The sequence below is a fragment of the Podarcis cretensis genome, assembly GCF_951804945.1.
Source record: "Podarcis cretensis genome assembly, chromosome: 18".
Classification (NCBI taxonomy): Eukaryota; Metazoa; Chordata; class Lepidosauria; order Squamata; family Lacertidae; genus Podarcis; species Podarcis cretensis.
This window is the reverse complement of record NC_137188.1, coordinates 10819506-11106581: the sequence shown is the minus strand read 5'-3', so window position 1 is coordinate 11106581 and position 287076 is coordinate 10819506. Positions and strand designations below refer to the sequence as shown.

Sequence of the window (287076 nt, the reverse complement as noted above, 5' to 3'; positions counted from 1 at the left end):
GGCCCAGTATACCTGAAGGAGCGTCTCCATCCCCATCATTCAGCCCGGACATTGAGCTCCGAGGGCCTTCTGGCAGTTCCCTCCCTGTGAGAAGTGATGTTACAGGGAACCAGTCAGAGGGCCTTATCGGTGGTGGCACCCTCCCTCACATCAGATGTCAAGATAATAAACAATGATCTGACCTTCCACAGATATCTGAAGGTGGGAGGTTTTCAGTGGTTGGTGTCTCACTTTGTATTTTGTTAGAAACCACCCAGAGTGGCTGGGGCAACCCAATCAGACCAGTAGGTGGAGTAGAAATAATAATAATAAAAAACATTATTATCACTATTAACTATTATAACAGAAGTTCTAGTTTATGTAGTCGAGAGGGCTGAAAGAACCAAGTAAAAAATGGGGGTGATCTCTGGCTTCAATATGCTGTTGGCAATGCCCCCACATCATCTGACCCTTGGGGCTGATGGGAGTTGACACTCTTGAATAATAATAATAGTAGTAGTAGTAGTAGTATACTACTGACAGGGACTCAGGGTAGTTTACAGATAAACATAAGAACAGTTGAAAACAGGGAATCATTAAAAAAACAACTAAACATTGATAGAATAAAAAATTATATATATATACGTATACATATATGTACACACACACACACACACAGGGTGTGTCATTTAAAAGAGGCCCCGTGGATACAGAGTACACATGTTCCACTGGGCCTCTTTTAAAAGACTCACCCCATATATATATATATATATATATATATATATATATATATACACAGTGTGTGTGTGTGTGTGTATGGATACAAAGAATTACAATTTAAAACAGTGTGGCATCAGCCCTTTCAGACCCTTTCAGGTCCCCAAAGCCTGTTGCAAAAAGAAGGTCTTCACCTGCCGGCAGAAGGAGGGAGGTAGTCTGTCTTCTCCAGGCAGGGAGTTCCAAAGTTGCCCGGGGGGAGGAGTCACCATCAAGAAGGCCCTCCCCAGTGTCTCCAACAAGCGTACAGTGGTGCCTCGCAAGACGAAAATAATCCGTTCCGCGAGTCTCTTCGTCTAGCGGTTTTTTCGTCTTACGAAGCATCCCTATTAGCGGCTTAGCGCTATTAGCGGCTTAGCGGCTATTAGCGGCTAAGCGGCTATTAGCGGCTTAGCGGCTTTGAAAAAGGGGGGGAAAGGGAAAAAACTCACAAGACTCGTTTTCGTCTTGCGAAGCAAGCCCATAGGGAAATTCGTCTTGCGAAGCGCTTCGAAAAACGGAAAACCCTTTCGTCTAGCGGGTTTTTCGTCTTGCGAGGCATTCGTCTTGCGGGGCACCACTGTACATTGTGAAGGCGATGGGACTGAGAAAAGGACCTCTCCTGAAGATCTCAGAACCTGGGCAGGTTCGTATGAGGGAATTCAGCTTTTCATATAGCCTGTGTAGGGCTTTCCAGAACTTTGAATTATATAGGATTGGAATGGGGTGTGTGTGTTCAATATTCGCCACCCTATCCTGGGCACGCAGTCGCACGGAATACCCTTACGAAACAGAAAAGATTTTATCCTGTCCAGATCTTACGGAGGGCTTGGCCACAGGCGTTGAGCTCCCAATGCACCTGCTCCCACCTCCTAAATGTGGGCATTTTGGTGTGCAGGCAGGCAGGCAGGCAACTCATGCGTAAGTGGCTGGCTCAGCTGGAAATATTCCCCCCTCTGGCCATGCACCCTCACAAGTTAAAAAAAAGAAAGAAAGAAAACCAGGCATCTGAAATTCTCTGGCGTTTCCCCCGGAGAAAATAGGCACACTTTCCAAGGTGTGCCATAGTGGAGCAGAATTCTCCTCTGTGTGATGTCTTATGAATTAACCTGAGGAAGAAACACCAGGAGGAATCACTTTCCTAACAAAACCCTACCTAAATGAGAGCCGCCACCAAGCCTTAAAAACGGGCATCCGTGTGCATCACTGCAGGGTTCTTAAAATTTAAGTGAAGACTCTTACCCATGGGTAGGCAAACTAAGGCTCGGGGGCCGGATCTGGCCCAATCGCCTTCTAAATCTGGCCCGCAGACGGTCTGGAAATTGGTGTGGTTTTACATGAGTAGAATGTGTCCTTTTATTTAAAATGCATCTCTGGGTTATTTGTGGGGCCTGACTGGTGTTTTTACATGAGTAGAATGTGTCCTTTTATTTAAAATGCACCTCTGGGTTATTTGTGGGGCATAGGAATTTGTTCATTCCCCCCCGCCCACAAAATATAGTCCGCCCCCCCCCCCAAGGTCTGAAGGACAGTGGACCGGCCCTCTGCTGAAAAAGTTTGCTGACCCCTGCATCTTACCTAATGAAGTTAAAATAGCAATCCAGTAAAAAGGTAAAGGTAAAGGTACCCCTGCCCGTACGGGCCAGTCTTGACAGACTCTGGGGTTGTGCACCCATCTCACTTAAGAGGCCAGGGGCCAGCGCTGTCCGGAGACACTTCCGGGTCATGTGGCCAGCGTGACATCGCTGCTCTGGCGAGCCAGAGCCGCACACGGAAACACCGTTTACCTTCCCGCTGGTAAGCGGTCCCTATTTATCTACTTGCACCCGGAGGTGCTTTTGAACTGCTAGGTTGGCAGGCGCTGGGACCGAGCAGCGGGAGCGCACCCCGCCGCAGGGATTCGAACCGCCGACCTTTCGATCGGCAGGCCCTAGGCGCTGAGGCTTTAACCCACAGCGCCACCAGGAAACATGAAATAAAACAAAAGGGGGAAGGTACCAAAACAGTGTTGAGCAACCTAGTGCCCTCCAGATGTTTTTGACTACAATTCCCATCAGTGCCAGCGTAGGATGGGCAAACCTGTCAGTTTTAAGTTTTTCTTCAGTTTCTTATTTTTTCCAATCTTAAGTTCTATCAGTTTGTGTTCTTCCCCCAAACACAAAGTCCTCTTGAAGATTAATCATCATTTTGGTGCGGGTTTCTCCTAAGAGAATGTATGATGTCTTGCCCAATGTACACATTTTTGCAGAGCAATTTTGCTTTCATAGAATGTGGGGCTTTTTTGCACGTCATTCCCATTAATATATGCATTTATGGCCACACTTTTTCCCAGGGTATGCATTTTTTAAGTACACATTCCTTGGCTGGAGAACCGCATTGCAAAATCCAGAAATAAGTTATCAAGCCCGTTTGTTCCTACTCACAGTCTATCTGAGCTCAGCGTATGAAGAGGTTTGAGCTGGTTTGAGCCGCACGGATCTCAGCCAGCTTGAGATCCTATACTGTACCAATAACAGAGCAGCTTTTGCCACTTTGTAACTCAGCCATGTTTTTCCTTCCAGTGCAACTTTTCTAACTGATGTATGGAAAAGCACACGAACCTGACCTGTGAAGGGTTTGTAAGTTTTTTGTTTTGCTTTTTAAATTTTTAATTACTTACAACAAATCTACTACAGCAACTAAAACAAACAAATCCACCACCATAACATTTAAAATGAAACAAACTTAACAATAGTGCACTTACAACAAAGATAAAACATAAAGAGAAATGAAAAACTTCCTTTATCCTGTACACGGCTTCCTTATTTACTTCTTATAAACTGTTTGTAAGTTTTAACCAAACATGCAGTCCTTTTCTATGCTGGAAGAAGAAGGGAGAAGTTTGGGAACTCAGAAGGACATGCTTTAAAGGTCTTAACAGCCTATATTTCCAGGCTTTAAAGGTAAAGGGACCCCTGACCATTAGGTCCAGTCGTGACCGACCCTGGGGTTGCGGCGCTCATCTCGCTTCATTGGCCAAGAGAGCCGGCGTACAGCTTCCGGGTTATGTGGCCAGCAGGACTAAGCTGCTTCTGGCGAACCAGAGCAGCGCATGGAAATGCCGTTTACCTTCCCGCCGGAATGATACCTATTTATCTACTTGCACTTTGACGTGCTTTCGAACTGCTAGGTGGGCAGGAGCAGGGACTGAGCAACGGGAGCTCACCCCGTTGCGGGGATTCGAACTGCCGACCTTCTGATTGGCAAGTCCTAGGCTCTGTGGTTTAACCCACAGCACCACCCGCGTCCCTCTGTCACCAAAGAGTACTTACCCCAAATTTGGATCTTGGCATCCCAGGAATTCTCCTTTCTATACTTGCTTTTCCCTTGAACCAACAGATTCACTTTTAAATGAGGACTGAACTGAATTTCTCTCTAACATCCCTAACATGCCAGCTGGGGCTGACAGAAATTTCAGTCCAAAATATCTAGAGAAGGTTGGCATATATCGATTATGTACACACCACTCCTATCCCAGATAATCCTGAGTGCAGACAATCATTTGGAAACCTGCTACTTTCAAACAACAAGCAACACAATCACAAAACCGACACATAGGATGCAGAGGCATTGGGTTGTGTGTGTTCCATAATACATTCAAAAGCAGATAGGCAGCTTTGGAGAGATAAAAAATCCTGCCTGTTCAAGCTTACAGCTATTTGTTTTAGTACAGAAGGTCTGGCGCTCGAGCCTGACCTCAAGTCAACCCAAAATGGTTTTCCCATTTATTGAGCTCTTGGGAAGAGGGGGCATCCGAGGTAGGGACTGAGAGGGTTTCCCTTTGTCCTTTCCTGAATTATTTCTGTTCTGTGCCTCAAACCTTTGGCTCCTGGTTTCACTGGAGACAGTTATAGAATGAGTTCTGAAACTGGAGCTTGATTTATAGTCACGCTGGCTGGGGCTAATGCAAGTTGCTGTCCAAAAGACCTGAAAGGCCCTAAAGTTCTAGAATGACCTATATACTGTTTGTTAATGCTCTAGTGCAATGTTTACGTGCAAGAATATCAGCAACGCAGTGCCTTTTCAAAAAGAACCAGTCTCAAAGATTCATACCCAATAATTACAGATATATTTTATTGACAGCTGTATGCTTCCGTATGTACCTATAACACCAAAAGGGTCACAAATGTGTTGAATTGCTAAATTATTATTATAAGAGGCTAGTCTGAAACACCCACATTTCTAAAACTCACAACTGTTTTTTTCAGAGCTGTTTTGTCTCCCACCGAACCACTGTGATTTCAACAGCATAATGCAGAACTACATGTCTCCATGAGTCAAGAAGTTCTGAAGGTAAATCAGGAACATCTACAACACTCTATATATTTTTATGTACATATTATCATTCCCAGTCCCCATGAATACAGAGTCACTCATTCCTTCTATTTCTGATGCTCTGGTGTGTCAGCGCTGATGCTTATATAACCAAAACGACACAGCCAGTGTGCAAGAGGGAGGTAATGACAGGTTCACTGAGCCCCAGGGGTTTACATTACAGAAGTACAAAAATATGGTAAAAAGCCCCGAAAACCTTGGGCTGGGAAAAAACTCAAAAGCATTCTAATGAGGATGAGTGAACGCTGATCATTCTCAGTGTCCAAAGACTGCTCACTGCTAGGGGGAAATGGAAAAGAAATAAAATCAGGTAGGAGAGGAATTGGAATGGAGTGTCCGGAAGGAGGTCATGGCTGGCTGAGAAAGTAAGCAGGAGGATTCTACACTCAATTGCAGGTTCGCTCTCAGGAAACAGCTTGCTGTCATTTGTACCGTGGTTTCCGGGACAAGTTGCAAGCAAACTTGACATCTTTCTTTCCTAGTCTTGTACACGGATGTACAATTTGTCAACCGGGAAAATGGGGTTCATTTTCTCCGCTTCTAGTTTAGCGCATGCTGAATAGCATTTGCATGCCAGGTTGACCCCAGCCACATAGATTAAAAACGGGGTCCTGTGGTTTTTTTAGGCCTTTTTTATATTCATGATGATTTGTGCTTGTGATAGTATTGTGACGGTTTCTACACCATCCGTCTTCCAATACCACAAAAAGTTTTTGGAATGGATTCACTTCCAACTGGGGCATGTCCCGTAACCCTGTAACTTTTCGTACCACAAAACCTGCCCCTCCGGATGGCATTGATGCAGTAACACTGGGGAAACATCACGGAACAGCGGTGGAATGATGTGTGGATGGTCCGGTATCAATGCACTAATAGTGTGCCATTATGTCAATTGCATGTTACGGAAGTACACCTGCAATAAATAAATAACGCACACCTGTCTGGAGGGCTCCAAAATTGTAAACCGTGTCACACTAATGAAACAAACCACCAGAGAGTTGAACAATACAAGCGCGATGACAGCAGCTGCTCTCTGACTTCCAAATTTAAAAAAGTCTTTTTTTCTCTCTATACATTTTAAAACATATGAAGTCTTTAGTGACAGATGGCTCCACTGTCAGCCCTTTCAAGAGATGAAGATCTCCAAGACTTTGTAAATGTCTTTTCTTCTTCGGTTTTTGTAAATTTTCCTTTAGCCCTTTTCTTCTGGAATCCTAAATTTCAGCCAAAAGAAAAGACTGAACTCAAAGATCTAGAATGTCAGTTCCGCCTCCCCCCCTTTTTTGCATTAATAAAACTTTTCTTGGAAGGTTTATATCTAAAATTTGCAAAGGGGGGAATGCACATTTGTATTGTTTTGGGGGGAGGTCTTAACGTCTATGGGTTGAGTAGACCCATTCGAACTGACCAACCTCTGTGAGTCATGAGAGTTAATTTCAGTGACTCATATCTTGAGTATTACTGATGTTTGATACTACCCTATTACCATCAGTGGTGGTATGTGAACACAGTCACCTGAATTTCCAACCGGAATAAATTTCCCCCAAATGTCTCCATGTGAGGATCAAAGAGCAAGCAAGTGGTCCTAAGGAAATATATTTACAGTGCAGTCCTGTGTATGTTTGCTCAGAAGCAAGTCTCGCTGACTGCAGCCTGTCAGCAGAGCCACACCATAAATTTAAAGCACACAGCTTTCCCCCAAAGAACCCCAGAATCATGGTTTAAGAGTGCTGAGAACTGTAGCTCCCTGAATGGGAAATGGCAGCATAGCTGTCAACCGTCCCTTATTTGGCGGGACAGTCCCTTATCCCAGCGCCATGTCCCGCTGCTATCCCTTATTGATGATGTCCCTTAAATTTCCCGGGTTTCAAAGGAAGCAGCTCCTCTCCCTCCCTCCCTGCCAGCCAGGGAGGAGGGAGGCTCTAACTGTGTTGCTTGGCTGCGTTGCTCACCCAATAAGGAGTCTAAGAACGACTGGGTGGTGGAACTTGCATGCCTTGTGCCAATCAAATTGGCCATGTTGCCTGGGGACTCACCTTTGCTCAGCGCTTCCCAGCGGAGAGGTGACGGTGGTTTTCCTTGCTGCATCCCCTTTGCCGGGTTGCTGCGCTGTGGGAACCACCACCTGAGGCTTTGTTTGGCTGCTGGCTGACTAAAATCCCTTATTTTGGCTGCTGATCCCTTATTTTCGAGGCTGCTGGTCCCTTATTTTCAAATCTGTAAGTTGACAGCTATGAATTGCAGTTCCCAGGCTTTAGAAACTTACCATGGGCTGAACAAGCCCCATTGAATTAAATGGAACTTGCTTCTGAGCAATGTATAGGCTGCGATGAGATACATACTTTCCCAGGAGAAAGCATGGAGCTTAACAACTGAGTAACTATGCATAGAATCACAGCCTTTAAGGTGCCTGTTCCTAAAAAACCAGGAAAACACCTGCGCCAGGAGCAGCCAGGTGTTGGGCTCCGACTCTCAGCAGCCAGCATGGCCAATGGTCAGGTAAGTTGGGAGCTGCAGTCTGACAACACCTGGAGGGCAGCAGGCGGACTGCCTCTGCCACACACACACACGCAGCAATTTCCAACCCTCGCCTCCCTTACATCGGTTGCGCAGCTTTTGAAAACTTTGTGCGCAATTAGTTTTCTTAAAATCTGCGCCTCCAAAATGCACACGGTTAAAGTGGAAAACATCGTTTGTCTTCACAAGCCCTTTGATAAGTATTTCCTGATGGGGTGCATATATTAACCAGAAGAAGGCTCTTCCTTACATCTTTTTGTACATGTAGCTAAAGACAATGGGGTGTTGCTGTTTTTTGCAGGTTTAAACATTTTCTTGTATTCCCCACCACCACCTTTCTCCCAACGAGCTCAAGTCGACATGCATGGTTCTGTCCTCTTGATTTTATCTTCACAGTACCCTTGTGGGGTAGTTTAGTTGCAGAGTTACGTCCCATAGGTCCCTCCAGTTCATTTGCATTCAACACCCTTGTCGGTTTCCTTCCCTCCACTGCTAGCTCCTTGCCGATTTCTTATTCACAAACTTGTTAACAATCTAAGTACTGTAAAAGCTGCCAGAAATCCAAATTGCCTTAACAGTGTAAGCAAACACGCTCACCGCCCCCGCCCCTCGAATTTAAATGGCTTTTTTTCAGTGTCCCAGAGCACCTAAAAGACAAATGTAGGGAAAACATCATTCTCACCCAACGCAGCAGCCACTTTTACCAATATTTTTGTACAGGTTAGGGATGGCTGTTCTCCACGTTAAACCAAGGTCATTATAAGCAATGGACATGAGCGTTAGCCCTTGGATTCCAGATGATGTTTCATAGCAAAAGGTTGCATCGATAGACCTAAGTTTTGGGTTTCAGCCAAAATACTGTGTTGGTAGTCTGTTCCGCTCAGAAGTCTTTAATATGTGCGTTCTTTCATTCAGACACTTGTGGAAGAATATTGCCATGTATTTGCAAACGCTTCTGGGAAGGTTAAGTGGCGGTTAAAGGGGTGTTTCCGAAGAGGGCAGAGGGCATTTTCAAATATAGTGGTACCTTGGTTCTCAAAAGCCTTGGTACTCAAACAACTTGGAATCCAAACACTGCAAACCCGGAAGTAAGTGTTCTGGTTTGTGAACCTTTTTCGGAAGTCGAACGTGCTCCGTTTTGAGTGCCACGCTTCCGTTTTGAGTGTTACGCTAAGGCCTGTCTGTTTTTGCTATTTATTTTGCGTTTTTCTTTTTGCGGCTCTTTTTTTGTTTTGTTTTTGTGACTGTGTGGAACCCAGTCCAGCTACTGATGGATTGATTGTGTGACTGCAGTACGTTGATTATTGCTTTCATTTTATGGGTCGATGGTCTTGTTAGATAGTAAAATTCATGTCAAATCGCTGTCTCAGGGGTTGTTTTTAAAAGTCTGGAACAGATTAATCCATTTTGCATGGCTTTCTATGGGAAAACGCGCCTTGGTTTTGGAACGGACTTCCGGAACGAATTAAATTTGAGAACCAAGGTACCACTGTAATCATGTTCACTCTAGCAGTGAAACCAGCCACAAGATCGTCCTCTCGGCAAGGCCAACTGTTCAGGTGTGGATTTTGATGAGGTGGTAATGACCAAGTGGCCTTGTCACACACAAACACACACATGGCATGCTTTCTGATGGCTAGCAGCCACAATGGCTTTTGTTCCTCTTCCACTGTTGGAGGCAGTAGGTCTCTGAACAGCAGCTGCTGGAAGTCAGAACTTGGGAGATTTGCTGTTGGTGCTGCTGATGCATTCTGGTCCTGCTTTACTTGGGGGGGGGGTGCGTCATCAGGTTGGCTGCCTTGAAGACAGTATGCAGGACTAGATGGGTCTGATGCTTTGGCCTGATCCGACAGGCTCTTTTCATGCTTTTACAGTTGTGAAACATTGTGGGGATTTTTTTTACGAGGCAGCGAAACTCCCGTTTCTCACGAATGCCTCGAGGTATGGAAATTATCGCACAGAACCGAGTCCGGCAATTGTGGAGGGTGTTCAGAGGAACGGTGGCGTTCTTTCTCCAAAGTCAAACGACTGGCTGCTAGCTAGAATTGCTATGTTGGAGGCAGTACGACTCTGAACAAGTGGAGAAGAGTTGCTTTTGCGCTCTGGTCCTCGCTTATGGACTTGCTTTGCAGGACTTTGGCCTGAATCCCAACAAACAGAAGGAGGAAATTCCTCCTGTGAAGAAGCTAGGAACCCATGTTTCCGTGTGTTGAACTGCCGTCCAATGAAACGTCTTCTGTAAAGGTGTTTGTTTTTTAATGGGGAGATTCATTTTGCTGTTACTTCAAGCCAGATTGACAAATGATAGATATCTTCATTTACTTCTGCCTCCAACATTAAAATCGGAAAGCTTCTTGAAGCTCCTGCCTCCTTGCGATACTCTGCCAAACACGCATTCTGATGGCGCTGCAGACTTCATCTCAACTATTTAATTTTAAAAAGGCTGTTTCAAAGGTTCAGAGGGCTGCACTTTCAGGAGAGGGGAGATCAGAGGTTGTGAAAAAGCCCTGTGGCGATAGATTAAGAGGACTAGTTATGTTTAGCTTAGAGTTGTAGAATTCTAGAGTTGGAAGCCTCTTCCGAGAGCAGATAATTCTGCTGTGTCTCTGGGAGTGACTGAATACTGTGGTCACATGCCAATGCAGCAAGAAGGAGAGAAAACAGATTCACCTGCCCTTGGAACCAGGACACAAGGCATGGCCCTAGCAGGGATCCACTGAGATAGACAGGCAACCTGCCCCCTCACTCTCTGAGTTTTACCAGGGAAACTTTGAGGCTCCCTGGAGTGTTATTTAATTAATTAGACGTACAAATTTGGTTAAGGGATGCGGGTGGCGCTGTGGGTTAAACCACAGAGCCTAGGGCTTGCCAATCAGAAGGTCAGTGGTTCGAATCCCCGTGACGGGGTGAGCTCCCGTTGCTCGGTCCCTGCTCCTGCCCACTTAGCAGTTCAAAAGCACTTCAATGTGCAAGTAGATAAATAGGTACCGCTCTGGTGGGAAGGTAAACGGTGTTTCCGTGCGCTGCTCTGGTTCGCCAGAAGCGGCTTAGTCATGCTGGCCACATGACCCGGAAGCTGTACGTCGGCTCCCTCGGCCAGTAAAGCGAGATGAGCGCCGCAACTCCAGAGTCAGCCACAACTGGACCTAACGGTCAGGGGTCCCTTTACCTTTACTATGAATTTGTTTAATGAACTGAACTTGGGTTATGTGGAAATCTAAAGCTGAGGATACAGTTCTGGGGAAAGCCGGTAACCTCAAGTGTTAAGAGAGTGCCAGCTTTGTCTCTGGAACAATCCCCAGCGTTTATAAGAGGGTCATCTGAGACCCCTGCAATGTGGGACTCAATGGGCTAAGTTTTGTGACCTGCGATAAGGCAGCTTAAAATATTCCTGGGGGATGAGGACACACTGCAAGGAGTTTATATGTCATGGAGGGTAGGGAGCCATGAATTCCTATGTCCCCCGTTGGAGACAGTACGTCTCCAAATACCAGTCACTGGTTTTCTTTAACGGCATGAAGAAAGTGGACAGGAAGTCATCATCTGCTTCTCATAATACTAGAATCCAATTTTGGTCACCCATTGAAGCTCGATGTCAGGGACGTCTCTTCCCAGAACGGCAACGAAGACTCCGGGGAAGAAGGGGGACAGGCTGAGGGGAGTGGATGCTTGATTCCTGCCCACACTGAGAGTGATGGAAGCCTCTCGCATCCCGGAATTCCCAAAACAGTACAAGGCAGACAGAGCTTGCTTCAGAGGAGCTGCCGCTGTTAGATTCGGCTCAAGAGGAAGAGGAGGGGCAGGCTGTCCCAAAGTCTCATCTGGAGAAGACTGAGCCTTGAGGGCTTGGACTAAAACTACTGTGTAAATACTAAATAAACCTCAGGCTAATAAACCTGCCAGCTTGATGAGTCTTGGTTTGAGAGAGACATCATAAATCCTGGCACTGAAAAGCAGAGAAAAGGCAGGGCCTCCTCTTCACACTGAAGACCATGAAACTATGGAATTTGCTCCCACCAGATCTAGTGGTGACCACCAGCTTTAAAAGGGGGTTAAGCAATTCACAGAAGATAGGTGTATCCAGACACAGATAAGTATGTGACCTGGCGTGTAGCACTTTTTGCAACTGCTGCTAGGAAAATTAGAGCAGTGGCGTAGCGTGGGGGTGCGGGGGGGCCAGCCGCACCGGGCGCAACATTTTGGGGGGGGCGCTCGCACTCGCAGCTCTCTGCCCCTACCTGGCTCACTCACTCTCTCTCACTGCAGTGCTGGCTGTGCGAATCGATCCGAGCTGCCGGGTCGCCGCCCACTGTGGAGGGGGAGGGTGCCAGGTGTGCGTTGCGGTGCGGAGCGGAGAGAGAGCGAGGGAGGGGGGGACTATCTGGGGGAGGAACAGTGCAGCGGCCGCCCAGCGCAGCACTCAGCGCAGGAGAGAACTACACCCGACCAGCCCAGGCAGCAGCAAGAAGAAGCTGGCAGCGGCGGCAGGTTAGCGGTTAGGGGCGCAAATTACTTGCCTTGCCCCGGGTGCTGACAACCCACGCTACGCCGCTGAATTAGAGCAAATTATATAGCCAAGGTAGCCATTAACTATAAAGGAGATGAATTTATTTGATCCTATGGGACCGCTTACCAGCGGGAAGGTAAACGGCGTTTCCGTGTGCGGCTCTGGCTCGCCAGAGCAGCGATGTCACGCTGGCCACGTGACCTGGAAGTGTCTCCGGACAGCGCTGGCCCCCGGCCTCTTAAGTGAGATGGGCGCACAACCCCAGAGTCTGTCAAGACTGGCCCGTACGGGCAGGGGTACCTTTACCTTTTTTATCTATCTACCTCAGGCTATGCTCTATCTTTGTCACCAAACTCTGAGTATAAATTGCACACTGTATTAATTGATACTGTTTTTAACATTAGTGACCATGTGATAAATTTAGCTTATTAATTTTTTTTGTTTAATGTTTTTATTTGTACATTGGGGCACTTTTATAGCTCTGTTTAGAGTACGTAATGTTTTAATAATATAAATGTTTTAAGTCTTTTTTTATCAATTCAGTATGTTTTCTTTTAATTGTCAAATAATTCTGTGTACATTGCGGCCGCCTTTGGCTATGTGCAATAAAACTGACTGAGACTGAGATAGGTGTATCAGGGGCTGTGAGCTACGGGGGCTTTGTTCTACTTGCCCTGTTGGGGGAAAGGTGCTTCTGAAGACTAAGTCGCTGGGAATCACAAATGGCAAAGTGTGCTGCTGCAATCCTTGTTTGCAGGCTTTCCATCGGAGCATGTGGACCACCATGAAAACAGGACGCTGGACTAGATGTCCCCACTCTGGCTTGATCCGGCTGCAAGGCTCTTCTGATGGTCTTAGTTTAAAAGCCCAGCTCAGGTTTTCTTCCTTTGATAGCATTTTTCCTCTAAAGAGCCATTGGTTGGGAGAGGGATTTGAAAAATACGTTCTGGAAAGAGGACATTGTCGGAAAATTGTGGGGCGGGCGGGGGTCCAGAATAACTGCCATAGTCGACAAACCGCGCTTCAACACAGCACCCTTTGTAAGCAAAGCTACACACTACAACATCACTGCCTCCTAACACCTGTTAGCTTTCAAGATAGGTTGCTCCTTCGTCGTCCGAGAACGCCGTCTTAAAACGCGCCAAGTGGCTTTGTTTATTTATTTCCACCCTTTCTCCTTCATCTTTTTTGTCTTCTTGTTTTGGTCTATCTGCTGCGGTGATGAGGACAGACTTCCCTCCCCTCCCTTTCAACGTCTGTCAGGAGCAAGGCAACCAGGCTTGCATGGGGCTAACTTTCGCCGCTGGAGCCGTTGAGTGCTGTGGCCGTGGCACCGTGGCTCTCATCGAACTTCTCTGAGGCAGCTGGAGTAGGATCCGCCACCCCGTCGGTCCTGGAGGGTGTCTTCTTGTAAGCGTGGTCCTCAAGGAGGAGGGCGCCCTTTGCTCCTTCAACCAGTCCCGGTTCCTTGGGGGTGTCTTGGTGCCGTCCGTTCCTGGAGCTGTCATGGTGGCCGTGATTGCCAAGCCGGCTAGATGCTACCACAGCTTTCATCGCAGCCTGTGTGACATGTTGAGAAGAGGGGAATCAATTTATTTAAAAAATATTCTCACCAATTATTGCCATAACTTAATATTAGTACAGTCATACTTTGGTTCAACTCCCAAAAACGTTCCAAAACCAAGGCGTGACTTCCAGTTGGCTGCGGGAGCTTCCTGCACTCAAGCGGAAGCCACGTTGGACGTTTGGCTTCCAAAAAAAGTTCGCAAACCGGAACACTCACTTCCGGGTTTGCGCCTTTGGGAGCCAAAACGTTGGAGTCACAAGGCATTTGACGTAGTATCAACGCTAGTATATTTACCTAAGAACAATCAATAAAACAACAATAGGATATACAAAGAATAGAAATAAAAAATCAATTATATAAGATACATTTTAGGGTTTTGAATCAATGGTCAAATAGTGGATCTTATTCTGATTGCCCCAGCTAAAAACCTTGCCACCTTTGCTGTCACCTGTTCATCTTGATCTGCCAAGAGAAAGGACACAGTGGCAATGGCTGGGCGACCCAGAATGGACAATAAAAGAGGGGTGATAATATCATTCCTCAAGCCTTTATAATGAGTGCAAGCCAGAAGGGCATGCGCCACAAATTCGGGACTGCCATCTCCACAGGGACGTTAGCAGCGAGGTTAAAAACTGCAACGCCTACCAAGTTAAAAAAGCTACCAGCCACCATATTCTGTGGCAAGTTTCTGTTGTTGTTTATGCATTTGTAATGAAAGAAGCCAGTAGTGATGTATGGAAGTGAGAGCTGGACCATAAAGAAGGCTGATGCCGAAGAATTGATGCTTTTGAATTATGGTGCTGGAGGAGACTCTTGAGAGTCTCATGAAGATCAAACCTCTCCATTCTGAAGGAAATCAGCCCTGAGTGCTCACTGGAAGGACAGATCCTGAAGCTGAGGCTCCAAGACTTTGGCCACCTCAGGAGAAGAGAAGACTCCCTGGAAAAGACCCTGATGTTGGGAAAGATGGAGGGCACAAGGAGAAGGGGACGACAGAGGACGAGATGGTTGGATAGTGTTCTCAAAGCGACCAGCATGAGTTTGACTAAACTGCGGGAGGCAGTGGAAGACAGGAGGGCCTGGTGTGCTCTGGTCCAGGGGGTCACGAAGAGGCGGACATGACTAAACGACTAAATGACTAAACAACAACAACAACAACAACAAACGAAAGGAGTAAGACTGGTAAGACTGCAGCGCATGCGTGTACATAGTGGCTGTGTTTTAGAGACTGCTGCTCCTCAGCTTCAGCTTATTGCCTCCATCCCTACACCAGCCCCGCCGCGGCTCTTTGCGCCATTACCTTCAGCTTGCGCCTCGCATTGAACTCCTGCAGCTTCTTCTGTGTGCTGTCCATGTGGGCAAACTTGGCGGCTTTGCCCATCACCCAGGGGTGCTCCAGAGCCTGTTGCACTGTGAGCCTCTTCTGGGGGTCCAGAACGATCAGTTTCTGAACCTGGAAAAGACCAGCGATGACAAGGTGGGTGATGAGGCCTGGATGCCTTGATTCTGCCCAGAGGCTTAGATGCTTGACATTATTATGTCTGGATAGGTTTGCCTAACCAAAATTGACCAGACACTGGAAAGAGTACAGGGAGTTGCAAAGTTTATGTGCTGGCACATGAAAAGTGTTAAGTTGTGGGTGAACATTTCAGACAACACACCGATTCTTCAAACAGCTCTTGTTTATTCACAGGCCAGGACAGAACTGAACTGAAGGGCTCAGTCTTATATAGAGCTCCAGTACCACGTTACTGTAACAACTTTCTAAAACTATCCAATCACTGAACGTCACTTTCGATTCTTCATTTGCATAACTATCTACAGTATCCATCCAATCACTGAACGTCAATTTCAATCCTTCATTTGCATAACTATCTACAGTATCCCCCTGCTGGCCCAGGGTGAGAACTTCAGTACATAACAAAAAGATTTATTCCTTACAAATGTAGGATAGGCGCTATGTCACATCTGTAACAATTATGCAGATAGAAGTACAAAAGTGCACATATATGGAGTGCGGCAATTCTGCAGGTAAACCGTCCCCAAGCTGTTAGGGGAAAGTATTAGGGTATTGCTTTATTTACTAAGTATTTATCTCGCTCCTCTGAAGATAATAATAATAATAATAATAATAATAATAATAATAATAATAATAATAATTTATACCCCACCCTCCCCAGCCAAGGCCGGGCTCAGGGTGGCTAACAAGCAATAATAAAAACAAGTTGAATGATTACAACTTAAAAACAAACATTAAAATACAACATTAAAATATTGAAACATTAAAATATTAAAATGTAGCCTCATCGCAGGAGGAGAAAGGAAAAAGAAAAAAGGAAGAGGGGGAGGGAATCAAATTGGCTCCAAGCCAAAGGCCAGGTGGAACAACTCTGTCTTACAGGCCCTGCGGAAAGAGATCAGATCCTGCAGGGCCCTGGTCTCATGAGGCAGAGCGTTCCACCAGGATGGGGCCAGTGTTGAAAAGGCCCTGCCTCTGGTTGAAGCCAATCTAACTTCCTTAGGGCCCGGGACCTCTAGGGTGTTGCTATTTATGGACCTTGAGGCTCTCCGTGGGGCATACCGGGAGAGGCGGTCCCGTAGGTACGAGGGTCCTAGGCCGTGAAGGCCTTTAAAGGTCAAAAGCAGCACCTTAAATCTGACCCTGTACTTGACCACTCTCAGTGGATTACATCCCACACAGAGTGCATCAACAATACTTGAGTTTGTGCACACAAACAAAAACACACGCACGTTCCAGGCACCCAGCATGGACATCTTGGACATTTAAGGTGCTGCATTTGACAATATAGTTATAGCTCTGGTTTTCCCAGTAGTGATGTATGGAAGTGAGAGATGGACCATCAAGAAGGCTGATGGCTGAAGAATTGATGCTTTTGAATTCTGGTGCTGGAGGAGACTCTGGAGAGTCCCATGGACTGCAAGAAGATCCAACCTCTCCATTCGGAAGGAAATCAGCCCTGAGTGCTCACTGGAAGGACAGATCCTGAAGCTGAGGCTCCAAGACTTTGGCCACCTCAGGAGAAGAGAAGACTCTCTGGAAAAGACCCTGATGTTGGGAAAGATGGAGGGCACAAGGAGAAGGGGACGACAGAGGACAAGATGGTGGGACAGTGTTCTTGAAGTGACCAGCATGAGTTTGACCAAACAGCTGGAGGCAGTGGAAGACAGGAGGGCCTGGTGTACTCTGGTCCAGGGGGTCACGAAGAGGCGGACACGACTAAACAACAACAACAACAACATCCTCTCCTGCCACCCTGAACATTCCCACAAGCTGGCTCCCCTCTCTGGGTAGGGCTCAAAGCAACTCACCAAATCCTTGGCGTTGAGAGACACTTCATCCCACCACGGAGAGACAAACTCATAGTCACAGTTTAGGATCCTGCTGTACATATATTGGTCTCCTCTCGGGTCAAAAAAAGGCTCGAAGCCGCAAAGCCTGGGGAATTTTTTTTTTAAAGAACAGAAGAAGAATAAAACACCTGTAAATGGTTTACATAAAATATTGACGAGAAAGGTGATGATAAACGGACACACACAGGCCGACATGTGTTGTAAAGGTAAAGGGATGCCTGACCATTAGGTCCAGTCATGGCCGACTCTGGGGTTGCAGTGCTCATCTTGCTTTACTGGCCGAGAGAGCCGGCGTATAGCTTCCGGGTCCTGCGGCCAGCAGGACTAAGCCGCTTCTGGTGAACCAGAGCAGCACACGGAAAAACCGTTTACCTTCCTGGCGGAGCGGTACCTATTTATCTACTTGCATTTTTTTGGCTTTTGAACTGCTAGGTGGGCAGGAGCAGGGACCGAGCAACGGGAGCTCACCCCGTCACGGGGATTCGAACTGTCGACCTTCTGATCGGCAAGTCCTAGGCTCTGTGGATTAACCCACAGCACCACCCGCGTCCCTTGACGTGTGTTGTAGTTACCCTCAAATTAATAAAGCTCTAAATATCTGAGGATTCTGCCCGCTACCTCTCTCTGTGAGTTACTGATCTGGGAAGAGGAATTGATTGCCAAACCACATGATTTCAGCAGGCACACATACAATGAATAACTATGGCTCCAGAACTATGCCATCCCCACCACCCCACAAAATATTGAAGTGCAACTGAACGATCCATCAATCTACTGACAAAACTCATGTGATTAATCGACTAAGGTTTCAATAACTGGGCACCAGTCCTTGCAGAATCCTAACCCTCTGAAAATTCCTCTGGTGAAGTAATGGATCTGACGTTCGAGGGGGGTAGCATGTTTTTCAAGTTCATGCTTCCTTTGCTGCAACATAGGCCTAAATTAAGGTAAGCTAAAGGACCCCTGGACGGTTAAGTCCAGTCAAAGGCGACTACGGGGTTGCGGCGCTCATCTCGCTTTCAGGCCGAGGGAGCCGGTGTTTGTTTACAGACAGCTTTCCGGGTCATGTGGCCAGCAGGACTAAATCGCTTCTGGCGCAACAGGACACCATGACAGAAACCAGAGCGCGCAGAAACGCCGTTTACCTTCCCGCCGCAGCTGAACCTATTTATCTACTTGCACTGGTGTGCTTTTGAACTGCTAGGTTGTCAGGAGCTGGGACGGAGCAACGGGAGCTCAGCCCATCGCGGGGATTCGAACCGCCGACCTTCCGATCAGCAAGCCTAAGAGGCTCAGTGGTTTAGACCACAACACCATCCGTGTCCCTTAAAAAACAACAACAACAACAACACACACACACAAATCTGCTGCTTGGCTCTCCTCAGCACCAGTGTCTATTCAGTCGGGGGGGGGGGGAGTTTTGGGGGGAGGAAATAGTCATCCGCTCTCTGCAGAAATGTTTAAGCAAAAAGCCTCAGGGCTGCATTTACTTTCAACTTGGCTATAGATAGTGTATGTGTGTATGTAAATTAATAATCCCAGCCCAACGTAGGGCTTTTATGCTGGCCCGTTTGAATGTTTTTCCCTCAGCATTTGTCTGGGGAAGATATCAAAACATTCCCAGAAGCAAGAGATTCTGCAGATGTTCTATGAATGTCCCGGACACTGTAGAGCATATCCTCTTTCATTGCCCATTGTACAGTACGCTCCGTCAACGCGTGCTGTCCCCCCTTTCGGGTGGTCTGGAACCCCAGCAAGCTGAATGTGTGGGACTCTACCTATCCGACGCTGACCAAAGGGTAACGGCGGGGGTAGCCGAGTTTTTGGCAGCAGTCCTCCAAGGAGCAGGTTAACAAGGAAAACCACTGATTCTATATGTATATATTTATATTTGTATGTAGCCAACTCCTGCCTTTTTATATATATCTCAAGGCTTTTATATGTTATTTTCCTTTTATGGTTTTACCTGCATAATGCCTAATAAAGGTTTGATAAGTAAGTAAGTAAGTGTATGTGTGTGTGTGTAAATCCTAACAAGCCAAACTAATGGAAACCCAACATATTTTGATGGGCTGTGACCGCCATCTGTTTCATTTAGGTCAATGAAAACAGCGGCAGTGAGCGGGAGAGAGAAAGGAGGTCAAGCCTTTGTCAGTGTCGCTGCAAGAGATGGTACAGAAAGTGGCTAACCTTGCTCTTGCTACATCCGTCACCCAGATCCTTGTGTGTTTTGATGCATGCAGTTCTCTGGGGGGGGGGAGGGGATTCATGTTACGGTACCGCCTTAGTGAAGTTCTCTCCCCCTCCAAAAAACAACAACAGCATGTCCTCCAAGCTCCCTCCCCAGCTGTTCACATCAGCACAGCTTCATTCGTGTCAGGTTGGTTTTCTGTTTGTGTACATGGCAGAGGGGCATCGTGTGGGATGTGATCCATGAGAGGCAGTCAAGTACTGCATTCCTGGTAACGCTAGAGAAGACATGCGAGGGAGTGTTTGGTCCAGCCAGTTGAAACTTCCTGTTCCTCCTGGCTAGAGCATCCTTTCTTTTGCATGTGATAGAAGGTGGCCGTCACCTAACCTGCCCAGGTAACGAAAGGACGAGTCACGCAGCACCCTTCCCTCTCTTTTTGACTTCCTTCTTCATTTGACCAGCTTTTAGCTAGGACTGCTCTGCTAGCTCTCAGCTAGCAGAAGCACTGGGATTATTCCCCCATATGGGGTAGATCCACATGTACATATTTGTAACTAACTCTGCCTTCAGGAATCCAACTGTGAACCGATGTGTGTCAACTTCTTTTATTGACTTTGAATAAGATTGTGTGGCATCTTTATTCTTTTAAGAGGGATTCAAGGGAACTTACCAGGAACGTACAATTCAATCTGGGGGACGCAGGTGGCGCTGTGGGTTAAAGCCTCAGCGCCTAGGACTTGCCGATCGAAAGGTCGGCGGTTCGAATCCCTGCGGCGGGGTGCGCTCCCGCTGCTCGGTCCCAGCGCCTGCCAACCTAGCAGTTCGAAAGCACCTCCGGGTGCAAGTAGATAAATAGGGACCACTTACTAGTGGGAAGGTAAACGGCGTTTCCGTGTGCGGCTCTGGCTCTGGCTCTGGCCAGAGCAGCGATGTCACACTGGCCACGTGACCCGGAAGTGTCTCCGGACAGCGCTGGCCCCTGGCCTCTTAAGTGAGATGGGCGCACAACCCCAGAGTCTGTCAAGACTGGCCCGTACGGGCAGGGGTACCTTTACCTTTACCTTTTACAATTCAATCTAGAGACAGACTGAGTTGTATAATAGTGAGCGGCTCACATGAGCCTGCAACCAGCTATCTGCTGGGCATGTAGAAAGGGGAATATAACTCTGCTAAGCAGAGTGCAAGTTAGGAAGGATATTAATAAACAATATATCCTCTCCTGCCACCCTGAACATTCCCACACATCGGTGGGGCAGTGGGATGTCTTTATCCCCGTGCAAACATTTTCATACCTTAGCTAGAGGTGACTTAGAAATGGCTTAGGGGCTGCAGTCAGTGGGGAGCTGCCTTGAGAATCAAGGAATCGTAGAAAAGTATAGTTGGAAGGGGCATTGAGGATCATTTAGTCCAGTGCAGGAATATGCAGCTGTCCCATACTCCCGGAACCGTTTGAAAACCAAGGAGCGGCTTCCGATTGGCTGCGGGAGCTTCCTGCACTCAATCGGAAGCCACGACGGATGTTTGGCTTCCAAAAAACGTTTGCAAACCGGAACACCCGCTTCCGGGTTTGCGGCGTTTGGGAGCTGATTTGTTCAGCAGCTAAACCATTTGTGATGGCCTGGGAATCTGATTCAGAGGCTGAACCAGAGGAATCCCAGCCTGCACAGGAGTCCCCGCCTCCAGGGCCGGCTGAGCTGGGGCAGGGGCTTGAATCTGAAGGGCCTGCACCTGTGCCGGATCCTCAGGAGCAGCCACCAGGTGAATCCACTCTGGCTCTGGAGGTGATGGAGGACCCATTGCCTGCAGGTGCTCCACTCTCAGCCCCTTCAGGTGAAGGTGAGGCTGCCTCTGGGTCGAGTAAGCCTCCAGCCTCTCCTGAGCTGCAGAGGCTCAGGGCAGAGAGGCGGAGAGGCGGAGGGAACTAAGTTATCTCGGGAGGAGTGTTCGCCTTAAGGCCAGGAGAGGTGGGTCACCTGTGGGCTGGGACCGCCCCTGGCCTCAGAGAAGATAAAGGCCAGTCAGCCCGGTCCCAGGTTGTGGGAGCAACGTCGCTGGAAACCTGTTTCTGCCAGCACCCAGACCTGTTCTTTCGGAGTTCCCAACCAAGCCCGGCTTCTTGCTTTGGACCTCACTTCGCCCTTGGTGGACAGTCTCCAGACCCTCGACCCAGGACCGGACTCTGCCCACGCCTCTCGGTAACGCCCCCCCCCCCAGGTCCAGCACACCATTTGAGTACCAAGGTACCACTGTAGAGGCAAAAGTATCTCGCCCATTGGGCCTGCACACGGATGAAGCTGGAAGGAGGGGAGAGGAAGGAGGAATCGTGATGTGTCAAAGCATTTTAACGTTACTCACAAGATATATGTGATGACACCGACAGACCACATATCCACTTCTGGGCCGTAGGGAGAACCGTGGAGAATCTCAGGTGCTGGAGGCGTTGGAAGAGTGAAATAAAATTTGAAAAAAGCAAGGAAGCACAGGCAGCTAGCATATGTGTCATCCTTCGCCCACCCGTTCCCCCCCCTCTCTCTCTCCCCCCCCCTCTCTGCTCCTTTCGCGCTCCGCCATGCTTTCACACCTGCCGCAGTTAGTTTGTGGGAGGCGTTGACAGGCTTGCATCCTTTGGAAGCTGCCGAGGCAGAGGAGGAGGCAGCAGCAGCAGCAGCAGCGGGGCATATTCTTAATTTACCACTTATTCCCCAGTGAGTTGCATGTGTGCATGAGATTTCGAAAGGGTGAGAAAGACTTAGCTCCTGATGGAGGAGGAGGAGGAGGAAGGAAAAAGCTCACAAGGTCAGGCACAGATCTTTGCAGGGCTGGAAGGATCTGTCCAACTCAGTTTCCCCGTCTTGAATCCTTGCAGTGATCTGTGAATTCGTGCCGTGTCCCCTCTCCTCCAGGAGTAAAACCCCCCCAACCCCCCTCAACCATTCCCTGTAAAGCTTGGTTATCATCTCGGTCGCCCTCATCTGTGAACGTTCCAGCTTGCTAATAATAATAAAATAATAATAATAATAATAATAATAATAATAATAATAATAATTTTTATTTATACCCTGCTCATCTGGCTGGGTTTCCTCAGCCATTCTGGGCAGTTTCCAACAAAAGATTAAAAATACATTAAAACATCAGTCATTAAAAACTTCCCTAAACAGGGCTGCCTTCAGATGTCTTCTAAACGTCAGATAGTTGTTTATTTCCTTGACATCTGACCGGAGGGCATTCCACAGGGCGGGCACCACCACCGAGAAGGCCCTCTGTCTGGTTCCCTGTAACTTTGCTTCTCGCAGGGAGGGAATGTCCCTCTAAAACTGTGGTGCCCAGAACTGGACACAGGACTCTAGGTTGGGGGTGGGGTCCTGACAAATTTAATATTTATTTACTAAATTTATATACTGCCCTTCGTCGTAAGATCTCAGGGTGGTTCATGGAATAAAATGCCGGATAAAAACAAGGAGATAATTAAAACAAAACAGCAAAACAATGGCATTATTATTATTATTATTATTTCTATCCTGCCCTTTGTCTTTGCTTTAATAATAATAATGACATTGTTTTGCTGTTTTGTTTTAATTACCGGTATCTCCTTGTTTTTATTTTATTTTACCTTGTTTTATATCCCAGGCTGATAGGTGCTAGGGCTCTACAGTGGTACCTCGGGTTAAGTACTTAATTTGTTCCGGAGGTCCGTACTTAACCTGAAACTGTTCTTAACCTGAAGCACCACTTTAGCTAATGGGGCCTCCCACTGCCGCTGGAGCACGATTTCTGTTCTCATCCTGAAGCAAAGTTCTTAACCTGAAGCACTATTTCTGAGTTAGCGGAGTCTGTAACCTGAAGCGTATGTAATCCAAGGTACCACTGTATTATGCCCTCTCTCTTGGCACACAGTTCTCGTTTCGACAGCCCCTAAACTAGCTGGGTCCCCCCTTGCTTTTGCTCTTTCGCCCACTCACCACAGTATCCAGGGGTGCCACACACTGTCTTCATCGTGTCCTGCTCATCCACAATCTTGGACAATCCAAAATCACCTGGTGCAAAATGGAGAGGGAGGGGCATATTTCAAAGGCGACCCCGTTAAAACAAATGGGATGCGTTCTGTTCCCTCCCCACCGCCCATCTTTCCCACTAGGATGGCTGCACCCAGGTGAGATGTGGCCATAGGAAGCACAGCCTCTCAAAAGATCCAGAACAGTGTTTTCCCGAACTTGGGTCTCCAGCTCTTTTTGGACTACAACTCCCCTCAACCCTAGCTCATAGCTGTCAACTTACACATTTGAAAATAAGGGACCAGCAGCCTTGAAAATAAGGGACCAGCAGCCAAAATAAGGGACCTGCAGCCTCACCTGTTCCAGGCACTCCAGTCTTCCTGTCCTCCTGCAGTCTGGTCACACTCATGCTGGTAGCTTCAAGAACACTGTCCAACCAACTTTGTAACCAGAGGTTCAACTGACTAGAATCTGAATCACATGCACCACAAGGCCTATGCAGCCTCAACTTAAGATGGCTCCCCGGCCTGGCTTTGCACTGCAAAGTTTGCAGCAGCACGTACAACAAAATGGCGTCCAGCATTCAAAAACCTCTTCAGCTTGCATTAACTAGCCACACACAAGGCATGCAAGCTCCACCCCCCAGTCGTTCTCAGACTCCTTATTGGGTGAGCAACACAGCCAAGCAACAAAGTTGGAGCCTCCCTCCTCCCTGGCCGGCAGGGAGGGAGGGAGGGGAGCTGCTTCCTTTGAAATTTAAGGGACATCATTTAAGGGACATTTAAGGGATATCTATCAATAAGGGACAGCAGCGGGACATGGCGCTGGAATAAGGGACTGTCCCTTCAAATAAGGGACACTTGACAGCTATGCCCTAGCTAGCAGGGCCAGTTGCCAGGAATGATGGGAATTGTAGTCCAAAAACTGCCGGAGATCAATAGTTTGGGAAACACTGATCCAGACCCCTCTGGCTCTCTTAGATGCCCAGAGTTGGCATGGGGCCAGAAGGAAATATTATGAGACAAAGCAGAACATTTGCCTGGGACATCATTTCGGAGGTGGTGGTGGGGGAAACGTACCAATTTTGAGAGGAGCATCTGGAGAGAGATCTGCGTAGAGGAGATTCTCCGGTTTCAGGTCACGGTGGACCACACCATTTGCATGCAAATACTGCGGAAGACAACGAGAGGAAAGGTGAAAATACCCTCCAGGTGGTGTTATTTTAATTAAAGGTAAAGGGACCCCTGACCATTAGGTCCAGTCGTGGCTGACTCTGGGGTTGCGGGGCTCATCTCGCTTTATTGGCCGAGGGAGCCGGTGTACAGCTTCCGGGTCATGTGGCCAGCATGACTAAGCCGCTTCTGGCGAATCAGAGCAGCGCACGGAAACGCCGTTTACCTTCCCGCCGGAGCGGTACCTATTTATCTACTTGCGTTGGTGTGCTTTCGAACTGCGGGGATTCGAACTGCCGACCTTCTGATCGGCAAGTCCTAGGCTCTGTGGTTTAACCCACAGCGCCACCCGCGTCCCTGTTATTGGGTTACATGCATCATGGGAAAACGAGCCTCGGTTTTGGAACGCTTTGGTTTCAGAACGGACTTCCAGAACGGATTAAGTTTGAGAACCAAGGTACCACTGTACTTTCTACACATTTGAGGTTCCCAGAAAGTGGTGTTCAGAGGCCTCGCTGCCCCCGACCGCGTAGGGAGAACACAGAAATGTCAGCGCAACCGGTTTCAACGCGGGAGACGATCCGTGACAGTTGTCAAAACCCACCCAAACTGTTACAAGTTGAACTTTGCTTTTATTTTTGCCCCCTAGAGTCTGCAAGCCATTTGTACGATTCACTCAGCTTGTAGCCTGCTTTAATCTTTCGCTGCCTGCGCCGAATGGTGGAGTCGAAATCTCCGCAGAGCATTTATGTGGGATACTGTCCTTTAGGATTTTCCTCACCTCATTAAAAACCAAAAAGAAAGGAAGAAGAAAAAGAATACCTTTGGTTTCCATGGAAACAGTCTCACACTGACCTTTAATAAAGAGAAAGGGTGACCTAGCTAATATTCTCTGTACGTAGATGTGACCATATATAGATAAGATTCTCGCACACACATGTAATCAGTCCTTTGTTTCCTGGGGGGTACGCAGGGGTACGCACACCCCAAACATTTTGTGAATCTTCGTACTTTTGTCCATTTACTGTGTTTATTTTTCCTGATAAAATGGTGATTTTCTCGAGTCAAAATAAGAGTACCCCTAAACATTTTTTTGCGGGACACAGGTGGCGCTGTGGGTTAAAGCCTCAGCGCCTAGGACTTGCCGATCAAAAGGTCGGCGGTTCGAATCCCTGCGGCGGGGTGCGCTCCCGCTGCTCGGTCCCAGCGCTTGCCAACCTAGCAGTTTGAAAGCACCTCCAGGTGCAAGTAGATAAATAGGGACCGCTTACCTGTGGGAAGGTAAACGGCGTTTCCGTGTGCGGCTCTGGCTCGCCAGAGCAGCGATGTCACGCTGGCCACGTGACCCGGAAGTGTCTCCGGACAGCGCTGGCCCCTGGCCTCTTAAGTGAGATGGGCGCACAACCCCAGAGTCTGTCAAGACTGGCCCGTACGGGCAGGGGTACCTTTACCTTTACCTAAACATTTTTTTATAAGAAAAAAGCACCACATGTAATATACGTATACGTGTGGCCAACGTTAGTCCAACTCAGGGCAGACACTTTGAAATTATTGTGCATGTCTACGGTTACGAGAATTACAAGGTCTAAGATATAAAATAAAGGTTCATAAATGTACCAGGCAAACACATACATAAATATAGAAACCACGTGTCTGAAACAGTGCAGGAAAACAGCCCTAAAGCCATTTTGACTCTTTCAGTGACCTCAAATATTCTTCTGCAGTTTGGATGGAAATGGGAAAAGCCTTGTCTCTCGGCTCACAAATCCTGCCTTAAGGGCACATTTGTCTATGAATAGGGTGAGCCTGTGACCTGGACTCAGGAATTAAGTATTTATTTATCACAAAAGAATGGCCAGGCTGCCCAGGTAAACCCAGGTTTCCTGCCAGACAGGATTCTGCTGTAGACCGCCCCTTCTGTGATGTACGTATGATGTTTTGGAGGGTGGTCTTGAGCTTGGGGACGCGGGTGGCGCTGTGGGTTAAACCACTGAGCCTAGGACTTGCCGATCAGAAGGTTGGCACTTCGAATACCCGTGACGGGGTGAGCTCCCATTGCTCGGTCCCTGCTCCTGCCAACCTAGCAGTTCAAAAGCACATCAAAGTGATGATGTGCATGAACTGCGGTTGTGACTTCAAGCTCACGCTGAGACGTCATCATTGCCATGCATGTGGGAAGATTATATGCCGAAAATAGCAGTTCGAAAGCATGTCCAAGTGCAAGTAGATAAATAGGTACCGCTCCGGCGGGAAGGCAAATGGCGTTTCCGTGCTCTGCTCTGGTTCGCCAGAATCGGCTTAGTCCTGCTGGCCACATGACCCGGAAGCTGTACGCCGGCTCCCTCGGCCAGTAAAGCGAGATGAGCGCCGCAACCCCAGAGTCGGCCACGACTGGACCTAATGGTCAGGGGTCCCTTTACCTTACCTTGAGCTACAGGGGAGGCAATTTCAAAAGTCTATATAAGGGCTTACACACCATTGTTCTGGGTTCCTCCTCCCTCCTGCGTGGGGGGAGTGGGGGACCCTTTTCCAACAGTTTAATAAACACCAGGCTTACTAGCTGCTTTGCTTCTCAATATTTTCTGGTTGGCCTCTGTTATTTTCTCCTACTGATGGAGAACCTACAGAAGGACTCTATAAGGGGTCTTAGATACCCTGAAAGGCAGGCTTCCTCAAACTCGGCCCTCCAGATGTTTTTGGCCTACAACTCCCATGATCCCTAGCTAGCAGGACCAGTGGTCAGGGATGATGGGAACTGTAGTCTCAAAACATCTGGAGGGCCGAGTTTGAGGAAGCCTGCCTTAAGCGAAAAGGAGCAGATTTTTCTTATAACATCTACCTAAGGTGTCTTCTCGGAGTAGGACTTAGCCACATACAACCCGGAAGATAGACACACAGACATACGTACAGTGGTACCTCTGGTTAAGTACTTAATTCGTTCCGGAGGTCTGTACTTAACCTGAAACTGTTCTTAACCTGAAGCACCACTTTAGCTAATGGGGCCTCCCGCTGCTGCTGCTGCGTCGCTGGAGCATGATTTCTGTTCTTATCCTGAAGCAAAGTTCTTAACCTGAAGCATTATTTCTGGGTTAGCGGAGTGTGTAACCTGAAGCGTATGTAACCCAAGATACCACTGTATCTTTACAGAGACACGCACACCAACTCCTCTTGAACTTTTGGGCTCGGGTTTTATAGAGCCTACGGCATCAGCTGACCTCTGCTAATGGTCAGCTGATCTCTGGTGCTGAAGGTACCTTAGTGCTGATTGCCCAGATGAGATGGGTCCTTACCAGGTGTACGTTTGTGTGCCAGCAGGGATGCGGGTGGTACTGTGGTCTAAACCACAGAGCCTCTTGGGCTTGCCAATCGGAAGGTCGGCGGTTCGAATCCCTGCGCCGGGGTGAGCTCCCATTGCTCTGCCCAGCTCCTGCCAACCTAGCAGTTTGAAAGCACATCAAAGTGCAAGCAGATAAATAGGTACTGCTGTGGCGGGAAGGTAAACGGCGTTTCCGTGCGCTCTGGTTTCCGTCATGTGCCAGAAGCAGTTTAGTCCTGCTGGCCACATGACCTGGAAAGCTGTCTGCAGACAAACGCGGCTCCCTTGGTCTGAAAGCAAGATGAGCGCCGCAACCCCATAGTCGCCTTTGACTGGATTTAACTGTCCAGGGGACTTTTCTTGTTGTTTACTCGTTTAGTCGTATCCGACTCTTCGTGACCCCCTGGACCAGAGCACGCCAGGCACTCCTGTCTTCCACTGCCTCCCGCAGTTTGGTCAAACTCATATTAGCAGCTTCGAGAACACTGTCCCACCATCTCGTCCTCCGTCGTCCCCTTCTCCTTGTGCCTTCCATCTTTCCCAACATCAGGGTCTTCTCCAGGGAGTCTTCTCTACTCATGAGGTGGCCAAAGTCTTGGAGCCTCAGCTTCAGGATCTGTCCTTCCAGTGAGCACTCAGGGCTGATTTCCTTCCGAATGGAGAGGTCTGATCTTCTTGCAGTCCGTGGGACTCTCAAGAGTCTCCTCCAGCACCAGAATTCAAAAGCATCCATTCTTTGGCGATCAGCCTTCTTTATGGTCCAGTTCTCACTTCCATACATCACTACTGGGAAAACCATGGCTTGAACTATACGGACCTTTGTTGGCAAGGTGATGTCTCTGCTTTAGGGGACCTTTACCTTTTACCTTTTGTTTTACCTTGTCCTGCCCTACAGCAAATACCCTCCCTCTCCCCCCTTTTGTTCCGCCTGGTGGTCCCTTGGCAGCCGCTTTCTCTGGCTCCTCTCACCCAAACAAACAACAGATGCCGTGCAAATTGTGTTACCAGCCTAGGGAGCCGCTGGTGCCAATCTTAATTTCACAGGTTGCCGATTGCAAGAGATTGGAAAGACGGGGAGCTTTAAAAGATAGTGACAGTTAATAAAAATGAAATAAAACATACACACACCAGCGAGGCAGGAGTTGGCCGTTTCACTCACATAGGAAGGTATGAGAAAGCAACAGCTCAGCTTTGCAAGGATTAGCATAAATGGAACTTTTGAGGAAGTTGCCGAATTTTGGTCTGCCCCGCATCCGGGGATTGTGTGGCATGGGGGCCTTGTATCTCACTAAGGCTGTGAACACATTATCTGCTAGTTTGTTCTTTTTCTCAGTCTGGAGCAAAGCTGGTTTGGGGAGGAAGCCGCCTCAAAATGCAGGATGTGTGCACTTGAGCGACTTCAAATTCAGCGAGGTTGTTCCTCCGCTCTGTGATTTGATACTCGAATTGCCGCACAGACCAGAAAAAGGACATCCGTGTTTCTACCCGTTGCCCATTCCCTGATTTGTTTCCCCGCGCCGAACTCTGATTCCCTGAATCAGCCATCCGAGTGTGTGCTCTCATCTGAGCATGCTCAGTGGCTGCCTGAAAGGGACACACCTCAGCTCGACTGCGGTTTCCGTTTCCCATTCAGAGGGAAGCTGGTTTGCAGGAAAATACACATTTAACCATATTTGCACATCAGTTTCTAATGCTGTGAGTGTCCTCTATTTCAGAGGCTTCTACTCTTATAGCCTCTTATAGTTGTTTTAACTGCGAGTCTTTTAGTTCTTACGCTCTTACAGTTGTTTTAACTGCATGTTTTTATTTGTTTTTAGTTCTTATCTGTTTTAATTACCAGTTTTTACCCATCCCTTATCCGTGTTTAATCTTGTATTTTATTCAGATGTTTTATCCTATGCTTGTTTCTTTGTCCTTATGTGCTCCAACATTTATCAGTTAAAAAAAAAATATCCTAACTGCTATTTTATTTATCCTGGTCTGTGACCGTAATAAAGTTCATTCATTCATTCACATTGAACAGGAATATCTCTCAGGAATCTGCAGGGTATAGATTGATTGCAGCTAACATCATTGTGTGTACTCAGCTTCCAACGTCAGTGGTGGAAGCGTATTGGAGCCAGAGTATTATGTACACTCGTCCTGAAAGACTTGTATTGGCTCCTAGGACGTTTCTGAGCACAATTCAAAGTGTTGGTGCTGACATTTCAAGCCCTAAACGGCCCTTTATCCCTGAAGGAGCATCTCCACACCCATCGTTCAGCCTGGACATTGAGGTCCAGCTCCGAGGGTCTTCTGGAGAGAGAGAGAAAAAAACAACGAACAGGAGAGAGGGATGACTTACGGAAACAGCTTCCAGGATCTGCTTCACCACGTGAGCTGCGTCTTTCTCGCTGTAGAAACCCCGTTCAACGATCCTGAAAGAGGGCAGAGGGGGGCACAAAGTGTTGGGTTCGAATGTTGCCATGTTTTCACTTTGCCACTAGCTACTCTACCTAGTGTCTAAGGGACACGGGTGGCGCTGTGGGTTAAACCACAGAGCCTAGGACTTGCCGATCAGAAGGTTGGCAGTTCGAATCCCCGTGATGACGGGGTGAGCTCCCGTTGCTCGGTCCCTGTTCCTGCCAACCTAGCAGTTCATAAGCACATCAGAGTGCAAGTAGATCAATAGGTACTGCTCCGGTGGGAAGGTAAACGGCGTTTCCGTGCGCTGCTCTGGTTTGCCAGAAGCGGCTTAGTCATGCTGGCCACATGACTCAGAAGCTGTATGCCGGCTCCCAATAAAGCGAGATGAGTGCCGCAACCCCAGAGTCGGTCATGACTGGACCTAATGGTCAGGGGTCCCTTTACCTTTACTTTACCAGTGGGAAGAGCAAAAGGAGATGTGAATATTTGGGGACATATTCCTCATAATCATCCTCAAGGCAATGCATTGATTTCTGGGGGCCCGTTGAACTTATTTTATTCATTTTGTTTATTTCGTAAAATTTATACCCTGCTCGAGCGGTAAAATGGGTCCCCTCTGAGTATGGCTCTCGTTGGAATAGCAGTAATATTGAAAGAGTTCAACCAGCGCAGCCCCAGTACCTCTGCATAGAGTTTGTTTTGCTAACTGTCAAACAACATTTTATTTTAAAAAGTAAATACAGTTTTTGTATATGAGACGAGATTGTCTCTGCTCATGTGCAAAGCGCATGTTTAAAAACGAAGCCCTTTGCACACTTGGAGCAATGAAGTGTAGATAACTGGGCATTTGAAGGGACAAGCTTTCTGGCACTGGAGTGAGCGGAACTTTTTTTTAGTGAGTGTGATGGAGGGAGAGAAAAGAGATCGCAGAGAATCTGCAGCGGGAATTGACAGTGATGGTCGAGAATGGCCATCATAAAGTACCGTATTTTTTGCTCTATAAGACTCACCCCTCCTAAAAAGTAAGGGGAAACGTGTGTGCGTCTTATGGAGCGAATGCAGGCTGCACAGCTATCCCAGAAGCCAGAACAGCAAGAGGGATTGCTGCTTTCACTGCGCAGTGATCCCTCTTGCTGTTCTGGCTTCTGAGATTCAGAATATTTTTTCCTTGTTTTCCTCCTCCAAAAACTAGGTGCGTCTCGTGGTCTGGTGCGTCTTATAGAGCGAAAAATACGTGTACTGTAGTCCTCAACCCCCCCCTCTCTATCCCAACACAGACACACACACAATAACACACACAGCTTCTCTGCAGGCCGCTCTGACACAAATTACCATCCCTTTCCCCTTCCTCGGTGCAATTTGTCACCTTTTATTAAGAACATGCCAGTTTGGCGGAGGGCTTCTTGCTGGTTACCTGTCAAACAGCTCGCCACCTGTCACCAGCTCAAGGATGAGGGTGATCTGCGAGGTAGTCTCAAAGATCTCTTTGAGTTTGATCTAAAAATAAAAAAAGAGATAAAGGAGGTTGAGCAGGGGGGAATGGCATTTTAACTTTGAGGCAAGCTGGTCTCCAAATACGAAAAAGCAACTCACAAACCCACACGGACAAGGATTGTAACTACGTGGGAAAAGCACCTGCTTTGCATACATTAGATACCAGGTTCAATCTCTAGCCTCTCCATGTAGAATAATAGAATTGTAGAGTTGGACCTTGCCAACAAAGGTCTGTATAGTTAAAGCTATGGTTTTCCCAGTAGTGATGTATGGAAGTGAGAGCTGGACCATAAAGAAGGCTGATCGGCGAAGAATGGATGCTTTTGAATTGTGGTGCTGGAGGAGACTCTTGAGTGTCCCATGGACTGCAAGAAGATCAAACCTTTCCATTCTGAAGGAAATCAGCCCTGAGTGCTCACTGGAAGGACAGATCCTGAAGCTGAGGCTCCAAGACTTTGGCCACCTCATGAGAAGAGAAGACTCCCTGGAAAAGACCCTGATGTTGGGAAAGATGGAGGGCGCAAGGAGAAGGGGACGACGGAGGACGAGATGGTGGGACAGTGTTCTTGAAGCTACCAGCATGAGTCTGACCAAACTGCGGGAGGCAGTGGAAGACAGGAGTGCCTGGCGTGCTCTGGTCCAGGGGGTCACGAAGAGGCGGACACGACTAAATGACTAAACAACAACAAGAGTTGGACGGGACCCTGAGGGGGTCATCTAGCCCAACCCCCTGCAGTGCAAGAATAGGCAGCTGGGGATCGAACCTGCAACCTTGGCGTTATCTTCACCACGCTCCAACCAACCGAGCTGTGCATGGAACGTAGGGAAATGTGCCCATCTGAAATCCACCTAGCTCAGTCGGTGTGGAAACTGCTGAGCTAGATGGATCCAGTGGTACAAGCACAGCCTCCTGCGATTCTCTCTAGATCTGTCATATTCAGAACCATATCCTGGTAGGCTGGGGGAAGATTCCAGCCTGAGATTTGCTGCCAGCCACTGTAGACAACGCTCAGTTAGATGGCATAGGGGTCTGACTCAGTATGCTTGTGAAACATGGACTGCTTGTAAATGCCATCTCCAACTCCTCGGAAGATTCCATCAGTGGCGTCGCCGAAAATTTTTGCACATCACTTGGGAAGAGAGGTGAATTAAAGCCAGTGTCCTGGAAGAAGCAAAGATCACCAGTGTGGAAGCGATGATTCTTCAACATCAACTTCGTTGGACTGGTCATGTTGTGCGGATGCCTGATGATCGTCTTCCAAAGCAACTCCTCTATTCCGAACTTAAGAATGGAAAGCATAATGCCAGCGGTCAACAAAAGAGGTTTAAAGACTCTCTCACGGCAAATCTAAAAAAATGTAGTTTAAACACCGGCAACTGGGAAACACTGGCCTGAGAGCGCTCCAGTTGGAGAACAGCCTTTACCAAAGGTGTCGTGGGCTTTGAAGACATTCGAACTCAGGACGCAAGGGAGAAACGTGCTAAGAGGAAGGCATGCTTGGCAAACCCTCACCAGGATCAACTCCCACCCGGAAACCTATATCTCCACTGTGGAAGGACGTGGGGATCCAGAATTGGCCTCCACAGTCACTTACGGATTCATTGTTAAAACCGTGTTTATGGAAGTCAGTCTTACTCGGCTACAAGGGATCGCCAAAGAAGTACAGTACGTTGATTATTGCTTTCATTTTATGGATCAAGGGTCTCGTTAGATAGTAAAATTCATGGTAAATTGCTGTTTTAGGGGTTGTTTTTAAAAGTCTGGAACCGATTACCGTATTTTTCTGTCTATAAGACACCTCCATGTATAAGATGCCACCTATTTTGGGGGACTCCAATTTAAGAAAGGGGGGGGAGAGATCTATCAGTGTACGACACCCCCAAAATTTGGACATTATTTTAAAGGAAAAAAAACCAGTCTTATACACGGAAAAATATGGCAATCTGTTTTGCATTCCTTTCTATGGGAAAGCGCGCCTTAGTATTGGAACGCTTTGGTTTTGGAACGGACTTCTGGAATGGATTGAGTTTGAGAACCAAGGTACCACCGTGTGTGTGTGTGTGTGTGTATATATATGTGTGTGTGTGTGTATATATACAGTGGTGCCCCGCAAGACGAACGCCTCGCAAGACGGAAAACCCGCTAGACGAAAGGGTTTTCCGTTTTGGAGGTGCTTCACAAAACGAATTTCCCAATGGGCTTGCTTCGCAAGACGAAAATGTCTTGTGAGTTCCTGCGGGTTTTTTTTCCTTCCCCCCCTTTTTCTAAGCCACTAAGCCACTTATCTGCTTATCCGCTAAGCCGCTAAGCCGCTAAAAGCCGCTAAGCCGCTAATAGTGCTAATCCGCTAAACCGTCAATGGGCTTGCTTCGCAAGACGAAAAAACCGCTAGACGAAGAGAATCGCGGAACGGATTAATTTCGTTTTGCGAGGCACCACTGTGTGTGTATATATATATATATATATATATATATATATATATATATAGCACACCTTTTCATCCAAGGAGATTTCCTGCTTGCGTTCTTAACAGCAGCACATCTGGAAATAGACAGTTGTGTATGCGTTTTTCCCCTCCCCTCCAGGGAGGAGGAAAGACTTGGAAATTGCATTTAAAACAAAAGAAAAAAAAGAAGAAGAAAACAAGAAAATGTCACGGTTTCTTTAGACTTTTGGTGACACCGCACATTTCATGGCACTTTCATGATTAAAACCGCGGCTGCTGGAAAGATCCCGCTGTGTAAGTGACGCTGGGAGAAGAAGGAAGAGGCTTAATGCTTCTCTCCTTCCCTTAATACGTGGCGGCGCAATCTCTTATTAACTTCAGAAGTTTACAATCCTATTATCGCTCCATATCAGCCGCCTGCAAGCAGGGGAGGCTGCAGATAGGAGTCGCAAAAGGGTAAATAACAGAAATAGAATTCCATATATATGTGTGTGTGTGTGTATAGATACACACACACACACACACACACATATATACATACATACATACATACACACACTGGTACCTCGGGTTAAGTATTTAATTCGTTCTGGAGGTCCGTTCTTAACCTGAAACTGTTCTTAACCTGAAGCACCACTTTAGCTAATGGGGCCTCCTGCTGCTGCCGCGCCGCCAGAGCACGATTTCTGTTCTCATCCTCAAGCAAAGTTCTTAACCTGAGGTAATATTTCTGGGTTAGCAGAGTCTGTAACCTGAAGCGTATTTAACCTGAGGTACCACTGTATATATGAATGAACATCTGAGTGAACAAAGAAGCTTGCGAATGTGAGGGGTGCATGTGGAAATCCTAAACGCCCCCCCCAAAAAACTATTGGTTATTAGAGCAAAAAATTAGGTCAACGACAGCTTGGAATAATGGCTGTTGGTCCTTCAAGTTGCTGTTACGCTTGTTTTGTTTATTTTATTAGGGTGCAGCGGCCTTCAGCCCCTGCTAAAAACCTGTTCAGTAAGGCAAGCCTACGCAGATATGTAAAGCCAGCAGGTTTTAATATGTACCATATTGGCCTGAATATAAGCTGTACCCGAATATAAGCCACACCTTTAAAATTGGAGGTTGGGACGACAAAAAATACCCGAATAAAAGCCACTCCATTTCTCGCTCCCTCGCTTCCCGGCCTTGGGAGAGAGGACGGGGGACTATGCAGGGGGCGGGCGTTGCTTTGCTGCAATCCTGGCGCTGTTAACCCTGCGCTCCTGGCTGCATACCGTAAGGTCGTGAACATAAGCCGCACTTCAACTGCCCCTCGCCCGCTGCTGAAGCAGTTACGAGAGCTGGGTCCCGGCAGGAGGAAAGAACGGACTCTGCTGGACCCCTTCAAAGCCCTGGTCTTCTGCAGGGTTTTTTAAGGGGGGTGCCTAGTCCTGGCAACCTCCCCTCATCGCTCATCAACCCCCAAAGTGCCTGTCTTTAGTAGGACGAAGCGTCGGGTGCTGCCATTCCTCTCCGCAAAAAACCCGGAAGTCAAAAAAGTGAGACTTATATTCAGGCCAATACGGTAATTTCATTTTATAGTGTGCACAGTCCAATCAATTGATTTAATGCCGGTTTTATTAATATTTCTATAGCAGTCAGGGCTGTGGTTTCTAAGTGGTGTCAAACAGCATTTGGAATGCTGTGTACAATTCTAGCTGCTTCGCCTCAAAAAGGATACAGTCAAACCTCGGTTGTTGGACGTAATCTGTTCCGGAAGCTCGTTCGGTTTCGGAAAAACGTTCGACAACCAAGGCCCAGCTTCTGATTGGTTGCAGGACCTTCTTGCACTCAAGCGGAAGTCACATCGGACATTCGTCTTCCGAAAAACGTTTGAAAACTGGAGCGTTTACTTCGGGGTTTTTGATGTTCAGGAGCCGAAACGTTCCAAAACGGAGGCGTTCGGGATCTGAGATTTGACTGTATTGTAGAGTTGGAAAAGGTTCCATCAAGAAGAATTTAGGGTGGTGTACAGGGCTAAAGGGGTGCAAAATTGAGAAGATCAATGATTGAGAAGATCCATTCGGGGGCGCCAAGTTCTGGCCTTGCACGGGCGCCGCATTATGCAAGATTAGTCCACCCCTGGGTGGAGCGAGTCCATTGTCAGAAAAGTGTGCAGCATTTGGAACTTTCCAGTTTAGAGAAGAGGCGAGTGACATGATAGAAGTTTATAGAATTTTTTGGACATGGAGGAAGCTGGCAGAGAAAAGTTTCCCTCTTCCATAACTCTAGAAGACGTGGACATTCAATGAAAAGCAGATAAAGGAAAGTCATTTTTCACGCAGCACTTAGTTAAACTATGGGAACTCGCAGCCACAGAGGCCTGATGACCACCAGCCTGGATGGTTTAAAAAGAGGATTAGACAAAGTCACAGAGGAGACAGCAATTGGTGGCTACTAGCCTCATTGCCTGGGAAGCGGGTGGCGCTGTGGGTTAAACCACAGAGCCTAGGACTTGCTGATCAGAAGGTTGGCGGTTCGAATCCCCGCAATGACGGGGTGAGCTCCCGTTGCTCGGTCCCTGCTCCTGCCAACCTAGCAGCTCAAAAGCACGTCAAAGTGCAAGTAGATAAATAGGTACCGCTCCGGGGGGAAGGTAAACGGCGTTTCTGTGCACTGCTCTGGTTCGCCAGAAGTGGCTTAGTCCTGCTGGCCACATGACCCAGAAGCTGTACGCCGGCTCCCTCGGCCAGTAAAACGAGATGAGCGCCGCAACCCCAGAGTCGGCCATGACTGGACCTAATGGTCAGGGGTCCCTTTACCTTTACTAGCCTCATTGCCTATTTGCTGCCTAAGTGTTTGAGTCAGCAACACTTCTTCGGTGATCCCTCGAAGCCGAGTAAGATCATCTTCCATAAACACGGTCTTAACAATGAGTCCGTAAGTGACTGTGGAGGCCAATTCAGGATCCACACGTCCTTCCACAGTGGGGACATAGGTTTCTGCATGGGAGTTGATCCTGGTGAGGGTTTGCCAAGCGTGCCTTCCTCTTAGCACGTTTCTCCCTTGCGTCCTGAGTTTGAGTGTCTTCAAAGCCCACAACACCTTTGGTAAAGGCTGTTCTCCAACTGGAGCGCTCTCAGGCCAGTGTTTCCCAGTTGCCGGTGTTTAAACTACATTTTTTTAGATTTGCCTTGAGAGAGTCTTTAAACCTCTTTTGTTGACCGCTGGCATTATGCTTTCCATTCTTAAGTTCAGAATAGAGGAGTTGCTTTGGAAGACGATCATCAGGCATCCACACAACATGACCAGTCCAACGAAGTTGATGTTGAAGAATCATCGCTTCCACGCTGGTGATCTTTGCTTCTTCCAGGACACTGGCTTTAATTCACCTCTCTTCCCAAGTGATGTGCAAAAATTTTCGGCGACGCCGCTGATGGAATCTTCCGAGGAGTTGGAGATGGCATTTACAAGCAGTGCAGTGTTTCCCCGTTGTCGGTGTTTATACTACATTTTTATAGATTATAGGGTTTTTCTTAGCTTCTGAATACCAGTTGCTGGAAACCACAGGAGCAAAGAGGGCTGCTATACTTGGCTGCTGCTTGCTGGCTTCCCATGGGCAACTGGCTGGCCATTACGAGACCAGCATGCTGGATTGGGCTTGATCCACCGGTCTTTTTCACTCACTGGCTCAGATCCTCTAACCTCCAGAACTGTTGACAGCTTCCCCCCTTTCAAGGAATTAACTTCTCTTTTACAGAGCAGCATCCAATTCCTAGAAGGATACGATCTCGCAAGTCGGCAGACTTCCATAATGTGCCACGGAAGTCCAATATATGGGGATGTTATTCGAATCGTCACGCTTTGCAGCTTAAAGGCAACCTATTAGAGATTATAAGGAGAGTGTCCTGGGGGATTATCCCACATCTGGAAGCTGAAAGGCTCTGTGGATATTGATGGTGATAGGGCCCAGGTGCCCCCATGGGATGCCTAGCTGATTTTAGAGACAGTCTTTGTGTACGCGATTTACCAGCCAGTCACGAAGGACACTGACCCTCCGGTTGCAAGGATCCCCAAATCACAACCTTTCAAAAGACAGCATTAAGCAAGCTGGAAGCGCTGTCTGAAATTGAGTTTCGGTTGCTTCGCTCTACGTGGGGCTACCTTTGGAGGTGACCCGGAAACTGCAACTAATCCAGAATGCGGCAGCCAGACTGGGGACTGGGAACAGCCACCAAGACCATATAACACCACTCCTGAAAGACCTCCATTGGCTCCCAGTACGTTTCCGGGCACAATTCAAAGTGTTGGTGCTGACCTTGAAACACCCGGAACGGACTTGGCCCAGTATACCTAAAGGAGCATCTCCACCCCCATCGTTCAGCCCATTTCACTGAGGTCCATTTCCGAGGACCTTCTAGTGGTTCCCTCCCTGCAAGAAATGAGGTTACAGGGAACCAGGGAGAGGGCCTGCTCAGTGGTGGCGCCTGCCCTGTGGAATGCCCTTCCGTCTGATGTCAAGGAAATAAACAACTATCTGACTTTTAGAAGACATCTGAAGGCAGTCCTGTTTAGGGAAATTTTTAATGTTTGATGTTTGATCGTGTTTTTAATATTCTGTTGGGAGCTGCCCAGAGTGGCTGGGGAAACCCAGCCAGATGGGCAGGGTATAAATAAGTGTTGTTGTTGTTGTTGTTGTTGTTGTTGTTGTTGTTGTTGTACCACAGCCCTCCATCTTGCCAGGTTCAGAAAAGGGCATGGAGAGGCTCTCCTATTGGAAAAAGGCTTTTAAGGCTTCATCTTGATCGCACATCCTCTGATGCGGCATCTCTAGTGATTCCCCACGTGACCCCTGAGGTCCACTTGGAGAAAAGCAATGACAAACCTAGACAGCATCTTAATAAGCAGAGACATCACCTTGCCAACAAAGGTCCGCATAGTTAAAGCTCTGGTTTTCCCAGTAGTGATGTATGGAAGTGAGAGCTGGACCATAAAGAAGGCTGATCGCCGAAGAATGGATGCTTTTGAATTCTGGTGCTGGAGGAGACTCTTGAGAGTCCCATGGACTGCAAGAAGATCAAACCTCTCCATTCAGAAGGAAATCAGCCCTGAGTGCTCACTGGAAGGACAGATCCTGAAGCTGAGGCTCCAAGACTTTGGCCACCTCATGAGAAGAGAAGACTCCCTGGAAAAGACCCTGATGTTGGGAAAGATGGAGGGTACAAGGAGAAGGAGATGACGGAGGACCAGATGGTGGGACAGTGTTCTCAAAGCTACCAGCATGATTTTGACCAAACTGCGGGAGGCAGTAGAAGACGGGAGGGCCTGGCGTGCTCTGGTCCAGGCGGTCACGAAGAGGCGGACACGACTAAACGACTAAACAACAACAAGGGTTCAAGCCTTTGGTGTGCAGGCCCCTGATCTGCGGAACTCTCTCCCACCCCCCCAGGTCATTCACACTCTGACACACCCGTTCTATCCCAAACATCGTGCTCTTTTCGCCAACTCCTCTTAACTTACAATATTCGGATGCGACAGCCTTAACAGCACACCGATTTCGGTCCTGACGATTTTCTTGTCGATCTGAAAGCGAAGAATAGAATGCATCTCAAGGACCCCCCCACCATTTTCCCGTTGTTTTTGCCAACTTGGAGAGACCTGCTGAAGGTAAGCAGGGACACAGGGAGCAACTACAGATGAATTCTGGCCAAACCTGATGATCACTCCCTTCTCTTAGACTCTGTTTGTCTCACTCTGACCTTGAGGTGGAGTGGGGAATCCCTGCAGAGATCAAGCAGCCTCATCTAATCGTTCCTCATTTGGAGTGTCACAGGAAACACCCCCCCCCCAATCATTCAGTTTGTACAAACTTCACACACACTCACACTCACACACTACATACACTATGCTTCTGTTATAAATTCATAGAAAATCAACCATACACCGGATTTCCACTGTTCCACTTTTATTTTACTCCATGTAGGAAGGACCACAAAATGGGGAAGGTTTGAGACAGGGCAGCCATAATCCCTTGAGCATACCAGCACATCCACAGGAGCCCTGCCCAGTTGCTATGCCAACCCTGATGGTCCTAGACAGAAGACCATCAAGATCACAAAGAACTTGCGTATGGGAGTGGATTCAGCACAGACTGGAACAAAGGATAATAATCAGATCTTCCCTCTGGGGGCAGGAAACTGCAAACTCCCCTCTGTCACCTGGAAAGTACTCATGGGGAGGGGGAAAGGGGGAACCAGCCAGGTGACAAGACACTCTGATGTATGTATGATGTTTCTGGGGGTGGTTTTGATCTACAGGGTGGGAATTTCAAAAGTCTTTATAAGGTCTTGCACACCATTTTTCTGGGTCCTTCCTCTCTCCTGCAAGTGAGGGGAGCACCCTGTTGCAACAGATCAATAAAGTCCAAGCCTACAGGCTGCTGTTTTGCTCCAAGTTATCCTGGTTGGTGTCTTTGTTTTTGTCCAAGGGAGCCCTCAGATTTTTCCGTTAACAGGAGTGAGATGGGATTGGCACTTACCGTTTTCTTCAATATTTTGGCAGCGTATTGGACGTTTGTTCCTTTCTCCTCACAGCTGTACACCACCGACGTGGCTCCCCTAAAGAACCGGGGGACAGAAAGAGGTGATCACACATTCCCCCCTCCCAGAATGTATATACAGAATGAGTTTTTTCCTATTTTTTTTTTTTTAAAGAAAATAAGCATTAGATCCTATTCCTATTGGGAGAAATAACCAACCAGGGAATTGCCAAAAGCCATATCAACGTGTGTCAGGGAACTGCCATCAGGGCCGGAGGGAGAGAGCGGGCTCCAGAGGGATTCCAGAGAGCGAGGCAGCCCATCTTCTGGGGAAGGGAATCAGAGTAGCACCAGTGGAGAAGGGGGGGCAGATGGGGGAATCGGCGAGGCCGGGGACCAGCAGGGAGAGTAAGGGTCCTCCGCTGCCCACACCCTCCTTGCGCAGAAGGCTTCCGCGCAGGGAGAGTAGGCGGAGACTAAGCGTCAAATAGCTTCTTTGCTGGAAGAAGTTCAAGAAACGCCCACTGACGGATTCTGCCAGCGATTGAGAAAGCCACGGGCGAGTGGCTGTCCGGACAGAAAAGGTTCACTCAGGCAACCCAGCCAGGTGTGGCGCCGGTTTACGCACGAGCAACCCCTAGAACCATTACAACGTGTTTATTTATATTCATTTATTTTTGCTATTTCATCTGAGTTTTAAGTATCTGAGAAAGAAGCTTAGCATGTAAATGACATCTTAATTGTCTTTCTGGTACCAATCACAGGTCTTTCAAGGCTACTTTCTTTTTAGGCTATTCCACTGGGAATCTTATTAAATTTTTTGCAGCTGTTGTGTTTTTCTTTTTAATAATAATAATAATAATAATAATAATAATAATAATAATAATAATATATTTATACCTCGTCCTTATAATAATAATAATAATAATTTATTGTTTATACCCCGCCCTTCTGGCTGGGCTTCCCCAGCCACTCTGGGCAGCTTCCAAAAAAAATATTAAAATACCGCAATACATCAAACATTAAGAGCTTATTATCATTATATGCCGTAATTCCCCCTTCAAAGTTCAACTGAAGGACAGGATATCAAACAACAACAACAACAATCTTTATTACGGTCCAGAGACCCAACAAATCATTACAAAGCAATGCACAATTCATACAAGCCTTCCTCCAAGTTAAACAAGCATTTTGTTCAGAATATAGGGATCATTGGTTCTTGCAACCGCCGATAGAAACTTTGCCACTATGTTCTAGCATTTGTCTGGTCTTCCAATAGGAACCTGACATAGTGAGCCTCTGATTTTCCCGGGAAAGGTACCAGCAAGGGTAATATCAGTTCAGCCCTGGCTTCCTCATATTTTGCACAGTGCAACAAAATATGTTTTATGGAATCGATGTCTTGAGCACACGAGCAAAGTCTGTCCTGGTAGGGAACTTACATTAAAAACCTGACAGTACCAAACTATCGAAGGCTTTTCACCAAAGCCAGACTAAACGTCTTTCCTTCTGCAGTGTTGGATGGCAGGTTGAGAGGATATCAAACAAACAAGTAGTGATGTCACTATTGCACTGTAATTGTGAATGGATCATAATGTTTTAGGAGGCAAGCTAAATAACTTTATTGAAATCATTGCAGGAAGGGATGGTCAGAACTGTGTTTGAATATATCTTTTTTTTCATAATTTATATATTGCTCGATTGCAGGGGAATAAAACCCTCAAACTGATTAACGATAAAACTGAAGCCATCTAAGTTGGTGCCTATCGCCACCTCCTGTGGCAGCGAGTTCCGCAGGTTGCATGAAGAGGGGCTTTCTTTATTTCTGCTCTTGAATCTTCCAACATTCGGCTTCATCCGCTAGTTCTAGTGTTAGAGGGGGAGGAAAACATTCTTCCACCCACTTCTTCCATGCCAGGCATAATTTTACAGGCATCGATATCATGTTACCACTTACCCCAACAAGCACGTTTGACTCGTGTAAACTGTTTTGCGAAGCACATTCTACTAACATGCATTTTCAGTGCACACTTTCCCCCTTATACACTGGTACTTTGGTTCTCAAACTTAATCCGTTCCAGAAGTCCGTTCCAAAACCAAAGCGTTCCAAAACCGAGGCGCGCTTTCCCATAGAAAGCAATGCAAAACGGATTAATCTGCTCCAGACTTTTAAAAACAACCCCTAAAACAGCAATTTGACATGGATTTTACTATCTAACGAGACCACTGATCCATAAAACGAAAGCAATAATCAACGTACTGCAGTCACACAATCAAGCAATCAGTAGCCGGACCGGGTTCCACACAGCCACGAAAACAAAACAAAAAAAGAGCTGCAAAAACAAAAACGCAAAATAAATAGCAAAAACAGGCAGACAGACCTCAAAATGGAAGCGTGGCACTCACATCAAAAGCATAACACTCAACACGGAGCACATTCAGCTTCCGAAAAAAGTTCGCAAACCGGAACACTTCCGGGTTTGCAGTGTTTGGGTTCCAAGTTATTTGAGAACCAAGGTACCACTGTATGTGCATTCGGAGAACTACACTGCCAGATTCAAATTTCGATCCAGCAAACTTTTTTTTTTGGGGGGGGGGGCGGCACTAGGATGGAGAAGTTTGGCCTTTCCTGCGATTGTGGATTCACACAACTGGGTGCAGAAGGGACTTAGAGACCAGCCCCCAGTCCTCATGCGTGCTTCTGGCTTGCCTTTGCTAAAACAGTTTTTAATTAAAAACCGCAATGCTAAAGAAGCTCTAAACCTTTAAGCGGCTTTGGAGCCCGAAAGGGACCCCGTCTGGCCCAGGCCTGGGGACTTGACGGCCTCCGTCCCTTCTGAGCAGATTGGCAAATTTGTGTTTACGGGGAGATTACATGCTGATCAGCACAGGCTGACAAGAAATGCTTCGGGGGGGGGGGGAGCGAAGTAGCTCGTGGGTCGCACAGCCTGGGCGCTGGCTTCCTGAGGTACAGCCAGGGACACCCGCATACCCTCCAAAATTAATAATAATAATAATAATAATAATAATAATAATAATAATAATAAATTATTTATACCCTGCCCATCTGGCTGGATTTCCCCAGCCACTCTGGGCAGCTCCCAACAGAATTAAAAGCACAATAAAACACCAAACATTAAAAACTTCCCTAAACAGGGCTGCCTTCAGATGTCTTCTAAAAGTCAGATACAGCGGTACCTCGGGTTACATACGTTTCGGGTTACATACGCTTCAGGTTACAGTCTCCGCTAACCCAGAAATATTGCCTCGGGTTAAGAACTTTGCTTCAGGATGAGAACAGAAATCGTGCTCTGGCAGCAGCAGGAGGCCCCCGTAGCTAAAGTGGTGCTTCAGGTTAAGAACAGTTTTAGGTTAAGAACGGACCTCCGGAACGAATTAAGTACTTAACCCAAGGTACCACTGTAGTTGTTTTATTTCCTTGACATCTGATGATTTATGTATGATGATAAATGTTAAAAGTGAAAATGAATCAAAAAAATGTTTTAAAAAAGATCATAGCTGAGTAATTATTTATTGAAACTTAAAAGTGAATTTCTTTTTCTGTTCCATTATTTGCTGATGTCTTGAGAGTTAACTTTGATGCGCACTACTGTATCCCAAAGGATTATTGAATATTTCTTTTTTATATATATAAGCCGTTCCATTTCAAAGTTAAGACCTTTTTGTATCGGACATTGGCTCAGGATTTCAGTGTTTAATCTAGGGAAGGGTTTGTACCAACACCTGACCAATGAGGAATTTGTCAGCAAATGGCAGAAAACCATGGCTAAAAAAGCCATCTCTATTGGTCTGTTCCCCCTCCCCCAGTGTATTACCTGGGTTATGAAGGTGCCCAAAAGATTTTAAAGCAAAGATTATGGGACAATGCACACAGTGACTTGCGAACTCGATCGCACGCAGTCTGTAGTCCGCTGGCAGTAGGAGTTGAATATGGGTATGTCTTTAAGTCAACATCTTACATTAAAAACCTGACAGTACCAAACTACCGAAGGCTTTTCACCAAAGCTAGACTAAATGTATTTCCCTCTGCAGTGTTGGATGGCAGGTTGAGAGGAGTTCCCTACCAGGACAGACTTTGCTCGTGTGCTCAAGACATCGATTCCATATTTTGCATTGCGCAAAATATGAGCAGGCCAGGGCTGAACTGATATTACCCTTGCTGGTACCTTTCCCGGGAAAATCAGAGGCTCACTATGTCAGGTTCCTATTGGAAGACCGGACAAATGCTAGAACATTAGCAGTGGCAAAGTTTTTATCGGTGGTTGCAAGAACAAATGAGCCCTATATTCTAAACAAAATGCTTGTTTAACCTGGAGGAAGGCTTGTCTGAATTGTGTATTGATTTGTAATGATTTGTTGGGTCTCTGGATCGTAATAAAGATTGATTGATTGATTGATTGATTATTATAAGGCGTGTGGTCTTTGTTGTACATTTCGTCGCTGCAAACCGCCTTGCAGCAATATAGAAAAGGCGCCGTGCAAATTAAAAGTGAAATGGAAATGATAGGAAACAGCAGCTCTTAACATCCATCAGGATGATGGAAATCGCGGCGTCTCCGGAATCTGCACCAGATATACTTCCTCTCGCTAAGAATAGCCTGGTTTTGGCATCTGTTCCGCCGAACCTCATTATCTGCAGCAGCAGGTGGATGGGAAAGCAAAATTAGCTGTGCTCACTTTGCCCCTTCCCTCCCCAGATCCTTTGCAGTTTCATCCTGCCCACATCTCTGTATATTTCCAGCAGCATAAGCAAAACCGACTTTGACGTCAGATGCTGACAAAATGCCTGAAACTCCATCTTTGGTGGAGATGGAGCAACAGGAGCATTCCTGGTGCTGAGTCAGGCCACTGGCCCAGCCTGATTGGCAGGCTGTGGTCATTTCCAAAACAAATACAGTGGTACCTTGGTTGTCGAACTTAATAATAATAATAATAATAATAATAATAATAATAATAATAATAATAATTTATTTATACCCCGCCCATCTGGCTGAGTTTCCCCAGCCACTCTGGGCGGCTTCCAATCAAGTATTAAAAACAATATAGCGTTAAGTATTAAAAACTCCCCAGAACAGGGCTGCCTTCAGATGTCTTTTAAAGATAGGATAGCTACTTATTTCCTTCACATCTGATGGGAGGGTGTTCCACAGGGTGGGCACCACTACCAAGAAGGCCCTCTGCCTGGTTCCCTGTAACTTGGCTTCTCGCAGCGAGTGAACCACCAGAAGGCCCTCGGAGCTGGACCTCAGTGTCCGGGTAGAACGATGGGGGTGGAGATGCTCCTTCAGGTATACAGGACCAAGGCCGTTTAGGGCTTTCAAGGTCAGCACCAACACTTTGAATTGTGCTCGGAAATGTACTGGGAGCCGGTGCAGATCTCTCAGAACCGGTGTTATATGGTCCCGGCGGCCACTCCCAGTCACCAGTCTAGCTGCCGCATTCTGGATTAATTGCAGTTTCTGGGTCACCTTCAAAGGTAGCCCCACGTAGAGCGTGTTGCAGTAGTCCAAGCGGGAGATAACTAGATAACTAATCTGTTCCGGGAGGCCGTTTGACTCCCGGAACCGTTTGAAAACCGAAGCGTGACTTCCGATTGAGCGCAGGAAGCGCCTGCAGCTGATCGGAAGCCGCGTTGGACGTCTGGCTTCCGCAAAACGTCCGCAAAACAGAACACTCCCTTCCAGGCTTGCGGCGTTCAGGAGCCAAGCCGTTTGACAACCAAGGTACCACTGTAGAGCAACAGTCCATTCCTCAGGATTCGGAATAAAGGGCTGATTTCAATAGGAACCTAGGAGAGGAGCTTTTTAAAGTCTGATTTACACCTCCAGCGCTCCTCTGCTGCCCCCTTGCCTTTTACTGTCCTACGAGGTGACCCCACCGCCCTCCAGGGGGTAGTACTGCTCACTTTAGGAATGCCTACTCTAACCATTACACCACACTGTCCGTCCAGACACATTTCCATGCATTACGCTGAGATTCACCTGACATGTTCTCCATGCACATGGAAAGTTATAAAGGAGGGTAAAAGAAGAAGAGATAGATAGGTTGAAATTCTTGTAGGATGTGATCCATGAGAGGCAGTCAAGTACTGCATTCCTGGTAACGCTAGAGAAGACATGTGAGGGAGTGTTTGGTCCAGCCAGTTGAAACTTCCTGTTCCTCCTGGCTGGAGCATCCTTTCTTTTGCATGTGATAGAAGGTGGCCGTCACCTAACCTGTCCAGGTAACGAAAGGACGAGTCACGCAGACCCTTTCCTCTCTTTTTGACTTCTTTCTTCATTTGACCAGCTTTTAGCTAGGACTGCTCTGCTAGCTCTCAGCTAGCAGAAGCACTGGGATTATTCCCCCATATGGGGTAGATCCACATGTACATATTTGTAACTAAGTCTGCCTTCAGGAATCCAACTGTGAACTGATGTGAGTCAACTTCTTTTATTGACTTTGAATAAGATTGCGGCTTCTTTATTCTTTGAAGAGGGATTCAAGAGAACTTACCAGGAATGTACAGTTCAATCTGAGACAGGTTGAACTGTATAAAAGCGAGCGGCTCACACAAGCCTGCAACCAACTATCTGCTGTGCATGTAAAAAGGGGAATGTAACTCTGCTACTACTCTGGGACGCAGGTGGAGCTGTGGGTTAAACCACAGAGCCTAGGACTTGCCGATCAGAAGGTCAGCGGTTCGAATCCCTGCGGCGGGGTGAGCTCCTGTTGCTCTGTCCCTGTTCCTGCCAACTTAGCAGTTCAAAAGCATGTCAAAGTGCAAGTAGATAAATAGGTACCGCTCCAGCAAGAAGGTAAACGGTGTTTCCGTGCGCTGCTCCGGTTCGCCAGAAGCGGCTCAGTCATGCTGGCCACATGACCTGGAAACTGTACGCCGGCTCCCTCGGCCAATATAGCGAGATGAGCACCGCAACCCTAGAGTCGGCCACGACTGGACCTAATGGTCAGGGGTCCCTTTACCTTTACCTTTAACTCTGCTAGTCCAATTAGGAAGGATATTGATAAACAATATATCCTCCCCTGCCACCCTGAAGCTCCCCACAATTCTTTGGAAGCTGAATTTTGCAAGCAGAGCAACCTTGCACATTGTTAAAGGGGGGCTGGAGTCATGACTAGAGAGGAGCAGCGTTCTTAAGGAAGGGCTTTTGCATAATTCCAGATAAACTTTTAAGTGAAAGCATCTGTTCTTCTCTCACTCCCATGAGCCAGATGGAAAATTAACAAAGGCTAAGGTGTCTGTTTGTTCAATTTGGCTGAGCATGCCTTAAGAGAGATACCACGGAGGCGGTGGCAAGACTGAAAGAAAGGCGATGAAACAGTGAAATGAATTCTGCTTTTTCTCCCTCCCTCCCTGGGAGAGCCAGAGAGAGAGAGAGAGAGAGTCTATGTCCCTAATTAAGGATTTACCCAACGTCTCTGTTACAGCCACCGCACTGATCAGGATTAATATCCCCCAAATATAAGCGTTTTAAAAACACATCTCAATGTGTATTTACTAGAAGAGCATGCCAGGAGCTTCCTAAAGACCCAACACATTTACCCCCACCGCCGCTTTAACGTTCACCAAGTGATTAAACACCACCCAAGGAAACTAAAGGTAAAAGGTAAAGGGACCCCTGACCATTAGGTCCAGTCGTGGCCGACTCTGGGGTTGCAGCGCTCATTTCACTTTATTGGCTGAGGGAGCTGGCGTATAGCTTCCGGGTCATGTGGCCAGCAGGACTAAGCCGCTTCTGGTGAACCAGAGCAGCGCACGGAAACGCCCGATGGAGCGGTACCTATTTATCTACTTGCACTTGGACGTGCTTTCGAACTGCTAGGTTGGCAGGAGCAGGGACAGAGCAACAGGAGCTCACCCCGTCGCAGGGATTCGAACCGCCAACCTTCTGATCGGCAAGTCCTAGGCTCTGTGGTTTAACCGACAGCGCCACCGCCGCTTGAATGTTCACCAAGAGATTAAACACCACCCAAGGAAGCTAAATATCCTGCAAAACATCATTACTATCTGTGTTGTGTAGTGGTTAGATTGTCGGGCTACGACCTGAGAGAGACCAGGGTTCAAATCTCTTTACTCGGCCCTGAATATCCCAGGGGGGGTGGCTTTGGGTGTGGCCAGCCTCTCAGACCCACCTACATCACAGGGTTGTGGACAAAAATGGCAAGAGGGGGCTTGCTCTTCAGGTTAATGAAAAAAGCGAGCGAGAGTTGTTTCATGATTTGTTATTGTCAGTTCAAAGCAGTCCTTGGCAGCTTGGCCGGGGTGTGAGACATCTGCCCAGGCGTGTTTCTGGTGGCAGGCATGCACACCCAGAGGTGCAGAATGCGAACCAGTGCTTATCGGCTGCTGAGCGCAATGGGATTGACTCCCATGCAGAGTTTCACAGCTTTCGTTGTGAAAATCAAAGGGGGGCGGTGCAAGGTGGGGTGGGGTCTGAACCCTGAAGGGCAAAAGACGGGATTGCCCGCTAAGCAGATTTAAGCACATGCTTAGGGGCAGTAGCACAACAGGGGCACGAAAAGGAAAAAGGAATATATATATATTTGGAAAGAATTAGACATTTGCAGACACATGCGGCCCTCCAGACCTTGGTGTCTGGGCCACAAAACTCTCCCAGGCCACACTCCTCACCAACCTCCCACAGAGCTGTTGTCGGTAAGTGTAGACAATACTGAGCTAAATGGGGCAATGGTCTGATTCAGTAGATGGCACTTTCTTAATTTCCTATTTAAATTTGGAATCACGAAGACTGGAATCTTACAGTACATCACCTAACAGTATGCGGGTGGTAACACCTAACAGATGTGGGTGGCGCTGTGGTCTAAACCACGGAGCCTCTTGGGTTTGCCGATCAGAAGGTCGGCGGTTCGAATCTCCACGACAGGGTGAGCTCCCGTTGCTCTGTCCCAGCTCCTGCCAACCTAACAGTTCGAAAGCACGCCTGGGCGAGTAGATAAATAGGTACCACCGTGGTGGGAAGGTAAACGATGTTTCCGTGCGCTCTGGTTTCCGTCACGGTGTCCCGTTGCGCCAGAAGCGTTTTAGTCCTGCTGGCCACATGACCCAGAAAGCTGTCTGCGGACAAACACCGGGTCCCTTGGCCTGAAAGCGAGATGAGCGCTGCAACCTCAGAGTTGCCTTTGATTGGACTTAACTGTCCAGGGGTCCTTTACCTTTACCTAACAGTAAGGGAACTCCTATGGTTGGGGCAATCTGCTTTGCTGGCAGATTTCCCAAATTCAGTCCCCAAAAGCATCTCCGGGGGCTGGGGGCTGGAAATATTTCCCCTGCCTGAAACCCCCGGAGAGCTGCTGCCAGACTGTGTCAACAATCCTGGCGCCATTCTTTGTGTGCCTCCTCCATGTGAGGTCCAGATGTTGGCAACACAAGAGCAGGGCCTTTTCTGCAGTGGCTCTGCCATTTGTCGAATTCTCTCCCCAGAGTGGCTTGTCTGGCTCCTTCATTATACACCTTTAGGGAGCAGGCAGGGCTGGATTTAGGTTTGATGAGGCCCTAAACTACTGAAGGTAATGGGGCCCTTTCTATCTCCAGCTGTCCTTTGGCAACAACAAATAGTTGCTTTTTTTGTGTTGAATATATGCTATATGGTCATTTATGGACCTAATAGGTATCTAAAGCCATTTGCACATAACAAATAGGAGCTTACACAACACAAAACACTGTTGCTGGATGTAGGTTTTATTTTATTGGTTTTTTATCTCATATTTCGGAAATGTACATCCACGTTGTTTTTCCCTTTAAATTTTTTGGGGGGCCGCCAAGAGAGTGGGGCCCTAACCTATAGCTTGCCTAGATTATACGTAAACCTGGCACTGGGAGCTGGCAAAAACATTCCTCTTCTACCAGGTTTGGGGGTGATTAATATTCTGGAAGGGAGGGCTATTGGTTCGCTTTGTTTACGTTCTTGTTTTTATTCTGCACTTTGTGTTTTTATGCTTTGGACTGCCCTGCCATCTTTGGATGAAGGGCGGTATGCAAATCAATAATAATAGGTGGAGCAGTGACTCAATATAAGGCACCTGTTAAAACCAGCCCTTTATTCAGAAACATGAGGACTGGAATCTTGTTTCTGTTTTAGAGGAAAGACTGCAGCTCAGCGCTGGAACACCTGCTATGCCTGCTGAAGTCCTGGGTTCAATTCTCAGCGGCATTTCCAAGTAAATTTGGGGAAGGTGGCCTGCCTGAGACCCTGCAGAGCTGCTGCCCACCCGTGTAGACAGTATGGGGCTAGATGGACCAATAGTCTGATTCAGTATAAGGCGTCTTACGTTCCAACTTAAAACCAGTCCTGTATTCGAATCCACAAGGCCTGGAATCTTACAGGGAGTTTCCAAACAGCGAAGTAACTCACACAGCTTAGCGCTTCAGCACCTGCTTTGGGCGCAGAAGGTGCCGGGTGCAAATCCCGGCATCTCCACGTAAGCCGAAATCCCAGAGAGCTGCTGCCAGCCAGTGTAGACTGTACTGAGCAAGGCGGACCAGTGATCTTCAGCTTAAGATGGCTTCCCACCCTTTTGGTCCCTCCAAAGTGTCATGCATGCTGATGATAATACAGCGGTACCTCGGGTTAAGTACTTAATTCGTTCCGGAGGTCCGTTCTTAACCTGAAACTGTTCTTAACCTGAAGCACCACTTTAGCTAATGGGGCCTCCTGCTGCTGCTAGAGCATGATTTCTGTTCTCATCCTGAAGCAAAATTCTTAACCTGAAGCACTATTTCTGGGTTAGCGGAGTCGGTAACCTGAAGCGTATGTAACCTGAAGCGTATGTAACCCGAGGTACCACTGTATCTGACGTTTAGAAGACATCTGAAGGCAGCCCTGTTCTCATCCCCAAGCAAAGTTCTTAACCCGATGTATTATTTCAGGGTTAGCGGAGTCTGTAAGCTGAAGCGTATGTAACCTGAGGTACCACTGTAATAATAAACAGCCAGAAGGAATTCTAGATCCCATCCTTACCTGCCGAGTTCTGCGCCCATGGCGTAGAAGTCCTCAAGGACTGCATCCCTGCGGGATCCCTCAATCCAGTACTCGTCCTCCGGAGGCTTTGAGGTGGGCATTTTTAGGGCAGAGGCGAGGGTCCTTCCCAGAGGCGAGGAGGCTGGCTTTTCGCTTGGCCCTCTTAAAACATCGCAGATGGGCAGGCGGGGAGGGAGCGGCGGAGATGGGAAAGCAATTTCCAGGATTATCCGGGGAGGATCAGAATAAACGTCCTCAAATCTCCCTTCCTCCGCTTCTAGCTCCACACAAGAGGGTGGCAGGTGGGCCTCTGCTGCGCTTCTCCGCCGGCTGGATGGAGCCCCTCGGGCCGCCTCACACGCTCCTTGCACGCTCCTTACACGCGCGTTTTGCACGAGGCCCCCAGCTGCCTCCTGCAAAAAAAAAAAAGGCAAGCGAGTCTTTGCCTTTAGAGATACCCCTTGAGGTTTTGGGGTGCCTGAGAACCCCTGCCCGCTCTTTCACTCAGGCCTGGGTTGGCCACCTCCTCCAGTTAAGGTGATAGGGTGTCTTCTGCTTCTTGACAAAGTCTCCGCCTTTTTCTACATCATGGGGATCACCTTGAGGAATAATAATAATAACAATAATAATAATAATGTACCAATCTGGCAGGGACGCAGGTGGCGCTGTGGGTTAAAGCCTCAGCGCCTAGGACTTGCCGATCGAAAGGTCGGCGGTTCGAATCCCTGCGGCGGGGTGCGCTCCCGCTGCTCGGTCCCAGCGCCTGCCAACCTAGCAGTTCAAAAGCACCTCCGGGTGCAAGTAGATAAATAGGGACCGCTTACCAGCGGGAAGGTAAACGGCGTTTCCGTGTGCGGCTCTGGCTCGCCAGAGCAGCGATGTCACGCTGGCCACGTGACCCGGAAGTGTCTCCGGACAGCGCTGGCCCCTGGCCTCTTAAGTGAGATGGGCGCACAACCCCAGAGTCTGTCAAGACTGGCCCGTACGGGCAGGGGTACCTTTACCTTTACCTTTACCTTTACCAATCTGGCAGAGTAGGACAAGTCAAGTTATTCCTGTTCCTCTGGCTCCTGCCCCAAACCACCCTCCCTGCAGCCAATGCAAATATTTTTAGGTGGGGGGGGGGTCTAACCCGGAGAGGAACGCTCCCCCTTCCCACTCCAGTTTCAAGATTTAAATCCAGGATTGCTGCTGGGGTTGGCGTGGGAACGCTTGTTTTGCCAGGTGCCCAAGAAAAAGATACGGCCCTTGCTTGCTCCTCTCCAGTAATTATAACAGTTACAGCATCTATATTTGGAAAATAAACCCCACAATATCAGCATGGAGGTGCCGGCGGCTTTCCAAACCTGGGCTGCAGCTTTCCTTTCGGTGAGGTTCAAGTTTCACATGGCGGAGTGCAATTTCTCCCTCCGGAGATGTCCTCCGCTCCTGCTCTGGTGGACGATGCTCAGAGGATGCTCAGAGACCACGCCCGGGAGAGACAACATCCCGGTGACCTCTATTTGAGAAAGTGTGGCTTGCCAGATTCAGCCTCAACTCGGCTCGCTCCTGCCACCCAAAGGCGCCTGCGTTTCATTGCCACTTCCTCTGGCACTCCAAAGCAGAGATGCTGCAGCATAAGGAACTCATTCCGTATCCAGCCAAGTTGGGGGATCAGGGAATCGTACCATTGCAGAGTTGGAAGGGAGCACGAGGGTTATCTACTCCAACCCTCTGCAATGCAGGAATCTTTTGGGACTCAAACCCACGACCCTGAGATTAAGAGTCTCGTACTCTACCAACTAGGGACGCGGGTGGCGCTGTGGGGTAAACCACAGAGCCTAGGACTTGCCGATCAGAAGGTCGGCGGTTCAAATCCCCGCGATGTTGGGGTGAGCTCCCGTTGCTCGGTCCCTGCTCCTGCCAACCTAGCAGTTCGAAAGCACGTCAAAGTGCAAGTAGATAAATAGGTACCGCTCTGGCGGGAAGGTAAACGGCATTTCCGTGCGCTGCTCTGGTTTGCCAGAAGCGTCTTAGTCCTGCTGGCCGCATGACTCGGAAGCTGTACGCTGGCTCCCTCGGCCAATAAAGCGAGATGAGCGCCACAACCCCAGAGTCGGCCACGACTGGACCTAATAGTCAGGGGTCCCCTTACTCCTTTTACCTTACTCTACCAACTGAGCTATAGCAGGTTTAACCTGACTGTATGCTTGTGAAACATGGACCACTTATAAACGGCAACTCTCCTTTACACTTCCTGACATTACAAACACCAGAAGACCCAAAGGGGCTAGCCCAGCCCATCTAGTGAAACATGGACCACTTATAAATGCCATCTCCAACTCCTCGGAAGCTTCCATCAACGGTGTGTCAGAAAATTTTTACACATCACTTAGGAAGACCGGCAAACTAATACCAGTGTCTTGGAAGAAGCAAAGATCACCAATGTCGAAGCAAGGATTCTTCAACATCGACTTTGTTGGACCGGTCATGTTGTGCAGATGCCTCTTACTTGCCTCTTCTCTAAACTAAAAAAGCAACCCTGTGTCAGGAGGTTTTTAACATTTCATTTTTAAAATTATGCTTTAGTGTGTGTTGGAAGCTGCCCACAGTGGCTGGAGCAACCCAGTTGGACACGCAGGGTATAAATAATAAAATGATTATTATTATTATTTATTATTAATATTAAGATTGCCGGAAGAAATATCAACAACCTCAGATATGCAGATGACACAACCTTGATGGCAGAAAGTGAGGAGGAATTAAAGAACCTTTTAATGAGGGTGAAAGAGGAGAGCGCAAAATATGGTCTGAAGCTCAACATCAAATAAATGAAGATCATGGCCACTGGTCCCGTCACCTCCTGGCAAATAGAAGGGGAAGAAATGGAGGCAGTGAGAGATTTTACTTTCTTGGGCTCCATGATCACTGCAGATGGTGACAGCAGCCACGAAATTAAAAGACGCCTGCTTCTTGGGAGAAAAGCGATGCAAACCTAGACAGCATCTTAAAAAGCAGAGACATCACGTTGCCAACAAAGGTCTGTATAGTAAAAGCTCTGGTTTTCCCAGTAGTGATGTATGGAAGTGAGAGCTGGACCATAAAGAAGGCTGATCGTCGAAGAATGGATGCTTTTGAATTGTGGTGCTGGAGGAGACTCTTGAGAGTCCCATGGACTGCAAGAAGATCAAACCTCTCCATCCTTAAGGAAATCAGCCCTGAGTGCTCACTGGAAGGACAGATCCTGAAGCTGAGGCTCCAATACTTTGGCCACCTCATGAGAAGAGAAGACTCCCTGGAAAAGATCCTGATGCTGGGAAAGATGGAGGGCACAAGGAGAAGGGGACGACGGAGGACGAGATGGTGGGACAGTGTTCTCGAAGCTACCAGCATGAGTTTGACCAAACTGCGGGAGGCAGTGGAAGACAGGAGGGCCTGGTGTGCTCTGGTCCAGGGGGTCACGAAGAGGCGGACACAACTAAACGACTAAACAACAACATTATTAAAAGGGCTCGAATTCTGCCAGTTTTCTTCCTAGGGAAATTGCTTTATGTTCTATAAATCATCCAGCATCTAGCTTTGCGGAGATGCCCTTGTGATCAGGTGCTGTGGCAAATCCTACTCAGCCTCCTCTTCTCTTCGCTTGGGCGTCCTCCGGGCAGTCGCTGGTCTTTGAGCTGCCCCCCAACCACCCCAAAGAGAGGTGCTTCCTCACACTGCCCCACAGGGGCCTGGGACTTGTCTGTCCATTCCCAACAGCAAGGGCTGGCGGACTGGCTGGCTGTGCTGCCTCACCCGCTTGCTTGCTTGCTTGCTTGCTTGCTCCATGGCCGCCTCAGCCCCTGCACCCAGCACCCCCTGGCCAAATCCAGAGGCACCATTCGCCTGCGGAGCTTGTAGCCAGGGGTGCTGCAATAAACAGCCGTGCCAGCCTTTCATAGAATCATACAATCATAGAGTTGGATGAGACCACAAGGGCCATTGAGTCCAATCCCCTGCCAAGCAGGAAACACCATCAGAGCACTCCTGACATATGGTTGTCAAGCCTCTGCTTAAAGACCTCCAAAGAAGGAGACTCCACCACACTCCTTGGCAGCAAATTCCACTGTCGAACAGCTCTTACTGTCAGGAAGTTCTTCCTAATGTTCAGGTGGAATCTTCTTTCTTGTAGTTTGGATCCATTGCTCTGTGTCCGCTTCTCTGGAGCAGCAGAAAACAACCTTTCTCCCCCCTCTATGTGACATCCTTTTATATATTTGAACATGGCTATCATATCACCCCTTAACCTCCTCTTCTCCAGGCTAAACATGCCCAGCTCCCTTAGCCGTTCCTCATAAGGCATCGTTTCCAGGCCTTGGACCATTTTGGTTGCCCTCCTCTGGACACGTTCCAGTTTGTCAGTGTCCTTCTTGAACTGTGGTGCCCAGAACTGGACACAGTACTCCAGGTGAGGTCTGACCAGAGCAGAATACAGTGGCATCTCTGCCTTTGGAGGCATCAGAGGAGGGAGGGAAGAGTAGAGGGGCAGAGGCCAATGTTGCCCATGGCACCATCCTTCAAGGCACCCCAGGGAGCCACGGCACACGGGTTGAAGACCACTGCTGTAAGGGAAGGAGAGACCAGGGACCTTTGCCTAGCCCTGGAAATAGATGCAAGTCCTTATATTCCACTGGGCAGCTGCTGTCGTGGGTAATGGCCACAGGGCGGGGCTATTGGCCTCTTTATCAGTGTCGTTGTGGCTTTTCCTGATCGGTTTTGTTCTGTGTTCCTATTTGTAGCCTGCTTTTCTGTGTGGATACCAATTAAAGTGGCTCGTGGCAAAAGTGAAAAATGGAAAATACCAGAAACGGGAATGTAGAACAGGGGAACTTAGCTAAACTGAGTCAGGCCAATTAATAATACTAATACTACTATTTTAAGACAGCATCTTAAAAAGTAGAGACATCACCTTGCCAACAAAGGTCAGTATAGGAAAAGCTATGGTTTTCCCAGTAGTGATGTATGGAAGCGAGAGCTGGACCATCAAGAAGGCTGATCGCCGAAGAATGGATGCTTTTGAATTCTGGTGCTGGAGGAGACTCTTGAGAGTCCCATGGACTGCAAGAAGATCCAACCTCTCCATTCGGAAGGAAATCAGCCCTGAGTGCTCACTGGAAGGACAGATCCTGAAGCTGAGGCTCCAAGACTTTGGCCACCTCATGAGAAGAGAAGACTCCCTGGAAAAGACCCTGATGTTGGGAAAGATGGAAGGCACAAGGAGAAGGGGACGACAGAGGATGAGATGGTGGGACAGTGTTCTCGAAGCTACCAGAATGAGTTTGACCAAACTGCGGGAGGCAGTGGAAGACAGGAGTGCCTGGCGTGCTCTGGTCCAGAGGGTCACGAAGAGTTGGACACGACTAAACGACTAAACAATAACAATACTACTATTGCTGCTACTGCTACTGCTACTACTACTAATTTATTACTTATACCTCACCCATCTAGGTGGCTCCAAACTGAATATGAAAAACACCATAAAGCATCAAACATTAAAAGCTTCCCTAAACAGGGCTGCCTTCAGATGTTTTCGAAAAGTCAGACAGTTGTTTATTTCCTTGACATCTGATGGGAGGGTGTTCCATAGGACGGGCGCCACCACTGAGAAGGCCCTCTGCCTGGTTCCCAGTAACGTCACTTCTCACAATCAGGGAACTGCCAAAAGGCCCTCAGAGCTGGACCTTGGTGTCCAGGCTGGACAATGGGGGTGGAGATGCTCCTTCAGGGATACTGGGCTGAGGCCGTTTAGGGCTTTCAAGGTCATCACCAACTCTTTGAATTGTGCTCACTCCGTGATCCTCAAATGAAGGGGGGCCTCTGAAGGCAGCCCTGTTAAGGGAAGCTTTTATTTTTTGATGAATCATTGTATTTTAATATTTTGTTGGAAGCTGCCCGGAGTGGCTGTGGAAACTCAGCCAGAAGGGTGGGGTATAAATAAATTGTTGTTGTTGTTTAGTCGTTTAGTCATGTCCGCCTCTTTGTGACCCCCTGGACCAGAGCACACCAGGCCCTCCTGTCTTCCACTGCCTCCCGCAGTTTGGTCAGACTCATGCTGGTAGCTTCAAGAACACCGTCCAACCATCTTGTCCTCTTTTGTCCCCTTCTTCTTGTGCCCTCCATCTTTCCCAACATCAGGGTCTTTTCCAGGGAGTCTTCTCTTCTCCTGAGGTGGCCAAAGTCTTGGAGCCTCAGCTTCAGGATCTGTCCTTCCAGTGAGCACTCAGGGCTGATTTCCTTAAGGATGGAGAGGTTGGATCTTCTTGCAGTCCATGGGACTCTCAAGAGTCTCCTCCAGCAGCATAATTCAAAAGCATCCATTCTTCGGCGATCAGCCTTCTTGATGGTCCAGCTCTCGCTTCCATACATCACTACTGGGAAAACCATAGCTTTTACTATACGGACCTTTGTTGGTCCTTTGGCATAAATAAATTATTATTATTATTAATGGTTCCAGACCTCATGACTCTGAACCAAAGGCTGATTTAAAAAGGAAAACTGGAAGCTGCTTTTCCCCGAGCCGCAGCCTTGCTGCATCACTGACTGCCCTGCACTGAGTGGCAGCAGAGCTCCAGGATTTTGGAAAAGGGCTGCCTTCTCAGCCTTATCTGGGGGGGTCTGCGAAGCAGAAGCTCTACCGCTGAGCTATGGGTCTTTCCCCAAAGTGAAGGCCTCTCTTTTAAGAACAGCGCAGCACATCTTCCTTTGTTTTGCATTTAAAACCTTTCCAAAGGAGTAAAGGGGTGAAGGCGTTAAACCTTCCGGCGAGGAAAGGAATTTTAACATCAAGACGAAGCAGATCACAGGTTAAAAGGCGCCTGGATTTTATCTTCTCCTTTCTTTTAAAAAGATGTTGGAAAGCAGACGAGGGAGAGAGAAGGATGGGGGTGCACGATGGAGAGCCGGACCCCCAAACTTTGGAATGAGGGGTGCAAAGCCTTCAGAACGAGGGAAAAGCAATGTCTTAAAAGGAGACCTGGATTGATGCAAAATCTCACTATCTTCAAGCCTCATTTTCAAAGTTTAACTGCCAAAAGGGTCAGTAAAACTGCCTGTCTTGTCCCCCACTCCCCCCCCCAAAAAACCTGCTTCCTTCTCTGTAGGTTGGCAAAGGGATCAGACCAATAGGCCTGATTTGGTATAACCCAACACCCTATATCTCTATTCACATTCCCACCCACCCCCAAACCATAAGAACTGGAATCTTGCTTTATTTTAAAGGGAAATATTCAGTGGTTAAGGGATATGGGTGGCGCTGTGGGTTAAACCACAGAGCCTAGGACTTGCCGATCAGAAGGTCGGCGGTTCGAATCCCCGCAATGACGGGGTGAGCTCCCATTGCTCGGTCCCTGCTCCTGCCCACCTAGCAGTTCAAGAGCACGTCAAAGCGCAAGTAGATCAATAGGTACCACTCTGGTGGGAAGGTAAACGGCATTTCCGTGTGCTGCTCTGGTTCGCCAGAAGCGGCTTCGTCCTGCTGGCCGCATGACCCAGAAGCTGTACGCCGGCTCCCTTGGCCAGTAAAGCGAGATGAGTGCTTTAACCCCAGAGTCAGTCACGACTTGACCTAATGGTCAGGGGTCCCTTTACCTTTACTATTCAGTGGTAGAGTACAGATTTTGAATGCAGATGGCGCCAGGTTCAGTTTGCCCATGGGGCAGGGCGCACCGCGGGGCCTCCGGAGTCTGCCTGCCTCCTCCCACTCAGCTGCCCTACAGCTTGGGGGGAGGCAGCAGGCGGACCATTTGGGCAGCACGGAGCCTGCACGCGCCCAAGCCACCGTGTCTCTCCCAGGATAGATGCGTGGCTCAGGCACACTGCAGGCTCTGCGGTGAGTGCCGCCTGGCATTTTGTCACCCCCTCAGTGGTGACACCCGGGGCGGTCCGACCCACCGCACCTCCTTCCTCCGCCCCTGTGAAGGATGCTAAACTAGATAGGTCTACTTTGGCCCAACCCAGCTGCTAGGCTCTTCTATTGAACCTCCAGCTCCAGAGACAGTCTATCTGAACTCCTAGGTTCTTTGGGGTATTATGTTCTTAAACAGATCCATAATCTGATGTGGGTATAGAGAAGACTCCCTGGAAAAGACCCTGATGTTGGGAAAGATGGAGGGCACAAGGAGAAGGGGACGACGGAGGACGAGATGGTGGGACAGTGTTCTCGAAGCTACCAGCATGAGTTTGACCAAACTGCGGGAGGCAGTGGAAGACAGGAGGGGCTGGCATACTCTGGTCCAGGGGGTCACAAAGAGTCGGACACGACTAGACAACAACAGCATAAAGTCTGCATCCTATATTTTGGGGCAGGGTCCAGCCATGCTGTCGGGTGACTTCAGACTCCGGTCTTTAAAGCTTGCGTACATCTTGACCCGGCACTGCTCCGGCCCTTGGTGCTTTGGGGCCCGCAGCACATCTCTTAATCCGGCCCAGCCCACCTGTCCCCCGGTGCTCAGGAGACCAGGCAGAGAAGCTGGCTCTGAGTGCCGTATCCGCCGCAGCATGTAAAAGACGGTGTTAGAATTCTCCGCCAGCCCAAGGACATTCTTCCGCCTCTGGGATCATCCATTTGCAGGCTCCCAGAAGGCAGGCGGTGTCCTTGCATCGGCGAGGAATTCTAACACGGCCTTTCTCTTGTACCTACAAGGTAGGAAATTAGCGCTCCAGCAGGGGCAAGCGAATGAGGTCGCACCTCGCCATGGGTTCCTCTGACGGCGTTCTGGATATTGAATATGCGAAATGCGTGCTAATGGGATTTTAATAACACGCTCCATTTCTTCCGGCTGGTTAGCGAGCGAGGAGTCGGCCCTCTCCTTCCGCTCCTCCGGCTGGATTCGACCCTTCCAACCCATTGCGGCAGGGGCTCTGAGATTCTTGGATCTGGGGGGGCGATATTCGGCCCCCGAATTGTCAGACTTGGCCCCCGGCAAAGGGCAGCACAACAAAATTCCCTTTTTTGCGGTGCTGGGAACTTGAATCCGGCTCCCTCGACACACGGTTTTCCCCAGATCTGGCTCGCAGATGACAACGCTTTGGCTCACAGCCACCGGTGTTCACCGAGCTGTGAAAAGGGAGGGGAGTGGAAGACTGATTATCTCATGGAATCGTAGATTGGTAGAGTTGGACGGGAAGCAAAGTGCCATCTAGTCCAGTCCCCTACAATGCAGGAACATCATTTGGGGGTTCAAGGACACAGAAGAAGGAAGAATGAATGACTCAACCAACAATAAATAAAACAATAAATACGATAGACAAAGAATAGAAATAAAAAGTCAATTATATAAAATACATTTTGGGGTTTTGAATCAATGGTCAAATAGTGGACCTTATTCTGATTGCCCCAGCTAAAAACCTTGCCACCTTTGCTGTCACCTGCTCATCTTGATCTGTCAAGAGAAATGACCGTATTTTTTGCTCTATAAGACTCACTTTTCCCCTCCTAAAAAGTAAGGGGAAATATGTGCGCATCTTATGGAGCGAATGCAGGCTGCGCAGCTATCCCAGAAGCCAGAACAGCAAGAGGGATCGCTGCTTTCACTGCGCAGCGGTCCCTCTTGCTGTTCTGGCTTCTGAGATTCAGAATATTTTTTTTCTTGTATTCCATCTCCAAAAACTAGGTGTGTCTTGTGGTCTGGTGCGTCTTATAGAGCGGAAAATACGGTACATGGTGGTAGTGGCTGGGCGTTGTGACGTTGAATGAATGAATTAATCTTTATTTGCATCAGCCATCGGCAATAGCAAAAGAACAACAATATGATATACAAAGAATAGAAAGAAAAAGTCAATTATATAAAATACATTTTGGGGTTTTGAATCAATGGTCAAATGGTGGATCTTATTCTGATTGCCCCAGCAAAAAACCTTGCCACCTTTGCTGTCACCTGCTCCTCTTGACCTGCCAAGAGAAAGGACACTGTGGCAGTGGTTGGGCAACCTGGAATGGACAACAAAAACGGGGTGATAATCTCATTCCTCAAGTCTTTATAAAGGGTGCAAGCCAGAAGTGCATGCGCCACCAATTCGGGACTGCCATCTCCACAGGGAAAAAAAGTGTTTTTCGTGTGGAATCTTTTGGAATCATCCCTCAAGTGCAGCCGAGGACAATACATTCAATCTTATGAGAGTAAAAGCACGTCTATATTTTGGAATTGCTAGGTTATGCAGATAGGGTCCCAGAGAGTCGAAATGTGAAGGTGGTAAACAGTCGTACCATGGACAAAATTTCCTTATTGTGGCTAAGTTGTGATGACGCTCAGATTGCTTCACTTTTCCTATAAAAGAAAAGTTGCAGTCGTTTGGAGCCAGGTTGTTGCTCACTGATGGCGGCTGGAGGTTAGCAAGACCGGACTTGTCTGCAGAACAACTGGCGCATGGTGGCGTGGACCTGAGAGCTACGCCAAGGTTGACACCCGGAACCCCCTGCCCTCTGCTTGGCTGCCTCTGCTTCTCTGGTTCTGGACTGTGGTCTGCCTGCCGAGGTTGGATACTGAGTCCCCACTGGAAAGAAGTTGTTGTGTAGTTGTTTAGTCGTGTCCGACTCTTCGTGACCCCCTGGACCAGAGCACGCCAGGCCCTCCTGTCTTCCACTGCCTCCCGTGGTTTGGTTAAACTCATGCTGGTCGCTTCGAGAACACTGTCCAACCATCTCGTCCTCTGTCGTCCCCTTCTCTTTGCGCCCTCCATCTTTCCCAACATCAGGGTCTTTTCCAGGGAGTCTTCTCTTCTCCTGAGGTGGCCAAAATCTTGGAGCCTCAGCTTCAGGATCTGTCCTTCCAGTGAGCACTCAGGGCTGATTTCCTTCCGAATGGAGAGGTTTGACCTTCTTGCAGTCCATGTTCCCTTAATTCAGAACAATGAGGACTGGAATCTATTTTTGGGGGAAGAACCATTGCTCAGTGAGAGAGCACCTGCTTTGAACACAGGAGGTTCCAGGTTCACCCCCCCAGCATCTCTAGGTAGGGCTGGGAATGCCCGCTCCCCACCTGAAACTCTAGATTGCTGCTGGCGGTCAGGGTAGACAGTACTGAGCTGGATGGATCAATGGTCTTGACTTGCTAAAAGGCAGCTTCCTATGTCCCTATAATCCTTTCTCCCGCAGGAAAAGGCTGGATTTCAGGCAAGTCAAGACCATTGATCCACCCAGCACGCCCCAGGCTTCAGGATGCAGGCTGCTATCCGCAAGCCTAGGGAGCCCGGCGGGAACTCCTGTGGGCTCCCAAGGCTTGCGGAGAGCTGCCTGAAGCCTGCATTTGCCCCATAGGACAGCGCGCCCCAGGCTTTGGGATGCAGGCTGCTATCCGCAAGCCTGGGGAGCCGGGCGGGAACTCCTGCGGGCTCCCAAGGCTTGCGGATAGCTTCCTGAAGCCTGGAGAGCAATAGGGGTTGGTGCGCACCGACCCCTCTCGCTCTCCAGGCTCCAGCGAAAGCCTGCATTCGCCCCATAGGACGCACACACGTTTCCCCTTCATTTTTGGAGGGGAAAAAGTGCGTCCTATAGGGAGAAAAATACGGTAACTTTGGGCCTGGGCAACTCAGACCAGCTCAGAAGAAATGCCCAAAATGCCACAGAGGAACCAGAGAGGGCAGTGGCAGGATGGGGAAAAGGAAGCCAATACCATGTTTGCAGACCCGCTTGGCTGTGTCCTCTGTTTAAACATATTTATTTATTTGCTGTGGATAAAACACTGAGCTCGGCGGATGGTGGAGATGAAACAGTGATAAATAATCATTATCCTTAGACAGCCATCTCTCTCTCTCTTTTTCTTTCTTTCTTTCTCTCTCTCTCCCTCTCTCCCTCCCTCCCACCCCCTTCTCTTCCCTCCAGCTCAGAGAAACTAGATGCAAACCCTACCGTCCCACCAGCCCCCTCCCGAAATCTCAGGAACATAACAGGGACACCAGAAGGACATGAGACAGAGTCAATGTATTCCGTTTTCCAGGGGAAAAAGAGATATGAAACGAAAACCAAGCAAGGCTCTCTGTTTGAAAGGAGTCGTCGGCAGTCAGGAGACATAAAGGAAGCCTGGAATTGTCTCAGATATGAGGGGAAAAATATATTCTAATAGAGATACTTTCTGAGGATCCTGGCTGGGTTATTTTCTGTGCCTTGTTTTTAATGTGGGGGACTTTGCTTCACCGTTTCCTTTCGAATAAGATCTTCTGCCCTCCACCCTCGCCAGCCCAGTCATCATCGCCACAAAGATGTATTTATTTCTCTGCAGCCCACTCAAACATGGAGCTTTCTAAGCGCCATCTAATAAGACCCTGTGTCCTTCTCAAAGTAGAACCCCCATTAAAATTACCAGGACTACGTAGTCACATCCATTGAAGTTGTACCTCGGAAGTCAAAAGTTCCAAAACCAAAGCGTTCCAAAACCAAGGCGCGCTTTCCCATAGAAAGGAATGCAAAACGGATTAATCTGTTCCAGACTTTTAAAAACAACCTCTAAAGCAGCAATTTAACCTGAATTTTGCTCTCTAACAATACCATTAGTGCATAAAATGAAAGCAATAATCAATGTGCTGTACTATAAAATAAATAAGACAGTATTATAGAGGATAAAAATTTAAATTAAATATTTTTCATACCTGCACTGGTGATAGTCATTGTTTGGATGGAGGACTTTTATCCATTTCCGCAGTCACACAATCAGTCAAATCAGTAGCTGAACTGGGTTCCACACAGTCACGAAAACAAATGAACCGAAAAAGCCTCAAAAACAAAAACGCAAAATAGATGGCAAAAAACAAAAGAGCCAAGCTTAATCTGTTCCGGAAGTCCATTTCACTTCCGAAATGTTTGAAAACCAAGGCGCGGCTTCTGATTGGCTGCAGGAGCTTCCTGTGCTCAAGCGGAAGCCATGTTGGACGTTCGGCTTCCGAAAAACGTTCACAAACCAGAACACTCAGTTCCGGGTTTGCGGCGTTTGGGAGCCAAGCCGTTCAGGAACCAAGCTACCACTGTATAATTTTTATATATATAAATAAACAATGAAAACAAACAGAGGGATTTCCAATGCGTTTTAATTAGGACATCTTGCATTTTCAATCCCCCTAAAAATGGGGAAAGCTTTAAAACTGCGGCTAAATCTATTAGGACGGGGATGCCGGCTTCACTTGCTGGGCTGGCTGGACGAACGTGGGCAGGTAGGTGACGTTGCGGGACGGTGCAAGGTGGAAAGCAATGTCCTCAGCTGCCTCAAGCTTGCGCAATTCGATGAGTCCGTCGCCCGCCGAAGCCAGTGAGCTGGCGATGAGCTGAGCGGCCTTTGCGTCGCCTTCTGCGGAGAGGACCGCCGCGGCTTTCAGCTGCTCGGCCTTCTCCACCATGAACCTGGCCCTTTCTGCTTCCTGCTGGGCCACTTGCTTCATTTCGACGGCCTCCACAAACTCCTTCCCGAATGTAAGGTGTGTCAAGGAAACGTCGTCCAGGACGAGACCAAAGGGGGCTGCTCTTTCCGCCAGTTCTTCGCTGACCTGCCGGGAGACCAGCTCCCTCTGGGTGATAAGCTCGCCGGCGTCGAAACGAGCCACCACCGACTTCAGGGTCTCGGTCGTGATGGAAGGCAGCACTCTCTCGTCGTAGTCCTCGCCCACCGTGGTGTAGATCCAGGGAAGCTGCGCCGCCACCGGCCTGAACAAGATCCTCAGGGTGATGTCCACATTCTGTAGATCTTTGCTCCCGGTGACGACCGGGATGTTGCGCGGGCGAGAGCGGCAGTCGAAGATGACCGGTTTCTGCACCCAGGGGACGAGAAAGTGGCTCCCTTCTCCCACCACAATGTCCTGGACGCCCCGGAAGCGGTCAAAGATGACGGCCTTGTGGCCCGCATCCACAGTGTAAACAACAGAGTTGACTATGCCACCGGCAACCGCCAGACCCAGGCCTAGTCTGCTCATGGTCTCAAAGATCTTGGCGGCCATTGGGCTCTTCACGGCTCCCAGTAACCTGAACCCCACGTGAGCGCTCAGCCAAGTTCCCCAGTCGTTCTGTGTTCATGTAAAATCTTTGCCCTCTCGCCTACGGGCCGCGATGCCCGATGGAATCGGCAGCCCTTCTGATCACAGTGGCAAAGCAGTGAAGGAAAGTGGGGCACGCCCAAAGCCATGTGCCCCAAATCTCGAACCCTCATGTCAGGGTCTCTTTTGGGGGCTCTCAGGGGTTGACAGCCTTGTGACACCACCGGGGCCTGCCTTGTGATGTCACTGCCCCACAACATCGCCGAGCCCTACTTTGTGATGCTGTAACTGGAAAAAGAGGCTCCAAGACTTTGGCCACCTCATGAGAAGGGAAGACTCTCTGGAAAAGACCCTGATGTTGGGAAAGATGGAGGGCGCAAGGAGAAGGGGACGACAGAGGACAAGATGGTGAGACAGTGTTCTTGAAGAAACCAACATGAGCCTGACCAAACTGTGGGAGGCAGTGGAAGACAGGAGGGCCTGGTGTGCTCTGGTCCAGGGGGTCACGAAGAGCCGGACACGACTAAACGACTAAACAACAACTGGAAAAAGGACAGGAAATGGTGCTGATTGGAAGTGGGGCAGCACAGCCAACCCCAAACTTTTGCAAGCACAGACGGTATTGGAAGAGGGAATCGTGTGTGACCGCTCTGACAGCGTCGAGAGCACCAACCATCATCGATGGGCAATAATTTTAAAAATGATATCTGGGAGGGGTCGTATGTTCTTCCACAACTGTCGGAGGTGGTCTGCTTCTAAACCACTGAGTCTCTTGGGCTTGGCGATCGGAAGGTTGGCAGTTTGAATCCCCACAACGGGCTGAGCTCCCGTTGCTCTGTCCCAGCTCCTGCCTACCTAGCAGTTCAAAAGCACACCAGTGCAAGTAGATAAATAGGCACCACTGCGACGGGAAGGTAAACAGTGTTTCCATGTGCTTTGGTTTCCGTCACAGTGTCCCGTTGCACCAGAAGTGGTTTAGTCATGTTGGTCACATGACCCAGAAAGCTGTCTGTGGACAAACACTGGCACCCTCGGCCTGAATGCGAGATGAGCGCTGCAACCCCATAGTTGTCTTTGACTGGACTTAACCGTCCAGGGGTCCTTTCCCTTTTTACCTTTTACATCTGAGTAACAGTTGTTGGGGTCACACATGGGCAGAGTGGCTCAGGTTCTGCTTAAGGCATCTGGTTGGCCGTTGTTCTGGTCCCGAGGGTTAACCGTGAGGTGAGGTCCGAGTCCAGTCCGAAATCAAGGGTGCAGTAGGGAGACAGTCCATCAAAGCTGAAGCTGGGTCCAAGGCAGGGAGTCGGGTGAGGTCAGGAGCTCCGGCAGAGAAGCAGAACAGGGTTCAGGCAGGAACAGGTTACCAACAATGTTGCTCCCGCAACCTGGGACTGGGCTGGCTGGCTTTTATCTGCCCCGAGGCATAGGGCGGCCCCGGTCCACCGGTGACTCGCTTCTCCTGGCCTGGAGGCGAGCCCTCCTCCTGCGGGAACTTGGTTCCCTCCGCCTCTCTGCCCTGAGCCTCTGCAGCTCAGGAGAGGCTGGAGGGTTTCCGGACCCAGAGGCAACCTCACCTTCCTCTGACGGGGCTGAGAGTGGAGCACCTGCAGGCAATGGGTCCTCCATCACCTCAGGAGCCAGAGCAGACTCACCTGAGGATCCAGCACAGGTGAGGACCCTTCTTTTTTTTTTAATTAATATTTATTGAATTTTTTAACAAAAAAGAGTTACAAAATCATAACACACACAAAAAAAATACAAACATTCAAAACCAAAAATTTAACATAAAAAGTAAAAGTAAAAATAAAAATAGAAAACTAAAAAAAAGCCTCTTTAATGATATCTTATCTTCATTTACCTATTTTCCTGACTTCCTCGCACCTCCCTTTTTTGTATTCCAGTTAAAAATTAATTCAGCAAATTCATAACCTCATGTTTTATCCTTAATTATTTATCCACACAAATTCTAGTTTCACATTTTCATCCAAATCCATCCCTTCTTACACAGGTGAGGACCCTTCAGGCTCAAGCCCCAGCCCCGGCTCAGCTGGTTCTGGAGGCAGGGAATTCTGTGCAGGCTGGGATTCCTCAGATTCAGCTTCCATGTCCGAATCCCAGGCCATCAGAGCCGTTGTGAGGAGAGGCTGCTGGACTAGAAAGACCATTGGCTTAATCCATCACACTCTTCTTAGGTTCTTGTGGAACCTCCAGGTTCAGAGACAGTCTATCTAGATTCCTAGGTTCTTAGGGCATTTGGCCACTGTGAGAAGAGGATGCTAGGCTCGATGGGTCCCTTTTGGCCGGTTTCCGCTTCAGGGCTTTTTCGACGTTCCGGCGTTGTTTCATCTAAATCTGTCCTCTCGTCCAGCCAGTTCCGTTTTGGGCTTTGTCGAGACTGGGGAATCGCCCTTTTCAAACCGAGACGCTTAGCTCTCCGTTCGTTTGACTTGAAAAGAGGAAGGAAATTAATTATTTTGTTCTCTCATTATGCTGGAATAAAATCTTATTTTAAACGGGAACGGAATCGACTTCCTGGGACTGCTTTACATCTGTGGAGGGAGGGAACCTGATGACCTCGCTTCCTTTTGTTCACTTAAATAATAATAATAAAGCACGTATATTTAATTTCTCCACTGCCATGCTCTTTCTAGAAATAGAGAAAAGGGGAATTAAAGTATTTGGAAATCTCCACTCTCCATCTCTCCCTCTCTCTATTCATGTCAGTCCCTCAGCACCAAATCCTTTCTAATAGCAGACCTCCAGCGCCCATCATGCTTTCTGGAAAACGTAGAGCTTCTAAATATAAAACTTTATCGGCGGAGAAAATCCATTCTTTTATAACCCAGAGCAAAATGCTAACTAAGGCCCTCTTCAACTTTCTTACTAGCAGCCAGGAGGGTTTGAGACATGCATTATCCTGGAGCCTTCTGAGACCAGAGTGTGTTCAACTGTCAAGGGTTGTGTAGTTCTGGGCGGAGTCGTTAATGTTGTATTGTTATACGTGGTTGAGAAAGGTTTCAAAAGAATTGGGGAGTTCTCCTTTTGAGAAGCTGTTCCATAGAAAACCTTCTGTTGCCCATTTCAAGGTTTTTGGGTCTCATGTGAGGACAGAGGCTCCAGGTGGAGTTAAAAATGTCTAAGGCATTTTTGTGGGATATGAAAAGGGTCTCTACAGAGTAATTTTGTCTGAATCTGGTCAGGTGATTCTCACAAAATTTCTAGAGAGTGCTCCTGAACAGGAGAGAGTGATTGTTCACACATTTCCCACAGAGGACAATTCAGATGATGATGATGATGATGATTTTACTGATTACAGTGGTACCGATGAGGATGACAGTGATAGCTCAGGGAGCTCAGTTGACACAGTCATTGAGAGGAAATCTCACACAATAGCTAGACCTTCACAGTTGGAGGATGAACCACTGTTCACTATTGGAACTGGTTCTCCAAAGAGTCCTGAGACTGAACCAGTGAGCAGAGAAGATCAGCACCTCATACGTAGGTCTGAGAGAGTTACGAAGGGTGTACCACCCAAGAGATATTCAGAAGAGTTTGCCAACTTAGCTGTTGCATGTGTTGCTGTTGTACACAACCGAGGACAGGTTGAAACTGTGTCTAAGTCAGAGACAAAGGCACAACAGAGAGTTGCTAGCCAAGGTAATGCAGAAGCACTCATTCCTTGGAAGCCTGACAACCAAAGAGGTACACTGGGGAATCCAGTGGCGGGGAGTTCCAAGGGTAGAACTGAAACAACAGGGGAGTGTTATATGTATAACAACTGTTTGTTTTCCTCTTTGGATCAAGCTTTGCTCGCAACGCGCATTGATTCTTTTGGGGGAGTATGTTACGAAAAAGGAGCAATGCAGCAGCGAGCTGCAGCTGGCTGGAAAGCCAAACAGGATGTTGATGTTTGGGGCTGTACCGTGGGAGAAAACGGACAGTCTATTCACTGTACTGAGCACCGGATGTTAGCTCAGAGTGTCACCTGATATGTACTGGAAGTACAGGGGTGGAGTTTCTCTCTCTGCTGTTGGTGTTTGGAGAGTGTAGACATGTTTCTTTGTACTGCTGCATAGACAGAAATAAAGGCATGTAAATACATTTCTGTCTGTCTCTTTCCCCCTCCTGGGGAAGGCAGGGAGGAGGGAAGAGTGGTGTGTTCTTCTCACGTTTGAGGAGGATCGCCGATAGAGACCCCGCCTGTCTCCTGCCGGGAGTCGCGGACAGGGAGGTCAAAAAGTAATCTAAGCCGGGTGCCTGGAGAGTGGCACATTCCTCTGACTTGGCTTGAAGATTACAACATAATGGCCCCTCCGTTTTCGTACGCCCCATTCGGTGGCCACGAATGAGGGGCACTGTTGACTGTTTTTCAGGAGGGCGGGTTGATTTCTTTTGGGGTTGCTGGTGGTGGGTATTTCTACAAAAACCTCATTGCACTCCCAGCCTGTGCAAAACCCTAGTTGATAGCAGCGTAGCTTTGATCCACAGGTATCGGGGGAATTAAAAAATGGCGGCCATCAGCATAAGCAACTCAAGGAGTTGGTGTCTTCTTCTTCTTTGGCAATCACCTGTAGCCAAGTAACATGGTCTTCCATAAACACAGTTTTAACAATGCATCTGTAAGTGACCATGGAGGCCAATTCTGGATCCACATGTCCTTCCACAGTGGGGACATAGGTCTCCTGGCGGGAGTTGATCCTGGTGAGGGTTTGCCAAGCATGCCTTCCTCTTAGCATGTTTCTCCCTTGAGTCCTGAGTGCGAGTGTCTTCAAAGCCCACGACACCTTTGGGAAAGGCTGTTCTCCAACTGGAGCGCTCGCAGGCCAGTGTTTCCCAGTTGTGAGTGTTTATACTACATTTTTTTAAAGATTTGCCATGAGAGAGTCTTTGAACCTCTTTTGTTGACCACCAGCATTACGCTTTCCATTTTAAAGTTTGGAGTAGCGTAGTTGCTTTGGAAGACGATAAACAGGCACCCGAACCACTTGACCAGTCCAACGAAGTTGATGTTTCAGAATCCTCACTTTGACACGGGTGATCATTGCTTCTTGGTGTACACTGGCATTAGTTCGCCTGTCTTCCCAAGTGATGTGTAAAATTTTTTGGAGACAAAGTTGATGGAATCTTTTGAGGAGTCGGAGATGGTCACACAGCCCCTGACATTACCCTATCTAAAAAACCGATAGTGACCACGGAGAAGAGTTGGTGGAAGAAGATTGGAAGAAATTTAAAGATTATTTACAGAAACATTGTAAAATTAATGAATGTTAATATGATGTCGGAATGAAACGAAGCGGTTTTAGTAATAAGGTTAAAAAGGAATATGTAAAAATGGATTGATAATAGATGAAAATATAATGTTATAATATGTTAAGATAAAGAGCTAAGATAAAATAAAGAGGGAAAGGATTTGCTGAATTAACTATTTGAACAGGAAAACAAAAAAGGGAGGTGTGAGGGAGTCATGGAAACAAGTAAATGAATTGTAAGACATAGAAAGAGGGATTTATTTTTAACTGTTTTTATTTTTTCTGTATTCTGTATTTCTTGTATTGTATTGCATTGTATTGTTTAATTTTTTTTCTTTTCTTTTCTTTTGTAATCTTTAAATTGCTAATAAATATTATTTAAAAAAATAAAATAAAAAACCAATAGTGAGTGACTAAGCAAGAAAGCTTGCATGTCAAAATGCGCACTTGGTCTAGAAGCCAAGCCTTGTGAGGAGCGGTTGAAGGAGCTGGGTATGTTTAGCCTGGAAAAGAGGAGACCGAGAGGAGATATGAGAGCCATCTTCATATACCTGAAGAGCTGTCACATGGAAGAGGGAACAAGCTTGTTTGCTCCTGCTCCAGAGGGCAGGACTCGAACCCCTGGCTTCAAGCGACATGAATGGAGATTCCGACTCAACATCAGGAAGAGCTTTCTGACAGTAAGATCAGCTTGACCGTGGTGGTGGACTCTCCTTCCTTGGAGGTTTTCAAGCAGAGGTTGGGTGGCCATCTGTCCCTTCCAACTCTACGATTCTATGGTTCTGTGACTTAGGAGTGGTAGCTCAAAACAGCCATGCTGGCTGGGGCTTGTCAGGAGTGCATGCAGGAGCCAGGCCCTGGGACCAGTAGGGCTTCGTAGGACTGGGGCCTTCCTAAGTTTGTTCTGGAGAGGCAAGACGCGGCCGCACAGGTGAGGCCGATTGGTAACTCACAGCACCTGGTGGCAGGAGCCGGGAAGGGATATAAGGTCAGCATTTCCCTTCAGCTCTTTGCCGCAGCAACATGTTCCCGGCCTTGCTGTGTTTGGCTTCTTGCTTCCTGATTCTCGGACCTTGGCTCCTTGCTTCTTGACCCTCGGACCCCTGACTTCGTAACTCCTTGCTTCTCAACCCTCGGACCCATGACTTCGTAACTCCTTGCTTCTCGACCCTTGGACCCATGACTTCGTAACTCCTTGCTCCTCAACCCTTGGACCCTTGGCTTCGTGACTCCTTGCTCCTCAACCCTTGGACCCTTGACTTCATAACTCGTTGCTTCTCAACCCTTGGACCCTTGGCTTCGTGACTCCTTGCTTCTCCACCCTCGGACCCTTGGCTTCTTGACTCCTTGGTTCTCAACCCTCGGACCCTTGGCTTTGTGACTCCTTGCTTCTTGACCCTCGGACCCCTGACTTCGTGACTCCTTGCTTCTTGACCCTCGGACCCCTGACTTCGTGACTCCTTGCTTTTTGGTCCTCCTTGCTTTTTGGTCCTTTTTGGTCCTTCCTGACTCCTGGCTTCTGGAATCTCGTTCCTGCTCCCACCCCGCCATCTTGCCCCCGGTCCCAACATCCCCAGCCGGGACTTTGATCACCCATGAACCAGACCATGACAGGGCTTATGGGGGATGCAGTATAAAGGCAAGACTGCCCTAAGGCTTTCCCGTGAGCAGAGCACCATTGCTGTAACCACTATACCACGCTCCTGCCTCCTGCCATTGCCTCCTGCCCGACTTTCCCTCTCTCATTTCCCCCTAGAAGTGAGTTGTCTCGCCTGTGACTGAAACACACTTTGGAACTGTCAGCCGCCCCGGCAGAGAGCCCTCGTTAGCATTTCGCTCCAGGTAAAAGAATGGATTTTCTCTGCTGATAAATTCATATATGTATAAGCTCTATATTTGCTGAAAACATGAGAGAGAGTGGAGAGGAAGACTGGCTTCTTGGAGAGCAGGAGGCAGAATGGTGCTTTATTATTATTATTTTATTTTTCGTCTGGGAGATTAAAGGTAGACTCTTGTCCCCCTGGCACCAGAGTATTTATGCTGGCTGATGTCTCCTTCCCAGGAATGAGAACTCGGGTCGCGGTGGATAGTTTTATCAAAATGTCAGCTCAGTGTGCATTGGCAGTCGGGGGAAAGAAGAGAGAGAGAGCGCAGAATTCCATGTTAGGGATTATTAGGGACGGGAGTGAAGAAACAGCTCCATACAAATCTGACGTACGGGCATATTTCAGAACGCCGTAGACGGCCTTGCACGTCCCATCTCACAGAAAGCAGTTCAGACAGTGGTCTAAACCACTGAGCCTCTTGGCCTTGCTGATCAGAAGGATGACGGTTCGAATCCCTGTGATGGAGCGAGCTCCCGTTGCTCCGTCCCAGCTCCTGCCAACCCAACAGCTCAAAAGCACGCCAGTGCAAGTAGATAAATAGGTCCCACTGCGGCGGGAAGGTAGACAACGTTTCTGTGCGCTCTGGTTTCCGTCACGGCGTCCCGTTGCGCCAGAAGCTGTTTAGTCCTGCTGGCTACATGACCTGGAAAGCTGTCTGAGGACAAACTCCAGCTCCCTCGGCCTGAAAGCCAGACAAGCGCCGCAACCCCATAGTCGCCTTTGACTGGACTTAACCGTCCAGGAGGTCCTTTACCTTTACCGTATCCAATGTTTAGAAAGGTTGTGCGACTATTAATGTGTTTTCCTTTACTTTTTTTCAAATCATTGTTGTTCATTTTTCTTATTAATAATTTTATTGCTTTGTCTTCTTTTGGTAAACTGCTTTTTTTGGAGGGGAAATACAACCAGGCAGTGTGTAGATTTTATGAAATCAACAAATAATAAGTTTACCTCTCCGGGGCTCATTTTTGCAGCCCTTGAATTTAAAACACAGGGGTGTGTGTGTGCAAAACAGCAGCTGCGCTGGTTAAAAAAAAACACGGGGTGGTGTGGGGAGTAAGGTAAGCATCCTAACCAGTGTTTTTTTTCTGGGGGTACGCATACCCCTAAACATTTTGCGAATCTTTGTACTTTTGTCCATTTACTGTCTTTATTTTTCCCAATTTGAACTATGAAACAGTGATTTTCTTGAGTCAAAATGAGAGTACATTTTTTTAGGGGGGGAAGGCCCTGATCCTAACATTTCCCCAGCTCTCCCTGAAATCCACCTCCCCTCTCTATATATTTTGCTCCGAAAAGGGGAAATGTCTGCAGCAACCACAAGAGAGCAAAGTGAAATTCTGGACGGTCAAAGGAGGAAGACGGGGGCATGCGGATGAGAGAGGGGGAAAATATGTTGGGGATCTAAAGGCTTGGAATTAGAAGAATTGGAGCGAAGGGGGGGAGTCAAAAGAGTGCAAAGGGGGGGGGTTAGAAGGGAAAGACAACAGAAGTGGGAGACCATGGGGACTTCCAGAGAGGGTCTTAGAAATTCAAAGCAGCCTCGCAAAGACTCAAAAGCTCTGTCATTCAGAGCTCCAGGACAAGAGATCACCGAGCCTGGAACCAGAACAATGCCAAATTGTTCCGGGAAGGTGGGAAAATCCAGGGTCTCAACGCTCTCCGCTCAGACCAGCGGTTCCGCTAGTCAAACAAGCGTTCCACTTGAATCGATTCTGGACACCGCGTTAGCATAATCCGGCCCCCCTCCACCCACACCCGGCCCCCCGTCTCGCTATGACAACTTGAAGGAGAATTCGGGGAAAGGCCGGTGAGTGACAGCCGACGCCGCGCTGACAAGGCGAGAAGATTGGGGGGTGGATTGGACGGTGGTGTGTTTTTGGGTTTTTGTATAAATAAAAACTGCATCGTTTTGTCGCTTTCGGAAATCCCGAATTTTCCTTCTGCAACTTTTCTTCCCCGCCGCGAAAATTCACCTGCCGCTGCTGTGGCAAGGTTGTGCGGCAGTCAGATGCAAAACAGCGGCTTGCTTTGTGGTCTCCTTCTGCTTCTCTCAGCATGGACAGGCCTCAACACCCCCCCCCCCAAAAAAAGCCGGTCATTCCTCTCTTGGCACAATTCCCCCACTCCACACACACACACACACACACACACACACACCAGGATTTACCCGCTGTTTGACAGGCGCAAATGAGAATCGGCATTTTACGCCTGCCGCGGGGAGGCGAGGAGTGCATATCCGGGTGCTGCCCCCCCGTGTGGGAAACCGGCCTTGTCCCCTGCCAATCTTCTGCCAGCGCCGAGTGCGGCACAGGCCAGAAAGACATGTATCTCTCGTGTAAACGGAGGAGAGGCAGCTTTGTTTGCGGCCCAGAGGTCAAGAGGCCCCCTGCTTGACAACATGTTGATGGTACCTTGGAGAAGCAAGGGGGTCACACCCCACTGTTTCGCCGTGACACATGGAGAAGGCCTTGCTGCGCATCCCCAGAGCCTCGTCTGCCTCCCCAAAACGAGGAGCGTAGAACGGGTCAAAGAGGTCCCAGGTTTAATCCCAAGCAGGTAGATCTGGGAATGTCGTTGTCCTTTATCATCATCTTTTTCTTCTTCTTCGGCGATCCCTCATAGCAGAAGAAGAAGCAGCGGCAGCGTTTGGATTTGATATCCCGCCTTTCACTCCCCTTCAGGAGTCTCAAAGCGGCTAACCTTCTCCTTTCCCTTCCTCCCCCACAACAAACACTCTGTGAGGTGAGTGGGGCTGAGAGACTTCAGAGAAGTGTGACTGGCCCAAGGTCACCCAGCAGCTGCATGTGGAGGAGCGGAGACATGAACCCGGTTCCCCAGATTACGAGACTACCGCTCTTAACCACTACACCACACTGGCTCTGAGTAAGATCGTCTTCCATAAACACGGTTTTAACAATGAGTCCATAAGTGACTGCGGAGGCCAATTCTGGATCCACATGTCCTTCCACAGTGGGGTCGTAGGTCTCCGGGCAGGAGTTGATCACAACATGACCCGTCCAACAAAGGATCATTGCTTCAACATTGGTGATCTCTGCTTCTTCCAGTACACTGGTATTAGCTCGCCTGTCTTCCCAAGTGATGTGTAAAAATTTTCGGAGACACCATTGATGGAATCTTTCCAGGAGTTTGAGATGATGTGCATAAGTGGTCCACGTTTCACAAGCGTACAGTAAGGTTGGTAGTACAAGAGCTTTGTAAACAAGCATTTTGGTTTCCCTGTGAATGTCCCAGTCCTCAAACACTCTGCACTTCAGTCAGGAGAATGCTGCACTCGCAGAGCTCAGGCGATGCTGGATTTTGGCATCAATGTGGAAAGATAACTGCCTAGGTAGGAGAAGTGATTGACACTTTCCAACGTTACACCATTGAGTTGGATTTGTGGCACTGCAGAGGGGTTATTTTGTACTTGTTGGTGCAGCACTTTGGTTTTTTGGCTGTTGAGCGAGAGGCCAAGCTTTTTGTAAGCTTCTGCGAAGATATTTAGGATGGTTTGGAGGTCATCCTCTGAGCATGCGCACACTACGTTGTCATCAGCATACTGAAGCTCTATGATGGAAGTAACGGTATCGACAAGCTAGGATGTGTGCAGAGAAGGGCAATGATCATGATCAAAGGTCTGGAAGCCGAGCCTTATGAGGAACGGAAATTGGGGGTGCTTTGCCCAGAGAAAGCAGAAAGGTGGCATGATAGCCATCTTCAAATATTATTTGTTGGAAATGTAAGGAGAAGGAAGGCAGCTTTCGCCAGATGTGGTGGAACTGTAAAGTGATAAAGGAATTCTGGGAGATGATATATCATGAGTTGAAAATTATGTTTTAAATGGCCTTTGTTAAAAAACCAGAAGGGTTTTGTTCGTAGGTGCAGAGATACCGAAAGAACTGAAAAGACTTTTTATGTACGCCACAACAGCTATAAGGGTGTTGCTTGCCCAGAGTTGGAAAGACGACAAGATACCTACGAAGGCGGACTGGGAAATGAAACTATTGGACTATGCAGAGATGGCAAGGCTAACTGGGAAAATAAGGAATCAGGAAGATCAAAATTCCAACAGAGAATGGGAAAAATATAGATTGTATCTGAAAGACACTTGAACTCTTTGGCAGGTTTTAAATAACTCTTGCAATAATACCTAGACTTTGGATATAATGGAGGACTATAAACTGGATGGACTTACAATACGCAATTGGAAAAGTTTTTCAATGAACCCATGGAGGGGAGGAGGGGAGTCCTAGGATTCGAAAGAATCCTCTGTTAAACTTTAATATTTACAAGAATATTTTTCTGTGAATGAATTTTATATACAGTGGTACTTTCGTACTCAAACAACTTGGAACCCAAACACTGCAAACCCGGAAGTAAATGTTCTGGTTTGCGAACTTTTTCTGGAAGCTGAACGTGCTCCATTTTGAGTGTTACACTTTTGTTTTGAGTGTTACGCTGATGTCCGTCTGTTTTTGCTATTTTGCGTTTTTGTTTTTGCGGCTTTCTTGTTTTGTTTTTTTGACTGTGTGGAACCCTGTTCAGCTACTGATGGATTGATTGTGTGGCTGCAGTACATCGCTTATTGCTTTCGTTTTATGGATCGATGGTCTTGTTAGGTAGTAAAATTCATGTTCAATTGCTGTTTTACGGTTTGTTTTTAAAAGCCCAGAATGGATTAACCCGTTTTGCATTACTTTCTATGGGAAAGCATGCCTTGGTTTTGGAACGCTTTGGTTTTGGAACAAACTTCCGGAACGGATTAAGTTGGAGAACCAGGGTACTGCTCATCATACATCATATTTGAAGGGCTGTCATGTGGAAGATAGAGCAAGTTTGTTTTTTTCTGCTCTGGAGTAAAGGTAAAAGGTAAAGGGACCCCTGACCATTAGGTCCAGTCGTGGCCGACTCTGGGGTTGCAGCGCTCATCTCACTTTACTGGCCGAGGGAGCCGGCGTACAGCTTCCAAGTCATGTAGCCAGCAGGACTAAGCTGCTTCTGGTGAACCAGAGCAGTGCACGGAAACACCGTTTTCCTTCCCGCCGGAGCGGTACCTATTTATCTGCTTGCACTTTGACATGCTTTCGAACTGCTAGGTTGGCAGGAACTGGTACAGAACAACGGGAGCTCACCCCGTCGCGGGGATTCGAACCGCCGACCTTCTGGTCGGCAAGTCTAGGCTCTGTGGTCTAACCCACAGTGCCACCCACTTCATATTTAGACCACCCCTTTATTCAGAACGAGGACCACCAGAACCTTCGTTGTTGTTTTTAAGGGAAGGGACAAAGCTCACTGGTAGACCATTCTGCCTTGCATCTAAAAGTTCCCAAGCTCAACCGGCAGCATCGCCAGTAAGAATTGGGAATGCCCCCCACCTGCAAACCTGAAGAGGTAATAATACCTCGCCAATCTGGCTGGGTTTTCAATAACCTTCAGAGTTCCCAAATCTTTACGGTATGCTGCGGGTATTTTTCAAAACTGTTTTCTGGCCATTGAACCCTGAAACAATTCTTCGGAACCCTCGGTTTTGTCTCCTTCGATTCCTTCAGATTTTTTTTGGGGGGGGGCGGGGAAAATACAAAGATCTGGGGGTTTTTTATTTAAAAAACCCCATGTAGTAACCAGTCATCACCTGCAGGGGGTGCAGTTTCCATGCATTGAGGAACCAGGTCCCAATTTGCAGGGCAGGGGGAAAGCAGATCGCTCTTCTGCGGAGCAATTAAGCAGAGGTTAAGGAATTATTGTGAACAATTTAAATTAACAACCTTAATAAAGGTGAGTGGACCTGGTGAGATCAAACATTGCTTTTTAAACAAAAAACAAAAACAAAAAACCCAGAGAATTTTTTCTTTAATGTGCCTGGCAAATTATTATTCCCCACCCCACCCCAAACTCTGCAATGTGAAGCTTTGATTTCCACTCCGCTCTCATTCCATTCCATTCTGCACATTAAGGCTCAAAATATGAAATCTATTAATTGGACTGATTTAACCAACCTGTCTATTGATGGCGTATTGCGGCTGTGATCCTATGGGGAGCAAACTGCACTGAACAGTTGTGGGGCTTAAGAAGGTAAAGGTACCCCTGACCATTAGGTCCAGTAATGGACGACTCTGGGGTTGCGGCGCTCATCTCGCTTTACTGGCCGAGGGAGCCGGCGTACAGCTTCCGGGTCATGTGGCCAGCATGACTACGCCGCTTCTGGTGAACCAGAGCAGCGCCCAGAAACACCGTTTACCTTCCCTCCGGAGGGTACCTATTTATCTACTTGCACTTTGACGTGTTTTCGAACTGCTAGGTTGGCAGGAGCAGGGACCGAGCAACGGGAGCTCACCCCATCATGGGGAATTGAACTGCCAACCTTCCGATCAGCAAGCCCTAGGCTCTGTGGTTTAACCCCCAGCGCCACCCGCGTCCCCCCCCCCAGTAACATGGTTGCATGCTAATGTCAGTAGCCTTGATTGACATTGAAAGAAAATAGCTTCATAATCGGGGTGGTTGACGTGATTGGCACGGAAATGCCATTTACCTTGCCGCTGGAGCGGTACCGATTTATCTACTTGCACTTTGACATGCTTTCGAACTGCTAGGTTGGCAGGAGAACAGGGACCGAACAACGGGAGCTCACTCTGTTGCGGGGATTCGAACTGCCGACCTTCTGATCGGCAAGCCCTGGGCTCTGTGGCTTAGACCACAGCTCCACCCGCTTCCCTTGTTGTGGGGCTTACCTCTGAGTTAAAATCAGGAATCGCACAGTAAGTCTGAAGGAAGCCCTGCATTCAAATCCCATGGAGCTCAATGGAACTTGTTTCTGAGTAGACATACTTGGCATCATTAGTAAAGGGACTGGCGTGGGGTGGAAGGCCAGTATCATATTGTCATTATAAAAATCTAGCGTGCTGCAGGGTTTGGAAGAAGAAAACCAGAGAAGGTCAGTCAAAATGATCTAAGGGGATGAAGAAAGTCCCCGTGAAGAAATATTGCAGTGTCTGGAACTTATTTAGAATTGTAAAGTTGGGTGGCGATTAAAGAAAATCATATGAAAGTGATGTATAGATGGTATCTAACTCCAGTGAAATTAGCAAAAATGTACAAAACAAAAGAAAGTGTTTTACAACAGAAGGGACATTTTTTCCATAGGTGGTGGGATTGTAAAATTGGAAAGAAACATTGGGAAATGATTTATAATGAAATGAAGATGTTTAAAAAACAAACCAGAAGCTTTCCTACTAGGTATTACCAGAGTGGATTTACCAAGATCACTAAAGAACTTATTTATGTATGTTACTACAGCCACATGAATATTATTAGCAAAACATTGGAAAGAAGGTTGGCAAGTTAAAATAATGGAATATGCTGAAATAGCAAAATTGACAATGAAACTAAGAGGAAGAGACGACAACAAATTCAAGGAAGATTGCAAGGAGTTTATTGCATATATTCAAAAGCAATGTACTCAGATTAATACATTGGCAGGGTTTTAATACTGCTTGCAATTTAATTTTGAATGGACAATAAGTAATACAATAGCTTATAACTTGACAATGGACATGCAGTATGTTGATAAACAATGGAACCAAGGAAGGGACTAGGGGAAGTCAATTTGTTTTGTTTTGATATTGTTGTTTTGTTTGTTATTTTTGGAAAATTAATAAAATGTATGTGTGTGTGTGTGTGTGTGTGTGTGAGAGAGAGAGAGAGAGAGAGAGAGAGAGACAGAGAGAGAGAGAGAGAGAGAGATTTTATATATATATATATAAAAGGTAAAGGTAAAGGTACCCCTGCCCGTACGGGCCAGTCTTGACAGACTTTGGGGTTGTGCGCCCATCTCACTTAAGAGGCCAAGGGCCAGCGCTGTCTGGAGACACTTCCGGGTCACGTGGTCAGCGTGACATCGCTGCTCTGGCAAGCCAGAGCCGCACACGGAAACGCCGTTTACCTTCCCGCTGGTAAGCGGTCCCTATTTATCTACTTGCACCCGGAGGTGCTTTCGAACTGCTAGGTTGGCAGGCGCTGGGACCGAGCAGCAGGAGCGCACCCCGCCGCAGGGATTCAAACCGCCGACCTTTCGATCGGCAAGCCCTAGGCGCTGAGGCTTTAACCCACAGCGCCACCTGCGTCCCATATATATATATATATATATATATATATATATATATATATATATAGAATGAATCTGCGGCGTAGCGTGGGTTGTCAGCACCCGGGGCAAGGCAAGTAATTTGCGCCCCCTAACCCGGGGCAAGGGGACGCAGCTGTGCTCCTGAATGCCAGTTGCATTCGGAACCACAGGAAGGGAGAGAGTGTTCAAATCTTGTGTTCGAAGGCCACTGTGAGAACAGTATGCTGGACTTAGAAGGGTCGCCGGTCTGATCCAGCAGGCTCCTCTTACATTTGACATACGTCTACCCTTCTTTTAAAATCAGCTAAGACTCTTGTCCTCATTGTTCCGAACAGAGAAGCCCAGGGGGCCAAATCGCCCCCATTCCTGTCCTAATAAATCATAGCAACGAAATCTCCCTTCCCTCTTTGCCTGGCTTTCTCCGGTGGTTACCTCCGTGGCTAATTTCCTGCCGAGCTCTTGAAGCGAATGGGTTCCTAATTGCTTCATCTCTCGCGTAAAAAGGAGGAAGAGAATAAGAAGGAATCCTTCCATTATAACTCATCCTATCGGAGACCCTCCTTTCCTTTGTCGTGGGCTATTATCGCCACGTCTTCTTTCGCTCCCTCTTCTCCCTTCTCAATCCGCCCTGCTCCTGTCCCGGGTTCCGCTCGCTCGCTCCGGAACGACTAATTAGAAAACGGGCCCTGTCTCGGAAACCCTTGGCCACAAACGACAAGTGGCGAGCGGGGGAGAAAAAAAAATCAATTTTACAGTTACAGGAGCAGAATGAATGGATGCGGCGCATTAAGAACAGGCACAACAGGCGAGAGGGAGAAAGAGATACCTTTGCTGGCATGTCGAGTGTGCTAAGAAGGGGCAGCTGTGCGGAATCTGATAAGCCGGGAGACATTGGCGCAGCAAGGCACAGGCCGGCCCTATCGTGAGGCAAAGTGAGCCGGCTGCCTCGGGTGGCAGGTTGCTGAGGGTGGTGGTAGCAGCAGCAGCCCGTTCACTCTCACAGCGGTGTCCCCAAAAGAATAATGGGAGCTGTAGTTTAAGGGTCCTCCCAGAGCTATAAATTCCAGAGTGGCTTAACAATCAATCCCCTTCATTGGAAACTCTTACATCTGCCCTTTCTTCTTCTTCTTTTTTTTAAAGACTTACTTTTCTCGCAGGGTAGATTTCCCTCTGAAAGTTGGCCTATACAGTGGTAGCTTGGTTCTCGAACTTAATCCGTTCTGGGAGTCCGTTCGACTCCCAAAACCGTTTGGAAACCAAGGCGTGGCTTCCAATTGGCTGCAGGAGCTTCCTGCACTCAACCGGAAGCCGCGTCAGACGTTCGGCTTTGGATAAATGTTTGCAAACCGGAACACTCACTTCCAGGTTTGCAGCGTTCGCTCGACAACTAAGCCGTTTGAGAACCAAGGTACCACTGTATTCTCCAAGTCCACTTAGTCATGCAGATTCATTTCAGTGGGTTCTAATCCAAGTAAAGGTAAAAGATAAAGGACCCCTGGACGGTTAAGTCCAATCAAAGGCAGCTATGGGGTTGCGGTGCTCATCTCGCTTTCAGGCCAAAGGAACCTCGTTTGTCCGCATACAGCTTTCCAGGTCATGTGGCCAGCAGGACTATACTGCTTCTGCCGCAACGGGACACCGTGATGGAAACTAGAGCGAACGGAAACGCCGTTTACCTTCCCGCTGCAGCAGGACCTATTTATCCACTTGCCCTGGCGTGCCTTCGGACTGCTAGGTTGGCAGAAGCGGGTGGCACTGTGCTCTAAACCGCCGAGCCTCTTGGGCTTGCCGATCGGAAGGTCAGCGGTTCGAATCCCCGTGATGGTACTGAGATCCCACCGTTGCTCTGTCCCAGCTCCTGCCAACCTAGTAGTTTGAAAGCACGCCAGCACAAGTAGATAAATAGGTACCGCTATGGTGGGAAGGTAAACAGTGTTTCATTACTTCCTCCTTTTAGTTGTCGGGGTTGATTCTACTAACGCTGGCTTTTCCCCAGATCCCTCTCAAAGTGTGGGTGAGTGCACTTTAATTTTTGCTCAGGGCTGATCCCAGGAGTGGGGAGAGACGTGACGAGAGCAAGTGGCCTCCAGAAAACTCTCAAAAATCCAGAGAAGCCCAAAGACCTAGATATAGATTGGTGGCTCCTGTTCCAGAACAATGGAAGTGAATTATGGGGAGGAAAACCCTCAGCCCTGACACATGGCTTTTTGTCTCCAAATCCACCTAGTCCAGCGATTACTTGGGATGGAGGAGAGATTTGATTCAGCAGGCACTGAAAGCCTAATCATTTTTTAAAAAATAATATTTATTAAAGTTTCAAAAAAGTTGCAAGAATAAAAAAGAAAAGAAAAAGGAACAAAAAATACAAAATACAAAAAAGTAAAAACAATTAAAAACAAATCAACCTTTCCATATCTTGACTTTCATTTACTTGTTTCCCTGACCTCCTCACACCTCCCTTTTTTGTATTCTAGTTCAGTTAGTTATTTCAGCAAATCCTTTCCATTTTTGCTTTTATCTTAATAATTTAATCAATAAAGTTTGCACTTCCTGAAACCCGCAAACCTGAACGCAGCCGGCCTCCGAAGTCTGTTCATCGGCCACTTTTGCAGTTTCCCAGCCAAGTAACGTTTCCAAAAAAATGCATATGGCGAGGGCAAAGTGTGCCTAAAAGTGAAAACATTTTGTAAAAACCATAATGTACAAATGTGCATAATGCTGGGGGAAATTGCTTTGCAAAAATGTGCACCATTGTCAAAAACTGCAAACAACAACATCGTGCTGTTGAGTTTGCTGAAAATGCTAGGGATTGTTACTTGTTTGTAAAAAGAAAACTAGCAAATCGCTGCAAAACGTGGAAAACAGATTGAAGGTTGGGAAAATGAGAAACGGACAGATCTTTCCATTCTAGTTGCAAAGTTTTGAATAATTATTTTTACATTTATTATTACATGGTCATTTAAAGTGCACTTTTGATGGCCTCAGAGCACCCCAAGGCTGCACTGCTGATGTTTCCTGGCTAGCTAAAAAGCATTTGGGGGTGCATTTGGGTTGCCAACGCCTCCCCATCCTCTGAACTATGTTCCACCGTTCCAACTGCCGCTCTCAAGCCATAACTCTCCCGTTGTTTTTTTTGCTGACAGCGGAAAGGCAGAGCTTCCCCTGAGGGATGAGATACAAATGCTTCTGGGACGCCCAGTCCATAAGAAAGAGATTCTCCCGCCCTCAGCACTCCCTCCCTCTTCCCTCCCCACGATGGATGGTGGCTGCGTTGCGTAGTGAGTGCTTAGAGAACTTCCTAATGTACTCGCTGCCTTGACTGATTTCCTGGAGCAGCTCTCCTCTCCGGGTCTCTGCAGCGCCACAGAGAAGCAGTAAATCTGGGCCGGCAAGACAGCGCACTTTTCCGGGGCCTGCCACTGATGCCCCGTGGAACTACAGCGAGTCTTTTGCAAGCACATGCACACATTAGAAAAACTCAGGGCCGGATTTAGGTTTGATGAGGCCCTAAGCTACAGAAGGGAATGGGGCCCTTTCTATGCCCAACTGTCCTTTGTCAACAACAAATGGTCGCTGTTTTTTGTGTTGAATAGATGCGGGTGGCTTTGGGTTAAACCACAGAGCCTAGGGCTTGCCGACCAGAAGGTCGGCGGTTCGAATCCCCGCAATGACGGGGTGAGCTCCCGTTGCTCGGTCCCTGCTCCTGCCCACCTAGCAGTTCGAAAGCACGTCAAAGTGAAAGTAGATAAATAGGTACCACTCTGGCGGGAAGGTAAACGGTGTTTCCGTGCGCTGCTCTGGTTCGCCCGAAGCGGCTTAGTCCTGCTGGCCACATGACCCGGAAGCTGTACTCCGGCTCCCTCCACCAGTAAAGCGAGAGGAGCGCCGCAACCCCAGAGTCGGCCACAACTGGACCTAACGGTCAGGGGTCCCTTTACCTTTAAGCTACTGAAGGCAATGGGGCCCTTTCTATGCTCAGCTGTCCTTTGTCAACAACAAATTGTCGCTGTTTTTCTGTTGAATAAAGGCTATATTGAGAGCCAGTGTGGTGTAGTGGTTAAGAGTGGTAGTCTCCTAATCTGGGGAACCGGGTTCGCTTCTCTGCTCCTCCACATGCAGCTGCTGGGTGACCTTGGGCCAGTCACACTTCTCTGAAGTCTCTCAGCCCCACTCACCTCACAGAGTGTTTGTTGTGGGGGAGGAAGGGAAAGGAGAATGTTAGCTGCTTTGAGACTCCTGAAGGGGAGTGAAAGGCGGGATATCATATCCAAACTCTTCTTCTTCTTCTTCTGTATGGTAATTTATGGACCTCATAGGTATCTCAAGCCATTTGCACACGTTGCCATGCAACCAGTCCATGCAGAATGTAGGCACCCTATATATAGAAAGCAGGGATATTTTAGGGAGCAGGCGGGGTCCATTTCTCACATCACAAGAACCTACACAATTCAAAACACTGTTGCTGTATGTAGGTTTTTTAATTTGTTTATCTCATATTTTGGAAATGTACATCCAGGTGTTTTTTTTCCTTTAATTTTTTTTGGGGGGGCCCCAAGGGAGTGGAGTAGTAGAGACATCACCTTGCCAACAAAGGTCCGTATAGTTAAAGCCATGGTTTTCACAGTAGTGATGTATGGAAGTGAGAGCTGGACCATACAGAAGGCTGATCACCGAAGAACGGATGCTTTTAATTCTGGTGCTGGAGGAGACTCTTGAGAGTCCCATGGACTGCAAGAAGATCCAACCTCTCCATTCTGAAGGAAATCAGCCCTGAGTGCTCACTGGAAGGACAGATCCTGAAGCTGAGGCTTCAAGACTTCGGCCCCCTCATGAGAAGAGAAGACTCCCTGGAGAAGACCCTGATGTTGGGAAAGATGGAGGGTGCAAGGAGAAGGGGACGACGGAGGATGAGATGGTGGGACAGTGTTCTCGAAGCTACGAACATGAGTTTGACCAAACTGCAGGAGGCAGTGGAAGACAGGAGTGCCTGGCGTGCTCTGGTCCAGGGGGTCACGAAGAGGAGGACACGACTAAACGACTCAACAACAACAACAAAGGGAATGGGGCCCTAAGCTATAGCTTGTTTAGCTTATACGTAAATCCAGCACTGAAAGAGGTTAATCTGGCCAAAGGGGGTCCGTCGAGTCCAGCATCCTCCTCTCACAGCGGCCAAATGCCCCAAGGAGCCTAGGAATCAAGATAGATGGCTCTGGACCTGGAGGTTCCACAGGAAGCTTAGAAGAGCCTGATGGATTAAGCCAATCACCCACAGAGTCCAGCGTCCTGTTTACACAGTGGTCAGCAAAATGCCCCAGTGGGGGAAAGAGCAAGCAGAATCCAATCACAAGAGCAATACTCTTCTCCTGTGGTTTCTAGCAACTGGACTTCAGAAGAATCACTGCCTCTGCCTGCAGAGCAAAGATCATAGTCACCAATAGTCCTCTCCTCCGTGAATTTGTCTACCCTTCTTTTATATCATCATCATCATCATCCTCATCAGTATCAGTGCTTTTTTCTACAAAAATGGTTAGGGGTACTCTCCTTTTCTTAGTCATATTGAAATACAGTGGTACCTCAGGTTACATACGTTTCAGGTTACAGACGCTTCAGGTTACAGACTCCGCTAACCCAGAAATAGTGCTTCAGGTTAAGAACTTTGCTTCAGGATGAGAACAGAAATCGTGCTCCGGCGGCGGCAGCAGGAGGCCCCATTAGCTAAAGTGGTGCTTCAGGTTAAGAACAGCTTCAGGTTAAGAATGGACCTCCGGAACGAATTAAGTACTTAACCCGAGGTACCACAGTACTGCCCCTCAATGAGGCCAAACTTAGATTCACAAAATGTTTAGGGGTATGCGTACCCCTGCGTCCCCCACAGAAAAAAGCACTGATGATAATTTATTACTTATACTGTACCACGCCCATCTGGCTGGGTTTCCCCAGCCACTCTGGGAGGTTCCCGAAAGAATATTCAAAACACGATAAAACATCAAACATTAAAAACTCCTCTAAACAGAGCTGCCTGCAGATGTCTTCTGAAAGTCAGATAGTGGTTTATTTCCTTGACACCTAATGGGAGGGCGTTCCACAGGGAGGGCGCCACCACCGAGAAGGCCCTCTGCCTGGTTCCCTGTAACCTCGCTTCTCGCAGTGAGGGAACCACCAGAAGGCCCTCGGAGATAGACCCAGGTGTCCAGGCTGAACGATGGGGATGGAGATGCTCCTTCAGGTATACTGGGCTGAGGCCATTTAGGACTTTGAAGGTCAATACCAACACTTTGAATTGTGCTCGTAAACATACTGGGAGCCAATGTAGGTCTTTCAGGACCACTGTTATATGGTCTCAGCAGCCATTCCCAGTCCCCAGTCTAGCGACCGCATTCTAGATTATCTGTAGTTTCCCAGTCACCTTCAAAGGTAGCCCCACAGAGAGCACATTGCTGTAATCAGATGTTGGAAGGGACCCTGAGGTCCAACCCCCTGCGATGCAGGAATATTTCGCCCCAACAACAACCACCCTGAGCTACGTTACAGCAGATCACTTGTCTGGGATGCAGAAGGTCTCAGGTTTACATCCAGGTACGGCTAGGGAAGACTCCCTGTCTGAAATCCTGGAGAGTCGGTGCCAGTCAATGGAAGCAATATCCACTGTCCGACTTGGTAAAACGCAGCTTCCTAAATCCTTCTATTCTAACGTGCCAGTGGTCTCCCGGGACCCCCAACAGACATGCAGCGCTGTGTCCTCTTGGCAAGGTGTCACCCTTTTCATCTAGCTATCCCGTAATGAGTCCTTTCTTTCGCGTCTCCTTCCTCCTAATTGGAAGGGAGGGGGGCAGGCATCCTTGAATCACCCTTTTCTCCGTGACCCCCTTGCTGCCCCTCTCCCCATTTCCTCTCTCCTTGGAAAATGGTCCTTCCGTCTCTTACCCAAACCCTTTAATTATTCCAGGTTCTGAAATCTCCATTCCCACCTGGGGGAGGGGGGCAATTATCCAAAGATCTGGTTGCTTGGAGCTGTAATTCGCAACTTTACCCTTCTGGGTTCAATCAAGCGGGCTCTGGGAATGGGAAATGAATTTGTCTCTCTGCGTGTGTGTGAGTGTGTTTGTGTGCGTGCGTGCGTGCGCAATGAAAGCAACAACAGACTTGCATTTAAAAAAAACACACAGGGGTGCTTCCAGAATATTTGTCTGCTGACGATTCTCATCCTCCATTTGTTTACAAGGAGATTAATAATAATAATAATAATAATAATAATAATAATAATAATAATAATTTATTTATACCCCGCCCTCCCCAGCCAAGGCCAGGCTCAGGGCAGCTAACAAGCAATAATAAAACAAGCTGAATGAATACAACTTAAAAACAAGATTAAAATATAACATTAAAAATATTGAAACGTTAAAATGTTAAAATGCAGCCTCATCACAGGAGGAGAAAGAAAAAAAGAAAGGGGGGGAGGGAATCAAATTGGCTCCAAGCCAAAGGCCAGGCGGAACAACTCTGTCTTACAGGCCCTGCGGAAAGAGATCAGATCCTGCAGGGCCCTGGTCTCATGAGGCAGAGCGTTCCACCAGGCCGGGGCCAGTGTTGAAAAGGCCCTGGCTCTGGTTGAAGCTAATCTAACTTCCTTAGGGCCCGGGACCACTAGGGTGTTGCTATATATGGACCTTAAGGTCCTCCGTGGGGCATACCGGGAGAGGCGGTCCCGTAGGTACGAGGGTCCTAGGCCGCGAAGATGTGGGCTACTTGTTTGTTGATCTCCTAAAGTTTATACGCTGCTTGATTGTAAAACAACAACAACCGCAAAGTGGTTTACAAAAAAAGGACAAAACAATAAAGTTAGCAGTAAGAAAAATTAACAGCAATCAGTTAAAATATATAAAAAAATAAAATAATTGTCCAGTAGCACCTTAGAGACCAACTAAGTTTCTTCCTGGTATATTTTGACTTCGTCAGACCAACGCGGCTACCTACCTGAATCTAGCAATCATTTAAGGTTTTCTAAAAGTTGGGACGCAGGTGGCGCTGTGGGTTAAAGCCTCAGCGCCTAGGGCTTGCCGATCGAAAGGTCGGCGGTTCGAATCCCTGCGGCGGGGTGCGCTCCCGCTGCTCGGTCCCAGCGCCTGCCAACCTAGCAGTTCGAAAGCACCTCCGGGTGCAAGTAGATAAATAGGGACCGCTTACCAGCGGGAAGGTAAACGGCGTTTCCGTGTGCGGCTCTGGCTCGCCAGAGCAGCGATGTCACGCTGGCCACGTGACCCGGAAGTGTCTCCGGACAGCGCTGGCCCCTGGCCTCTTAAGTGAGATGGGCGCACAACCCCAGAGTCTGTCAAGACTGGCCCGTACGGGCAGGGGTACCTTTACCTTTACCTTAAAAGTTAAAACAGACTAGAAACATATGAAAACTCTCGTCGATTTTCTAAACATCTGAGTGGGCTTGTCCTAGCAGAAATGTATGTAGTAGTAGTAGTAGTAGTAGTAGGAATTTATACCCCTCCCATCTGGCTGGGTTTTCCCATCCACTCTGGGCAGCTCCCAGCAGAATATTAAAAACACGATAAAACATCAACCATTAAAAACTTACCTAAACAAGGCTGCCTTCAGGTGTCTTCTGGCAGTTCCATTACTGCGAGAAATGAAGTTACAGGGAACCAGGCAGAGGGCCTTCTTGGTGGTGGCGCCCGCCCTGTCTCTGCTTTTTAAGATGCTCTCTAGGTTTATCACAACTGTAGAATGAATATTATGTAGCTCCTGTAATTAATGGTGCCTGTTCTGCAGACTGGAGCAGTCGAGTCAGTGCATATGGGATGAAACAACTTTCTCTTTAGACCACTGGTGTCCAAACCTTTTCAAAGAGGGCCAGATTTGATGAAGTGAAGGGCCATGGGGGCCAACCAAAGGGCCAGCCAAAGTTGTTAACCTTATTTTTTTGGGGGGGGGGGTTGAAGATGTTGAGTGTTATGTACTGAGTTGAATAGGATCCAAAATGCAGCAGTCTGATTGGTCCTAGAACAATAGGATCCAAAATGCAGCAGTCTGATTGGTCCTAGAACAATAGGATTCAGACTGCAGCAGTCTGATTGGTCCTAGAACAATAGGATCCAAAATGCAGCAGTCTGATTGGTCCTAGAACAATAGGATCCAAAATGCAGCAGTCTGATTGGTCCTAGAACAATAGGATTCAGACTGCAGCAGTCTGATTGGTCCTAGAACAATAGGATCTAAAATGCAGCAGTCTGATTGGTCCTAGAACAATAGGATTCAGACTGCAGCAGTCTGATTGGTCCTAGGACAATGCAGCAGTATGATTGGTCTGCAGGAGACACCCAATCCAGCTCCAGGTGGAAGTGAATCCACAACCTGATTGGCCTACAGGAGAATTCTGGAACTAGCCAATCACGTGCAGCCCATTGTGTAAATAATGTATATAAAGCAGATATTGTGGGGGAACTTTCATTCCTCCTCACCTCCTCTCCTGAATAAAGAGCATGAAAGTTTTTGAGGTTGTTTTAGGATTTTACCCCAGGAAATAAACTGCCACAGGGGCCAGATTAAACTGACCGAATGGCCGGTCCCGAAATCGACTTTGGACATGACGACTGCCTTGTTGTTGTTGTTGTTTAGTCGTTTAGTCATGTCCGACTCTTCGTGACCCCCTGGACCAGAGCACGCCAGGCCCTCCTGTCTTCCACTGCCTCCCGCAGTTTGGTCAGACTCATCTTGGCCTCTTCGAGAACACTGTCCCACCATCTCGTCCTCTGTCGTCCCCTTCTCCTTGCGCCCTCCATCTTTCCCAGCATCAGGGTCTTTTCCAGGGAGTCTTCTCTTCCGTGAGGTGGCCAAAGTCTTGGAGCCTCAGCTTCAGGATCTGTCCTTCCAGTGAGCACTCAGGGCTGATTTCCTTCCAAATGGAGAGGTTGGATCTTCTTGCAGTCCATGGGACTCTCAAGAGTCTCCTCCAGCACCAGAATTCTGAAGCATCCATTCTTCGGCGATCAGCCTTCTTTATGGTCCAGCTCTCACTTCCATACATCACGACTGGGAAAACCTTAGACTGCTGTAGACGATCCCTTATAGCAATGCCTACCAGGCCGCGGGCTGGAGCAAGGCTGGCCTCTGATTGTTCCAGCGGTCTCCCCCCCCCCCCGGTAGCAAATGCCATTGGGCCGTAGAGGTCAGTGTGCGTTGCACTAGGACCTAGCAGAGGCCAGTGTTCAAATCCTGCCATACAGGCACGAAGCTCACTGGGACTAGTCACCGTCTTTCAACCTGACCTACCTTGTAGGGCTGTTGTGAGGATAAAATGGAAGGGGTTTTTTTTGGGGGGGGGAACCACCTTGAGTTCCTTAGAAAAAAAGCACAATATCAATGTAGTAATAATAGACAGTGCTTTTTTCTAAAACAAAATGTTTAGGGGTACTTTCATTTTGACTCAAGAAAATCACCGTTTTTATACAGTGGTACCTTGGGTTAAGTACTTAATTCGTTCTGGAGGTCCGTACTTAATCTGAAACTGTTCTTAATCTGAAGCACCACTTTAGCTAATGGGGCCTCCTGCTGCCACTGCACAATTTCTGTTCTTATCCTGAAGCAAAGTTCCTAACCTGAAGCACTATTTCTGGGTTAGCAGAGTATGTAACCTGAAGCGTATGTAACCTGAAGCGTATGTAACCTGAGGTACCGCTGTAGTTCAAATTGGGAAAAATAAAGACAGTAAATGGACAAAAGTACAAAGATCCACAAAATGTTCAGGGGTATGTGTACCCCTGCATCCCCTCAGGAAAAAAAGTGCTGATAACAGAAATGATAAATAGCAGCGCAAAGCACAAGGGACAAGGGTGGCGCTGTGGGTTAAACCACAGAGCCTAGGACTTGCCGATCAGAAGGTTGGCGGTTCGAATCCCCGCAATGACGGGGTGAGCTCCCGTTGCTCAGTCCCTGCTCCTGCCCACCTAGCAGTTCGAAAGCACGTCAAAGTGCAAGTAGATAAATAGGTACCGCTCTGGTGGGAAGGTAAACAGCGTTTCCGTGCGCTGCTCTGGTTCGCCAGAAGCGGCTTAGTCCTGCTGGCCACATGACCCGGAAGCTGTACGCCGGCTCCCTCGGCCAGTAAAGCGAGATGAGCGCCGCAACCCCAGAGTCGTTCACGACTGGACCTAATGGTCAGGGGTCCCTTTACCTTTACCTTAATGCATAGCACAGCGTCCACCTCAAAAGAATTTGTGGCTTGAAATGCGGCTAAAATCCACACTTGGCCGAATTTTGCAATGCAATTCTCCGACAAAAAACTGCATACATTGGGGGAAGGTGTGTGTGTGTGAAAATGCACGTGTTTGTGAAAATAGCACACACACACACACATTTGGAAAACAATTGTTTGCAAATTAAGTGTCATTGCATACAAAACACTGGCAAAATCCAGCTGGATTTTTTTTACTAAGCGTAGATCTAAGGCAGCCCCTTCCATTCGTTTCAGGAGGTCTACTCATGAGGAGGGTGAACCTCCGATACAACCCAACGTCTCCCTTAAAAGAAACGAGAGCGAAAGCAAGCAAGCTACGTATCTGACAGTGATCCGTGTCTGGTTTATGTTGCGCTGATGTAGCCAAAACGGCTCTCTGTTGTTAGGTGACAACAGAGATGACAAAGACATTTGACACCCCCTCCCCAATAATATAAAAAGGGGGGGGTGACAAGGAGCAATTAGAAGGTGGCAGAGCAAAGGGAACACACAGAGAAAGCAGTTGACTTTTTACATAGATCTCCTAAACCTAAAGGAAAGCTGGCAGGATTTTTAAAAAAGGAATATCCCACAGACTCGGCTTGTTGTCTCAAAGGCAATGTCTGTTTTGTGAACAAGTGGTTGGAGTGTTGGACTAGGACCTGGAAAACTAGGCTTGAACATGAAGCCCATCAGGTGTCAAGGAAATAAACAACTATCTGACTTTTAGAAGGCATCTGAAGGCAGCCCTGTTTGGGGAAGCTTTTAATGTTTGATCTTTTATTGTGTCTTTAATACAGTGGTACCTCAGGTTAAGTACTTAATTCGTTCCGGAGGTCCATTCTTAACCTGAAGCTGTTCTTAACCTGAAGCACCACTTTAGCTAATGGGGCCTCCTGCTGCCGCCGCCGGAGCATGATTTCTGTTCTCATCCTGAAGCAAAGTTCTTAACCTGAAGCACTATTTCTGGGTTAGCGGAGTCTGTAACCTGAAGCGTATGTAACCTGAAGCGTATGTAACCTGAGGTACCACTGTATTCTGTTGAGAACCACCCAGAGTGGCTGGGGAAACCCAGCCAGATGGGCAAAGTATGATGATGATGATTATGTTGATGATGATAGAGGGAGCAAGCTCGTTTTCTCCTGCTCCAGAATCAAACCAATGGATTCCAAACAAGAAAGGAGATCCCGACTGAACATTTTGAAGAACTTTCTTTCGCTGAGAGCCATTCAACAGCAGAACGGACGACCTCTAAAGGTCTCTCCTTCCTTGCAGGCTTTTAAGCAGAGGTTGGGTGGCCAACTTATTAGGGATTCCGTAGCGGGTGGCACTGTGGGTTAAACCACAGAGCCTAGGACTTGCTGATCAGAAGGTCAGCAGTTCGAATCCCTGCAACGGGGTGAGCTCCCGTTGCTCAGTCCCTGCTCCTGCCAACCTAGCAGTTCGAAAGCACATCAAAGTGCAAGTAGATCAATAGGTACCGCTCCGGCGGGAAGGTAAACGGCATTTCCATGCGCTGCTCTGGTTCGCCAGAAATGGCTTAGTCCTGCTGGCCACATGACCCGGAAGCTGTACGCCGGCTCCCTCGGCCAGTAAAGCGAGATGAGCGCCGCAACCCCAGCGTCGGCCACGACTGGACCTAATGGTCAGGGGTCCCTTTACCTTTACCTTAGCAGTGATTCTGGACCCTTCCAAGTCCATGATTCTGTGATTCAGGTGAAGGAAACTGGTCTGGGCACATTCCAGCTGGGACGCTGAGCCTCCAGGGACCTGGGGCTTGGAAGGGCAAGGGCGGGTGTGCAGCTTGGAGCATCACCAAAGGGTCATTGCTCATTGGGAGCCCCCCCCCCAAATATTTGATGATCCTTGAAGCTCTGCCCTCAGCGAGGGAACATGCTGCCGCCTCGGAGGCCGGTGGTAAGAAGGTGGTGCTTGAGCGTGTACAAGGGGCGATTAATTATTGAATAACCCGAATCCAAAGCATAAGAAAGAAGCTGTATAAATGCATATTATTACGGCGTAATTAGTGCCATACATTTTCCATCTCTCTCTCTGTCTCTCCCCAAGCCTCTCCCCCCTACATATCTCTCACATGCACAAACAGCCCAATGTGTACAGGAAACCGGGGTGGGGCTTTTTTTTGGGGGGGGGGTGTTTCCAAGAATATTTGGATCTGCATAAATCTCCCTCTTCCCTGCTCCGATCCTATAAGCCCTTTCCATCTCTGTCGTCTGCGTATCTATATTTGTAATCTCTCAACCCCCACCCCATTTCTCATTTCTCTCCCTCTCTCCGTCATCTTCATCTTCTCCTTGGCAGTTTATAGGCCCTTTTATGAGATTATGTGGCAGAGGCGGTTTTTGACGGGGACTTGTGTTTAGGAAGCGGTTGGACTGAGGTGTGCGAGGGAGGCATTGGCAGAGGCAGAAGGGGCTCTTCAAATCCCCATTTCTGGTGGTGTGGACAGGAAAGGAGGCCTTGGGCGTGCCAAAAAGGGCTCTCAAACTCTCCACCTCTGGTAACAGGAAGATAACTTTTTGCATAGCCAAAGGGCTCTCTAGACGCGGGTGGCGCTGTGGTCTAAACCACTGAGCCTCTTGGGCTTGCCGATCGGAAGGTCGGCGGTTCGAATCCCCACGACGGAGTGAGCTCCCGTTGCTCTGTCCCAGCTCCTGCCAACCTAGCAGTTCGAAAGCACACCAGTGCAAGTAGATAAATAGGTACCGCTGCGGCGGGAAGGTAAATGGTGTTTCCGTGCGCTCTGATTTCCATCATGGTGTCCCGTTGTGTTCTGGTTTCCGAACGTTTTGGAAGTCGAACGGACTTTTGGAACGGATTCCTTTCGACTTCCGAGGTACGACTGTAGTTCAGGTGATGGAGGGATCCTTTAGGGTCAGGCATGACCCCTTGCCTATACAGTGGTACCTCAGGTTACATACGCTTCAGGTTACATACGCTTCAGGTTACATACGCTTCAGGTTACAGACTCCGCTAACCCAGAAATAGTGCTTCAGGTTAAGAACTTTGCTTCAGGATGAGAACAGAAATCGTGCGGCAGCAGCGGGAGGCCCCATTAGCTAAAGTGGTGCTTCAGGTTAAGAACAGTTTCAGGTTGAGAACGGACCTCCGTAACGAATTAAGTACTTAACCTGAGGCACCACTGTATCTGCAATCCCGGTTCGCAGCAACCACGGAATCATAGACCCATATAATCCTCTAGTTCAGCCATTTGCAATGCTTTGAAACCTCCAGCGAAGGAGAGTCCCAGTTCTATCCCGATGTATTATTATTATTATTATTATTGCTATCATTTCCTTAAACTCCTGAAATAAACCACAAGCCAGTGTACAGCATAAAACACAAAACAGCAACAAAGTCCCTACCTGTAGGCTTACGATCTGCATAAGGAGACACGGGAAAGAAGGTGATAAGAAACAGTGTCTGTGTGTTGGGGGGAAACAATCAGTCAGATCAGAGGAGCCTTGGGCAGACGGTTCAGTCTCGAGACATTCCTTAGAGGGGGCAACATGAAAATATCTGGAGGCAAGGAGTTCCAAAGATAAGGCCCCACAACAGGAAAAGGCATCAAGTGACGGGAAGAGTTTCAGCGTTCCTATTTGCATTTTATTGGGGAAACGTTTCCAGGCTGAGGGCCCTATTTCCTTCTGGACCAGCTTCCGGGGGCCATGTGCCCGTGGTGGGCGGAGCCAGAGGCAATAGTGGGCGGGGCAATGCATGTAACTGTTGTTGTTGTTTAGTCGTGTCCGACTCTTTGTGACCTCTTGGACCAGAGCACGCCAGGCACTCCTGTCTTCCACTGCCTCCCCCAGTTTGGTCAAACTCATGTTGGCTGCTTCGAGAACACTGTCCCACCATCTCGTCCTCTGTTGTCCCCTTCTCCTTGTGCTCTCCATCTTTCCCAACATCAGGGTCTTTTCCAGGGAGTCTTCTCTTCTCATGAGGTGGCCAAAGTATGGGAGCCTCAGCTTCAGGATCAGTCCTTCCAGTGAGCCCTCAGGGCTGATTTCCTTCCGAATGGAGAGGTTGGATCTTCTTGCAGTCCATGGGACTCTCAAGAGTCTCCTCCAGCACCAGAATTCAAAAGCACCCATTCTTCGGTGATCAGCCTTCTTTATGGTCCAGCTCTCACTTCCATACATCACTACTGGGAAAACCAGTATATAATTTTGTAAAAATGATTTAGAAAGAAAGAAAGAAAGAAAGAAAGAAAGAAAGAAAGAAAGAAAACTTCGTGGAGGCTACTAGCCACAATGTCTATTTCTCTCTTCCAGTGTTAGGCCTTCAAATACCAGTCGCTGGGAATCACAAGTGCAGAGGCAGATTTATTTTTTAAACCCGGTCTACCTTCAGGGGAGGTTGTGCAAATGACTGAGAGGTGATACACCCTTGGGGAAAGCATTGCTTGAAAATTTGTTTTAATTCATTAATTTAACACACTAGGAGGTGGGTGGGCAGGATTTCTCGGGGGGAGGGAGCAGCTAGGAGCTGAAAGGCTACGGTTTAATCCAATGTTAGGTATACTCACTGGAGTTAAAGAACATGATTAACCAAGATTCATTCACCCCAGTGGGTCTACTCTTGAGTCAAACTTTGCTGGAAAACCCACAAGAATCCTCTCCTTCCAGTTTTGGCCAACCTATTTTCTTTTACCGTCCTCAACCTTCCCATCTGCATTATGGGGACAATGATGCAAGCTGCCTCACAGGGTTGTTGTGAGGAAGAGCCACGCTCCGAGGGATTTTAGAACTCCCTTAGGAGACGAATAGAGGGTTGCATCTTTACTTAACATTCCCAGGAGCCGCTGAGAACCAGCTTAACGCCATTGCCTTCTTGTGTGTGTGTGTGTGTGTGTGTGCAAAGCTTTGTGGTAATTTTAACCAAAGAGGGGTCAAAATATAAAACAGAAAGTGGATTTGAGAAAAGTCACTTCCCAAGGAATAAATGCAGCTGGGCTTACTTCTGAGTAGACGTGCAATGGATTTGCACTGCAAAAGTAAGTGCCGAGTCTGCCGTGCAAATCTGTTGCACGCCCACCGGAAAACGAGCCCCCAGTTGATCTCCCATTTTGTAAATTGCAAATCTGCAAATTGCAAACTGGCCTTTACCGCTCAGTGTCCGCTCGCTACCGTTTCGGCCTCGTTTTTCAGATTTATTGGCGGGCTTTGTTGTTCTTGCCTGATTTTTTTAATTATCTTGCGTGCAAACCAACCTCGGATGGCGGTTGATAAACCAGTGGCGATAATAAACAAATAAGTAAACGAGCGTTGACAGCAGCAGCAGCAACAACAACAACATCAGTGGGCTTGCAGCCACTGAAGTCCTCAACTAGAACACTAGATTTTCAGTGGGTCTACTCTGAGTAGGGAAAGCTAGCTGGCCAATATAATCATAATTTGCAAGCAGGTTAAAGACAAAGGAATGAAGACCCCCCCCTTGTAAAAAAAAAAAGAACCCCCCCCCCTTTTCTCCACCACCATTAGCATCCAGTCTTATTTTTTTGGGGGGAAAGACCCCCACTTTAAAGAAAGCTTTGGATTTCTGGCTTGCACCTGAAAGGGGAAAATCTCTTTCCAGCTGCTGCGTTGACTTCTTGCAAAGATGTGTTTTTTTTTAAATGACCCCCCCTCCTCCATTTCCACGCTCTTTCCTTCTGGGGCTCCCCCCCCCCCACTCTCATTCTCCTTCCTCTCTCTCTCCCTCCTCAACAGAGCTGAAATTGACTTTAAAAAAAATAAAAAATCTCCAGGAAAAAGGAGACCCACATGGCTTTGGTGGGGGGTGTGGCTCAGCGTCACCGGCCAACCAACCTTGAGACTTGGGGGCCCCGCCCCTGTTGAGTGCTTGGGGGGGGAGACATTGCTGGGGAAAGGGGGGGGGGAGAGAGAGAGGGAGGGAGGGAGGGAGGGCTGTGGTTACTTTAGGCTGACTGGCCAAGTGGTAACAATGTTTCTGTATCAAGAGTAGAGGGGGGGGGCGGAAAGGAAGGCAGGTCTCTCTTTTTTCTTTTTTCTTTTGCAAAAGGAAAAAAAAAGGCATTGAAGGCAAAAAAAGGGGGGATTAAAATAAAGCAGAAAAGGGAGAGAGGGAGAGAGAGAGAGCGTGCAGCGGTAAGGCTTAAAAGAATCCACAGAAAGGGGAAAAGAACCTTTTTTTAAAAAAAAATTATACACAGAGGGATTTTTTTGTTTCTGTTTTTTGGTGCCACCAGGAAAATAACAAAACCTCAAGGTGGGGGCAAGCATGTTTTATTCAGGAAAGAAAATGATGAGATGCATGCATTGAAAATGAAAATGAAATCTTGCAAATTGTGTGTTGGGAGGGGGAGGCATTTGGTATAGTATTTTTTTTTTTTGCATTTTTGGAGGGGGGGGGATGAGGGAGAGGAGGGGGAGGTGTTGTTTGAAGGCCTCCCCACCCCCCTAACTTGCAATCTTAATGCCCCCCTTTTTTCCCTTCTTACCAGTTGCAAGGAAGCTTAGGTGGCACAATAAAAAAGGGGGGTGGTTGAGTGAAAAGGGGAAGGAAAGTAAGATTACCCCCCTTTTTTTCTTTTCTTTTCATTCTTTCCTTTCTCATGAGAGAGAGAGAGCAAGCAAGATTTCAATTCGTGCTTTTCGCAAGGGGACGATCCACTCCCTCTCACCGCAAAACTTTGTGTTATTTACATCTTCCTTCCTTCCTTTTTCCATTTCTTCAGGAAAAGACAACACGGGGGTCCCATCTATTACAAACAGAAGCAGAAGAACCACAAGGCATCTTTTCTCTGCTTTGAAAAAAAAGCAACAACCCAAACCCGGGAGCAAGTTTTGAGTCCTCGTTCTTTGGGGGTGATACCTTTTTTCCCTTTCTTTCTTTCTTTCTTTCTTTCTTTCTGCAAGAAATTCATCTCATCTTCTCAGCCAACCGGTTGCAAATTGCAGAAGGAAAGCCCGCAACAAGGTTTTTATTTCATTTCAATTTTTTTAAAACTTCTCTTTGGAAACCAGGAATTTGTTTGAATGCAAAGTTGTCGGTTGGTGGCCGTTTTATTTATTTTTTTCTAATGATATGCTAGGATTAGCGGCTCTCCAGAGACGAGAGAGCACCTCAAAGTTTGCTTGCAGACTCCACAGCAATTTCCCCCCTCTCTCTCTTCCCCACCCCCAGCAAGAGTGGGGAGATTCTGGGCCAGTTGACATGCCGAGGTTTCCTCCTGTAACCTCTCAGCCGCCGTGTACTTCCTCCAGTATTTTTGAGTTACCCAGTTTCTTAGAGATGGAACCTCCCTCTTCCCTGCTCCATTTATGAAGAGTTTGAGAGAGCTGGGAGTAACTCAGACCCTGGGAACCGAAAGTTGCGGTGATGTCTTCTTAAGGGAGTGTGGGCTCCGGAAGACCCACGCCACACCCTATCTGTTCCTAGATAGCACACATCTCTTGTCTATCTATTAAGAAGCCTTTTGTTGCAAAAGCAAATTCTGATCACCCCCATCAATGCGCTGATTTGCAGTATATTTTGGCTACCAGGACGCTTGTCTATACCTGCCACCTTTCATGAGAAAAGAAGGACCATTCAGCCAGCGAGAGCTATTGGGATTCTCTACCATGGAATGAATTAGGGATGTGTGTGCGATAGTTTGCATCGGGAGAGAGAGAGAGAGAGAGAGAGAAGTGAAAGGAGGAGGAGGTGGAGGAAGAGACACAGGAAAAAGTCTGGACTGTCCAGGGGAGACCTAACCTCCCCGAAAAAAACGCGCCGAAAGAGCTATCCGCCAGAAAGCACTTGTGCAAAGTGCAATGCCTTTTTCCTAAACGCACACCCACACCCACACAAAAATTCCCCGCAGCTTTTCGTGGAACAAAAGAAAGAAGGGGAGAAGAGGTGGAAGAAAGTGGAGGAGAAGGGGGGGTACGATGCCGAATTTGGAGGTAGCTGCGTTGCTGGTGGCCCTGGTTGGGGTTTGCGTGTGGACGGACGACAGCAGCAAAATTATCTCAGATCGTTATGCGGTGTACTGGAACAAAAGCAATCCCAGGTAGGATGGAGGGGGGGGAGCCAGGAGGAGACCCCCCTGTCTTATTGCATGTTTTAGACCTCGGGAATTGTTGCCCTGTCAGTTTTTGGGTGTGCATGTTTTGGGTGGCGGCGGCTGTAGCCCCAAAGGGATGATGTACACAAGGCACTGTTATAGTCCATGCATTCTTCTTCTTATTATTATTATTTTGTCCATATATTTTTGCGTTGCAAGATTTGGGAGGAATGGTGAAACTTCTTTTTAGAAGGGAACAATAAATAAATCTCACAGGCTGATACTTGGGGAATCTCTTATCTTCTCAAATGAGCCTTTTTTGCGGACTTGCCTGAAAATTATTATGATGTAAAAGGAAACCCAGTCTTGCCAATGATGTCACTGTTGGAAGGAGGAATGGTTTTTAAAAGTGTGGGTTTTAAAAAAAAATATTATCCTGTCTCTCTGTCTGTCGTTCAAAGTCCTTGCCAGGAAAACCAGGGTTTCACACACGGCCTGGAGGAAGTTTGACCCACAAGTGTCTCTCTCTCTGTGTGGTAAATAATTCCAGAGAAATCTGACGGAGGTCTAGAAAGCAAAACTTCCAAACAGAAGAGGGTTGCTATATCTCTGTGTGAGATGCCCTTCTTTTTAAACTCCCACTGCGCTCCTGTGTACTGAATTGCATCTGGGTTGTCGAGACAAACTGATGTTCATACACAAGTTCTGGGTTTGCACCCAGTGCGAAGTCCTGCTCAGACCATATCCATTTAACTTAACGGATGCAACTAACTGCGGTCCATTAATTTCAAAGGTGCAGAACTTAGTTGGATACAACCCTCTGCGATTAATTCTTTGCTAAGTGGAAAGTGATTCTCTCCCCCCCCCCCCAGTTTCCCCTATTGAACTCAATGGGGCTTATTTCTGATCTATCTCTCTATGAATGATGATATTGTCGGTCTCTTTAGGATAACTGATATGCCAGGTTTTTTTTGTGTCAAACTTTTGGACTTACTTTGCCCTATTTTGAAGAATTGGGGGGGGCACTTATCAGTTTGTCTTGAGGCTGACATTCTGAGTGTGTGTACCTATATAGCAGGGCTGTTTGAATATTTTCATCTATCTGTTTCCCCGTTTTTTCAAGGCTTAAGTTTGAGAAGTTTTGCTGCAGTCTCTGTCGCCTCCCCCCCCCTCCAAGCCAGATATAAAAAACGGCGGTGGTGGGGTTAGCGAAATATTTTTTTTTTTCTGAACAGCTGTTTTACGTTTGGAATCTGAACCACCGAAGAGTAGTGGTGGCAGGGTGTGTGTGTGTGTGTGTGTGTGTGTGTGTGTTGAGGTGGGAAATCATTCTTCCAGAAGTCAATTCTCGGAAGTTGTAATTCTGGGCAGCCAAGAGGAACAAAATGATAACAGTTTTCAGCAGAACTGCAGACTGTAAAATCAATTACGCGTCACTTACAGGGTTGCATCTTGTCAAATTAAAACACCAGTTCTCTCTCTTACACACACACACACACACACACACACACACACACTGGAGAGGAGACCAATTCTTGACCTGTTTCCTTGTGTTTCCCCCCCAACCTCTAACCTGCTGGTCAAAATCATCTCTTGCCTGCTCCTTGAAAAATCTTGGAAGGGAAATAAAAGTGGTTTTTTTAAATAAAATAAAAATAAAGTAAGGAACATTCATTTCCAAACCGGCTTGCGGCCATAGACTCCATGGGGATACTTCTAAGTTGCTTCGAAAGCCGGGCCACTCTCTCTATGGAGCGCTGAAAGGTTAGCGAGGCTCATCATGGCTTCGTAAGGTTTTCTCTTACGTGATGGCGAAGTAGGTTAGCTTTCCCCCTCCATCCTTCCCTGCTTTCTAAGGATTTATTGGGCAAGGGAGTCCATGACCTACAGCCTTGGCTGTGAACTTCAGGCACATCCGGGCCGACTTTTGGGTTTTGTTTCTGGGTCAGTTTTGGTGTGCTTCACCCATTTCTGGTACCCCCAAAGTGGAAGGGCACCCCCACCTTCTAGATCTTACAACATGAACATGAATTAGAGCAATCAGCTGGGAGGGAGGGGGCCGTGCTGCTCTTTCAGGGGGAAACCCTCTTTCTCTGTCCACCGTAAGAGTGCGGTTCCAGAAATGGATGGTTCCCCTTCCCTCCTCAAGAGCTCGTACCAGCTTTCTGAAGTCTCAATAAGTTGAGAACCGGCTGTTTGGACCACGTCCAAAATTCTGATGGCGCATCGTGATCGACAGGATTCCCCCCTCCACCTTCTCCCCAAAACCCCTTAAATGTTGCAGATAATTTTTATTTCTATTTAAAAGATACCCCCCCCCCAAAAAAAACCACCACTCCTCCTCCTCCTTTTCTTTTGAAATCCCCCTTAAATTAAAGGAGAAAGAGCGATGAGAAAAACTTCAGTTGCTTCTTATTGCTTCTTATCTGAACTTTTTTCCATGCGCAGCTTTGATATGTTGGCGGTGTTCGTATCCCCCCCCCCATTTAAAACTTAAAGATCCTGGGGCACCCGATTTCTTTATGCGCTTTTAGACAAGCTGTGGCACACCCCCCCACCTCCCCAGGTGTGTTAAATAGGCCAGTTACTGGCGCTTGTTCCACTGAACTCCTTTTGATTTACATGTAATTTTTCTAAATAGAAAGCTTCGGCCGTTTTTGCCCGGAACGGTCTCGAATTATTTGCGGGTGCAAAATTTTGAGAGTTCGGGGGGCCCTTCTCTGCTTGGAGGCTTGGACGCTCCTTCCTGTTCCTTTGGTCGACGGCGCCAGCAAAGATGGCTATTGTTGCAGGGCCCACTCAGCTCCTTGCTGAATGGGCAGCAAACAAAACAGAATAGATCTCTTCGCGAATGCAAAAGCGAACCTTTCCGGTTGTGCAGAAACCTGGGGGAAATGCGCCAAAACGCGGAATAAAAATATTTGCCCAGTGCCCAGCTTTCAGAGAAAGTCACCCACCCCCCGTTTCCTCCATTTTTCCATATATACCCACATCTCAGTGGAATATAATTCCCCCCCCCCTCCAGTCCCCACTCTGGCTGTGAGAAAGCTCCGAGGGGAACCTTTAATAGCAAAATCTCTCTCTCTCTCTCTCTGTCCCACACCCCCTAGCCCGTTTCCTGCCATTATGAATGAGGGCCTTCATTCTGGAGATGAAATGTTTTAAAATTTGAGGGGAATTTGTGACCTCTTTTCAATGAGGACCTCTGTGGCGGGTCGCGCCGGGGGAAAGGGGGTCGGTTCGCCAGGCCGACTTGGCCTCCCTAAATCCGGCTTCCTGAATTACTGACCAGCTGGGTCTGGTACGAAACATCCGGCGGCTGTCTGTAACCCAGCGGGCATCTGTGGCACCTTCTTCGCCCGCAACCAGGAGGTTGCAAGCCCCATCGAGACAATACCCTTTATCTACGCTCTTCTTCCATTGCTCACCTAGTATTTGGGGCTGACTCTGGCTTTGGGGGGTGCAACCTCCGACCTTCACAGGGATTATATTTCCCTGGGTGATTTTGCATTTTTGCAATGGGCTTTTTTGGGGTCCCCCATCTTCCCTCCTTTTCATTAATATATATATATGTGGGATTGATCAAAACGAGAGCGGGTGGCCCCGCCTTAAGACCACAATAAATACGTTGCCTATGTTTGCGTGGTGTAAGATTTCTTGCCGCAAAGGTGAACATCCTTTGGGACGGCAATGGTGTGGTTTATGTTGGTGATGTTTGCATGTATGATTTCCTCGCGTTGCTGTCTATCGCTATGATGGCTTAACGAGAACCGTTGTGTCCTATTCAACCTTGAGATTGCCCCTCTCCCAAGGCCCACGATGCAGGGCTCTGCCCGACCCAAATCCTACTCAGAGTAGACTCACTGAACTGAACGGACCTCAGACAACCATCTCCCTTGATTTCAATGGATCTGCTCTCCTGAGTTATGACTTAACGTTGAATACAATCCGTAGCTTTTAGGAAACAGAGACTTATTTGGGCCACTATCCTAATTTGTCGTATTCCCTCCCTGTCACGAACAAATTAATGTTTAGCATGGCAGCAGTAATACCTGCTGGTTAGTGTATGTGTGTTCTGGTGGAGGCAGGGATCTAAACTTTTTTTTTTTAAAAAAAGCAAGAATATGGAATTGAGGAATGGAAGGAAGCCGGTGAATTTTAGCCACCTAAAACCAGCAGTGGTCATACCTAGCGTGGACTCATCCTAAGCCAGGGGTCAGCAAACTTTTTCAACAGGGAGCCGGTCCACTGTCCCTCAGACCTTGTGGGGGGGGGGGCGGACTATATTTTGAAAAAAATAATAATGAATGAATTCCTATGCCCCACAAATAATGCAGAGGTGCATTTTAAATAAAACCACACATTCTACTCATGTAGAAACACCAGGCAGGCCCCACAAATAACCCAGAGATGCATTTTAAATAAAAGGACACATTCTACTCATGTAAAAACACGCTGATTCCCTGACCGTCTACAGGCTGGATTGAGAAGGCGACTGGGCCGGATCCTGGCCTTAGTTTGACTACCCATGTCCTAAGCTGTTGTGGTCCCCCCGTCTTCTGTTTCTGCTACTTTGATATGAATTTGCATCTTGCACCGTCGCTCCATTTGGTTTCAGGTCGGTGGCGTTTGCACAGAAAATCTCAGGGTTCCTCTGTGGTTTTTTTTTTACTATCTTCTCCTCTGCTGGCTTAAACCCCTTCACACACCCCCTTCCTCAATTATTACTTCTTTGAGGTGGCAGTGGGGAGAGACAAATCAGGTGTGGTTCCTGACATTGACCGTCGCAAAATCCGGTCAATGATGCTGCGAATCTTATGGAGCGTGAGATGAGGGGATGGTTCTGCTGTGGCCTAAAGTCAGGTGGCCTGAAAGGGTCCATTTCATGGGCAGCTGTCCCCACATGGGGAGAGCGGATCCCGAGGCATATGGGACCCACCCGAGTACTTCAAAGGTGGCGTTGGCCTGCAACCTGGAGCAATAAAAGCTCACCCTCTGCATTTGAATAACACCGATTAGCCCATGTTTCCTTTTTAGGACAGTGATTCTCACTACTGAAAGATTCCAAGGACTTTAAAAAATGATAATAATAATAATATATGGAACATAAGGGAAGAAAGACTCAGTTTTCCCAGTACTGACCCAGCACAGATTGACAAAATATATGCACACCCAAAGTTGGCAATTTTGGACTGGGCGATCTATCCATCGCAGACCAGCAGTTGTCTCACAATAAAAAAAAAGGAGGAATCTCAATACATGTAATGGATGGTATCTTATCCCTCTCTTTGAAAGATAGGGAATCATTCAAAACAATAAACCTTGCATGCTCATATGTGTGTTTATCTATATCTATATCTCTTTGCTCATCCCGTCCTTCCCATTTTATCCCTTCCATCTGGAAGCCAACGTTCCCATCCCAGGGCACATGTGACTCACCCAGTAAAAAAATGAGAGACAGAGGGATGCCCTCCTTGATAATTGCGTCTAAATTAAAAATCAATTGTAAATTGAGACGCGGGAAGCAGTCGCCCCTTCCCAACACAATTTTAGATCACCCGCAGGCATCCTTGATATCTTCGACCCGCCGCCGTGTTTTATGTGGTCGCCGTGGGTCCGGAGAACGTGGGGAGATGTTTATTAAATATGTCTCTGTGTCGGCTGTTGATTGAAATCACAGCGGGAGGGTCGGGTTAGGTACATGGGCCGGGACGGATGCACTTTTCTGGGTTTGAATGAAGGGGTGTGTGTGTGTGTGTGTGTGTGTGTGTGTGTGTAGGGCATGGTGTTTCCACCCCCAAAACCCCCCAAAACAAAGCTGAGCCGGAATCAAAGGCCGAGCTTCTCCTAGACCCGTCTCCGAAGACGGCCGCCATGTTTATATTCCGCAACTTGGAAAGAGACTAGTTTCCATATTGGTTTGTGTGCCTCGCGAAGAATACATCAGTGCCACAAACAGTGGAATTGTTGGTTGGCGGGGGGATATTGAGGTGGGAGGAGGGTGGATATTGCCTCAATGGAGCTACAAAAGTTGACCGGCGGCAGGCAGTGAATCTTATGCTTCATATCTCGGGGCACAACAATTGGTTTTCTTTTCTTAAATGGCTTTGCCATCAGATTGGCACCCAAAAGGGTGTGTGGATTTTACAGTCCCAATATTTTTGTAGGGTTTCACCAGGAGTGCCTGCCTTTCGCTTGTCTTCTTCCCCCCTCCCCTCTTGGACTCTTTATTTTAATCTTTCCATCTAATGACTAGGACGTAATACTTTCTTGGTGCTTGGAGCCTAATTCTCCATAAAGCTGATATTCTGAGGTGGGTCCATTGTATCGCCACCACCAGAGGGTCGAATCAACTTTGGCAGAGTCACACACACACACACATATCAATCACCATGCTTTTTTAAAAAAACCATGTTGATAAAATCATTGCTTTTGTGTGTGTGCAAATGTGTGCAAGAGAAAAGTTTTAAAAAACAGCCCCGTTCTGAGAAGGGGGTGACGATTCCGTCAGAAGCCCGAGCAAATTCTAGTTCTTCGTGCCGGCATGATTGGATAAATCATTTCGAACGTAACAAGAGGCAAAGATTTGTTTCCCGGCTACATCCAACCTGCAACGGTGTAATGGGCAGTTTTGGAGTAATTCCGGAATGACAGTTTTCCTGCCGGCAAATGTAATTCCTGAAAAGGCCCCCACATTTATATATATCAATCTCTGTGGAAGGGGGAGAGAGAGATAGAGATAGAGAGAGACGGGTAAATGGCCGGCTATTTTCTTTCTCGATTGTCAACGCAGGTACATCCCATTATTTCATCTTCCTTTGCCCCCCTGGCCTGTATTTAGCTACACAAGTGTTTTCCTTCCTCCAATTTTTATTATCATCATCATCATTATATATATATATATATATTTTCTTTATATATAAAAAAAACTTTGACGTGACGGCCAGTCACCTCTGGCTGTAAACATGTGGTCATCGACTCCACGCTTGACCACAAAGAAGTACTTGGGGGGCAGTGGAGGGGGGGCACATTTGCCCCTCCTGGGTTCGTGATGGCGCAACAGCTTGGCCATGTGGAGGAGACTCGCATGTGGAGGAGATGGGGAGCTTTCCGGATAGCGACAGGCTTGTGGGCTTTCCAGGGCTGGTCGTGGTCGGAACCAGAATGCAGATGTTTCTAGACAGATGTTTGGCCCGATCTGGGCAACGTGGCCCAGAGGAGCTGGCTTGGGGGCTAACCCCATTGTGTCCAGCTTAAAATTCTCCACTTAGACGTCCTAAATAGGAACGTGGGAAGGCTGCCTTTTACCAACTCAGTACGGCAAGGGCTCCCCAGGGTTTCAAGAAGCAGGCATTCCCCATCCCTACCTCCCATGTTGTGATTTCTGCATTGCACGGGGGTTGGACTAGATTTTGGGTCCCTCCCCACTCTACAATCCTGCGATTCTACACTGTGGGGGATTGAACCAGCGACCTTCCTCTTGCAAAGTAGGTTCTCTGTCACCTAGGAGGGGCAACATCCCTTTGCGCATTTCTCTGGGTCAATTCGGGTCCATCCCAACAGCCTTAAGGCCTTCAGGATAGCCCGCGAAGATTCGCGCAGACAAGACCCAGCTCTCCTGCTCTCCTTCCTCTTCCCGAACAAACGGACAGCCTCACACGTTTGGGACCGCCTGAAAACGAAGTGTGTAAGGGCATCTTTCAACGGCTCCTCCTCAGACCAAAGTCTGATCTGACTGCCCCAAACGCCGGTTGCGAGTGGTGAGACCTGGGTCCAGCTTGTGGACATCTCTTGGGGCAGAAAGCTGGGCTACGAGGTGGCCAGGCTTTTTTGACCTTCTCCGCTGCCTTAATTGGCACGGCCGAAATCTGAATCCGGGCTTTGAGGCACGTTCGGATGGGGTAGAGACATCTTCATGTTCTCCAAAGCCTCTTCCATGAGGTGCCTGCAATCTCTCTGCTTTGGCGATATCTCGCCCCGCGAAATGTCCCCCCCGGACGTACGGCAAGATCCCCTTCCTTCATTGGCAGGGCAAGCCGGTCTGCTTCATTCGCCGAACGGCTATCCCCGCCGCCGCAAGGTACCGCCTGGCAAAATGGCTGCCTGCCACCTCCTTGCAGATGAACCTGGTCCTTGCAACTCCGTAGGTTGAAGATCTCAGTCCATGTTGTGTAGGAGGAGGGGGAAGGCATTGGTGACGCAGCTCAGATTTGTTCGCCTGGAGCGAGGGCCACAACAACTCCCAAACTTTCCCCCAACCACTTTCAAATATGGATGCTTCCCCCTTCCCAGTTCCTTCCACAGAGTTGACCAATTGGTTTTTTTATGTCTGTGTGCTTTTGAGATATCTCCTCTTTCTCGTGTCTTGGCTATCCGGACACAGTCCTGCTTTTCTCATGGATGTATTCTTCAATAAATAAATTAAACCAATGGTTCTTTTGCGGATTCTCGGTTTCCCTCCTCCAGGGCCAGTCTGCGTTACCTTCTTTTCCATTCCAGAATCTCCCGCAGGAATGCATTCGCCCCTGGCCCTGTACACAAAAAACAGACTCAGTAGGAACTGGATTCCTCACCCCGCCTCGCAGAAGGTCTCTGCCTCTGCCTTCCTTCCCCTCACCCCATTTTTTTAAAACCTCGTGCTTTTTGGGATAGGGTTATACACCTTAAAAAGAAAGAATAAGTTCTCACCTCAAAAATCCCTTCAAATGTTTCCCCCTCTTTTCCAAACCGTTAAATCCGCTTAGCGCCTCTCTGAGGTGGATAGGCCGCACAGTTAATAAACGGCAGATGCAAACAAGGTCCAATTTCTCCGACTAGATTTTTTTTTCTGTGTGTTCTCTCTCTTTCTTTCTCTCTAGGGAGCACAATTCCTTTCCCCACAGGTTATTCATTTCGCATCCAGATGCCGTCTCCGTGCTGAATTCGAAATGAAGGAGAAGCTTCATGCTGCTTTGCCGAGTAAAGATGGGACTTTCCCCCAGGATCGCTGGGCGGCTACGTGCCCATCCCTCCCCCCAAAAAAAACACCTTTAAAAAGCTTTATTTCAAGTTCAACTTGCTTGAAGAAAGCTCCACACGCCAAGCGATTGGGTCCACTTGCAAAAAATAAAAACCCAGCCCATTCCTGTCAGTTTTCCACCCATGTTTGTTCCACAGTTATATCTGTGCTATCGCCCACCATGTACATCTTAATAGATATATTTCAAAGCGCCTACGGTTTCTGTGCATTTTGAAAGTAGTGGGGCGTACGGGGGCACCCCAGTTTTCAAAGGTTGGGGGCATCGCTGGCTACGTCTATAGGTATGCACAGCTCAGGTTGTAGCTTTTGTTGTCGTTGTCGTGATGCGTACATAAAACTATGCGTATAGTGTACCGGCGTGGATACATGTGGCTGTCCAACATGTTTCGCGGAAAAACGCCATATGTAGCATATATATATATATGGAATGTCCATGCGCACAAAAATGTATATTTCATAGATATTGCACACATTCCATGTACTGAACATGTGTGGGTGTTTGTGGGTGGGTGTGTATAGCGTTTTTAATCTGCTGAGTAGGTTGGAAATCTCTAAGGGGTCATACACTATTTTGTATATGTATGCAGACACGTACACAAACCTTTTTTTTTGTTGTGTATCATTTCATTCTGGTGGTCTCTCGTAGGAAAGGCTGGAGTAAAAGCTGCAAGCCTGTTTGCGCGTGATACAAAGTGAAATAAAATGTGTCTACACCATGGGTAGGCAAACTAAGGGCGAGTTACAATGTTAAAAAACTTTAAAACAACTTGCAATCATGAAAATACAGGCGGTGGGTCCTAAGACTCTCAAAGGACAGGATAAAGAGGTGCGTCTTCAGGAAGCTGTAGAACATGGATGGGCAAATGAAGGCCCGGGGGCCGGATCCGGCCCAATAGCCTTCTAAATCCAGCCCGCGGACAGTAGTCTGGGAATCAGTCTGTTTTTACATGAGTAGAATGTGCCCTTTTATTTAAAATGCATCTCTGGGTTATTTGTGGGGCATAGGAATTTGTTCATTTCCTCCCCCCCAAATTTGTTCATTTCCCCCCCAAGGTCTGAGGGACAGTGGACCAGCCCCCTGCTGAAAAAATTTGCTGGCCCCTGCTGTAGAATGAAGGCGCCAGGCATACCTTTGCGAGAAGCGAGTCCCACAGCTTAGGGGCCACCACAGTGAAGAACCTCTCGTCCCTGGGCTGCTGCCCCCCCAAACTTCTGATGGTGGAGAAACTACCAAGAGGGCTCCCTCCGCAGACTTCACCACCTTAAGAGGGTCCATACGGCAGTACTTCAGATATTTGCAAATATATCTATATCTATATATAGATACATAGATATATATAGATAGAATGCAAGAGGAATTACCCTGGAATTGACTAGGTAGGAACAGACCATAGCTTTGAAATACACCAGTGCAAACAGTGGTAGCTCGGGTTAAGGACTTAATTCGTTCCGGAGGACCGTTCTTAACCTGAAACTGTTCTTAACCTGAAGCACCACTTTAGCTAATGGGGCCTCCCGCTGCTGCTGCGCCGCCGGAGCACGATTTCTGTTCTCATCCTGAAGCAAAGTTCTTAACCCGAGGTACTATTTCTGGGTTAGCGGAGTCTGTAACCTGAAGCGTCTGTAACCCGAGGTACCACTGTACTTTTATAGGCATGGACACGGATATTATATATTTGCTTGTAGCGGCTGTGTTGCACTTAATAATAATAATAATAATAATAATAATAATAATAATAATAATAAACACCCCGCCCACCTGGCTGGGTTTCCCCAGCCACTCTGGGCAGCTCCCAACAGAATATTAAAAGCACAATAAAACTTCAAACATTAAAACCTTCCCTAAACAGGGCTGCCTTCAGATGTCTTCTAAAAGTCAGGTAGTTGTTTCCTTGACATCTGATGGGAGGGCGTTCCCCAGGGCGGGTGCCACCACCGAGAAGGCCTTCTGCCTGGTTCCCTGTAACCTCACTTCTCGCAGGGAGGGAACCCCCAGAAGGCCCTCGGAGCTGGACCTCAGGGTCCGGGTAGAACGATGGGGATGGAGGCGCCCCCTCTAGCATATATACGCAGGTTCATATCCTACATTCTTTACAGGGTGCATCCCCTGGCCTTGAAGAGCTTGGCGTCTAAATTTTGACAGCATGGACAGGATGGGGGTGAAACTTGCGGTGGGGATTCCCCTGAAGTTTATTTTAGAAGGGGGGGGGGGTGTTACGGCGAATACAGAAACCATAGCCAGAGGTCTTCTCCCTTTGTTGTTGGGAGCAGTTGATGTTTCTGAGTGCCAGGGAATCGCAGATGGGGAGAATTGCTTCTCTTGAACTCAGGTCCTGCTTGGAGTGGACTGGACTGGATGGGCCTTCATTGGGCCGGATCCAGCTGTCGGGATCTTACGCCGGTGTGAGGGAGCAAGGACAATTGCTGTGTGCATTAGCTTCATTTACGGGTAGGGATCAGGACTGTGGAATACGCTTAAAGGTTTTCTGGATAAGAATTTCCTGAGAAAACACTGGACTAAGAGATGTTTAGGCAAAGGTGGCCTCCTTCCCCTATTCATTCTATCTCTCTCTCTCTCTCTCTCTATCTCTCTATCTATCTATCTATCATCTATCCATCTAGGTTGAATCCAACCAAATTTTACTTCCAGCAGACCTATTGAAATTACCATACACAAATGAGTTGGGTCTATTAATTTCAATAGGTCTAGACAACTCTTGCTTCCGGGCAGCCGGAAAAAAAATGATTTTAGAGCGTAGCCAGCTGAATTCTACTCAAGAGTAGACAATTCGATACGAACAGGCAGAACTGAGTTGTACTCTGTGGTTTCAATTCATCTGCTAGGGATCATAGTAATGTTTTTATTCCATTGCCTTCAAAGCTGGGCCCATCTCTGTTGCCCTAGCCCATGGGTAGGCAAACTAAGGCCCAGGGGCCGGATTCGGCCCAACTGCCTTCTAAATTCGGCCCACGGACGGTCTGGGAATCAGCATGTTTTTACATGAGTAGAATGTGTGCTTTTATTTAAAATGCATCTCTGGGTTATTTGTGGGGCATAGGAATTCGTTCATTTCCCCCCAAAAAAATATAGTCTGGCCCCCTGCAAGGTCTGAGGGACAGTGGACTGGCCCCCTGCTGAAAAAGTTTGCTGGCCCCTGCCCTAATCTATACTTCTTCTACAGCTTCACCTTATCCCTAAATCTTTGGGGAGGGGGCTTACAGCCCCCACAATACCACAGACACCACTTATTGTGGTTCAGGTTTATTTTAAGCTCTGTTTTACGATGCCCACCAGTGCAATTGGATTGTCCCTCTGCCAGCCGTCGGAATGTGTCACCTGTAATATTCATGTTATCCATTTCTCTGTCTAGATCCGGTGTTGGTGCGCGGCTGGGAGACTTTTGCATTTATAGGTTAGCGGGGGACGTTCCGATGCCTGGCAAACACCCCCTCCATCCACCCAGAAAAAAAATCTGCTTTAGTGTAAGGTTTTGTTTTTTTTATTTTTTCCCCTTTTCGCCTGCTCCATCGTGAGAGCGCTCAGGGCATTTAGCAATATCCTTCCCACGTGTCCAAAAAAAAATAAAATAAAAAAGAGAGAAAAAGCTGAGCTGGAATATCCTTGCTCCTCACTTTTAACCAGACCTGTTTTTTGACGTCCGAGGCAAAAATACAGCCAAGTATAGTTACCTTTAGCTCCCACTGCCATCAGCTTTTTGCCTCCCTGCTCCCAAGCACTAATCACTGAAAAAATTTAATGGATCCAAATATCTGCTTCTGGTCTTTTTTATTTTTTATTTAATATTCTTTCGGTTATTTCTCGCTTATCAAATTTTGTTCTATAGCAAACCCCCTCCTGGTTTTGTCGCAGCCAAGCTTAAATTTCCACAGACTTTTTACGCAGGAGCAAACCCATTGAATGCAGCTGGACTTGCTTTGGAGTAAAGGTGAAGTCAAAAGATGCACGCTCCGTCAACGTCTTATTATTATTATTATTATTATTATTAGCAATAATATTTGAACCTTTCCCTGCTTTCTGGGATATAGAAGATAGAAGCCCTGATGAAAGCTAAAAGATAACTAGCCACAAACCCCACCGTCTCCCCCCCTGTAGCTTTTGGTCTCGATTTGGCAAATGCAAACCACCCAAAAGGAAAACAGCGAGGGTTATTTATGTCGGGTGATCAGGAAGTGTCTTTTAAAATTGTTGGCTCGTGGCCATGTTGGGTCTACAGAGCGAGAGGCATGAATGAGACATGGGAGGTGATATTTACTACAAGGAAAAGTAGGTTGTTAATAATAAGAATAAGAATAATAAGGTACTTTGTCAACAAACTGCACACTCTTTTTTAAAGGGGTCCAGACAGCAACACTGACATTGCTGTGACTTCTAAGTTGTTTGCTCCAAACTAATAATAATAATAATAATAATAATAATAATAATAATAATAATAATAGCTTTTGCATTCCTTTCTCAGTGTTTGAAATTCACGAGACCCACTCCACGGTGGGAAGTTTTGGGTCACTATCTCTTGGGCATCCGAGGAAAGGAGTTTGGTTTGGACCCTCAAAAAACCTGTCTTTATTTGTTCTATAAAATGTATACAGCGCTTTTAAAAAACAAAACATCTCAAAGCGGTTTACAAAAATAAAATAAAATATGAAGCAATAAAACAGTGACTTTGAAAAATGAACAAATTTAGGCAAAATTTAAGACATTTGCGAAGTTTAAATAGGAATAGGTTAAAAGCAGATCAAAGCCCCCGTATACTTTCTAAACATCTGGGGAGGCGGGCCTATACAGAAAGGTTTTTAGCCAGTGTCGAAAAGAGTATCCTGACCTGATATCAATAGGCAAGGAGTTCCATAGTCTAGCCGCTTTAAAAGAACAAGTTCTTTGTAAACGCTTTGATCAAAATGCCGCATGAATGTGGCACAGAGGTCCCTGTTTACCGGGGAGAGTGTCTCTGGTTGCTAACCCTATATTTATTTTGGGGCGGTGGTGTGTTTAATAATAATAATAATAATTTATTATTTATACCCCGCCCATCTGGCTGGGTTTCCCCAGCCACTCTGGGCAGCTTCCAACAAAACACTAAAATACAATAACCTATTAAACCTTAAAAGCTTCCCTAATTGGGGCTGCCTGAAACATTGTTCCATCGTACAATGTCCCCCCAGATAAAAATCTCTGGGTGATGGATGGACACCTTTGGAGAGCATGGATGATAAGGCAGTTGCATGTGCCCTAATGTGCTGGATGCAAATTCTCCTCTCTGCATCCGCTGAGGTCTGTTTTGGAACTGTTTATAATATATACCGTATTTTTCGCTCTATAAGACGCACCAGACCACAAGACGCACCTAGTTTTTGGAGGAGGAAAACAAGAAAAAAAAATATTCTGAATCTCAGGAGCCAGAACAGCAAGAGGGATCGTTGAGCAGGGAAAGCAGCGATCACACATTTCCCCTTACTTTTTAGGAGGGAAAAAGTGAGTCTTGTAGAGCAAAAAATACGGTAATTACAGGATAAGACTTCTTAATTTTTCTCAAATATATTGGCATGCGGGGAGGGGCCCCTCTTAGCTTTCTGTCCCGTGCTGAGAAGGGCCATGCAGATATTAAAAGAATAAATCCAGTTGGCAGGGGTCTTCTCGCAACGTGCAGCAACGGAGTCTTGCAGCATGATCTAAACTGGTGTGTGTATTTTCTGTGGAGGGTATACACACCTGCCTTGGAAGCAGAATTTTAGGAGTTCTGGAGCAGGACATATCCTAAAGCCGAGAAATATTTTCTTCTGCCTGAAAATGCAGCTGTACTACGTAACTGGGTAACACTACACAATTTGGCTTTTTTAATAAAAAAATATATTTTACCCTCCCCTTCTCTGAAACGTCTACATTTCTCCCTTTATTTCTGTTCTCTCTCGTGAGCAAGTGAGTTGTGCGAGTTTCGCTTAAGGCTAGAGGCGGAGCCCGTTGATGGCTGGATTATCTTGAATTGTTTTCAGCATCTCCAGATACAGTGGTACCTCAGGTTAAGTACTTCATTCGTTTCGGAGGTCCGTACTTAACCTGAAACTGTTCTTAACCTGAAGCACCACTTTAGCTAATGGGGCCTCCCGCTGGTGCTGTGCCGCCAGAGCACGATTTCTGTTCTCATCCTCAAGCAAAGTTCTTAACCTGAAGCACTATTTCTGGGTTAGCGGAGTCTGTAACCTGAAGCGTCTGTAACCCGAGATACCACTGTAGTTGGAAAAGGTTTTGTGGCTATCACATCAAACTAGCCCCCCCCCCCGCTTTCACCCCGCCATGCCGAAGAGTTCTGGATAACATAAAAACGTCCTCCTTATCCCGTGACATTTTTTTAAAAATAGTTTTTATCAAGTTCTACAGTTTATAGTCAACACAATCATCATTATCACAATATATATATATATATATGTGTGTGTGTGTGTGTGTGTGTGTGTGAATCCCAAACTCCCCCCCCCCCCATGACTTCTCTCAACCTCATCTTCTGGGTCTTTCAATATTTACTCCTCCTACTTATTTTATTCTACCTTAATTTTGTAATCTTTCAACTGAATATTCTTACATTCTTATCATTTTTTATATACCATTTTTTTTAAAAAAATTACATCTTACACCTTGATGTTTTCCCAATTATTGCACCTTAACTTTTACGCTTGTTTTCTTAATTGTAAGTGTTTACTCAAACCCTGCCACTGAGTCCACTTCTTTACAATGTTTCTGTAAGTACGCCATACCATTCCCAATCTTTTTAAAAGTCTCCATTATATAATAATATAATAATGATTTATTATTTATAACCCAACCATCTGGCTGGGTTTCCCCTATTGTCCTTGTGTCTGAATTTTTCCGTGAACTTCGCCATTTCAGCGTATTCCATCAGTTTTGCTTGCCATTCTTCTTTCATTGGTATCTTATCATCTTTCCATTTCTGGGCTTGTTATATCCTAGCTGCTGTTGTCGCATACATAAATAACTTCTTCCGCTCTTTTGGCAAGTCTTGACCTATGATACATAGCAAGAAAGCTTCTGGTTTTTTAACAAACGTTGTCTAAATTTTTCTCCCCATTTCATTGTAAATCATTTCCCAATAGCTTTTAGTTACTTTACAATTCCACCCCACATGATAAAACGTGCCCTCCTTATCTCGTGGCATTTTGAGTTTAGTTCAAATTTAGTGGACGTGGGTGGTGCTATGGGTTAAACCACAGAGCCTAGGACTTGCCGATCAGAATGTAGGTGGTTTGAATCCCTGTGACGGGGTGAGCTCCAGTTGCTCGGTCCCTGCTCCTGCCAACCTAGCAGTTCGAAAGCACGTCAAAGTGCATGTAGATAAATAGGTACCGGTCCGGCGGGAAGGTAAACGGCGTTTCCATGCGCTGCTCTGGTTCACTAGAAGCAGCTTAGTCCTGCTGGCCACATGACCCAGAAGCTCCCTCGGCCAATAAAGCGAGATGAGTGCCGCAACCCCAGAGTCAGCCACGACTGGACCGAATGGTCAGGGGTCCCTTTACCTTTACCTTTACAGAAACCGAATACCTTGAAACTTTTTGGCTCCTAAACGATCGAAAACCGAAACCGAGTGTCCCATTTTCTGAACAATTTTCGGAAGCCGGGCGTGTTCTGTAGCTTCTGATTGTGTGCAGGAAGCTCCTGCAGCCAATGGGAAGCCACACCTTGGTCCCTGAACGTTTCCGGGAGTCAAACGGATACGAGTCGAACGGACTCCGAAACTGAATTAAATTCGAGAATCGAGGTATGACTATTGTCCGAATTTGAGCTTCCAAAGGGTAGCTGGTTGGTTTCCGCCCTACCCTTATAATAATAATAATATAATAATAATAATAATAATAATTATAATTATAATAATAATAATTTATTATTTATACCCCGCCCATCTGGCTGGGCCTCCCCAGCCACTCTGGGCGGCTTCCATAAAAAGCAAAAATACAATAAAATATCACACGTTAAAAACTTCCCTGAACAGGGCTGCCTTAAGATGTCTTCTGAATGTCAGGTAGTTGTTAATCGCTTTGACATCTGCTGGAAGGGCGTTCCACAGGGCGGGCGCCACTACCGAGAAGGCCCTCTGCCTGGTTCCCTGTAGCTTTACTTCTCGCAGTGAGGGAACCGCCAGAAGGCCCTCGGCGCTAGACCTCAGCGTCCGGGCAGAATGATGGGGGTGGAGACGCTCCTTCAGGTATACTGGACCGAGGCCGTTTAGGGCTTTAAAGGTCAGCACCAACACTTTGAATTGTGCTCGGAAACGTACTGGGAGCCAATGTAGGTCTTTCAAGACCGGTGTTATATGGTCTCGGCGGCCGCTCCCAGTCACCAGTCTAGCTGCCGCATTCTGGATTAGTTGTAGTTTCCGAGTCACCTTCAAAGGTAGCCCCACGTAGAGTGCATTGCAGTAGTCCAAGCGGGAGATAACCAGAGCATGCACCACTCTGGCGAGACAGTCCACAGGCAGATAGGGTCTCAGCCTACGTACCAGATGGAGCTGGTAAACAGCTGCCCTGGACACAGATTTGATCTGTGCCTCCATGGACAGCTGTGAGTCCAAAATGACTCCCAGGCTGCGCACCTGGTCCTTCAGGGGCACAGTTACCCCATTCAGGACCAGGGAATTCTCCACACCTGCCCGCCTCCTGTCCCCCAAAAACAGCACTTCTGTCTTGTCAGGATTCAACCTCAATCTGTTAGCCGCCATCCATCCTCCAACCGCCTCCAGACACTCACACAGGACCTCCACCGCCTTCACTGGTTCTGATTTAAAGGAGAGGTAGAGCTGGGTATCATCCGCATACTGATGAACACCCAGCCCAAACCTCCTGATGATCTCTCCCAGCGGCTGCATGTAAATGTTGAAAAGCATGGGGGAGAGGACAGAACCCTGAGGCACCCCACAAGTGAGAGCCCAGGGGTCTGAACACTCATCCCCCACCACCACTTTCTGAACACGGCCCAGGAGGAAGGAGCGGAACCACTGTATGACAGTGCCCCTAGCTCCCAGCCCCTCAAGACGGTCCAGAAGGATGTTATGGTCGATGGTATCAAACGCCGCTGAGAGATCCAGCAGAACTAGGAAACAGCTCTCACCTTTGTCCCTAGCCCGCCGAAGATCATCAACCAGTGCGACCAAGGCAGTTTCAGTCCCATGATGAGGCCTGAATCCCGACTGGAAGGGATCCTTTCCCCCTTTTCAGTGTAGTAAAGGCTAATTCCTTCTGTGAGGTCATGGCTGTGGCTGGGGAGATAACCTTGTGTCATGGGAGCACCGGCCAATCTGTCATCTAAAGGTGCTCTGAGCAGCGTCCCAAAGACTGGGGGAAACCTGCCGCTATCTAGCTGTGCATACCAGAGGATTGCACAAAGAGCGCTTGGTCCATGTAGCATTTACCCCTTCATCTGTTTTGGTGACAACTCAAGGGTGGTGTGGGCTTGCAGGTGTGTCTTTGGTGATCCCTCGTAGCCGAGTAAGATTGTCTTCCGTAAACACGGTTTTAACAATGAGTCAGGTATCCCATCAGGTCCGCTGGCTTGGTTGTTTTTCATTTGGTTAATAGCTGTGCACACTTCTCCCCGATTTGGAGATACTGCAAGCTCATCTCTAACTTGTTTTTGCGGAATTTGTGAGAGGACCCCGGCAGCTATGGGGGAGTTGCGGTTAAGGGGATGTTGGTAATGTGCAATAGCTTCTTTATCTTTTAGAAGTGTAGTACCATCTGCTGGGGACGCGGGTGGTGCTGTGGGTTAAACCACAGAGCCTAGGACTTGCCGATCAGAAGGTCGGCGGTTCGAATCCCTGCGACGGGGTGAGCTCCTGTTGCTTGGTCCCTGCTCCTGCCATCCTAGCAGTTCGAAAGCACGTCAAAGTGCAAGTAGATAAATAGGTACCACTCTGGTGGGAAGGTAAACGGCGTTTCCATGCGCTGCTCTGGTTCGCCAGAAGCGACTCCGTCCTGCTGGCCACATGACCCGGAAGCTGTACGCCGGCTCCCTTGGCCAATAAAGCAAGATGAGCGCTGCAACCCCAGAGTCGGCCACAACTGGACCTAATGGTCAGGGGTCACCTTTACCTTTACCTTACCGTCTCCTGAGCATAGGGAGCATATGCCATGATTTATTGGCCCATAGATGGTCTTTGTGGCTTTTAAAGAAACTCTGTGCATCATGAGTGTCGGCTAAGTGCTGGATCTCTTGAGCTTTCTTTATCCACCAGGTGTTTTTTAGATCTCTGGTTCTTCTTTGAACCTCAGCCTTAGCATTGACATAGATTTTTTTCCCCTTAGTGGCACAGTTTCTATCTCTTTGCCAGATCTGAAAGGCCTTCCTTTTCTCATCAATCATGCGTCCAATCTCACTGTCATTCTCATCAAACTGGTCCTGGTGTTTCTTGGTTTGGTATCCAAATCCGAGAGAGAGATTTCGAAAAGACACCAAATAGAATCTCGACGAGATTTTCTTACGTCTGTCAAGTTAGCTGCTTCCCCTTCATACTGCTGACCGCAGGAACCTACATTGGGCCAGACGTTCTGCTTGCAAAGTGGGTTTATCCGAACTAAAAGGTAAAGGGACCCATGACCATTAGGTCCAGTCGCGGACGACTCTGGGGTTGCGACGCTCATCTCGCTTTACTGGCCGATGGAGCCGGTGTACAGCTTCCGGGTCATGTGGCCAGCAGGACTAAGCCGCTTCTGGTGAACCAGAGCAGTGCACGGAAATGCTGTTTACCTTCCCTCCACAATTGTACCTATTTATCTACTTGCACTGGCATGCTTTCGAACTGCTAGGTTGGCAGGAGCAGGGACCGAGCAAGAGGAGCTCACCCCATCATTGTGGGGATTCGAACCACCGACCTTCTGATCGGCGAGCCCTGGGCTCTGTGGTTTAGACCACAGTGCCACCCTTTATCCAATCTAGGGACCAGGTTTTTTGACCTGGCAACTCCAGAGGCAAATATGAGCTCCATTTGTGGATTCCACACCTCACACCCTCCTTTCTTTCTGTGTGTGTTTGTGGCTGCTTGCGCTACCAGCAAAGTAATAATAAATAAATAATACCCCACTCCTCACGCAGCAGCAAGCAACGGCTTTGTCAACAGAAAGAGATACCCATCTTGTCTATTACAGAATCCTTGGCAGAAATTGTCAGATAAACCCGTGCACATTTATTTACGATGTCCTAATCCCGCCTTTCCCCCCAGAAGAGCTGAGGACGGCAAGCGTGTCTCCCCCTCCTTTCCATATTTATCATGACAGGAACCCTACAAGGTGGGCTGCGGTGAGGAATTTACGAGGGGCTCAAGTTTTTACTCCGGGGATATACCGTATTTTTTGCTCTGTAAGACGCACCAGACCACAAGACGCACCTAGTTTTTGGAGAAGGAAAACAAGAAAAAAATATTCTGAATCCCAGAAGCCAGAACAGCAAGAGGGATCGCTGCGCAGCGAAAGCAGCAATCCCTCTTGCTGTTCTGGCTTCTGGGATAGCTGTGCACCCTGCATTTGCTCCATAAGACGCACACACATTTCCCCTTACTTTTTAGGAGGGAAAAAGTGAGTCTTATAGAGCAAAAAATACGGTAAATCTGACACCGCTCACGGGTGAGTTAAACCCTCATATTCCAAGATTTGCTTTCTAGATTTGGGGGGTGCCTGGACTCATTCCACCCTGACTGAGCTCTACTCCTCTACCACCAGCGACTAGCCCAGCCCCTTTTCTGTGAAGAAGAGATGTGCCCCTTGGCATCGTCCCACAACTGTGTCACCTGTGTTGGCACGGATTGCTTCACAAGCCATTTGGTGAGGACAGAATTGTGACATACGTCCAGCAACCCATGTCGGAAGTGTCAAATGTTTGTGAATTCCCTTAAAGAAAGCGCAACAACTTTTGTGTCCGGATTCTCGCTTTTTGAAACATGGCAAGGTGGCGCTGTGGGTTAAACCACAGAGCCTAGGACTTGCTGATCAGAAGGTCGGCGGTTCGAATCCCCGCGATGGGGTGAGCTCCCGTTGCTCAGTCCCTGCTCCTGCCAACCTAGCAGTTCAAAAGCACGTCAAAGTGCAAGTGGATAAATAGGTACCACTCCAGCGGGACGGTAAACAGCGTTTCCGTGCGCTGCGCTGGTTCGCCAGAAGTGGCTTAGTCCTGCTGGCCACATGACCCGGAAGCTGTACGCCGGCTTCCTCGGCCAATAAAGCGAGATGAGCACCGCAATCCCAGAGTCGGTCACGACTGGACCTAATGGTCAGGGGTCCCTTTACCTTTACCTAACCCTACATGAGTTATCTGTCTATCTCTGCAGCACCATTAAAACGCAACAGGGCGCTGCAGCTGTCTCCCAGTTAGGGATGGGCTTATCACATGCAACTCAAAAATTCCAGGTGGAAATTTTGTAACGCAAAGGGGTGTTTTGCACTGGAGCCCATTAAAGTTGCCTGGCTGACGGATTGGGGCCAGGAGGACGGCACCCGGAAGTACGAGGCTGGCTTTGTTTTTGTTTTTTTAAAAAAATGTGTATGTAATTCAGGTATGTAACTAAGCCAGATACTTTGAGCACCTAGCAGAGACTGGTTCAGTCTGGAATCTCTGTCAAGGAACTGGCGATGAATGAATTTGTACAGTTCTGGTTTCCCCAGTCTTCAGCCTGGCTTGCTACATTTCCACCCTAGAGGGTGACTTTATTTTATTTTAAAAATAGTCCTTGCAAACGTTTGCTGGTGTTGCTGTGTGGGCCTCTCCTAACTGTCTAGCAACTTTCCCTGATGCACATTTCTTTACGTTATTTTTCACACATGCGCACAATTGCACATGCTTCCTCCTCCTTATATATGATACTCTGAGTACAGTGGTTCCTTGGTTCTCAAACGCCTTGGTACTCAAACAACTTGGAACCCAAAAACAGCAAACCCAGAAGTAAGTGTTCCGGTTTGTGAACTGTTTTCGGAAGCCGAACGTGCTCCGTTTTGAATGTTACACCGAGGTCTGTCCGTTTTTGCTATTTATTTTGCTTTTTTTGTTTTTGCTGCTCTTTTTCATTTTGTTTTTGCGACTGTGTGGAACCCAGCCCAGCTACTGATTGATTGATTGATTGTGTGACTGCAGTACACTGTCTGTTGCTTTCGTTTTATGTATCAACGGTCTCGTTAGATAGTAAAATTCACCTTAAATTGCTGTTTTAGGGGTTGTTTTTAAACGTCTGGAACGGATTAATCTGTTTTGCATTACTTTCTATGGGAAAGCGGGCCTTTGTTTTGGAACGCTTCGGTTTTGGAACGGACTTCTGGAATGGATTAAGTTTGAGAACCAAGGGACCACTGTATGTGCAATCCTCGGATGAAGGGCAGGATAGCAATTTAAGAAATAAAATAAATATGGACCATTGCCCTTGAGTTGGCAGTAGGCAGTTTCCTATTACTGTGCTTTTGCAAACTTCTTCATTCTTTGGGGCGGGGTCTTGTTTCCCCTTCTCGACCCCCTTCCTTTATTTGAAATCTCATCGGACTATGAGTTCTGTAGTACAGTGGTGCTCCGCAAGACGAATGCCTTGCAAGACGGAAAACCCGCTAGACGAAAGGGTTTTCCGTTTTGGAGGCGCTTCGCAAAACGAATTTCCCTATGGGCTTGCTTCGCAAGACAAAATGTCTTGCGAGTTCCTGCAGGTTTTTCCCCCTTCCCCCCTTTTCCTAAGCCCTAAGCCGCTTATCAACTGATCCGCTAAAAGCCGCTAAACCGCTAATAGCGCTAATCTGTCAATGGGCTTGCTTCGCAAGATGAAAAAACCGCTATACGAAGAGCCTCACGGAACGGATTAATTTCGTCTTGCGAGGCACCACTGTACCCGGAAACTTGCTGCTATTTGCAACATATTCCTGGGCCCAGATTCAGGATTTTGGAACTTCTAAAACAGTGCCTAGAACCAGGATGAACGGGGCAGGGCATAGCCAAAGTACATCTCTCGAAGGTGGGAAATCTACGTCCTACAAATTAGATTTCCGAAACAGAAACAACGGCTCTCCAAATTTAGCCCCATGGGTGGGAGTTGAACCGGATGGCATTCACTTTGAAACTGAGTGTGTGTTGGATTGTGACCTGAGTTTATTTACTTATTTCTTTTATATACCTCCTCAAGGCAGCGTGCGCAGGGTTTAATCCTCATTTAACCCCCACAACAACCTTGCAAGGCAGGTTAGGCCGAGAGGCGGTGTGACAGGCCCTCAAGGTCACCCAGCGAGCTTCACGGCTGACTGCGGGGGGATTTTGAACCCCAGCACTCTCACCGCTACACCATACTGCCAGGTCACAGGTCAGTTGTAAGAAAAGCGCATTTTCTCCAAATAAGCATAGAAATGCGGGGGGCCTTTTTTGTCCATCTGGCGCTGCTTCTCCCCTCATTTTCTTTTAAGCTTATGAGTAAAATTATTAGACGATTCTGCTGGATCAGTCCGGCATATGCTTCCCACAAGATGAATCCATCAAGCACGATTTGAACACAGGAGCGCACTTTCCTCCTGTGGCCTCCGGCATTCAGGATTCAGAGGCATTACTGCAATGGAGGCAGACGCAGTAGCCACCGATATCCCTTCTCCATGAATTTGTCCGATACTCTTTTAAAGTCGTCTGGGTTAATGGATGTTAGTTGCTGCTTCCTGCTGGAGAGAGTTCCACAGTTTAACAACCTTTGGATTTCTGGCAGCTGGTCTCCAGTGGAGACCAGTCGCCAAGCTAACTTTTATTTTTAAAATTCAGTTGGCCTTAATGCTTTTGGATTCTTCATCTTCATCTTCATCTTCATCTTCATCTTCATCTTCATCTTCATCTTCATCTTCATCTTCATCTTCATCTTCATCTTCATCCTCCTCCTCTCGGCTTATTTTCCCTTCCTGCCTGATTTATGCTGTCTGCTTCTCATGTTTCTTTTGGTATTTTAAATATATATATATATATTTGTTTTAAAAGTGTATGTGATTTATCGATCCTCGGCTTGTTGGCTTCATCGAATCTTCCCTCCTTCCGCCTTGAGGGCTTCTGATTGGGGGCAGAGAAACAGGATTTTAAAACAATGCCTTTTAAAGCAAAATAAATACACATACAAAATCTGCTCTGCCGGCAACCACAGAGCCTGTAAGCTGGCAAGCAGGGAAAGTAAATACGAGCATTCGCAATATCATTACAAAAAACTCACGAGAGCGAAATCAGCAAGACGACGGAGCTTTATTTTCCCAACGGGAGTGTTTTAAAATGGCCCAGTTTTACTGAGGCCTTGGGTCCCCCCCCTCCCAAAAAATACTGGTCCTGTTCCTTCAACCGGATAGCTGATTGCAAACGAAATATTTCAACTGGCTGTTGAGCAAACAAGCGAATGGGGGCTGTTTCTCGATGGACCCTGGACTGCAAAACCTGGGAGCCCCCTTTTCCGTGATTCCGTGAGCCTTTATTGCTCCGTGCAGAATTTTTTTAAAAAATAAATTCTGTGCCCCCCCCCAAACACGCTCCCTCCTGCCTTGTTGGTGCAGCTGTTCTGCTCAAGTGCTCCCCGCCGTCAGAGAGCTAATTATCACTTAATGAGTCTCCGAACTGCCAAACGAGAGACCCAAACGCAGGGTCGGTATGTGTATATACCTACTGGTCGGGGGGGGCGCGAGGAGCACGTTGGGGAGGGAAGAAAGGCTTGAACGCTTTGCTGGCGGAGCTTTCGTTGGCGAATCTTACCTGAAGAAGCGACATTCTCACAATATGTTCATTTCGGTGTATTCCCTGCCCCCAATACGTGTGAAGAACGTATTGCAGAACAGCATTGCAAAATTCAGACAAGGGCACATGTTGAAAGGAAGGCTGTGTTTTGTTTCTCGCGTTGTTTCAGAAAGGGCAAATTTGATAAATTTGCCTTAAAATGAAAACCCTTTCGAGTTTCTTCCTGCCCATACCCTTGAGAGCTTTTGAGACCCCTCCCTCCGTTGTTCTCCTTCTTCTTCTTTGGTTATCCCTCGTAGCCGAGTAAGATTGTCTTCCACAAACACGGTTTTCACAGTGAGTCCGTAAGTGACTGTGGAGGCCAATTCTGGATCCACACGTCCTTCCACAGTGGAGACATAGGTTTCCGGGCGGGAGTTGATCCTGGTGATCCTCTTAGCACGTTTCTCCCTTACATCCTGAATTTGAGCATCTTCAAAGCCCACGACACCTTTGGGAAAGGCTGTTCTCCAACTGGAGCGCTCGCAGGCCAGTGTTTCCCAGTTGTCAGTGTTTATACTACATTTTTTAAGGTTTGCCTTGAGAGAGTCTTCAAACCATTTTTCTTGACCACCAGCATTACGCTTTCCATTTTTAAGTTCTGAATAGAGTACAGTGGTACCTCGGGTTAAGTACTTAATTCATTCTGGAGGTCCGTTCTTAACCTGAAACTATTCTTAACCTGAAGCACCACTTTAGCTAATGGGGCCTCCGGCTGCTGCCACACCACCGGAGCACGATTTCTGTTCTTATCCTGAAGCAAAGTTCTTAACCTGAAGCACTATTTCTGGGTTAGCGGAGTCTGTAACCTGAAGCGTATGTAACCCGAGGTACCACTGTAGTTGCTTTGGAAGACGATAATCAGGCATCCGCACAACATGACCGGTCCAATGAAGTTGATGTTGAAGAATCATCGCTTCAACACTGGTGATCGTTCAGTACACTGGCCTTAGTTCACCTGTCTTCCCAAGTGATGTGTAAAAATTTTCGGAGACACCATTGATGGATACCTGAAGGAGCATCTGCACCCCCATTGTTAAAACCACCTTGATTGTCTGCGTGGATATGCCTAAAGTGAGGTGACAGGGGTCTTTTAATTATTATTATTATTATTATTATTATTATTATTATTATTTTCCAAACAGACAGGCACGGGGACTTTCCATAGGAGTTCGACTCCGAAAAGGTGATGCTCACACTGCTGAAACCTTTTTTTTTTTTTTTTTTTAAAAAAAATCAAATTCATTTGATTTCCAGTTTTCCCAAGGCAGAGGAGTTGAGTGACGTTCTGACGGGGCTAATGGTCTCTCGTCAACATTTTCTCTCTTTAAAAATGTAAGCAGGACGGAGCGACAAAGATGATCAAACGCGGAAGGATTCCCTGTAATGTCCTGCCACGTTCTGGGGGTAACAACAGAAGAAAGCACCCATTTCTGGCCTGCGAACTGTTCGTCCTTAAAAGCAGCTCTGATTAAAGAATAGCCATGGCACAGAACAGTAGAAGTATTTCGTTAGGCCTGCTTGCAAGATCTTTTAAGAAATATCCCATATGCTGTCAAATCATACGAGAATTCCATGCTGGAACGGGGCAATCCATAAGAATAATTGCCCCGTTAGATTTGTAAAGGGAAGGGCCTCGTTTCAGAGATTAATAATAATAATAATAGTAATAACAACAATAATTTTATTATTTATAAGCAGCCCACCAAACTGGGTAGCTTTGTGTGCAGAAAATCTCAGGAATAATAATAATAATAATAATAATAATAATAATAATAAATAATAATAATAATAAATAATAATAATAATAATAATAATACCCCGCCCATCTGGCTGGATTTCCCCAGAATTGGGCAGCTCCAAACAGAATTGATAATAATAAAAAAGCAATGGAACATCAGACATTAAAAAATTCCCCAAACAGGGCTGCCTTCAGATGTCTTCTAAAAGTCAGGTAGTTGTTTATTTCCTTGACATCTGACGGGAGGGCGTTCCACAGGGTGGGCGCCACCACCGAGAAGGCCCTCTGCCTGGTTCCCTGCAACCTCGCTTCTCGCAGGGAGGGAACCGCCAGAAGACCCTCGGAGCTGGACCCCGGTGTCTGGGCTGAACAATGGGGGTGGAGACGCTCCTTCAGGTATACTGGGCCATTTAGGGCTTTCAAGGTCAGCACCAACACTTTGAATTGTGCTCGGAAATGTCCTGGGAGCCAATGTAGGTCTTTCAAGACCGGTGTTATATGGTCTTGGCGGCCGCTCCCAGGCACCAGTCTAGCTGCCGCATTCTGGATTAGTTGTAGTTTCCGGGCCACCTTCAAAGGCAGCTCCACGTAGAGCGCATGGCAGTAGTCCAAGCAGGAAATAACCAGAGTATGCACCACTCTGGCCAGAAAATTTATTTATACCCCACCCATCTGGCTGGGTTTCCCCAGCCACTCTGCAACGCAGAGTTCTTTCACCCAACATGATCCTGGGATGAAGAGACAGAGGGTGTAAGCAAAGGTTTGCATGTGCTGGGTTTGTCCTGTGAGTTCTGACATCCTTTCTGGGCCGGGACATCCACCTGGGTCCCAGGTCATGACACCCAGGTGAACCACACATGTAAAGCAGTATGATGCCACTTGGAACTGTCACGGTTTCCCACAAAGGATTCTGGGAGCTGAGGTTTGTTAAGGGTGCTGAGAGTTGGCAGGAGCGTCCGATTTGCCTCTGTGAACTACAGTTCCCAGTGTGGTTTAACAGCCACCCCCTCTTCGCAAGGAACGCTGGAAACTGTAGCTCTGGGAGGAATTTAGGGAGGGTCTTCTAACAGCTTGGCGCCCTAAACCAGCGACACCTCCCAGAATCCTTTGGAGGGAAGCCATAATGCGAGAGAATATGGCCTTTGGCTTCCTAAGGTAGCTGTAACCATGGACTTCAATGGGTCTACTTTGAGTATGTCTGCCATTAGATCCAAGCTGACTACAATGGACAAGGTCAGGCGGGGTCAACGGAAACCACACTCTTGTGGGCCGGCTTCTTGTTTCGTGGCGGGCCGCCCGGCCTGCGGCGGATTTCGCCTCTTCATGTGTCAGACGGAGGGGTGGGAAGGGGGCAGGCCTTGGCAGACCCATAAAAAAGGGTCTGCCCTCAAGGGAGTCCGGAATCCGCCCCCTAGCTTCCGCTGCCGCCCACCCACGCCCTACTCCAATTGAAGTCACCCGCTGTGGCTCCGTGGGGGCAGGCAGGCAGGCAGGCGGATCCGAAACTTCAGAAGTTTGGGTGGGAAGGAAAAAGTCAACGTGACACTTGGGGGAGAGAAAGGAAGGCAGGGTTCACTGGAATTTTAATTAAGATGGGCGGTGACCGGCCCTCCGTGATCTCAGTGCACACGATTCCTTCCCTCTGATCCAAGTTATCCCGATTCCCCCTGACCTGCGTGGCTGCACAAATAATTTAAGAATAATTGCACAGAATTGACCCGTCCCACACAATCTGCCTGCCTACCAACTCTGTTATCTCTCTAACTTTGCCATATTCCAGACTCTTATCTCATCTCAAACTCTTCTTCGCTTAACGGGCAGACCCAATACATATGTGTGCATTTTAAAATATATACAAATCTTTCTAACCTTTTCATTATACATCTCTAGGCGCCAGGCAAAAAAGCCTTTGGTTGATTTGATTGACATCCTATTCCCTTTTAAAATGTGGATTTTTTTGGAGGGGGGACGGTGTTAGTGGGTTGTTGTTTTTTATTTTGATTATATCTTTTGTGGTTTCATATTCTGATTTTGTTCTACGAACCGCCCTGAAACCTTTGGGTACAGGGTGATATAAATTCAATAAATAAAAAGTTAAGCAGGGGCGTAGCTCTGGGGCAGAACATGCAGTCGGTCCCAGATACAATATCCATTGGCTTCTCCAGCTAGGCCTGAGAGATGCCCTCTGTCCGAAACCCTGAACAGCCACAGTGTAGACAAAATGATGGATCAGGGTGTGACTCGTTGCAAGGCAGATTCCAGGACGTCCAGATGGAAGGACGTCAACACCAAGGAATCTATTATCAAGTAAATCTACACCAAGTAAATTATTATTATCCGCCCAAGGACAGTTTGGTAGTGGGATTGAGGAATATGTCTCATCGCCAAGTCAGTCTGGGTGACGTTCTGCGGCATCCTTTGTCAAACATTAGGGAGGATGTATGTGTGTGTGTGTCGCCGTGTCGAAACGGCTGGACTCCGGCCCCCGTCCAGTTTGGGAATTCGCCTGCGGAGCGAAGGGGGGCGAGCCTACAGATGTCAAACATGCCCCCCTTTGGCCCTGGAGTGCCAAAGGTCCGGGGTCTTCCTTTTTCCTCCTTGCTTGCTAATATTGATTACCTGGAGGGGATGGAAATGCGCCTTCCTTATTACAGAGAGGGACGCGGCAAGGTTGTGTTAAATGAATCCTTGATTTGTAGATCAACCTGGCTTGGAGGAAACTAGAGCAGCCTTTCGGGATGTTAAGAGAGGGAAAGGAGGGCGGGAGGGAGGGGCGGGGGAGAGCCAGCCGCGTTTGATCTTTCGCTCGGTTTTGCCAACAGCATCTTAATGAACCTGGCCCTGCGAGAGCCATTGGCCTAGGCTCTGTCGTCTTCCATGTTACCGCCATCGCCAAACTCTTCAGGGCTGCTGGGAGAATCTTGTCTTCACCCCATGCTCGTCTTAACCACCTCTTTGAAGCCACAGCACCCTGGGGGTGTCACTGAACCAATGTTGACATTGAGGACAGCTTTGGGTGGAGAGAGAGAGAAAGAGAGAGGCTGATCTATATTAATCGAGTGGCTTCCCTTTTTTTAAAAGCAGAAGCCGCATAAAGAAAAGTTAGTGCAAGGTGGCATTTTGCATCGGAGCCGTTGTGCACGGACACAGGTCAATGTTTTCCAGTCGGACGCCATTGTTCAAGGCAGGATGGAGATCGGGGAAATTATGTTGGCGGCCGGCGTTGTTTTGACCACAGTTCTGACCAGGAAATGTTACCCGATCTTCGGAGGGGGAGTTTGTGGGTCTTCCTCCGACCCACCCACCCTTTTCGATTCCTCTGGGTCCGAAAGCATATCAAAGGAGGGGTGTGCACCTTTTTAAAGTTTCCCCTCTGAAACATTTCCTGTTCAGCCTCTCCCCAAAAATTGAAAGCTTCCATTTTATGCCTTTCTTTCTCTTTTCGCAATGGTGGGGTTGCCTTTGTTTTTTTAGGGCAGTTAGTGTTTAAAAAGAGAATGTCATGATAAGTCGCTATTGTTACATCTTTTTTAAAAATTTTTTTTTTGGGGGGGACTCTTCAGTTAACCCCCTTCGCTGCATACCCAGCGTTCTTTGGGTTTTAAACCACTGTAGTCCGAGCAAAGATCTTGACACCCAAATGATCCACCGTTGTGTTTCTTTCTCCGAAATATTGCTGCACTCTCTATCTCGCTGAATAGTCTACGAGGAATCTGACATTGCAAAAGTGTGGCGTTGAAATGGCCACAACTGTGTTGTGATCAGTGCCGGATTTACGTATAAGCTAAACAGGCTATAGCTTAGGGCCCCGGTCTCTTGGGGCCCCCAAAAAAAATTTAAGGAAAAAAACACACACCTGGATGTCTATTTCCAAAATATAAGATAAAAGACAAAGAAAATAAAACCTACATACAGCAACAGTGTTTTGTGTTGTGTAGGCTCCTCTGATGTAACTCATGGGCCCCGCCTGCTAGCCTGCTCCCTAAAATATCACTGGTTTGCTCCTTTCTATATATAGGGTGCCTACATTCTGCATGTGCAAATGGCTTGCGATACCTATTAGGTCCATAAATGACCATATAGCATATATTCAGCACAAAAAACAGTGACAATTTGTTGTTGAGAAAGGACAACTGGACGTATAAAGGGCCCCCTTACCTTCAGTAGCTTAGGGCCTCATCAAACCTAAATCCGGCCCTGGTTGCGATAAACAATAGGATTTTAGGGGTGGCATTTTGCTCCCAAACCCCTCCTCGTTTTGAGAGGTGTTTCCGCTCCCCTGTTGCAGGAGAACCAACCTGTGGCACCTTATAGATGCAAAGCAAATTATTTTTATGGCCTCACGGTTTTTCGGGCTGCAGCCCACGAATGCTCGTGTCGTACTACATTTGGGTTAGATCCACAAGGTGCTGAAATCTCTGGATTTCCTAACTGAATGAGAAAAACCTTTAAACAAATAACTTCACAAAACTGTTCGTGTGGCTCTGCTACAGTGCAAAAAACAGTTGCAGCCGTATTTTCAGTTTTAAAATAAAGACACACGTCCGTATCTCACTGGCTATCTATATGTGCGTTTCGCAGGAACAGGGTAGAGATATACAGTTGGGCGTCTCGCGTATTTCCAGGCAACAAATGCTGGAAGAGAACTTTTGATTTGGGCAAAGAACTCTCTTGAAATCTAAGCTGCTCATTGCGTGACTTTCCAGGCAGCTGCGTGCTGCAAATGAATTTTCAGGGGGCTGGTTCACATCTGTACCCGAGGCGTGTTGAACTGAAACGAGAGAACAATGTGAATTTTATCTAGGTAAGATCTCCTTAAAATACGTTCCGGCAGTGGTACGGTACATTTAGTTTTGTGGCCTCCCCGGCTTGTACCCCAAGGAACAATTTCTTCTTTGGCTTTGTACGGAAACATATTTCGTAGAATTTTGGCGGCAGGAGGGGACATTTGAGTCATTTTATCGTGTTTTAAAAATATTTTGGCTTTCGAACAGCCTAGCAGTTTCCGTTCCCCCAGTTCCCCCACTTGAGAAAACAGAAGGGGTGCTCAACCTGCAAAGGTGAATATTCTGCTTGCCTTGGGGAGAACGACCCCCATTTATTAGCAGAGTTTGGGGGTCGTTTGAGGGTGGGATTTTGCTTTGCATTGGCCTAAACAATGATTGGGGAGGGGGAGATACATAGTCAGGATTTTCCATGGAGAGCCTGAAAACAGTTCAGCCAAGCAATTGTCCCTTCCCCTCGCCCTCTCTGAAAAGGATGGTTTTACACCAAAATTTCATTGCAGTGAGACAAAGCGATTGACGTCAAGTGATAGGGCTGTGGGGCCTGATGGAAGGGCTAGCCTCTCCATTTTGGATGCTAGGTGGGAAATGAAAACCTAGCCGGACTGTGGGTTGAGTCTTGTGGGTCCTTCCTGGGGTCTCCTCCTCTGATCTCCCCCCTCTCCATCCCCCGAGGGATGAGCCACAAGGTTGCGCCTGAATACACCGAGATCTCTGGCGACGTAGGCGATCAGTGCATCGTAATAGACGCAGCAAACGCACTGGTAGCAAAAGCCAAAGGTGGGGTGCAGTGGAGGGAGAGATTACTTAGTGGTAGAGTTGTTTGCATGGCTTATGGGGTCCCTCTCTTGCTAGGATGCTGTAGGTGGAGAGTGTTGGGGTTCTTATAGTTAAGGGGAGATGGAGGCCTGATAGACTCTTGCCCCTTTGGCTGGGGAAATAGGGATACAGTGGTACCTCGGGTTAAGAAATTAATTCGTTTTGGAGGTCCGTTCTCAACCTGAAACTGTTCTTAGCCTGAGGTACCACTTTAGCTAATGGGGCCTCCTGCTGCTGCCACGCAATTTCGGTTCTCATCCTGAAGCAAAGTTCTAAACCCAAGGTACTATTTCTGGGTTAGCGGAGTCTGTAACCTGAAGCATCTGTAATCCAAGGTACCACTGTATAACCTTTAGAATATTGGGATTATAGAGAGGACGATTCAGCGGCCGGGCATCAGGCTTTAAAAAGATGCTTTGTATCCTTTCTGGAATTTATTCTTTTAGTCAGCTCTCTTTTTGCAGGTGGGCAATTTTATCTGTCTTCTTCTTCTTCTTCTTCTTCTTCTTCTTCTTCTTCTTCTTCAGCGATCCCTCGTAGCCAAGTAAGATTGTCTTCCATAAACACCGTTTTAACAGTGAGTCCGTAAGTGGCTGCGGAGGCCAATTCTGGACCCACACATCCTTCCACAGTGGGGACATAGGTTTCCAGGCAGGAGTTGATCACGGTGTGAATTTGCCAAATGTGCCTTCCTCTTAGCGCGTTTCTCCCTCTCGTCCTGAGTTCGAGCATCTTCAAAGCCCAGGACACCTTTGGGAAAGGCTGTTCTCCAACTGGAGCGCTCGCAGGCCAGTGTTCCCCAGTTGTCCGTGTTTATACTACATTTTTTAAGTCTTTGAACCTCTTTCGTTGACCACCAGCATTACGCTTTCCAATTTTAAGTTCGGAATAGAGGAGTTGCTTTGGAAGGAACAGACCCTCCATGTGCCCCTGTTTTCCAGAGGCAGCCCTGGATTTACAGAAGCCGTCCCGGTTTCTGAACCCACCCCGCTTTCCCTTAGGACGTCCCTATTTTCACCGGAGAAATGTCGGAGGGCATGGAGTTATGCGACTCCCGAGCCAAGGAGATAAGTAACTCTAACAACTTTCAGAAGGCATCTGAAAGCTGCCCTGTATGGGGAAGTTGCTTTTTTTAATGTTTCGTTGTGTTTTTGTATCTGTCGGAAACCGCCCAGAGTGGCTGGGGCAACTGAATCAGGTAGGCGAGGTGCAAATAATAAAATCATTGCTATTATTATTACGGAATTGAACGTCCCTGTTTTCATCGGAGAAGCGTTGGAGGGTATGTCGGAGAAGTCACCCATGTGGGGTTGCTCTGAGACCTTTTCTTTTTGACTGAAGAAATGCGAGCAATAATAAAGATCGAGTGGAACACCATGATGGCTGCCTTCGAGGTGGCCACAACTTTCATCCTGGCCGAGGTGGATCGGAAGAGATGCATTTGTCCGATGAAACAGACAATCTTTCCGAAGCTTGTAGCGATAGGGGAAGCCCCGCCAGTTCGTTTGTGTCCCTCCACCCCCCTTGGCTTGCTCATTCCCCCTTTGCAACGCAGCTTATTATCTGGTGGTTGGACTGAGGTTTCCGACGAGGGTGGGTTCTCTCGTTCCGGCTGCGTGCCTTGGCGAGGGGCTCGCGACAGATTCACCTCTCCTCGATTCGGAAAGGAAATTGCGTGCGGGAGCGTGTAGGTGGGAGGGAAAGGCAGTACACCTCAGGAATTTTTGGTATATGAGAGTTTTGGTACACAGCTGGAGGAGCCGACGGGTCTCGTGTGTGTGATAGTTGGAATGAAAAGAACTGGGGTTTCTTTCTTGCAAGTCTGTACGATAAGCACGGAGGGAGCAATGCCTGGATCCGCTCCCTCCACGTAGGCCAGCGGTTCCCAACCCTGTCAGATCACCTGAAAATTGGTGAGGGTCTTGGCGAGGGACCACTCAATTATTTCCGCCTACTGCAGCAATTACAAAGCGCTGGGCTCCATGCTGCATAATATTTAATCGCCTCTTCCATTCCTCACATTGCGTTTCGTCGTATTGTGTTGCAGCTTGCCTTCCCTTAGATTTCAGACCGTCACGAAATAAATCGGTATTTCAGTGCGGCGGCACCGGTGGAACTCCCTGCCTATTGACATGAGGCAGCACTTTTCGGCGACTGCTAAAAACGGTTTTGTTTACTCAGATCTGCCGATGTGTCCTTTAATCTGGTTTTCAGCTTATTGCCGAACTTAATGTTTAACACGTTCTTTTTAAGTAGTTGTGGGGCCTGCCTGGTGTTTTTACATGAATTGAATGTGTGCTTTTATTTAAAATGGGTTATTTGTGGGGCATAGGAATTTGTTCATTCCCCCCCCCCAAAAAAATATAGTCCGGCCCCCCACAAGGTCGGAGGGATAGTGGACCGGCCCCCTGCTGAAAAAGTTTGCTGACCCCTGGGCTAAGGGGCCCCTCTGCCTCTATTGTACATTGGCAACCCAACCACCTTCTGTATCTCCCATACAGATGCCGTCCATCCTCTCTGCAATAATTAAGACGGTTTAATCAGGTGTTTTATCGCACATTGAGATGGGGTACACTCCAAGGTGCAGCTCAAGAAGTCAAATACGGTTTATTATCTGGACAAGGCATTTGAGGTAGGCCATGGTGTGCCCCTCCCCTCGTGACGTGTCCGAAAGGCAATTAATAAATTGGTGAAACCGAGCCTCCATATATATATATTACCTAGGACGGAAAATTATGCCGTTGCCATCCCCGACCGAGAAAGTCAGGTGGGACTCACGCAATAACTCCCAGTATTATTAAGAATGTTAATATTAATGTGCGGAGTTTAATAAGTTAATCATGGAAAAAAAATGGAACGTTATTAAAATGAAATCTGCTGTAATGCAGTTGTTTCTGCTGGATATATAATTGCATAGAAAGAGAGAGAGTCTGTGTTTGGCCACGAATCGGGATATTTTGGACTCGGATAACGTCAAAGATGTGATATTTCAGTTTTGGTGGAACTGGAGGAGAATCTGTATATGGGGGGGGGGGAGAGAAGGAACTGGGGGAAGCACGATATCCCCCAAATCATAAGCTGTGGGCTGCAGCTAACGTTTGCCCTCCTCGGAGTAGACCCACTGCTAGGAAAGTAGATGGTTTGCTTAGCTTCAGTCGCGGTCTCCCAATTCCTGTGTGTGTTTTAAAAGTTCACAAGCCACTTGTGCAGGATTCTACCCTCTGTTGTTTTATATTTTATTTTTGAGATGGACATAAATAACATTTGTGGGAATAAATGTATTTCAAGCCTCGTTCCCCCCCCCCCCAGATTCTCGTTGCCATCATATACAAAATAGGACCACCTCTTGAACAAGTTTGAATTGTAGGCGTTTCTGTTGCAGACCAAATCCGTCCATTTCTGCTAATTCACAGGCCTTCAGAAGACATTCCCATATGGATGGAAAACAGGGTTTTTTTCATTTTCTCACCCTGACTATGATTAACAAGTTTGTTCTTCTTCATAAATCTCCACATAGTTTTGTTCTGCAGGTCATTTGACGGGATGCATTCTGCACACATTTTTTTTGCCCAATCTGCACATTTTTGCAAGCCGTTCTCGCAAAACGCAATGCATTTCTTGCGCATCGTTTTCACCCGGAAACTTATATCTGTGTGCACTTTTTACTAATAGATGCATTTTTGGGTTTGTGTGTGTGTGTGCTGGAGACTGCCATCTCAAAGGCTTTCTCCCGACAGAAGTCTGTCTTTCTTTCTTTCTTTTTCCAAATAATATTTATTTATACAACAAGAAAAAAAAACACACACAAAAAACACAAATACCAAATTACACACAAATTACAAAAATAACCATAGACACATAATTTTCTTGGCAAACAATAAAACATCTATTGGTCTTAACACTAAAGACCCAACTGTTGGGTCTTTAGTTGGGTCTTTAGTTGGGCCTACAGAAGTCAATCAATCAGTCAGTCAGTCAATCAATCAATCCAGGCATTCATGCCTTATATATCAGACCTATTTTCACTAAATTCCCAGGCAGATCTGATCGTTTTTTAAGCTTCCCTATTTTTATCAGGGGACGCAGGTGGCGCTGTGGGTTAAAGCCTCAGCGCCTAGGACTTGCCGATCGAAAGGTCGGCGGTTCGAATCCCTGCGGCGGGGTGCGCTCCCGCTGCTCGGTCCCAGCGCCTGCCAACCTAGCAGTTCAAAAGCACCTCCGGGTGCAAGTAGATAAATAGGGACCGCTTACCAGCGGGAAGGTAAACGGCGATTCCGTGTGCGGCTCTGGCTCGCCAGAGCAGCGATGTCACGCTGGCCACGTGACCCGGAAGTGTCTCCGGACAGCGCTGGCCCCTGGCCTCTTAAGTGAGATGGGCGCACAACCCCAGAGTCTGTCAAGACTGGCCCGTACGGGCAGGGGTACCTTTACATTTACCTTTTATTTTTATCAGAGTCCACTAAACGAAATCGGAATCCAAGTGGCAAAATTGTCCTCATCAACATGTATTAGGGAAGTTTTTAATGTCTGATGTTTTATTGTGTTCTTAATATCCTGTTGGGAGCCGCCCAGAGTGTCCGGGGAGGCCCAGCCAGATGGGTGGGGTATAAGTAATAAATTATTATTAGTATTATTATTATTATTATTATTATTATTATTATTAGGAACCAGATGAGCAAATTTTCTTACCAACCGCATTGGACAACTTCTTCTAATGAGACAACACAAGCACCACATCCTAGCTCTTTGCCATGCTGTCCAACCCAAGTGTCTGGGTTTTTTTATTGTAATTTAGTGGTTGATCTGTGATTGATTGATCAACGCCGGTCATGATCAGGGGAGACCCATTGAAATGAAAGGATTGGTCCATTTCAGTAGGCGGAATTTGGTCGGATACAGCCCAGCATTTGGAGGAGGGTGGATTTCTAAAGATCACAGCATTTCGGTCCATGAATCCAGTAGTATGATGAATTTCTCCCTCCGTTCCTATACAGAGGACTGCAGTCTCGTTCCTCTCGGAGCCTCCAAGTGGCCAAAACCCAGCGATCTACCGTATTTATCGCTCTATAAAACGCACCAGACCACAAGACGCACCTAGTTTTTGGAGGAGGAAAACAAGAAAAAAAATATTCTGAATCTCAGAAGCCAAAACAGCAAGAGGGATCGCTGTGCAGTGAAAGCAGCAATCCCTCTTGCTGTTCTGGCTTCTGGGATAGCTGCGCAGCCTGCATTCGCTCCATAAGACGCACACACATTTCCCCTTACTTTTTAGGAGGGAAAAAGTGAGTCTTATAGAGCAAAAAATACGGTACTTAACTCAACAATAGTCTCTCGTGATGGTCTGGTGGGATCTCAGCTTCCTAATGTGCCCTTCAGATCTTGTGTGTTTCCATCACTGCGCAAGAGCCTTCCCCACCCTCTCGCTTTCCGAAGTCTCCCTCCCCGCCGACGCTCGCCCTGTGCCAACAGGGTTTCAAAAGCCAGGGTTGCATTAGCAACCCGACCGCAACTGTTTGTTCCTCTCTTTCTCTGCCTTCGTTAAAAACATGCACGCATGCACAAAACCCTTAAGAATGCGTGGCGGAAGGTTTAATCTGGCGACGGATCTGGCTGAGTATCTTATCAAGGCGATGCTCTGGCGACGTCCCCTCTCCGGATGAGCAGTTACAGGGTGGAGGTGGACGAGAAGCAGTTTGCGGCTCTGCATTTGAGTACGTGTGTGTGAGAGAGAGTCTGCGTGCATCCATTAACCCCACTCCAAGGCTGAAGAAGAAGAAGAAGAGTTTGGATTTGATATCCCGCCTTTCACTCCCTTTAAGGAGTCTCAAAGCGGCTAACATTCTCCTTTCCCTTCCTCCCCCACAACAAACACTCTGTGAGGTGAGTGGGGCTGAGAGACTTCAGAGAAGTGTGACTGGCCCAAGGTCACCCAGCAGCTTGAGAGCCAGTGTGGTGTAGTGGTTAAGAGTGGTAGTCTCGTAATCTGGGGAACCGGGTTCGCGTCTCCGCTCAACCCGTCGCGGGGATTCGAACCGCCGACCTTCTGATCGGCAAGTCCTAGGCTCTGTGGTTTAACCCACAGCGCCACCCGTGTCCCTTTCCTGTAGACTGATAGCCATAGTCTTATACAGTCTTATATAGTCTCAAATGCCTTGGTACTCAAACAACTCGGAACCCAAACACTGCAAACCTGGAAGCAAGTGTTGCGGTTTGCAAACCTTTTTCAGAAGCCGAACGTGCTCCGTTTTGAGTGCCACACTTCCGTTTAGAGTGTTACGCTGAGGTCTGTCTGCTTTTGCTATTTATTTTGCATTTTTGTTTTTGTGGCTCTTTTTGTTTTGTTCTTGTGACTGCGTGGAACCCAGTTCAACTACTGATGGATTGATTGCGTGACTGCAGTACATTGTTTATTGCTTTCATTTTATGGATCAATGGTCTCGTTAGACAGTAAAATTAATGTTCAATTGCTGTTTTAGGGGTTGTTTTTAAAAGTCTGGAACGGATTGATCCATTTTGCATTGCTTTCTATGGGAAAGCGCGCCTTAGTTTTGGAACGCTTTGGTTTTGGAACGGACTTTCGGAATGGAATAAGTTTGAGAACTAAGGTACCATTGTACGCCGTTGCCAGATTCTGCACAGCAGCGCTCAAAATTCCACAAACCCGGAAGTGACTATTCTGGTTTCTGAACATTTTTTGGAAGTCGAACGTCCGACACGGCTTCTGATTGAGTGTAGGAACCTCCTGCAGCCAATTGGAAGCTGCGCCTTGGTTTTCGAACATTTTCAGAAGTCGAACGGACTTCTGGAATGGATTCCGTTTGAGAACCAAGGTATGACTGTTGTTGTTGTTCAACTGTTGTTGTTTTCCCATCTGACTGGGTTTCCCCAGCCACTCTGGGCGGCTTCCAACTTCTAAATTGTCCCCCACCCACTTCCAAATGGAAAATAAAAATGCAAACTGAACACACACACACCTTTTTACACAACTGGAAGGTGTGACTCAAATGTAAACACATATTGCAAGATTCATCCAAGCCCCAATTTTCAGAGAGTCAAAAGTTCCAGATATCAACGCAAACGAAAATACTATTAATGTCCACATACAGGCAACTCCCCATATACAGTGGTACCTCGGGTTAAGAACTTAATTCATTCTGGAGGTCCGTTCTTAACCTGAAACTGTTATTAACCTGAAGCACCACTTTAGCTAATGGGGCCTCCTGCTGCCACTGCGCCGACGGAGCCCGATTTCTGTTCTCATCCTGAAGCAAAGTTCTTAACCTGAAGCACTATTTCTGGGTTAGCGGAGTCTGTAACCTGAAGCATATGTAACCTGAAGCGTATGTAACCCGAGGTACCACTGTACACGCATTCAAGGCACCTGAAACTGCGCACATCGCTGCAAACCCGGAAGTGAGGATGAAATGGGGAACATTGTACATGCCGTGACATCTTTGGAAGATAAAAGTGGTACAGTATATAAGTGCAAGGAAAAATCCTTAAAACTCTTGGGAAACGACAAGGTGTCAAACTCCCTTATTACACTCATTCAACTTCTCAAAATCAGGGACAGGATCGAAAATCAGTTACTTAGAGTAGACCCATTGAGTAACTTAGCCACGCTTATTAATTACACCATCTTGAGCCGCCTGCAGAATTGTCTCTGAAGCAGCGTTAAGAAATTTCCTTCCTTTCGCAATCCCACTCATTTTCATTATTAAAGACATCATTCATTTCATTATTCATTTGTTTTATTTTTTTTAAAAAAATCTCTGCCCGTCTTTTCGTTATCCTTTCATTAAATTTGCATTTGTTTCATTACCTTTCGAATCCATTCCTGTTTCCGTGTCTTGTCTTCCATTTGTTCGGCACACTTGATTTGGCCCAGTTGATTTAGGTAAAGGTAAAGGGACCCCTGACCATTAGGTCCAGTCGTGGCTAACTCTGGGGTTGCGGCGCTCATATCGCTTTATTGGCCAAGGGAGCCGGCGTACAGCTTCCGGGTCATGTGGCCAGCAGGACTAAGCCACTTCTGGCGAACCAGAGCAGCGCACGGAAACGCCGTTTACCTTCCCGCTGGAGTGGTACCTATTGATCTACTTGCACTTTGATGTGCTTTTGAACTGCTAGGTTGGCAGGAGCAGGGACCGAGCAACGGGAGCTCACCCCGTCATTGCGGGGATTCGAACCGCCGACCTTCTGATCGACAAGTCCTAGGCTCTGTGGTTTAACCCACAGCGCCACCTTCGTCCCTTGCCAGTTGATTTGGGACCCCCCAAATGTCCCAGAAACTTTCTGAAATAATAAAATAAAATAATTAATGGCAAACCTCCTTCTCTTGGAGTGATCAATGGGTTTAAATCATGAAAACAAACTCTCCCTTAAGTTGTAAGTTGTTTAAAACTGACTTTAATGCTGTGTTTTGATGTTGTGACACGCCCCGGGACCTTAGGATAAAGGGCAGGTAAATGATGATGATGATTGATATTTTATTTCTTGCTTAAACAAATAAAGGTAAAGGGACCCCTGACCATTAGGTCCAGTCATGACCGACTCTGGGGTTGCGGCGCTCATCTCGCTTTATTGGCCGAGGGAGCCGGCGTACAGCTTCCGGGTCATGTGGCCAGCAGGACTAAGCCGCTTCTGGCCAACCAGAGCAGCGCATGGAAACGCCGTTTACCTTCCTGACGGAGCGGTACCTATTTATCTACTTGCGCTGATGTGCTTTTGAACTGCTAGGTTGGCAGGAGCAGGGACTGAGCAACGGGAGCTCACCCCGTCATTGCGGGGATTCGAACCGCTGACCTTCTGATCGGCAAGTCCTAGGCTCTGTGGTTTAACCCACAGCGCCACCTGCGTCCTGCTTAAACAAATGCCGCACTCTTAAATGCCCCACATGGTTGCCATAACTGTTGGGAAAGGACGTTGGACTTCAACTCCCATCAGCCCCGCCAGCTGATACTCAGGGATTATGGGAGTTGTAGTCTAGCATACTGCGGGAGGCAGTGGAAGACGGGAGTGCCTGGCGTTCTCTGGTCCAGGGGGTCACGAAGAGTCGGACACGACTAAACGACTAAACAACAACAACAGTCTAGCAACATTAGGGGGGGCTCCCCAGAAACAATGGGCGTCACATCATCGAGTGGAAACTGTCCCGGTCACTCCTGGCATGATTTGCGCTAAGGCTGCAGGCCTGTCGTCAAACTCAACGTGGCTTCCTTCTCCGTAGACATGAGTGGGTTGCTTTTCTCACCCAAATCAGTGGGGCTAGAGATAAGTCGTGATTAATTTTGCCTGGACTCAACCTTCTACAGTGGTACCTTGGTTGCCGAACTCAATCCGTTCCAAGATGCCGTTTGACTCACGGAACCATTCGGAAACCAAGGCATGGCTTCTGATTGGCTGCGGGAGCTTCCTGCCCCCAAGCAAAAGCCATGTCAGATGTTCGGCTTCCGAAAAACGTTCGCAAACCGGAACACTCACTTCCAGGTTTGCGGCGTTCAGGAGCCGATTTGTTTATGAGCCAAGCCATTCAACAACCAAGGTACCACTGTAGAGTGGTACCTCGGGTTAAGTACTTAATTCGTTCCGGAGGTCTGTTCTTAACCTGAAACTGTTCTTAACCTGAAGCACCACTTTAGCTAATGGAGCCTCCTGCTGCTGCCGCACCGCCGGAGCACAATTTCTGTTCTCATCCTGAAGCAAAGTTCTTAACCTGAAGCACTATTTCTGGTTTAGCGGAGTCTGTAACCTGAAGCGTAGGTAACCTGAAGCGTATATAACCCGAGGTACCACTGTATGTGTGTGTGTGTATATATATATAGAGAGAGTATGTGTCCGGCCCCCCAAAAGATCTGAGGGACAGTGGACTGGCCCCCTGCTGAAAAAATTTGCTGACCCCTGTTTTATGATGCCTCTTGCCACAAGTCACAATTTTAACACCTGACACAGTACTCCCTTGGAACCTCCATGTTCAGTCATTGTCTATCTCTAAGTGCCAGATGCTTCAGAGAACAACAGAGGGGGGCCGGTGTCTCTATCCTCAGGTGGCAGGACACAAGGGGCCGGACTCCAGCTGCCAACATCCCTGACCACTATGCATGCTGGCTGTTGGGCCTAATGGGAAAGAACTACTAGTCCTCCATTTCTGCCCAGTTTTAATGGGAGGGGCTGCTGTTGGGAGACAAAGCGATGGTTTGGTCCAGCAAGACGTTTCTTAAGCAACCCCCAAGATTTTCTTCTTCTTCTTCTTCTTTCTATTTTTGCAAAAATTAGCTACCTCTCAACCCAGAGGGGGCGGGTGGAATCCTCTGGGAAATTTTTCACTTCTTGGGTTTTGAAAGAATGAATTAACATCCCAGGAGCGACTCGTGGGCAATGATGTTCATTTAAACACCAACTCTGGGGATGGCGGTCAAAGTCTATTTATTACTTAATTTAACACAACGCGGCGCAGATTGGAAGCACAAGAGAACAGGATCTATCCCCCCCCTTTCCCCACTTCCTGGCGCCCCGTTAAGAGTTGCTGCGATGGGGGAATTTCCAGAGGTGGAGCTGATCTAATCTCTGCCATAATTCCATTTTCTATTAAAAGCTTCAGGAGCTCTGGGCTCTCGTCTCCTCACCTGACACCTCTCCTAAGCCAGCTTGGCTAATAAGCCGGCGCTCAAGAACAGGGGTGGGGCAACCTGCGGCCCCATGGCCTAATTTCACACAGGTAGCAAGGGGGGGGCAGGGAAAGAGGAAAATGGGGTGATGGAGAGGGAGGTAAGGGGTGAGTTAGAAAGAGTGGTGCTTCAGGTTAAGAATAGTTTCAGGTTACGAATTAAGTACTTAACCCGAGGTACCATTGTAAAAACACGCTGATTCCTGGACCATCTGCAGGCTGGATTGAGAAGGCGATTGGGCCGGATCCAGCCCCTGGGCCTTCGTTTGCCTACCCGTGTCATAAAATATAGGTGCATGGCTCCATTAGGAACCTGGGCAGCCGCCTTAAACCAAGTCAGGCAATTGGTCCATCTCACTCAGTGTTGCCTACAAAAGCTGCTGTCCAGGGCTTCAGGGCAGGAGTCTTCCAGGAGTCTATCAGGAGAAGCCACTAGGGGTTGAATATGGTGCCTTCTGCAGGCAGAGCAGGTGCTGAGCCCCTAAACATACAGTGGGATTCGAGTCCTCAGTGTTTTGAATAATGGGCTGAATTTGATGAGATGCTAGGAAGCTCTCCTAGGTTCATCTATCTACCTCCATTTTGGGAGTTGAACCTGGGTCTTTTAAACCATCTGCGCCAACACTAAGCTATAGCTTTCCCCCTAAAAATGAAGCAAGATTCAAGTCTTCAATTCCTTGCTTAAAGGTAAAGGGACCCCTGACCATTAGGTCCAGTCGTGGCCGACTCTGGGATTGCGGCGCTCATCTCACTTTATTGGCCGAAGGAGCCGGCGTCCAGCTTCCGGGTCATGTGGCCAGCAGGACTAAGCCACTTCTGGCGAACCAGAGCAGCACACGGAAATGCCGTTGCACTTCCCGCCGGAGCAGTACCTATTTATCTACTTGCACTTTGACGTGCTTTCGAACTGCTAGGTTGGCAGGAGCAGGGACTGAGCAACGGGAGCTCACCCTGTCACGGGGATTCAAACCACCGGCCTTCTGATCGGCAAGCCCTAGGCTCTGTGGCTTAACCCACAGCGCCACCCGCGTCCCTCACACTTCCTTGCTGACTCCATAGTTAACAGAGCAGCCAGCTAGTTCTATGGGGCTTGGCTTTCTCCTAAAGAGAGACCAGGTTGGCAAGTTGAAAAGAGCTGGCTAGGTTTAGCCTGGAGAAGAGAATTCAGCTTTGTGCTCAAAGTTGGGGGTTGCATGCTTAAATTTAGGTCTCTGCAATTGTGGTTTGCACTGTCGATAGTTGGGTTTGCCCAACAAAAGAATGAAACTAAACGAAACTCGCCACTGCCGCAGTCCTCAGAGAAACAGAAGCGTTTTTGAACGAGTGATGAATTGGGATGTTCCTCAAAGCTGAGCACAGTGTTGGTCCCCCAAAATGAAGTGTTCTTGAGGCAAAGGGTTCCTTACCCCGGACTTTCCCCTGAACCAATCTCTCTCTTTTCCTGTTTCCCATCTTCCTGGACTCCGGGACTCGCCTGTTCCCAAGGAAAGGAGCCGAGGGCCTGCGATCGGCATCTGTTCCCCAGATGTCTGCCGCTCGGTGGTTGTTGATTTAAACGCTCCCATTTCAAACACCTCATTGTCCTTGCCTTGTGACTTGGTGCAGCGGGAGGAGAAGGAGTTTGGGGGGCGGTGGGGGGGGGGGAGAAATGTTGCTCATGGACCCCCGAGATCCTGCTTTAAAGAGATGGTTCTCCTTTGCAACGCAGCACAACTCAAACTCAACACGGCGCAACTCAACAAGCCAAAAGTCAAAGCCTAATAATAATAATAATTTATTATTTATACCCCCGCCCATCTGGCTGGGCTTCCCCAGCCACTCTGGGTGAATCCCAATCAAGTATTAAAAACAATACAGCGTTAAATATTAAAAACGTCCCTGAACAGGGCTGCCTTCAGCTGTCTTTTAAAAATAGGATAGCTACTTATTTCCTTAACATCTGAAGGGAGGGTGTTCCACAGGGTGGGTGCCACTACCGAGAAGGCCCTCTGTCTGGTTCCTTGTAACCTTACTTCTTGCAATGAGGGAACCGCCAGAAGGCCTTCAGCGCTGGACCTCAGTGTCCGGGCAGAACGATGGGGGTGGAGACGCTCCTTCAGGGATACAGGGCTGTTTAGGGCTTTCAAGGTCAGCACCAACACTTTGAATGTCTCAGAAACATCCTGGGAGCCAATGCAGATCTCTCAGGACTGGTGTTATGTGGTCTCGGTGACCACTCCCAGTCACAAGTCTAGCTGCCGCATTCTGGATTAATTGCAGTTTCCGGGTCACCTTCAAAGGTAGCCCCACGTAGAGCGCATTGCAGTAGTCCAAGCGGGAGATAACTAGAGCATGCACCACTCTGGGGAGACAGTCTGCGGGCAGGGAGGGTCTCATCCTGCATCCCAGATGGAGCTGCCCTGGACACAGAACTGACCTGCGCCTCCATGGACAGCTGTGAGTCCAAAATGACCCCCAGGCTGCGCACCTGGTCCTTCAGGGGCACAGTTACCGCATTCAGGACCAGGGAATCCCGCACACCCGCCTGCCCCCTGTCCCCCCAAAACAGTCCTTCTCTCTTATCACGATTCAACCTCAATCTGTTAGCTGCCATCCATCCTCCGACCGCCTCCAGGCACTCAGAACAGGGCACGAGAAATCAGACAAGAGGGCCCTAGCTCAGTGGCAGTGTGTCTGCTTTGCATGCAGAAAATCCCAAGTTCCATCCCTGGTGTCTCCAGCAGAGGAGAAGGCAGAGAGAGAGAGAGAGAGAGAGAGAGAGAGAGAGAGAGAGAGAGAGAGATATGATTGCTGCCCGTCGGTGTGTCCAATACTGAACTAGACAGACCAACGATCTTAGCCTGCACGAGGCAGCTTCCGACGTTCCTATTTAAACCACCCCTTTATTATCCTGTTGCTGTTATTAATTATTAAATTTGCATACTGCCCTTTGTCCAAAGATCTCAGGGCGGTTCCCAGCATAAAAATGCAGAATAAAACCACAACGTGCACAATGAAAACATGAATAGCAACAATAACAAACCAATAATATTGGAGACATTGGTCAGACCCTAAGCGTACAAGCAAGCCCTTTTTTCCAAGGGGCGGAGGGCTGACGAAACCCCAGTGTGTTCTTCTATATTTTGTTGGAAGCCGCCCGACCTAGTCAGATGGGCGGGCTACAAGTAGGTTGCTGTTGTTGTTTACAAGTAGTTTGTTGTTATTGTTGAGTCAGATGGGCAGGGTACAAGTAGTTTGTTGCTGCTGCTGTTGTTGTTGTGTACAAGTGTACAAGTAGTTTGTTGTTGGGGGACGTGGGTGGCGCTTTGGGTTAAACCACAGAGCCTAGGGCTTGCTGATCAGAAGGTCGGTGGTTCGAATCCCCGCAATGACGGGGTGAGCTCCCGTTGCTCGGTCCCTGCTCCTGCCAACCTAGCAGTTCGAAAGCACATCAAAGTGCAAGTAGATAAATAGGTACCACTCTGGCAGGAAGGCAAGCGGCATTTCCGTGCGCTGCTCTGGTTCGCCAGAAGCGGCTTAGTCCTGCTGGCCACATGAACCGGAGGCTGGACGCCGGCTCCCTTGGCCAATAAAGCGAGATGAGCACCGCAACCCCAGAGTTGGCCACGACTGGACCTAATGGTCAGGGGTCCCTTTACCTTTACCTAGTTTGTTGTTATTGTTGTTGTTGAGTCAGATGAGCAGGGTACAAGTAGTTTGTTGTTGCTGTTGCTGTTGTATGTTGTTGTTGAGTCGGATGGTTGGAGTACAAATAGCCCCCTCTTCTTCTTCTTCTTCTTCTTCTTCTTCGTCTTCTTCTTCTTCTTCTTCTTCTTCTTCTTCTTCTTCTTCTTCTTGTTGTTTTAACCTTTAAAGCCCTATACAGCCTAGGACCCTCGTACCTACAGGACCGCCTCTCCTGGTATGTTCCACAGAGGAACTTACGATCTTCAAACAAAAACATCTTGGAGGTCCCAGGCCACAGGGAGGTTAGGCTGGCCTCAACCAGAGCCAGGGCTTTTTCAGCTGTGGCCCCGATCTGGTGGGACGCTCTGTCACAAGAGACCAGGGCCCTGTGGGACTTGACATCTTTACGCAAGGCCTGCAAGACAGAGCTGTTCCACCAGGCCTTTGGCCAGGGCACAGCCTGACTCCCTCCTTTGGCAATCTTCACAGAACTCCAGCCCAATGGCTGCCATCAATTTGATTTGAAGTAATTTTTTAATGAAATGATTTTAGAATGTTGTATTATTTTATTGTTGTTAGCTGCCCTGAGCCCAGCTTCAGCTGGGGAGAGCAGGATATAAATAAAAAATTATTATTATTATTTCTTCTTCTTCTTCTTCTTCTTCTTCTTCTTCTTCTTCTTCTTCTTCTTCTTCTTCATTGGGCTACTTGTTATGAAGGCTATGCTATGCCTTTGCAGACAGAGGCAGCAGTGCTTTTGAATAAAGGTAAAAATACCCATTGCTGGAACTGTAGGAGGATGCAATCATGAACTTGTTGTTGTTGTCATTTAGTCGTGTCCGACTCTTCGTGACCCCCTGGACCAGAGCACGCCAGGCACTCCTGTCTTCCACTGCCTCCCACAGTTTGGTCAAACTCATGCTGGTAGCTTCGAGAACACTGTCCCACCATCTCGTCCTCTGTCGTCCCCTTCTCCTTGTGCCCTCCATCTTTCCCAGCATCAGGGTCTTTTCCAGGGAGTCTTCTCTTCTCCTGAGGTGGCCAAAGTCTTGGAGCGTCAGCTTCAGGATCTGTCCTTCCAGTGAGCACTCAGGGCTGATTTCCTTCAGAATGGATAGGTTTGTTCTTCTTGCAGTCCATGGGACTCTCAAGAGTCTCCTCCAGCACCAGAATTCAAAAGCATCCATTCTTCAGCGATCAGCCTTCTTGATGGTCCAGCTCTCACTTCCATACATCACTACTGGGAAAACCATGGCTTGAACTATACGGACCTTTGTTGGCAAGGTGATGCCTCTGTTTTTTAAGCTCTTGTTAGCTTCGCCTATTTAATTTTTGACCCACATCCAAAAACAGAGATTCTACAAACATCTCTAGATTCATGCAGCAGAGGGGGGAATTGCTATGTCTGTGTCTCCCCCCTTTATTATCCTTTTTTTCAAAACTTTCCTGAAGTGTTTTAATATTTGTTTCACCTTATAAATCAACCCACCCCTGACTGGCTTGTAAAAAGAAAGAGAGAGAGAAACCAGGATTTATGAGCCCAGCTGTAACGGCACCGAGATGAACTTAGCTGTTGGTGACCGGACTGTTTTAATGTTTTTCTAATGATGGCACCACCGGGGTGATTTGGTTTAAAGCAAAGAGATCGGCTCCGGCTATAAATCTTCCCTCCAAATGGGCACGGCTGGTTTGGGAACATGTGGAAGGAATAGGAATAAGAGCCTGGTGGGGCCGGCTGAATCCAGACCGAAACGGATTGAATTCAGAAAGGATGTCTGGCTTTCGACTTAGCGCTGGTTTTTCCCTGACGGGAGCCGGTGAAAAAACCGAGACTCGAAGCCGGTGCGAGGCAGGTAATCCAGTTTCAGACAAGTCTGCTGCCATCTCGGCTTCAACTATCCTTCAAGATCCCGTATGAAGGGTTTGTGGGGATCTATGGATGCCGGCCAGTTTTCCCACTTCGATAGAAAGAAAATTGCCAGATATTCCCTCCTTCTGCTTTAGAGAGGAGGTAGCGGTGGAATACCTCTCTTCATGTCGCAAGAGGCCTGTTTTCAACTTCATTGTGATTCCCCGAGCAATGGAAGGATGTGAAAACGCAACCCTGAAAGTTTAAACCCAAGCTGCTTGTTAGCTCAGGTCTAAGCTCCTGGAGCTTGCAGGACGTTAGAGCTGAGCTATCTAATGGCTCAGGTTTGGCAAGCTTCCTTGGGTTAATTCCCCTTTAGTTGCTTCACAAGAGCCCTTTGTTAGCAAGTTAAGGAGGACCCAGGGAAGTATGTGTGTATCTATATCGTATCATCTGTGATTTTGATCTAATCTCGGGTCTAAAGTGTAGCAGTGTGAAGAGAATGCAGAAAGGAATTGTGCTGGGCCTGTTCCTATCCGTTTCCTTCTCACGCTGCCTTCCTCACCTCCAGGTAGAAAATCAGAAGAGCAGCGTGGCTGGATCAGGCCCCTGCCTGACAACACAGACACACCACCACCAACCCCAAACAATTACCGTATTTTTTGCTCTATATAAGACTCACTTTTTCCCTCCTAAAAAGTAAGGGGAAATGTGTGTGCGTCTTATGGAGCAAATGCAGGCTACACAGCTATCCCAGAAGCCAGAACAGCCAGAGGGATTGCAGCTTTCGCTGCGCAGCGATCCCTCTTGCTGTTCTGGCCTCTGGAATTCAGAATATTTTTTTTCTTGTTTTCCTCCTCCAAAAACTAGGTGCGTCTTGTGGTCTGGTGCGTCTTATAGAGCGGAAAATATGGTATATTTGGGATCCCCTCTTTGAGGGAGTTGGGTATGTTTTGTTGTTGTTGTTTAGTCGTTTAGTGGTGTCCGCCTCTTTGTGACCCCCTGGACCAGACCACGCCAGGCCCTCCTGTCTTCCACTGCCTCCCGCAGTTTGGTCAAACTCATGCTGGGAGCTTCGAGAACACTGTCCAACCATCTCATCCTCTGTTGTCCCCTTCTCCTTGTGCCCTCCATCTTTCCCAACATCAGGGTCTTTTCCAGGGAGTCTTCTCTTCTCATGAGGTGGCCAAAGGATTGGAGCCTCAGCTTCAGGATCTGTCCTTCCAGTGAGCACTCAGGGCTGATTTCCTTCAGAATGGAGAGGTTTGATCTTCTTGCAGTCCATGGGACTCTCAAGAGTCTCCTCCAGCACCAGAATTCAAAAGCATCCATTCTTCGGCCATCAGCCTGGGTATGTTTAGCCTGGAGAAAATAAGACTGATGGGGGGGTGATTGGAAAGCCATCTTCAACTACAGTGGTACCTTGGTTCTCGAACTTAATCCATTCCGGGAGCCCGTCCGACTCCCGAAACTGTTCGAAAACCTAGCCTGCGGGAGCTTCCTGCACTCAAGCGGAAGACACGTCGGACGTTCAGCTTCCAAAAAACGTCCGCAAACTGGAACACACATTTCTGGGTTTGCGGCGTTTGGGAGCCAGTTTGTTCGGGAGCCAAGTCATTTAGGAGACCAAGGTTTGACTGTATCTGAAAGACTGTCAATGCGGCAGGCTTGTTTTCTCCTCTTCTAGAGGGTAGAGGATCCAGTGGATTCAAATGACAAGAAAGGAGATGCCAGCTCAGCACAGCATGAGACTTCATCTCAGGGCTGTGGGTTCGAGCCCCATGTTGGGCAAAAGGATTCTTGCATCGCAGGGGGTTGAACTAGATCAAGCATGTCCAACAGGTTGATCACTATCTACTGGTCGATTGCAGGATGTCCCTGGTTGATCCTGGTCAATCTTGGGACCCTTTCAAAAAAGAAAAAGGCTCAACAACTTTGGCTCTCTCTAAAAAAGCTCCAAACCTCTAACAATGCGTAGATCATTTAATACAGTGGTACCTCGGGTTAAGGGGATGCGGGTCGCGCTGTGGGTTAAACCACAGAGCCTAGGGCTTGCTGATCAGAAGGTTGGCGGTTCGAATCCCTGCGATGGGGTGAGCTCCCGTTGCTTGGTCCCTGCTCCTGCCAACCTAGCAGTTCGAAAGCACCTCAAAGTGCAAGTAGATAAATAGGTACCGCTCCGGCGGGAAGGTAAACGGCGTTTCTGTGCGCTGCTCTGGTTCACCAGAAGAGGCTTAGTCCTGCTGGCCACATGACCCGGAAGCTGTATGCCGGCTCCCTCGGCCTGTAAAGAGACATGAGCGCCGCAACCCCAGAGTCGGCCACGACTGGACCTAACGGTCAGGGGTCCCTTTACCTTTACCTCGGGTTAAGAACTTAATTTGTTCTGGAGGTCCGTTCTTAACCTGAAACTGGTCTTAACTTGAAGTACCACTTTAGCTAATGGGGCCTCCCATTGTAGCCGCGCTGCCGGAACACAATTTCTGTTCTCATCCTGAAGCAAAGTTCTTAACCCGAGGTACTATTTCTGGGTTAGCGGAGTCTGTAACCTGAAGCGTCTGTAACCCGAGGTACCACTGTAGCTGTAGTTTCCTTGCCCTCCTCCACCGTGAATTTATCTCATCCAATTTTAAAACCATCCACATTGGGCGGCTTGAGTCTCGGGATGGGGCAGTAACCCTGGGGGATTTCGACAAGGAACTCTGAGGACGCTATCAAAAACAGGTTCTCCTTAAATCCTTCTCTCCCCTTCCCCCCCTGCAAAAAACCCCAGGCAGTTTCCAGCTTCCGTGGTGTGACTTGCTGAGCAACTTGAAAGTAATCCGATTGGGATCTGTGAGCCAGAGCCGCTTTCGCACTGCGTTGGGGGGAAATGGGGCGTTCAGCAAACAATTAAAAAGCCATTGTGTGCCAGGGCGGTGCAAGAGCTGGCGGAAATTGCAGACTCCCTGCCCCCCCCCCTGAACAGGTGTAAGTGAGCATAATTCTCCAGGGGTCACTCCCATTATGTCAAGCTACTCTTCTGAGAAACCCCTTTTTGACTTTTCCACCAGATGCGAGGAGAATTTGTTGGGTCTGCATTCTAAAGAGAACCGAGCTAATCTTCCCATCCCGGATTAGGGAGCAGTTTGGAATGCTGTTTATCGGTCTGCTGCAGAATTCTGCAAGGCATACCACCAGCACCCGCAGAAAGAAAAGAAAAAATACATACAGGAGATCTGTATACCGTATTTTTCACCCTATAGGACACACCGTTCCATAAGGTGCACCTAGTTTTTTTTGGGGGGGGGGAATAAAGGGGAAAAAAATTATTTCCGCCCCAGGCACAGGGCTGGGGCGGGAGAAGCCCGAGCTTCCCCCAACCCCAGCCCTCAGAACAGGCAACTCTCTGCAAAGCGTGGGAGCCCACCGCCGGGCTCCCGAGCTTTGTGGAGAGCTGCGCGAAGCCTGGAGAGCGATAGGGGTCAGTGCACACCGACCCCTCTCGCTCTCCAGGCTTCAGCGAAAGCCTGCATTCACCCCATAGGACGCACACACATTTCCCCTTCATTTTTGGAGGGGGGAAAGTGCGTCCTATAGAGCGAAAAATACGGTATTTGCGTGCACGAATTACTGAGGAGAACATGCAAATAAATGCACAGCTTCCTGCAAAAATTCCTTGCAGAAATGTGCCTATTAGACAAAATCGCGTTCAACGGTTTGTATGTTGAGAGGAAAGGGAGCGCATCTCATGTGGAAAAGCAGAAAACTTTTTTAAAAGGGGCGACTTGAGAAAAATGGACAGATCTATCTAACCCTGATAGCGGGTGGCGCTGTGGGTTAAACCACAGAGCCTAGGACTTGCCGATCAGAAGGTCAGTGGTTCGAATCCCCGCAATGACGGGGTGAGCTCCCGTTGCTCGGTCCCTGCTCCTGCCAACCTAGCAGTTCGAAAGCACGTCAAAGTGCAAGTAGATAAATAGGTACCGCTCCGGCGGGAAGGTAAACGGCGTTTCCGTGCGCTGCTCTGGTTCGCCAGAAGCGGCTTAGTCCTGCTGGCCACATGACCCGGAAGCTGTACACCGGCTCCCTCAGCCAATAAAGCAAGATGAACGCCACAACCCCAGAGTCGGCCACCACTGGACCTAATGGTCAGGCGTCCTTTACCTTTATATCCTAAAACCTGGTAACATACCTCTTGAGCATGCACAGAGCATCTTCTCCACATCCCCTCCATAGGTGCAGCCAATTAGTCCCGGCTGGGGAGGGATGCGAGTTCGAGTTTCTCCTCCTCGCCCCCTAAACCAATCTGGACCCGTCTCCCGACGTCGGCTGTCTCCTGGGGAGGAGGGGAAAGGGAGGGCAGGAGAACACCCAAAGACAACATGAGGCATGTTTTTATAGCTGTTAGTCGATGGGACTTTATGATACGGCAGCTGAGCAATTGCTGGCTATTTTCTGGATCAATGCGGCGTGATTGAGGAACCGGCTGTTTGTCCTACCGCCGGCTCCCCAAACTGCAATTGTGGGCTCATGTGCTTTTAAAAAACAAAATAAAACAGAGGGAGGGGATATCAGGAAGGGTCATAATTCGGCAGTAGAGTCTCTCGTCTGGCGCACAGAAAACTCGCAGTCCAACCCCTGCCATCTTCACTTGTATTAAGTTGCGAGGCAGCGTGGTTTAGTGGTTAGAGTTTTGGACTGCCAGGACCTGGGGGAGACTGGGGTTCGAATAAGTCAAAAGCTCACTGGGTGACCAAGGGACACTGGTGGCGCTGTGGGTTAAACCACAGAGCCTAGGACTTGCCGATCAGAAGGTCAGCGGTTCAAATCCCCGCAATGACGGGGGAGCTCCCGTTGCTCGGTCCCTGCTTCTGCCAACCTAGCAGTTCGAAAGTAGATAAATAGGTACCACTCTGGCGGGAAGGTAAACGGTGTTTCCGTGCGCTGCTCTGGTTCACCAGAAGCGGCTTAGTCCTGCTGGCCACATGACCCGGAAGCTGTACACCGGCTTCCTCGGCCAGTAAGCAAGATGAGCGCCGCAACCCCAGAGTCGGCCGCGACTGGACCTAATGGTCAGGGGTCCCTTTACCTTTACCTTTACACTGCGTGACCCTGATATGGTCCCATTGCCTCTCAGCCTAAGCAACATCACAGTGATGTTGTAGAGATTAACTGAAGAGAGGGAGAACCACATGCAAACCACTCCAAACTCCTGGGGCAGGGGGAAGAGGTGGGATATAAAAATGCAGAAAAACTACGTAAATAATAAAAGGAACGGTTCTTAGGTGATGGGAAATGCCTGCCTGTGCTGGAGTTTGGGAAGTGATGCTACCAGACAGAGCATGCAGCGCTGGGTTAAATGGAGAAATAGTTTGACCCGGTTTAAGGCAGCTTTTTTTCCAGCCACCGCCACCCCTGTAAAATTAGCCAGTGCTAATTTCTCCCAATAAACGACATTTTTAAAATGTGCAAAAGGCTTTTCTCTGCTCTCTGAGTAACCACAAGCTACTCTGACTCTCCCACTATACAGTGGTACCTCGGGTTAAGAACTTCATTCGTTCTGGAGGTCCGTTCTTAACCTGAAACTGTTCTTAACCTGAAGCACCACTTTAGCTAATGGGGCCTGCCGCTGGTGCCGTGCCGCCGGAGCACAATTTCTGTTCTCATCCTGAAGCAAAGTTCTTAACCTGAAGCAATATTTCTGGGTTAGCGGAGTCTGTAACCTGAAGCATATGTAACCTGAATCGTATGTAACCCGAGGTCCCACTGTATAAACCGTAGCGTTCCGTGATACTGGTAACCAGGGAAGGGGAACCTAGTTTTTGTGGAGTCAGGATCCCGGTCGATGGATGGGTCAAATATTGTTAATTGATGGCCTGTTACTTGCCTGCAATCAAATAACTGTCAAATATAAGATGAGGCTTTGTGTAGGTGTCAGCTTAGCTCAGACACAAGTGAGGGTTTTTTATTTGGGGTGGTTTCCTCTCTCCCCCCCCCCTTTGTGCTACTTTGGGGAACTGGAAGAGGAGTTTGTAGCTTTAATTAAAAGCCCCCCACTCATTTCTGCCATGCCGTGGCAATTGAACAGATCAGTTCTTTAAACCATTACACTGCTGTTCCGAAGAATCCTTGGCTGAACCACACGGGGGCCAAAGGCTCAGAACCCAGCCAGAATTAAGCCCATTAAAAAAATATCTGCGCTGGAATTTTTGTGGGAAACTCTGGGCTCACCCAGACGCTCGTTGACTGCAGAAAGCGACTTTCCGAACCCTCCATTAATTCTCCGTTGTCCTCCAAATCTTTGCCTTCCAACGCTATAGGTAAAGGTAAAGGGACCCCTGACCATTAGGTCCAGTTGTGACCGGCTCTGGGGTTGCGGCGCTCATCTCGCTATATTAGCCGAGGGAGCTGGTGTACAGCTTCCGGGTCATGTGGGCAGCAGCACTAAGCCGCTTCTGGCGAACCACAGCAGCGCACGGAAACACCGTTTACCTTCCCGCCGGAGCGGTACCTATTTATCTACTTGCACTTTGACATGCTTTCGAACTGCTAGGTTGGCAGGAGCAGGGACTGAGCAACTGGAGCTCACCCCATCATCGCGGGGATTCGAACCACCGACCTTCTGATCGGCAAGTCCTAGGCTCTGTGGTTTAACCCCCAGCACCACCCGCATCCCTTCCAACGCTATAACCCTCTCTCAATCCAGATTTCCTCCTACAGCCCCAAAAAGAGAGGGCAGGAGGAGAAAATCCATATTTATAAAGTTTGATATGTTTGCATTTATACTCCGTGCCATTCCTCTAGAGAGCTCCAGGGGTCTCCCTCTTTTATCCTCACAACGACAGCCCTGTGAAGTAGGCTGAAAGAAAGTCGGTGGATGAACCATGATCACCCAGGGGGCTTCATGGCTGAGCGGGAAGATATGAGAATTTCGTATGGATGTTGGAGAAATTAATGGCGGCCCAGGGGGGCTTTTAATTAAAGCTACTGTCCACTTTAAAAGGCAGCATCGCTGAGGCCCTCTCTCTCATCCGCTGGAATGAACCGGACTTTTAATGCCCGCTGGATTGTGCTTCATTTAAAGCAAAATTGGGCAATTGCCCAGTTGCCCAGTTGAGAGCCACAATGACTGTGAAACATGGACCACTTATAAACGGCATCTCCAAGTCATCGAACGATTCCATCAACGGTGTCTCCGGAAATTTTTTACACATCACTTGGGAAGACAGGTGAACTAATGCCAGTGTACTGGAAGAAGCAAAGATCACCCGTGTCAAAGCGATGATTCTTCAACATCAACTTCGTTGGACCAGTCATGTTGTGCGGATGCCTGATTATTGTCTTCCAAAGCAACTGTCCTATTCTGAACTTTAAAATGGAAAGCATAATGCTGGCGGTCAACAAAAGAGGTTTAAAGACTCTCTTGAGGCAAATCTTTAAAAATGTAGTATAATCACCAACAACTGGGAAACACTGGCCTGCGAGCACTCCAGTTGGAGAACAGCCTTTACCAAAGGTATCGTGGGCTTTGAAGACACTCGAACTCAGGACAAAAGGGAGAAGCATGCTAAGAGGAAGGCACACTTGGCAAACCCTCACCGGTATCAACTCCCACCCGGAAATCAATGTCCTCACTGTGGAAGGACGTGGGGATCCAGAATTGGCCTCCACAGTCATTTACGGACTGACTTTTAAGACCGTGTTCATGGGAGACAATCTTACTCGGCTATGAGGAATTGCCAAAGAAGAAGACCCTACAATTCCATGATTCGATGTGGGGCAGCAGAACACCCCACTTCCACTGAAAAATAGAAGAGGCCTGGTTTGTTTTTCCATGGGAGGCGGATGGCAACCGCTCTACAGTAACACCTCCCGGCCCATTAGGAAAGGGGGACGTTTCCTCTCCTTCGATTGAAGCCACATGCGCTCTCCGACAGAAAGGCTGCGCTCTTCCTCATCTCCTCCAGCCGCCGTAGTCCATAATGATAAGTCCTCCAGCTCCCCACCATTCGAGAAGCAGAGCTTGATCAGAACCAGGAGGTGCGGGGCGGTGGGAAAACCCCGGTATCTTTACGAGAGGGGTGTGTGTATGTGTGTGTGTACAGGCTGAGAAAGAGAGGCCCCAAAGCAGAACGGCGGAGAGGGCGAATGTTGCAGAGGACAGCAAGGGTTTCAGCGATGAGCAGACAGATTTGCAAGCCGGGGCGGTGGTCAAACGGTCTCCCCCCTCCCAGCCCCCAAACAGCAGTCAGGGTTAGCAATGTGTGCCCTGTCAAAGACTGTAAAGGACCCTGACCAATTGGGGGGGGGGGCACGAAGCCATATTGAGCTCGTTTGAACCCTTTTAGCTCTCACGAGATTTCCCTCCTTGGGCAGGCCAATCTGCCAAAGCCTGGAATACCGAGAATCCAGATTATTGAGAAATCCCTTCTTCTTCTTTTACTTTTCCGGGCAGGGAGGGGCACCCATCGATATGCAGAGGTGGGGGTGGGGAGTGATCCCAGAGCGTCGCATATGACCTGACAGGTATCTTTGGCGCAATTATTCGGAACGCCTTGGAAAGTGACGGGGGGAGAGGATTAAGGGAGAGGGGGTCATGGGGGTGGGATTATCCGTGCCGCCCTCCTGCCTCCCCCCACCCCACTCCCAAGGGAGCCCAACACAGCGCTGTGCCAATGCAGAGGACCTCGGATGAGTGATGCACACACACACACACAGAGAGAGACACCCGTCCTCGCCAGTCGGCCCTGGCCGTGGCAAAGGTGGGCAGCCGGCCGTGACTTCCGAACTTCCCTCCTGCCCCGCCCCACCCCCAAATCCCCGTTTTCATCAAAGAAAGCTTAACGGGCCCCCTCCCTCTCTCCAGACCTCCACAGCCAATGGAGCAAGTCGCTATTGTCCCAGGATAAAAAGGCCAGGGGACGGTGGTGCGAGACGGCGGGGGATCAAACCTGCCTAGGCCAACTCTCGGGGGTCTCTCCTTCCACTGTGGAATCTAACCCCCCAGAAGAGGCCTCCGATCCCTGCTCTCCTGACGCTGCCGTTACAAAGACTGGGGGGTGGGGCAAGGGGAAGTATCAGTTAGCGTTGGACGTGAGCCCAGAAAACCGCGACCGGCTTGAAGGCAGCCGTGAAATATTTGGAGAGGGCGGCCAGCTACGGCAGGGCTGAGTTGCAGTTAAGAAGAGCCACAGAGCCCTGCTGGATTAATGTCCCATCGAGCCCAGTATCCTGTTCTCATAAGGGGTGGCCAGATGTCCGAGGGGAGCCCCCTACCAGGATCTGAGCACGAGAGCCCTCTCCCAAGGCCCTCACTCTCCCAGCTACAAAGGGACTCCTGTGGCAGTGAGACCTTGGACCATCGGCTGTGGTGAGGACAGAGTGGTGCATGCTCTGGTTATCTCCCGCTTGGACTACTGCCATGCGCTCTACGTAGGGCTACCTTTGAAGGTGACCCGGAAACTACAACTAATCCAGAATGCGGCAGCTAGACTGGGGACTGGGGGCGGCCGCCGAGACCACATAACACCTGTCTTGAAAGACCTACACTGGCTCCCAGGACCTTTCTGAGCACAATTCAAAGGGTTGGTGCTGACCTTGAAAGCCCTAAACAGCCTCGGTCCAGTATATCTGAAGGAGCGTCTCCACCCCCATCATTCTAACCGGACACTGAGGTCCAGCACCGAGGGCCTTCTGGCGGTTCCCTCACTGCGAGAAGCCAAGTTACAGGGAACCAGGCAGAGGGCCTTCTCGGTGGTGGCGCCCGCCCTGTGGAACGCCCTCCCATCAGATGTCAAAGAGATAAACAACTACCTGACATTCAGAAGACATCTGAAGGCAGCCCTGTTCAGGGAAGTTTTAAATGTGTGACATTTTAGTGTATTTTCGGTCTCTGTGGAAGCCGCCCAGAGTGGCTGGGGAAACCCAGCCAGATGGGTGGGGTACAAATAATAAATTATTATTATTATCCCCTCCTGTGGTTTTCCAGCAACTGGTATTTGCTGCCTCCGACTGCTGAAGCAGCTTCTGTGGTTCATTTCCATCCACAGACTTCTCCATTAAACCTTCTAAGGATGCAAACCACAGCCTGCAGGATGAGGCCAAAGGGAGCCCATCTCCTCCTCTATCCTGTTCTCACAGTGGCCAACCAGATGCCTTCAAACAGGACCCCTCCTGCGATTTCCAGGAACTGGGATTCAGGAGCCACAGCTTCTTCTTCTGCGATCCCTCGTAGCCGAGTAAGATTGTCTTCCATGAAAACGGTCTTAATAGTGAGTCCGTAAGTGACTGTGGAGGCCAATTCTGGATCCCCACGTCCTTCCACAGTGGGGAAATTGGTTCCCAGGCGGGAGTTGATCCCGGTGAGGGTTTGCCAAGCGTGCCTTCCTCTTAGCACGTTTCTCCCTTGCGTCCTGAGTTTGAGTGTCTTCAAAGCCCATGACACCTTTGGGAAAGGCTGTTCTCCAACTGGAGCGCTCGCAGGCCAGTGTTTCCCAGTTGTTGGTGTTTATACTACATTTCTTTAGATTTGCCTTGAGAGAGTCTTTGAACCTCCTTTGTTGACCACCAGCATTACGCTTTCCGTTTTCAAGCTCGGAATAGAGTAGTTGCTTTGGAAGATGATCATCAGGCATCTGCACAACATGACCAGTCCAATGAAGTTGATGTTGAAGAATCATTGCTTCGACACTGGTAGGAAGGGACCCCAAGGATTGTCCAGCCCAACCCCCTGCAACTCACAGCTGAAGAACCCTGACATGTAGCCACCCAGCCCCTGTTAAAAACCTCCAAGGTCCTTCCAAGGTCTTCCGTTCCGCTGTCAAAGGGCTCTTATTGCCAAAAAGTTCTTCTGAATGTTGAGTCAGAATCTCCCTTCTTGTCGTTTGATTCCAGCAGTTCAGGTGCTGCTCTCTGGGGCGGCAGAAAACACGCTTAATCAATGTTCCATGGGGCAGCCCTTTAGGTGAGATAGATAGATGATAGATAGATAGATAGATAGATAGATAGATAGATAGACAGACAGACAGACAGACAGAAAAATAGATAGATGATAGATGATAGATAGATAGATAGACAGAAAAATAGATAGATGATAGATGATGATAGATAGATAGATAGATAGATAGATAGATAGATAGATATAATTTATTACTTACCGTATTTTCCGCTCTATAAGACGCACCAGACCACAAGACGCACCTAGTTTTTGGAGGAGGAAAACGAGAAAAAAAATATTCTGAATCCCAGAAGCCAGAACAGCAAGAGGGATCGCTGCGCAGTGAAAGCAGCGATCCCTCTTGCTGTTCTGGCTTCTGGGATAGCTGCGCAGCCTGCATTCGCTCCATAAGACGCACACACATTTCCCCTTACTTTTTAGGAGGGAAAAAGTGAGTCTTATAGAGCAAAAAATACAGTATACCCTGCCCATTTGGCTGGGCCTCCCCAGCCACTCTGGGCAGCTCCCAACAGAATATTAAAATCCCAACAAAACATCAAACATTAAAAACTTCCCTAAACAGGGCTGCCTTCAGATGCCTTCCAAAAGTCAGGTAGTTGTTTATTTCCTTGACATCTGATGGGAGGGCGTTCCACAGGGCGGGCGCCACCACTGACAAGGCCCTCTGCTAAATGCTGATGGGACTCCAACAGCCATCATCCCTAGCTACCAGGACCAGTGGTCAGGAATGATGGGAATTGTCATCCCGCAACATCTGGGGACCTGAGTTTGAGAAAGGTGGATCTAGGGGCCGTGGGAACTCTGGCCTGATGACCCCACCTCAAATCCTGTCAGGGTAATCTGGGTCACAGGACCATCCCCAGTCCTGTTGATGGTTCACAAGGACGTTTCGAAATGTAACTTTGCCTGTGAACAGTCTGTGCTGAATGGCACATGTCGGACACCTGTAAGGAGCTCACCTGAAATCTGTATCATGTGCTCTATTTAAGAAAATGTACACATATTTGCTTATCCATGGGGGTGGGGAGGAAAGCTAAGTGGGGGTTCGGAAGTCCTCCCCTCTACCAATCTAACTCAGTCTGCTTGTCCTCTAGCCCAGGATCTGGGGTTAGGGCTGACCCAAATATTATTTTGAGGCCAAAAATGGTGATGGGGGGAGCACAGATAAGAGAGCGAGGGCAACGCTTCCTAGATTATCTGCAAAAGTGAGCCAAGCCTCTCACGTATCATATGACCCATTGGGGGTTGTCACTAATGCTCTGTAGCCCCGTGGGTCCAGCTTCTCTGAGGGCAATTGTGGAGAGCAGTTAGATTTTCAGAAGCAGTGTGTGTTTTTACCAAACTACCGAAGGCTTTTCACCAAAGCCAGACTCAACGTCTTTCCTTCTGCAGTGTTGGATGGCAGGTTGAGAGGAGTTCCCTACCAGGACAGACTTTGCTCGTGTGCTCAAGACATCGATTCCATAAAGCATATTTTGTTGCATTGTGCAAAATATGAGCAGGCCAGGGCTGAACTGATATTACCCTTGCTGGTACTTTTCCCGGGAAAATCAGAGGCTAAGTATGTCAGGTTCCTATTGGAAGACCGGACAAATGCTAGAACGTTAGCCGTGGCAAAGTTTTTATCGGTGGTTGCAAGAACAAATGAGCCCTATATTCTAAACAAAATGCTTGTCTAACCTGGAGGTAGGCTGTATGAATTGTGTACTGATTTGTAATGATTTGTTGGGTCTCTGGACCGTAATAAAGATTGATTGATTGATTGATTTTCTGACCGAAAAGGTCCTGACAAGCACTGAGTTTCCGGACTTGAGCCCTGCCTGTTTTCAAACTCGTCCGTGCGGTCTTAGGGACTAGAACCTTGGGGTCTTGTTTTTATTCTTAAAGAATGGCAGATTCCAGACTCGCGAAGCGGGATTGTGGGCCATACGGCGGCACTGGGTCGCCTGAGCACGAAAACTCTTGCAAAAGCTCCGTGTGTGCTCTCTGCAAATTCCCTTCTCTCTCCAGTTTCCCATGTACCCTTCAGGCTGTCTAAGAGTTGCAGCTGCTCTGTCGTTCCTCTTCTCTTTCTCTCTCTCTCTCTCTTTCTCTGTTTAAACTCCCTTCTTCTACTTGAAGAGAAGTGTGCGAGAGAGGGGGGAAGGGGGGTGTCGTCGGGAGGGGGGGAGACGCATTTTAACCTTCTGCCTGGAACCAATTAAAAAGGTCTTTCCGCAGAGACGAAAGTACTCTGCCACCTTTGTATACGGAGCGAGCGGGAGGAAGAAAAAGGGAAAAAGGGAGCTTTTGAAGCCAGAGAAGAGCTCTATCCGTTGGGATACCTCCAGGCCTTTCAAAGCTGGGTTTAGCTTCACCCCCCTTTCTTTTTTCCCCTTTTTCCTAAAAAAAAAAATTATTTTGGGTTTTTAAATAGCCAAATTAAAGGGCCCCCCCGCCTGCTGGCTTTGCAAGTTTGCAAACTTAGAAGATTAGCCGTGCAGGCCAGGGGGAAACCACAGGGAAAAGCGATAGAGGAGTCACAGAGGGTGGAATCATCAGATCTGGGCCAAATTCAGGCAAGGACTATCATCACCCTATCGAAGGAGACAGAGGCATGGGGCATATAGGAATTGCAGGGTAGCAAACCAATGTCACCTAAAATATATATATATTTAAGTGGGGTCGGCAGAGGAAAAGATTTTATGTGGGGATGGGAAGGAAATTTGGTTCACCTTTAAAGGTGATCTGCAGTTCCCAAAAATGTATGCGGATTGGAACACAGCCAATCTTTGGAATTCACCTTTCTCCAAATTTTCGCAATGCAGTCCTCCAGCCAAGGAACCCGCACACACAAAATTCATGTGTGCATTCGTGAAAATAACGTGCAGAAATGGCAATGCATTATCACTTTGCAAAAACGTGTACGTCAGGCCAAATTGCGTACAAAAATGTGCGTGTGCTGCGAGATTCACGCTTTTTTCCTTTTCTTTTAATGGAAACTAATGTGGATAATTGAATGTAAAGTTGGAAACATGGAGAACTGAAACTGATAGATTCTCCCGTTCCTCGCTGTGGAGGGCGTTCCACAGAACAGGCGCCACTACATTACATAGAAACAAACAAAAACATTAACCTCCTCAAACACAAAAAGATTTATTCCTATTTATTAATTTTTTAAAAATATCACTGGTCATTAAAAAAAAAAAAGTCTGAGTGTTTTACAACGACAGCACATATGAAACCATATAAAAAAGTCAAATTAGCTATTTTGGAAAAATGCATTCTTCATTGCCTGATGGAACGGGGACGTTTTCGGGCGGCATTTAAAAGTTGAAACTGAGGATGACGAACCTGGTAAAGTGTGGGCGACAAGACCAAGTCTGCAGTGTCGCAATGATTACTCCCTGTGCTCCATCCTCATAGCGAACCTGAGAGAGGGATTGTCAGCCAATTGGCTCCCAGTACGTTTCTGAGCACCATTCAAAGTGTTGGTCTGACCTTGGAAGCCCTAAACAGCCTTGGCCTGGTAGACCTGAAGGAGCGTCTCCACCCCCATCATTCAGCCCGGACACTGAGGTCCAGCGCCGAGGGCCTTCTGGCAGTTCCCTCCCTGCGAGAAGTAAGGTTACAGGGAACCAGGCACAGGGCCTTCTCAGTGGTGGCGCCCGCCCTGTGGAACGCCCTCCCGTCCGATGTCAAGGAAATAAACAACCATCTGATGTCTTCTAAGACATCTGAATGCAGCCCCGGATAGGGGATTTTTTAATGTTTGATGTTTTATCGTGTTTTTAATATCCTGTTGGGAGCCGCCCAGAGTGGCTGGGGAAACCCAGCCAGATGGACAGGGTAAATTATTATTATTATGAGCTTCACAGCTGAATTGGGATTTGAATGTTGGTCTTTCCGTACTTTGTCCAATGCCAGCTCAGCCTGCCTGAACCCACACTTCTGGGACTGGCGAGAGCCGTGGGTTTCCGTTGCCTCCACCCCACCGACTTCCACCATCGTTGCGATTCCATTGCATTCCTGCACTGCAGGGGGTTGGATGACCTTTGGTACCCCTTCTGCGATTCCAGGATTCCATGCCAGGTCTGCGGGAAGGGAAACTGAGTCGACCCCGAGCAAAACCCTTTCTCGGGCGGGCTCCCCTTCTCTGCCTTGCCCGCCGGCAAATCTCCTTGAACTCCGGGACGGACGACTGGCTGCCTTCAAAGATGTTATTGATGTCCCTTTTGTGGGGTGGGGGGCTGCCGCCCGCTCGGCGCCCCCATGCCGCCTTTTTTCAGAGCCTCGTGAAAAGGGACAATGGGGAGGAAGGATTTAAGGTGCCTTCTCGGCCCAGACCCGAATCTCAAAACGTTCAGCAGAGTGATGGGGCTGGAATCCGAAGGGACAGGACTTCTTTATCTCTTTGCAGATGTCCGGGCGATGGAGGGGTTTCCATGCTGAGAAAAGGCCCGCCACTTCCCCCACCCCCAGAGCCCGACCCCTTTTTAAGCCACCTCCGTCCCTTCGCTCCCCTCTCTCAAAATATTGCCCATTTTCCTACAGTATAATTCCGGAAGGCGGGCGCCCGTGAATTATGCATGAGCCCCTCGCTGTTTTTTGCGGAGGCTGGGGGGGGGTCCGGGCCGACCACGTCCCGGGGAACGGCCCCCTCCGCCCCCACACTTGAAATCCAGCCTATTGTGTGCGCGGTGGACGGAATTTCAATATATATAAAATATAGGGTATGACGGTGCAGTGCCTGTGGGGGGGCCCATACCCCCATAGAGACCTTGCCTGCTCCCTGGTTGCCCCCTCCCTTCGCTGCTGAAATCGGGCTTGAAAGAAACGTTTTTATTGTAACCAACAGGAAAGGCTGCAGTGTGTGCTTGGTGTTTTTTTTTTTGGGGGGGGGGGTTGAAACACCTCTACAGCAGTCCCTCCAGTTTCTAAAAAGGCTGGCTTTCCTCAATACAGTGGTACCTTGGGTTACAGACGCTTCAGGTTACAGACTCTGCTAACCCAGAAATATTACCTTGGGTTAAGAACTTTGCTTCAGGCTGAGAACAGAAATCGTGCGGCAGCAGAGGGAGGCCCCATTAGCTAGAGTGGTGCTTCAGGTTAAGAACAGTTTCAGGTTTAGAACGGACCTCCGGAACGAATTAAGTTCTTAACCCGAGGTACCACTGTATACATCTTTGTGGGACCCTGATTAGAGACAGCCGGATTGGTCCAGTTTGCGTCTCTCCGTTTTTCCTTATTTTTTTAAAGTCGTCCTCGTGAAAATTCACCAGCCTTTCAATGCGGTTTTTTGGTAAATGTGCACTTTTCGCGTACACATTTCTGCATGCAGTTTCTCTCGGCTAAAAAAAATGCATTTCGGTGTTTTGTTTTTTTGCTAGCATCTTCTTCATCCTCACATGCGCTTTCACCTAAAGTACACATGTTGGGTTGGTTGGAGAACCACGTTGTAAAATTGAGATGAGTGTGAATTTCAATGGCATGTTGCATTTCGCTTTGGGAAAGCATGGATTTTATAGATTTGGCTTAAAATGTGTACTGAGTCAAATCTCTCTTCCATCCCTAATCCTGCTAAGGCTGCAGGTCAAAAGGGGCTTCAGCCCTTGGGAAGAGGGATAGGGCACTGGGTGAAGCAAGATTAGCCCAGGGTTCAGCAGAAGATGTTTTGGGATTGAACTGTAGCTTTCTCACTGACCTACAAGGGAATCTGGGTTGCATCCAGATTGCACCCACTGAATTGAAGGACACCCCGGGCTGGAATATTTCAGTCTGGAGAGCATGGGACTCTTAATCTCAGGGTTGTGGGTTCAAGCCCCACGTTGGGCAAAAGATTCCTGGATTTCAGGGGGTTGGACTAGATGACCCTCAGGGTCCCTTCCAATTCTATGATTCTGTCTATTTCCCCTTCTCCACCCCCAGTTGAGCTCTCCAGCCTCAAAAAAAAGGCTCAAAAGGAATTGAGAACAAAACTGCCATTACCATTGATGCCTTTATGCAAATCTGTGGTTGCAACCACATTTGGAATTCTGCGTACGGAATTCTGCATCGCCTCACCTCAAAAAGAATATTGGGAAGATTTTAGAAAAGGACCACTTCTTAGTTTAGAGCAGTGGTTATCAGCATGTGAGCCGTGACACCCTGGGGTGCCTTGAAGGATGGTCAGGGGTGCTGTGGGCAACCCTGGCCTCTGTTCCTCTTTCCTTCTCTCCCTCCTTGGATGTCCTCTTGCATCTCTGCCTCCCAAAGGCTTGCAGCAGCCCTGGCTACAAGCTCCCCATGTAAATGGTGCCTCTGGGGCTGGCTAGGGGGTGCTGGGTGCCAGGAGCTGAGGTGCCCTTGGAGTAAACAAGCAAGGCGAGGCAGCACAGCCAGCCAGTCCGCCAGCCCTTGCTGTTCGGAACGGGTAAACAAGTCCCAGGCCCCTGTGGGGCAGTGTGAGGAAGCACCTCTCTTTGGGGTGGTTGGGGGGCAGCTCAGAGACCAGCGGCTGCCCGCAGGACTCCCCAGCGGAGAGGAGAGGAGGCTGAGGCAACAACCCACAAGGGAGGGGGTTCAATAAAGGCGTGAGGGGCTGCCAGCTTTGCAGGCAAGGGGGGGGGACATAACTGGGCTCCTGAGCCCCACAGGAGTGCCACAGAAAGAATGTAGTTGGTCAAGGTAAGGTAAAAAGGTAAGGTAAAGGACCCCTGGATGGTTAAGTCCAGTCAAAGGTGCTTATGGGGTTGTGGCGCTCATCTCGCTTTCAGGCTGAGGGAGCCAGTGTTTGTCCATAGACAGCTTTCCGGGCCATGTGGCCAGCAGGACTAAACTGCTTCTGGTGCAACGGGACACTGTGACAGAAACCAGAGTGCTTGGAAGCACTGTTTACCTTCCCGCTGCAGTGGTACCTATTTATCTCTTTGTGCTGGCATGCTTTCCAACTGCTAGGTTGGCAGGAGCAGGGACCAAGCAACAGGAGCTCACTCCATTGCGGGGATTCGAACCACGACCTTCTGATCGGCAAGTCCTAGGCTCTGTGGTTTAACCCAATTATAAAAGTCATTAATTAATTGGAATAATGGAACGGGCTCTATCTCTCCCTGCCCCTCTCCAACCCACACCCAGCCTGCCAAGAAGGGGGCAATGGAAATCAAGAGCACAGTTGAGCGGTGCAAGAAAAGGCAGGCAGATATTCCTGCAATTGCACATCTAGCTTTGTTACAGCCAAAAGTGCATTGGCACTGCTAATCATTTGCAAATACTTGAAATTCGCTTTCACAACTGTTCCGGACCCATACCACCTGGCTGTGGACTGGGCTTCAGTTTTCTTTCCATTTGCTTTCAGACCAATGGATTTTCTGTCTCTGTGTCTGCCTGCCTTTCTTAAAATTGGTACAGCGGTTGATTTAAAAAACAAAAACAAACCTCTCCCAATAAAGTCGTACCTTGGAAGTTGAACGAATGGAATTTGTTCCAGAAGTCCATTCGACTTCCAAAGCTTTCGGAAACCAAAGCACGGCTCCTGATTGGCTGCAGCCAATCGGAAGCCGCTGAAGCCATGATGGACATTCGGCTTCCAAAAGAACGCTTGCAAATCGGAACAATCACTTCTGTGTTTGCGGCGTTCGGGAGCCAAAACGTTTGACTTGCAAGGCGTTCAGGATCCAAGGCATGACTGTATAGGATAGGAGACACCTGGCTTGGCAGCAGGATGTGTGCAAAGGGGTCTCAGTAGACCAGAAGATTAATGTGAGTGAAGAGCGAGATACAGCAGCAAAAAAAGCAAATGCAATTCTAGAGTGTGTTGACAGAAGTCTAGTGTCCAGATCGAGGGAAGGAATAAAAAGGTAAAGGGTAAAGGGACCCCTGACCATTAGGTCCAGTCGTGACCAACTCTGGGGTTGCGGCGCTCATCTCGCTTTATTGGCCGAGGGAGCCGGCGTTCAGCTTCCAGGTCATGTGGCCAGCATGACAGAGCCACTTCTGGCGAACCAGAGCAGCGCACGGAAACGCCGTTTACCTTCCCTATTTATGTACTTGCACTTTGATGTCCTTTCGAACTGCTAGGTTGGCAGGAGCAGGGACCGAGCAACGGGAGCTCACCCCGTCATTGCGGGGATTCGAACCGCTGACTTTCAGATCGGCAAGTCCTAGGCTCTGTGGTTTAACCCACAGCGCCACCCACGTCCCTTAAAGGAAGGAATAGTATCGCTCTATTCTGCCCTGGTCAAACCCCACCTGGAGTCCTGTGTCCAATTCTGGGCACTGCAATTTAAGAAGGATGTTGTCAAGCTGGAAGCTGTGCAGAGGAAGGTGACCAAGATGATCAAGGCTCTGGAAGCCAAACCTGATGAGGAACGGTTGAAGGAGCTGGGTATGTTTAGCCTGGGAAAGAGGAGACTGAGAGGAGATAGGAGAGCCATCTTCAAATATCTCAAGGGCTGTCAGAGTTCTCTCCTGCCCCCTACCTGCGGATGCCGTTGGGGTCAGGCCTGGGATCTCGTGCTCTGCCCCTGAGCTTCTGCCTGTTCCCTAAATACAACCTGACAAGATAGAAGGACTGTTTTGGGGGGACAGGAGGCGGGCGGGTGTGGGGGACTCCCTGGTCCTGAATGGGGTAACTGTGCCCCTGAAGGACCAGGTGTGTGCAGCCTGGGAGTCATTTTGGACTCACAGCTGTCCATGGAAGCGCAGGTTAATTCTGTGTCCAGGGCAGCTGTCTACCAGCTCCCTCTGGTACCCAGGATGAGACCCTCCCTGCCCGCAGACTGTCTGGCCAGAGTGGTGCATGCTCTGGTTATCTCCCGCTTGGACTACTGCCATGCACTCTCCGTGGGGCTACCTTTGAAGGTGACCCGGAAACTGCAATTAATCCAGAATGCAGCAGCTAGACTGGTGACTGGGAGTGGCCGCCGGGACCACATAACATCGGTTCTGAGAGATCTGCATTGGCTCCCAGTATGTTTCCGAGCACAATTCAAAGTGTTGGTGCTAACCTTTAAAGCCCTAAATGGCCTCGATCCTGTATACCTGAAGGAGCGTCTCCACCCCCATCGTTCAGCCCGGACACTGAGATCCAGTGCCAAGGGCCTTCTGGCAGTTCCCTCATTTCGAGAAGTGAGATTACAGGGAACCAGACAGAGGGCCTTCTCAGTGGTGGCGCCCGCCCTGTGGAACACCCTCCCATCAGATGTGAAGGAAATAAGTAGCTATCCTATCTTTAAAAGACATCTGAAGGCAGCCCTGTTCAGGGAAGTTTTTAACATTTAACGCTGTATTGTTTTTAATACTTGATTGGGAGCCGCCCAGCGTGGCTGGGGAAACTCAGCCAGGTGGGTGGGGTACAAATAATAAATTATTATTATTATTATTATTATTATTATTATTATTATTACTACTACTACTACTACTACTACCTGCAAGAAGCTTCTTTGTGCTGAGTCAGACCTTTGGTGTCTCCCAGCCCTAACTGGGGGTGCTGGGAATTGAAACTGGACTCTCCTGCAAGCAAGGCCGATCGACAGTCCTTACCCTGGAGTAAGTTTCTAGTCCTCAGGTTTCCGAACAATGGCCTGATTTAAGCAGGAACATAGGGAGCTGCCTCAAGATCATCTAGCTAGCCTAACAACAACAACAACATATTTATACCCCGCCCATCTGGCTGAGTTTCCCCAGCCACTCTGGGCGGCTTCCAATCAAGTGTTAAAAACAATACAGATGGAGCAAGCTTGCTTTCTCCAGCTCCGGAGGGCAGGACCCGAACCCGTGACTTCAAGTTACGAGAAAGGAGATTCCAACCAAACACTAGGAAGAGGGTGAAAGCTGTCAGACAGTGGAGTGGACTTTCCTTCCTTATTGTTGTTGTTGAGTCGTTTAGTCGTGTCCACCTCTTTGTGACCCCCTGGACCAGAGCACGCCAGGCCCTCCTGTCTTCCACTGCCTCCCACAGTTTGGTCAAACTCATGCTGGTAGCTTCGAGAACGCTGTCCCACCATCTCGTCCTCTGTCCTCCCCTTCTCCTTGCGCCCTCCATCTTTCCCAACATCAGGGTCTTTTCCAGGGAGTCTTCTCCTTCTCATCTCCTGAGGTGGCCAAAGTCTTGGAGCCTCAGCTTCAGGATCTGTCCTTCCAGTGAGCACTCAGGGCTGATTTCCTTCCGAATGGAGAGGTTGGATCTTCTTGCAGTCCATGGGACTCTCAAGAGTCTCCTCCAGCACCAGAATTCAAAAGCATCCATTCTTCGGCAATCAGCCGTCTTTATGGTCCAGCTCTCACTTCCATACATCACTACTGGGAAAACCAGAGCTTAAACTGTACGGACCTTTGTTGGCAAGGTGATGTCTCCACTGTCTCTTGGCAGCATCTTAAAAAGTAGAGACAAAAAAAAAAAGTAGTCCCCCCCCCTTCCTTGGAGGTTTTTAAACCAAGATCGGAGGTTCATCTGCCAGGGATCCGTTAGCGGAGGTTTCTGCATTGCACGGGGTCGGACCAGATGACCTTTGGGGTGCCTTCAAACTCTGCAGCTTTATGATTCTATGATTCCTTGCACCGCACACACAACTACTCCCCGCTTTTCTCGTCTCTCGCTGTCAAGGGCACCAGATACCTCCCGGGACCGCAAGGAAGAGACCTCCTCGCTCTGTTGCCTTCCAGACCCGCCACTTAAACTTGTTCCAGGAGTCAGAGGCCTGACTTTAATTGTTTTCCCGTTCTATCGATCCCTGCCCTCTTTTTCTCCCCTTCTCCTCCTCCTCTGAATCAATGGGCCTTTTCAATTTGGGGACAGAGGAAAGGGTGGAGGTTGGCTGAAGAATGACTTTTTCTTCTTCTTTTTTTAACGAAGAGAGCGAAAGGGGTGGTGGTGGTGGGTGGAAATATCCCTCAAGTCTTTGAAAGATTTCTGATATCGATCAGCCGGGAGAGAGAAGCAGCAACCTTGTCGGAGATCAATTAACCAAATCATTAGCCGTGGTCAAAGAGGAGAAATATAAGTCTTGTTTGCGCCGCGGAGAAAGTGAAGAGGGAAGGGGGTTCGCGGTGGCTCTCCTACTCAGGAGGAAGCCTTGTTGAGTCTGGTGGGGCTGACCCCCAAGTAGGGAGAAAGGTCTGCCCAGTTCCCAAACCAATATCCCAACCAAAATTACATATGTACCGTATTTTTCACTCTATAGGACGCACTTTTTCCCCTTCAAGTGGGGCTTCTTTAGCCCCACGCGCGCTCTCCCGGCTGGAGAGGTGACAAACAGCTATGGCTGGAGCCTCTTTAGCTGTGCGCCACCTCTCCAGCTGTGAGAACGCGTGCAGGGCTAAAGAAGCCATAGCCCCGCAACCCTCTCCCCGCTGGAGAGGTGACGCGCGACTATGGCAGCAGCCTCTCCGCTGCGCGCCTTTCTGCTGCTCCCCGACCTGCCCGACCAAAGAGCAGGTCGAAAGGAACCTGAAGCCTGGAGAGCGAGAGGGGTCAGTGCGCACTGACCCCTCTCGCTCTGCAGGCTTCCAAGGTAGCCGCCTGAAGGCGACTGAACGCACCTTAAACGGCACCTTGTTTTAGAGGGGGAAAACAAGAGGGGGAAAATTCTCCCCCTCTCTGCGCAGCGCCTCCTGCCACTTCGCTGAAGGGGCACTGGGCAGAGAGGGGGAGATTTTTTTTTCTTGTTCTCCCCCCTCTAAAACAAGGTGCATCCTATTGTCCGGTGCGTCCTATGGTGCGAAAAAATACGGTATTTATTTATTACCTGCATATGGGATCCTTGAGACCCCAAGGGGCTCCAAGTGTCATGCCCAGCTCTCTCCTCGCCCCTTGGTTATCTCACAACAACCCTGTGAGGTAGGCAAGGCTGAGAGACTCTGACTGGCCCCCGGGGTCGCCCCACGTGCTTCATCGCTGGCTGGGTGGGACAGATTCGAACTCTGATCTCCCAGGTCCTTAGCCTGATACTCTAACCCAGGCATAGGCAAACTCTGGCCCTCCAGATGTTTGGGACTACAATTCCCATCATCCCTAGCTAACAGGACCAGTGGTCAGGGATGATGGGAATCGTAGTCCCAAACATCTGGAGGGCCGGAGTTTGCCTATGCCTGCTCTAACCACTACGCCAGCACTGGCTCTCAAACTCCTCCAAACAGACCCGCGTTTCTGTGCCGTTTTCTCTGATATACGCATTTTCCCTTGTTTTGCAAAGCTGTTTCTCGTAATATAATGCATCTTTGACGTGCTATTTGCACTCATACATACTTTTTTGGGGGGTTGGGGAGCAGACTTGACCCCGGTTTAAGCGTTTCTGTACACACAAGGAATGGCACAGCAAATTCGGATGAATGCGAATTCCGAAGGACGGCCTCGTTCTCGATGGCACATTCTTTTGGGAAGGGCAGATTTGATAAATCAATGCCAGACTGAATTACCTGCTCCTCCCTAGCACATGCACAGAGTTAGATTCCTTAATAATCAGAGGGTGAGAAAAACTAACACGTCTATCTAGAATGGCGGTGCTCCCAATTAAGGCTTACTTCCCCCTCCCTCCATCCCTATCCACGTCACTCCTATGTCTTGTAATCTGAGTTTGTACCCTCTGCGCTTTCTATTCTGACGCTTTCTGAGCTCTCTGAGGCTTTGCAGAAGGGGCGGTGAATGCTGTGCTGAGACTGTGAATCTGTTAATATAATAATAATTTATTATTTATACCCCACCCATCTGGCTAAGTTTCCCCAGCCACTCTGGGCGCCTTCCAATCGAGAGTTAAAAACAATACAGCATTAACCCTCTCTCTGCTAGTGTTTCTTCTGCTAGCTGTTTCGCCATCCAGTATTTCCTAGCTTCTGCCTTCTGAACTGTGCCCCTCTGCAAACCACTCTTCCAAATCTATACTGCCCTCCTGCTTCCTGGGAAGATTCAGGATCAGGAAGAAGGGGTGGCTTCCACCAATCTTCCTCCGTGCAGCCCTCCTCAGAACGGTCCCTGACATCTGGCCAGATGCTGTAGCCATCACTGAAAGCAGGCTAGGCCTCTTGAGGAGCCTTCATGGAAGAGGCGCAGTGTCTTCGGAAGAACCTAGAACCGCAAAGCCAGATCATTTGGTATACGCTGTGCGTCTGTAAAAGCCTTGCTGAAATGGGCGGATGATCTGAAGGAAACGGCATGCACCTCCAGAATTGCAGCCCCAAATCCTCTCCGGGAAACTACCATATTTTTTGCTCTATAAGACTCACTTTTTCCCTCCTAAAAAGTAAGGGGAAATGTGTATGCGTCTTATGGAGCGAATGCAGGCTGCGCAGCTATCCCAGAAGCCAGAACAGCAAGAGGGATTGCTGCTTTCACTGCGCAGCTATCCCTCTTGCTGTTCTGGCTTCTGAGATTCAGAATATTTTTTTTCTTGTTTTCCTCTTCCAAAAACTAGGTGCGTCTTGTGGTCTGGTGCGTCTTATAGAGCGAAAAATACTGTAATTTGGGATGAGTGGGATGCGAGTGGAATTTTGTAATGATGAAGGAGAGGGCCACAGATCCGCTCTGCATGCAGATAGCATCTTTAAGTAGGACTGGGAATATCCCTGCCTGAAACGATGGTGAGCAGCTGCCAGTCAGTGTAAACTGTATTGGGCAAGGGGGGATCCATGGCCTGGCTTGGTAGAAAGCCATTTCTGGTTCTTGGGTATCAGTTTAAGTCAGAACCATGAGGAACAGAAGCTTAATTTTAAGTGACAGGACATAGCTCAGCGGTAGAGCAGGAAGAAGTCCCTGGGTCCAGTAAGCAATGGCATCTTCAGGTAGCGATGGGAGAGAGACTTCCTGTCTGAAACCCTGTAATCATAGAATCATAGAATTGCAGAGTTGGAAGGGACTTCAAGGGTGGTGTTGTGGTCTAAACCACTCAGCCTCTTGGGCTTGCCGATCGGAAGCTCAGCGGTTCGAATCCCCGCAGTGACGGGGTGAGCTCCCGTTGCTCGGTCCCTGCTCCTACCAACCTAGCAGTTCGAAAGCACGCCAGTGCAAGTAGATAAATAGGTACCACTATAGCGGGAAGGGAAACACCATTTATGTGCACTGTCATAGTGTCCCGTTGCACCAGAAGCAGTTTAGTCCTGCTGGCCACATGACACAGGAAACTCTCTGTGGACAAACGCCGGCACCCTCGGCCTGAAAATGAGATGAGCGCCGCAACCCCATAGTCGCCTTTGACTGGACTTAACTGTTTAGGGGTCCTTTCCCTTACAAGGGTCATCTAATCCAACCCCCTGCAGTACAGGAATATTGTTGTCTGACACAGGGCTCGAACCCACGACCCTGGGATTGAGATGAGTCCTTGTTGCCCGTCAGCATGGGCAAAACTGAAACCAGATGAACCAAAGGGTGGGGTGAGGTAGGCTCCCATGATCCTCAGGCAGGAACACGTAAATTTGCCTCCTGCTCTTGAAGAATTTGCATTAAACCCAGGGGTCAGCAAACTTTTCCAGCAGGGGGCCGGTCCACTGTCCCTCAGACCTTGTGGGGGGCCAGACTATATTTTGAGGGGGGGGGATGAACAAATTCCTATGCCCCACAAATAACCCAGAGATGCATTTTAATTAAAAGGACACATTCTACTCATGTAAAAACACACTGATTCCCAGACCGTCCGCGGGCCAGATTGAGGGGGGGGGGGGATGAACAAATTCCTATGCCCCACAAATAACCCAGAGATGCATTTTAATTAAAAGCACACATTCTATTCATGTAAAAACACTAGGTAGGCCCCACAAATGACCCAGAGATGCATTTTAAATAAAAGGACACATTCTACTCATGTAAAAACACGCTGATTTCCGGACCGTCCGCGGGCCAGATTGAGAAGGCGATTGGGCCGGATTCGGCCCCCGGGCCTTAGTTTGTCTGCCCACGCATTAAACAAACAGGCCCGCCTCTTCCTTTGATTCTGCGCTTCCCTTCCACGCGGGAAGTCCGGCGCAGAAGTCTGCCAGGCTTTGATTCCCTCCTCCTCCTCCTTGAACCGGATCTCACAAACCTTAAGCCTGCCCCGGGAAAGAGAAACTGGGGCACTCCGGCAGAGCCGTCCCGGAGACGAGCGAAACAAATTACCTGCCTCTCCCCTCTCTCCTCCTCTCTGTTTAAGCCCGGTTAATAGCAAAGTGTCCCCTGGTTTTAAGCCCAAATGGCATTTCCACCCCCCTTCTCCTCTCGGAGTTACAATAACTGAGCTATTACCCGCCCTATTGATGCTCACTCCGTGCCGAACGGACTGGCTCATCCCAAGCCGGCCGCCGAAAGCTCCTTCAGTCAATATCAGTTCTATTTTTCATTACTCCCTGGAAATGTGGCGCTTGGAAGCTCATCCGTCATTCAATTACACCCCGGTTCAGGCCTATCATACACGTGTCATAAAGTTCCTCAGATCTGAACCGCTGTTAATTTTCTGCGCCGTCCCGAGGGAGTGCCCGGGACGTGATCGGAAAGTAACGAGGCAAGCGGAGGGCATGATGGGTAAGGGGGAGGCAACTGGGGAATTGAGCGGCACTCGGGCTGGAGTGGTACACACACAGAGAGAGAGAAAGAGAGAGACTGCGTGCGGAGGAAAAACTCAGCTCCAAACCAAAGCGCCGTTTGTTGCCGTCACCGTCTCTTCACCTCTGCGAATTCGCCATGTCAACACAACGGATGGGATCGCTTTAGGCCAGCCACGGGTGCCCGTTTGCGCCACTTTGTTGTTTAGTCGTTTAGTCGTGTCCGCCTCTTCGTGACCCCCTGGACCAGAGCACGCCAGGCCCTCCTGTCTTCCACTGCCTCCCGCAGTTTGGTCAAAATCATGCTGGTCTCTTCGAGAACACTGTCCCACCATCTCGTCCTCTGTCGTCCCCTTCTCCTTGTGCCCTCCATCTTTCCCATCACCAGGGTCTTTTCCAGGGAGTCTTCTCTTCTCATGAGGTGGCCAAAGTATTGGAGTCTCAGCTTCAGGATCTGTCCTTCCAGTGAGCACTCAGGGCTGATTTCCTTCCGAATGGAGAGGTTGAATATATGCTATATGCTAATTTATGGACCTAATAAGTACTGGGGATCTTTGCTTCTTCCAGTACACTGGCCTTAGTTCACCTGTTTTCCCAAGTTATGTGTAGAAATTTTCGGAGACACCGTTGATGGAATCATCCCAGGAATTGGAGATGGCGTTTATAAGTGGTACACGTTGCACTATATGGCCTGGACTAAATGGGCCCCCTTTGGCTCTTATCAATTTTGTCATGTCAGGAAGTGTAAAGCACAGATGGGAAGAATTGTCCATTGGACACCAACTCCCACCAGCTCCTTCCATTGGCATGGCCAGTGGCCAAGGATGTTGGGCCACAGAGTCAACTACAACCAGAGGGTGCTTGGTTATGGGAGGCTGGTGTAGAACCGTGTTCTTCAACCCTAGGTCCCAGTATGTTGTTGGACTCCCATCAAGCCCAGCCAGCTTAGCTACATACATAAGATCAGGGGTCAGCAACCTTTTTCAGCCGTCCACCATCCCTCAGACCCTGTGAGGGGCCGGACTATATTTGGAAAAAAATGTTTGTTGTGTTTAGTCGTTTAGTCGTGTCTGCCTCTTGGTGACCTCCTGGACCAGAGCATGCCAGGCACTCCTGTCTTCCACTGCTTCCCGCAGTTTGGTCAGACTCATGCTGGTAGCTTCGAGAACACTGTCCCACCATCTCGTCCTCTGTCGTCCCCTTCTCCTTGTGCCCTCCATCTTTCCCAACATCAGGGTCTTTTCCAAGGAGTCTCATGAGGTGGCCCAAGTACTGGAGCCTCAGCTTCACGATCTGTCCTTCCAGTGAGCTCTCAGGGCTGATTTCCTTCAGAATGGATACATTTGATCTTCTTGCAGTCCATGGGACTCTCAAGAGTCTCCTCCAGCACCATCATTCAAAAGCATCCATTCTTCGGCGATCAGCCTTCTTTACGGTCCAGCTCTCACTTCCATACATCACTACTGGGAAAACCATGGCTTTAAATATACGGACCTTTGTTGGCAAGGTGATGTCTCTGCTTTTTAAAACGCTGTGTAGATTTGCCATCGCCTTTCTCCCAAGGTACAGGCGTCTTTTAATTTCGTGACTGCTGTCACCATCTGCAGTGATCATGGAGCCCAAGAAAAAAAAAAAAATGAACAAATTCCTATGCCCCACAAATAACCCAGAGATGCATTTTAAATCAAAGGACACATTCTACTCAAGTAAAAACACGCTGATTCCCGGACCGTCCACAGACTGGATTTCGAAGGCGATTGGGCCGGATCCGGCCCAAGGGCCTTAGGTTGCCTACCCCTGCATAAGATATTGCTGTCAGCCACTCATTGGTTCCGGAACCTTCTCCTTGCTCAATGCAAGTTAGAAAAAGAAACATTCCAGGTCAAGGAAGCTGGAAGGGGATTGCGTGGTTGGGACCAGGAATTAGGCCTCTGTTGCCATGCCAACCTACCCCAAGCCCTGGAGCAACCAGGAGTTAGCCATGAGTGACTCGTGCCCATTCATTTCAATGGGTCTACTCTGAGAAGTACTTAGTTGGAAGAGGGCCAGCGGCTGCTTGGAGAAGTATGAATTTCAAAGAATAGCCAAGTTGTCTCCGTTCGAGAAGTCTGACTCAGGCAGTTTCTCTTCAAAATACAAACAACACTGAATTTTATCTTCCTGCAGCCACCGCCTCTCCAGTAGGCCTGGTTGTTTCCAGGGCCGGATTTAGGTTTGATGAGGCCCTAAGCTACTGAAGGTAATGGGGCCCTTTCTATGTCCAGCTGTCCTTTGTCCACAACAAATTGTCGCTGTTTTTTTGTGTTGCATATATTTGTTGTTGTTTAGTTGTGTCCGCCTCTTCCTGACCCCCTGGACCAGAGCACGCCAGGCACTCCTGTCTTCCACTGCCTCCTGCAGTTTGGTCAAACTCATGCTGGTAGCTTCGAGAACGCTGTCCAACCATCTCGTCCTCTGTCGTCCCCTTGTGCCCTCCATCTTTCCCAACATCAGGGTCTTTTCCAGGGAGTCTTCTCTTCTCCTGAGGTGGCCAAAGTCTTGGAGCCTCAGCTTCAGGATCTGTCCTTCCAGTGAGCACTCAGGACTGATTTCCTTCAGAATGGAGAGGTTGAATATATGCTATATGCTAATTTATGGACCTAATAAGTATCTCAAGCCATTTGCACATATTGTCATGCAACCAGTCCATGCAGAATGCAGGCACCCTATATATAGAAATGAGCAAACCAGGGATATTTGAGGGAGCAGGCTAGCAGGCGGGGGCCATGACTTACAGCACAGGAGCCTACACAACACAAAACACTGTTGCTGTATGTAGGTTTTATTTTGTTTTTTATCTTACATTTTGGAAATGTACATCCAGGTTTTTTTTCCCCTTTAAATACTTTTGGGGGGCCCCAAGAGAGTGGGGCCCTAAGCTAGAGCTTGTTTAGCTTATACGTAAATCCGGCACTGGTTGTTTCATACCCAAGAATGCTATTCATATCGCTCTGACCTCCTGCAGCAGCTAACTTGGACTTGAAGCACCACTTTTTGACTGCAGATCATCAGCCAGCCTGAGAGAGAGAGAGAGAGAGATTGCTTAAAAGGCTGCAATTGAAATCTGGGGCCGCGCCGTTCCACCCAGGATCCAGCGCTGCGGACCCCTGAGGCATAATGGCAGCCTATTGGAAAAGTGCGAGTGAACTTAAATGGATTTTCTCTGTTAACAAAGACCCATCATCCAGTTATATATCTCCTCCCGCCGTGGAGCGGATGCAAAGGCAGTGGTCTGTCTGTCTGGGCTGCTTTAAATAACGCAGGGCACCAGATGGAGCAAAAGGGCAGGGGGGAATCCGAGATATATCAGCTGGTATCGAAAGATGCTTTGCTCACCGCTTACGGGAGATGGCTGGAAGAACATGGGCCATGTATACCTGAGCTCATCTCTCTCTCTCTCAAGTCTGTGAGCGTTGCTGAATTAAGAAGTGTTAGGAGAATCAAGAACAAAAGAAAGAGCATTTTTTTAAAAAAGAAATTTGCGTCTCGATATTTTAACAGAAAGAGTTTTACGCACAAGTAGTCCCACCAAAATGAGTGGCCCAAATTTAGCCATTCATCTGGCCCAGAGAATCTCAGTGATTCCATACACCTGGAAAACAAAGTGGATAAATCTCGTTTGGATAAATCTCTGAGAAATCTTACCAATCTTGCAGTTCCCTGTGTTCCGGACAGATTGCAAGGGTCGTGATCCAAAGGAGACAGGAGTTCAGGTGATGTCCTTGCACAGAGCAAGCACTGAGGCTTTAGAGCAGGGGTCAGCAAACTTTTTCAGCAGAGGGCCGGTCCACTGTCCCTCAGACCTTGTGGCCGGACTATATTTTTTTGGGGGGGGGGGAATAATGAATGAATTCCTACGCCCCACAAATAACCCAGAGATGCATTTTAAGTAAAAGCACACATTCTACTCATGTAAAAACACCAGGCAGGCCCCACAAATAACCCAGAGATGCATTTTTAATAAAAAGGACACATTCTACTCATGTAAAAACACACTGATTCCCGGACCGTTTGCGGGCCGGATTGAGAAGACGATTGGGCCGGATTTGGCCCCCGGGCCTTAGGTTGCCTACCCTTGCTTTAGGAATGGCTGGTCAGTGATTTGGCTGTGGGTCAGAAGGCAGGAGCAAGAAGTTCAGGACCACGGACAGCAGCCTGGGAGCTAAGAGCAGGAGGAAGACCAGGGGCCAGCAAACGTTTTCAGCAGGGGGCCGGTCCACTGTCCCTCAGAGCTTGTGGGGGGCCGGACTATATGGGGGGGGGGAGGAACGAATTCCTATGCCCCACAAATAAACCAGAGATGCATTTTAAATAAAAGGACACATTCTACTCATGTGAAAACACCAGGCAGGCCCAGAAATAACCCAGAGACGCATTTTAAATAAAAGGACAGATTCTACTCATGTGAAAACACCAGGCAGGCCCCACAAATAACCCAGAGATGCATTTTAAATAAAAGGACACATTCTACTCATGTGAAAACACCAGGCAGGCCCCACAAATAACCCAGAGATGCATTTTAAATAACAGGACACATTCTACTCATGTAAAAACACGCTGATTCCCGGACCATCCGCGGGCTGGATTTAGAAGGCGATTGGGCCGGATCCGGCCCCCGGGCCTTAGTTTGCCTACACATGAGGAAGCACTAGGCTCACGGCAATTGCCAAAAGCTTTACAGCAAGGATAGCCACCATGGTTAGTCAAAATGTAGTCATCATGACTACAGCCCCCGTCACCATCCCTGAACCTTGGCCACGCTTGCTGTGTGGCTGGTGGAAGGGACCCTCACAGATCTTCTTTTTGGTTGTTATTATTATTATTATTATTGTTGTTGTTATTGTTATTGTGGTTCGAGGACCCGACCCCCGCAATGTGAAATGAATACGCAAGGACACGTGATATAAGGTTAATGGGCAAGAAAAGGCCACAACTTTATTGATTACAGCAGTGAAAAGGTATTGGCTTAGGCATTGGATGTCTAAAACAAGGGGGTTTATTCGCCAGAAGGAGGAGCCTGTTGATGCTAATCCAACTATAGGCTCTCCCCTGATGTCACCGAGGGTCGTGCCATGGCCTCCCGCCAAGCAGGCATCGGACAGAGTACACGACCGCCGGATTCCTTTAACGGAATACCCAAAAACTGAAGGCATAGGCGATGGTCACACCTAGCCCTTCAACACACCACAACACATTATTCCAATGCCTAACCTACCCACCAATACCACAAAAGTTGTGACGGTTGCTACGAGGTAGGCGGAAAAACCAAAAAGCCTAATGCCAAATGGAAAAATTCCTACCAGGCCCCCTGGGCAACCAGGGCGACCAACCTAAGGTCCATAGCAAGGCCAAGGAACTAAGACCCTGAGCTAAAGGGAGTGGAGGGTGGGTGACTCGCGACGAGACGACGGAGAGGAGAATGGGGCCGAGGAGAGGCTGGCGCCCGAAGCAAAAGGCTGCTGTAAACGCCCCCTCAGAGGCAGCCGGTTAGGTGCCTGCCGAGGGGCGTGGGCACCAGCCAGGTGAGAGGAGGAGGCAGGGGGCTAACGTCCCCTGCTAAGGGCAGAGCTCGGGCTCCCACCCACAACCACTCCCCTCTCTTCCAGGGAGGAGAGTCTTTATTTTATAATGCATATAAAGCAGGGGAGATGGGACGCAGGTGGCGCTGTGGGTTAAAGCCTCAGCGCCTAGGGCTTGCCGATCGAAAGGTCGGCGGTTCGAATCCCTGCGGCGGGGTGCGCTCCCGCTGCTCGGTCCCAGCGCCTGCCAACCTAGCAGTTTGAAAGCACCTCCGGGTGCAAGTAGATAAATAGGGACCGCTTACCAGCGGGAAGGTAAACGGCGTTTCTGTGTGCGGCTCTGGCTCTGGCCAGAGCAGCGATGTCACGCTGGCCACGTGACCCGGAAGTGTCTCCGGACAGCGCTGGCCCCTGGCCTCTTAGGTGAGATGGGCGCACAACCCCAGAGTCTGTCAAGACTGGCCCGTACGGGCAGGGGTACCTTTACCTTTTTTTAAAGCAGGGGAGAACAGTTGAAACGTCAGGTGAAAATTAAAATAGAAAAACAAAACTATAAAACAGGCACATAAGAATTAGCACAGTTGCACAAAGATTAAAATGATGAAGTAAAGAATATTAGTGCTATCCGATTGTCAAGTCTAGTTCCAGATTTGCTAGGCTTGTGAAGGGGATTGTCTTGAAAACGATGGCCCTGTTGCATATGTAATAAAGGAGCGACAAGCATATTAAAAGAGCCTGCAGGTTCTAGACTTTGTCCAAATCTCAAATTATGCACAATTCTCTTCGAGCTCAGGGTCTCTTTCCCAAAGTGACTGGTACCATGCATTCAGTGTAAGATTTTCATTTGGGGGTATTTCCCATTGAGTTGCAGTTACTATTTGAGCTGCCAAGATCATATATAATTCCATTTCTTTTGGCAATATTTCTACGTTGATGTCATCAGAAATATTCGGCGATGTTAGTTATGTACAAAAAGCAACGGTTTCTTTTGTAATACAGTGGTACCTCAAGTTACATATGCTTCAGGTTACATACGCTTCAGGTTACAGACTCCGCTAACCCAGAAATAGTGCTTCAGGTTAAGAACTTTGCTTCAGGATGAGAACAGAAATTGGGCTCTGGTGGCACGGCAGCAGCGGGAGGCCCCGTTAGCTAAAGTGGTGCTTCAGGTTAAGAACAGTTTCAGGTTAAGTATGGACCTCTGGAACGAATTAAGTACTTAACCTGAGGTACAACTGTACCAATCATTTCTGTCGAAATCCAATTCTGAAAATCTCGCACCAACTCACATCCCTACCATAAATGATAAGTACCAAATTGCACATATGAATCTTCTGAAGGGAACCTCTCCCACTCTTGCTGTTCTGTGTGTGTGTTGGAAGGAGTGACGGAATGGATTGATCATTACCTGGGAAAATAATTAATCGCTGGGCAGGAGAAGACCAGCCCTCCGTCTCCACCTCTCTGGGGACCCTGTCAGAGAGGGAACTCAGCACCTCACCCACTCTCACGCAGCTTGATTTCATGATGGATAGTGTCTGCTTGAGTTCTATGGTCCATCAGCCAAGGGGCTGAGTTGGGGTCTGCTTGTGGGACAGAGCAACTAGGAGTCGCCCTTATGGGTGGAAAACTCCCATGGAGGCTGATAGCTGGGAATGAATATCCAGAGAGCCACACCACTAAATGAGAAAGGAGGGGAAACCTAAGGAGCTCCCTTATACCACCAAGTCAGACAATTGGTCCATCTCACTCAAGGGATGCGGGTGGTGCTGTGGTCTAAACCACTGAGACTCTTGGGCTTGCTGATCAGAAGGTTGGCGGTTCGAATCCCCACAACAGAGTGAGCTCCCATTGCTCCGTCCCAGCTCCTGCCAACCTAGCAGTTCGAAAGCACACCAGTGCAAGTAGATAAATAGGTACCACTGCGGCAGGAAGGTAGACAGCGTTTCCATACGCTCTGGTTTCTGTCATGCGCCAGAAGCAGTTTAGTCCTACTGGCCACATGACCCGGAAAGCTGTCTGTGGACAAACGCCGGCTCCCTCGGCCTGAACGCGAGATGAGCGCCGCAACCCCGTAGTTGCCTTTGACTGGACTTAACCGTCCAGGGGTCCTTTGCCTTTGCCTAACAAGGGTCATCCAGTTCAACCCCCTGCAGTACAGAAATATTGTTGCCTGACACGGGGCTCGAACCCACAACCCTGGGATTGAGATGAGTCCTTGTTGCCCATCAGCATGGGCAAGATGGAAACTTAGGTAGAATCAGGTAGCTGGAAGGGGTATTGAAGTGATGAAGGATCTGGCGTTGGGGATTTATAGCCCAGAAAAAGAAGACAGCTCTCTGTGTATCTGAAGGGCCGTCACATGGAAGATGGAGCGAGCTTCTCCGGAGGGTAGGACCCAAACCATTGGATTCAAGTTGCAAGAAAGCAGATTCTGGTTCAGCATCAGGGATGACTTTCTGGCGGTTCTTTGGCAGTGGAACGGACTTGCTTGGAAGGTGGTGAAGTCTCCTTCCTGGGAGGTTTTTAAACAGAGCTGCTGACACCAAACTGGGAGGGGTGGCTAACACCCCAGAGGACAGGATCACACTTCAAAACGACCTTGACAGATTAGAGAACTGGGCCAAAACAAACAAGATGAATTTTAACAGGGAGAAATGTAAAGTATTGCACTTGGGGGAAAAATTGAGAGGCACAAATACAAGATGGGTGACACCTGGCTTGAGAGCAGTACATGTGAAAAGGATCTAGGAGTCTTGGTTGACCACAAACGTGACATGAGCCAACAGTGTGACGCGGCAGCTAAAAAAGCCAACGCAATTCTGGGCTGCATCAATAGGAGTATAGCATCTAGATCAAGGGAAGTAATAGTGCCACTGTATTCTGCTCTGGTCAGACCTCACCTGGAGTACTGTGTCCAGTTCTGGGCACCACAGTTCAAGAAGGACACTGACAAACTGGAACGTGTCCAGAGGAGGGCAACCCAAATGGTCAAAGGCCTGGAAACGATGCCTTATGAGGAACAGCTAAGGGAGCTGGGCATGTTTAGCCTGGAGAAGAGGAGGTTAAGGGGTGATATGATAGCCATGTTCAAATATATAAAAGGATGTCACATAGAGGAGGGAGAAAGGTTGTTTTCTGCTGCTCCAGAGAAGCGGACACGGAGCAATGGCTCCAAACTACAAGAAAGAAGATTCCACCTAAACATTAGGAAGAACTTCCTGACAGTAAGAGCTGTTTGACAGTGGAATTTGCTGCCAAGGAGTGTGGTGGAGTCTCATTCTTTGGAGGTCTTTAAGCAGAGGCTTGACAACCATATGTCAGGAGTGCTCTGATGGTGTTTCCTGCTTGGCAGGGGGTTGGACTCGATGGCCCTTGTGGTCTCTTCCAACTCTTCTATGATTCTATGATCTGTTGGGGATTCTTTAGGTGCGGTTCCGGCATTGCAGGGGGTTCCTTCCAGCTAAGCAGTTCTGTGATTGTAACCCAGGCTTCCTCAACCTCGGCCCTCCAGATGTTTTTGGCCTACAACTCCCATGATCCCTAGCTAGCAGGGCCAGTGGTCAGGGATGATGGGAATTGTAGTCTCAAAACATTGGGAGGGCCGAGGTTGAGGAAGCCTGTTCTAACCCCTGCCCAATGCATTACACAAAAGCCCTAACAGGTAGTAGTAGTAGTAGTAGTAGTAGTAGTAGTAATAATAATAATAATAATAATAATAATAATAATAATAATAGTAGTAGTAGTAGTAATATATTTATAACCCGCCCATCTGGCTGGGTTTCCCCAGCCACTCTGGGCAGCTCCCAACAGAATATTAATAAAAAAGCGACAACATCAAACATTAAAAGCTTCCCTAAACAGGGCTACCTTCAGATGTCCTCTAAATGTCAGATAGTTGTTTATTTCCTTGGCATCTGATGGGAGGGTGTTCCACAGGGCAGGTGCCACCACCGAGAAGGCCCTCTGCCTGGTTCCCTATAACCTCGCTTTTCGCAGGGAGGGAATCCCCAGAAGGCCCTCGGAGCTGGACCTCAGTGTCCGGGCTGGACGTTGGGGGTGCAGACACTCCTTCAGAGATACTGGGCCATTTTGAATTGTGCTCACTCTGAATTGTGCTCAGAAAGGTCCTGGGAGCCAATGTAGGTCTTTCAGGACTGGTGTTATGTGGTCTCGGCGGCCGCTCCCAGTCCCCAGTCTAGCTGCTGCATTCTGGATTAGTTGTAGTTTCCGAGTCACCTTCAAAGGTAGCCCCACATAGAGCGCATTGCAATAGTCCAAGCGGGAGATAACCAGAGCATGCACCACTCTGGCCAGACAGTCTGTGGGAAGGGAGGGTCTCAGTCACTTAGGGCTTTGAAGGTCAGCACCAACACTTTGAATGGTGCTCGGAATTATGTATGCACTTTTCAAGGTGACCAAGAGGGCAGTGAGTCAGAGAGAGGCTCAGAGTCTTTGTGGGCACCTGGGTGAGTCCCGAATGCCACCCTCACTTCACCCCCTTACATGCCCACTCGACCTCTTCGATATGTGGAACAAGTTTCGAAACCCACACTTTGGAACTCCCTGCCGATTTCCACCAGGCAGGCCCCTCCGCTTGTATCCTTTTCGCTACCTGCTGAAAACATTTCCATTTAGCCAAGCCTCTCTCGATTTGTAAGGGACATGGGTGGCGCTATTGGTTAAACCACAGAGCCTAGGACTTGCCGATCAGAAGGTCGGCGGTTCGAATCCCCGCAATGACGGGGTGAGCTCCCGTTGCTCGGTCCCTGCTCCTGCCAACCTAGCAGTTCGAAAGCACATCAAAGTGCAAGTAGATAAATAGGTACCGCTCCGGCGGGAAGGTAAACGGTGTTTCCGTGCGCTGCTCTGGTTCGCCAGAAGCGGCTTAGTCTTGCTGGCCACATGACCCGGAAGCTGGACGCCGGCTCCCTCGGCCTATAGAGCGAGATGAGCGCCGCAACCCCAGAGTCGGCCACGACTGGACCTAATGGTCAGGGGTCCCTTTACCTTTATGTCGATTTGTAAACATGTATCTGCATTTCATTTTTTCTTAGCTGTTGTAGATTTCAGGTACTTTTTCCAGGCCCGTGTTTAACTTGGGGGAAAAAAGTTTTAGTTTGTATTTCTGTAAACGGCTTGGATGTTTTCCTACGATGGAGCCAACCCGGCCTCTTCCCCTCTTGGGGAAACCTGTCCCACAGCTCAGCAGCTTCTACCTCCTGCACCACCCCACAACCTTCCAGCACCCTCGTCTTAAAAAGCAGAGCTTCTCACCAGGTTCGACATTCCCTGCTCACTTCGACCTGTTCATCAATTCATCTTTTAACTCCCATTGACTTAAACCCGGAGAACCAAAGCGATCTTCCAGGCCTCAGAGCCCTCATTTCGTTTTATTTTTTATTTTGCGCCGAGGAGATTATCGGCGTGATTGCAGAGCTCCGGGTTCCTTTCTCGCGCGCCGTTCCCTGCTGATCAAATTACGGAGGAATGCTTTTGACAGCAGATTTGGAAAGAAGAGGAAGGTGGGGCGGGATGGGGGAAGAGAGAGAGAGAGAGGGAAAATAATATATCAAAAAATACATATATCTCCCATTGTTTGTGTCTTAGATTTCCTTTGAATTACGGCTTTACGAGTTGACACAATTATCTGCGGCCCCTGCCCCGCCCGCCCCCTCTTCCCGAGCGCGGTGCCCAAGTGTGACCAAGCGCGGCCCCCCAACCCGGCTTCGGAACAGATATCAATAATAATGATGATGGCTGATAATGAGAAACGCGTACCCACGCCAACGATTTTTTAAAAACTAAAAACTAGGAATGTGGAATCCCCCCCGCGCGCGAGAATTGGTGCTGATGACTTGACTGCGCCGCCCGTAATGGGAGCGGTTTGCCCATATCGCATCCTCCAACACGGACTTATTCCGAGAGCAAATAATTTACTCCAGGGAGAGAGAGAAAGAGGGAAAGAAACGCAAATTGAATTTATCTCTCGCTTGCCAGATAAGTAGGGGTTGGGGTGTGTGTGTGCGGAAATCAAGTTGCATCAAATCTCTGCAAATCGACGCCTTCTCTCGCCTTTTGTACACTCATTTTAGAAGTGTGTATTTTGTCCATTTCTGAAAGCTTTGCTACAGCCTTTGACTCCCTCACTCCCTCCCTTCTTTCCTAAATGGGTTACCATTCAGTTCAGTTCCTAAGCTTATTGTTCCAGCCAGAGGCCATGACAAATCTGTAAGGTAAAAGGTAAAGGGACCCCTGACCATTAGGTCCAGTCATGACTGACTCTGGGGTTGCAGTGCTCATCTCGCTTTACTGGCCGAGGGAGCCGGCGTACAGCTTCCGGGTCATGTGGCCAGCAGGACTAAGCCGCTTCTGGCGAACCAGAGCAGTGCACGGAAACGCCGTTTACCTTCCCGCTGGAGCGGTACCTATTTATCTACTTGCACTTTGACGGGCTTTCAAACTGCTAGGTTGGCAGGAGCAGGGACCAAGCAACGGGAGCTCACCCCCTCATTGCGGGGATTCGAACCGCCAACCTTCTGATCGGCAAGTCCTAGGCTCTGTGGTTTAACCAATAGCGCCACCCGTGTCCCTTACAAATCGAGATAGGCTTGGCAAGTTCTAGGCTCTGTGGTTTAATCTGTAGCAATACTTAAAAAACCCAAAAAACTACAGAATGTACATCCGTAATACCTTCGTACCTCGGAAGCCAAACGGAATCCATTCCGGAAGCCCATTCGACTTCCAAAATGTTCAGAAACCAAGGCGTGGCTTCCAATTGGCTGCAGGAAGCTCCTGCAGCCAATCGGAAGCCGTGACGGACGTTCGGGTTCCAAGAACATTTGCAAACTGGAACACTCACTTCCGGGTTTGCGGCGTTTGGGAGCCAAAATGTTTGAGTCGCAAGGCGTTCGTCAACCGAGGTACGACTTAATACGTTCCGGAGATCCGTTCTTAACCTGAAACTGTTCTTAACCTGAAGCACCACTTTAGCTGTTGGGGCCTCCTGCTGCCAGAGCACAATTTCTGTTCTCATCCTGAAGCAAAGTTCTTAACCCGAGGTAATATTTCTGGGTTAGCGGAGTCTGTAACCTGAAGCGTCTGTAACCTGAGGTACCACTGTATTGTCTTAAAAGTAGCTTTAAACACACACACACACACACACACACACACACACAAACATCTCTATCTCACCTTTCATCTGAGGCAACGGAGGTAGAATACCTGGCTCTCCTATTTTATCCTCACAACAGCTCTGTGATGTTTGTTCTGCTGGTGATGAGCCCAGGGTCATAGGGCTGCTGAACTGGACGGGGCCTTGTCTCGTGCAACACTCCCCCCCCCTCGTGCAATGCACAATCCATCTAAACCACCCCTGACAGGTGGGCCACCCAACCTCAGCTTCAGAAAGAGTCCACTGCCTCCCAAGGTCTTATGTTCCCATTGCCCAGCTGCTCTTCCTGCTAGGAAGCTCCTCCAAGGAGTGTGGTGGAGTCTCCTTCTTTGGAGGTCTTTAAGCAGAGGCTTGACAACCATATGTCAGGAGTGCTCTGATGGTGTTTCCTGCTTGGCAGGCGGTTGGACTCGATGGCCCTTGTGGTCTCTGACAACTCTATGATTCTATGATTCTAAATGTATTTGTACTACCAACCTTACTGTGTGCTTGTGAAACATGGACCACTTATAAATGCCATCTCCAGCTCCTCTGAGGATTCCATCAATGGTGTCTCCTTTACACATCACTTGGGAAGACAGGCAAACTAATATCAGTGTACTGGAAGAAGCAAAGATCACCAGTGTGGAAGCAATGATTCTTCAACATCAACTTCGTTGGACTGGTCATGTTGTGCAGATGCCTGATTATCGTCTTCCAAAGCAACTGCTCTACTCCAAGACTGGACTACTGCAATATGCGCTCTGTGGGGCTTCCTATAATGGCCTGAGAATCTGATTCAGAGGAATCCCAGCCTGCACAGAAGTCCCCACCTCCAGGGCCGGCTGAGCTGGGGCAGGGACTTGAATCTGAAGGGCCCTCACCTGTGCTGGATCCTCAGGAGCTGACACCAGCTGAATCCGTTCTGGCTCCGGAGGTGATGGAGGACCCATTGCCTGCAGGTGCTCCACTCTCAGCCCCATCAGAGGAAGCTGAGGTTGCCTCTGGGTCCGGTAACCCTCCAGCCTCTCCTGAGCTGCAGAGGCTCAGGGCAGAGAAGCGGAGGGAACTAAGTTCCTGCAGGAGGAGGGCTCACCTCCAGGCCAGGGCTCACCTCCCTGTGGACCGGGGCCACCCTATGCCTCAGAGGAGATGAAGGCCAGCCCACCCAGTCCCAGGTTGTGGGAGCAACATTGTTGGTTACCTGTTCCTGCCAGCACCCTGTCCTGTTCTCTGCCCGACTCCCTGCCTTGGACTTCAGCCTCGGACCGGACACGGACCACTCTGCATGGTAACCCCCTCCCCGGGACCAGCACACTTCCCTTGCAACTGAGCCAGAAGCTGCAGCAGGTGCAGAATGCTGCAGCACGATTGTGACGGGGGTGAGGCCTTGTCAGCATACAGCACCTGTGCTCAGAGGTGTGCGCCGGTTGCCGATTTGCTACCAGACCAAGTTCAAGACGTTGCTGTTAGTACGCAATGCCCTCATTGACTTGGGACCAGGATACCTGTGAGATCGCCTCACCCCCTTGGCTGCTTGATCTGCAGAACTGGCACTACTACAGGTGCCACACATTTGTAGGACCTCAGATCTTTTAGTGTGGCAGCGCCTACGGGTGCCAGGCAGACTTCACTTTCCACCTTCCAGAAGTTGCTGAAAACATGTTTGTTTAGACAAAGCCTACCAAGATATCTGGGATGCGGGTGGTGCTGTGGGTTAAACCATAGAGCCTAGGGCTTGCCGATCAGAAGGTCGGCGGTTCGAATCCCCTCAATAACGTGTGTGTGTGTGTGTGTGTGTGTGTGTGTGTGTTTGTTTATGTAGATAATAGAATTTTAAAGTTGCAAGGAACCACGAGGGTCATCTAATCCAAGCCTCTTCAATGCAGGAATCTTTTGCCCAACATGGGGCTCAAACCCGCAATCCGGAGATTAAGAGTCTCCTCTTCTCTCTATATATTCACATATTTTTGCTTTATAGCCTTTGCCTTGATTTATAACAGTTTTATACTTGGATACATTCTGCCTTGGAAGGCTTTCAGCTGACAAGCAAAATATCAGGCCGAGTGAATTCATTATCATTGTCGCCTATGTTAGTGCAAAGTTAAGGGACAGGGGTGGCACTGTGGTCTAAACCACAGAGCCTAGGGCTTGCCAATCAGAAGGTCGGCGGTTTGAATCCCCGTGATGGGCTGAGCTCCCGTTGCTCGGTCCCTGCTCCTGCCAACCTAGCAGTTCGAAAGCACACCAGCACAAGTAGATAAATAGGTACCGCTCCGGCGGGAAGGTAAACGGCGTTTCCGTGCGCTCTGGTTTCCGTCAGTGTCCCGTTGCGCCAGAAGCGGTTCAGTCCTGCTGGCCACATGACCCGGAAAGCTGTCTGCGGACAAACACCGGCTCCCTGGGCCTGAAAGCGAGATGAGCGCCGCAACCCCAAAGTCGCCTTTGACTGGACTTAACCGTCCAGGGGTCCTCCACCTTTACCTTTACCTTTACCTTAGTCCAGAGTTAGACCCGTTGAAATGAATGCATCTAAATGAGTCGTGCTCATTCATTGCAATGGCTGCACTCTGAATACGTCTAACTTGCCGTAACTGACTCCTGTGGGTTGTCTCTGGGTAGGACTAAGACTGGCAATGCCCCAGCTGATATCCGCAAGTACCAGCTTGTCAGTGGCAAGTCACCTTTGGCAGGGAGGAAAACCTGCCCTGCTCCTCTTGCCCGCAGGACAGGATTGATTGATTGATGTAGGCTGGGTCGAACTGGGAGGTGGGGGGTGGCGGGGATGAGGCAGGACCCCCAATTTCCCAACCTCTTTTCCTTCCTTGTCGACTTTAACCTGCCAGTTTGCAAACATGCCACCCGTCGCCCGGGAGGATAGCAAAGGTCTCTTTTATGTGCAAATGAACACGAGAGGCGCGTTCCTCCCCCCCTTTCCCCGCTCTGCGCACTTTTTCTTTTTCCTTTTTTTTTTCAAGAGGGGGGAGAGAAATCTTTGACAGAGAATGTGCTCTGTTTACATAACTCAGGGCCTTGGTCCTCTGGAGATGGGCTCTGACAGAGTTGGCAGGAGATGTTAGGAAAGATCTTACATTTACTGATCTTTGTTTAGCCAGCGGCGTTGAGAGCCAGCCTGGGGAACAGAGGGTGTGTGGAGGTTGGGGGGGGGGGCAACTTGGCTCCTGGCTCTAATGTGTTGGGGGAGAGGAGGAGGGGGGAGATACCATGGGGAACCGAGTGAGGGGAAATGAAGCCACATGCCCCCAACACCCCACCCCACAGACCCGTCGCCGGAGGAAAATGCACATTTGCGCTGACCATTGTTGGGTTTTGCAAAACGCCCCCAAACCCTCTCCTTTAGGTTTGGCCGCCTTATTTATTTATGGAAATGGTGGCTGTTGCAGCCCTTTCTGACACTAAGCCAATGAGCTTACTGTCTAAAAATAGATACAGAGGAAGTCGGGCAGGGAGAGGAAGTTGGGGGCCGGACTGTTTTAAGAGGTGGCCCTTTCCATTCTGTGTCCTCGTGATCCCCTGATAATTGGCACCTGGGAACAAGGAGCAAAATTGACCGGCCCTGTATTGGAAAACACCACAGGGTTTGGGCTGCGATGGGACCTCCAGGTGCGATTGGCTGACTTGCCGTGACATCACAGAGAGGGAGGCCTTTTTGACAGGGGGCGGGGTTAAAATACTCAGTGGTTTCAATCCCCCATCACCGTGACCTGGTTATTGTGGGAATAAGGCATATCTCTGAAACTGAGCAGCCTGTTTTGCGGCCTGGTAGAGGATTCAGTTGTGATTCCTGCTGCAATTGGATGGCTTGCTGTGACATCACAGAGAATAAGGCCTTTTTGGCAGGAGGGTCAGCAAACGTTTTCAGCAAGGGGCCGGTCCACTGTCCCTCAGACCTTGTGGGGGACCAGACTATATTTTGAAGGGGGGGAAATGAACAAATTCCGATGCCCCACAAATAACCCAGAGATGCATTTTAACTAAAAGGACACATTCTACTCATGTAAAAACACACTGATTCCCAGACCATCCGTGGGCTGGATTTAGAAGGCGATTGGGCCGGATCCGGCCCCCGGGCCTTAGTTTGCCTACCCATATGTGGTGATTTCAATTTTAACGTCATCATGAACTAGTGATGGGTCACAGTCTGATCCAAGGTGGGTCACAACAAGAGCAGGACCACCGTGCAAATATATGGCCAGAGATTAAGAAATGAGTGTTCAAATGGTGTAAAAACATGTCCTGGCTTGGAAAAGATTTAAGATCCCTCTGCTAAAGGATTTGCTTGCAATGGAGCTTCCTGCTGCGATTGGTTGACTTGCTGTGACATCACAGACAGCATGGCCCCCTTTTTCGGCAGGCGGAAAAGGCGCTTACGTTCTTATGACTGAAGCTTCCCTTTCCAGTCACCTGGCAGCGGTTCTGATTCACCATAGGCGAATAAGTGAGCGGCTATTGAAAAGCAGTAGTGATGTATGGAAGTGAGAGCTGGACAATAAAGAAGGCAGATCGCCGAAGAATTGATGCTTTTGAATTCTGGTGCTGGAGGAGACTCTTGAGAGTCCCATGGACTGCAGGAAGATCCAACCTCTTCATTCTGAAGGAAACCAGCCCTGAGTGCTCACTGGAAGGACAGATCCTGAAGCTGAGGCTCCAAGACTTTGGCCACCTCAGGAGAAGAGAAGACTCTCTGGAAAAGACCCCGATGTTGGGAAAGATGGAGGGCACAAGGAGAAGGGGACGACAGAGGACGAGATGGTGGGACAGTGTTCTCGAAGCTACCAGCATGAGTTTGACCAAACGGCAGGAGGCAGCGGAAGACAAGAGTGCCTGGCGTGCTCTGGTCCAGGGGGTCACAAAGAGGCGGACACGACTAAAAGACTAAACAACAACATCATTGAAAAGCAAAATTTCCCCCTGCTTGCTAAATCACCTGACGTTTCTGCAAGCTACGATTTTCAGGAGGCTGCTGAAGGAAAAAATGACATAACGCCCAACGGAGCCAGGCTTGCGGGTTTCATTGAGAGCCTCCCCCCCCCCAGCCCTTAATTGGAGTGACCAAACGCTCCTCATTGGCATTCTGCAAACCTTCGGGTGGCCGGGCCTTCCTGTGGCTGCAAATCAGCTGCAGACGGCAGGCAGCTGGAGTCAGTGCCCCGGCCTCCATGCCGCGCCGCTAGCTTCCTTGTCCTCCCCTGCCGAGCGGACAGGTGGCCGGCGTCCCGCCTGCCCCGGGAGGGCCACGGAAACCTTGCCACGTGGAATCCGGCGACTCCCACCAAGCTCTCTGCGGTTTCTAGGTATTGCAGCCGGGAGATTGGCACGGAGTTGTTAACACAGCCGGGGGGCTTGCGATGCCTGAGTTGTTACAGGCGCAGGCTTGCAAATGATGTCGGTCCCCAAATCAATCTCCCCTCGCATTCTCCCTCCCGTGGGTCAGGGATGGACACGCACACACCCCAAAGATGTTGCCTGGACCTCAGCGTCCATCAGCCCCAGCCAGCTCGGCCAGGGATGCTGGGAGATGTGGTTTAGGAACATTCGTTTTAATACAGTGGTTCCTTCCGTTGCTCGGTCCCTGCTCCTGCCACATTTCAACAGCGACATTTCATTTCAACAGGTCTACTCTTCAGTTAGGGACGCGGGTGGCACTGTGGTCTAAACCACAGAGCCTAGGGCTCGCCGATCAGAAGGCTGGCGGTTCGAATCCTGGCGACGGGGTGAGCTCCCGTTGCTCGGTCCCTGCTCCTGCCAACCTAGCAGTTCGAAAGCACGTCCAAGTGCAAGTAGATAAATAGGTACCACTCCAGCGGGAAGGTAAATGGCGTTTCCGTGCACTGCTCTGGTTCGCCAGAAGCGGCTTAGTCCTGCTGGCCACATGACCCAGAAGCTGACTGCGATCTACTCCCACTGTAATTAAACTGGCAGTGAGCTTTTTTTGGGGGGGGGGGAGAGAATGGCCTAAGTGGTTGAGCATTTTTTAGGGTGAGAGACCGGAGTTATATATTTATATTTTTACTCCATGCCTACTTACTCTCCCCCCCCCTTTAATGCTGGTTAATTGCTTTGTACAATACGGTGCGGACTTGGTGCTTACTGAAGATTGTGAGTTGCTTTGAGGAGGGAGTTTCTCAGGAGAGCCGGACATGTTTTTAAAGATAGAGTCGGTAAGTCTCGATCAACTGGTGATGTTTCCTGCAAGGAACTCGAGGCGGCGTGTGTGGTCCTCCCCTCCCCCTCCCACAATCTGCCCCCCCCCCACAACAACCCTATGGGGTAGGTTAGAGGCGAGAGACTGGGACTGGCCCCCAAGTTTCAAAAATGTTACAGAAGTGAAAAAGAAAAAGAAAATAAAAAAATACAAAATACAAAAAAATAAAAACAATTAAAAACATTTCAATCTTTCCATGTCTTGTCTTTCATTTACTTGTTTCCCTGACCTCCTCACACCTCCCTTTTTGGTATTCGTATTCAATTAGCAATTTCAGCAAAATCCTTTCCATTTTTGCTTTTATCTTAGTAATTTATCTTAATATATTGTAACTTTACATTCTCACCTATTCATAATCCAAGTTTACCTGATTCTATAACATTACTGCTAAAACCACATAACTCCATTCCCGCATCCTTCTAATATTCCTTAATTTTACAGTTTCTGTAAATAGTCTTTAAATTTCTTCCAATCTTCTTCTACCAACTCTTCTCCCTGGTCTCGGATTCTGCCAGTCATTTCCGCCAGTTCCATGTACTCCATCACCTTCATCTGCCCAATACACTGTTACCATCAATGTCTCTCCATATCGGTGAAAGATGGAGGTGGAAAGAGGAATTCCGTCCACCTTCGGCTTCCCGTTTCTAGGCCTGAAGGTTGCACCGCCTTCGCAACTCGACCCTTTCCCGCGAGGAAACCATCAGAGATGGAAACTTTGCAGGTTTGAAATGCACCTGACAAAATCACAGTATCCCCCCCCCCGCCCCAGCCCCGAAGTGCTACGTCCGGCACAGATGTCAGTGTGGGTTAGAGAAATGACCGGCTGCGTTAACATGTGCCCGCTTAGGACGTCTCATTAGCGGCGATTATTGATTAGTCTCAGCGTTAGGCTAACGAGCTCCCGTGTTAATGAGGGCGGAACGGTGCAAATTGCAGCATCGAGCACAAATCCCAGGGAAGGCCGGCGGCTCGCACCTCCGAGAGGGTCGGCTGCTCAGCCTGAGAAGGAGTGGAAATAAAACGTCCCTTTTCGTTTTTCTCTCTCATCTCCATCACTGCTCTCTGAGCTGTCACCCGCCCACATTTTAGCATGCAATTTTTCTCTCGATATGCACTGGTTCGTATCCCACGTTAAATCTTACTCAGAGTAGACCCGTCGAAATTGATGGGCGTAATTTGCGGGGGGTGGGGCGGGTGATTTCAACAGGTCTTGGATAGAACATGCAGGTTTGCATACAACTTCATTCTCCCCCTGCACCCAGCATAATTTTTCTGAACATAATGCGCTCTCTCTCTCTCTCTCTGTTTGTGTGTGTGTTAATTTCACAAACAATTGCGATTTTTCACACTCTTTCCCCATATACAGTCATACCTCGAGTTGAATGTGCTTCGGGTTGAGCGCATTCGAGTTGCGGAGCATGTTACTTCCGGTTTTCGCCGCTCGCGCATGCGCAGATGCTCAAAATGACATCATGCGCAGAAGCGGTGAAATGCGGCAGACACACCGTCACGTCTTGCGTTCCATTCGGGATGCGAATGGGGCTCCGGAATGGATCCCTTTCGCATCCCGAGGTACCACTGTACACAGATATCTGCTCATAGTTTTCGGTTGGAGTATTGCACCGCAAAATGGGAGGGGGGGGTCCCAGGGTCGGCAGCTGTGTGTTCTTTTGGGAAGGGCTGGTTTAGGTAGCTGGGCATTAAAACGTGAGCCAGATTCATATGCTTTTTTTCTTAGCATTTTCCTATTAGGTATTTTCCCGGGTAGATCTCATATCTTGAGACTGTATCAAATCAGTTGGAGTCAGTGCCGGATTTATGTATAAGCTAAACAAGCTCTAGCTTAGGGCTCCACTCTCTTGGGGCCCCCCAAAAAAATTAAAGGAAAAAAACACTAGATGTACATTTCCAAAATAGAAGAGAAAAAACAAATAAAATAAAACCTACGTACAGCAACAGTGTTTTTGTTGTGTAGGCTCCTCTGATGTAACTCATGGGCCCCGCCTGCTAGCCTTCTCCCTAAAATATCGCTGGTTTGCTCCTTTCTATATATAGGGTGCCTGCATTCTGCATGGACTGGTTGCATGGCCACATGTGCAAATGGCTTGAGATACCTATTAGGTCCATAAATTACCACATAGCATAGATTCAACACTAAAAACAGTGACCATTTGTTATTGACAAAGGACAGCTGGGCATAGAAAGGGCCCCATTACCTTCAGGAGCTGAGGGCCTCATCAAACCTAAATCCAGCCCTGGTTGGAGTCCCAAACAGCCATGCTAGCAGGGGCAACAGTGACAGATCGGATTGGGGTCAGTTTCCGGAAACAGATCACTCTTGCTCCATTGCCCCCCACCCCGAAATTTGCTATAATGTTCCTGCAGGAACTCCTTAAATATTTCCCATAGAATTTGCTAAGGTGTTGCTCTCTTTGCCTTGCTACAGATACGCAATCTGAGTGAGGGCCCTGGATTTGGGGTTGGGTAATGGCCAAATGGAACGTCCGTGTTTGACCTGGCAGTGTGGTGTAGTGGTTAGTGTGTTGGACAGGGGGAAACCAGGGTTCGGCTCCTCCCGCTCAGCCACGAAGCACACTGCGTGACCTTGGGGGGGGGCAGTTGCTGAACTTCTCACGCCCTCCCTACCTCACAGGGTTGTTGTGATAAAATAATGGGAGAACCAGGTACGCGGCGCTGTATTAAAATAATACATTACCAACACCTTCGTGCCCTTTCGATGATTCTCGCCCCGTATCCGAGGCTCAGCAAACTCGACGCCACCAAGGCAATTTCCGGAACCTGATAAGAAGTCAAGAATTGCAAAAAAGAGGGTCCCGGATGCCTCCCCCCTTAGCTGTGACAGGGGGAGCAGTCAGCCGTTCCTCCATCTAAGTGCTCTCAAGACAACGTGCTTATCTGATAAGATGTGCCCTCAACCGTACATATTAATTTGGAGTTAGAATTATGATGGCAAAGCTGGGGGGGGGGGAGGAATGGCCCTGAGCGCAGAAGGCAGGCAGCCGGCCAAAGTAAAACTCCCTCGCCGTTTCTGAAAGGCACCTTTTTCTTCCACTAGCCCCGGGGCCAGGCTGAGATTCTCCGTGGATGCGCAGAATTGGAAGGGTCCTGTAGTCTAACCCCAGTGATGCAGAAATCACAGGTGCTTGGAGGTGGGGGGTGAAGGACGGGGGGCCCCCCTTGACCTTCTGTGTTCAGAAATTGGTCTGATTGGACAGTCACTTCTGTGTGAGCGAGGGACTGGCCTCCTTGCCCACCTGGCCTCAAGGCAGTGGTGTAGCAAGGTTAGGTGGTACCCCGTAAAGAAAATTTCTTGTCACCGCCCCACACACATTGAAATTTATTTATTTATTGCTTGCAAAAATGGCCTGACTTTATGATCAGAAGGTTGGCAACAGGGTGAGCTCCCATTGCTCAGTCCCTGCTCCTGCCTACCTAGCAGTTTGAAAGCACGTCAAAGTGCAAGTAGATCAATAGGTACTGCTCCGGCGGGAAGGTAAACGCGTTTCCGTGCACTGCTCTGGTTCGCCAGAAGCGGCTTAGTCATGCTGGCCACATGACCCGGAAAAACTGTCTGCGGACAAACGCAGGCTCCCATGGCCTGTAAAGCGAGATGAGCGTCGCAACCCCAGAGTTGTTTGTGACTGGACTTAACTGTCAAGGATCCTTTACCTTTTAAAGTTGTTGAGCTTTTTGGGGGGAGATGGTGTGCCTCATTTTGCCGCCACATTTTAAAAGGGTGTGGGATGTTGATCAGGTCAACCAAAGGCCTGGTTAAAAAGGAATGTTTTTGCCTGGCGCCTAAAGGTGTGTAATGAAGGCACCAGGCGAACTTCCCTGGGGGGAGCATTCCACAGACGGGGAGCCACTGCAGAGAAGGCCCCGTTCTCATGTTGCCACCCTCCGGACCTCTCGAGGAGGAGGCACACGAAGGAGGGCCTCAGAAGATGATCTCAGGGTCCGGGTGGGTTCATATGGAAAGAGGCGTTCGTTGAGGCATTGCGGTCCTGAGCCGTTTAAGGCTTTATAGGCAAAACCAGCACTTTGAATTCGGCCCGGAAACTAATTGGTTTAGACATTCCCCCCCCCTTTTCTTCTACACCAGGTTAGGTGGGGGTTTGCTGGAAGAGGCCAGAGTGTCATTGAACCATTGCCACACTCCTTCTGGATTGTGAAGTGCAGCGGGCAAGGAGAGAGTTGCGAAGTGGAAAAAGCTAGTTCCCTTGCCAAGCGAGGAGTATGCCAGGCCGACCCTTCCAGCAAGCCAGGTGAGGGAGGGCAGACACAAACCCCGCCATTGCTCAGCTGGCACCTGCCATTTTGTTTCCCCCCAGAATCCACTGGGGCAGCACCATGCCATGAGGTCACCTCGTTCTGAGGGATTATCCTATGGTGGGGAATACAGTCATCACCATCAAACGTTTTAATGGCGTCACATCCAAACATCCAAAACAAATCAATACAGAATTACCACTTCCCCAGTGGCGCAAAACATTTGCTAAAAGAAAGGAGGCAGAGCAGTCTGTCATCACATCTCTAGGTCTCCAGGGAGATCAGACGTCTGCAGTGTATTTCGGCGACAAAAAAACAAATAGAGATAAGTAAAGGTAAAGGGACCCCTGACCATTAGGTCCAGTCATGGCCGACTCTGGGGCTGCAGCGCTCATCTCGCTTTACTGGCCGAGGGAGCCGGCGTACAGCTTCTGGGTCATGTGGCCAGCAGGACTAAGCCGCTTCTGGCGAACCAGAGCAGCGCACGGAAACGCCGCTTACGTTCCTGCCGGAGCGGTACCTATTTATCTACTTGCACTTTGACGTGCTTTCGAACTGCTAGGTTGGCAGGAGCAGGGACTGAGCAACGGGAGCTCACCCCGTCATTGTGGGGATTCGAACCGCCGACCTTCTGATCGGCAAGTCTTAGGTTCTGTTGTTTAACCCACAGCGCCACCCGCGTCCCTTAGAGATATTTGGCCACTAACTTGGTGAGCTCCTGATCATTCCTCAGTAATAGAAAATGTACGACCTCTGACTCTGGTTTCCATTTGGGGATACAGAAATTGTTGACGGAGATCAGCATATAGTTTACACTTGAAAACCATATGTATAAGGGTTTCCACCAGGGGGTCTTCACTTAGGCAAGTTCTTTCTCCTTCCACCCTGCCTGAGAACCTTCCCCAAAGGAGGTTTGAATTAAACCTGGCCAGCGAAAATGCCCTTCTTTCTTGAGGGTTAAGCAGAAATTCAAGGTAATTCTGATTAGTTTCATGCACCCAAGAAGGTTGAAAATAAAGAGGGGGACATGTTTTCTCTGCTGCTGCTGTTAGTTCTTGGCGTTCAGTATCCCACAACCTAGTTTTTATTAGAGCCTTGGCAGATGGTAGGGACATCGATCGCAAAAGTTCCACTGACAGGGGAATACAGTGGACCCTCAGTTCTCGAACGTCTCCGTTGATGAAACCCGAACGCCGAAAACCTGGCAGTAACTGCTTTGGTCTTCGAGCGATTTTCAGAAGCCGAACTTGCTACCCTAAGATCAAGAATCCCATGCTCTAATGACCAGTGAGCACTCAGGGCTGATTTCTTTAACCTCTCCATTCGGAAGGAAATCAGCCCTGAGTGCTCACTGGAAGGACAGATCCTGAAGCTGAGGCTCCAAGACTTTGGCCACCTCAGGAGAAGAGAAGACTCCCTGGAAAAGACCCTGATGTTGGGAAAGATGGAGTGCACAAGGAGAAGGGGATGACAGAGGACGAGATGGTGGGACGGTGTTCTCGAAGCGACCAGCATGAGTTTGACCAAACTGGGGGAGGCAGTGGAAGACAGGAGGGCCTGGCGTGCTCTGGTCCAGGGAGTCACGAAGAGGCGGACACGACCAAATGACTAAACAACAACAACAACAATGACGGAGCTGTCCAAGCATCCTTATATTTGGGGCGTCAAATGCCCCCACCAATTTGTGGGGTGTGTGGCGGCTGCTACACATCCGGTTCCTCCCAGTGGCGTAGCATGGGTTGTCAGCACCCGGGGCAAGGCAAGTAATTTGCGCCCCCTAACCCATGGATTTGCGCATCCTAACCCTAACCCCCAGATGTTGCGCCCGGTGCGGCCGGCCCCCCCTGCACCCCCCACGCTACGCCACTGGTTCCTCCTCCCAGGTTTGGGAGGGGTGAGGCGATGGAAGCCCCCCTGAGCCCCCGGCTCTTGTCTACGGTGATTCCCCGAAGTTCAGCTGTCAGGAGCCATCCTCCTTGCCACCGCGAATCTCCCAGCTGCCAGTGGGAGGCCTGTCAAGTCGCATTAAGGCAACGCCAGCTTCCCTTTCTATAGGGGTCCGTCAGACGCATTATGGATAAGTGTAATGGAGGTGCAGAATATGAAGGCAAGGATCAGAGTTGCAGAGCGGAGATAAATATTGATATTAAGGTTGTCAGAGCTGGCGGGGTGACGCTCCGCGCCGGACGGGAAATCGCCTGGCCTTGTCTTTCAGGCTTCCACCCCCACCACCGGCCCATCTGTCGAAACGTCACCCAAATGGATATCTGCTCACACACACACACACACACACAACCACACACAGAAACACACAGGCTGCTTCTCCTCGTACACTCCTGGCTGGAATTTATGTCTTGAATCTCTGGCTGTATCCTGGAGCTCCACCAAGGTGCACCACCTTTGCTTGTGGGAGAAAACGTTGGGCTCTAAAGAAGACTTGAAAAGTGGAGCCTTCTGGAAAATCGGCATAGTGGTGCCTTGGTTCTCAAACTTAACCCATTCCGGAAGTCGGTTCCAAAACCAAAACGTTCCCAAACCAAGGTGGGCTTTCCCATAAGTGCTGCGGCGGGAAGGTAAACGGCGTTTCCGTGCGCTCTGGTTTCCGTCACGGTGTCCCGTTGCGCCAGTAGCGGTTTAGTCCTGCTGGCCACATGACCCGGAAAGCTGACTGCGGACAAACAATAATCTTCAGTCTCTGACTAGCAACTTCTGCATTCCTGTGGACTATTTTGGCTTAAAAAACCTTCTGAAAAAATCTCCTGGAAACATTGTCGCTGAAGAAGCCCAATGGGCAAAACAAGGGTGTACAGTGGTGCCCCGCAAGACGAATGCCTCGCAAGACAAAAAACCCACTAGAGGAAAGGGTTTTCCGTTTTGGAGGCGCTTCGCAAAACTAATTTCCCTATGGGCTTGCTTCGCAAGACGAAATGTCTTGCGAGTTTTTCCGACTTTCCCCCCCTTCCCCCCCTTTTTTCTAAGCCGCTAAGCCGCTTATCCGCTAAGCCGCTAAGCCGCTAAAAGCCGCTAAACCGCTAATAGCACTAATCTGCTAAGCCGTCAATGGGCTTGCTTTGCAAGACGAAAAAACTGCTAGACGAAGAGAATCGCGGAACGGATTCTTTTCGTCTTGCGAGGCCCCACTGTACCCTCAGAACTGGTCTATCACCAGCTGCCTTATTGTTACTAAGTAGTTCAGTTTGTTATGCTCTCAAGACATAGGACTATGCAGAAGGCAAGTTCGTCTGTTACACTTTTAAGACTCAGAGGGATGCAGAAGGAAGATACAGTGGTACCTTGGGTTACATACGCTTCAGGTTACATACGCTTCAGGTTACATACGCTTCAGGTTATAGACTCCGGCAACCCAGAAATATTACCTCGGGTTAAGAACTTTGCTTCAGGATAAGAACAGAAATAGTGCAGTGGCGGCGCGGCGGCAGCAGGAGGCCCCATTAGCTAAAGTGGTGCTTCAGGTTAAGAACAGTTTCAGGTTAAGAACGGAGCTCCGGAACGAATTAAGTACTTAACCCGAGGTACCACTGTATCAGTTTGAAATGGCATTGCCAACAAGAACTTTACATTGTAATCGTTGGACTTGACTATCCTTGGACTTCACGACAATAATAACATATAGAAGGTTAATAGTAATATGATATGTTATTGCCATCAGGAACTGTGCTTTGCCATTTTTTGATATGATGTTTACAGTTTTATTATATATAATGTTATATTACTTTACAGCCAGTTACGTGTGTGTTGTGGTAGGCTTAAGGTAAAGGGACCCCTGACCATTAGGTCTAGTCGTGGCCGACTCTGGGGTTGCGGCGCTCATCTCGCTTTACTGGCCGAGGGAGCCGGCGTACAGCTTCCGGGTCCTGTGGCCAGCAGGACTAAGCCGCTTCTGGTGAACCAGAGCAGCGCATGGAAACGCCGTTTACCTTCCCGCCGGAGTGGTACCTATTTATCTACTTGCACTTTGATGTGCTTTCGAACTGCTAGGTTGGCAGGAGCAGGGACTGAGCAACGGGAGCTCACCCCGTCACGGGGATTCGAACCACCGACCTTCTGATCGGCAAGTCCTAGGCTCTGTGGTTTAACCCACAGCACCACCCACATCCCTTAGAAATGTGCTAAGTAGGAGCATTCGAACCAGGGCCCCCCAGGGCCTAGTCCAATGCTCTTAACCCCTATGCTACCCTGACTTTCCCTCCCAACTTGCACGTCACCAAACAGTGGAGAGAAGAATAGGTGGCTTAGCATTAACTTTGCAAATTGAAACTTCCATCAAATCACTCTCCATTCTTTAGGACACTTAATCTTTAAATCAGACCTGAGGCGGAGAGACGACTGAACTCTGTAAACCAAGGCACCTCGAACTAGCTTCCCTCTTTCTCAATCGCCCTCCTTCCAAAGACCAAAAACCAGCTCAAAACTCTTCTTTTCCCAAATCGCAGCAATCACACACACACCAAACCGCTACTGCGTGTCGGAATGAATTGTGCAAAATTCATTAAACGTCTCCCAATTTCGGCCATTTGCATAATGCATTCCAATTGCTAGATTTGGGGGAGGTTTCTTCCGAGGATCGCAGGGATTTATTTTCATTCTCCTGAGCTTAAGACGCCCCCCCAAATTCCCCAAACTTAAATCATATCGTCTCCCCGTTCCTCGCCTGCTTTTTGTCTTCCCCGCTCATTTCTGTTGACAATCCCCTAATACCATTGATTCACAGGGTTTATGATATATTTTTATAGCAATTCATTGGTTTCCTGACCTCTTTTAAAACAGCCTCTGCTGCTACCCCCCTCTCTCCCCCCAACACACACACACACAATTTTAAATGCAAATTTTTCTGTCCCTGAAGAAATTTCTTGATACCGGCATGGATTTTAATTCCTCCTCCTTTTTAAAAAAACCACACACACCATAAAACTTAACTCCTTTGTCGTTCCCTCTGTTAAAGAAAGAGCTCTCAGTCTTTGAAACTTGTCTCTGTCCCCCCCCCCCCCCGCCACTGTAAACCTTCTGGGGGCCACATTCCCTCGCAAAAAAATTGTGGGGGCCAGTGGGCAGGGCAAAAGTAGATAGGTTAAAAACACACATGCCCTCTGCCATTTAGTCAATTAATAGTTATAGTCACAATAGAAGGAATGTCTTCCCTGGAGGAGTTTTGACCTAATCTATGGATCTATGGCTTCCCCAGGGACGCGGGTGGCGCTGTGGGTTAAACCACAGAGCCTAGGACCTGCCGATCAAAAGGTCAGCGGTTCGAATCCCCGCAATGACGGGGTGAGCTCCCGTTGCTCGGTCCGAGCTCCTGCCAACCTAGCAGTTCGAAAGCACGTCAAAGTGCAAGTAGATAAATAGGTACCGCTCCAGCGGGAAGGCAAACGGCGTTTCCGTGCGCTGCTCTGGTTCGCCAGAAGCAGCTTAGTCCTGCTGGCCACATGACCCGGAAGCTGTACGCCGGCTCCCTCGGCCAGTAAAGCGAGATGAGCGCCGTAACCCCAGAGTCTGGACCTAATGGTCAGGGGTCCCTTTACCTTTACCTTTATGGCTTCCCTACACCCATCTATCCCTGGGGAAATTTGATGTTCTGTCTCACAGAACATTTGCCCATCGAGGGCCACATTTTGGGCGCCACAATTTAAGGAGCAGATTGGAAGGCTGGAAGGTGTGCAGAGGAGAATGACCAAGATGATCAAGGGTCTGGAAACCAAACCTGATGAGGAACAGTTGAGCCTGGAAAAGAGGGAGAATGGTCAAGGGAAGTCATAAAGGTCAAGGCAAAGGGACCCCTGACAATTAAGTCCAGTCGCGAACGACTCTGGGGTTGCGGTGCTCATCTCGCTTTACTGGCTTGGTCAGACCTCACCTGCAGTCCCATGTTCAGTTCTGGGCACCACAATTTATAATAATAATAATAATAATGATGATGATGATGATATATTATTTATACCCCACATATCTGGCTGGGTTTCCCCAGCCACTCTTGAGTGGTCCCAACAATTAATAATAACATTACTAAAAAAGTGATAAAACATCAAACATTGAAAACTTCCTTAAACAGGGCTGCCTTCAGATGTCTTCTAAAAGTCAGATAGTTGTTTATTTCCTTGACATCTGATGGGAGGGAGCCACCACCGAGAAAGCGCTCTGCCTGGTTGTCTGTAGCTTCACTTCTCGCAGGGAGGGAACCGCCAGAAGGCCCTCGGGAACTGGACCTCCGTGTCCAGGCTGAACGATGGGGGTGGAGACGCACCTTCAGGTCTACTGGGCCAAGGCCATTTAGGGCTTTCAAGGTCAGCACCAACACTTTGAATTGCGCTCAGAAACGTTCTGATTTAAGAAGGATCTTGACAAGGCAGAAGGTGTGCAGAAGAGGGCAACCAAGATGATCAAGGGTCTGGAAACCAAGCCTGATGAGGAACGGTTGAGGGAGCTGGAGATGTTTAGCCTGGTTAATAATAATATTTTTATTAATTATTCCCTGCCCATCTGGCTGAGAGGAGATATGATAGCCATCTTCAGATATCTGAAGGGCTGTCGCGTGGATGAGGGAGCAAGCTTGTTTTCCCTTGCTTTGTAGGCTAGGACCCGAACCACATGTATTCAAGTTACAAGAAAGGAGATTCCAACTGAATGTTTGAGGACCCTGAGATCATCCTCTGAGGCCCTCCTTCGTGTGCCTCCTCCTCGAGAGGTCCAGAGGGTGGCAACATGAGAACGGGGCCTTCCCTGCAGTGGCTCCCCATCTGTGGGATGCTCTCCCCAGGGAAGTTTGCCTGGCGCCTTCATTACACACCTCTAGGCACCAGACAAAAACGTTCCTTTTTAACCAGGCCTTTTGGTTGATCCGTGGCCTCAACGGGCTCTAAATGTATGGTGTGAACGTGGGTTACTGTGGCAGGTCATGGGACCACGAAACCAGAGCTTTCTCAACCCCTGGCGCCTGAAACCTTTCAGCTGGCGCCTGAACTCGGCTCCCTCTGCATTCCTCCGCTCTCAAAATCCTGTCTTTCTTTCCCCCTCCTTCCCAACCCGGCGTTTTATTCTTTTATTAGCCTCTTCGACATCTCACATTCCCGTCGCCCGTTGTTGTTATTGTTTTTCCCCCCACCATCAAGCAACCTCATTAACACAGATCAAAAGAAGCCGTTAATGATTTATAAAGGTGCGGCAGTTTGGAGAAATTAAATAATTTAGGCCACGGGGGGGGGGGGGGAGTGAGCGCATGTGTGTGTGTCCCCAAAGGCAGTTCCTTACGGCGCGGGAACTCCAAGCGCAGAATCGTTTCTCTGCTGGGGGGCCGTTTCCCCACCACCAATCCTGGTTCCGCTGGGCTGGCACGCCTCCCTCCCCCTGGGACTATTGAGCAAATAAAAGGAGAGGGTGTCAAGTTGACTGACAGGGAGACTGGCCAACCACGAGGATGGCCTGGCACAGGAAGCTTGCGCAAGGTGTTTTCAGGGGGCATGGGGAGCACTGCATGCCTTCTGTACACAGTTGGTACCCATGACTCTTTGAGATGTCACTGGCCATTTATTCACCTGTGACGCATTTCCCAGGACACGGGTGGAGACTCTTGGGTTTGCCGATCAGAAGGTTGGCGGTTCGAATCCCCGCGACAGAGTGAGCTCCTGTTGCTCCGTCTCAGCTCCTGCCAACCAAGCAGTTCGAAAGCACACCAGTGCAAGTAGATAAATAGGTACCGCTGCGGCGGGAAGGTAAACGGCATTTCCGTGCGCTCTGGTTTCCGTCACGGTGCCCTGTTGCACCAGAAGCGGTTTAGTCCTGCTGGCCACATGACCCGGGAAGCTGTCTGCGGACAAACACCGGCTCCCTCAGTCTGAAAGCAAGATGAGCGCCGCAACCCCATAATCGCTTTTGACTGGACTTCACCATCCAGCGGTCCTTTAAAGGTAAAGGGAACCCCTGACCATTAGATCCAGTTGTGGCCGACTCTGGGGTTGCGGCACTCATCTCGCTTTACTGGCCGAGGGAGCCAGCGTACAGCTTCCGGGTCATGTGGCCAGCAGGACTAAGCCATTTCTGGCAAACCAGAGCAGCGCACGGTGCGTCTTATGATCTGGTGCGTCTTATAGAGCGAACAATACGGTAAATTGTGGGAAAGTTTAAAAAGGGGGGAGGGGACTTCCTCTCTCTGGGAAATAGAAGAACAATTTCCCCCTTCCACCCTCTCCGCCACCTCGGTGGTTCCATTCACTTCGAGCTGTAGGCCTAATTCTCTCCAGCCCATTCCCGCCAGCGGTCAGAAAATAGCATTTCAGCAGGGGATTCGGAAGCACTGACGGCCGCCGCAGAGAAACGTAAGGAACCTCTGCAAGCCGGGAGAATAATAATGATGCCACTTCTCTCGCCCCCCCACCCCAAGGCACACACATCCCCCCCCCATTTCTTCTTCATATCCCACCCTCCCCTCATTCCGGCAGTTTTCCTATGAGGATCGCTCATCGGCCTCGTGGATGCCGTAAGCGTCGTCGGCTCTTTAAAGGATGACCACCCCCTTCTTGCCATCTGATGCATCTTTTGGGGCAAGTAAGGGTAAAGGGACCCCTGACCATTCGGTCCAGTCGTGGCTGACTCTGGGGTTGCGGCGCTCATCTCACTTTACTGGCCGAGGGAGCCGGCGTACAGCTTCCGGGTCATGTGGCCAGCAGGACTAAGCTGCTTCTGGCGAACCAGAGCAGCGCACGGAAACGCCGTTTCCCTTCCCGCCAGAACGGTACCTATTTATCTACTTGCACTTTGATGTGCTTTTGAACTGCTAGGTTGGCAGGAGCAAGGACCGAGCAAAGGGAGCTCACCCCGTCATTGCGGGGATTCGAACCGCCGACCTTCTGATTGGCAAGCCCTTGGCTCTGTGGTTTAACCCACAGCGCCTCCCACGTCCCTTTCCTCCAGGTCTAAAGGTAAAGAGACCCCTGACCATTAGGTCCAGTCGTGGCCAACTCTGGGGTTGCGGCGCTCATCTCGCTTTATTGGCCGAGGGAGCCGGCGTACAGGACTAAGCCACTTCTGGCGAACCAGAGCAGCGCACGGAAACACCATTTACCTTCTCGCCAGAGTGGTACCTATTTATCTACTTGCACTTTTGACGTGCTTTTGGATTGCTAGGTTGGCAGGAGCAGGGACCGAGCAACAGGAGCTCACCCCGTCGTGGGGATTCAAACCACCAACCTTCTGATCAGCAAATCCTAGGCTCTGTGGTTTAACCCACAGCGCCACCCGTGTCCCCGCCACCCGTGAGGGGCAAGAGATGTGTACAAAATCTCCAGAGGAGCCCACATAAATGCGGTTTGCACCTGCTACGCCCCTCCCCAAAGTCTCTCCAAAGCTACCTTTCAGTGTTTCCCAACCTTTTGGTCTCCAGCTTTTTGGGGGCTATGATTCCCATTATCCCTAGCTAGGAAGGCCAGGGGTCAGGGGTGATGGGAATTGTAGTCCGAAAACAGCTGGAGATGCAAGGCTGGGAAACACTGCTCTAGGGAATGGACGAGCAAAACACTTTCCAGAATCATGACAACCTTCTTGCAATGCGGTCCAACACCCAGAATTTTGGGAACACAGTTCTCATCAGGCCCTAAAAGCCTAGCTGTACGAGCCAGGGGTTGGTGGGAGTTGTAGTTCAGAACATCTGCTGGGCCGAGTTATATACAGTGGTACCTTGGTTCTCAAACTTAATCCATTCCGGAAGTCTGTTCCAAAACCAAAGTGTTCCAAAACCAAGACCCCTATAAAGTAATGCAAAACGGATCAATCCGTTCCAGACTTTTAAAAACAACCAATTAAACATGAATTTTACTATGTAGTGAGACCATTGATTCATAAAATGAAAGCAATAATCAATGCACTGTACTATAAAATAAATAAGACAGTATTGTAGATGATAAATTTTTTTTTTTAAAAAATTCTTACCTGCACTGATGATAGTCATCGTTTAGATAGGGGGCTTTTATCCATTTCCGCAGTCACACAGTCCACCAATTAGTAGCTGAACTGGATTCCACACAGTCACAAAAATGAACCGAGAAAGCCTCCAAAACAAAAACGCAAAATAAATAGCAAAAACAATTACGTACCGGAAGTCCGTTTGACTTCTGAAATGTTCAAAAACCAAGGCGCAGCTTCTGATTGGTGCAGGCGCCCCGGAAACAATAGCGGACAACTGCATCGGACGTTCGGCTTCCGAAAATCATTCGAAAACCGGAACAGCATTTGGGAACCAAGTTGTTTGAGTACCAAGGCATTTGAGAACCAAGGTACCGCTGTACCATGTTCTCCTCGGTGTGAAAAATCTCCCCCACCTCAAATTCAAACAAGGAACAGGAAAGGTGGAATGGAGGATTACTTTTAATCCATTTTAACCACCAACCGTCTGCATCCTGGATTCTGATTCCAACCCCAAACCTGACTTGGAAATGAGGCTTCTGAAAGGGTCTTAGCAAAAGACTGGCCAAATCTGTGCTATTCTAATGGCCGGGTACATATTTCCCCCTCTTTGAATATTTATGCGAATTTAGGGATCATCTTTATCCGCGCTTCTCGTATTTCACTTTACGGAGCTGTTAAAACAGGACTCATTTCAATAAATAAAAAGACTTAAACCCTTTTTATATTTTATTTTTGAAAGGAGGGGGGAGGAAAGAAAGAGGATAACTAAATGAGATCGCAAAGCACTTTCCAACTTAGGGGGTGGGGGGAAATCCGTTCCAATGACGCTTCAAGTCAATATACAGCTAATTGAAAGATTTATTTCGCGGGCCATGTTGTTGTTTAGTCGTTTAGTCGTGTCCGCCTCTTTGTGACCCCCTGGACCAGAGCACGCCAGGCCCTCCTGTCTTCCACTGCCTCCCACAGTTTGGTCAAACTCATGCTGGTAGCTTCGAGAACACTGTCCCACCATCTCGTCCTCTGTCGTCCCCTTCTCCTTGCGCCCTCCATCTTTCCCAACATCAGGGTCTTTTCCAGGGAGTCTTCTCTTCTCCTGAGGTGGCCAAAGTCTTGGAGCCTCAGCTTCAGGATCTGTCCTTCCAGTGAGCACTCAGGGCTGATTTCCTTCAGAATGGAGAGGTTGGATCTTCTTGCAGTCCATGGGACTCTCAAGAGTCTCCTCCAGCACCAGAATTCAAAAGCATCAATCCTTCGGCGATCAGCCTTCTTGATGGTCCAGCTCTCACTTCCATACATCACTGGGAAAACCATGGCTTTAACTATACGGACCTTTGTTGGCAGGCCATGCTGAACACAATATGGGCTCTTGCCAGTTGCTGGGGTGTACACACACACACACACAGCATATTAACATCACACCCAGACAATTGAGTTTAGCTTCACACAGGAATAGGGAATCTAGTTTTCCCCGCAACAGCCAGCTTGCTGTCCGGGGAGGGCAAGGCAGAAAAGGAGAAAGTGATTGGAAAATGAGCTTAAAAATGCACTCTGTGTGAAGTCCTTTCTCTGCCGGCTGCCGGGCTGGGGGATTAATGGAGTGGATGGTCTTAGCATCGGCAAAACATTTGGTTTCCAAAACCCAGCCTTACGGGGATCGGTTTTGTCAGCGCACCAGCCCTTGGGAGGGAAAAAACCTCCCCAATCATGAGTCTGCATGTCTGCCCTTTTTTCCAGGGTATTAAGATTTTGTTCCCGCAGCGTTGCAAGAGTCAAGGGTTCAGCTTTCGCCCCCCGGCTTCCTGGAAGTTAGATTTCTAGAATGAGGAAAAGGTGTATTTTGTCTTTAATTTCTAAGTGCATCGTTCCGGATTCTCTGCGAACGTTTCCACAGCCAAGGCAGTGCCGGATTTACATATAAGCTAAACAAGCTATAGCTTAGGGCCCCACTCTCTCGAGGGCCCCCCAAAAAATTAAAGGGGAAAAAACACTAGATGTACATTTCCAAAATAGAAGATAAAATACAAATAAAATAAAATCTACCTATAGCAACAGTGTTTTGTGTTGCGTATGCTCCTGTGATGTAAGTCATGGGCCCCGCCTGCTAGTCTGCTCCCTAAAATATCCCTGGTTTGCTCCTTTCTATGTATAGGGTGCCTGCATTCTGCATGGACTCCTTGCATGGCAACATGGGCAAATGGCTTTAGATTCCTATTAGGTCCATAAATTACCATATAGCATGTAAAGGTAAAGCGACCCCTGACGATTAGGTTCCGGCGTGGCTGACTCTGGGGTTGCGGCGCTCATCTCGCTTTATTGGCCGAGGGAGCCGGCGTACAGCTTCCGGGTCATGTGGCCAGCAGGACTAAGCCGATTCTGGCGAACCATATTGAACACAAAAAACAGTGACAATGTGTTGTTGGCAAAGGACCACTGGACATATAAAGGGCCCCATTCGCTTCAGTAGCTGAGGGCCTCATCATACCTAAATCTGGCCCTGAGCCAAAGTGCCCTTTGAACCCACCATGCCGTATTTTAGGAAAATAAAATCATAGATTTAGTGAGCCTGGGTATCATCTAATGTAACCTCCTGCAAGGCAGGAATATGCAGCTGATATGGGAATCGAACTTGCAACCGTGGCGTTGCCAGCAGCACGCTGTAACCAACTGAGCTAAGAACGTCAGGAGAGCCCCACAGATTCATCATCATCATCATCATCATCATCATCATATATTTTTACCCCACCCATCTGGCTGGGTTTCCCCAGCAACTCTGGGCAGCTCCCAACAGAATATTAATAATAAAAAGCAACATCAGACATTAAAAACTTCCCTAAACAGGGCTGCCTTCAGATGTCTTCTAAAAGGCGGATAGCTGTTTATTTCCTTGACATCTGATGGGAGGGTGTTCCACAGGGCGGGCGCCACTACCGAGAAGGCCCTCTGCCTAGTTCCCTGTAGCTTTGCTTCTCGCAATGAGGGAACAGCCAGAAGGCCCTCGGTGCTGGACCTCAGTGTCCAGGCTGGACGATGGGGATGGAGACGCTCCTTCAGGGATACTGGGCCGTTTAGGGCTTTCAAGGTCAGCCCCAACACTTTGAATTGTGCTCGGAAACGTCCTGGGAGCCAATGCAGGTATTTCAGGTCAGGTGTTATATGGTCTCGGTGGCCACTCCCAGTCACCAGTCCGGCTGCCGCGTTCTGGATTAGGCTAACCAAATGCCCCAATGCAAAGCCAAGATGTGAGCACAGCTCACTTTTCAAAGAATCACAGAGTTGGAAGGGAGCCTGAGGAGCATGGATAGGCAACCTAACACCTGGGGGCTGGATCTGGCCCAATCACCTTCTCAATCCGGCCAACAGACGGTCCGGGAATCAGCGTGTTTTTGCATGAGTAGAATGTGTGCTTTTATTTCAAATGCATCTCTGGGTTATTTGTGGGGCATAGGAATTTGTTCATTTCCCCCCCAAAAAATATAATCCGCCCCCCCTCCGACAAGCTCTGAGGGACAGTGGACTGGCCGCCTGCTGAAAAGGTTTGCTGACCCCTGACTAGCCCAACATGCTGCAAGACAAGAAACCTTTGCACAATGTGGTGGTTCCCAGCAACTGGCCTTCAAAAGCATTGTTGCCTCCAGCCATGGAGGAAAAAAATAGCCATCATGCCTAGTGGCTATTAATGGTAAAGGTAAAGGGACCCCTGACCATTAGGTCCAGTCGTGGCTGACTCTGGGGTTGCAGCGCTCATCTTGCTTTACAGGCCAAGAGAGCCGGCGTACAGCTTCCGGGTCCTGTGGCAAGCAGGACGAAGCCGATTCTGGCGAACCAGAGCAGCACACGGAAACGCCGTTTACCTTCCCGCCGGAGCGGTACCTATTTATCTACTTGCACTGGTGTGCTTTCGAACTGCTAGGTGGGCAGGAGCAGGGACCCAGCAACGGGAGCTCACCCCGTTATTGCGGGGATTCGAACCGCCGACCTTCTGATCGGCAAGTCCTAGGCTCTGTGGTTTAACCCACAGCGCCACCCATGTCCCCTAGTAGCTATTAAGAGTATCCAAAAAGCTTGGCTGCAGGATCAGGCCAAAGGGGGCCCATCTGGTCCAGCTCCCACAGGGGCCAGCCGGCTGCCCTTTGGGAATCCCACAAGGACGAATAGATTACAGGAGCAAGTCTCTTGCTTGCAAGTCCCAGCCGCTGGCATTCTTTAGAGGCATCCCTTGCCTTCGACAGAGGTGGCGAAACTGGAACCCTCGCCCTCCACGAATTTGTCTAATCCTCTTTTAAAGCTGCCCCAGACAATCTTGTGGACCCAAAAGCTTTTGCCACATTAAAGCTGTCCATCTGTAAAGGGTCTTTGTTGCCTTTGAGACAGATGCAGTCCATCACCCCACCCCTGGAATGCCTTAACCAAACCCAGCGCTTAAATCTCCTCTTCTTTCTGAAAGCAGTGCACGTACGACCAGTGCCGTATTTACATATGAGCTAAACAAGCTATAGCTTAGGGCCCCGCTCTCTTGGGGGCCCCCCAAAATAATTAAAGGAAAAAACCTGGATGTACATTTCCAAAATATGAGATAAAAAACAAATAAAATAAAACTTACATACAGCAACAGTGTTTTGTGTTGTGTAGGCTCCTAGGATGTAAGTCATGTGCCCCGCCTGCTAGCCTGCTCCCTAAAATATCCCTGGTTTGCTCATTTCTATATACAGGGTGCCTACATTCTGCATGGGATGCGAGTGGCCCTGTGGGTTAAACCACAGAGCCTAGGACTTGCCGATCAGAAGGTCGGCGGTTCGAATCCCCGCAATGACGGGGTGAGCTCCCGTTGCTCTGCCAACCTTGCAGTTCGAAAGCACACCAGCTCAAGTAGATAAATAGGTACCACTCCGGTGGGAAGGTAAACGGTGTTTCCGTGTGTTGCTCTGGTTCGCCATAAGCGGCTTAGTCGTGCTGGCCACACGATCCGGAAAAATGTCTGTGGACAAACGACGGCTCCCTTGGCCAGTAAAGTGAGATGAGCGCTGCAACCCCAGAGTCGGCCACGACTGGGCCTAATGGTCATGGGTCCCTTTACCTTTACATTCTGCGTGGACTGGTTGCATGGCCACATGTGCAAATGGCTTTCGATAAGTATTAGGTCCATAAATGACCACATAGCATATATTCAACACAAAAAAACAGCAACTATTTGTTCTTGACAAAGGACAGCTGGACATATGAAGGGCCCCATTACCTTCAGTAGCTGAGGGCCTCATCAAACCTAAATCCGGTTCTGCACACAATGGAGCTGTTTCGGGGCAAACTGATGCAATAGCACTTCTGCGCATGCGCGAGCGGCGAACCCAGAAGTAACCCATTCCAGTACTTCCAGGTTGCCGCGGGACGCAACTTGAAAAGACGTAACCTGAAGAGGATGCAGCATGAGGTATGACTGTAAAGCGATGGTTTTAAACAAAAACACAGGGAGATTCCTTGTAGCCAGTTGGCAGGAGCAAGCCAGAGTAAATCACACCATGCAAGTCCGAGATAACTCTTTATTAACAAGAACACGATCTTCACAGAGTTTCAGGCCTAAGGAGCACACCCCCTGTAGGTCTTGCCCCACAGATCAGTTGCCGAGTCCCTGCCACCCCACAGCCATCTGAGTCCCCACTTCTCTGGGGTTTTCCCCAAGCAGTCGGAGACTATGCCTTGGTGCAGCCAACATTTCCTATGCCCCTTTCATGCCTCTACTGGTTCTGGGGCACGAACAATTCCACTTTCTGTAAACCAGTAACAACAACAACAACAATAATAATTTATATTTTTTAATTTTATTTTTTTATAAATAATATTTATTAAAGTTTCAACAATTACAGAAAGAAAAAATAAACATACCACATTAAACAAAAACAAAGCAACACACCACAATATAAAAAAGGGGGGGGGACAGAGAAATAAAACCCATTAAACAAAAACAAAAACGCAAAAAAGAAAATGCATCAGATCTCCTCATTACTAATCTTTCATTAGCTTATTTCCTTGACCTCCTCACACCTCCCTTTTTTGTATTCTAGGTCTATTATCTATTTCAGCAAATCCTTTCCCTCTTTTAAAATTTTTGTCCTGTAAATTGTCTTAATATAACGTAGCTTTACTTTTCCTCATTTCACCAATTAGCAGTCAGTTATTCCCAAATCCTTTATTTCCTTCCTGCTAAAATCATATAATATTGTTCCAACATCCTTCTAACAGATATTAATTTTACAGTGTTTCTGTAAATAGTCTTTAAATTTCCTCCAATCTTCCTCCACCGACTCTTCTCCCTGGTCTCGGATTCTGCCAGTCATTTCCGCCAGTTCCATATAGTCCATCACCTTCACCTGCCATTCTTCCCAGAATAATTTATTATATATACCCTGCCCATCTGCCTGGGCTTCCCCAGCCACTCTGGGTGGCTTCCAAAAAAAATATTAAAATACTGTAATACATCAAACATTAAAAGCTTCCCTAAACAGGGCTGCCTTCAGATGTCTTGTGAAACTCTAGTAGTTGTTGTTCTCTTTGACATCTGGTGGGAGGGCGTTCCACCAGGAGGGCACCACTACCGAGAAGGCCCTCTGCCTGGTTCCCCGTAACTTAGCTTCTCGCAGTGAGGGAACTGCCAGAAGGCCCTCGGAGCTGGATCTCAGTGTTCGGATAGAACGATGGTGGTGGAGACGCTCCTTCAGATATACTGGACCGAGGCCGTTTAGGGCTTTAAAGGTCAGCACCAACACTTTGAATTGTGCTCGGAAACGTACTGGGAGCCAGTGTAGGTCTTTCAAGACCGGTGTTATGTGGTCCCTGTGGCCACTCCCAGTCACCAGTCTAGCTGCCGCATTCTGGATTAGTTGTAGTTTCCAGGTCACCTTCAAAGGTAGCCCCACGTAGAGCGCATTGCAGTAGTCCAAGCGGGAGATAACCAGAGCATGCACCCCTCTGGCGAGGCAGTCCGCAGGCAGGGAGGGTCTCATCCTGCATCCCAGATGGAGCTGCCCTGGACACAGATTTGACCTGTGCCTCCATGGACAGCTGTGAGTCCAAAATGACTCCCAGGCTGCGCACCTGGTCCTTCGGGGGCACAGTGACCCCATTCAGGACCAGAGAGTCCTCCACACCTGCCCGCCTCCTGTCCCCCAAAACAGTACTTCTGTCTTGTCAGGATTCAACCTCAATCTGTTAGCCGCCATCCATCCTCCAACCGTATTTTCTTCAATCCTCAAACCCATATTCCATAAACTCGTTTGCTTTTTCATGTAAAAAGTCTGTGGGAGCTGAAGTTTGCGAAGGGTGCTGAGCGTTGTTAGCAGACCCCTCTATTCCCCTCCCAGAGAGTTTTAACAATCAATTCCCTTTGATGAGTTTGCGGGGTATCAGTACTGCCAATAAATCAACCTTGTTGAACAAGTTGCTCATCTTCTACCAAGGGAATTAGCTTGCGAGCATCGTAAGAGGGTGACATTCTTACAAATCATTCTCCATCCAGAGCTTGAAGAAGAAGAAGAGGAGTTTGGATTTGATATCCCGCCTTTCATTCCCTTTAAGGAGTCTCAAAGCGGCTAACTATCTCCTTTCCCTTCCTCCCCCACAACAAACACTCTGTGAAGTGAGTGGGGCTGAGAGACTTCAGAGAAGTGTGACTGGCCCAAGGTCACCCAGCAGCTGCATGTGGAGGAGCAGGGAAGCGAACCCGGTTCCCCAGATTACGAGACTAAAGCTCTTAACCACTACACCACACTGGCTCTCAATGGTACAAGACTCACCTTTCGGGGTTCATCGCAAAAGTTCCTCTGCTCTCCCCGAAGGTCGTCGGTTACGAGGACGGCAGCCCAGCGCGGACGCCATTATTATGGCAAGGTGTGAGCTGTTCCTTGAACCGTGGCCGAATTAAATCAAGCAGCCTCTGCAAACGGAGGGCCATTTCAGAAGACATTTCAAACAATTTGGATTGGAGATCTGATGCATTTATTTTCTCAGGGTATTAAAAAAAAAAAAAAAGGAACAACTACCCAAGAAGAAGAAGAAGAATCTCGGGAGTAGGTTTTGAACGTGGAGTCTTGAGAGATACCCGCTGCAACGGGAAATGTTCATATATATGTTTTCCAATAAAAACTATACAAAACAAAACATCCAATTTATCACCAACATCTTTTTTTTTTACTTCCATCAACATGTCTGATAATTCTCCGTCTCAATCACTTCTTGCACATTTCTTAATTTAATATTGCACTACAATAATATCTTAATTTACCTTATTTTTTTAAACAATATTTCTACCATACATTCTCACAGAGCTTCCTGAAAGCTTACAAACGCTATCTGGTCATCACATATAGTTTTCATATAATCTGTAAATTTAAACCAGTCTTCAGTGAATCTCTGGTCTCGTCGGTTCCGGATCCTTCCTGTTAATTTATCAAGTTCTGCGTATTCCATTAATTTCATTCTCCATTCTTCAATCGTAGGTAATTCTTCTTGTTTCCATTTTTGGGCCATTAGTATTCTTGCTGCCTTTACTGCGCATAAAAATAACTTCCATTCTTTCTTATTAATTTCATTTCCTATTATTCCTAATAGAAATGCTTCTAGTTTCTTAACTAATGTATATTCCAAGATCTTTTTTAACTCATTATATATCCTTTCCCAAAAGCATTCCACTTTTTTACACTCCCACCACATATGGTAAAATGTTCCTTCTTTTTCTTTACACTTCCAACATTTATTACTTACTTTATACATTTTTGCTAATTTTACTGGTGTTACATACCATCTATAACGGGAAATGTTCTTAGAAGACTTTTTTTTTATGTGCGCAGAAGAGGATATCTGAGTGCTCAATTTTTGGAAGCTGGAATGTGCTCACAAAGCTCTCCCTGTTAACGCCTGGCCTTGATTTGATCAGGGACCTGTCAGGTAAAGGAGGAGCTGCCGGAGGTTGTGTTTAGCGGGGTTTGTGCAACGGGAGGGGGGGGCGGAAGGCGAGGCACCCACCTACCCCCCAGCCAACCACCCCCAAACACATGTTGGGTAGATCTAATATTGTATTCCGCTAGATTTGGAACACTGCGTACAGTTCTGGTCGCCTCAAAACCAAAAGGATACTGTAGAGTTGGGACACGGGTGGCGCAGTGGTCTAAACCACTGAGCCTCTTGGGCTTGCCGATAAGGAAGGTCAGTGGTTCGAATCCCCACGACGGAGTGAGCTCCCATTGCTCGGTCCCTGCTCCTGCCAACCTAGCAGTTCGAAAGCATGTCAAAGTGCAAGTAGATAAATAGGTACCACTCCTGCGGGAAGGTAAACAGCGTTTCCGTGCGCTCTGGTTTCCGTCACGGTGTCCCGTTGCACCAGAAGCGGTTTAGTCCTGCTGGCCACATGACCTGGAAAGCTGTCTGCGGACAAATGCCGGCTCTCTCGGCCTGAAGACGAGATGAGCGCTGCAACCCCATAGTCGCCTTTGACTGGACTTAACCATCCAGGGGTCCTTTACCTTTACTGTAGGGTTTGGAATGTTTCAAAAAAGAGGAACCCAGATGATCAAGGGGGTAGAACAACTCCCCTTTGAGGAAAGTTCAAAAAGAAGGTAAGAGGCGACATGAGCAAAGTTTGCGAAGTTATAAACCTTGAGCTGCTAAATAGCTCAGATCTGAGGTCTTACTCAGATCTGTTTCCCATATGCCAGAGCTATGTAGCAGCTGGGAAGTATCCACACTGATTGTGATGAGCCTGCGTGCTGTCATGAAATGAACATTTTGAACACTGGCTAGCCGTACTCGAGTTGCTAGACAGCTCAGATCACATACCTACTGAGGCCTGTTTCCCATATACAGTGGTACCTCGGGTTAAGTACTTAATTCGTTCCGGAGGTCCATACTTAACCTTAAACTGTTCTTAACCTGAAGCACCACTTTAGCTAATGGGGCCTCCAGCTGCCGCCGCGCCGCCGGAGCATAATTTCTGTTCTCATACTGAAGCAAAGTTCTTAACCTGAAGCACTATTTCTAGGTTAGTGGAGTCTGTAACCTGAAGCATATGTAACCTGAAGCATATGTAACCCGAGGCACCACTGTACAGTTGTACCTCAGCTCCCGAACACCTTGGGAGTCGAACGTTCACTTCTGAAGTGAGTGTTCTGGTTTTCATATTTATTTTTTTTGAAGTCAAATGTCTGGCGCGGCTTCTGCTATTGTTTTCGGCGCACCTGTGCAATCGGAAACCAACCGGAAGCTGCACCTTGGTTTCCGAATGTTTCAGAAGTTGAACAGACATCCAGAGCAGATTCCGAGCTGTGTGGCAGCTAGCTCAGATTGCCTGGAATGACTTCGCATGCTGTCAAGCAATCAGTGTTCAAAAGTTCTTGTGCCATGCCCTCTGCCCAACCTGAGCTGAGCTCTGGGGTCCAAGCAATCCTTCCTATACATTAAATATGAGCTGGATAGCACTTCAGCACGTATCCAAGGGGTCTGAAGTTACCGTATTTTTCGCTCCATAACACGCACCAGACCACAAGACGCACCTAGTTTTTGGAGGTGGAAAACAAGAAAAAAAATATTCTGAATCTCAGAAGCCAGAACAGCGAGAGGGATCGCTGCGCAGTGAAAGCAGCAATCCCTCTTGCTGTTCTGGCTTCTGGGATAGCTGCGCAGCCTGCATTCTCTCCATAAGACGCACACACATTTCCCCTTACTTTTTAGGAGGGGAAAAGTGAGTCTTATAGAGCAAAAAATACAGTAGCTCGCAAACCAGCAAGCAAGGGCCAGCGGTTTCTTTTGGCTCCGTGCCCTCCTGTGCCAGACAGAAATGACCTCAGCTGCCCATCGCAGCGGAGGTGGGTGCTGATGGGATTGATGGTGTAATTTAAGCGATCAATATTTAGAAAGCACTCTGCGATTCTCTGGGGCGGGGAAGCGTGGGGGGCCTGGGCATTATTTATTAACAACCAGGACACGCCGTTCGCATCCAGCAGCAGGTTTGAGAGTCACGGCGTGGCTTCTGCGTTGGGTGGCACAGCCGCTCAGACCCGATGCAATATACTCGGAGTCGAGTGTGGATTTCATGCTCTTTATTCAGCTCATAGTGGTGAGGAATAAAAGTTCCCCCAAAATATCTGCTTTATATACATTATTTACACAATGGGTCGCATGTGATTGGCTAATTCTGGGATTCTCCTGTAGGCCAATCAGGTTGCGGATTCAATTCCACCTGGAGCTGGATTGGGGGGCTCCTGCGGACCAATCAGACTGCTGCATTGTTCTAGGACCAATCAGACTGCTGCGTTCTGGATCCTATTGTTCTAGGACCAATCAGACTGCTGCATTCTGGACCCTATTGTTCTAGGACCAATCAGACTGCTGCATTCTGGATCCTATTGTTCTAGGACCAATCAGAATGCTGCATTTTGGATCCTATGAAATTCAGTACATAACACCCGACAACTGTAGCAAGTTTAGAATCGGAGGAGACACGGCAGAAGTTTATAAAATGGTTCGCGGCATGGAGGCCGTGCTCATGCGATGAAGCTGAATGTTAGAAGATGCCTTCTCAGTGGTGGCCCCCCAGTTTTGGAACTTGCCTCCTTCTGTGAGGCAGCTAGGGCCTATTTGTTTTAGTTTTTAGACTTGTGGAGTCAGAAGGGACCCCTACAGTCATCTAGTCTGACCTCCTGCGAGGCAGGAATATGCAGCTTTCCCACGCGGGGATCGAACCCACAACCTTGGAGTGTTCTCTCCTGGCTGGAGACAAGTCCTTGAGCTCTTCCTTGCCTGGACGGAGGATAGGGCAATTTGTTGTTGACAAAGGACTGCTGGACATAGAAAGGGCCCCCTTACCTTCAGTGGAGGGACATGGGTGGCGCTGTGGGTTAAACCACAGAGCCTAGGGCTTGCCGATCAGAAGGTCGGCGGTTCGAATCCCTGCAACGGGGTGAGCTGCCGCTGCTCGCTCCCTGCTCCTGCCAACCTAGCAGTTCGAAAGCACACCAGTGCAAGTAGATCAATAGGTACCGCTCCGGCGGGAAGGTAAACGGCGTTTCCGTGCGCTGCTCTGGTTCACCAGAAGCGGCTTAGTCCAGCTGGCCACATGACCCGGAAGCTGTACGCCGGCTCCCTCGGCCAATAAAGCGAGATGAGCGCCGCAACCCCAGAGTCGGTCACGACTGGACCTAATGGTCAGGGGTCCCTTTACCTTTTTACCTTCAGTAGCTGAGGACCTCATCAAACCTAAATCCAGTCTTGGACATGTGTGGGTGTGTGTATACCAGCTGATTGTACAGAGGTGACACTTGCCCCCATCGCCCCACACCTCTTCCCTCTGGCCCCACACGCCTCAAGGTTGCCCAGAACAAAATGCAGCCCTCAGGATGGAATGAGCTTCCCTGTCCAACCTATAGAAGGCCACTGTGGTCCCCTTCCAATGTGTCGCATGGGGACCACACCACCACCTTCCCCCCCCCAAAAAAAACCCACACAATTCCCTGCTCACACTTGAAGAAGATGTGGTCTGCGGTTTGGTCTACATTATGGGTAGGCAAACTAAGGCCCGGGGCCGGATCCAGCCCAATCACCTTCTAAATCCAGCCCATGGACAGTCCAGGAATCAGCGTGTTTTTACATTACAGTGGTACCTTGTGTTAAGTACTTAATTCGTTCCGGAGGTCCGTTCTTAACCTGAAACTGTTCTTAGCCTGAAGCACCACTTTAGCTAAGGGGGCCTCCCGCTGCCGCCGCACGATTTCTGTTCTCATCCTGAAGCAAAGTTCTTAACCTGAGGTACTATTTCTGGGTTAGCGGAGGCTGTAACCTGAAGTGTATGTAACCTGAAGCGTATGTAACCCGAGGTACCACTGTAGTTGAATGTGCCCTTTTATTTAAAATGCATCTCTGGGTTATTTGTGTGGCTTAGGAATTCGTTCATTCTTTTTTTCCAAAATATAGTCCGGCCCCCCACAAGGTCTGAGGGACAGTGGACCGGCCCCCGGCTGAAAAGGTTGCTGACCCCTGTGCTAGCTCCTGAAGCTCAGGGGCCAGAACTATCAATTCACCCTGCCTTTGCCAATGTCTCGCTGCCCAGGTGGGAGCTGCTGTCCGCACACGAGGGCTTAAGACATGGGTAGGCAAACTAAGGCCCGGGGGCCGGATCCAGACCAATCGCCTCCTAAATCTGGCCCCCGGACGGTCTAGGAATCAGCGTGTTTTTACATGAGTAGAATGTGCCCCTTTTTAAAAAAATGCATCTCTGGGTTATTTGTGGGGCATAAGAATTCATTCATTCCACACACAACCCAAAATATATAGTCCGTCCCCCCACAAGGTCTGAGGGACAGTGGACCAGCCCCCTGCTGAAAAAGTTTGCTGACCCCTGGTCTACATCCATTAAGGGGAAAGAAGCCCCTGCGCCCCTTCTTGACGGCTCTCGCGGTCGACCAAAAGGGACCGAAAAAGGGGGGTGTCTAACTGGGCCTCGGAGAGTGTCCTCATTGTGGGGAGGTAGAAATATAGATACAAAAATAAAAACCTTGGCAACAACCTGTGATTAGAGAGCACTTTGCACCAAAAAGAGAGAGAGAGAGAGATGGGGAAAGGGGGGGGGAGAGATTGTCCTCCCCCCCCCTTCCTTGCTCGTTTCAGCAACATAGATTTTGAACCATTTAACAGGCTTTAACAGCCGTTAATCGCCTTTGCCTCTGCCAAGCCCAGAAGCAAAGAGATGGGCACTGCCGCACATTCGCCGCCGTTTGGAAACTCTCCCTCCTCTTTCTTCTGCCTTGCAATTTGACCGTCGCTCTTCATTCTTTTCTCTCGGTTGGCTCCCAAAGGGGCAGCTGATGTCGGGAGCAGCTGAAAGCATAACTCATTGGGGGGGGGGGGGGGAGAGCGCAATAAGTGCTCTGCAGGGGGACTCTTTCCCAGCTGAGCTTCGCGCTTCAAGCCAGCCCGAGTCAAACCAGTGTTGCCGACACAGGCAGGCAGCTGCTCTCGGGGGTTTTTCAGACGGGGGTCCTTCCCAGTCCTGCCCGAAGACGCCCCTGGGCTTTGGACGTGGGAGCTCCTGCCTCCTAAGCGAGCACAGAATCGTAGAATTGCAGCGTCGGGAGGGTACCCAAAGGTCATCATTCAGTCCAACCCCCGAGGATTTTGATTGGCATGACGAAACGTTTGCCTGGTCCCTCCTGTCACACCCTTTTCTTTTGGGGTTCCAGACAGCCGTGCATTGCGGGGGGTTAGACCAGGACGTTTCCAAGCACAATTCAAAGTGTTGGTGCTGACCTTGAAAGCCCTAAACGGCCTCAAAGGCCCAGTAGACCTGAAGGAGCGTCTCCACCCTCCTGGACACCGGGGTCCATCTCCTGAGGGCCTTCTGGCGGTTCCCTCCCTGCGAGAAGCGAGGTTGCAGAGAACCAGGCAGAGGGCCTTCTCGGTGGTGGCCCCTCCCATCAGATGTCAAGGAGATAAACGACTATCTGACTTTTGGAAGACATCTGAAGGCAGCCTTGTTTAGGGAAGGTTTTAATGTTTGACGTTTTATTGTGTTTTTAATATTCTGTTGGGAGCCGCCCAGAGTGGCTGGGGAAACCCAGCCAGATGGGCGGGTATAAATAAATTATTGTTGTCATGATGATGATGATGATGATGATGATGATGATGATAAGGCTCAGGGTCCCTCCCAACTCTTCTGTGATTCTATGATGCCAAACTCTGTCCCACCTCCTTTCCCACTGGCCTTCCCCAACTGTCTGTCAACAGTCAATGGCTGATGGGCATAGTGGGTTAGGGGGCAGCCTTTTATTTTGGGAGGAGGGCACCGGAAAATGGCTCCTTGGACTGTTCCTTTTAAAGATCTGCTGTGCTCCAGCAAACCCCAGCCTGGCGAGGCCACCGCCCTACGCCTTAATAGCCCCCGCTCTGGATCCAAGCCCCTCGGCTCTCACCACCTGCCCTCGCTAAAGGGAGCGCGCTTTTCTATATGTGTGCATTTTCCTTTTAGAATGCATGCGGCGGGAGGTGTGGGCATATGGAACGGACCTGACCTTCGCTGCCAAAAGAGATCTCTCAACTCCCCAAAGAGACAAGAAGCCTTTAATTTTTAATAACAATTAATGTACTCAGAGGGAGGGAGGAGGCGAGTTTGAGGTGGGGGCCCGGAGGCCAACTTAACCGGTGAGTCAGAGCTTGTGCATTAAGGCAGCAGTCTGGGGGTGCTGGTGGGTTTGGAAACAAAATCCCCAATTAGCAGAAACAGGGTGTGTGTGGGTATGTATCTGTGCTGCCCCACGTAGGTCCAGCTACAATTTTTGGGCTAGATTGTTGTTGCTGTTTAGTTGTGTCCGCCTCTTCGTGACCCCCTGGACCAGAGCACGCCAGGCCCTCCTGTCTTCCACTGCCTCCCGCAGTTTGGTCAAACTCATGCTGGTCGCTTCGAGAACACTGTCCAACCATCTCATCCTCTGTTGTCCCCTTCTCCTTGTGCCCTCCATCTTTCCCAACATCAGGGTCTTTTCCAGGGAGTCTTCTCTTCTCCTGAGGTGGCCAAAGTCTTGGAGCCTCAGCTTCAGGATCTGTCCTTCCAGTGAGCACTCAGGGCTGATTTCCTTCCGAATGGAGAGTTTGGATCTTCTTGCAGTCCATGGGACTCTCAAGAGTCTCCTCCAGCACCAGAATTCAAAAGCATCCATTCTTCGGCGATCAGCCTTCTTGATGGTCCAGCTCTCACTTCCATACATCACTGCTGGGAAAACCAGAGCTTTAACTATACGGGCATTAATGCAATGCATTATATGTGGGGCTGCCTTTGAAGGAGTTGGTACGTCGCCTGGGGCTCCTCCTGGATCCCCTGCTGTCGTTTGAGGCTCAGGTGGTCTTGGTGGTGCTGAGCGCCCTCTGCCAGCTTTGGCCGCGCCCCTATCTGGGCAAGGACAATTTAACTTCCATCTTCTATGCTCTGGTAGCCTCTAGGTCAAATTACTGCATTGCAACAACAACAATAATGATAATGCTGGACCAGTCTCTTGCCTCGGTAATGGGCTGGATGAGAGCCAACAGACTGAAGCTCAATCCGGATTAGACTGAGGCTCTGTTAGTGGCCGGTTCCTTAGACCAGATGGCTGGCTCTTGATGGGGGTCACACTTCCCCTGAAGGAGCAGGTTCACAGCTGGATCCTTTGCTGTCCCTCGAGGCTCAGGTGGCCTCAGTGGCCCGGAGTGCCTTCCATCATCTTCAACTGGGGGCCCAACTATGTCCCTTTCTGGACTGGGATGGCCTGTTGTCTATGCTCTGGTAACCTCAAGGTTAGATTACTGCAGTGTGTTCTACATAGGGCTGCCTCTGGAGACGGTTCGGAAACTTCAGCCGGTGCAGAATTCAGCAGACAGGTCGCTCACCGGACAGCAAGATGGTTTGAGCATATTGCACCGATCCTGGTCCGACTGCACTGGTTACCAACATCTATATGAAGCCCCTGGGAGAGATCATCAGGGGTTTGGGCTGGATGTTCACCAGTATGCGGATGACACCCAGCTCTACCTCTCTTTTAAATCAGAACCAGTGAAGGCGGTGAAGTTCCCGTGTGAGTGTCTGGAGGCGGTTGGAGGATGGATGGCGGCTAACAGATTGAGGTTGAATCCTGACAAGACAGAAGTCCTGTTTTGGGGGGACAAGGGGAGGGTGGGTGTGGAGGACTCCCCGGTCCTGAATGGGGTCACTGTGCCCCTGAAGGACCAGGTGCGCAGCCTGGGGGTCATTTTGGACTCACAGCTGTCCATGGAGGCGCAGGTCAATTCTATGTCCAGGGCAGCTGTCTACCAGATCCATCTGGTACGCAGACTGAGACCCTCCCTGCCTGATGTCTGTCTCGCCAGAGTGGTGCATGCTCTGGTTATCTCCTGCTTGGACTACTGCCATGCACTCTACGTGGGGCTACCTTTGAATGATTTGCTGCGTTATAATGCCGTAACAGCAGAGCCAAAGCTCAGTGCTAGAGCACCTCCCCTTCAGAAAACTCTGCCCAAGGAAGCTTCCTTTTACACCTGTCCTTCGTTTGTGTATCATAAGGACTGTGATCAGAAGGGACATGGGTGGCGCTGTGGGTTAAACAACACAGCCTAGGACTTAGAAGAGAAGAAGAGTTTGGATTTGATATCCCGCCTTTCACTCCCTTTAAGGAGTCTCAAAGCGGCTAACATTCTCCTTTCCCTTCCTCCCCCACAACAAACACTCTGTGGGGTGAGTGGGGCTGAGAGACTTCAGAGAAGGGTGACTGGCCCAAGGTCACCCAGCAACTGCATGTGGAGGAGCGGAGACGCGAACCCGGTTCCCCAGATTAGGAGACTACCGCTCTTAACCACTACACCACACTGGCTCTCAGAAGGTCAGCGGTTCGAATCCCTGTGACGGGTGAGCTCCCATTGCTCGGTCCCTGCTCCTGCCAACCTAGCAGTTCGAAAGCACGTCAAAGTGCAAGTAGATAAATAGGTACCACTCTGGCGGGAAGGTAAACGGCATTTCCATGCGTTGCTCTGGTTTGCCAGAAGCAGCTTAGTCCTGCTGGCCACATGACCCAGAAGCTGTACGCCGGCTCCCTTGGCCAATAAAGCGAGATGAGCGCCGCAACCCCAGAGTCAGCCACCACTGGACCTAATGGTCAGGGGTCCCTTTACCTTTACCTTTAAGGACTGGGACCTAGTTTTGCTGCTGCCAGCCCGTGCAGACAACGCCAAGCCAGGTGGAGCAGCTACCTGGCTTTGCAATCAGGTCAGATTTCCGTGTTGCTGGGGCTGCTTTGCATGTCAGGATTATCGCAGACCTGGTGGCTCTCCCCCCGCCGCCGCCCCCCATTCACCACACCATCACCGAGAGGATAAGGACACGTCCGAGTCATTCTGCCTCGCTCCATCCCAGCCCAGGAGCAACATCAATTGCTATTCAGGCCTTCCAGCACCCCAGGAAACTGCGAGATAATTATTTCTAGCTCTTTCCAACAGTGAAGGTGTAATTACCATAGCCTCAACAGCTCAGGCTAAACGCTCGTGAAAATGGAAATATATATATACACACACACACCATCAACAAGCAAAGAATCACCGGGGTTGTAATCTCTCTGCGGGTCGGACTCCAGCAACGGAAGGAGACTCTAATTGTTTTCGAGGACTGAGGCAACCAGCAGATTCAACACGCGCTGAAAAATCGCGGCTGCAAGGCCCCTTTTCACCCCAAAGCAGGAGGGTTTGCGAGAGACCAAGAGCATGGGTAGGCAATCTAAGGCCCCGGGGCTGTATCTGGCCCAATAGCCTTCTCAATCTGGCCTGCGGACGGTCCGGGAATCAGCGTGTTTTTACATGAGTAGAGTGTTTCCTTTTATTTAAAATGCATCTCTGGGTTATATGTGGGGCACAGGAATTCGTTCACTTTTTTTTCTTTCAAAATATAGGCCGCCGAGGCCATATAACACCGGTCTTGAAAGACCTATATTGGCTCCCAGTACGTTTCCGAGCACAATTCAAAGTGCTGGTGTTGACCTTTAAAGCCCTATACAGCCTCGGCCCAGTATACCTGAAGGAGCGTCTCCACCCCCATCGTTCTACCCGGACACTGAGGTCCAGCTCCGAGGGCCTTCTGGCGGTTCCCTCACTGCGAGAAGCCAAGTTACAGGGAACCAGGCAGAGGTCCTTCTTGGTGGTGGCCCCCGCCCTGTGGAATGCCCTCCCACCAGATGTCAAAGAGAACAACAACTACCAGACTTTTAGAAGACATCTGAAGGCAGCCCTGTTTAGGGAAGCTTTTAATGTTTGATGTATTACAGTATTTTAATATTTTTTTGGAAGCCGCCCAGAGTGGCTGGGGAAGCCCAGCCAGATGGGTGGGGTATAAATAATAAATTATTATTATTATTATTATTATTATTATTATTATTATTATTATTATAATCCGGCCCCCCACAAGGTCTGAGGGACAGTGGACTGGCCCCCTGACCAAGAGCACAGGGTCAGAGCTGGGAGAGGGGGGTCTTGGAGCTCTTGGCTGGCAGGGAGGGAGGGAGAGGAGCTGCTTCCTTTGAAACCCAGGAAATTTAAGGGACATCGTCAATAAGGGACAGCAGCAGGACTCCTCTCTGTCTCCTGGTCCCCCTCCTCTCCTGCCTGATTCCGGACTGCTCTCTGCCACAGACTCTCCCCGCTCACTAAACCCTGTTACCTCTTCCGTTTCTGACAGCAGGAGCAGGGACCGAGCAACAGGAGCTCCCCCCGTCGCGGGGATTCGAACCTCTGACCTTCTGATCGGCAAGCCCAAGAGCCTCAGTGGTTTAGACCACAGCGCCACCCGCGTCCCTTAAACAAGCCATGACATCTAGCAAAACTAGCCATTTCTGAATCAGCGATGTTACACAGGAGGATTCTACAGTGCAGAAACCCCTGGCTTTCTAGGAACAGAAATCCTAGAATGAGTCAGAGCCGAGTTGGGATGTTTTAATTATTTTATTTTTAGAAAGACGTTCTGAATGCTCCTCGTCGCCGGTAGCCGAACCCTTGCAGCAGCCAGGAAGACGTCTTTCCCTTTGCTTTCCATGCCATCTCTCTCCTGCCCTGCTGTGGCTCCATCTTGTTGTGTCTGACGGGATTTGGCGCCTTATTATTTTATTTTATTTTATTTTTTGCACAAAGGCAACAAATTAGCACCACGCAACGAGGAGCCTGTTGAAGCCCCGCTCCTTTTAATTACAGCGGTTTGGCCGTCCCGCCGAGGGAATTACAGCAGCCCAGCGGGGACCTTGCCAGGTGGCGCCTTTTTAAAACTCTGTTGACATTTTGCGAAGGGAACGGCTTTAAATGATGGCAAATTAACAGGCGTCTCGCCAGAGCTGGCTGCGTGCGCTGTCTGCGAAGAAAAGCCTCGATTCCCCCCAGCGGAAGACGTCGCGTCAGGACATCCCTACCCAGGTGTCCGTCAAATGAGCCCCCCAAAGGGCATTTTGTCCTCAAAGTGGCAAACCAGATGCCCTAAAATAAAGCCCCCAAGCCAGACTCGGGCACAAGATCAGCAGCAACAACAACAACAATTTATTATTTATACCCCGCCCATCTGGCTGGGCTTCCCCAGCCACTCTGGGCAGCTTCCAACAAAATATTAAAATACAGTAAAGCATCAAACATTAAAAGCTTCCCTAAACGCGGGTGGCGCTGTGGGTTAAACACAGAGCCTAGGACTTGCCGATCAGAAGGTCGGCGGTTCGAATCCCCGCAATGACGGGGTGAGCTCCCGTTGCTCGGTCCCTGCTCCTGCCAACATAGCAGTTCGAAAGCACGTCAAAGTACAAGTAGATAAATAGGTACCGCTCTGGCGGGAAGGTAAATGGTGTTTCCGTGCACTGCTCTGGTTCACCAGAAGCGGCTTAGTCCTGCTGGCCACATGACCCGGAAGCTGTACGCCGGCTCCCTCGGCCAGTAAAGCGAGATGAGCGCCACAACCCCAGAGTCAGTCACGACTGGACCAAATGGTCAGGGGTCCCTTTACCTTTAAACAGGGCTGCCTTCAGATGTCTTCTAAAAGTCTAGTAGTTGTTGTTCTCTTTGACATCTGCTGGGAGGGTATTCCACAGGGCGGGTGCCACCACCGAGAAGGCCCTCTGCCTGGTTCCCTGTAACTTGGCTTCTCACAGGGAGGGAACCAACCATCTCCCCTCCTGAGGTTTCCAGCAGCTGGTTGTCGTTAGCATTTGCCTGCCTCAATAGACAATGGAGTGCGCCTCGGGGGGTGAGGTCAAACTGCACCAAAGTGACCCTCTCCGGGGCGCAAGCCTGGGCAGCGAGGTCCGGCGCTGCCCGGACGACAAGACCTGCCTCTCAACTTCACTGATGGGGGTCCAAAGGAAAACAGAGAACTACTTTTGGCACCAGCTTGGCAGCTGGAGTTGCCAGAAGCAGGCAGACAAGGCGCCATCTAATAATAATAATAATAATAATAATAATAATAATAATAATAATAATAATAGCATGTGTGCTTTTATTTAAAATGCACCTCTGGGTTATTTGTGGGACCTGCCTGGTGTTTTTACACGAGTAGAATGTGTGCTTTTATTTAAAATGCATCTCTGTTGAACCTCTTTTGTTGACCGCCAGCATTATGCTTCCCAGTGTGGAGAGCCAGTGTGATGTAGTGGTTAAGAGCAGTGGACTCATAATCTGGTGAACCGGGTTCGCGTCTCCGCTCCTCCACCTGCAGCTGCTGGGTGACCTTGGGCCAGTCACCCTTCTCTGAAGTCTCTCAGCCCCACTCACCTCACAGAGTGTTTCTTGTGGGGGAGGAAGGGAAAGGAGAATGTTAGCCGCTTTGAGACTCCTTAAAAGGTAAAGGGACCCCTGACCATTAGGTCCAGTCGTGGCCGACTCTGGGGTTGCGGTGCTCATCTCGCTTTATTGGCCGAGGGAGCCGGCGTACAGCTTCCGGGTCATGTGGCCAGCATAAACCACTTCTGGTGAACCAGAGCAGTGCACAGAAACGCCGTTTACCTTCCCACCAGAGTGGTACCTATTGATCTACTTGCACTTTGACGTGCTTTCGAATTGCTAGGTGGGCAGGAGCAAGGACAGAGCAACAGGAGCTCACCCCGTCACTGCAGGGATTCGAACCGCCGACCTTCTGATCAGCAAGCCCAAGAGGCTCTGTGGTTTAACCCACAGCGCCACCCGCGTCCCTTGAGACTCCTTAGGGTAGTGATAAAGCGGGATATCAAATCCAAACTCTTCTTCTTCTCATTTTAAAGTTGGGAATAGAGCAGTTGCTTTGGAAGACGATAATCAGGCATCCGCACAACATGACTGGTCCAACAAAGTTGATGTTGAAGAATCATTGCTTTGACACTGGTGATCTTTGCTTCTTCCAGTACACTGGCATTGGTAGAGTAGCCATCAACGGCCCCGAATTTGCCTGTGCAACATCTATTTTCCCATCAACAGTGTTTGCTGGCCCCGCAAGAGGAAGGGATGTCTCAGGTGGGCTCAGTCAGCTTTGATTTTGGGGTTCTGCCGCGTGTCACTTATCCTTCAAACGCGTAAACATTATCCGTCATCCTGTTCCCTCAAGAGACCCGCCACATCCTTCCTTATTGTTATTGAGCGGGGGTGACTCCTAATGCCTGCTTGCCCGTTCCTTTAGTATTTTGCCTTTAATGCAAATCAATTAATTCTCTTCCAAGGGAAAGGGGGGAGAGAGAGAGTTGTGCTGCGGTTTCTGATGTTGGCCACATTTACATGGAGGGCAGCGGAGGTGTTTTGTCTCTGAAACTGGAGAGCCGGTCTTCTGTGTGAAGGGTTGGCGGTGAGCGGGAGCGACGTTCATTTTGCATTTTTCAAAAGTTACCTTGCCGGGGGCCAAAGTTGCCACAACAGATACGGGGAGATGGAGGGCGGCGCAGGAATCACCCGGACCTTTTGCATTAATTAGTTTGTTTCGCCCTGTGATCGCAGGACTTACGGCGCGAGTAATGAGATGTGCAGGCGCTTAAAGGCTCCTTGGAAAAACTCACACTGTGACGATCGCGGACCAGAGTCTTTTATTATTGCTACTTCAACCTTAAACAAACACCTTACCGATCTGCTCTGGATTAGTATAGGTTTCTCATGTGCATATTATATATAGTGTTTGTTTGCCTAAAATCTATACACCGCTTGATTCTAGATGCTCTTTTAAATATAGGAGGGGAAATGATTGCTTTGTCGTTGTTCCTGTTCCTACTATGTATTTTGTGGTTTTGATATTGTAATTTTATGTAGCGGTTTGCCCTAAGATCTGCAGACGAAGAGAGGTATACCACTACTACTAATCATAATAATACAGTGGTACCTCGATTCCCGAACACCTCCGTTGTCGTACATTCCGGTTTCTGAGCACCAAAAACCTGGAAGTAAATGCTTCCATTTTCGAACGTTTTTCAGAACTTGAACGTGCAGCACGGCTTCTGTTTGAGTGCAAGAAGCTGTTGCAACCAATGGGAAGCCTCGGTTTACGAATGTTTTGGAAGCCGAACGGGCTCCCGGGATGGATGACGTTCGAGAACCGAGGTACCACCTGTTAGTGCTCTGGGTGGCTACCAACAGATTAAAAACAGAATAAAACATCAAACATTAAAACCTTCCCTAAACAGGGCTGCTTTCACATGTCAGATAGTTGTCTATCTTCTTGAAATCTGGATGGGAGGGCGTTCCACAGGGCAGGCGCCACCACCGAGAAGGTCCTGTGCCTGGTTCCCTGTAACCTCGCTTCTCACAGGGAGGGAACCGCCAGAAGGCCCTCGGAGCTGGACCTCAGTGTCCGGGCAGAACAATGGGGGTGGAGATGCTTCTTCAGGGATACTGGACTGAGGCTGAGGTATACAGTATTGCCACCTCACCTTCACAAATCAGCTTCTGTCTAAAAAAGCATGGATAATAATAATAATAACAATAGGATCATAGGATCATAGATTTGGGAGGGATCCCCGAGGGTCATCTAGTCCAACCCCTTGCAAAGCAGGGATAGCAACTAAAGTATCCCTGACGAATGGCCACCCTAACTCTGCTTAAAGACCTCCAGTGAAGGAGAGCACATCACCTTCCAAGGGAGCTCTTTCCATCATCCAATGGCTCTTATTTTCAGAATGTTATTCCCAATGTTTAGCTGGAAACTCCTTTCTTGTAACTTGAAGTCACCTGAACCCGCCATCTGGAGCACTGGAAAACAAGCTTGCTCCATCCTCCGTTTGAAAGCCTTTCATATATCAGAAGATGGCTATTATATCACCTCTCAGCCCTCTCTCCTCCAGGCTAAACTTCTCCTTCAACCTTTCTTGTAGGGCTTGGTTTCCAGAACTTTTAACATCTTGGGTGCTGTCCTCTGTACACTTTTCATCTTGTCCATACCCTTCTTAGTATGAGGTGTCCAGAACTGGATACAAGACTCCAGGTGGATTACAGCCCCCAGTGGCCATGCTGTCTGTTGGCACTGCTGGGAGTTGGGACCCCCCAACCACACCCAGGGGGGGGGACAGACATCACCCTTCTTTGATATGCCACATTTCATTTCTTGTGAAACTCAGTGTTTGAATCACTCAAGTGAAACAGAGTACAGTAGAACCTCGGTTTTTGAACGTAATCTGTTCCGGAAGACCGTTCGACTTCCGAAACGTTCGAAAACTGAGGTGCAAAGCGCTGTCTGCAATTTCAATGGAGACAAAAACCTCAGTGGAAGCCGTTCGACTTCCAAAGGAACATCCGAAAACAAAAACAGTTACCGTATTTTTTGCTCTATAAGACTCACTTTTTGCCTCCTGCAAAGTAAGGGGAAATGTGTGTGCGTCTTATGGAGCGAATGCAGGCTGCGCAGCTATCCCAGAAGCCAGAACAGCAAGAGGGATTGCTGCTTTCACTGCGCAGCGATCCCTCTTGCTGTTCTGGCTTCTGAGATTCAGAATATTTTTTTTCTTGTTTTCCTCCTCCAAAAACTAGGTGAGTCTTGTGGTCTGGTGCGTCTTATAGAGTGAAAAATATGGTAAATACCATGGCAGCAACAATTTGTAGTGAAATGTGCAGTGCCGTCACAACATTGCCAACAATTGATGGTTCTTCTAGAACAGGGGTGGGCAGAGCTATTGGTCCTGGGGGGGCTGACTATGGTGCTTGGGGGCGCGCACACACACAGGTGTGCCACGAGCTCAAGGGCACCTCTCCACCACCACCCCGCCCCGAGAAAATAAAACCTGTGGAACTTGCCCTGAAATCAGCATTTTCAAGGCGTTAGGGATTGGTTACAGGTCTGAGGGTATTGGCGGCGAGCCTTTCTTCCCTGGAGACGACACAGTTTCCCACCCACCCGCCCTTTAGGTTTTGCCACTGACCTTGCTATGGGCTTCGGCTGGTCGCCGCAAGGGGCCTGGTAGGAGTTTTTCCATTTGGCTAATTGGCTGGTTTTGTGAGCCACTTGGTTTTTTCGCCTACCTCGTAGCAAATCGTCACAACTCCCTCGGTTTTGGCGGTAGGCATTGGCCGGGGTATTATCATGCAGATGAGGTTGGGGGGGAGGAACGCCATCACCTCCCCCAATGCTTGAAGGGTAGTTCGTTAAAGGACTCCGAGGGGCGACGCCTCGTCCGAAACCTACGGAGGCTAGGGCCTAAAGCGCGCCCCCGAGCGGTAACCCCTTGGGGAGCGCCTAGGGATATGCATCTCGGGTGGCTCCCCCTGTTGGTGTTTAACCCTTCCCGGTCAGACCGGATAGTCGGTTAGGGCCAATGCAGATGAGGTTGGGGGGGAGGAACGCCATCACTGTTAGATGGGAGAGACGGCATAGCTGTCAAGTGTCCCTTATTTGAAGGGACAGACCCTTATTCCAGTGCCATGTCCCGCTGCTGTCCCTTATTGATAGATATCCCTTAAATGTCCCTTAAATTTCAAAGGAAGCAGCTCCCCTCCCTCCCTCCCTGCCGGCCAGGGAGGAGGGAGGCTCCAACTGTGTTGCTTGGCTGTGTTGCTCACCCAATAAGGAGTCTGAGAACGACTGGGGGGTGGAGCTAGCATGCCATGTGTGTGGCTAGTTAATGCAAGCTGAGGGGGTTTTAGATTGCTGGACGCCATTTTGTTGCACGTGCTGCTGCAAACTTTGCAGTGCAAAGCCAGGCCAGGGAGCCATCTTAAGTTGAGGCTGCATAGGCCTTGTGGTGCATGTGATTCAGATTCTATTCAGTTGAACCTCTGGTTACAAAGTTGGTTGGACAGTGTTCTCGAAGCTACCAGCATGAGTTTGACCAGACTGCAGGGGGACAGGAAGACTGGAGTGCCTGGAACAGGTGAGGCTGCAGGTCCCTTATTTTCAAATCTGTAAGTTGACAGCTATGGACGGTGTTTCTGGGACCTTTCAGAGCTGTCAAGGCCTGTCAAGGGTGGAAGCCAGGGGCCCAGGGAATTTTAAGCGGCTAGTCCTCATGTTTGCAGACGGATGCTTGACATTTCCAAAGGCAGAACGGAGGGAAGGGAGAAGGGTGGAGAGCCTGTTCCCGTCTCCCCGTGATTAGCAGAAAGCCAGACAACTTGTGCGAAAGCGGAGGAGAAGAAGTGGTGGGATAAATTATGCAAAGCAAGTGAAATCATGCAGATTTGCTTCGTTCTCATTAAATAAATTAATTTAATCAAAGTAATTGTGCCCATTTGCTTAATAGCTTTCAGATGAGCCCCGTCGCCTTAGCAGAGCGTGCCAAGAGTCCCCTCGGATCAGGCCAGGATCCCACCTAGGCCCACTCTGCGGAGCCCCTCATCAGATGCCCCCAGGAAGCCAAGAAGGGCTTTTTGTGTCTATTTGTGATAGACTGCTCCCGTACAAGGAGGTTCCATTTAACTCTCCTGAGTTAACTCACCTTGGTTCCCAAACGCTGAAAACCCGGAAGTGTTTTGGTTTTCGAACGTTTTTCGGAAGCTGAACGTCCGATGCGGCTGTCGGCTATTGTTTCCGGGGCGCCTGCACCAATCAGAAGCTGCGCCTTGCTTTCTGAACTTTTCAGAAGTCAAACAGACTTCCGGAATGGATTAAGCCTGCCGCTTTTGTTTTTGCTATTTTTTGAGGCTTTTTCGGTTCATTTGCTTTTGTGACTGTGTGGAACCCAGTTCAGCTACTGATTGTCTGGTTGTGTGACTGCGGAAATGGATAAAAGCCCCCCATCCAAACAATGAGTATCATCAGTGCACGTATGAAAAATATTTAGTTTTAATTTTTATCATCTACAATACGGTCTTTATTTATTTTATAGTACAGCACATTGGTTATTGCTTTCGTTTTATGGATCGACGGTCTCGTTAGATAGTAAAATTCATGTTGAATTGCTGTGTCAGGGGTTGTTTTTAAAAGTCTGGAACGGATTAATCCGTTTTGCATTGCTTTCTATGGGAAAGCGAGCCTTGGTTTCTGAACGCTTTGGTTTTGGAACGGACTTCCGGAACGGATTACGTTTGAGAACCGAGGTACTACTGTATATCATTTCCCAGAAAGCCTTTACAGTGGTGCCTCGCAAGACGAAAAGAATCCGTTCCGCGAGTCTCTTCGTCCAGCGGTTTTTTCATCTTGCGAAGCAAGCCCATTAGCGGATTAGCGCTATTAGCGGCTTAGCGGCTTTTAGTGGCTTAGCGGATAAGTGGATAAGCGGCTTAGCGGCTTAGAAAAAGGGGGGGGGGGAGTCGGAAAAACTTGCAAGACATTTTCGTCTTGTGAAGCAAGCCCATAGGGAAATTCGTCTTGCGAAGCACCTCCAAAACAGAAAACCCTTTCGTCTAGCAGGTTTTTCATCTTGCGAGGCATTCGTCTTGCGGGGCACCACTGTATTACCTTCCATGACTGCCACACATGATAAAAGGTACCTTTCAGAAGGGGATCTTTATACAGATACAGCATCGTCCCCAAGTCTCGGGATTCAGTGGTGCAGGAGTTTTGAGAGCAGGGCCAGGACTTCGGGACTGGAGAGAAGCAAGGAAGATGTCCCAACGAGTTTCTTCCACCCTGCCCACCAAGACGTGGGGATGTTGGGGTTGCAAATGCCAGCCTCATTGGAGGCAGGCAGGACTAGAGGGGCTGCTGGCCTGATCCAGCAGCCTCTTCACATGCTCCTGACATTTCTGAATGCCAGCAGCTGGAACCTACAGGAGAGGAGAGCCGCTCTCGCACTCAGGTCCTCCTCATGACCTTCCAATTAGAGCAGCGGTTCTCAACCTGCGCGTCCCCAGATGTTGTTGGACTACAACTCCCATCATTCCCAGCTAGCAAGGCCAGAGCTCAGGGGTGATGGGAGTTGTAGTTATGGTGCTGGAGGAGACTCTTGAGAGTCCCATGGACTGCAAGAAGATCAAACCTCTCCATTCGGAAGGAAATCAGCCCTGAGTGCTCACTGGAAGGACAGATCCTGAAGCTGAGGCTCCAAGACTTTGGCCACCTCATGAGAAGAGAAGACTCCCTGGAAAAGACCCTGATGTTGGGGAAGATGGAGGGCACAAGGAGAAGGGGACGACAGAGGACGAGATGGTGGGACAGTGTTCTCGAAGCTACAAACATGAGTTTGACCAAACTGCGGGAGGCAGTGGAAGACAGGAGGGCCTGGCGTGCTCTGGTCCAGGGGGTCACAAAGAGGCGGACACGACTAAACGACTAAACAACAACAACAACATCTGGGGACCCACAGGTTGGGAACCGCTGCATTAGAGCATCTAGCTCTCCCTACGAGAACAGGAAACTGGTCCTGATCAGCCCCTGGCCTGATCCTGCTGTTCTGAGGTTCTTTGCTTGCAATTGCAAAGAGGGGGGGTGATCCTGGGGGGCTTGTTAGTGGGTCGGGGTGTGGGCCCATGGCACATGCTCACCTGTGATGGCCTGGGAATCTGATTCAGAGGCTGAACCGGAGGAATCCCAGCCTGCACAGGAGTCCCCGCCTCCAGGGCCGGCTGAACTGGGGCAGGGCCTTGATTCTGAAGCGCCTGCACCTGTGTCGGAGCCTCAGGAGCAGGCACCAGGTGATCCCACTCTGGCTCCAGAGGTGGTTGAGGACTCAGTGCCTGCAGGTGAGTCTCCCTCTGGGTCCAGTAACCCTTCAGCCTCTCCTGAACTGCAGAGGCTCAGGGCAGAGAGGCGAAGGGAACTGGTTTCTCCCAGGAGGAGTGCTTGCCTCGTGGCCAGGAGAGGCGGGTCTCCTGGGGGCCGGGGCCGCCCCTGGCCTCAGAGAAGATAAAGGCCAGTCAGCCCGGTCCCAGGTTGCGGGAGCAACGTCGTTGATGAGCTGTTTCAGCCAGCACCCAGACCTGTTCCCCCAGAGTTCCTGTCCTTGCCCGGCTCCTCGCTGTGGACCCCGCTTCGCCCGTGGAGGACTGTCTGCCGACCCTCAACTCAGGTCCTGGACCTCGCCCCACGGTAACCACCCCCCTGGACCAGCACATCGCCTGTGCCGACCTGTGTATTCTGTACCTGCACCGGAAGGGATTGGTCTCTGTTCCAAACACGCACTAAGAGAGCGAGAGAAAGAGGCTATGAAATGTAGGTTGCCGCAGCAGAGAGGCGGTTCTCTCTGACGAAGCCCCTCAGAGCTCTGAGACCTTTCAAGAGCGCCTGATGAGTGGGACCCTAATGGCGAGGCTCGTGGTTGAAGGAGACCTAGCCAGGCCCGTTCCCCCCGGAGAGAGATAAACGCCGCGGAGTGCTCTCCGGCAGCCTTGAGTAATGATATCATTAGCAGGTGGAAGCTAGGAGAGCGTTGAGCTGGAGAGGCTAGAGGGGGGGGGGGATAGCTAGAGAAAACCAGAAAGGCTCGCTCGCAACTCGTAATGCAGATTTTAGGCCAGGCTCGGCAGCTTTCCCGGTGGAACTTCAGCCTACGTCGCACACAGGCTGGGATTTTGGGTGGGTTGGGATAATAACGCTCACCCTAGTGGGAAACCAGCATGCAGGATTCGAGCGCAAGGACCTGACAGCTTCCTTGATTCGCAGAATCATCGAATTATTGAGTTGGAAGGCATCCTGAGGATAGGTCCAGTATACTTGAAGGAGCGTCTCCACCCCCATCGTTCTGCCCGGACACTGAGGTCCAGCGCCAAGGGCCTTCTGGCGGTCCCCTGGCTATGAGAAGCCAAGTTACAGGGAACCAGGCAGAGGGCCTTCTTGGTGGTGGCGCCCGCCCTGTGGAACACCCTCCCACCAGATGTCAAGGAAATAAACAACTACCAGACTTTTAGAAGACACCTGAAGGCAGCCCTGTTTAGGGAAGCTTTTAATGTTTGACGGACTATTGTATTTTAATACAGTGGTACCTCGGGTTAAGAACTTAATTCGTTCCGGAGGTCCGTTCTTAACCTGAAACTGTTCTTAACCTGAAGCATCACTTTAGCTAATGAGGCCTCCTGCTGCTGCCGCCGTGATTCATCCTGAAGCAAAGTTCTTAACCTGAGGTACTATTTCTGGGTTAGCGGAGTCTGTAACCTGAAGCGTATGTAAGTACTTAATTCGTTCCAGAGGTCCGTTCTTAACCTGAAACTGTTCATAACCTGAAGCACCAATTTAGCTAATGGGGCCTTCCACTGCTGCCGTGCAATTTCTGTTCTCATCCTGAAGCAAAGTTCTTAACCTGAAGCACTATTACTGGGTTGGCGGAGTCTGTAACCTGAAGCGTATGTAACCTGAAGCGTCTGTAACCCGAGGTACCACTGTATTCTGTTGGAAGCCGCTCAGAGTGGCTGGAGAAACCCAGCCAGATGGGTGGGGTATAAATAATAAATTCTTCTTCTTCTTCTTCTTCTTCTTCTTCTTCTTCTTCTTCTTCTTCTTCTTCTTCTTCTTCTTCTTCTTCCTCCTCCTCTTCCTCTTCCTCTTCCTCTTCCTCTTCCTCTTCCCCTTCCTCTTCTTCTTCCTCGGTTCCCAACCAAACCAGAATTCTCCCCCAAGAGTCACCGGCTTCGCAGAACCAAGAGCCGTCCTTTCCTCTTCCGCCCGCCCGCCCACTCACTCCTGCACCCGCCGCGGTTTGCATTACGCACCCAGCGGTGCGCTCTCGTCTTGTAGGTGGGCCACAGATCTGGGGGGGAAGCGGCCCCGCCCTCCCATGCTCAATTGCCACTTCTCGGCTCAGTGGGAAGCTGCTGGCTGCGGCCGTCTCCATTTAAATGGAGATGTGGTCACGTCTTCCGCTGGGCAACGAAACGGCTCATGGAGAGTTATAGATCTGTTTGGAAGTATGTATGCATTGCGAAAGGTAATGCGTTTCCGCTTCTGGATGCTGGGAGGCGGGGGGGTGGAGGGTCAGAGAACCCCTGGGGGGCACAGAGTCTTTATCCTCTCCATTGGCACACAGGAATGAGAAACTTTCAGGGGCGGAAGGTATGCAAACCTTGGAACCACACAGGATTCCTTTTTTCCAAGGCTGCGATCCCCTCTTCATTTTAAATGTATAATCTTTTTTATTGAGTTTTACACTGCATGTTCAAATTCAAACATTAAACATCAAGATCGGCATTTAAAGGTAAAGGTAAAGGGACCCCTGACCATTAGGTCCAGTCGTGGCCGACTCTGGGGTTGCGGTGCTCATCTCGCTTTATTGGCCGAGGGAGCCGGCGTACAGCTTCCGGGTCACGTGGCCAGCAGGACTAAGCCGCTTCCGGAGAACCAGAGCAGCGCACGGAAACGCCGTTTACCTTCCCACCGGAGTGGTACCTATTTATCTACTTGCACCCCGTCATTGCGAGGATTCGAACCGCCGACCTTTTGATCGGCAAGTCCTAGGCTCTGTGGTTTAACCCACAGCGCCACCCGCACCCCACACCATCGGCATTTAGGAGTCTCTGAATCCTTAGACCCCCCCTCCACCCTTCCATGGTTCCGTTGAATGGACTGAAGCATCCAGGGGTCCTTTTACCTTTTACCTTTTACCTGGGGAGCAGGGCACCTTTCTCTGGTTGAGGGCCGCAGTCTTAAATGGGCAGCTTTCTGGGGGCCGGAGGCAAACAGGGGCGTGGCAACGGGTGTGATAGTTTCTCCTGTGCAGTTAAAAGCCAGAGGTTTTTCTCTCACACAAATGCATCATCCCACATCTCTCTATACCTCACACAGGTGAGCAAGAGCCATTCTCATCATCCCAGGTGAGCAAATCGTACTCAGGAAGGCTATGAATCAGGGCCGCTGAGGGTCGTGGGGATAGGGTGTCAGAGTTTGGCCTATACGTTGGAGAAATAGTCTCTCTCTTTTTTTACACAATATTTTTTATTCAGTTTTACACTACACACTTAAATTCCAAACAGTAAACACCACCATTGGCATTTAGGTTTCCCTGAATTCTTAGACTCCTCTTCACCCTTCCATGGCTTCTATTTTCAATCTTTTTCAACTGCCTCACATTTTTACTCTATTTTTCTCTAGTAATCCATTTTTTACCTTCGTTTTTAATACATTGCATGTGTTTCTCAAACCCTGTTTTTAGTTGTTTACAGTGTTCTATTAAGTACATTGTGAGTTTTTCCCATTCCTTATTAAAATTCCTTTCTTCCTGGTTACTGATGTCATTTAGGCCATTTCAGCATAATCCATCATCTTCATCAGCCTCTTGTCTCTAGTCGGGACTTTGTCTTCTTTCCATTTGTTGGCCAGGGTGGTTGGGGCTAGACCTCAAAGTCCACCTTATTTTTTGTGTGGGTGACGCTGTGGCCTAAACCACTTAGCCTCTTGGACTTGCTGATCAGAAGGTCACCAGTTCAAATCCCTGCGACGGATTGAGTCCCACCTCCTGCCAACCTAGCAGTTTGAAAGCACACCAGCACAAGTAGATAAATAGGTACCACTGTGGCGGGAAGGTAAACAGCGTTTCCGTGCACTCTGGTTTCCGTCACGCTGTCCCGTTGCAGCAGAAGTGGTTTAGTCCTGCTGGCCACATGCCCTGGAAAGCTGTCTGTGGACAAATGCCAGCTCCCTCGGCCTGAAAGCGAGATGAGCGCCGCAACCCCAGAGTCGCCTTTGACAGGACTTAACCATCCAGGGGTTCTTTAGCTTTAGCTTTTTTGCCTTATTTTTTTGTCACTGTTCCCCCTTAAATCCTCTCCCTGCCTCCTCCTTTCTTTCTCTTTTTTCCTGCCACCCCCTTCACCCCCTTTCTGTCTCCCCCCCCCCCGCTTTGTCCCCTCTCTTCTTGCCATCTCCCCTTTCTGTCTTTTCCGCCCCCCCCCCCTTTGTCCCCTCTCTTCCAGCCACGCTTTCCCTCTTAATTCCCCCTCGTCTCCTTCCCACCCACCTGAAATTAAGCCAAGTGCCATACTTGGGCCCCCCCTAGGGATACAGACCCCCCCCCCCTCGATCTATGGGAACAGTCTCTACTGGAGGGTGTGAAGGAGGATAATATGGGGTTCATCCAGGCAACGCCTTTTTCAGGGGCGACAGTCCTCAGGACGCAGAGGGTGGGGAGAAGCTGGGGGGGGACATTAGACGAGATCAGCCAAAGAAGGGGGGTGGGGAGAAACAGCAATCTCAGAAAGCAATTAGTTATGGTGTCTTAAGGAGCCCGGTGCACCCCCTTCCGAATCTGAGATACCATTGCCTGATTTTCCTGCTTTGACTAAGCCCCTAATCTCCCAGATAATCTGTCTCAAAAAATGCAAAATACATATATATAAGAGAGAGAGAGAGAGAGAGAGAGAGAGAGAGAGAGAGAGAGAGCTAGAGTTGGCCTGTGAATACAACACCTGAGGGGGCGCCGAAAACGATTCCCCCCCCCCGCACACTACTTTACTAATCACCTACTGTTGCCACTTTATTAATTTTAAGAGGTGCTCTGTTTAATCTTGTAAAAAGGTAATGGGAAGAGGTAAGATTAGGCCGACCACGTGGACGATTCGGGCACTCGGGGCTTCTCCGCAAGAGGCAGAGCTGTTTTGTAGATATTGTGTGGAATCTTAGATCTGGAAGGGCCCTCCAAGGATCATCTAGTCCAACCCCAGAATTCGCAGCTGCCGAACCTGCAGACTTGGCGTTGCCTGCACCGTGCTCTAATCGACAGAGCTGTCTGGCTATTGGCATCAGGAATTGCCAGAAGGCCAGCAGCTCAGGGGTGCTTGAGCCTCAGGGCACCCCAAAATCCACTTGCTGTGAATTTCTTTGCCACGGCGACGTTTCAAATATGGATTTCCCGGATCCTAAGTGGAAATGGACACAGGTGGCGCTGTGGGTTAAACCACAGAGCCTAGGACTTGCCGATCAGAAGGTCGGTGGTTTGAATCCCCACGACGGGGTGAGCTCCCATTGCTCGGTCCCTGCTCCTGCCAACCTAGCAGTTCGATAGCTCGTCAAAGTGCAAATACAGTGGTACCTCGCAAGACGAATGCGGTTTTTCGTTTCTTGAGTTGCTTCGCAAGACGATTTTCCCTATGGGCTTGCTTCACCAGATGAGAACGTCTTGTGGGTTTGCTTCCTTTTTCTTGAAGCCGTTAATACCCAGGAAATCCGCACTCCACAAGACGAAAAAATCGCAAGACGAAGCAACTCGCGGAATGAGTGCCATTTCCACTTAAATGTAAAGGGACCCCTGACCATCAGGTCCAGTCGTGACTGACTCTGGAGTTGCGGCGCTCATCTTGCTTTCCTGGCTGAGGGAGCCAGCGTTCAGCTTCCGGGTCATGTGGCCAGCGTGACTAAGCCACTTCTGGTGAACCAGAGCAGTGCACGGAAATGCCATTTACCTTCCTGCCGGAGCGGTACCTATTTATCTACTTTCCCTGGTGTGCTTTTGAACTGCTAGGTTGGCAGGAGCAGGGACCGAGCAACGGTAGTTCACCCCATCATTGCGGGGATTCGAACCGCCGACCTTCTGATTGGCAAGTCCTAGGCTCTGTGGTTTAACCCACAGCGCCACCCGTGTCTCCCAGGATTAACCCTTTCATGCATTAATTGGACTCATGTAGGTTATATGATGCTGGTGACGTTCTGAGTCCCTTAAGCTCTGCTTTTCCCTCCCCCTGCAGGTTCCACCAGGGTGACTACACCGTGGAGGTGAGCATAAACGACTACCTGGACATCTACTGCCCTCACTACGAGCTCCCGTTCCCCATGGACCATATGGAGAGATACATCCTCTACATGGTCAACTATGAGGGCCATGACTCCTGCGACCACCGCCAGAATGGCTTCAAGCGCTGGGAGTGCAACCGGCCCGACTCGCCCAACGGGCCGCTGAAGTTCTCCGAGAAGTTCCAGCTCTTCACCCCGTTTTCGCTGGGCTTTGAATTCCGACCGGGGCATGAGTATTACTACATATGTAAGTACTGGGGACGCGGGTGGCGCTGCGGTCTAAACCACTGAGACTAGTTGGGCCTCCCCTTTGGCCTGAACCTCTGTGACATCAGAGCAGCTAAGCCAATAGCAGCCGGAGAGGCTGTGTGTCTCTTTGTGTGTGTTGCGATTTCCCTCACCTTGAGAGGTCTTTCAGGACCGGTAGGTCTTTCAGGAGAAGGGACGCGGGTGGCGCTGTGGGTTAAACCACAGAGCCTAGGACTTGCCGATCAGAAGGTCGGTGGTTCGAATCCCCACAATGATGGGGTGAGCTCCCGTTGCTCGGTCCCTGCTCCTGCCAACCTAGCAGTTCGAAAGCACGTCAAAGTGCAAGTAGATAAATAGGTACCGCTCTGGTGGGAAGGTAAACAGCGTTTCCGTGTGCTGCTCTGGTTCGCCAGAAGCGGCTTAGTCCTGCTGGCCACATGACCCGGAAGCTGTACGCTGGCACCCTCGGCCAGTAAAGCGAGATGAGCGCCACAACCCCAGGTCAGGGGTTCCTTTACCTAGGTCTTTCAGGACCGGTGTTATATGGTCTCGGCGGCCGCTCCCAGTCCCCAGTCCAGCTGCCGCATTCTGGATTAGTTGTAGTTTCCAGGTCACCTTCAAAGGCGGCCCCACATAGAGCGCATGGTAGTAGTCCAAGCAGGAGATAACCAGAGCATGCACCACTCTGGCCAGACAGTCTGTGGCCAGGGAGGGTCTCATCTTGCTTACCAGATGGTGCTGGTAGACAGCTGCCCTGGACACAGAACTGACCTGCGCCTCCATGGACAGCTGTGAAAGCTCCTGAATGTCAGTTGCTACAAACCACAGGGGGAGAGAGTTGTTCTGGGGCTCAGAACATGCTTGTGAGCTCCCCTTGTTGGCCACCCATGCTGGACGGGCCCGATCCACCAGGTCTCTCTCCTTACATTCCCCGAGCTCTTCCTCCGAGCTGCGTTTCGAAAATACAGCAAAATCGGAAGCGACAACATAGCCAATTTAAGCATCCTGATTACCCCGTCGGTCCTAAACCAAAGCAATCTCAGGGACCGGTTTAATTAGCCGGCGTGACTCTATTTAACCTCTGGCGGCGGCTCGGGAGCGCCGAACACCCAAAGACCCAGCTGGCGGGGCCACATTCCACAGATAATAATGAAAATAAACCGATATGAGAGAGAGAGAGAGAGAGAGAGAGAGAGAGAGAGAGAAAGGCCCTTTGCAACTCATCTGTTTTCCCCTTGCAATCACGCCCATCGTAGTAGCTGGGGGAGGGAAGGGTGGCGGGACAGCAGCGCTAAAGACGATTCTGTTCCCAGCCCATGTTTCAGCTTGTAAATGATTTGAACTCAGCCCTCCTGCCGGGACCTGTGGCCCGGCTCGGCTACCAGGGAGGAAAAATAATCAAACGCTCGAAATTAGCTTCCCGGACCACCCATTAAGAAAGCCCCTGATTTAAGAGTCTTCATTTATCTTCATTTTCTTTTCTTTTCTTTTTTGGTAAAGAAGGAAAGGGAGCAATGGTGAGAGAGGGAGGATCCTGGCTTGGGTAGGGTACGAGAGCATGCCTGAAAATGGCAAGGGCAAGAAACCTGGCCATGCAAAGGCTCCTGGTGACTCGCTGTACCTGGGGAGTTTGGGTTGGCGCTGTGGTCTAAACCACTGAGCCTCTTTGTGATGGCCTGGGAATCTGACTCAGAAGCTGAACCTGAGGTGTCCCAGCCTGCACAGGAGTCCCGCCTCCAGGGCCGGCTGAGCCGGGGCAGGGCCTTGAATCTGAAGTGCCTGCACCTGTGCCGGATCCTCAGAAGCAGGCACCAGGTGAATCCACTCTGGCTCCGGAGGTGATGGAGGACCCATTGCCTGCAGGTGCTCCACTCTCAGCCCCGTCAGGGGAAGGTGAGTCTCCCCCTGGGTCCAGTAACCCTCCAGCCTCTCCTGAGCTGCAGAGGCTCAGGGCAGAGAGGCGGAGGGAACTAAGTTCCCGCAGGAGGAGTGCTCGCCTTACGGCCAAGAGAGGCGGGTCTCCTGGGGGCCAGGACCGCCCCTGGCCTCAGAGAAGATAAAGGCCAGTCAGCCCGGTCCCAGGTTGTGGGAGCAACGACGTTGGAAACCTGTTTTTGCCAGTACCCAGACCTGTTTTTCCGGAGTTCCCAACCATGCCTGGCTTCTTGCTTTCGACCTCGCTTCGCCCTTTGTGGACAGTCTCCAGACCCTCGGCCCAGGACCGGACTTTGACCACGCCTCAGTAATCCTCCCCTGGGACCAGCACACTCTTGGGCTTGTGTGTGATGGCCTGGGACCCGATGTGCTGGTCCCGTGGGTTTCTGTGAGGCGTGGTCTGAGTCCAGTCCGAGGTCAAGGGTACAGTATTGAGGCTGTCCGTCAAAGCTGAAGCTGGGTCCAAGGCAGGGAGTCGGGTGAGGTCAGGAGCTCCGGCAGAAGAGCAGGACAGGGTGCAGGCAGGAACAGGCTACCAACGATGTTGCTCCCGCAACTTGGGACTGGGGCTGGCTGGCTTTTATCTGCCCCGAGGCATAGGGCGGCCCCAATCCTCAGGTGACTCGCCTCTCCTGGCCTGGAGGTGAGCCCTCCTCCTGCGGGAACTTAGTTCCCTCCGCCTCTCTGCCCTGAGCCTCTGCAGCTCAGGAGAGGCTGGAGGGTTACTGGACCCAGAGGCAACCTCAGCTTCCTCTGACGGGGCTGAGAGTGGAGCACCTGCAGGCAATGGGTCCTCCATCACCTCAGGACCCAGAGCAGACTCACCTGAGGACCCAGCACAGGTGAGGACCCTTCAGGCTCAAGCCCCAGCCCTGGCTCAGCTGGAGGCAGGGACTCCTGTGCAGGCTGGGATTCCTCAGGTTCAGCCTCCGAGTCCGAATCCCAGGCCATCACACTCAGGCTTGGACTTGGAACCGGAGGAGTCTCGGTCCGCGCCAGATCCTCTGCCTCAGGCGGCATTTGAACAGAGTCTGGGGCCTGATTCTGAAGAGCCCCAGTCTGCACAGGTTCCCCTGCAACAAGCACCAGCTGGGCCAGTCAGGGGCCTGAGCCTGCCCTGGCTCCAGATGCGGGGATTCCCTCGTTGCCTCCAGCTGGCCCATCACTTACAGCTGCTCCACTACCGGTTGGGTCAGGGGAGGCTGAGGTGGCCCCTGGGCCTAGTAACCCACCGACATATCCCGAGCTGCGGAGACTGAGAGAAGGAGAGACCTCAGTACTCGCAGGAGGAGTGCTCGCCTTCGGGCGAGACAGGGAGGTGAGTCACTGGGGGATCAGGACCAGCCGTTACCCCGTCAAAGATAAAAAGCTGCCGGACCCTGCCCCAGGTTGCGGGAGCAACATTGCTGCTTGCTGGAACCCTGTGCCTGACCTAGCCTGGTTTCGTGCCTTGGCCCTGTTGGACTGGCTCCTCATGGAATCCTTGGATTCGGGACCGGACCTGGACCGTGTTGCTCAGGTTAACCCCCAGGCCCATTGTGGATCGGAAGGTCGGCAGTTCGAATCCCCGCGAGGGGGTGAGCTGGGGGGCCTGTGGTTTCTCCTGCTTGCACTGCTGTGACATCAGAGCAGCTAAGCCAATAGGAGCCAAGGAAGCCATCTTTTTTTTCCCTCCCAACACAGGCCTGCTTGACATCGCAGCAGCTAAGCTAGTAACAGTCAGAGAGGATGTAACAGCACTTAACGCAGGCCTATTGTGGCGTCAGCTAAGCCAATAAAGGCTGGAGAGGTTGTGATTTCCCTTGCCGGTAGCCTGCTGTGACATCAGAGCAGCTAAGCCAATAACGGTTAGGAGAGGTGAAGACGAGGGCAACCGAAACCATCAAGGGATTTTCAGTTCAGGGAAGTGGCAGCGGTGGAGGAAGCCATAGCTGACAGCTATGCTGGGGGGAGGCAGCGGGCAGACAGCATGGGGCCTGTGGGCGCCCAATACGCATAGCTTGGGTGCACTGAAGGCCCCGCGGTGAGTGCTGCCTGCCATTTTGTCACCCCCCTTAGTGGGGACGCCCAGGGCGGACCGCACCTACCGCACACCCCCTTGCTATGCCCTGAGTGAAGGTCCAGGGGAAATGATATGAAATTATTCCTGGCGTGGAGGAAGCAGAACGCGAGAACTTGTGGATGCCCAACAACAACAACAACAACAATAATTTATTATTTGTACCCCGCCCATCTGGGTGGGTTTCCCCAGACACTCTGGGCGGCTTCCACAAAGACCAAAAATACACTAAGATGTCACACATTAAAAACTTCCCTGAACAGGGCTGCCTTCAGATGTCTTCTGAATGTCAGGTAGTTGTTTATCTCTTTGACATCTGATGGGAGGGCATTCCACAGGGCGGGCGCCACCACCGAAAAGGCCCTTTGCCTGGTTCCCTGTAGCTTTGCTTCTCGCAGGGAGGGAACCGCCAGAAGGCCCTCGACGCTGGACCTCAGTGTCCGGGCAGAACGGTGGAGATGGAGACTCTCCTTCAGGTATACTGGACTGGGGCCGTTTATTGGAACATTGGAACTAAGCCGAACACTGGAAGATTCAACGCAGAAACAATGAAGTCCTTCTTCACGCAGCTCAGATTTCAACTACGGAACTCCCTGCCACAAGAGGCAGGCATGGCCACCCACTTTAAAAGCAGGTTAGGCAAAGATTTCAATGGCCACTGGGTCACGACGCTGGACTAGTTGGGCCTCCCTTTTGGCAGGGCTCTCGCGTGACGCAGGCCTTCTGTGACATCAGAGCAGCTAAGCCAATAGCAGCCAGAGAGGCGGTGTGTCTCTTTGCGTGTGTTGCGATTTCCCTCACCTCGAGAGGTCCACGCAGATCTCCGTTTTGCAACCTCACGGCTTGGACCGGGCCCCGGCAAGGAAAGAGATCGGGCCCCTTCGCGCTGTCAGTTTCAAGGTCAGCGCCGCGAATTCGGAAACTTAACATCACACGCTCCCGAGCCATCCCTTGAACCAGAAAGTTGTCTGCGTTTCCCCCCTTGCTGCAATCAATAAAGAAATGTTAAAATAATAATAACATTATTAATTAAAATCCACGACCCCAAAGCACTTCATGATAGCAAGGCCCCTCTCTCTCCCTTGGTCCGGAAGCGGGCAGGCGGAATTTATCTTTCTCAATATTTTCCCCCTCTCCTGCTCCAAAGCATCTGTTTTTCAACTTCCTTAATTTGCTCCTTTTATCTATATTAAATTACCATTTTCTCTCGTCGCGCGCGGCCCGCTCCCCCCTTCTCCCTGTGTAAAATGTCACTTGCAAAATAACTACATTTACTACGACACGCTCTCTCTCTCTCTCTGTCCCTCTCACTCTCTCTTTTTAATGTCGTTAGGGAAAGATTACACAGGAGTAAATAGTGAAACTCATCACGGCGAAAGCCGGTTAGAATTCATGTCATGTGGAACATTACAAATTATGTTTCTTTGAGGGCACTGTATTTAGCAGACATGAAAGAACGAACACTACCTCCTTCTGCAGCTTGCAAATTGGAATTCTATTAACCTTCCAGGAATCGAGATGAGCATCCTGGCTATGCTGAACAGTTCTAGGTCAAGGTTAAACAACACTTTTGGGGGGCCACAAGAGGGTCGCTTTTCGGCTTTTGAGATGTTCACTGCAGAGGGGCTGGAGGAGGAGGTTAGAGAGAGAGTCCTGCTCAGAATTGGAGGACCGGGGCAGATGATGGACAGTGTCAGATTTAGGTAAAGGTAAAGGGACCCCTGACCATTAGGTCCAGTCGTGGCCGACTCTGGGGTTGCGGCGCTCATCTCGCTTTATGGGCCGAGGGAGCCGGCATACAGCTTCCGGGTCATGTGGCCAGCATGACTAAGCCGCTTCTGGCGAGCCAGAGCAGCGCACGGAAACGCTGTTACCTTCCCACCGGAGTGGTACCTATTGATCTACTTTGACGTGCTTTCGAACTGCTAGATTGGCAGGAGCTGGGACCGAGCAACGGGAGCTCACCCGGTCATTGTGGGGATTCGAACCGCCGACCTTCTGATCGGCAAGTCCTAGGCTCTGTGGTTTAACCCACAGCACCACCCACACCCCATGTGATAGATTTACGTATAAACTAAGCAAGCTATAGCTTAGGGCCCTTACGTAAATCTATCACATGGGATGCGGGTGGTGCTGTGGGTTAAACCACAGAGCCTAGGACTTGCCAATCAGAAGGTCAGCGGTTTGAATCCCCGCAATGATGGGGTGAGCTCCCGTTGCTCGGTCCCAGCTCCTGCCAACCTAGCAGTTCGAAAGCACGTCAAAGTAGATCAATAGGTACCACTCCGGTGGGAAGGTAACAGCGTTTCCGTGCGCTGCTCTGGCTCGCCAGAAGCGGCTTAGTCCTGCTGGCCACATGACCCGGAAGCTGTAGGCCGGCTCCCTCGGCCAGTAAAGTGAGATAAGCACCGCAACCCCAGAGTCGTCCACGACTGGACCTAATGATCAGGGGTCCCTTTACCTTTACGTCTAATAATATTATTAATTATCAACTTCACCTTTTGCTTAGAATAGATAGCCTCTATGCCTCTTACAAATGTCATTCCAAAGTTCATCTGCTCTAGGGCCTTCAACATAAAGGCCCATGAAACATTGTCAAAAGCTTTTTCCGCATCAATAAACATCAACGCTGCCTGTTTATCGTTTCTCACTTCCAAATACTCAATGATATTTATTATATTTCTAGTATTTTCTTTCATTTGTTGACCTGGGGGGGAATCCTGTTTGATCTTGATGGATTATTTCCAATAGTGTACCTTTCATTCTCCTTGCTAAAATATTTGCAAACATTTTATAAACACAATTTACTGTATTTTTCGCTCTATAACACGCACCCGACCATAACACGCACATAGTTTTTAGAGGAGGAAAATCCGTAGGCATTCCACCCATAGGCATTCCCTCCATAACACACACAGACATTTCCCCTTACTTTCTAGGAGGAAAAAAGTGATTGTTATGGTGCAAAAAATACGGTAATAATGAAATTGGTCTATAATTTTTCACTTCCAATCTATCTACCTCTTGCTTTGGAATTAAAGTAATGTATGAGAGATTTTACTTTCTTGGGCTCCATGATCACTGCAGATGGTGACAGCAGCCACGAAATTAAAAGACGCCTGCTTCTTGGAAGAAAAGCGATGACAAACCTAGACAGCATCTTAAAAAGCAGAGACATCACCTTGCCAACAAAGGTCCGTATAGTAAAAGCTCTGGTTTTCCCAGCAGTGATGTATGGAAGTGAGAGCTGGACCATAAAGAAGGCTGGTCGCCGAGGAATTGATGCTTTTGAATTATGGTGTTGGAGGAGACTCTTGAGAGTCCCATGGACTGCAAGAAGATCAAACCTCTCCATTCTTAAGGAAATCAGCCCTGAGTGCTCACTGGAAGGACAGATCCTGAAGCTGAGGCTCCAAGACTTTGGCCACCTCATGAGAAGAGAAGACTCCCTGGAAAAAACCCTGATGTTGGGAAAGATGGAGGGCACAAGGAGAAAGGGATGACAGAGGACGAGATGGTGGGACAGTGTTCTCGAAGCTGCTAAGATGAGTCTGACCAAACTGTGTGAGGCAGTGGAAGTCAGGAGTGCCTGGCGTGCTCTGGTCCAGGGGGTCACCAAGAGGCGGACACGACTAAACGACTAAACAACAACAACAACACCTCGCAGGGTTGTTGTAGGGGTTAAAAGGGGGGAACCATGTACACCCCCTGGGTCTCCTTGGAGGAACAAAGGGAGGGCATAAATGTAAAACAATAAATTTAGGTTTGGCTGAGAGATAGTGACTGGTCCCCAGGATTTGAAGAGGGTCCCGAGGGCCGAATAAAGCAGCTCAGAGGCCCGCATCTGGCCCCTGAGCCAGGGTTCTCCCACCAATCACTGATGCAGTTAAAACAAAAACTGCCTTCATTCTTCTTGGCGGCAGGAACTCTGCACACACTCAGAGGCACTCTGAGTTCGTCGACCAAAAGAATGGGAGACGGTTTCCTTGGTAAGGAAGACACGGGCATGTTCGTAAAAATTGCCTGTTCGTGTGCAAGGAGACCTTGATTCAGTCTTGTTTGCCAACCGCCCCCCCCGCCAGCCCCCATTCTAACTGCAATGTATAATTGGTTGGCCAATGTAACGTTGCCGGGGGGGGGGGCGCCGGGCTGGAATTAGGTTTGGAAATTAAGCCCGAAATTCCAAAAGAATAAAGGAATGCAACAGGGGGGAAATCCATTTATCCCTTTTTTTCTCTTCTCTCTCTCCCTCTTATTTTAATGATATGCAGACTAAGGATCCGTGAGCTATTTGTGTTGGAAATGCGGGCTTGGCCCTCACGCCAGCTCCTCGCACCCAGAGCGGTTTCCAAAAGGAAGCCCGCCCCCAATTTAAATAAATCCGGCATATGGATAATCCTACTGCATGCTAATAGAGGAGATTCGGTGCTCAGCGCACCAGGCCTCCTGCAGTCTGAATGGTCAGGTTGCAGCAACCAGGACTTTTTAGTCCAGAGAAAAGGCAAGCGAGAGGCGACACAAGATAAGTTTTGCGAAATGCATGATGTGGTGGGTGGAGGAAGAGAGCAGAGAAAAGCTCCCTCCCCAAGTCTCTCGCAATACAGTGGTTGTTGTTGTTTAGTCGTTTCGTCGTGTCCGCCTCTTAGTGACCCCCTGGACCAGAGCACGCCAGGCCCTCCTGTCTTCCACTGCCTCCCGCAGTTTGGTCAGACTCATCTTGGCCTCTTCGAGAACACTGTCCCACCATCTCGTCCTCTGTCGTCCCCTTCTCCTTGCGCCCTCCATCTTTCCCAGCATCAGGGTCTTTTCCAGGGAGTCTTCTCTTCTCATGGCCAAAGTCTTGGAGCCTCAGCTTCAGGATCTGTCCTTCCAGTGAGCACTCAGGGCTGATTTCCTTCAGAATGGAGAGGTTTGATCTTCTTGCAGTCCATGGGACTCTCAAGAGTCTCCTCTAGCACCAGAATTCAAAAGCATCCATTCTTCGGCGATCAGCCTTCTTTATGGTCCAGCTCTCACTTCCATACATCACTACTGGGAAAACCATAGTTTTAACTATACGGACCTTAATACAGTGGTACCTCAGGTTAAGTACATAATTCGTTCCAGAGGTCTGTACTTAACCTGAAACTGTTATTAACCTGAAGCACCACTTTAGCTAATGGGGCCTCCTGCTGCTGCCGCGCCGCCAGAGCACGATTTCTGTTCTCATCCTGAAGCAAAGTTCTGAACCTGAAGCACTATTTCTGGGTTAGCGGAGTCTGTAGCCTGAAGCGTATGTAACCTGAAGCGTATGTAACCCGAGGTACCACTGTACTAGAACTCAGGGAACATCCGATGATGTTGAGGGCTGGAAGATTCAGGGCAGCTAAAAAAGAAAGGACTTCTTCACGTGGCACAGAGTTAAACTGTGGAACTCACCGCCACAGCAGGTGGCAACGGCCACTGACTTGAATTGCTTTAAAAGACGATTAGGCAATTCACAGGAGGAAGCTATGATCAGAGACAGAAAAGTTATTGATCTTTTTGCTTTGGGGGGGGGCAAAGTCATTGAGTTTTTCTGCCCACAATTTTTTTTTAAAAAAAATAAATATTTATTAATTTTTTCCACTGTAATAACACAAACCACAAAGCAAAATGATACACAAAAACAGAAAAGGAAAAAGAAAAAAGAAGTGGGGAAAGAGGGGGGGGAACAATAAACAAATAGACAATAATAACAGATCTAAGCTTTTAAACATCTTGGTTGACTTCCTCAAATCCCTCCCTTCTGAGTTTCCTTGTAATTAAAAGTAACAGCTTTCCAATATCATTATTAAACTAAAATTTCCAATTATCGTCATCTTACTCACTTTTCTTAACATTCGGAATTCCATTTATTTAATTATAACTTAATTTATCCTAGGCCTATTTGTTTCTTTCAAGTAGTTTCTAATTTTTTATATTACAGTATTTATTCAAATAGTCCTTGAATTTCCTCCAGTCCTCTTGAAACTCCTCCTCCTTCTGGTCGCGGATTCTTCCAGTCAGGTCAGCTAGCTTCGAAAAGTTCATCATCTTCATCTGCCAATCTTCCACTGTTGGTAGTTCTTGTGTTTTCCAATTTTTAGCAAGTAATATTCGAGCGGCCGTTGCGGCATACAAAAATAATTTAACATCTTTCTTGGGCAATTCTAAACCTGTTATTCCAAGAAGAAAGGCCTCTGGTTTCTTAATAAATGTATATTTCAACATTTTTTTCAGTTCGTTATAAATCTTCTCCCAGAAGTCTTTCTGCCCACAATTTTGCAAATTCGCAGAAGCAAAAGAGGGAGTTTTTGAGCCAGAAGCAACACTGCCACAACGGGTTGCCATACGTCCAGATTTTCCCGGACATTTTTTAAAAGAGCGATTTCAGCCCAGACGCTGCTTCCAACAGCAGTGTTCTGGGAAATTCCGGACGTATGGCAACCCTAACAAAAACAAGAACATTTTTTTTAAAATAAATATTTATTAGATTTTTCCAAATTAATACAAAAAAAACAAACAAAAAACAAAAAGTAAAAAAAGTAAAAAAAAAACAGAAAAAAACAAAACAAATGTAATTTTCATTACTTATTTCCGTTAACTTATTTCCCAGACCTCCTCTCACCTCCCCCTTTTGTATTCCAGTTCGAGTTCTTAACTCAGCAAATCCTTATTGTAACTTGTTATAACTTATTTTAACTTATTACTCAACCTCTACGTTACAGCTGGTAACCACTTAATTTCTGTCCAATATCAATCTAACATTCATTAATTTTACAATATTTCTGCAAATAGTCTTTAAATTTCTTCCAATCTGCTTCCGTCGAATCTTTTCCCTGGTCTCGGCAAAAAAAAGAACTTTTTAGGGGGTACGTGGAAGCAAAGTCTTTCGCACACACGGCTTTCCAACCTCCCAAACAGCCCAATGTGGTTGAAAGATGCCTTCAGGTCAGGGCACTGGAGAGAAAGGGCTTCGTGGAGAACGGTTTGGGGGTTTATTTGCGAAATATAATCCTGGGAGACACGGGTGGCGCTGTGGGTTAAACCACAGAGCCTAGGGCTTGACGATCAGAAGGTTGGCGGTTTGAATCCCCGCAATGACGGGGTGAGCTCCCGTTGCTCGGTCCCTGCTCCTGCCCACCTAGCAATTCAAAAGCACGTCAAAGCGCAAGTAGATAAATAGGTACCGCTCCGGCGGGAAGATAAACGGCGTTAAACCCCAGAGATAAACCCCAGAGACGAGCGACGCAACCCCACATACAGCAACAGTGTTTTGTGTTGTGCAGGCTCCTGTGATGTAAGTCATGGGCCCCGCCTGCTAGCCTGCTCCTTCAAATATCCCTGGTTTGCTCCTTTCTATATATAGGGTGCCTGCATTCTGCATGGACTGGTTGCAGGGCAACATGTGCAAATGGCTTTAGATACCTATTAGGTCCATAAATGACCATATAGCTGTGGTCTAAAACCACTGAGGTTGCCGATCAGAAGGTTGGCGGTTCGAATCCCCGCAATGACGGCGTGAGCTCCCATTGCTCGGTCCCTGCTCCTGCCAACCTTGCAGTTCGAAAGCACGTCAAAGCGCAAGTAGATAAATAGGTACAGTGGTGCCTCGCAAAATGAAAAGAATCCGTTCCGCGAGTCTCTTCGTCTAGCGATTTTTTCGTCTTGCGAAGCAACCCGCTTAGCGGCTTAGCGCTATTAGCGGCTTAGCGGCTATTAGCGGCTTAGCAGCTTAGAAAAAGGAGGGAAAGTGAAAAAAATCGCAAGACGTTTTCGTTTTGCGAAGCAAGCCCATAGGGAAATTTGTCTTGCGAAGCGCCTCGAAAAATGGAAAACCCTTTCGTCTAGCTGGTTTTTCGTCTTGCGAGGCATTCGTCTTGTGGGGCACCACTGTACTGCTCTGGCGGGAAGGTAAATGGCATTTCCGTGCGCTGCTCTGGTTCGCCAGAAGCGGCTTAGTCCTGCCGGCCACATGACCCGGAAGCTGTACGCCGGCTCCCTCGGCTAATATAGCAAGATGAGCGCCGCAACCCCAGAGTCGGCCATGACTGGACCTAATGGTCAGGGGTCCTTTATTATCCTGGGAGAGGGTTTCAGCCAGCCTGCCAGCCAGCCATAAATCAGGAATCGCTGCCTGTTTTGGTTCCCCCTTTTTTTAAAGGTTTCTTGGTGCCCGCCTTTTGCACTCGGGCCTCGCTCCGGGAGACGGGTGCCCCCCCCTCTCCCCGTGGTGGGATATGCAGATGGAGGGGGTGTGGCTATGCAAACGAGGGCATTCTCGGCTCTTCAATGGCTCCCCCATTGAGGAGAACTCTCTCTCCAGCCGACAAAAGGTGACATCAGCCCTCCATTGTCGGGTTTTCTTGTCCGGGAGACAATATCGCTCCTCTGAGCCCCCCCGGGGTTGGGAGCGTGTAGATGAGAAGCGATGGGAAGAGAAGGAGGCGGGGAGGGGAATTAAAATGAAACCCTCGACATTGTTGCCATCAATATCTCAGCAAGCCTCTGGGAACAATATTGAAATCCCCTGGGAACAGGGCTGCCAGGGAATGTCTGCTCCGCAGAAGCCAGCCCTCTGTTCAGAAACAAGGTCTTTTCCTGACATCCTTTAAGGACGCAGCTATTTCCATTTATTCAGAATACTCTTTACACCCCGCCGTCATCCCCCTGAGGAGATCGGGCCGACACGCATTTAAATCAAAAAAGTGGTTTTTAAAACCCGAGCAAGCGAAGCGTAGCACCACGGACAGAATCTCCCGGAGATCTTAAGAACTTTTTGAACTACCCTGAGCCTGGCGCTGCCACATAAATCCCTGTTCTGCATCTGCAAGAAACCGACGTAAGCTTTGGAACTCCCTGCCACTTGACCCGGGCCAGGAACCTTCGATGAACTCTTTCGTACCTGCTAAAAACATTTGTTGTTTCGACAAAATGCCAGCGTGTTTTTAGTTTACAGCTGGCTTTAATTCTTTGAATATTTAAACACACACACACATACCTCGGGTTAAGTACTTAATTTGTTCCGGAGGTCCGTACTTAACCCGAAACTGTTCTTAACCTGAAGCACCACTTTAGCTAATGGGGCCTCCTGCTGCTGCTGCGCTGCCAGAGCACAATTTCTCTTCTCATCCTGAAGCAAAGTTCTTAACCTGAAGCACTATTTCTGGGTTAGCGGAGTCTGTAACCTGAAGTGTATGTAACCTGAGGTACCACTGTATTCTTTTGTTTTATTCTTTTTAAAACTTTATTGCAAAACAATTTACATATAAAATACAGACAAAGGGAATACCTTGATGACGACTAAACATTAACTAATAACACATCGTCTAACATCACACACACTTTTGACTTCCGGTTCACCTCATTGTGCTTTCTACATATTCTTAACCTTTACGCAATTCCTGTTATATCTGTTACATACCCAGAAAATTTCCTGCATTTATAGTTTTCCCTGATATTCAAGATTCAATCGAGACCTGTCGGGAGATGTGCATTTTCACAATATTGTTTTAGATATTCTTTAAATGTTATCCACTCTTTACACACTTTCTGGTTTGAGTTTCCTCTTACTCTCCGAATCATTTTCGCAAGTTCCAAGTATTCTATCATCTTCACTTACCAGTCAAGCTTTGTAGCAATTGAGTCACCTCTCCAGTTTTTTGCTACTGAAATTCTAGCCGCCGTAGTTGCATACATAAAGATGATTCTAAAGTGTGTTGTTGTTTTTTGTTTTTTTGGATTTCAGTGGAAATAAAGGCTTCTGGGGTTTTTTGGAAGGAGAATTTAAAGATCTTTTTGAGTTTGTTGTATATTATATCCCAGAATTCTTGTATCCTCACACAGTCCCACCATGAAAGTAAGGTAAAGGGACCCCTGACCATTAGGTCCAGTCGTGGCCGACTCTGGGGTTGCGGCGCTGATCTCGCTTTATTGGCCGAGGGAGCCGGCGTACAGCTTCCGGGTCATGTGGCCAGCAGGACTAAGCCACTTCTGCCGAACCAGAGCAGTGTACGGAAACGCCGTTTACCTTCCCACCGGAGCAGTACCTATTTATCTACTTGCACTTTGACGTGCTTTCAAACTGCTAGGTTGGCAGGAGCAGGGACCGAGCAATGGGAGCTCACCCTGTCGCAGGGATTCGAACCGCTGACCTGCTGATCAGCAAGTCCTAGGCTCTGTGGTTTAACCCACAGCACCACCCGCGTCCCCTCAAACCAGGGAGCCAGCCCTAAAAAGAGAATAACGACAAGGTGCAAAATGGTGTCCACACCCATATTTCGGCCACCGCCATTTCTATTTTCTCATAATTCCTCATCGCAAGGCAGGGAATGTTTCTCCCCATCCCTTCCCAGCGGCAAAGTGGGGCCACGAGCTTTTTAAAAAGGGGGACCTGCCGTTCCTCACCCCACCCCAAACTGCCCCAGATGGACACAGCATCTGTGGGGATTTTGGAGGGACGAAAATGCCAAATTGCTTTCCCACAACATTCCCTCTTTGTTCAGCTGCAAAAAATAAAGCCCCCAAATAGCTCAGATATGAAAGCAAACAGGACTTTAGCCAACGCATATCAAAACACACACCCATTTTTTTATTTGAAATTTTGCTCCATTAACACCCCCCCACCAAAGTAGACAGTGCTTGTGTTGAAAAAACAGCTGTGCGGTTTCTGAAAGAATCGTGGTTTTTTTGTTGTTGTTTTTTGCTTCCTGGCTACTTATTTTGCATCAAACGTCACGCTGTTTCCCCCCCTTCCAAACATATGTGATTTTAGCAGGCAGAGAAGTGGGGCAATGGCACGCAATTCCTGCAATTTCCTGGCTCAGAAAATCCACACACAGCTCTGTGTTAATTCCTGGACAAAGATACGGGTTGTGAACGAAGAGGCGGTTTAGAAACTTGAAAACGTTGTCCAGAAAGCACAAAACCTACATGTTGTTTGCTTTGGTGAAAATATTATCTTGTCCTTTAAAAAAAAAACAATTGAGAAACCCCAATCATTAGATCCCTATCCAAGCACTCAATGTGTGTATCTGTAAATAGAAAGATATTGCAAAAATCCAAATGCTATCCAAACCTCACAGCATATATATCCTTTCAAAGGCTCCCCCTTTTGAATTCCCAGCTTACTTGTTTTCGTCCTCCTGGTTGCAAGAGGTGAATAAGTCTCTTTATTTGATCAAATCTTCATTGTTTTCAGCAAGGACCAGCATTTAAGAAGCGAAAACATTTTTGGTTAAACGAGCCTGCCCAAATGTTAAGTCGATGTGAGTTTTAATCTGTTTTTTTTTAAAAGCTTATTGTTATTTCAACCTGAATAATTATTGTTTTATCTTTTTTTGTAAACCGCTTTGGAGTTTGTATTTTTACAATCCAGAGCAGCATAGTCCTGCATTGCGGAGAGTTGAGTCCCTTCCAACTCTGCAATTTTATGATTCTAGATAAGTTTCAAATAAAACCCAGAACCACGTTGAACACATTATCCAATGAAATGAAATAAAGCAGGACAGAGCGAATTTAAATTAAGAGTTTTTGAGTCCCATCGTGAACTCCAAGAAGGAAATTTCAAGATACATGAGGTCAGGTTCCTGGTGGGTTTTGCTAATGCAGTTCTTCGCGATATACAGGTGAAACTCGAAAAATTAGAATATCGTGGGAAAGTTTGTTGATTTCAGGAATTCAACTTGAATGGTGAAACTATGAGATCGACTCGTGACATGCAAAGCGCGATGTGCTTCTACTTCTCAGAGGTCCAATCTTGCTCGACTTGCAATCCTTGTTTTGCTGATTTCCTTGAATATTCTAATTTTCTAAGATGGTTAATTTGGGGTTTTCACCAGCTGTACGCCATGATCATGGCAATGATCACAAATCAAGGCTTGACCTATCTCGCTTTGCATGTCACAAGTCTATATCATATATTAGTTTCATCTTTCCAGTTGAATTCCTGAAATCAAGGAACTTTCCCACAATATTCTAATTTTTCGAGTTTCACCTGTAACTATTTTAAAAATCTGATTCTTCATTTCTTTAACGCCTCTCCATTCAGAAGGAGTGTTAAGGATAGATGCAGATGAGCTGAGGCCAATGCTTGAATCTACAGTTCCCCGGATAAGCAATGCTCTTAAATCAGTGTCTGAACGTGGTGTTAACACGAATTTTCGGTGACCCTTCCGAGCAAAGGCCTTTTCTTCAAACAGGATGTCCCCCGCCTGGCTCCCGAGTCGGGACTGTCAAGGCCGATCTGTTTCAGGGACAGACGGAAAATCCACCTTGTCAAGTCACGGCCTCCCTAAAAGTGCTTTTCAAATGCACCTTTTCTTTCCGCCCCTCAGCCGAACTGCCCATCCTAATCCGGGCCAATTTCATGCCTCGGGGAGTTCCCACCCACCACCCTGAGCTTTTAATTGCAAACTTTTTTGCTCTTTCTCTCAAACCGACCCGGCCTCCTCCTCCTCCTCTTCTTCTCTTTGCCCGCCTCTCCTGACTTATCGGAAGCGTATCATTTGCCTTGTCAGGTTTTTATTGGGGGAAATCCGAACATGTCCAAGGATGTACGGCAGAGAAAAGCTCCCCGCTTGGGGGTCGGACAACTTTTGACATCAGTTTGATCAAAGATGCGGTATTAAAAGCGGGAGCTTTTGTGCGTGGGGTTCGCCCCCCTCCCCAAATCGCCCGGCTAAAGAAACGGAGGAAGCACCTCGGAGATGGCTAAGCTTCTTAGCAGGAGCTGGGCAACATCTGCGGGTCAAACGGCAATCGGCGAGAGGTCTTTCCCATGGGGGGGGGACACATCTGGTAGGGTGCTGTGAGAATAGGATGCTGGACTCAGCCTCGGCCCAGAAGACAAGCTCTTCCGGTGCTCCTATGTGTGGGAATGTAGCAGGAAAGGATATATTGGCAGTGCCGGATTTACATACAGTGGTACCTCTGGTTACGTACTTAATTCGTTCCGGAGGTCCGTTCTTAACCTGAAACAGTTCTTAACCTGAGGCACCACTTTAGCTAAGGGGGCCTCTTGCTGCCGCCACGCGATTTCTGTTCTCATCCTGAAGCAAAGTTCTTAACCTGAGGTACTATTTCTGGGTTAGCGGAGTCTGTAACCTGAAGCGTCTGTAACCTGAGGTACCACTGTATAAGCTAAACAAGCTTTAGCTTATGGCCTCACTCTCTTCGGGGCCCCCCCAAAAAATTAAAGGGAAAAATCTGGATGTACATTTCCAAAATAGAAGATAGAAAACAAATAAAATAAAACCTACATCCAGTAACGGTGTTTTGTGTTGTGTAGGCTCCTAGGATGTAAGTCATGGGCCCCGCCTGCTGGCCTGCTCTCTAAAATATAGCTTTCGAACTGCTAGGTTGGCAGGAGCAGGGACCGAGCAACAGGAGCTCACCCCGTCATTGCGGGGATTCGAACCGCCAACCTTCTGATCAGCAAGTCCTAGGCTCTGTGGTTTAACCCACAGCACCACCTGCGTCCCTTTGCACATCGAAGCAAGGATCTTGAACACAACTCGATAGTAGGTGCAGTCTGGCTCCTTCATTTTCCCCCAGCCAGGGTGTCTGAACCAGGTCCGAGGGCGGCCCCACCAAGTTTGCATTACAGTAGTCCAGCCTCAAAGTTACGGAGCCATGGATTGTAACGGCAAAGCTGTCTCTGTTCAGGGATGGAAAGGGAACTTACTGGAAATGGCTACCTTGGGTCCATGAATTTCAAAAGGCTGACTCTTGAGTAGGGCCTCTGTCGGAGACAGCCCTACACGAATCGCCCAGCGAGGGCAGCCGGCCTTGAAACACGGGTTGTTTGAGCAAAATGAAAAAGAGTGTGGAAGGGAAACAATTGACCCCATTGCACTGTTTCTGTTCATGGTGCAAAATTCAGGAAGGGAGCCAAACCCTGAGAACGTTGGTGTCATTTGGGGCTATAGGATTCTGAAACGGAGCGGGGATTTGAGAACAGGGGCTTCAGAAACAACCCTATAAAACTGCCCTCCCAGCATTTGGAAATGTGTAAAATTGAAACTTTACGTAGGACACATATGGCTTTTTTTTGGTGACGACGTTCTGTCTCTCCTCTCCCTCCTCCCCTTTTGTCTCTTGCAGCGGCAACGCCACCAAACTTGGTTGACAAACCCTGCTTAAAGCTGAAGGTGTACGTGCGGCCGACAAGTAAGTGACGTCTGGGGACACCGGAAAGATCCTCTGCAGGTTCCAGGGTGCCATTTTGGCAAATCCCAGGATTCAAATTTGCACACAAATACCATATTTTTTGCTCTATAAGACTCACTTTTTCCCTCCTAAAAAATAAGGAGAAATGCGTGTGCGTCTTATGGAGCGAATGTAGGCTGCGCAGCTATCCCAGAAGCCAGAACAGCAAGAGGGGTTGCTGCTTTCACTGCACAGCGATCCCTCTTGCTGTTCTGGCTTCTGGGATTCAGAATATTTTTTTTCTTGTTTTCCTCCTCCAAAAACTAGGTGCGTCTTGTGGTCTGGTGCATCTTATAGAGCGAAAAATACGGTACATACCCGTCTGGGATTCGCGATTCAGGGATCGGGTCTCTGCTATTCCCAGCCAGGGCAGGATCCGTGGCTCAGAAACCATGTCGAAATACATTCTGAAACTCGCCATTTGAGAGAAAACACTTTTTCCAGAGTGCATGTTTTTTTAGGGGGTTAAGAAATGCAGGGTTTCGTCAATTATTATTTTATCCCCTCCCTGCGAGAAGCCAAGTTACAGGGAACCAGGCAGAGGGCCTTCTCGGTGGTGGCACCCGCCCTGTGGAACGCCCTCCCACCAGATGTCAAAGAGAACAACAACTACCAGACTTTTAGAAGACATCTGAAGGCAGCCCTGTTTAGGGAAGCTTTTAATGTTTAATAGGTTATTTTAATATTCTGTTGGAAGCCACCCAGAGTGGCTGGGGAAACCCAGTCAGATGGGTGGGGTTTAAATAATAGATGATGATGATGATGATGATGATGATTTACTTTTGCTCGGTCCCTGCTCCTGCCAACCTAGCAGTTTGAAAGCACGTCAAAGTACAAGTAGATAAATAGGTACCACTCTGGCGGGAAGGTAAACGGCATTTCCGTGCGCTGCTCTGGTTCGCCAGAAGCGGCTTAGTCCTGCTGGCCACACGACCCAGAAGCTGTACGCCAGCTCCTTCAGCCAGTAAAGCGAGATGAGTGCCGCAACCCCAGAGTCGGCCATGACTGGACCTAGTGGTCAGGGGTCCCTTTACCTTTACCTATGACTTTCCTTGATCTGGACACTAGATTCCTGTTTGATGCAGCCTAGAACAGCGTTAGCCTTTTTTGCTGCTGCATCTCATGGCTGACTCGCACTGTATCCCCTGAATATCTGGTCTGGTTTTTGCTGCTGTTGCTGTACAGTGGTCCCTTGGTTCTCAAGCTTAATCTGTTCCAGAAGTCCATTCCAAAACCAAAGCGTTCCAAAACCAAGGCTTGCTTTCCCATAGAAAGCAATGCAAAACGGATTAACCCGTTCCAGACTTTTAAAAACAACCCCTGAAACAGCAATTGAACAGGAATTTTACTATCTATCGAGACCATTGATCCGTAAATGAAAGCAATGATCAATGCACTGTACTATAAAATAAGTAAGACCGTGTTGTAGATTCAAAAGATAAAAATAATTACCTGCGCTGATGATCGTCACAAAAACAAATGAACCGAAAAAGCCACAAAAACTCAAAATAAATCACAAAAACAAAAGCGCCAAACTTAATCTGTTCCGGAAGCCCGTTTGACTTCCAAAATGATCGAAAACCAAGTCTTGGCTTCTAATTGGTGCAGGCGCCCTGGAAACAATAGCCAACAGCCGCATCGGATGCTCAGCTTCCGAAAAACGTTCGAAAACCGGAACACTTACTTCTGGGTTTTCGGCGTTTGAGAACCAAGGCGTTTGAGAACCAAGGCGTTTGAGAACCAAGGTGTTTAAGAACCAAGGCGTTTGGGAACCAAAGCATTTGAGAACCAAGGTCCCACTGTATGTTCATAGTAATGGCGACGATGCAAAACCTTTTCCAGGGAAACTGGAAGAACAAACCTTTCCTTCCGCATGTTTTCCCCATGAGATCAAATCAGTGAAAGGTCTATTAGACCCCGACCCCATCTGCACCGACCTTCACCCCACTCTTTCTAAACCCACTTCAACCGCTGGCTTTCTTGGCGGCGGGTGAAATGCCAGGCGCAGGGGGTGCTTTTGGCCCAAGAAAATAGCACTCAGATCTCCGACAAATTATCTTCGGCTCTGCTTTGGGGCTGGAAGAAAGAGGGAAATAAAATAAATCTAGATTGATGCCTGCTTGGTACATAACCCCACAGGGCTGCTTTTGTTTTCGCAGAGGGGGGAAAAAAGAGAGCAAATTATTTTAGGGTTTTTTTGTTTTTCCTTCCCTCTTTTCTTTTTCGTAAAAAGGCCAGCCTCCCGCTCTCTGTACAGGGGAGTTTCCCCCCCCCCCCCCCACTTCCCCCGAATCAAATAGGCGCAGCTGTTATGGAGAAAAAAGAAAACACAAATTAATAATTTTCTCCTCCTGTTAACGTATAATTAGTATTTGGCCACAGCTCTTCCCAGGGAGCAGGTAGAAAAAGAGTGAGAAATGTCAGAGTCTAAAGGGATATTGTAAGGGCTTGTTTTTCCCTTTCCTTGTTTCATGTGTGTATGTGTGTGTGATGGAGGCAGCTTTTAAAGAAAACAAGAACGCTTTGCTAATGAAAGAATAAATGGCTTTTAAAAAAAATATATTTAAAAACCCGGGTGGTTATGGGCTGTTAGGCCTGTCAGTTTCTCGTTTATTTCCCCACCCTTGAATTTCAGTCGCCACATCAGTTTGTGAATTCCCCCCCCCCCACTCTAAAAAGCCAGTGTTTTCTGCAAATTTATCCTAACTACATCTAATTGCATGCAGTTTCACTAATTGGCACATTGTTGCAAAGCGGATTTCTGATGGCTGCGCTGACTGGGGCTGATGGGGCTATAGTCCCAAAAATCCGGAGGGCACCAGGTTTGGAGAGGCTGAGATACGGGGTTGCCGCTTTAGGGAACCAAATGTCCTTTAGGACTCAAATCCATCTGGGCATAAGCTGCAATGATCTTAGTGGGACATACCTTGGTGTAGACCTGCGTAGGACCTCACTGTAAGGCTGCTGCCTGGAATCCATTTACGAAGGAATACATCCCACTGGAAGTTGATGATGATGATATTTATACCCCTGCCATCCGGCTGGGTTTCCCCAGCCACTCTGGGTAGCTTCCAACACAACACCAAAAGCAGAAAACAGCAGTCATTAAAAACTTTCCTAAACAGGGCTGCCTTCAGATGTCTTCTAAAGGTCAGATCATTGTTTATTTCCTTGACATCTGATGGGAGGGCGTTCTACAGGGCGGGTGCCACCACCGAGAAGGCCCTCTGCCTGGTTCTCTGTAACCTCACTTCTCGCAGGGAGGGAACTGCCAGAAGGCCCTCGGAGCTGGACCTCAGTGTCCGGGCTGGACGATGGGGGTGGAGATGCTCCTTTGGGGATACTGGGCCGAGGCCATTGAGGTCTTGAAAGGTCAGCACCAACACTTTGAATTGTGCTCGGAAACGTACTGGGAGCCAATGGAGGTCTTTCAGGACCAGTGTTATGTGGTCTCGGCGGCCGCTCCCAGTCCCCAGTCTAGTAGCCGCATTCTGGATTAGTTGTGGTTTCCGGGTCACCTTCAAAGGCAGCCCCACATAGAGCACATTGCAGTAGTCCAAGCGGGAGATAACCAAAGCATGCACCACTCTGGCCAGACACTCTGCGGACAGGGAGGGTCTCATCCTGCGTCCCAGATGAAGCTGCCCTGGACACAGAATTGACCTGTGCCTCCATGGACAGCTGTGAGTCCAAAATGACTCCCAAGCTGCACACCTGGTCCTTCAGGGGCACAGTGACCCCATTCAGGACCAGGGAATCCTCCACACCTGCCCGCCTCCTGTCCCCCAAAAACAGTACTTCTGTCTTGTCAGGATTCAACCTCAATCTGTTAGCCGCCACCCATCCTCCAACCGCCTCCAGACACTCACACAGCACCTTCATCGCATAGCTTAGCAGTGGTCTGTCTTGTTTGCCGAAGGTCCCAGGTTCATAGAGTCAAATCACTGTAGAGTTGAAAGGGACCCTGAGGGTCATCCAGCCCAACCCCCATGGAATGCAGGAATCTTTCACCCAATGTGGGGCTTGAAACCACAACCCTGAGATTAAAAGCCTGGTGAGGATGCCAGCAAGCTGTCTGGAAACCAAGCCATATGAGGGACGGTCGAAAGAGCTGAGTGTGTTGAGCCTGGAAAAGGGGAGACTGAGAGGAGCTATGATAGCCATCTTCTGATATCTTAAGGGCTGTCACAGGGACGATGGACCAGGCTTGGTTTCTCCAGCTCTGGAGGGGCTGGACTCGGACCAACAGCTGTTGAGGTCCCTTCAAACTCTACATTTCTGTCATTCTATGCTCTACCAACTTAGCTATTTATGCTTCTGCAAATCCTTCCCTTTTCTGTGATTACGACAAGCATTTTGCTCATAATAATCCTGGACGGTGAAGGGGGGGGCAGCGGTGTAGCCGAACGCAGAACACAAAGGGGGGATTGGCATCTGTGGATATTGTTGTTCTTTCCCTCCCCTCCTCCCCTGGCTATGATCCTGCAAAAACCACCCATAATCCCGTCGTAAACTTTAAAAGACGAGACAAGCTGGGGGAACGGCGTTTGCAGTAATTTAGCCGACGCTCTTCTGCGCCACCGGCTGATGAGGGGCCTTTTCCAGGCGGGATTATCAGAAGGGCGACAAGCAGCCGCCCTTTGACCCCTCGGCCGCAGGCAGGGCCAATAATAATAATAATAATAATAATAATAATAATTACTTTATACTCTGCCCATCTGGCTGAGCTTCCCCAGCCACTCTGGGCGGCTTCCAATCAAATGTTAAAAACAATACAGCATTAAATATTAAAAACTTCCCTAAACAGGGCTGCCTTCAGATGTCTTTTAAAAAGAAGATAGCTGCTTATTTCCTTTACATCGGAAGGGAGGTTTTTCCACAGGGCGGGTGCCACCACCGAGAAGGCCCTCTGTCTGGTTCCCTGTAACCTCACTTCTTGCAGGGAGGGAACTGCCAGAAGGCCCTCGGAGCTGGACCTCAGCGTCCGGGCAAAACGATGGGGGTGGAGACGCTCCTTCAGGGATACAGGACCAAGGCTGTTTAGGGCTTTAAAGGTCAGCACCAACACTTTGAATTGTGCTCGGAAACGTACTGGGAGCCAATGCAGATCTCTCAGAACCGGTGTTATGTGGTCTTGGCGGCCACTCCCAGTCACCAGTCTAGCTGCCGCATTCTGGATTAATTGCAGTTTCCAGGTCACCTTCAAAGGTAGCCCCACGGAGAGTGCATTGCAGTAGTCCAAGCGGGAGATAACCAGAGCATTCACCACTCTGGAGAGACAGTCTGTGGGCAGGGAGGGTCTCATCCTGTGTACCCGATGGAGCTGCCCTGGACGCTGAATTGCCCTGCACCTCCATGGACAGCTGTGGGTCCAAAATGACTCCCAGGCTGCGCACCTGGTCCTTCAGAGGCACAGTTACCCCATTCAGGACCAGAGAGTCCCCCACACCCACCCGCCCCCTGTCCCCCAAAAACAGTCCTTCTGTCTTGTCAGGATTCAACCTCAATCTGTCATCCATCCTCCAAGAAACCAAACGCGCATGGCCGCCAGCCCCCAAGAGGCGTCCTTGGCACTGGAAGAGGTTGGCAGAGCTCCGCAGGCTAGCCAGGGTCCATTGAGCAAAAAAATAAATAAAAATGCCTCCCGTTTATTTTGAAATGGACTCTTGCCTGCGAGAGGCAGCCAGAGGGCGGCTTGTGAGCTTGTCGACACACGGCCCTTTCCCTCTGGGTCCTGGCCCTCTTCCTTTCTGCACACCCACACTGCCCACGAGAGAAAGCTGGCAACCTGGGCGGCTGGGCTGGGGCCAGGAAACGGCAAGATGAAGACAGAGCTGGGTTGCAGAAATGCACCGTCCAGCGAGGAGCCCGGCTGCTGGATGAGGCTAAAGGGAGACCCCTCTAGTCCAGCGTTCTGTTATCGCAGTGGCTGGCCAGATGCCCTGAGCGCAACAGGATATCTCCCCTCCTTCGGGAATCTCTCCAGCAAGTACTGTATTTTTCGCTCTATAAGATGCACCAGACCACAAGACGCACCTAGTTTTTGGAGGAGGAAAACAAGAAAAAAGATATTCTGAATCTCAGAAGCCAGAACAGCAAGAGGGATCGCTGCGCAGTGAAAGCAGCAATCCCTCTTGCTGTTCTGGCTTCTGGGATAGCTGCGCAGCCTGCATTTGCTCCATAAGACGCACACACATTCCCCCTTACTTTTTAGGAGGGAAAAAGGTGAGTCTTATAGAGCAAAAAATACGGTAGTATTCGGAAGCATTGCTGCCTCCCAAAAGTGCCACGCAAAAGGAAGTCCTTCTTTGCAGGGTGCACTGTTAAACTATGGATTTTCCTCCCACATCAGGCAGGGAGCGCCACAAACAGTGATCTGAGGCCCTTCTTCATGTGCCTCCTCTATAATAATAATAATAATAATATTTATACCCCGCCCATCCGGCTGGGTTTCCCTAGCCACTCTGGGCGGCTCCCAACAGAATATTAAAAACACAATAAAACATCAAAAACACAATAAAACATTAAAAACCTCCCTAAACAGGGCTGCTTTGAGATGTCTTCTAAATGTCAGATAGTTGTTTATTTCCTTGACATTGGATGGGAGGGCGCCACCACCAAGAAGGCCCTCCGCCTGGTTCCCTGTAACCTCACTTCTCGCATGGAGGGAACTGCCGGAAAACTCCCAGAGATGGACAACGGTGTCCGGGCTGGACAATGGGGATGGAGACGCTCCTTCAGGGATACTGGGCCATTTAGGGCTTTCAAGGTCAGCACCAACACTTTGAATTGTGCTCGGAGACATACTGGGAACCAATGTAGGTCTTTCCGGGCCGGTGTTATGTGGTCTCAGTGGCCGCTCCCAGTCACCAGGGGCGTAGGAAGGGGGGTGCAATTTGATCAAATCAAATGAAAAAAAATGACAATAAAAATACATATCTATCGATAAGTCTTACTTAATATACTTCAAACCAATACCAGTGTTTTTTGTACATGATATCATCCGATATGGGTTAAAGCCTCAGCGCCTAGGACTTGCCGATCGAAAGGTCGGTGGTTCGAATCCCTGCGGCGGGGTGCGCTCCCGCTGCTCGGTCCCAGCGCCTGCCAACCTAGCAGTTCGAAAGCACCTCCGGGTGCAAGTAGATAAATAGGGACCGCTTACCAGCGGGAAGGTAAACGGCGTTTCCATGTGCGGCTCTGGCTCGCCAGAGCAGCGATGTCACGCTGGCCACGTGACCCGGAAGTGTCTCCGGACAGCGCTGGCCCCTGGCCTCTTAAGTGAGATGGGCGCACAACCCCAGAGTCTGTCAAGACTGGCCCCTACGGGCAGGGGTACCTTTACCTTTTTATCATCTGTCTTAGGTTGAATCCCTTTCCAAGTTACTGTATTGTTGACTTGCTTCTACCTCATTATGGTTTTCTCTGTTGAAGTTTTGATGCTCCTGATTTCTTAATTTCCCAGTTAATCATGCCATCTCTGCGTAGTCCAGTAGTTTCATCTGCCAGTCCACCTTCATCTTGTCACCTTTCCAACACTGGGTGAGCAACATCCTTGCAGCTGTTACGTAGCGTACATAAACAGTATTTTCAGTTCTTTCGGTATCTCTGCACCTACAGTTCGTAACAAAAAGCCTTCTGTTTTTTTTTAAACAAAGGTTATTTTAAACATTTTTTTTTCAACTCATTATCTATCATCTCCCAGAATTCCTTTATCGCTTTACAGTTCCACCACATGTGGAGAAAGGTGCCTTCCTTCTCCTTACATTTCCAACCAACATTTGAACTTGCCCTGTACATTTTCGCTTATTTGCTGGGAGTCAAATACCCAGCGGTACATCGTTCACTCCCTCTTTCCCTTCTTATACCCCTCTTTTATTTCCTTGCAGACGATTCTCTCTACGAGTCCCCAGAACCGATATTCACCAGCAATAACTCCTGCCACAGCTTCCGGGTCCCCGAGACTTTCTTCGTGGTGGTGGTGGTCCCGGTTTTCTGGACTATCCTGACTTCCTAGCCCTGCTAGGTGAGGACAGAAGAGGAAGAAAATTGGAGCTCTTTTCAGCAGCCGCTGGGGGGGAAAAACGAGGGGGGGAGGATTGAAAAAGCGAGCGAGAGAGAGAGAGAGGGCGTGAACGAAGAATGGAGAACTCGCGGCGATGACTTTGTTCAGTTTTGTGTGGGGAGGGAAGTGTGTGTTGTCAATGGATCTCTGAACTGCGTTCTCAGCCACAGACGAGCTTGCGGATCGGGGCACCTCAGACAGCCAGGTGGACGGACCCTGCCTCCATTTCCCAGGTCAAGCCACTGTTACGGTTCACAACCGGACCCCCGCTACACCCCATCAGATCTGGGGCGGCGGAAGGATCAGTGAGATAGCTGGACAGAGAAGGCAAGAGACCGGTTTCTGAAAACCTGCGGCGGGAGGCAAGCAGGTTCTGTGCTTCCAAGACGCTCTGCGGACCATTTTCGTCTGGCCAGGATACAACCCCATTGGGGGGTTCCTGTTTTCCCTCCCCCACCCCCATCCCATGGGGTTTTGCTTTTCAAAATTTCTAGACCAAATATAGTCTCCTTCCTTGTACCCTCTGTTCCTTCCTCCCAGCTTTGGTTTTTTTGTGCCGGTCTTTTTTCTGCAACTGGAACCGAAAGAGACATCACAGTGAGGAGGGAGAAGCAGGTGCCTCACCTATTGCCCTTCTGTTTTTCCCTCTTCCTCTCTGTGTCCCCTTGGACAAAGTTCCACCGCGGTGGCCAAATTCCCTGACTCGCAAAACGCACACACCAGGCAACTGGGATTGGGGGGCCTAGGAGCCAAAGGGGACCACCAGCCCCCCGAACCACACAGAGGACTAGGATCCTGCTCTGCCCAAATCAGCCTTTGCTTTAGACCCATCCACCCCCACCCCCCGTTTCTGTTAACTGTTGTTGGTGCAGCGGACCCACTGCCATGCGGACACAGCAGGTAAAACCAATGCCTCGCATGTTGCGTAAGACGTCGCCGGTCTACGGGAGAGGAGATGGTCGAAAGAGGAGGACTCTGGACTTGACACGATGGCTGGGCAGGGGGTTTCTCGTGCCGTGGGAGGGTTGCTTTTAAACCCCGCGAGGAGATGGGGGAAGGCAGGGAGGAGACCAGCGCATGGTACGGCCAACTACGTATGACACAACTGGGTGAGCGATGGAGGTTGTCTTGTCTGTGTGTCCATCCCCACCCCAAACAGGCTGCTTGGGGCATCATCCACAAGCGTTTGACAACAGACACCAGGGTCCCAGAGAGCCCAACTCTAAGCAGTGGGGTGTTTGGGGTCGGCAGCTCTGCTCCACGCTAGCCTGCAACGTCCAGCGAAAATTGCCCATGGCCCTCTGGTCAAAATACACCAGAGGAAGGGCCACACTCCAACGGTGGGCATCCAATGTGGATTTGAGTAAGAACCACCCCCAAAAATTGAGCCCAGCTGGTGTCAAGAGCGGCCCTGATGGCACTTAGGAAAGGAAGTCTACACAGTCAAACCTTGGTTCCTGAACGGCTCCGTTTCGGAAAGTTTCGGCTCCCGAACGCTGAAAACCCGGAAGTACCATATTTTTCGCTCTATAAGACGCACCAGACCACCAGACCACAAGTAGTTTTGGGAGGAGGAAAACAAGAAAAAAAATATTCTGAATCCCAGAAGCCAGAACAGCAAGAGGGATCGCTGTGAAAGCAGCAATCCCTCTTGCTGTTCTGGCTTCTGGGATAGCTGCGCAGCCTACATTCGCTCCGTAAGACGCACACACATTTTCCCTTACTTTTTAGGAGGGGAAAAGTGAGTCCTATAGAGCGAAAAATACGGTAAATGCTCCCTTTTTCAGAAACTGAATGTCCGCCGCGGCTTCCGTTTGAGTGCAGGAAACTCTTATCACCAATCGGAAGCCGTTCCTCGGTTGTCGAACGGACTTCTGGAATGGATTACATTCGACAACGGAGGTTTGACTGTATTGGGTTTTAAAGACATAAAATTGGGTTTATATAGGAGAGTTAAAGCTGGGAAGCTGTAATTCAAACATCACTCCAAAAAGAGTAAAAGTGGTCCCATTGGTAAAGGAGAAAAGGGGTTATTTATTTATGGTTTCTTCCTATTTGCAAGAACGGTTTTGGGACGCTAAGCCAACCCAGTGCCTTGTCTCATGCAGGAGGGTGAGAAAGGGAGATTTGTAGCTTGGCAGGAAACCATGTTCGGCTTCCAAAAATCGTTCGAAATCTGGAACACTTCCGGGTTTTCAGCGTTTGAGAACCAAGGGGGGGTGTACGTACGTACGTACGTATGTACGTACACACACACACATATATATACACACATATATACACCAACAAAAACAATCCCGAACATTAAAGTCCTGGAACGATTGCTGCAGTTCAAATTGGTGCTAAATTTCCACAGTCAGTTGACGTGTTGACACCTATACCCTGTGAGTCTCTTAACTGTAGATCAGGGGTGGCCAGCTCCCAAAAGACTGTGATCTAGTCACAGAGTTAAAAACTGGCAGTGATCTACCCCCTTTTGGGGGGTTCAGGTCAAAGCTGTTGTTGAGTTTTTCTTAGGACGGAGGAAGGCCCATTTCCCTGGGGTTCAGGTCAAACTTGTTGAGCCTTTTTTAGGGGAGCCAAAGAAGTTGTTGAGCTTCTTTGGGGGAAGCCAGTGATCTACCACCACAGACGTCCAGTGATCTACCAGCAGATCACAATCTACCGTATTTTTCGCTCTGTAAGACGCACCAGACCGCAAGACGCACCTAGTTTTTGGAAGAGGAAAACAAGGAAAAAAATATTCTGAATCTCAGAAGCCAGAACAGCAAGAGGGATCACTGCGCAGTGAAAGCAGCAATCCCTCTTGCTGTTCTGGCTTCTAGGATAGCTGCGCAGCCTGCATTCGCTCCATAAGACGCACACACATTTCCCCTTACTTTTTAGGAGGGGAAAAGTGAGTCTTATAGAGCAAAAAATACGGTACCTGTTGGATGTGCCTGCTGTAGATAATCTTCCTTCTGATGTATGCGATGGGATGCCCGTAAAACACCCACTAGCGTGCTCATCCATCCTTCCCCGTTAAATTCCCAGCGCTGTGGATTTTGGGCCCCTCATCTTGCTTCTGGGTGGCGCAGCCAAGGGGCAGCCAATTTGGGGGTTGGGGGAAGAAGTGAAAGGACCACACGCCATTTACCGGGGGGCTACGCAGGTCATGTTTAACCTCCCCGGCTCTCCTCGCTTGACCCCAGGTGTGCCATACCTGGGAATAGCACAAGAATCCCAGAATGACCCTTGTTTGCATTGCTGCTGTCGGGGGGTCAGGAAGGGACAGATCCACTGGTGTACTTTAACGGCTAAGGAGAAGTTTTTGATCCCTAAAATATTATCCAAATTCTTGGTTCCTCCTCCCTCCCTACCCCCCCCCCAAAAAAAGAAACAGGATTCTCCACCCTGTCATGGAACTGTAGCAAGAATACGTTGTCTCTTGAGACTGCCTCCCTGGTGCTTAATCATATTTCGACAGATATCTTTTTTCCCCTCTCGTTCTTGCCAGGCGGGAGCCGGCAGGGACGGGGACCCTCCAACTCTGTCTTTCTCTGAGCCAAGGGACTTGTTTGGAACAGCTGTTCTATTCCTGTACATATTGCCATCAGGCGTAATACTGTGATTATGAATTATTATGAATTATTATTATTATTATTATTTTTAACGCCTTTTTGCCGAGAATGAATGGTTTTGATGGACGGGTTTTTTCTGTTATTATTTTAAGTTTTAATTTCCTTGGGGAGGGTGGGGGAAATGTTGTTGGTTGGTTGTGTTTTTTTTTAATTTTTAAAAATAGAAACCTAAAATTCTTTCTTTTTTTAAAAAAAAAAAAACCTGCAATAATCTCTCGACGATCAAAAAATGTTTTTCAAATGACCTGCTCCCGCCTTCGCTTCGTCCTCATTCAGTCCTTTGTAAACCACGCAGAGTTGCGTTTCTTGGAAACAAATCGACACACACACACAATGCATTTATAAAAAAACAGGTTCTTATTTGAACCGCCGTGTTCTCCTTTTAAAAAATAAATAGGGGAAGGAGGCCAGATTTTTGATACAGCGAGAGAAAACGTCTCACTGGTTTTCCTCTAGGTGTTCTCCAAAGAGGCTTCGTAGTTTTAAGGTGAAACCGCAGGATGGAAACGAGTGGATCGTGGCCAGCCGGCATATACTCGCGTTGACCCATTGAAACTAACATACCTTTTCTAAAAGTTTTTCTTATTTATTAAGATTTCCCCATAATATGGCAAAATTGCAACTACAGAAGATGCACATCGAATCTTCTGCTTTTGCTTATGGAAAACGGACTTTAAGTTAGAGATCTCTGTTGATTTCAGTAGATCTACCCCAAGGAACTGTCCATTCCAGTTTCTCACAGGCAAGGAAAACGGGGAGGTGCCTTAACGCTCAGTCAGCCCACACGACTGGCAGCAGCTGTCCAGAGCTTCAGGCGGGGGCTACAGCCTTCCCCTTAAAAGTAAAACGAGTGTCTATTGCTCATGACTCTGGAAAAAAGAGATGCTTTCAAACAGGAAGAAAATTGGGTTTGATTAGGAACAGAAGAAGCTGAGTCAGAGCAATGGGCCTTCGAGTTTGTTACTGCCTGCACGGACTGGCAGCAGCTGTCCCCAGTCTCAGGCAGGGGTCTCTTCCAGGGGCTTCCGAGAGATTGAAACAGGGACTCTCTACATGCCATGCAGGTGATCTGGCATCCAGCTAGAGCCCTTCCCCAGGCCTGGTGAAAGAAAGCCCTCCTTCGCACGATGCACAGTTAACCTGCGGAACTCCTTGCCACATGAGGCAATGACGGCCGCTCAACCTGGATGGCTTTGAAAGAGGATGAGACGAGATCTTGGAGGGGGAGAGGGGTGTTGATGGCTAGTAGCCACAATGGCTATACCCTCTTTCTGGAAACCAGACGAGGGGAGAGTGTTGCTCTCTAACTCGTGTCCCGCTTGCTAGTTTCCCTTTTCGCCACGGTGAGAATAACAACAATAATAATAATTTATTATTTACACCCCGCCCATCTGGCTGGGTCTCCCCAGCCACTCTGGGCGGCTTCCAACAAAGATTAAAAATACATTAAAATGACACACATTAAAAACTTCCCTAAACAGGGCTGCCTTCGGGTGTCTTCTAAACGTCAGGTAGTTGTTTATTTCCTCAAGGAAATAATCATCAACATCTGATGGGAGGACGTTCCACAGGGCAGGCGCCACCACCAAGAAGGCCCTCTGCCTGGTTCCCTGTAACTTGACCTCTCGCAGTGAGGGAACCGCCAGAAGGCCCTCGGAGCTGGACCTCAGTGTCCGGGCTGGATGATGGGGGTGGAGACGCTCCTTCAGAGATACTGGGCCAAGGCCGTTTAGGGCTTTCAAGGTCAGCACCAACACTTTGAATTGTGCTCGGAAACGTACTGGGAGCCAATGTAGGTCTTTCAGGACTGGTGTTATGTGGTCTCGGCGGCCGCTCCCAGTCCCCAGTCTGGCTGCCGCATCCTGGATTAGTTGTGGTTTCTGTAGAACAGGTTGTACAACAGGTTGCCGGACCATTGGCCTGATCCGTCAGCCTCTTCCGCCGGAAATGTCGGCAGCCCAACTCAAGCCCGGAAAATGAGAGGGAGGAATTCTGATTCCTTGAAAGAGAGGAAAAGACCTAGGGTGTTTAAAAGGAAATCCCAGCGACAAGAGAATGTTGGACTCCTTAGAAGGCCTGCAGTTCTCGAATCAAAGCGGCATTTTTCCGGATCGCAGCAAAAGCCCCCCGTTTTTCATTCAAGGAATTAGGAACCAGGGGGTCAAATCCTGGTTGCGTTCCTGTGCCCCCAACACAGCCTCGACTGCTCTCCTCTTGGCCAGCTCATGCCAACCCTCCAAACTCGGCACCCTATGGGTTTTTTTGCGCTACGACTCCCGCCAGGAGCGCCGGAGGCTGCTGGGAGTTTTAGTTCAGAACGTCTGCAGCAGCGGAAGCGCCGCTGCCCAAAGTGGGGCGGCGTAATGGTTAGCACGTTGGGGGAAAGGGGCCTGCGAGAGACCAGGGTTCGAATCCCGAGGAAGCTCACTGGGTGCATCCCGAGGCGGTTGGAGTACAGTCGCCATCTGGCGGCCTGAACTTACAGTGGTGCCCCGCAAGACGAACGCCTCGCAAGATGGAAAACCCGCTAGACGAAAGGGTTTTCCGTTTTGGAGGTGCTTCGCAAAACGAATTTCCCTATGGAAATGTCTTGCGAGTTCCTGCGGGTTTTTTCCCCTTTTTCCCCCCTTTTCCTAAGCCGCTAAGCCGCTTATCAGCTGATCCGCTGATAAGCCGCTTAACAGCTGATCGTTAAAAGCCGCTAAACTGCTAATAGCACTAATCCGCTAATCCGTCAATGGGCTTGCTTCGCAAGACGAAAAAACCACTAGACGAAGAGAATCGCGGAACGGATTCTTTTCGTCTTGCGAGGCCCCACTGTACCTCACAGGGTTGTTGTGAGGGTAGAACAATGTCGTCTACCTTGAGCTCTCCTTGGGGGGGGAAGGCGCTATTTAAATGTAATAAACAAAGCAAGTGTACCAGCCACTTCCGCCAGGGTCAGGCGGAGCTGTCGTCTCGCAGCCCGGCCTTTGACCTTTGGTTTTATATACATATATATATATATAGAATTATATATATTATACTAATGCAAATGTGTTACGTTGTGTATGACGGGCCATGGTGGAGAACCAAGGGAAATCTGAAAGTACCGTATTTTTCGCTCTATAAGACGCACCAGTCCACGAGACGCACCTAGTTTTTGGAGGAGGAAAACAAGAAAAAAAATATTCTGAATCTCAGAAGCCAGAATAGCAAGAGGGATCGCTGCGCAGTGAAAGCAGCAATCCCTCTTGCTGTTCTGGCTTCTGGGATAGCTGCGCAGCCTGCATTCGCTCCGTAAGATGCACACACATTTCCCCTTACTTTTTAGGAGGGGGAAAATGAGTATTATAGAGCCAAAAATACGGTAATTTGTTTTAAAAAACCGAACCCATCTTTACTATTCTTTGTTTTAAGAAAAATCAGTCCACAAGTTTTCTTTGTCGTCGTCGTGGTAGAAACCAGCCTTTTCCTTTTCCCGTCTGGGAAGAGATGGGAATGAAGGGAGAAGGAGGGAGAGTTTCTTAAATCATTTTCTCTTTTGTGGTCTCTGGCTCGCTCAACTCGACTTCTCCCGGTCTTGTCCACACACCGTATTCCATCCCGGTCGTTCTGCTGATGGTAAAAACAAAAAAATCCTTTTCCCCACACAACCCTTCTCACACACACACAAAAAGAGAAAAGAAATCCCCACGACCTTATTTGGATTCTGTATTTTTTTATAATAAAAACTTGAAAAATGACAGACGGTTTTCTGGAAGTGTTTCGGAAACTGCGCCTTTGCAAAACACAGCGACGGATTTCTCTGGGTCGTCTAACCAGGGTTCAGTTCTGTGATCATCATATAGCTCTTTCCTCTTCAACTCCAGTTTTGTGGGGGTAGGAGAGAGAAATCTGATCCAGTTTGCATTAATTTGTCGTTTTTATATATATATAAAGGTAAAGGGACCCCTGACCTTTAGGTCCAGTCATGACCGACTCTGGGGTTGTGGCGCTCATCTCACTTTATTGGCCGAGGGAGCCGGCGTACAGCTTCCGGGTCATGTGGCCAGCAGGACTAAGCTGCTTCTGGCGAATCAGAGCAGCGCACGGAAACGCCGTTTACCTTCCCGGCAGAGCGGTACCTATTTATCTACTTGCACTTTGACGTGCTTTCGAACTGCTAGGTTTGCAGGAGCAGGGACCGAGCAACGGGAGCTCACCCCATCATCGCAGGGATTCGAACTGCCGACCTTCTGATCGGCAAGTCCTAGGCTCTGTGGTTTAACCCACAGCGCCACCTGCGTCCCATTATATATATATATATGATTGTTTAAAAACCAAAAAAACCCATTTTGAAGTGCTTTGCAAAAGGAACGAAGAAATGCACTCATTGTCAAAACCAGATAAAAGCAACATTCCCTCCCAAAAAATTTAAAAATAGAGATAAGCTAGAAGCCAGATTGCAACACAAATTTGTGTTCTACATATCTGGAGAGGCTCACCTAAACAAAAATGTTTTTAACAGACACACACACCAAAAAAAGGTACAGTCAAGTTCCCTGCCAATAGATGTAGAGTTCCAAAGTTCAGGCGCTGCCACTCTAAATGGGAGAAATCTTTAGGCGGGAGGGACTCTAAGCAGAAGAGATGCCCCAAACATTGAAGTAAAAAGGTAAACGCAAAGGGACCCCTGACCGTTAGGTCCAGTCGTGGCTGACTCTGGAGTTGCGGCGCTCATCTCGCTTTAAGCCGCTAAGCCGCTTCTGGCGAACCAGAACAGCGCACGGAAACGCCGTTTACCTTCCCGCCAGAGTGGTACCTATTTATCTACTTGCACTTTGAGGTGCTTTTGAACTGCTAGATGGGCAGGAGCTCACCCCGTCATTGCAGGGATTCGAACCACCGACCTTCTGATCGGCAAGTCCTAGGCTCTGTGGTTTAACCCACAGCGCCACCCATGTCCCAGCGATGTCATAGTCCCGCTCTATTCTGCCTGGGTCAAACCACACCTGGAATCTTGTGTCCAGTTCTGGGTGCCACAATTTAAGAAGGATGTTGACAAGCTGGAAGGTGGGCAGAGGAGGGAGACCGAAATGATCAAGGGTCTGGAAACCAAGCCTGATGAGGAACGGTCGAAGGAGCTGGTTATGTCTAGGCTGGAAAAGAGACAGAGAGGAGATACGATAGCAATCCTCAAATGTCTAGTTGAGATTCCTGCACTGCAGGGGGTTCGTCTAGATGGCCCTCGCAGATCCCTACCAACTCTGCAATTCTCTGATTCTATGAAATAGCCCTATGGGCAATGCAGATACTCACTGAATCTTAGGGATGGGGGTGGAGTTCACATCTGAAGTAGGTTCAGGGTTAGCAGACATGGCCAAACTTGGCCCTCCAGATGTTTTGGGACTACAACTCCCATTATCCCTGACCACTGGTCCTGTTAGCTAGGGATGATGGGAGTTGTAGTCCCAAAACATCTGGAGGGCCAAGTTTGGCTGTGCCTGGTTTAGAGCCAACAGTAAAGCAAGTTTCTGGTCCTCAAGGTTCTGAGCAGAGACATCACCTTGCCAACAAATGTCCGTATAGTTAAGGCCATGGTTTCCCCAGTAGTGATGTATGGAAGTGAGAGCTGGACCATCAATAAGGCCGAAGAATTGATGCTTTGGAATTCTGGTGCTGGAGGAGACTCTTGAGAGTCCCATGGACTGCAAGAAGATCAAACCTCTCCGTTCGGAAGGAAATCAGCCCTGAGCGCTCACTGGAATGGCAGATCCTGAAGCTGAGGCTCCAATACTTTGGCCACCTCATGAGAAGAGAAGACTCCCTGGAAAAGATCCTGATGTTGGGAAAGATGGAGGGCACAAGGAGAAGGGGACGACAGAGGACGAGATGGTGGGACAGTGTTCTCGAAGGTGCCAGCATGAGTTTGACCAAACGGCGGGAGGCAGTGGAAGACAGGAGTGCCTGGCGTGCTCTGGTCCAGGGGGTCACGAAGAGGCGGACACCACTAAACGACTAAACAACAAATGGTTCTGAGCAGGGGGTTGATTTGAACGGGAACATTCCTCTAGGAAAGTCTCCAAAGCTACGGGTTCCAATGGTCCGACTGTTCCTTGTTGCTTCTGTTTTCTGGCCCTTGCTTATGAGGACCATCCCATAAACTTTTGGAAGAGGAGCAGGCCGGGCTCCGCAATGCCCTCCTCAAAAAAACCGCTGGCGAGTTTTTGGGTCTCCTCCGGCCCCCAGTGCCTTCCTCTTCTCTTTGTCTTATTCTTAATGATGCTTAAGGAATTTTAATAGTCGGCTTGAAACAGCTCCAAACCTCTTGCCGGGTCTCGGCCCCCCCCAAATGGGGGGGTGACAGGGAGGAGGAGGAGGAAATAATAAAACGCAGCGATTAGGATTGTGCTACAGTTGGCAAGAGTTAAAGACTTGAGTTGAACAGAGCAGGCTCGTAGTCTGCCAAATCCTTCCTGGTGGAATTCCTTGGGTTTTTTTGTTTTGGTTTTTTTCCCTTTTCCTTTTTTTTTTAAAAAAAAGAAAACCACGGGGAAAGGCTGCCTTTTCAATCCTTCTCCACCGCCGCTGCCCCCCAAGTGCTTTTCAAAAAATACATTTTAAAAACGTTTACGTGAGCGCACACGACTCGTTTCCATCATTTAAATGTGGGGGATATGGGCCTAATTAGCAGAGCTGGAGACAATGAGCCGTTCATTAAAGTGGCATCGCGCGGCTGAGCTGGGTCTGCGAAGTTTGGCCACATCGGCTAATTTCACTTGGCTCTTTAAAGAGGAGCAGAAGAATTAGGGCAACTAACATGCCAAGAGAGAGTGCAATAGAGGGGAATAAATTCAGCTCAGTTTGCAAACTTGCACTTCCTGAAACCAGGGACAGGAAAAATTGCCCATCCCAGTTTCTCCCTAAAGGTAAAGGGACCCCTGACCATTAGGTCCAGTCGTGACCCACTCTGGGGTTGCGGCGCTCATCTCGCTTTATTGGCCGAGGGAGCCGGCGTACAGCTTCCAGGTCATGTGGCCAGCAGGACTAAGCCGCTTCTGGTGAACCAGAGCAGTGCACGGAAACGCTGTTTACCTTCCCGCCGGAGCGGTACCTATTGATCTAATTGCACTGGTGTGCTTTCGAACTGCTAGGTTGGCAGGAGCAGGGACCAAGCAACGGGAACTCACCCGGTCGTGGGGATTTGAACTGCCGACCTTCTGATCGGCAAGTCCTAGGCTCTGTGGTTTAACCCACAGCGCCACCTACGTCCCTTAAGCAATGTGTAGATTCCCTGTAATTGATTAATTAAATGTGAGAGAAGGGGGTGAATCATGAACGCCACCTTGAGCACCTAGCAGGAAAGGCGGGGTGCCAATAATCAATCAATCAATCAATCAATCAATCAATGATTTAGCTCGTTCTGCTGTCCCTAGAATCCTAGACTTGTGGAGCTGGAAGGATTACGGACCCCAAGTCCCTGCAATGCAGAAATCACAGCTGAAATGAAATTGGAGTCTCAGTCTCTCCCCACCTTCTGCAGGTAGGAACACCGCAATGAGGGCAGCAAAAATTGAGAATGGAAATGAGTTGCAGGGGGGTGGCTGGGTGTGACAGAACGACGGAAGCAGCCCCCTCCAGGAAACCCGAGCGGGGAATTCAGAACTCCGAAATCGACGGAGAGATGCGGCCAGGAAGAATTTTGAGAAGTTTTCCCCAGCTGACAGCAAGTTATTAAATGATAAGGCAGGGAGGGCCACTGGATCTTGGCCGCCAGCCTAATTGCTGGCAGGGGGCAGAGACAAGACCTCGCAACCTGCAGGGACAAAAATTTTGTAGCGGCAGACTCAGCTCAAGAAGGGGGAAGGGGTGTTTTGACCCTTAAGTGTTCCCTAACCTGGTGCCCACGAGCTCTTTTGGAGCTGGAACAGATTCCGGCGAGAGATGGTCGGGCCCGAAGCAGGGGAATAAAATGACAAAAAAGCGCCAAACTCAATCCGTTCCAGAAGTCCATTTGACTTCCAAAATGTTCGAATACCAAGGCGCAGCTTCTGATTGGCGCAGGCGTGCCAGAAACAATAGCCGACAGCCGCATCGGACGCTCAGCTTCCAAAAAACGTTCGAAAACCGGAACGCTTACTTCCAGGTTTTTGGCATTTGGGAACCAAGGCGTTTGAGAACCAAGGTACCACTCTATTTGTAAAAATAATTTTAAAACAGCTGTCTTTAGCTGTGGGTTTTTCAACGGTTGTTTTATCGCTTGATTCCTTTTCGTAAGCTGCTCTGCGGCTTATCAAGCAGGGCATAGAAAACAAATAACTAAACAAATAAAATGGGGCACGAGATCGAGTTATGACCGTTCAAGTTGCACGGGGTTGGGCTAGATGACCCTACGTCCCCTTCTAACTCCACAATTCTATGAAACACAAGGAAGAGAAAGTCGCGAACGTCTAGCAGAAAGGAGCCGGGATCGCCTCCCCCTTTCTTTCGCTTTCTTAATTCATTAAACAAGCTATTAAAATGGCATAAAAAGCTCACTTTGGGGGATGATCCTTAACCCCTGCGAAGTCAACACCTGCCAAAAAAATTTGGGAGGGGGGTCCCTCTTTAAAAATTTCAACTCCTTTCCAGGTAGTTCATTCCTCCTCTCCCCCCCCCCTCCAGCAATTAGGCTGGCGGCAAATTCATCCCAACAACCCCCCCTTTAGGACAACAACAATGATTAAAATTTTGGGATTAGCTGTCAAAGAAAGCTGGGATTAAACTCTTTACGCAGCGGAGGGAAAGAGCTTAGCGGCCGTCACGAAAGTCGGCGGATGATGGATTGTCATACGGAAAAGCTGGGCGTCGACGGGGCCTGGCGTTCCAACATGAAAGGCGCTATTGTCTCGTCAAAGAGATGATCCGGATTGGAGAGGACATGAGAAGCTGCACAAAGCAAAATAAATACAATATACTCGCCCATGGTGCTCCTTCGAGAACGGAGAGAAGAAGGAATACGCAAGAAATTGCAGGGATAATAATAACAACAACTACAACAACAACAACAACAACAATAATAATAATAATATATTACTTATACCCCACCCATCTGGCTGGGTTTTCCCACCTACTCTGGGTGGCTCTCAACAGAATATTAAAGGTAAAGGGACCCCTGACCATTAGGTCCAGTCATGTCCGACTCTGGGGTTGCGGCGCTCATCTCGCTTTACTGGCCGAGGGAGCCGGCGTCCAGCTTCCGGGTCATGTGGCCAGCAGGACTAAGCCACTTCTGGTGAACCAGAGCGGCGCATGGAAACACCGTTCACCTTCCCGCCAGAGCGGTACCTATTTATCTACTTGCACTTTGATGTGCTTTCGAACTGCTAGGTTGGCAGGAGCAGGGACCGAGCAACAGGAGCTCACTCTGTCGCGGGGATTCGAATCACCGACCTTCTGATCGGCAAGTCCTAGGCTCTGTGGTTTAACCCACAGCAGCACCACATAATAAAACTTCAAACGTTAAAAACATCCCTACCCAGGGCTGCTGTCAAGAGTGCATGCAGGAGCCAGGCCCTGTGGCCAGTAGGGCTTTGCAGGACTGGGGCCTTCCTAAGTTTGTTCTGGAGAGGCAAGGCACAGCCGCACAGGTGAGGTTGATTGGTAACTCACAGCACCTGGTGGCAGGAGCTGGGAAGGGATATAAGGTCAGCATTTTTCTTCGGCTCTTTGCCGCAGCAACATGTTCCCGGCCTTGCTGCGTTGGGCTCCTTGACTCCTTGCTTCTTGACCCTCGGGCCCCTGACTTCGTGACTCCTTGCTTCTTGACTCTCGGACCCCTGACTTCGTGACTCCTTGCTTCTTGACCCTCGGACCCCTGACTTAGTGACTCCTTGCTTCTTGACCCTCGGACCCCTGACTTCGTGACTCCTTGCTTCTTGACCCTCGGACCCCTGACTTCGTGACTCCTTGCTTCTTGACCCTCGGACCCCTGACTTCGTGACTCCTTGCCTCTTGACCCTCGGACCCCTGACTTCATGACTCCTTGCTTCTTGACCCTCGGACCCCTGACTTCATGACTCCTTGCTTCTTGACCCTCGGACCCCTGACTTCATGACTCCTTGCTTCTTGACCCTCGGACCCCTGACTTCATGACTCCTTGCCTCTTGACCCTCGGACCCCTGACTTCGTGACTCCTTGCTTCTTGACCCTCAGACCCCTGACTTCGTGACTCCTTGCTTCTTGACCCTCGGACCCCTGACTTCGTGACTCCTTGCCTCTTGACCCTCGGACCCCTGACTTCCTGACTCCTTGCTTTTTGGTCCTTTTTGGTCCTTCCTGACTCCTGGTTTCTGGACTCTCGTTCCTGCTCCCACCCCGCCATCTTGCCCCTGGTCCTGATGTCCCCAGCCAGGACTTTGATCGCCCGTGAACCGGACCATGATAGCTGCCTTCAGATGTCTTCTAAAAGCCAGGTAGTTGTTTATTTCCTTGACATCTGGTGGGAGGGCGTTGCACAGGGTGGGCGCCACCACCAAGAAGGCCCTCTGCCTGGTTCCCTGTAACCTCGCTTCTCGCAGGGAGGGAACTGCCAGAAGGCCCTCGGAGGTGGACCTCAGTGTCTGGGCTGGATGATGGAGTTGGAGACACTCCTTCAGGGATACTGGGCCATTTAGGGCTATCAGAATCCTTTCCAGAATGAAGAACGTGTAGCGTTTAGCGGCAAACCTTGGCTAGAGAGACTTTTGCCCGTTGCAATCCCACATACAGAGATGCGAAAGTTGTTCATTGTAGGAATGCTTGGCTTTGTTGCGGCCTCGTCCTGAAATTTCGAATCCCCTCCAAACGGGTGCCAAAGTTTTTCGCTCATTTCGCGCTACGAACTTCTCGTGTTGTGTTAACCCCCGCAAACGGAGCGATTCATCCTTAAACTGAGGGCTACAGGTATCCCCAAAAACCCAACATTGCCCAATTCCTGCTCTGCCCGTTTTCTCCAGATTTTATAAACTTTACAGTGTGTGTGTGTGTGTGTGTGAGAGAGAGAGAGAGAGAGAGAGAGAGAGAGAGAGAGAGAGAGAGAGAAGAGGTCAGGAGACTATTTTTCTCTCCGGAGATCCTGGTCTGTTGGCCTTCCTGTTGCAGCAAACCCCAGCTCTGGAGGTTTCCCACCTGTCTTTAATAAAGCAAAATTGAAAAAATTTTGAACGGACTCATCCATCACACAGATTCATGGCAGGGCGGGGGGGGGGGCAAAGCGGGAGAGAAACCCAGTGGTGTAGCGTGGGGGGTGCAGGGGGGGCCGGCCGCACCGGGCGCAACATCTGGGGGGGCACCCTTGCCGCCTCCGGAGTCGCCGAAGAGCCTCGGGCACAGGCTGTAGCAGAGCCCCATGTCTCGCGGAACCGACGAGCTGTGCGCGCGTCCGGGCTGAAGGCGTCCGGCAGGCAGCGGCTCTCAGCGCTCGCCACGGTCCCCGCGCGTCAGGGCCATGGAGGGCGCACCAGGCAGCCCCTCCTCACAGCCCCCCCGCCACTGCTGCTGCAGCTGCTGGGCCATGTTGCATTTTCCTCGCCTCTCTGCCCTCCTCCTCCTCCTCCTGCGGGCAAGTGGCGTCGTTTGGGCGGCAGCGCCAGCAGCAACTCGCCTCAGATCACCTGACACGGACCCGCCGCCGCCGCCGTGGCTACCTTACCGTAAATACCCCAGCCCAGGCAGCAGCAAGAAGAAGCTGGCAGCAGCGGCAGGTTAGGGGTTAGGGGCGCAAATTACTTGCCTTGCCCCGGGTGCTGACAACCCACGCTACGCCGCTGGAGAAACCTCCTCCTTTCATCTGCCGGCCAAACATGGCTATAGAAGAAAGGTGGAAGGCGGCACAGTAGTGGATGAGGGAGAGGGATTGATGGTGATGCCACGACAGAATTTGTCTTAGGGCAGGCATGTCCAACAGGTAAATCATGATCTTCCGCTAGATCACTGGACGTCTGGGGCAGATCACCAGTAGGTCAGCGGCTTCCCCTGAAGAAGCTCAATATTTTTGCCCTAAAAAGTAAAGGTAAAGGGACCCCTGACCATTAGGTCCAGTCGTGGCCGACTCTGGGGTTGTGCGCTCATCTCGCTTTATTGGCCGAAGGAGCCAGCGTGCAGCATGTGGCCAGCAGCACTTAAGAACAGACCTCCGGAACGAATTAAGTACTTAACCCAAGGTACCACTGTATATATCTTGAACCGTTCACATAGCGTCGTAGAATTGGGGAGTTGGAGGGGCTCCCCAAAGGTCATCCATTCCAACCCCCCCCTCCACCAAGGCAGGAATCCTGCTAGAATTGTAGCTGGCGGTCTCACTTACAGAGGAAACGCACAAGGCACAATAAAGACTCTGTAGCTGCGTTATCTAATTGTTCTCGGACCACGAGGCAAGTCTGGCTGGCCAAGCCAGGAAGATGGGAGTGAAGAATTGGCAGTGGCGAGGAAGTAAGGAGGTAATTGACTCATCCCAACACAAGCCTTCCCCCTCTCATTAACGGACCCTGTCTCAGCTCATTGCTAATTGCCACGATTAGTTTTCCGCTGACCGGCTGCTAGGCACTTATCCGGAGACCTGCCTTGTTTTGCTCTGCTTATGATTGAAAATCAATAAAGGAGAAAATTGCAAAATACATATGGGGGGGGGGCTGGAGCAGTGGCGGCCGAACCTCGGGGGAGGGGGGAGAACAGGGAGGGAGCCTGTTTTATTGCGCTCAGACTTCAGATTTATCAATGGCCCGAAGGTTGTAATTCTCCTGCACCCAGAAAGCTTAACGTGTTTCGACAGAAGCTTTGCTTGTTCGTTGTGTTTTTCTATCACGCCTTTTCTCTCCAAAGAGCTTAAGGGTCTAGGTCCCCTTCAATTCACCCCCACAACAACCTTGTGAGGTAGGTTAAGCCGAGAGCTGTGGCGGCCAGTGCCGGATTTACGTATAAGCTAAACAAGCGGTTGGCGCTGTGGGTTAAACCACAGAGCCTAGGACTTGCCAATCAGAAGGTCAGCGGTTCGAATCCCCGCGACAGGGTGAGCTCCCGTTGCTCGGTCCCTGCTCCTGCCAACCTAGCAGTTCAAAAGCACGTCAAAGTGCAAGTAGATAAATAGATTCCACTCTGGCAGGAAGGTAAACGGCGTTTCTGTGCGCTGCTCTGGTTTGCCAGAAGCGGCTTAGTCCTGCTGGCCACATGACCCGGAAGCTGTACGCCGGCTCCCTCGGCCAATAAAGCGAGATGAGCGCCGCAACCCCAGAGTCGGCCACGACTGGACCTAATGGTCAGGGGTCCCTTTACCTTTAAACATGCTATAGTTTAGGGCCCCACTCTTGGGGGCTCCAAAAAAATTTTAAAGGGAAAAAACAACTGGATGTACATTTCCAAAATATAAGATAAAAAACAAATAAAATAGAACCTACATCCAGCAACAGTGTTTTGGGTTGTGTAGGCTCCTTTGGTGTAAGTCATGGGCCCCACCTGCTCCCTAAAATATCCCTGGTTTGCTCCTTTCTATATATAGGGTGCCTACATTCTGCATGGACTGGTTGCACGGCAACATGTGCAAATGGCTTGAGATACCCATGAGGTCCATCAATTACCACATAGCATAGATTCAACACAAAAAACAGTGACCATTTGTTGTTGACAAAGGACAGCTGGACATAAAAAGGGCCCCATTACCTTCAGTAGCTTAGGGCCTCGTCAAACCTAAATCTTCAGACCTTTTCGGGCGCTGGACTATATCTTTTTTTGGGGGGGGTGGGGGGGAAATGAACAAATTCCTTCTTCCCCCCAAAATAACCCAGAGATGCATTTTAAGGAAAAGGACACATTCCACTCATGTAAAAACACACCGATTCCCGGGCCGTCTGTGGGCTGGATTGAGAAGGCGATTGGGCCGCATCCAGCCCCCGGGCCTCAGTTTGCCTACTCATGGACCAGATGACCCGCAGGGTCTCTTCCAACTCTACAATTCTAGGCTGCACCAACAAAAGTCTATTTTCCAGATGACGGGAAGTCTTAGCATCACTCTCTTCTGCCCTTGGCCTGGCAGACACCTGGTTGGCCCCTGTCAGAACAGGATAAAACGTAAAGGGACCCCTGACCATTAGGTCTAGTCATGACCGACTCTGGGGTTGCGGCGCTCATCTCACTTTACTGGCCAAGGGAGCCGGCGTACAGCTTCCGGGTCATGTGGCCAGCAGGACTAAGCCGCTTCTGGCGAATCAGAGCAGCGCACGGAAATGCCATTTACCTTCCCGCTGGAGCGGTACCTATTTATCTACTTGCACTTTGATGTGCTTTTGAACTGCTAGGTTGGCAGGAGCAGGGACCGAGCAACGGGAGCTCACTCCGTCATGGGGATTCGAACCGCCAACCTTCTGATCGGCAAGTCCTAGGCTCTGTGGTTTAACCCACAGCGCCACTTGCGTCCCTGTCAGAACAGGATGCTGGACTAAAATAGGCCGTCTGCATAATCTAGTGGGCTCTTCTTAGGTCCTTC

At 48.9% G+C, this 287076-nt stretch overlaps 2 protein-coding genes, 1 long non-coding RNA gene and 1 pseudogene across 4 annotated transcripts; 1 reads left to right on the top strand and 3 right to left on the bottom strand.

The window, feature by feature from the left end:
- Positions 1-4831: 4831 nt before the first annotated feature.
- On the bottom strand, positions 4832-7538 carry LOC307207288. Its single transcript, XR_013834610.1, has 2 exons — positions 6184-7538; positions 4832-5061 (listed from the first exon to the last, which is right to left on the bottom strand). It is a non-coding gene; the product is annotated as an uncharacterized lncRNA (long non-coding RNA).
- A 4913-nt stretch (positions 7539-12451) lies between these two features.
- Positions 12452-53162, bottom strand: LOC307207098 (calcium/calmodulin-dependent protein kinase type IV-like). The gene is made up of 12 exons (XM_079960825.1): positions 52946-53162; positions 51600-52198; positions 40600-40678; positions 39582-39644; positions 31564-31646; positions 30088-30160; positions 24335-24425; positions 23223-23297; positions 21619-21694; positions 17031-17157; positions 15001-15153; positions 12452-13693 (listed from the first exon to the last, which is right to left on the bottom strand). Exons 2-12 carry the CDS (start codon positions 51698-51700, stop codon positions 13424-13426), a joined length of 1191 nt encoding a protein of 396 aa, XP_079816951.1. The 5' UTR covers positions 51701-52198; positions 52946-53162; the 3' UTR covers positions 12452-13423.
- An 11455-nt stretch (positions 53163-64617) lies between these two features.
- Positions 64618-65827, bottom strand: LOC307207152 (prohibitin 1 pseudogene; annotated as a pseudogene). Its single transcript has one exon. The product of its transcript is annotated as a prohibitin 1 pseudogene (transcript).
- A 33891-nt stretch (positions 65828-99718) lies between these two features.
- EFNA2 (ephrin A2) lies at positions 99719-269515 on the top strand. Its single transcript, XM_079961008.1, has 4 exons — positions 99719-100089; positions 242437-242729; positions 260829-260894; positions 268823-269515. Exons 1-4 carry the CDS (start codon positions 99968-99970, stop codon positions 268948-268950), a joined length of 609 nt encoding a protein of 202 aa, XP_079817134.1. The 5' UTR covers positions 99719-99967; the 3' UTR covers positions 268951-269515.
- Positions 269516-287076: the final 17561 nt, after the last annotated feature.

Excerpts from the sequence above, each read along its gene's own strand:
- EFNA2 (XM_079961008.1), top strand. The coding sequence starts at position 99,968 with ATGCCGAATTTGGAGGTAGCTGCGTTGCTGGTGGCCCTGGTTGGGGTT. Across the intron at positions 100,090-242,436 it reads TGGAACAAAAGCAATCCCAG|GTTCCACCAGGGTGACTACA; the intron begins GTAGGATGGAGG and ends CTCCCCCTGCAG. Across the intron at positions 260,895-268,822 it reads GGTGTACGTGCGGCCGACAA|ACGATTCTCTCTACGAGTCC; the intron begins GTAAGTGACGTC and ends ATTTCCTTGCAG.
- LOC307207098 (XM_079960825.1), bottom strand. The coding sequence starts at position 51,700 with ATGCCCACCTCAAAGCCTCCGGAGGACGAGTACTGGATTGAGGGATCC. Across the intron at positions 39,645-40,599 it reads CCAAAATATTGAAGAAAACG|ATCGACAAGAAAATCGTCAG; the intron begins GTAAGTGCCAAT and ends CTTCGCTTTCAG. Across the intron at positions 31,647-39,581 it reads GGCTGTCGCATCCGAATATT|ATCAAACTCAAAGAGATCTT; the intron begins GTAAGTTAAGAG and ends TTTTATTTTTAG.